The sequence below is a fragment of the Drosophila eugracilis genome, unplaced genomic scaffold, assembly GCF_018153835.1.
Source record: "Drosophila eugracilis isolate 14026-0451.02 unplaced genomic scaffold, ASM1815383v1 contig_2088, whole genome shotgun sequence".
Classification (NCBI taxonomy): Eukaryota; Metazoa; Arthropoda; class Insecta; order Diptera; family Drosophilidae; genus Drosophila; species Drosophila eugracilis.
In genome coordinates this window covers 5,765,242-6,022,232 of record NW_024572964.1, presented here as the reverse complement: position 1 = coordinate 6,022,232, position 256,991 = coordinate 5,765,242, and the positions used below count along the sequence as shown (strand labels likewise).

General features: G+C 42.7%; 24 protein-coding genes across 49 annotated transcripts; 12 read left to right on the top strand and 12 right to left on the bottom strand.

Moving 5' to 3' along the window:
- Positions 1-26,260: 26,260 nt before the first annotated feature.
- On the top strand, positions 26,261-59,384 carry LOC108107745 (protein vein). Of its 2 annotated transcripts, XM_017215407.2 has the most exons (6): positions 26,261-30,078; positions 54,094-54,271; positions 54,363-54,490; positions 54,682-54,796; positions 55,765-55,820; positions 59,046-59,384. In XM_017215407.2, the coding sequence occupies exons 1-6, from the start codon at positions 28,737-28,739 to the stop codon at positions 59,066-59,068; spliced, it is 1,842 nt and encodes a 613-aa protein (XP_017070896.2). In that variant the 5' UTR covers positions 26,261-28,736; the 3' UTR covers positions 59,069-59,384. The 2 variants fall into 2 exon arrangements, with proteins under 2 accessions (XP_017070896.2, XP_041673891.1); XM_041817957.1 differs by lacking the exon at positions 59,046-59,384 and having other exon boundaries at positions 26,269-30,078; positions 55,765-57,886.
- A 96-nt stretch (positions 59,385-59,480) lies between these two features.
- LOC108107750 (mitotic spindle assembly checkpoint protein MAD2A) lies at positions 59,481-60,430 on the top strand. The gene is made up of 3 exons (XM_017215414.1): positions 59,481-59,639; positions 59,718-59,864; positions 59,923-60,430. The coding sequence occupies exons 1-3, from the start codon at positions 59,567-59,569 to the stop codon at positions 60,324-60,326; spliced, it is 624 nt and encodes a 207-aa protein (XP_017070903.1). The 5' UTR covers positions 59,481-59,566; the 3' UTR covers positions 60,327-60,430.
- LOC108107749 (uracil phosphoribosyltransferase homolog) lies at positions 60,327-61,552 on the bottom strand. Of its 2 annotated transcripts, XR_001772449.2 has the most exons (3): positions 61,221-61,551; positions 60,569-61,162; positions 60,327-60,493 (listed from the first exon to the last, which is right to left on the bottom strand). XR_001772449.2 is itself a non-coding variant. In XM_017215413.2 (2 exons), exons 1-2 carry the CDS (start codon positions 61,451-61,453, stop codon positions 60,619-60,621), a joined length of 777 nt encoding a protein of 258 aa, XP_017070902.1. In that variant the 5' UTR covers positions 61,454-61,552; the 3' UTR covers positions 60,327-60,618. The 2 variants fall into 2 exon arrangements, 1 of the variants encoding a protein (XP_017070902.1); XM_017215413.2 differs by having other exon boundaries at positions 60,327-61,162; positions 61,221-61,552.
- Positions 61,553-61,637: 85 nt separating this feature from the next.
- Positions 61,638-73,766, top strand: LOC108107748 (ribosomal protein S6 kinase beta-2). Its single transcript, XM_017215411.2, has 10 exons — positions 61,638-62,201; positions 64,575-64,615; positions 65,264-65,387; positions 65,444-65,575; positions 65,639-65,772; positions 65,834-66,025; positions 66,106-66,196; positions 66,256-66,504; positions 66,575-66,682; positions 71,760-73,766. Exons 1-10 carry the CDS (start codon positions 62,091-62,093, stop codon positions 72,054-72,056), a joined length of 1,479 nt encoding a protein of 492 aa, XP_017070900.1. The 5' UTR covers positions 61,638-62,090; the 3' UTR covers positions 72,057-73,766.
- On the bottom strand, positions 66,718-70,944 carry LOC108107747. 3 transcript variants are annotated; one of them, XM_017215409.2, is made up of 4 exons: positions 70,155-70,944; positions 69,073-70,090; positions 67,114-68,307; positions 66,718-67,056 (listed from the first exon to the last, which is right to left on the bottom strand). In XM_017215409.2, the coding sequence occupies exons 2-4, from the start codon at positions 69,458-69,460 to the stop codon at positions 66,887-66,889; spliced, it is 1,752 nt and encodes a 583-aa protein (XP_017070898.1). In that variant the 5' UTR covers positions 69,461-70,090; positions 70,155-70,944; the 3' UTR covers positions 66,718-66,886. The 3 variants fall into 3 exon arrangements, with proteins under 3 accessions (XP_017070898.1, XP_017070899.1, XP_017070897.1); XM_017215410.2 differs by having other exon boundaries at positions 69,073-70,086; XM_017215408.2 differs by having other exon boundaries at positions 69,073-70,944.
- Positions 73,767-76,095: 2,329 nt separating the features above from the next.
- On the top strand, positions 76,096-78,268 carry LOC108107608 (tektin-1). 3 transcript variants are annotated; one of them, XM_017215174.1, is made up of 5 exons: positions 76,096-76,104; positions 76,251-76,427; positions 76,497-76,585; positions 76,663-77,086; positions 77,553-78,268. In XM_017215174.1, exons 2-5 carry the CDS (start codon positions 76,255-76,257, stop codon positions 78,130-78,132), a joined length of 1,266 nt encoding a protein of 421 aa, XP_017070663.1. In that variant the 5' UTR covers positions 76,096-76,104; positions 76,251-76,254; the 3' UTR covers positions 78,133-78,268. The 3 variants fall into 3 exon arrangements, with proteins under 3 accessions (XP_017070663.1, XP_017070662.1, XP_017070664.1); XM_017215173.1 differs by having other exon boundaries at positions 76,104-76,144; XM_017215175.2 differs by lacking the exon at positions 76,096-76,104 and adding an exon at positions 76,110-76,144 and having other exon boundaries at positions 76,255-76,427.
- Positions 78,269-78,532: 264 nt separating this feature from the next.
- On the top strand, positions 78,533-82,486 carry LOC108108109 (E3 ubiquitin-protein ligase Bre1). The gene is made up of 4 exons (XM_017216019.2): positions 78,533-78,647; positions 78,848-79,982; positions 80,072-80,961; positions 81,016-82,486. Exons 2-4 carry the CDS (start codon positions 78,855-78,857, stop codon positions 82,112-82,114), a joined length of 3,117 nt encoding a protein of 1,038 aa, XP_017071508.1. The 5' UTR covers positions 78,533-78,647; positions 78,848-78,854; the 3' UTR covers positions 82,115-82,486.
- A 3,261-nt stretch (positions 82,487-85,747) lies between these two features.
- LOC108108117 (alpha-tocopherol transfer protein-like) lies at positions 85,748-88,990 on the top strand. The gene is made up of 2 exons (XM_017216034.2): positions 85,748-85,996; positions 87,720-88,990. The coding sequence occupies exon 2, from the start codon at positions 87,789-87,791 to the stop codon at positions 88,776-88,778; it is 990 nt and encodes a 329-aa protein (XP_017071523.1). The 5' UTR covers positions 85,748-85,996; positions 87,720-87,788; the 3' UTR covers positions 88,779-88,990.
- On the bottom strand, positions 88,984-90,704 carry LOC108108116 (peptidoglycan-recognition protein LD). Of its 2 annotated transcripts, XM_017216033.2 has the most exons (4): positions 90,463-90,704; positions 89,897-90,196; positions 89,386-89,564; positions 88,984-89,331 (listed from the first exon to the last, which is right to left on the bottom strand). In XM_017216033.2, exons 1-4 carry the CDS (start codon positions 90,491-90,493, stop codon positions 89,005-89,007), a joined length of 837 nt encoding a protein of 278 aa, XP_017071522.1. In that variant the 5' UTR covers positions 90,494-90,704; the 3' UTR covers positions 88,984-89,004. The 2 variants fall into 2 exon arrangements, with proteins under 2 accessions (XP_017071522.1, XP_017071521.1); XM_017216032.2 differs by lacking the exon at positions 90,463-90,704 and having other exon boundaries at positions 89,897-90,456.
- Positions 90,705-90,770: 66 nt separating this feature from the next.
- LOC108108118 (transmembrane protein 11 homolog, mitochondrial) lies at positions 90,771-92,227 on the bottom strand. The gene is made up of 4 exons (XM_017216035.1): positions 92,121-92,227; positions 91,728-91,876; positions 91,418-91,602; positions 90,771-91,356 (listed from the first exon to the last, which is right to left on the bottom strand). The coding sequence occupies exons 1-4, from the start codon at positions 92,141-92,143 to the stop codon at positions 91,192-91,194; spliced, it is 522 nt and encodes a 173-aa protein (XP_017071524.1). The 5' UTR covers positions 92,144-92,227; the 3' UTR covers positions 90,771-91,191.
- A 402-nt stretch (positions 92,228-92,629) lies between these two features.
- On the top strand, positions 92,630-94,724 carry LOC108108239 (membrane-associated tyrosine- and threonine-specific cdc2-inhibitory kinase). The gene is made up of 4 exons (XM_017216206.2): positions 92,630-93,627; positions 93,685-93,830; positions 93,887-94,251; positions 94,306-94,724. The coding sequence occupies exons 1-4, from the start codon at positions 92,667-92,669 to the stop codon at positions 94,439-94,441; spliced, it is 1,608 nt and encodes a 535-aa protein (XP_017071695.1). The 5' UTR covers positions 92,630-92,666; the 3' UTR covers positions 94,442-94,724.
- Positions 94,725-94,923: 199 nt separating this feature from the next.
- On the top strand, positions 94,924-95,909 carry LOC108107520 (nucleolar protein 12). The gene is made up of 2 exons (XM_017215061.2): positions 94,924-95,036; positions 95,096-95,909. The coding sequence occupies exons 1-2, from the start codon at positions 94,975-94,977 to the stop codon at positions 95,817-95,819; spliced, it is 786 nt and encodes a 261-aa protein (XP_017070550.2). The 5' UTR covers positions 94,924-94,974; the 3' UTR covers positions 95,820-95,909.
- A 248-nt stretch (positions 95,910-96,157) lies between these two features.
- Positions 96,158-103,009, bottom strand: LOC108107780 (ubiquitin carboxyl-terminal hydrolase 36). Of its 2 annotated transcripts, XR_001772450.1 has the most exons (5): positions 102,240-103,009; positions 99,856-100,610; positions 98,177-99,802; positions 97,392-97,813; positions 97,001-97,063 (listed from the first exon to the last, which is right to left on the bottom strand). XR_001772450.1 is itself a non-coding variant. In XM_017215475.2 (4 exons), exons 1-4 carry the CDS (start codon positions 102,568-102,570, stop codon positions 96,677-96,679), a joined length of 3,099 nt encoding a protein of 1,032 aa, XP_017070964.1. In that variant the 5' UTR covers positions 102,571-103,009; the 3' UTR covers positions 96,158-96,676. The 2 variants fall into 2 exon arrangements, 1 of the variants encoding a protein (XP_017070964.1); XM_017215475.2 differs by lacking the exon at positions 97,392-97,813 and having other exon boundaries at positions 96,158-97,063.
- A 241-nt stretch (positions 103,010-103,250) lies between these two features.
- On the top strand, positions 103,251-105,076 carry LOC108107781 (bifunctional coenzyme A synthase). The gene is made up of 2 exons (XM_017215477.1): positions 103,251-103,878; positions 103,946-105,076. Exons 1-2 carry the CDS (start codon positions 103,320-103,322, stop codon positions 104,941-104,943), a joined length of 1,557 nt encoding a protein of 518 aa, XP_017070966.1. The 5' UTR covers positions 103,251-103,319; the 3' UTR covers positions 104,944-105,076.
- On the bottom strand, positions 104,986-106,355 carry LOC108107783 (thioredoxin-like protein 1). Its single transcript, XM_017215479.1, has 3 exons — positions 105,723-106,355; positions 105,384-105,667; positions 104,986-105,324 (listed from the first exon to the last, which is right to left on the bottom strand). Exons 1-3 carry the CDS (start codon positions 106,086-106,088, stop codon positions 105,111-105,113), a joined length of 864 nt encoding a protein of 287 aa, XP_017070968.1. The 5' UTR covers positions 106,089-106,355; the 3' UTR covers positions 104,986-105,110.
- A 115-nt stretch (positions 106,356-106,470) lies between these two features.
- On the top strand, positions 106,471-109,795 carry LOC108107782 (proliferation-associated protein 2G4). The gene is made up of 8 exons (XM_017215478.2): positions 106,471-106,646; positions 106,803-106,900; positions 107,190-107,326; positions 107,387-107,549; positions 108,044-108,265; positions 108,548-108,773; positions 109,033-109,160; positions 109,222-109,795. Exons 1-8 carry the CDS (start codon positions 106,559-106,561, stop codon positions 109,333-109,335), a joined length of 1,176 nt encoding a protein of 391 aa, XP_017070967.1. The 5' UTR covers positions 106,471-106,558; the 3' UTR covers positions 109,336-109,795.
- A 95-nt stretch (positions 109,796-109,890) lies between these two features.
- Positions 109,891-118,772, bottom strand: LOC108107779 (ubiquitin carboxyl-terminal hydrolase 47). 2 transcript variants are annotated; one of them, XM_017215473.2, is made up of 10 exons: positions 118,525-118,772; positions 115,276-115,504; positions 113,613-115,216; positions 113,169-113,556; positions 112,195-113,112; positions 111,155-112,135; positions 110,962-111,088; positions 110,825-110,895; positions 110,629-110,762; positions 109,891-110,565 (listed from the first exon to the last, which is right to left on the bottom strand). In XM_017215473.2, exons 2-10 carry the CDS (start codon positions 115,462-115,464, stop codon positions 110,355-110,357), a joined length of 4,623 nt encoding a protein of 1,540 aa, XP_017070962.1. In that variant the 5' UTR covers positions 115,465-115,504; positions 118,525-118,772; the 3' UTR covers positions 109,891-110,354. The 2 variants fall into 2 exon arrangements, with proteins under 2 accessions (XP_017070962.1, XP_017070963.1); XM_017215474.2 differs by lacking the exon at positions 118,525-118,772 and adding an exon at positions 117,474-117,572.
- Positions 118,773-119,160: 388 nt separating this feature from the next.
- On the top strand, positions 119,161-121,262 carry LOC108107639 (dnaJ protein homolog 1). The gene is made up of 2 exons (XM_017215224.1): positions 119,161-119,416; positions 119,673-121,262. The coding sequence occupies exon 2, from the start codon at positions 119,680-119,682 to the stop codon at positions 120,736-120,738; it is 1,059 nt and encodes a 352-aa protein (XP_017070713.1). The 5' UTR covers positions 119,161-119,416; positions 119,673-119,679; the 3' UTR covers positions 120,739-121,262.
- A 3,324-nt stretch (positions 121,263-124,586) lies between these two features.
- On the bottom strand, positions 124,587-205,376 carry LOC108107634. Of its 13 annotated transcripts, none has more exons than XM_017215212.2 (33): positions 205,269-205,376; positions 204,471-204,664; positions 204,269-204,387; positions 199,983-200,196; positions 199,545-199,700; positions 199,178-199,482; positions 198,744-199,081; positions 198,247-198,668; positions 197,354-197,410; positions 196,970-197,138; positions 196,664-196,912; positions 196,476-196,605; positions 169,150-169,295; positions 168,076-168,355; positions 166,695-166,826; positions 156,142-156,324; positions 154,334-154,534; positions 150,873-151,100; positions 149,399-149,585; positions 145,305-145,419; positions 143,275-143,426; positions 140,055-140,248; positions 136,856-137,026; positions 135,755-135,949; positions 135,581-135,689; positions 133,459-133,638; positions 133,261-133,398; positions 133,010-133,167; positions 132,567-132,944; positions 132,115-132,343; positions 131,727-131,991; positions 131,274-131,377; positions 124,587-124,842 (listed from the first exon to the last, which is right to left on the bottom strand). In XM_017215212.2, the coding sequence occupies exons 1-33, from the start codon at positions 205,373-205,375 to the stop codon at positions 124,757-124,759; spliced, it is 6,291 nt and encodes a 2,096-aa protein (XP_017070701.1). In that variant the 5' UTR covers position 205,376; the 3' UTR covers positions 124,587-124,756. The 13 variants fall into 13 exon arrangements, with proteins under 13 accessions (XP_017070701.1, XP_017070703.1, XP_017070704.1 ...); XM_017215214.2 differs by having other exon boundaries at positions 131,727-132,012; positions 199,983-200,154; XM_017215215.2 differs by having other exon boundaries at positions 131,727-132,012; positions 199,983-200,154; positions 204,471-204,655; positions 205,269-205,375.
- Positions 157,703-160,279, bottom strand: LOC108107638. The gene is given in 2 exon segments (XM_017215223.2): positions 157,703-159,174; positions 159,177-160,279. Coding segments are annotated over 2 exon segments (258 nt in total). The 5' UTR covers positions 159,289-160,279; the 3' UTR covers positions 157,703-159,028.
- A 108-nt stretch (positions 205,377-205,484) lies between the features above and the next one.
- LOC121529912 lies at positions 205,485-210,322 on the bottom strand. Of its 2 annotated transcripts, XM_041817986.1 has the most exons (3): positions 209,262-210,322; positions 207,676-208,804; positions 205,485-205,583 (listed from the first exon to the last, which is right to left on the bottom strand). In XM_041817986.1, the coding sequence occupies exons 2-3, from the start codon at positions 207,739-207,741 to the stop codon at positions 205,485-205,487; spliced, it is 165 nt and encodes a 54-aa protein (XP_041673920.1). In that variant the 5' UTR covers positions 207,742-208,804; positions 209,262-210,322. The 2 variants fall into 2 exon arrangements, with proteins under 2 accessions (XP_041673920.1, XP_041673921.1); XM_041817987.1 differs by lacking the exon at positions 209,262-210,322 and having other exon boundaries at positions 207,676-209,205.
- Positions 210,323-211,244: 922 nt separating this feature from the next.
- LOC108107635 (separin) lies at positions 211,245-214,078 on the top strand. 2 transcript variants are annotated; one of them, XM_017215221.2, is made up of 7 exons: positions 211,247-211,652; positions 211,711-211,906; positions 211,967-212,438; positions 212,495-212,854; positions 212,913-213,211; positions 213,270-213,595; positions 213,702-214,078. In XM_017215221.2, exons 1-7 carry the CDS (start codon positions 211,580-211,582, stop codon positions 213,878-213,880), a joined length of 1,905 nt encoding a protein of 634 aa, XP_017070710.1. In that variant the 5' UTR covers positions 211,247-211,579; the 3' UTR covers positions 213,881-214,078. The 2 variants fall into 2 exon arrangements, with proteins under 2 accessions (XP_017070709.1, XP_017070710.1); XM_017215220.2 differs by having other exon boundaries at positions 211,245-211,652; positions 211,711-212,438.
- A 2,295-nt stretch (positions 214,079-216,373) lies between these two features.
- LOC108107637 (protein lin-28 homolog) lies at positions 216,374-219,061 on the bottom strand. The gene is made up of 5 exons (XM_017215222.2): positions 218,695-219,061; positions 217,226-217,362; positions 217,016-217,164; positions 216,786-216,936; positions 216,374-216,720 (listed from the first exon to the last, which is right to left on the bottom strand). Exons 1-5 carry the CDS (start codon positions 218,756-218,758, stop codon positions 216,655-216,657), a joined length of 567 nt encoding a protein of 188 aa, XP_017070711.1. The 5' UTR covers positions 218,759-219,061; the 3' UTR covers positions 216,374-216,654.
- Positions 219,062-224,031: 4,970 nt separating this feature from the next.
- On the bottom strand, positions 224,032-243,383 carry LOC108107880. 3 transcript variants are annotated; one of them, XM_017215665.2, is made up of 6 exons: positions 242,738-243,383; positions 229,384-229,932; positions 229,162-229,278; positions 228,747-228,785; positions 225,849-228,393; positions 224,032-225,782 (listed from the first exon to the last, which is right to left on the bottom strand). In XM_017215665.2, the coding sequence occupies exons 2-6, from the start codon at positions 229,789-229,791 to the stop codon at positions 225,277-225,279; spliced, it is 3,615 nt and encodes a 1,204-aa protein (XP_017071154.1). In that variant the 5' UTR covers positions 229,792-229,932; positions 242,738-243,383; the 3' UTR covers positions 224,032-225,276. The 3 variants fall into 3 exon arrangements, with proteins under 3 accessions (XP_017071154.1, XP_017071153.1, XP_017071155.1); XM_017215664.2 differs by lacking the exon at positions 242,738-243,383 and adding an exon at positions 230,324-232,441; XM_017215666.2 differs by lacking the exons at positions 228,747-228,785; positions 242,738-243,383 and adding an exon at positions 230,324-232,440.
- Between the last annotated feature and the right edge of the window lie 13,608 nt (positions 243,384-256,991).

The window sequence follows — 256,991 nt, the reverse complement described above, 5'->3', positions numbered from 1 at the left end:
CCACCAATAAGATTATGATAATAAGCAGCAGTCAAAGAGAGGATTATGGGTTAGGGAAACAAGTGGATTAAGGGGTTGACGATTGGGGGAATGTCCTGTCACGAGTTTAGCTTCTGCGTTTTGAATTTGTTTTTATGATTATGACCGACATGGATGGATCGGCCGGCATGGGCATTGGAATCGTTCAGTTCTGCTCTGTACCATTATGATGTCTTCTGTCTGTCCTCCTCAAACAAAAGGGAACTAATAAGTAAAATGTGTTTTTCAAACATTGATTTTGGTTAGTGCGTGGTGGGTGCTTTTGGGAACAGCCCCTTTACGAGTCGACAACATTTGTCATACGGCCAAAGACAGCCTCAACAGTTGTTGGCGATTATCATTTTGACAGTTGCTTCTCGCTTCGCTTTTGTTTCAGTTCCCTTGGCTGCGTTTTGCGCCTTTGCCGCCTTTTGATTTATGCATTTTTAAGCGGTTCACTTATTGTTTCGGCGCACAAATATGGCCGAGTATCTTGCTATGTAAAAGATACAAAGGATAGGGCAACAGTAGCCCTTTACGCGTAACTTGTTGATTTATTGCAAGGCTGCCCCATTGCAGGCATCTTCATTAAGCACTGGTTTCCTCCATCTTTTATTTTTGTTTCCTGGCCACACCCACCGTCTTGAAGCGCCCATAATTCGGTTTCATTATCATTATCCTGCCGGCATTGTCCTTAACCTCGTTTGTCATGCTCGGTGCGTCTGCTTAAGTTTTCGCACGCTTCAACGCCTCAGCTTCCTTGGCGCTGCCTTCTAGATGTGGAAATTGAATTGAAAACGTGCTGAAGCGTTAAATGCTCTTGTGTCAACTCCTCGCCCGAAATGTCCTTGTGTCCATCACTTTTCGTCCTGTGTGTGGCGACATATGAGAATTTGTAACCTCAGCACAAGCTGGTTCCGAAGTCGTGGCTGTGTCGGCAATTCTCTGCTCTGCCCCAAAAAGTTTTCAGCCAAGTGGCAAGCAAGCCTCGCATAATTAATTCTAAATTGCATCCGCAAGGGATTGTGAAGTTTCGGTGCTCAAACTTACCTGATATTCTACTAAAATGTATGAGGCTTAAAGGATTTGCGGAAAATCTGTTTTCCAATACTAGATATTCGCTTTGTACAAAACTAGTTCTGCAGTTCGACTAGAAATGAGAAAACGAGCTGAACGAGATATGGCATTCCGTATTCGGACCAATATTGGCCAAGTTATGGGTATAGCCCACTGACTTTGAGGGGAAAATCTGACTAACCAATCTTCGCATATTCGATAAGGGGTAACATCATCATTTTTTGAAAAAAATCCCGAAAATTTGACATTTTAAGCTGTGAATACAGTTTTACTGCAAATTAAAAAACAAACTCAACGAGATATGGCATTCCGTATTCGGACCAATATTGGCCAAGTTATGGGTATAGCCCACTGACTTTGAGGGGAAAATCTGACTAACCAATCTTCGCATATTCGATAAGGGGTAACATCATCATTTTTTGAAAAAATGCCAAAAATTTGACATTTTAAGCTGTGAATACAGTTTTACTGCAAATTAAAAAACAAACTCAACGAGATATGGCATTCCGTATTCGGACCAATATTGGCCAAGTTATGGGTATAGCCCACTGACTTTGAGGGGAAAATCTGACTAACCAATCTTCGCATATTCGATAAGGGGTAACATCATCATTATTTTTTTGAAAAAAATCCCGAAAATTTGACATTTTAAGCTGTGAATACAGTTTTACTGCAAATTAAAAAACAAACTCAACGAGATATGGCATTCCGTATTCGGACCAATATTGGCCAAGTTATGGGTATAGCCCACTGACTTTGAGGGGAAAATCTGACTAACCAATCTTCGCATATTCGATAAGGGGTAACATCATCATTTTTTGAAAAAATGCCAAAAATTTGACATTTTAAGCTGTGAATACAGTTTTACTGCAAATTAAAAAACAAACTCAACGAGATATGGCATTCCGTATTCGGACCAATACTGGCTTTGTAATGGTGAGGGAACTCAGCCAAAAAGTATGTTAATAAAATTTTGCATTTTAAATGATGAATATAAGGATGGTTCCGGCAACAATGGAACTAGAAGTTGTTAAGCGCCTACATGCGGACATTGGCGTAACTTTCTCTTATATATTGGCGCCATCTGCTTTACATGTTATGTTTTGTATCTTTTAGTATCTGTCAGCTATGAAAGATATGTTAAGGACAGAAAGCGTGGTACAGTTATAATATATGTGTTTGTGCTGGGCGCCGCGAGTCATTCGTTGGTGCACTCATCTAGTGCGTCTGTTTACAAATTTAGTGGTCATGAGTTCAAATGCACCTTGGTGAATATTTAATTTTTTTATAATTTTTAGAAAAAATTACAAAATACATTTAATAGAAAACATTTTTAAATAATTTTGTTTGTTAAGTAATTTTAAATAAATGTTTGATATAAACATCATTTTATTTAAATATCGAGGAATAACCTTATGATTTTTATACATACAAACTTTCTTAGAATAAAACTAAATTTTCAAAATTTTCTTTTATTTTTCTTTTCTTTTAATATCTTTAAAATTATTTCACCTCGCTGAGGATAAAAATGTAGTTTTTCGGATTTACGCCAACTGCTGGGATCTAAAACAACCTGTCTTTATGGCAACTTGTATGTTTATGTTGCCGGCGGAAAGCGAGAAATGTCGCCAAAGTATGGGGACACGGGACTGGGACAAGGCGACAGGAAACAAATAGACAAAATGAAAACTTTTATTTTTAGTAGTTTTTGGCGCCGCGGTTCCTGTAAGTCGGCTACAAGTGCACAGACAATCCCACAAACGCAGTATTGTTATCCGTTATCCTTGCTGCTGCTGCTGCTGCTCCTCCTGCTGCTGATGATGATGATAATGATGATGTTGTATCCTTGCTGGTAGGGAGACAGTTTCAGTGATTTTTCTCTGCACTTTGGCTATGCTGGCATTTTTATGTGGTTAGGAGAAATGGATGGCACGGTTAAATGGAAGTGTCTTGGCAAAATATTTGCATCCGCCTCAATGGACAAATTTGCGTATTTATGAAAAGAACAGATTGAAAATGTTCCCTTGCCATCTTCTTTTCCTTCGATCCATGTCAGCAATTTCCTTCTTTTAAATTCAATTTTCAGTGCAGTTTGTGGCGCAATTAAAGCGGTCACATTACTTCACTTGTTCCTCTTTTTTATGAGCTGCCCTGTAAATATGCAGTAAATACGCTTGGCTCGCAGCCAGAAAGGCGACGTTGTCCTGCGAACTGTCCTTTGGCTGCCCGCCACTGGTCACTGCGCCATGACCGCTGCTCTTCATTCCTGGAATGTGCATTACAAATGCCTGTCAACGGCTCGCAGAATAGATTGCGCAGTCTGCCGAGGATGGATCCTGCACAATGTCCTTTGGCGAGGTGCGTGGGTGGAAGGCCTTAGCTCCTTTTCTACTAAAAAAGATGTCTTTGGAGTTCACTGACTTGGAAAATATGCAGCGGCACCTCGGCCTGAAATAGTTAAATACGGTTTCATGTGCAAGTTACTTCCTTATTAGAATGCATGAGAAATTGATGCAGTAATATTGGAGGGGAAGTCAAGTGGAAAAGTATCTACGGGATAGCAATATTAGATGTTATGAAATCAATTACACTTAGGCAGGAACTACGTGAAACTTTAACTAAAGTTAAAACACTGTAGATGCCTCTTTAATTATCCTTTTGATTAAAGCTTACTTCCAGCTTAAATAGCATCTTTATAATATTAAGAAACTAAACTTAAATCTCCTTTTTAAGAATTAATCACTTACTGCTAATAATTAGACAAATAATCTTCCTGTCCATATTTGTAATAAACCCATGACCGCCCAACTGCCCAGCTCGTATCCCTTTAACCCGAGCTAAAAGTAATACCGAATACACCTTTAATCTGTGAAGGCATCGGGCTTCTGCCTCCTTCCTCCTCCCCATCAAGTGGGCGTGCCTTGGGCGGGCCATAAACAACCTCTCACGGCCTCTGCTCCTCGTCGGTTCCCAGTAAACAACAATCCGCGGCTAATCGCCAGGCTACTACTTGAAGAAGCTGCCGCCGGAGCTGGCTGGCTGGTTGGCTGGCTGTCTGATGATGATGATGGTCGGAAACAAAGTCAGAGGTTAAGCACGTGCGCATCACTGTGGGCATAGGGCATCGGGCATTGGGCATCCTGGCCATCATCTCAGCTTGACTTAGGCCTGGTTTCTGGGTTTCTTTGCTGCTTGGTTGCTTGGCTGCTTGGATGCTTGTACGTTACCGCCTCCTCTCGCTGCTTTATGAGCTGCTCCTCTCGTTCGTTTTGGGCCCGCTTTGGGCCAATTATAACCTTGGCCTGCTGCCGCCATATCTCACATTTTTTAGTACGTGGCCGGGTCGGCAATGATGAAGATGATCATTTCTTTTGCTCTTGCTCTTTTGCCCAGAGTCTGTCTGTTCGGTCTGGGCCGAAAAAGAGTTGGCCTGGCGCTTGGCAAAATTTATAAACGCGCACAGCGAACACCTCGCCACACGTTGGGGCGTCTCTACTCCGATGTTGGCCCTCCTTCAACCCGCTTGCCACTCTATCCCTAACTTGACTTCTTGGCCAACTCAACGACCTGGTAATTTATGATTAATGTTGGGCAGCCGCTGTCGTCGAAGATGTTGCTGCCGCTGTTGTTGTTGTTATTGCTTTTTGGGGCCAAAATCGGAGCGTACCATTTTTGGCAACCCTCCTGTTGTGTCTTATTACGATTGGGCGATTGGCATGTCAGAAAGGTACTTGCTTGCAGGTCAACACTGGGAAAAAAGGAGTAGGAATGGTCCTAGTAAAAAGAAAAGATCTTGCTGTCAGATTTTTGGGAAACACTGGTTAAAGGTACTACCCTTTCTGAAACTGCAAGAAAGTCTTTAAGGGGCAGTGAAGTTTATTCAAATTTTATGCAAATGCTAACCAGGAAACATAGTTTCCAGTGTAGTTGTGGGCGGCAGGAGCAGCTACCCAGAGGTGAACTCATGTCAACGCTTCGCTGAGTTCGCCGGCCATTTCAGTTGTATTTCTTTTTTTTTTTAACATTTTTTTTTTTCTTTTTTGAAATGGGTTGGGGTGGGATGGATAAAATGCACTTCCTGCTGGCGGCCAAGTCGGTGCCGAGGAGCTTAATTAAAGAGCGGCGGCGCTCATTTGACTGGGCCCGAGAGGCTTCCTGGAAATCAAAGAAACAAACTCGCTAAATATTTCAGTTAACGCTTTGGTGGTCTTGGCCTATAATTTGCTGCTGCTTCTGCTGTTGCTGCTGTTGGTGTTGTTGTTGTTGTATTGCTGCTGGGATAGACATCATCGCATCTGATGCCGACGCTGACGGGTTTTGTATAAACAAGTCGAAGTCAGCTCTCAATCATAAATGAATCATGCGCAAATTATATGGCAAAGACTGGATGGATGGACCGATCTGATCTGGAGTCTGAACGATGGACAGATGGCAGGACACGCAGCTTTTGCTGGCGCTGCTTAATAAACAATCATCAGCAACAACAATAACGACAACAACATTGGACATTGGAGATCAAGTTGAAGATGAAGATGAGAGGTAAGTTAACAACGCCAACGCCAAACCGTCGGCCATGTGATAATGATGATTTCACAACCAATTAAGCGTTGAAAGCCAAACACCGCCAGCAGAAATTTGAGGTTAATCCTTTAGCTGCTGCAATTTTCGGGGCCAGCGAAACGTGAGCAACACCAAAAGGCACAGTCGCAGGCACACGGACTGCCACACCAGCAACAAACATCTACACACCGATGAAGATCTGAGATGGCGATGGAGATGGCGTTGATGTTGTTGATGCAGGCGGCTTCAATCAGCAGAAACTGCGGCGTCTGTCGGCTTGTTAAGTGGAGTGTTGGAGTTTGTCGGGTCGGCAAACGCCACGGGAAATTATGGTGGCCAAACTTCCCAGACCGCAACTAATTTAACCAAAGTGCGAATTGGAGGAGTCGTCGTCGGAGTCGTCGTCGTCGTAGTCGTCGCAATCGGAATCGCAGCGAGTGCTGTGTGCTGTTGCACAGTCGCATTCGCAGTTGGAGCTGATGTTGAGCCGAAAGCGAAGCGAAATGGCCAGACAAACCGAAAACAGACCGCAACAAAGCAGCCGCGAATCTGAGGATGTGGATGTGGATGTGGATGTGGGACCTGAGATCTGAGACCTAAAACCTGGCAAGGTTTTACCCCCCAAAGTCCCCGATCTTGTTAGGAGGCCCTGAGAATTATGAGCGTCTGCCCAAGCTGCGAATTTGTGAAGCGTGATGAGCGCATGGCTCTGGGATCCCAGCTGGATGGGCCAACGCAACATGCGGCAGTATCACAGCCAGGCTCTACTGTATGTGCAACACGCGATCTTCACGTTGCCAGCAAACAGGCAGCACTTGAAATTAACTCATAAAATATACATTATCATAGCTGAAACCGCGACTCTTGCTGTGACTGCCACAGTGCGGACTGTTTCATGTTGTGTCTGCCTGCAGTCTGGTTATAAGTCTGCAGATCTGGATGGTATGGGATCTACTTGGATGGGATCGACTGGTAGCTGGGAGCATGTCGTGTTCTAGTCTGCCTTTTTGGCGCTTTCGTGTGGCACCTGTCGCTGCCGTCGCTGATTGGCCCCGGCCAGTACCGATCATCATCAGCTGGTGGTACTGGAAGCGGCACACCTACCTATATATATATACCTGGCTTGCCAATTGCCTTAACAGATTTGTGTGCAATTAGCCAGGCAGTCGCCATGGGAGCACTGCATCTGTTGCCCAGGGGTATCAAAGGGTGGGAAATGGAGGAGATGGGGAGGGCACTTGGAACTCGGCAAATGACACGCCGTCCAAGTGCAGTCGAGCATAATGGCAAATAAAGATCGGGTGGACTGATAGTTCAGCCAGGCGGTGTCCATAAACTTGCAACTGATTTTGACGCCCCAAAAGAGACAACACAAGGGGAAGGGTAACAAAATCTAAAATGGAGAGTTATTCTTAGTAGGGGGAGTTGAAAGTAAAACTGCGAGGAATTTAATCAAGTTGTTTTTACTGAATAATTAATGATCGGTCTAAAGTTCTACAGTAAACTATCCCTACTACATTCTATTCATGTTAAGAAGACATTAAAAATATTTCATAGATATGTTTATTCAAGAATTTGGTTTATGTTTAACAAGTATTTAAGTTTTCCTTTTTCATTATCATTGAAAAATTTGTAAACAATTTTATAGCATACTTTTAAGAAGTATGTTTCTTTGGCCTTGCCTGCTTGCTAATATTTAAGGATTAGTATTTACTAGTTGGACTCAGTGCTTTAAAAATGAAAATCTTATTGCCAGTTAAGAGATTTTTGCATTTACAAATTTTTAAATTTGATTTTCCTTATTTATTTGGCGACTGTGGGAACCTTAACAAATTTGGCTGGCACCGCCATCCCTTTTGTTGTCCTCCCCCGAAGACAGTCGTCCTTTTCGCTCACGTCTACGTGTAGCGCACTTATGCACAATTATGGCTTTATTGTCTAAACTTGGGCACATCTATTTAAAGCCATGCTCGGCGGCAGCGGCCAACTGCGATCGAATCCATAGAGCGTTGCATTTTCGGTTTGGCTGAGGCCTTTAATGCGCCGCCATCGCCGCCTGCGCAGCTCCTGGCCATTCCACTCCTCCTTCTCTTCATCCACCTGGCTCCTTCCAATTCGTCCGTCTGTGTTGGCTTCATTGTTTTCTTGGCGGCCCTTCGTCATCGTCAGCAAGCCATGGTCCTTACACTGGAAAAAAGCTGAAGCTCTCCATTTTAAGCTTTAATCAGTTCATCTCTACAATATCTCTTCATTTTAAACACAAAGCATTTTCTCTATTCAAAAGCATATTTAAGTTATAAAAAAGATCACTTGCCTAAATGCAAATGCAAATCGTTATAGTTTTGAAGTTTTTTCCAAGTGCCCACTGCTTCCCAAGGCATCGTCTGTGTCTGTGACTGTTTCGGTTTCTGTTTCTGCAAATGCTTCCAAGTTCCAACTTGCAGCTCCCAGTGCCAACTTCCAAGCAAGCGGCTCCGACTCCCGGACGAATTAACTTGTTTTGGTATAAACGGCGGCTATTTTGTAAGTTCATAAAGGATAAATTGCCAATTTTGGGATTTGAACTGGCCAACGTTTTGCGTGTCTGTCCCTGGCGCGTCTCTCCCCCATTACCATTACCATTCCCATAGCCACAGCCATAGCCATAGCCGTAGCCATAGCCATACCCAAGCCCATATCCAAGACCATCCCAATACCCATACCCATATCCATCCCATCATTGGGCCTGCCCCATTCGTCGGTGCTATATTGAGTTTTCAATCTTTTGTTGACTTGATGTGGCCACCGATCGACTGGCAGTCGGAGTTCGAGTACGACCATCAGTCCGTGTTTGCGTGGAGTCTTCAGGGAAAACTGGCAGCCAACCTTGAGTTGCTTATTTAAGGCAGTTCGTCAATTTCTGCCGTCTGAGCCCCAAGTCTGAATCTGAGTTTTAGCCCGCGTGGAGAGAGACAATGGCCGGGCCGAAAACCCAGCAAAACGCTAGCCACTGTGGCGGGTCAGTCTGTCCGGGACTGTGGCGGCGCAAAATGAAACAAAACCAATTAAAAATGTTTCGTTGCACCCAAAAACGAAGATTCGCTGGCCACAAGCAGGGAGTTTGGTGGTGGGAGGAGGTGCAGTAGGCAGAACTCAATGCACTGAGAAAAAGATATTAAGATTTCTTATAGTGGAAACTGATATTTCTGCCATTTTCAGATCAGTAGTCATAAAAGTTTAAAATCCCTAAAAGCTTGGAGGTTTCCTTAGGATCAAAGGTAGTTTAACATATTTGTCAGTCAATTTTTTCTCTCAGTGCTTGGTAGTTGTTGTGACTGTGACTGGGACTGCGCTGGTGGCACTGCCAGAGGAGTATCTGTTTCTGTGGCCACTGAGCGCCACTGGGTGAGCTCCACTTGGAGTTGCTTCTGCTGTTGATTGTCTTGCAGATATGCAAGTTCAGGCTTCGGGAGGAATGGCATGGCACGAGAGAGGGGGTGGTGGCTCAACGCCGGCGCACTACCTACACGGTGGCAGGCTAACAAAAAGCGACAACAACTACATTTTTTGGTCTCAGCCTGCTGGGGCAAACACACTCTCACACACACACACACATATCATACACACTCGCACACCAAGTAAGAGGCATTCTTCTGGGTCTCAGGTCTTCATTTTTAATGAAATTCTTAACAAGGCGCACAAAATGCAGCGACGTCGACGTCGACCGCACCGCGTTGTCCAACTAACTAACCAAATCGCAGTCGCAGCAAGTTAAGTGAAGTGACCGCCCGCCCGCCTGCCCCTTTTTTGGGGCACAAAGGATGGGAGGCTGGAAGCTAAGAAACTGAAAACTGGGAGCTTGGGGAGCTGCAATTGGGTCCGCAACGCGCATCCATGAGAAGGCGACCGCACACCGCGATTTTGGCCAACGCCGCCGCCACCGCCGCCGCTGCCGCTGCTCTCATTGGAATTCATTAAAAATTCACCAGTGTGTGTGAGTCGTCTGCCCAAAAAGCCGGTTGAAAGCCATGGCCCAGCATCCAAGAACAGCACAAAAAAATACAAAAAATAAAAGCAACAAAAAGAAACATTGTCCATGGAATGAGAGCAGCTCGAAAAATTTACGAAATTAGTTCACAAGCTGGCAAGGATCGGGGGCCAACGGGGAGCTGGCTAACTTGGAGGCCCAGAGCATACCAGCGCCACTTTAATTTAGTCATCAGGTGATTTTTCGCGAGCTTCAAGTGAAATCTTTAACGTGACGTTGGAGATTGTTATGTGATCTTGGTCTGGCGAGCTCTCCAGCGAAGGAGCATTGGGTATCCAGACCGGTGGACATCGGGACAGGGCCTGAATAGTCAGCGCGTGTGTGGGCAATTGGGCTCCCAGCTTGACTGGCCTGTTACCAATATTGCTTTGCTGTTGATTTGCCTGGGGGATCGAAGGAAAGGAAAATGAAACGAAGTTTCTTTCTCTCTTTACTACCTACATATAAAAAAGAAACTGATTTTAAGAATTTTGGAATAATTATAAGAGATTTGTTAAGAGTTTTACCAACTTCTAACGTCTCTACGGCCAACCATTATTATTCCAGTTCTTGCTTGGCCAAATGATCTTGCTTTTAGCCACCAACTTTTCTGCAATGCAGAGCTGCAGAATGGCTTAGTAATTGCTCTGGCATTCGACTAATTCAAATAATTTCCACGGCAAACGTCAGATTCGGTGTATAAGCCGTACCATGGTGCAGCCTATAACCGATTTAGCGACATTTCTTGAGCCAAGTGAGATAAGCCAGCATCCAGATGCCAAAGAGGGCTGACTCGTAATGGGGGACGCCGTGCAGTCTAGAGCGTAATAACAAAGCCAGGCGACGAACTGCATCACGATGTACTCATACTCATACTGATACTTATACCCATACCAGTTTCATATTCCGCTGCCGGCTGTCTGGCATTTCAGTTTCAGGCCCAGTCCCAGTGTTACCAAGTTCCTCATACTCCACCAGACATCCTTGGTCAGCGAATGCTTATCAACAAATACCGCAGACAGATATTTAGTGAGTCCGAGTCAAAGCCAAGTCAAGTCGAGGCTTCCAGGCCTGTCAACTTGACTAAGCACTGGTACTGAAATATTCCACCATAACAAGTTATTTACTATGACGAGCTTTGATTGGATCGAATTGAACTAGGATACCTGCAGAGGGCTACCTGGCTGGCTACCTTGCTACCTTACTGACTGCCTCAAGGACGGAAAAATTGTGAACTATTTGATTTAGGAAATGCTAGGCAAAAACCAGTAGCCGACAGCTGCAATTTCAATAAAGCAACTTGCTGCGAACAGGTGGCAATCGGTCATGCAACTTGTGGCTCGAAGACCCGGCCAATCAGCCAAAGGCACCATCATTGCTAGCCACGTTTAATGACAAGATCAAGCTCAGTTCACTCCACTTCACTTTGGTTTACTTCAAAGCCTCACACCCAAGGCTAAACTAGAGAGTAGGATTCAAAGTCGCGAAAGTGTGCAGTAAATGTTGCTGTTGCTGGTGTTGCAGTTGCTGTTGCTAGTGTTGCTGTTGCTGTTGCTGCTGCTGATGATGACGATCGTAAACTAAAGTAAAGTAAAGTAGAAACAAAAACCAGCTTCGGTGGGGCAGCAAACAGCCAAGATCTCTCACCTGTTGTTAGCTGGCTTGTTGATGTTGATGTTGCTGTTGGTGGTGGTAATGTTGGTGCTGCTGTTGCTTTTGCTATTGCTATTGCTACTTCCAGTGATGTTGGTGCCTCCGTGGGTCTGGCTCTAGTAGACCACCGTCTTTGTTGTGCCCGAAGTCGACGCAGTGTCTGGGAAGTCGCTGTGTTCGTCTCGCCGAAGTGGCAGTCATGGGAATTATTGTTTATTGGCATTGGCCACGGTTCCCCACAGACGCAGACGTCGTCTTAACCCCACTCACTTGGACCCGGGCTAGGCAAATAGAAAGATGACTGGCCCGACGACGTTTCTGGGACAGATTTCGTTCTGACATTTCTATTAGACAATTTGTCGTCGGGTGAGGGGCATCTCCAGCTAAGGAATTCGAGGTGAGAGGTTGGTAAAAAGGAAAGGGAATGTTGGGGAAAGCTGAGGAATGTTGGGTAGGTTTTCTGTTTGGTAAATCTCTAGTGGATAAGGAAAGTATTAGATATTTTAGCTTTAAGATATGTATTCCATTAGAAAATATAATAAAATATAGAATTTATTTCACCAGCTAGATAATTTCCATATATTAAGTACTTTAATGAAGTTTAATGAATCTTTACAGAGTCTTTTAACTTTATGGATGTGTAATTGGTAAGAATACGTTGTCTTGGCCAAAACTTAATACAATTAGGGTTAACCCAACCCCTTGGCAATTGGATCCACCCTTAACAGCCGAACGGAATACCTTCAAATTAGTCAGCACTGCCTTTAACCCGATGCCGATTGCATGTCACTCCTTAAAGTTAAACCTGCCAGCTGTGCAACTGTTAAATGCAGTTAGTCCTGGAGAAGGAGGTGAAGCTCTTTCAAATTATAAAGCGGCTTTTTGAATGCGAATAAACAACAAGTTGGGGAGGACCGAGGACTAATGGGCAGGTGCATCTCTCTTATGCAGCTGCCATTTTCCAAAAGAGCTTAGCGACCCAAAAACCAAGCATTTAACCGGGGGTTTAACCACACATGACTCACTCTCACTCGATTGCATTTATTTATTAACTGGCCAAGGAAAATCAACCTGTCTCTCTGTGGGTTTCAGTTGTTTTTTTTTTTTATTTTTGGTTCTCTGTGTGTGGTCCTCGCTCGATAAGGCGGCTACCTTCATTAATTAGGGAACTTGGCCTGTTGCTCATTTGTTGCCAACTGCGGTGACATTCTGATTGAGCAGCTCCGCTTAGGCGACTACCATTCCAGCACCTCACTTAGCACGCCCCAAAAAACTAAAAAAAAAAAACGGAATACAGAAATACAGATACAGAAGCAGGTGCTACCAAACAAATACAGAAAGAGAAAAAAAAATGAGATCCCGAGCCGAGGCAGGTCCTGCCAAAAAGAGAGGGAGCGATCGAGTCGGGCCAGACGGTTCCTTTGTGTCCTCTTGTGCTCGATGGCAGCTGTTTTTCTGGGCAGGATCAACGACTTAGCACGTGGCGCATGTGGCGTTCGCTTCCCCAAATCCTCGGTGCAAAAGGGAAGCGAACGTCACTGGCTCCTGCCAAAAACCAACAAGCAACAGCCAAAAAAAAACCAAAAATTTATAAAAAAAAAGGTCACTCGGGAAGTGTGTCCCGGCTATTGAATCCCTATAGCAGCTGCTCCTTGGTTCCTCATATATATACTATACATACAGATCTATATATACATATATATATTCCCTATTTTGCCTGGCTTTGTATGCTCCTTCTGCAACTCCTGTTTTCCTTCTTCTGATTTCATTTACTTTGGCGAGGAGTTGTCATTATTTATTATTGTTCGGTCCTTTGTTTGACTGCGCTCTCCTTAGCGCTTTGTGCGTTTTAATTTAATTACGATTTATGTATGGAAATTTTCGAAAAAAAAAAACAAAAATCCCTTGGGGTTGCTTCGATCGTATTGAATCGTGTTTGGACAGCGCCGATAATGAATTGGCAAAATATTTTCCCAATAGTTTAGCAACGGGGTGGGAAATTGGAAAACGCAACCGAAAAAAAAAACACTCGAACCGAATCGAGTCTTTCACACGCAATTGCATCCAGATCCGGATTGAGGTTGATGATGAGCTAATTGAGACATTTCATCAAATCATCTCCACCTCGCTTTTCACTTATCGGTTTTCGGGGTGGGCAAGCTGAGATATATATATATATGTGTATACATACGAAATCGGTGGGATATGGCAACATAAGATAATTCGCGTCGTGGCTTAGCGCCTTTCGGAATCGCCCGGGAACATTGTCTGGGGCAATGTTTTCAGATACTTTATCGCCGGGATGCGTTAAAATGTTTCGCGCTTTTTATTGCGCTTAACGTGATTTCTGCCAGCTGTTTCTGTTTGCTGTTTTCTCGTCCTCTTGGCCCTTTTGCAGCCGTATAAATTGACAAACTTATGGCAACGTGTTGCCTCCCTCTCTCTCTGTCTTTCTTTTTAGCCAGCGTGTGCGGCATTCCCTTATTGATTTTATAATTAAGCGTTGTCATTAAATTTTATGGCCCTGCCACGGCGGCACCTACCTAATTGAGTTGTTGTTGCTGCTGCTGATGCTGCTGCAGCTGCGGCTAATTCACTTCTATTTTAACGATTAGTTGCGCCAAATCAGAGTTCAAGCTGCATTATACCGCACTCCCAGCTAATCGATATAATCCTTTGTTTCTAATTCGGCTTAATGCATAAATCATCTGCATAAATTCGCTTGGAATTTCTTTTGTTTTGGCCGGGTCAAGAAATGTGTTTTTGTTTCCCTGGCGGCAGTTCATCATGTCCCAGTCAGCGTTGATTGAATGTCTTTCGGTTTGTGCGGAAATTTCTGAAATTTCTGCGATCCTCTGGCCATATATTCTCAATATCCACTTATAAATCTCTGGGCTGCCCCATTGTCTCGGGCTTTTTGGGTCTTCGGTGGGAGCTTTGTCTCCCTTTTCGACTTTCCTCTGATTGCCGCTGACTGACTCAGGAATTCCTCGGTATCTCGGACCTAGACTGGGCTCAATTAATATCGAATGTGCCATAAGTGCCGCATCATTCAGTAGTCGCTAGCCACGCCCCCTTCTCTTTGTACTGCATTTCATCTGCCGCTGTTGCTGTCGGAGTTGCAATGATGTTGCTGCTGCAATCCCAGATCAGCTGACAACTTTATCTAGCTGATGGACATCATCAAACACTGTGTGTGTGGTGCCCGGTGTCTGCTTCCGTTGCCGGAAGGCGCATTGGGACACAGACCTCCGTCTCTTCCGTCTCCTCCGGCATCTCAATCTCATTGTGTCGCTAATTGTCCCTGGCCTGTGTGCGCGTCATAAGCCGCCGCTGCTGCTGCAACTTCTTGCCCCGTCCCCTGGCCCGGTCTCGGTCTTTCGTTCTTTTGTGTCTGTCTAAGCAGCAGGTCATTCTTCCTGTTTATCTCAGCTGCACAGGGAGAAAAGAAGGGGCCGTAAGAGATAATAACATGAAATAACTTTACCATGAAAAGTCTAACAAATCCTTAAACATATCTTAAAAGTTTTAATAGGTAAGGATTAAGATATGAAGAGGATATATCATCAGAAAACCATATTGCGAACCTTTTTTAGACCCTAATTTCTAACTCATATCTAGAATATTCTCAAAAACCTTTTCCTATATTTTCCCTCTGTGTAGCTGGCTGGCTTCCTCTGCCTGTGATATGCGTATTTTTTATGCCGCAACACGCACAATTTGCCTCGGCCAGCGAACACAAACAAAAACAAAGTCAGCTGACTCATGTAGAAATTGACGTCGACCTGGAACTTCTCGGATGTGAGAGACCTTCGGAAATGGGAACCTCTCGGATCGGACCTCTCTGGAGTCGACGGAGTCTGGGCGGTTCGTTTAATGAGCGGAACGGATTTCTGAACGCCCCAGCCGGCAGCCGTTATCCTGCCGTCCTTTTCTATCTACCATAAGATTTTCAATACCAAAGAGGAAGAGCACACAGAAGGCACAGTGGGAGCCAGAGCCACACAATGAGTCCATAGATCTGGTCGTCTGGCTGGAGAGTCTATGTGTGCGTGTGCACTTAAAATCCTATTAGGCTCAATTATCCGCTGATATTGCGTACACGATCTCATCTCAGTTGGCTTCCTCTTTTCATAGCATTTCGCTTCGTTTTTCATTCATTTTCATTCACTCAACTGCTAAGGCTTTCCCTTGCCATAGTTTATGTGTGTGTGTTTGTTCCAGGAATTAGTTGACTTGTTGTTTGCATTCAATTTGTCTTTCCTTCGTTTCGGTGTTTGGTGGTTCGGTAGCCTAAGACCCAAGGCGATAGATATCCTGACTGGCTGGCTGGCTGGCTGGCTGGCTGGCAGGACGTGCCGGTACCTTTGGCAAGCTGCTTCTTTGTCCAGCACACGCTTCGAACTGACATTGATTCATATTTAGTGGATGTGAATGGACGGACGGCTCGGTTCGGCTCTATTAGGACATCTTAGGATGTCGATGTGTGTTGGTGGTGGTCTCCCACTTGTAGGACACACAGGACCTCTTTCTTTTTGGTCAGCTGCTGCCAGCAGATGTATGTGAGTGTGTATGAGTGTGTTTGTGCGTGTCGTTTGTGTAAACGATCTGATTAACGCCGTTTTTCGGCTGGCCATCAAGGGGTTAAGCCAACAGACAGCTGCCCGAGGCAGCAGCTCCTTATATTAGGCATTCCAAAGGAGACTCCACCTAAAATCAAGACCAACATTCGATGCCACTTCAAAAGGCGCCTCGCCTAACCGTTAAATGAAATCACTTTTAATTTCAGTTCTCCCCTGGAGCAGATTCCCCCCCTGAAAAAGGCAACGAACACAATAAAAGCGCTATAAAAAAGTGTCGTATTTCAAATGTTTCATAAAGACATCAACTAAATCAAAAGCGACAACAGCACCTAAGGCCTCCTTGGCTTCCATGGCCATAATTTCTTGGCCCAAACAGCGCAACGAAAAGCAACAAAAAGTGTTGTCTGGCGATCGTTGAAAAATTAATAAAATTAGTAATCAGCGCTTTAAATCAACAGAAATCAAGAGGCAACCAAGGCAGGCACTCAGCCGCAACCCACGACGAGTTTCGTGGCTCTTTTGGGGGCAACTGTCGCCCCGAAACCGCAGATTAGATAGCGCCGCCGTTTGCTGCTAATGATTTCTATTGCCTCCGAGGCTGCCACTGTAGGAGCCAGGGTCCCACAACGTATCTCACATCCCCGAGATTCTGCTGGCCGGTTGCCGATTCACCGCTGTGTCTGCCGCCTGGCAAACCTATAATGAAGCAACAAACAGAGATGAGAGTGGAATTATGTTTAAAGATATTCACGAAGAAGTAATACCCTTTATGAACTTTAAGATGAATTCCTGGTTTGTTAAAATCGAAATATCGAATGTTAAGACTTTAAAATTAAAGTAAAACTTATATACTTTACCTTGACAAGAATCTTTGTTACAAATCTTAACTAGCATACTCTTCCCTATGTACCCTTAAAAAGAAATGCCCTGACCACCAAACAGAGAGGGGTAGAGAGTGAGACTGAGATTCTAAGACGTTCAAGGTCTGCCACCGAGGAAAACTGGAGGAAGCGGTCTGCCTCAGAGTCCCAACCAATTGGCTCACACTTTGGCGCTGGGCTTTTGGGACGGTGGCTCAAGATCCAAGCATGGAGATCGCGAGCGTTAGATAAACTTGCCACCAGCATCGAGGCATCGATGTGGTTGGCATGGTATGGTCTCCCTGGACACCCCTATACCCTCCCCAAGCTCCAGATCCTTTCTTTAGGGGCTCGTCATCATTATAAAACGAATTGATGTGCGATTATCGCTTGAGGTCTTAGCGCCAGCTTTAAGGATGCGACTGACTGGATGGGCAGCAGTTAAAGACGTCCAGATTCTGGGCCTGATTATGGCAGGCGCAACCTTACACAGCCTTCCGATCAAGCCCACTGCTTCTGTGTTGCCGATTTGCAGTGGTGTTGTTTCTTTTCTTTTTTGATTTTTCTTTTAAGTTTTGTGGCCAAAAGGAAGGCAGGACCAGTAGCTGTGGGAATGCGGCTGTGCTCCGGCTACTTTGCAATTTCTGGCTGGGCTTTTTGCGGTGCGCGACTGCCAAAAACAATTGAATTCGATTGAATGCACCGACCGGCAAAAGGGAGGCCGCGCATTCGGCCACATTCCACTGGTGGCAACCACAATGCTGAAGCGGCAGCAGCACCAGCAGCAGCAGCACAAACAACAAAACAATCACAACAACTGTCAACGCCCAGGCGACGGCGCCGCGGACCAGAAACTCTCTTAAAAGACAATCAGCGACACCTTTTTGGTCCAAAATACTCTCGCTGAAGTAGCAGTAGCTTTCTGGCCGAAAGAAGGAATTGGATGAGGATGGTGATGGCGATGGCGATGGCCAGAATGAAGAGCGGGCATAAAAAGATTGCCAAGTTCGTTGCTTAAGTCTTTTGTTTCGAATGCAGACACAAAAATTGAACTCTATCCCTTTGTGAAGTGCGAAAGCGACAGTGCAAAGAACAATGCTCCAGCTTCCATCTACCAGCTCCCGATTCGCCTGATTCCCCTGATTCCCGATTCCAACTCCATCTGCAGCTCCCGCTGCTGCTCCTGGACTAAACTCAGACTCTCAAACTGAACTGAACTGAGCTGCTCCCAAGGCTCCCCAGTTATGTCGCGCCATGTTTGGCGTATGATTTCAAAAATTGCCCTTTTTGGGGTTTCGACTTACAGCCCGAGACGTCGGAGGCCGCCAAATCCATGACATCATATTTGGGTGCTAAAAGCGAGCCGCCCTTCGGATTGTCCCCCATATCCCTGTAAATAGAGACGGTAAACGAGATTTTTCCACCATCGTCTCCCAGTAAAAAAAAGAAGTAAAGGAAGCAGAGATGGTGTCGAAGTTCGCACATCAATTGCACAATCCGCAAACAGCAATAATCACTGTCAGAAGAGATTAAAGCGATAAGCCGAGACAGAGGATGCCCAGGCAGATCAGAGGACCAGACTGGGAACGAGGCTGGGAAACGGACAAAAAAAAAAAGAACTGAGAAAACCAGGCAAAAGGGTCCAGAGACCAGAGCAGAGACCCAGACAGCCTCAATTGGGTGGCCAAAAATGAAATCATTAACACCTAAGATAATAAAAACGCAGTCCCAGCACCAGATAAACGCATTTCGAGTGCCACTGAACGCCAGGAATGCGTGTGTGTGTGTGTGAGTGTATGGGGGGCACTGAGGGGTTAAGGCAGGAAGAGGAGCAGACTGTAAGAGGATCTCTGTAAAGCCAAGTTGATTTCTATCTTTTCATGGGAGGTTGGCATTAACGAAAGCAACAGCAGCGGCTGCAATACTTGCAGGCAACTTGCGGATCGGTTCCCAAGCCTCCTTTTCCCCGCGCCCCTCCACGCCAACCGATCAAATGCTTCAGCCGACACAAAGCCAATTAATTTATTAAATTGAAGTATGATGCTGGGCCTCGGGGTTTTTTTTTGGGGTCTGCAGGGGATTGCATGAAAGGAATTTTGGCGACAGACGCCTAAAAGCAAAATGGGTTTCGTGTGCCTGTTTTTGGTCAAGAGCAAAGCAGCGTGTTAATTTTTACCAATTTGCGGTGCCAGCAATGGCCAAAAAAAGTCAAAAACAAAAAAATTACCAAAAATAAGAAAATACAACAACAAAAACCACAAGAAGAGACGAATCTTTGGCGATGACAACAACGTCGCTGCAACATGTTGCGAAGGTGCAAAACTAATGGATTTCGTCGTCGCCATTCGGTCGCATTTGCCTGCCCCCCAATAGCCCCCTTCGCCCCAACCCCTTCCAAAGTAACGAAGTCAACGTCCAGTCTCCTGGCTCAAAACCAAACCAGACCATGCCATGAATGTGCTTTGCTTCCCAGGCGCTCATGGACGCCTTTTTGGCCTCCCTCTCCCCACACCACCTCCCCTACCATTTTGGCCCCTGCTCTTCAGGCAGCTCCTCCGCCGCGTTTATATTGATATATTATGGCCACGGTTTCTTTGGGACAAAGATCTGCTTATTATATAAAAAAAGAGCAAAATACAGAGAAAAAAAGTTAACGAAAAACAACAACAAATCAGCCAGAAACCGAGTCAGAGTTTTCAGCGAGTCCAAGTCCGATGCCCGGCACCAGAAAGCAGGGACCAAAGCAGCAGACCCATCCACACATCCCCGAAACAACCACATCCACATCCACATCCACTCTACCCCATCCTTATAACCCCATACCATCCACATGGTATTCGCATAAAAGGCGCACAGCAGAAGGCATCGCTGCGGCAGATCTTGAGATCTGATAAGAAAATGATAAAAAGGTAGACGCCAGTTTTTAATTTGATTGGAATGGAATTTTCAGATGATTGCAATGTTGCTAAAACGGCAGCGCCGTAGAGTCCACCGCCGGACAGACGGACACGGGCTTGGCGGACGGAGATGGAGATGGAGATGGAGTCGGAACGGATCGGATCGGTTGGGTACGGAATGGAGAGTGAAGATGGAAATGGTGGCGGTGTGTGTGGAGATCCAACTGAGAACTGTGATGTTGCTGTTGTTGTTGTGGGAGGGGCGAACGAGGATCAGGTGGTCAAGAGGGGCGGGGCTCGAAAAGAGAGTGCTGGCCAGAACTGAACTCATTGGCAATGGGTCTGCTGCAGGGGCTAAAAGGTGTAGGTTGCATGGACTTGCTAAGTGCGCTACTTTAAGGCTAAGTTCGACCACTTAAGAAAGTTAATGTTTCTCCAATATACGAATAAAAATCACTAAAAATTTGATTAGAAAACAATAAGATATCGTTTTAAATTTTCTTGAATTTTCTAATTTTTAAGTATTTTTATAATTTTTTTTTATAATACTTATATCCCTTGTAGGGTATCGTCAAGATCGCCTTGGCCTGGCCAACATTCCATAGGTAAATTTGCATCTTGCGCCGCGTCTGTCATTTCATTTCACCGAAAGTACACACACACGAATGTACCGCCAGCAGCAACAACAAAGGCCAGCAGGCGATGGCCACATGGATGTAGATGAAGGGGGTGTGAGTGGAGTGAGGGGTTAAGGGGGCAAGGAGCAAGGAGAGTCGTCGTCGCCACTGGCGGCCTGAACGAACCGTCGCCATCGTCGCCGCCGCAAGGATGCGAGGAATAGGAAGCAGCGCGGATAGTTCGGTGGTGACGCTGATGGTAGTGGTAGTGGTGTTGATGGTGGTGGTGGTGGTGGCGGTGGTGCAGCCGGAGCGATGCCGATGCCGCCACCTTAATTTATTTCATCTCATGCAATAATTTTTGTGGTTAACAAGTTTTGGCGGCATCGTTAGCGTCTTCACACGCTTGGCGGGATATCAACACCATTTATTGCCGTTTTGGTATTTTCGCAGTCCCAACTCCTCTGTCCCTCTTAGCTCCCTTGAATAACGCCTCTGATCCTCTGTGTCTCTGCTCTTCATTTTGCACTGTTGTTGCTTTTCTTTCGCTTTTGTTGTTGCGGCTTCGGCCAGAGCGATTTTATTGCTTGATTTTTGCGGTTTATCTGCTCGCTCTCATATAAAAATCGATTGGATTCCCGTGAAATTGATAAGTCAAGTCAACGCCGTTTTCCTCCTCCTCCTACTCCTCCTCCTCCTGCTCCAGCTCCGGCTCATCCCACTGACTTTCCAATCCTGGCCATCGTAAATTATGCGCCTCGACTAGTTTTCTACATTAAAAGGCAGACGCCAGCGCCACAGATTTGCCACCGATCCCGATCGCTATCCCGATCCCGGTCCCGATCCCGAAGCTTTCCCACTGGTCAGACAGCTCCTACTTCTGCCACAACGGCCTGTGCCCGGTAGTGTTAAAATATTCGACCACCTAGGGTCCCATGGAATTTATTTAGCCCGAAGCCCGAAGGCACATTTCTGCCGCTTTTTATTAACTTTGGGCATGTCATCAACTCGGAGACTCACTCTCGTTGCTGCCGCTTCCATTTCTTCCATTTATTTTTTTATATTTGTCGCCTAATTGAAATATTAGTCGAGGATTTCACCATTCTGAGTCACGCGGGGCATGTGCGCTCGAGTTAGAGTTTTAGGCAGGAAGATGGATATGATCTGCGATCTATGGGCGATGGCGATGGCGATGGGATGCGATGCGATGCCGCTCTGTGACTTCCACTTACGGCCGGGAGTTCAGGAGTCTGCCACTCTTTATTTATAGCCCATCCATCGCCTCATTGTGACTCGTGTGGCTCGAGACGTTTTTGGTTATTTTTGCCACATTGCTGATGTCTGGAGTAGCAACTGGAAATTGGAAAGGGAAAGCGAAGAGTGATCTAACGAATATTAAATACCCTTAAGAGCGTATTAAGGTGTTGAAATGATTCTAAGAGTTGTTTTAAGCCAAGCTAATAGGTTTATGTATTTATTATATAGAAATCGAAAGTATATATCTTCATACTTCATTTTCTTTTCTTAACATGTTCTTAGTCAGGGTATTCATAGGACCATTTCGAATCTACCATCCCCACTTGGCGGGGCTAATTACATGGAGCATATTTTTAGGCCCAGACACGACGCTGATTATCTGCAATTCACGTGTCGCTGTCTCCGCTGTACCGCTCTGTTCTGTTCTGTTTCTGTCTGGTCGTTGTCTTCTGCTTGAGTTTGCCAAACAAAAAGTTGGCCAAAAAATGTCAAACGTCAGACGGTTTATTATCAGATCGCCCCGATGAGCTGTCACCTCCCCCTAGGCAGAATGGACACGCGAGTAAATTTTTGCATCACCACCGTTCATTGTCCTCTGGCGATCAAAGCGTTTCCCTATATTAACCCGCATGACTCATTCTGGGATACTCCCTATTAGAATTACCCATTGTAGATCGTTGTTTGAGCTTCGAGGGGAGCACTCCATAGCCCAGATAAGCCAAACATTCAATATTTGCTTAGCGTTATTTTTATTTCCTAAGGTACTTGTATCCAATCACTCTCGATGTTTGAACATGACTTTGATCCACTTGCGCACGGAAGTGACAGCTCATCGATTTGGGAAATCGTTTGAGGATATAGTATAGGGGAAAGTTAGCGGAGCCAATGGTCAAGATAAACCAAGCCGGAACAGCTCAGTGACACTGGTTGGTTCGAGGCTAATTAGACGGCAAGTCAACACTCGGCCCGAAGTGAAATTAAATAAATATAATCATTAATTTATCTTGCCCCTGCCCACAACCCTCAACTTAGAGTTTAAGTCGGCTGGGCTGGCTCAATGGCTCACTGGCTGGCTCACCGGTTCACCACAAATCATCAAAAGTCATTTAGCAAACATTTGAAGTTGAAAAATAGCCTTCAACTTGCTTCAATGCACTTGAAGAGAATCAACCGCAGAGCAGATGGACGGGGGTAAGGTTAGGGAATATGGTATATAGTATACCCATACCCATACCCATGCTCTAACCCATACCCATGGCCCTTCCATGGGAATTGGAAAGGGAAAGGGGAGCAGAAATGGGAACGGCAACGGGCAACGGCGGCAACTTTTTACGGAAGCGGCTCAGGTATAGAAGAGCCAAACCAAAGAGTCACGTCACGCGTGGGTGCCCCCCACACAGAAAGAAAAAGAAAAAAAAAAACTAAAAAGAGACTAAATAAAATAAAAGACACACGGATGGACAGTCAGTCAGAGAGAGAGAGAGAGAGACAGAGAGACAAACGGACAGACAGTCCAAGTCTCTGGGCGTACTTAGCGCTGTTGAATAATTTCCACAACCACGAAACCCAATTGAAATTAGAGCCCAGTCACAGAGAGCCCAGTTTCAGATACCCCTCTCTGGCCACATGTCGCTCTGCCACTGCGCTAACAACCTGCCCCGATCTGGTGTAAGCCAAGTGCATTTTCATTTCCATTTCCATTTCCACTTCCATTTCCTCGCCTTTTCTCTGCCAGCTACTCATAATGCGGAAGATTGCACCAAGTTCAGTTCGCTCCTTTACTTTCCGTTCCGTTCCGTTCTGTCTCATGTTGTTTATCTGGCCGCTCGGATCTTGAGGTTTCTACGTTCTGTACTTTGGCTAGAAGGTTTGGCTGGTGGGTTTTTAACACAATTTAGCGGCGTCTCAGTTGGTGGAGGGATATATGTATATATATATATAGGCTCGTCTAGATGGGGGAGGGGTGAAGATCGGATCGGAGTGCTATAACGGCTTTGTCTTCGGTTACCCAGACCTTGTTGCTTGAACATTCAACACCATCAGAGAACGCGGTGCAACAAGTGCATCGGCCAACAAATTTGAATCTCATTTACTTTCATTGCAATTACTCAACCTGCCAGAAACATATAGTTAAGTAATGAAAGATATATATAGCTTAAAAGACAATCAAACCTTATCGCACTGATCGAGTCATTATCAAATCGATTGCTCAATATAAAAGGTTTGTTGCCATAGTCTTGGAATTTACGACGACTTCTGTCATAACCTTATCAAAGAGCCGGTAAACCTCTTAACGATTCGGAAATCGAGGCGCTTTAGAATGGAATTTTGCACTTCAGTTTTATAGTCAATGATTGCGGAAATATAACTTAAATTGTTCCGGTGATAAGAAAATTAATAATAATCTTAACCCTATGCAATACCTTTAACCCTATGCAATATCATCAAAGAAAGAAGTGTTTGTTATAAATACCTTATCAGGATTTCAAATTTAAATCAATGTTAATTAAGCTAAAGAGATTCTTAGGTTTTAGATACCTCAAGTAACTGATTTTGCAATTCTAAGTAAAGTTCTTATTTTAAAATATTTCCAGAACTACCAGACTTAGTGGGAAATTCGATTTAATTTGTTTTCCTTGAGTTTGTTTTCCCAACTCTGTTCAACATTCAACATAGAACCGGCCTCCCCCATGACGACAAATAGGAATTGAATGTGTTTGCGCCTGCGCGCATTTTGAAATTGCTTTTGGAAAATTTTGATGTTTTCATGTTTGTTATTGTTGTGGGCTTGGCTCGCTGCTCTTGTTGTTCTTGTTGTACATTGTTTGTGTAGAATGTATGTGGATATTTGTTGATGATACAATGACGCTGCGCTTGGCAGCTGTTGTCTGTCGTCAGCCAGGTTCTAAAATCGAGTTTCAGGGGGATCCATGGATTCTGCAGCTTGCCCAACGTTTACTTCCCGCACTTCCTTCCGTACTAGACAATGGAGTCCCTCTCTTTCTCACTCATTTTTCAGCTTTACAAATATGTGCTTACCAGAAATTTAAGACAAACTACCTGCTCGAACTATGAACTCTAAAAAACTGACGACAGGTGCCGAGCTTTATATCCGCTTCCGGGCTAATTCATGTAGGAACTAGGTGAGGTAATCGATAAGGAACTAAACACTATCATTCGGTCGAGATATTTTTGCAGCCTTATCAGCTGCTTGCGGTTAGTAGGGTAAGTACCTGTTTCTTTCTTGCTTTTTCCATCAAAAACTGGTAACAACGTAGACCAAGTTGGCCCAGCTCCGTCACAAGTGGCCGACTTTGAACCCTTCTTTGCTTCTGGTTTTTCTTACAATTGTCGCACTTGTCACCAAGCCGCTGCTGCCCCACCTTAGTCCCCTCCTCTTATGTTTTTCCTCTGTTTTTTTTTTTTTTTGTCAGCTTCTTTTATTGTTATGCGCAGTGCGTAGAACAAGTGGAAGCTTTGTTTGACAACAACAACAGCAAGTGAAACATCAGCAGCTGGGGCAAGTAGAAAAAAAAAAAAAAAAAAAAAACAACAACGTTAAGTTTACACGACTCCCAAGCGCTGGAAGGAATCACCTGCTGTTGTTTCTGTAGTCGCTGTTGTGGGCTTGACATTTGACAATAAAGCAAATAATCATGGGAAAAAAGCTGAGCCACCGGCAGAACTGCGACTCACCGCCTAAGTCATCAAAAGAAAATATCAAAAAACGTTAGGAGATCCGGAACCAAAGTCAAAACAAACGAAAGCGACGAGTCAAAGATCTATTAGATGAAAGCAAAACGAAGTTAAGATTGAAGAGTTTTGTGAGGGATTTATATTTTGATTAATCGATTAGGAATTAAGTTTATTATATTATTAATATTGTTTAAATTAATAGTAATAACAATTACATATAAAGCATATGACTTTACATAGGCCATCCTTTCAGCAGCAACCAACCAACTTTTGGTAACGTCATCCTAAAAGTTAATGTAAATAAGAAAGAAGATAAACTTTCTTAGAAATAATTTTACAAATTCAACAACAGTAACTTTAATTTAGTCAACAGAAGCATAAACGAAAATGTTTCATGTTTTACTTTGCTTTTCTATTTAAAACTAATTCCGAATGACTCACTGATCTATGATTTCCACTCTATGCATATAAGCTAACACTATCAAACCCCTTTGACTGGAAAGCTTATCGGTAGCCTATCAGAAGTTTGTCGATTATGAGTAACTTATTGGAAATCAAAGCGAAACCCAATGGCAACTGTCTTCTTATCTATTATTATCTATTGAATGGGTAATATTGATATTAGAAACCTATAAATAAGCCAACACTATCGATTGAGTTCTTAGTTCTCTTTGAACCTTAAAGTGTAACGAAAGTATTGCAGTTTTCAGAAAAGTGCGAGGAATTTTAATAAGTATTAACTTAACATTTCTTACTACAAAGTGTCAAGTTAGCAAAGGTAAGATATTATCCCTACAGCAAGGCAAGAGAGAAAGGCAGAGAGTTTAATAATGAGAGAGAGGAGAAGTAATAAATAAATTAAAATCATGCAAATACGCTTAGGAGATATTTTAGACCAAGAAAGTGAGATTAGAAATCTCGTATTAAGGTCTCGAAATATATGCTGTGATCATTTGACCAACAAAAATAAAAGCTAGCATACTTTTAGAGACCTTTATAAGTGATTCCAAATCGCTAACAGCCTTGATAATAAATTATAAAGATCTCTATTGTTAACCGCAAATCGCCGTCAAGTAATTAATTTAAAGTAATGAAATGGATCAGTCATATTCGTTGAGAGAAAACTGCAGGGTTGAGAAAATGCCGGCGATGCTATGAGAAAATGTTGGAGAGAAAACTCGAAGTTCGAGCGAAATGAGTGTGCCGAAGACATTCGAACCCAGCCGAACGCAGTCGAACAATTTCCGACCAGTGAGATACGTTTGAGTCGTGAGATACGTTCGAGTCGTATCCGTGAGATACGCTGGCAATTTATTCAGCTCTGCTCTGCATCGGCGAGATACGTTTGAGTCGTTTTCGCGGCGTCAAATCGAGCAGACCTGTGTCGCTCCGTAGAGCGTGTTCCCCCAAATAAAAAAAGAATAATACGAAAATCCGCCTGTGTGTTAGGAGCTGAGAAAAAAAAAAAAACAGAATAATTTTAAACCAACATACACAATCAGTTAGTTTCAACCGACCAGTCCGCAGAAACCATTCGACGGCAACGGATCGGGCGCGCTATTGTCGGCAATCCGAGAAAGATAGCCAAATATTATTATTATTGTTCAGACACTCAGAGGGCGTTGATAAAAGATCACCCAGACAACTGCATATCGGAGTGGAGTGTTTTGAAATCAGTGAAATTCTGTGTGAAAAGTCGATTCAAATTCAAAACGAAAAATTAAAGTTACCAGCCAATTTCACCAGCTGGAGTAATCAAAAGTGACCCACCGAACAAATCGACTACAACCAACCAGCCAATCGATCGATCGGTCAATCGTGTTAAAGGACTTTCGGTTTCGTTACGAGTGCGCCGATAAAGTGCCGGATCAGTGATTTTCCCGGCAAAGAAGATTTTTTGCGGAAAAGATACAAAAAAAAAAAAAAAAAAAGAAGAAAAAAAATACAAAAGTGGAAAAACAACAACAGCCGGAGAATCGTCATAGATTTTACTCTCCTAAAGCAACAACTTCTGCAATCTGCAATTGGTATATGTACTAAAAGTATATATTAATACATATATACGCACAGATATATAAAACAAAAACGATCGATTCTCGTGCCCGCGCGTGTGACTGTGTGCGTTCCCATGTTGCATATACATATATGCACGAAAAATATATAGATATCTAGAGCCGACTGTTGCGACGACTTTTCTATATAATCGGCTAGTGAGCACGCAGACAACGAAAAGGTGCACAAATACACCAGCAGATGCGGGTATATATGTATATAAGCATATATACATAATATATATATCTAGCCAAAGCCAAAGTAGAAGATATATATGCGTATAAGCTGAACGCGGCGCACTCTGCTCTGTTTTTTCTTTTATAATTACTTTTGTCTAAAATTAGAAGACGTGTGTGTTGTGTGTGCCCCGTCCGTGTATCCGTATCCGTGAGATACGCGTGAGTGTCCGCGTCTGCTATATCGCACATCATCATCACCGTACACCATCCACATCATCATCATCATCATCATCATCGTCATCAGAGATCAGAGATCTGCGGCGGTGTGTGTGCCAGAAAAGACGACTCGTGAATCAGACTACGGCTGCGACTACGACTACGACTACGGCTACGGCTATATAGACGAGAGATCGCGTATACGGCCAGACCAGACAAACATTATCGTATATCTGGCGGCGAGGATTACAATTACAAGAGCAGCAGCACAGCAGCAGAAGCAGCAGCAACAGAACAGCGGCCGAAGATAAAGCCGAATACGAATACGAGTACGAATATCCGAGCCCCAAAACCGAATCCGAATCCGAATACGAACCCGAATCGCGACGATACGATACGAAACGATCGCGCGCGTGAAAAACCTCGTGAAGAAAAGCGCTACGAGAAAAAGTGGGAGAAAAATCAAACGCCACGCGACCTTAGGCCCGTCCGATTGGGGGGGCGTTCAGCGGGGCGTGGCCGTGCGTCGACTCCTAGCGATCGCTCAAGTGAAACGCGGCGAAATTCTGGGCAGATAACAAAAATGAGTCACCAAAATAAGCAACAGCAACAACAGCAGCAGCAGCAGCAGCAACATCAAAAGCAAAACCAACAGCAACTATCGAGTGCGGCCAAGTGTTCATAAATTAATGCTAGAAATACAGTGTGTTAGACCAGTCCGAAAGACACTATCCCCCTCTCTCTCCCTCTCGAACAGTCCGTCTCTCTCTTGCCCCTGCTGTCGCTCAAAATGCTACGAAACTATCGAAAGTATTTGCAGGATAAACGGAAATACGACAAGCCACAACGTCGAGGCAGTGAAGGTTACATTTGTCACGTTTAGGCAAATTTCAAGGACACAGGACACACCAAACACCCCAGCAGCAGCAGCCGCAGCAGCAGCAAACGCAGCAGCAATACGCAGCAGTAGCAACACGCAGCAGCAGCAGCAGCAGCAGCAACACTCGCTATCGAGATTTTGTACATAAAGTCGGGGCAATAGCAGCAACAACTTTGGAGGACGCCATGTATGCGCAACATTTGCGCAAATGGAGTCTAAAAAAAACAAAAAAGCAACTAATGCCATTGATATTGCTAATTATCAGCTACATGTTGCTACAAGACTCATGTGTGTTGTCGTCGGCGACGACGCAGCAGCAGCAGCAGCAACAGCCAACATTATGGGAAGGCAGCGCCGAAGAAAGCAGCTACTATATACCACTGAGTTCGGATAATGGCAGCGGGAGCAGTGAAAGCGCCGAGAGCAGTGGTAGTAGCAGCAGCAGCAGCAGCAGCAGCAGTAGCAGCAGCAACATCGACAACAATATCTTAAGTAGGCTGCTCAGCCTTACCAGCAATAGTCTTAGTAGCCGTAGCAATGTTAAGTTAAAGCCAGCAACAGTATTCGACGCCGGCAGCAGTTCACCCGCTCAGCAGGAGCAACATGTTGCTGCCGTGCCAGAGCAGCAGCAGCAGCAACAGCAGCAGCAGTCAATGCAAAAAGTTCCAAATACGTTAATCAATAGTCAAATATATAATTTATTATACAATGGCATGCCCAGCGAGGCGGCGAGCAGTAAAATGCGTCGTCATATTCAACCATCACAGCTGCAACATCAGCAAGAGAGTTTAGCGCGATTACCGAGCAACTATAGTAGTCGACCGGTACAGAGCTTTCTCATAGAGTCCTACGAAATGCAAGATGGCCAGTTGGAGGATCGCAGTCCGGAACAGGCGGCGCGAAGTCGTCGGGACGGCAGTAACACCAACAGCAACCGACAGCAACATCGCCCCGGCCATCGGAAACAGTCGCAGCAGGATAGGCGCGATCATCGCCGCCAGCGGCAGGAACAGCAGAAGGAGCAACGCCAGCGCAAAAGCAACAACAACCACCAGCAGCAGCAGCATCAGCAGAATAAGCAGCGCCGGAAGCACCAGCGGAAGCATTGGGGTCACCAGCGATCGGACCGCTACTGCTCTGCCCGGGATCCCGCCCAGTTGGCCTATGCGGCGCCCACCGTTTTCCAGGGCGTCTTCAAGTCAATGTCCGCCGATCGTCGGGTCAACTTTTCGGCTACGATGAAGGTGCAAAAGGTGTACAAGCAGCAACATGACCTGCAATTGCCCACCTTGGTGCGATTGCAGTTCGCGTTGAGCAACACCAGCGGCGAGTGCGACATCTACAGGGAGCGACTTTTGCCGAGGGGCCTGTTACGATCTGGAAACGATCTGCAGCAGGCCTCGGATATATCCTACATGATGTTCGTCCAGCAGACGAATCCCGGCAACTTCACCATTCTCGGCCAGCCCATCAGGGTCACCCACTCGGTGGTGAAATCGGTCCAAATGGCTGTGAGCGAAAATTATGGTGAGTGGATTTCGATTTTATTATTATAAATGGGTGGGTTTTCTAGGGTTTAGATATTATAAGGATATCTTGAAAGGGCTTAAAGGGCTTTGATTTTATCAGAGTTTTCTCCATAAGTTTTCATATTTTCTATTCGGGTAAAACCTTTAAGTAATAATGTTCGATCATTAAACTTATCTTTCTGTTTTGAAATCTGGGAGGTATAGCTTTCAGCTGTGAATGATATGAAAATCTCCTTGAAGTTGCAACCTTTCTCTCTCTCCCACAACCTTTCTTTCGGCTTCCTCCCATTACCTGGCTTTCCTTCTTTCTCTTTCTCTGTTGCAGCTGCCTCTTTCTCCTCTACTTGTTGTTGTTGCTTGATGAAATTTAGCTGCTTTTTGCAGCTGAATTTCTTATTTGCCAACTTCACGCTCTGCTAATATTCACCAGACCGAAATAATTTTATGCAATACACTTACACACACTCACTGGCACACACACACATACAGCCAAACGTTGCGCATGCGCCTGTGCGATTGCAGTTTTTATTTGTTGCAGGTCTAGGCCCTGGTCTTCTTTGGATTCTTCTGCTGGATTCTTTTCTTTGTGCCCGGCTCAATTTGGTTGCTGGGCAACAAAAATGCTCACATCTAGAATTTATTATTGCTGCTGCCGCTGCCGCTGCTTTTGCCGCTGCTGTTGCTAGTTGCACATTTTAATTAAATTCGCATTAACTTTGCTCGCTGTTCCCGGCTTCTCCCTCTCTCCCTTCCTTCCTTCCTCCCCCAAGAAGTGGGAAAAACTTTGAAAACTCATTTCTGTCCGACCGTCTTTTTAGCTCCAATGTGCAACTCACAACGTCATCGTCATCGTGGTTGTTTGTTATTGTTGTTGTTGTTGGTGTAGCTGCTGTTCTTCTTTTCATTGTTGTTGTTGTCTGCATTCGACCTTTGCGGTTGGCGGACTCAACCCAACCCTACGTTCTTCTCCCACTGCTGTTGTTGTAATTATTCTTGCGTCGCGGTTCATGGAGTTTTGCGTCTGTAATGCGACTAAGTGCGATCACCCGGCCCCGCCCCTCGCCGCCTCCCCCGCCTTTCTTTGCTCTTTGCTTTTTGGTTTGCTTTTGCCTTGCTTTTCTCTTCATACCCTTTAAGAAGGTATTCTAGTTTTTGATCAGATAAGATTTATAAGACCATGCCAGACATGGAAGTTATGAATATTTATAGCATATCATTATTTTGAGCTTTATTGACCTTTTATCTTAATAATATTTGATAATTTAAATTAACGAACAAACCAACATAAAAGAAGTAAAAGGAACTATATACATTAGAAAGGGTATTTAAACTTCGTCTACCTTTCAGTTAACTTCCTTTTCTCTTTATTTATTTGTTTTTGTTGCTGTTGTCTTTATTGTCTTCTCCCTCTTGGATTTTGTGCTTTGTTTCATCGCGGGCGCAATTAGATTTTTAATTCATTTTCTCTCTCCATCCACTTCGCTCCTTAGCTGCTGTTTCAGCTTCTGGCTCTTCCGTCATGGATCTCGAGCACGGGGAGAGTGGGAGAACAAGCGAGTATATCCCTCCCCCTTCGCTCTTGGAAGACCCAACCCTTTTCGTATATCCCACAGAAAGATTCGAAATCAGCTGCAATCAGCTGTTCTCTTTCGCTTTGTCTTTTTGGGTTTATTATCTGCTGTTTATTTACTTTTCGCCTTCGCTTCCTTCTCTTTCTCTCCTTCGACTTCACAGACCTCATCAATGAACACATATATATAGCATTAACAGGATATTTACTTTCTGCCCCGACTGATTTATTTTGACTGCGAACGCAGCAAATGCTTGGGAATCGATTCGCAATCCTACGGCTCTACATCTACTCGTACATATATGAAAAAGAAACGATTACTCATCGAAATGCATACTAATCAATCCACCCACACAGTCGCACTTATCGAAGTCTGTCAACTCCTTTCACTTTGCCAATTTCTTCGCTAGCCAAAAGCTGGACAATTTGCATATCAGGCCATAAAGCCTGAAGATCGTCAGCCGGATCGTTAAAATCTTCAGTCCAATCAAAGCCCCGAAATGGAATCAAATCGTGGAGATCAATCAAAATCTGACTCGGATCGGTTATTTTGCAACCTGAACTATTTCGGTGGCTGCAAAATGAAAGAGGGAATCAGAGAGAGGGGTAGAGACAGGGATTTATTATTCATACGCCCCATATGACGACGCAGCAGCTCTGCTTAAAACCAATTAAAATGCCTTCGAACCTGACTGAATCGGTAGTATCATGAATTAACTGGTCGCATTTTATGCCCAATTTACACCCACGCCGTGAACGTCAGTCTCGGCCAAGAGTGTGACTTGAATATGCGAAAAAAAAAGACAGGGGAAAAAACAAAGAAAAGGCCATGTGAAAAATAAATAAAAGTCACATCTTTTGTATTTAGCTGCTGCTGCGGGGCGGGCAGCTACTACGGTTTGTTCTTCAGCTGTGGTTGCTATTGTTGTTGCCGAGGTGTTAAGTAAATTAGCTGCTCATAAAACATGATTTGATCTGGCTGAAGTTCGGATCGGAACAGAATCATCTGCTTGGCAGCTACCGATGTTTGTTTGTTGGCTTTGGTTTGTTTGTCATCCCAAAAGCGGAGACAAACTGGCAGTGGCTAAGACAACATAATATTCATTATATGACATACTAAAAATATATATATACCATATATATTATATAATTATTTGTCACTTGTACTGCACGCAGCATTGAATATTAATTTTTCTGCGGTCCCTCGTTTTTAGTTTTATTTTTTGTCACCTTGCCAAAGCACTAATAATCTCGAAAAGATTTTTCATTGAGAAAAGCAATACACCTACCACCTACCTGGGGTGTGTGTGTTCTACAGTTGGAGGGGAAAAATAAGACCGCAGAGAACCTTGACTGCTGGGATTCCATTACTTGGCTCGACATGGATAACCCGCGACTCTGGTTTCGGTTTCTCTTCTGGGTTCTCCACTCCGGTTGCACTTGTTAGAAAATGGGAAATGTGTTGTGTTTGGCAAGCGATTACAAAACGACAAACAGAAAGAAAACGCCAGAGCGGAAAATGCTTTTCAGCAGCATAACAGTATAACAGCGACAGCACAGCGCAGTTCGCGTATTTAGGTCAACGCCTACGACTTGTAGAAGCGACAAACTTACCCAACGGCACCCACAATTCATCATTTCTCAGCTCATCTCATCTTCTTCTTCTATTATTTCGTTTTTGGGGGTGTCTGGTCTACCTGGTCATAAGATTTTCCACGTCGGTGGGTGGGGGGCGGTCTGCTCATTTAGCGTCACGCCAGAGAAGAGACAACTTTTCGTTAGTTTCTGTCTGTGATGGCTCTTGTTGATTTTTCCTCTATTTTTTTTTTTTATATTTTTTGGTAATTAAGTATGAGTGGCGGCGCTAGACGACGAACCTTGGTTCGTTTAGGTAGTAAGTGTAAAGGGGTTGACTCAGCTCTCTGACCAGCCCAGCCCCGCCCCCTTTTCAGCTCCTCGGTCTTGGTAGGCACTCAAAAAAATATTTTCTAGAAACATTTTAAGATCATACCATAGGGACCCTCATATCTAATAAATCAATGGCCTTCCAAAATAGGTTTCCCCACCTATAGATTTTCCCAAGACTCTTAACTATTTAGAACATTTTCCCACTATGAGGGCGATAATTGCCAGAGGCTCCTTATATACATATTTTTTAGGGCCACTTATGGGTATTTTCGCCGAGTGTAGGGGCCCCTTTGGGACTTGGCTGGCGGGCCGTTTGGCATGCGGGAAATAGAAAATTATAACGAAATGAAATTTTCAAATGGCATGCCATGTTTCCTTGCCTTGCCTCGCGACTCGACTCGCTTGCCTCGTTTATGAGTTTTATGCTATTTCTGGCCGCGCCGACAGCAGAGCAGCAACATCAACAGCAGCAGCAGCACCAGCAGCAGCAGCAACATCACGCAGCTGAAAGCCATTCGATGAGAGTAGGAAGACATCTTGGCCGCCATAGGCTTGCCAAAAAAACAAAACGCACAGAGCCAGCTAGCTGGCTATAGTAGCCCCTCTGAAAAAGTAAATTCGGAAAATAAACCAACGAGAAAATCTCCCTGCTTGTTAGCCCTGCCTGCAATTTGCATTTCAGTTGCAGCAGCAATTGGGTTTTTTTTTTCTATTTTTTGGGTCCATCCCCGAGTGGCGCTAATGGAGCAATCTTGGCCAGATAGAAATAATATTCAAAAGCAAAATAAAAAACGGAACCAGGCGATCAATGGAGGGGCTCTGTTCCGATCCATCTACATCCACTCGAGCACTCGCAGCGGATGTGACATAATCTGATTGCCGGCTGCATTTTATATGCAACGTACCGCCGAAATGGATAAACCGAATGGCATTCATAAGGTCTCGCTCATTTGGACCCATCAATGGGTTCAGATCTGTGTCGGCGCGATATCAAAGGCCCCCTCAGGTGGCGCTTCCTCAAGCATTTGATCTTTAGCCTAATTGGATCTAGTCGAATTTGGAATGCCCTGCCAAGAAGAAGCCATGATAAATTGTTTAAGAAGATAACTCACTGTCTCTGACTCATATAGCTTTGGTTTCTATTTTTAAGTTTCTATATTTAGTTAGTATAACCCCCCCCTTTATTTTGCCAAAAACTCAATTTAAGCTCAATTAGGCATTCAGGATTTGCGTTAATTTTCGCGGCACTTGCGGCACATTCCAAAATACCAAAAACAAAACGCCATTCGTTCGTAAAAAGATAAATGATAAGAGATGTTTTTCGGACGGACTAATTGTTTTGGCTGGCTGTTAATTTCTGCCCGCATAATCGCACTGCCCTCGGCCACCTTCTGATCTACAAAAACAAAAAAGCGCTTCAACAGTTGCGCACGCGGCCAAGATTAATGGCCAAAATGGTCGGCAATCTACTGACTGACCGACCAACCAGCCAGACGAACGACGCAAAGATAGATATTGAAATTGATTGATATTTGAAAAATCATTTCGGTGCGGCCGAGCTTGGACTCATTATTAGTTTCCCATGGATCATTTTCACAGCTAATGGTTGGCTTGGGAGCACGAGCTTCCCAGCAAGTCGCATACCAATTCCAAAATTTTTCTGATTTTTTTTCTTTTCGGCTGCGAAGTCAATTCAATTTGCGTTGGCGGCTCCGGTGCTTTGAACTCTGAACGAAAAACGAAAAACGGTGGGAGGAGTTTGGCCAAAATCGTTTAAGATTTCTACCCCAGAGAAACTAGGCTAGTCACTATTAACTGCTAACTAACCACTAGCCACTGAAACACGAGTTCAAGATCGCTGCCCTGACTGTCCTTTACTCGTCTGGCTATCTTAATTACGCATTAATTACATCAAACATTAATAATTCCGCATGCCAGCCGAGCTGGCTGCTCATCTATCTACTTCAGTGGCAGCAACACCTCCTCGATCCAGGGATAGGGATCGGGATCGGGTTCGGGTATCAAGGCGGTCTCCTTCTCTGTATCTGTATATTAAACTGTCTGTCACCCCCTGCCCATCTGGCCATCTCCAGCGCCCTGCATCAAATTGCAAGCCATCCTGGTCGTCGTCGAGTCGGATCTTTGGATCGTTGGATCGCTCTGTCTGCCTTCTGAATTCGCTTTTGCCAGCTCTGGCGATGGCAAGTTGAGAAATTTGCCTTTGATATCGACCACATGTGTGCACAGTGAGAAAAAACTAAGTAGAAAGTTGAAGTGATTTGTCCGAAGTAGTAAAAATCTTTAGGATTTAATCAGCTTTATCATTCATTCATTTTTGAAATCTAAATGAAGATGAAATGTAATTTTTCTGTGTGTAAGTACACAGCCAGTTGTGGATTGACTTCAGCCCCCCTGTTGCTGTGGGGCCATATTTTCTTTTTAGCTGACGATTTAGTCCATTTCCCGCTCATAATCGCATGAAGTTGTTTGCCTCCGCTGAATGGCTTAATCCGCCATCGATGCGACTGTGTGTTGACTCAATAATGCCCTAACAACTCTTTCAGGGAGTTTATTGGAAGAGCAGAAGTTATCATTTCACATACCTGTGTGGGAAAATCAACTAATCTGAGAGCAACCGCCCCGAGGAGTCAGGTTTTCATTTCGTTTTGGTGGGACAGGTAACGGGCCACATGTTTGGCCCGGAAATTCCCCTGTTGACCCCTGACCCCGTGTGTCCTTATGACGAATTCGTCACTTGGCGTGAGCAGTTCGGGATTTCCCACCGCTTAGCAACGGAAATTCCCGAACACATTTTGCCGCTGGCCCTTTAGAAATGATATATGCCTTCCCTAAAGAGAGAGAGAGAGAGGGGTAGAGAGAGATGTGTTATATTGACGGAAGCAGCCACCAAATTGCATCCAATCTGCAGTCGTTTGCTTCAGCCCCACCTCCCCTGTGAATTTCCGCCGGCCGGCAAGGTGACCGTGTGTGCTAAAACAAAATTTTTATATCGAAATTGCCGCCGGTGAACGCGCGCGCCTGCCCAATGGCCACTTTAACCACGTTTCAGCGCGTGTTGGCCTTTTTGGTTCCCAAGCTTTGTTTTGGCCCACACAGACACTCTACATATACGCTATACACTCACTTACTCACACACAAAAGCCATTTCGGACAAGTTGGAGTTGCATTTTTAGCAGCATTTTTGTGCGGCATTTTATTCGTCGCCGCTGGCTACAAATTTGTGGCTGCTGTGGCAGGCTTCTCGGATCTTAGATCTCGAACTCTCAAGCTCTCGAGTCGCAACTGCCACCGGTTGGCCACCAAACACCACCAGCAAACACCATACAACTCCAGCCTCTCGGCTCAGCTTCACCTTGTGCCCCAAAAGCTATTTAAATGGTATTTAAATGTGTCTAAAAGTAATTTTTTTGCGCATTTAATTCGCATTTTTTTGCCCGGCAAGTATTTGGCAAAGCACTTAACGACATTTATGAGTATATTTCATTAAAAATGAAAACAGCAGCGAGTGCCTGACATAATGCGTCATAATTGAGGCTTTTTTGTTCGCCTTTTTATGCATTGTTGATGGTCAAACGCGTTGCAAGAATTCGGTTGACAGGCAGTGTTGTTGCAAATGTTGCGAGCCTAAGCGAGTTTTTATTATTAAACAATTATAAGATTAGGAAGATTATATACCCTCTCTTTATAATATATATATCTTTATAATATCGTAAGATATTAAAGATAATAAACCCATTTCCTTAAGCAGCAGATCAAAAATATATACGAAAGACATCTTTCGACCTTATAACTAATATTGAATGTGCAACTACAGCATTCAAAATGTTCCTAGGCTGACGCAAAATATTTTCACACACACGAAAATGATTTCAACTTGCCACCAGCAACCATAATAACAACTAACAGCGGCAACAAGTGGCCAGGTAGTCGCTGCATGCCACACACAGCAAACAAACAGCAACTGTTTTTGCTGCTGCTGCCTCCTGCAACAAAGAAGGCAACTAGAAACTATCCAATGGCCACCAGCAGCAGCAGCAGCAGCAATAGCAACAGCAACATCAGCATCGCCACATGCTTGACCAGCCGACGAGACCAAAGCGAGCGCATAAAGCATAAAAAAGCGCAAAGCCACAAGAAGTTGCAAGTCGAAAAAGTCATTATATGCGACAACCAAGTCGTCGATATTGGCAGCGACGCTAGCAGTACACAGAGAGAAACTTATAGATTTTAATATTGTACATAAAACTAAATAACTTCATAAATTACTTACTTTTTCTCTCTGTGGAACAACAGCAAACGGCGACTTTGGCTTTGGCTGCGACACATTTGCTTAAATAGCAACAGCAACAGTTGCTGCCGCTGTTTGTTGCTTGTTTGGGTGCTGCTGCGGCAACAGCAGCAACAACAGCAACAGCAGTCCCCATTTTTTTATTGCCGCAGTTGGAAAATGCAAGGCGGACGCGAACGGGGGTATCTTGGATTTCCAGTTTTCGGTTCCCACAATGCAAAATTAGGTACGAAGCGTCGTCCCCATGACGTAATTAGCATAGAGCAGTCGTTGTTGTTGCCGTTGTCGGGAGCCCATAAAGCGTATTTACCGCACAACGCGCCAGACGCACTGCATCTGGAATGGGGAAACAGGGAGTGGGGGTTGGGGTGATGGTGGTTGGGGGTCAGGTGGTCAGGTTGGAGGCGGGGGAGCTACATACAGTCAGGTGAGAGCCATTGCCATTGCGCATGTGTGGCAGCGGGAGAAGGTGGAGCAGGCGAAGCAGCTGGACGAGGACGTTGCCATAACTCATATATGTGGCCTGCTCGCCGGCAATTGTCGTGGCAGTCGGGGCCAGAAATAAAAACATTTCGTTTAACGATCTTTATCGATGCGATTATTGATTGTGTGTTCATTGCCTGGCTGTTGTGGCGGCAACATTGCAGCTGCGGCAACATGTTGCTGGTGAAGCAGCAACATTGCGCTGTTAACAGGGAATTTGGTTAAAATTCTCAGCAGACTTTTCTCTCCTCTTCCATGAGATTTCCATGAAATATTATATTTCAAACTAAAAAGTAACCCAAGAGCAATGATTAGCTTTTAAGTGTTATTAGAGAAACGTTCTAACTTTCGATCAACTTTAGTTATTAGATAATTTCACCAACAATTTCTATCAGCAAGTTCATCTGAGGTAGCTGCAACAACATGGTTTATCTTCTCAGATACCCGATCTCCAAGTTCCTTTACTCCAGATCATTATTCTGGCAACCAGCTTTCAATTATTAGATTAACTGGAAGGCAGCTCAGTAAGCAGGTTGCAAGCTCATCTCAGTTCATTTTCACCTGGCCACATAGCACCGCTCCGCCGCTGTACCCCTCCTCTTTCCTCATTTGAAATTCTTGGCATACTTTGCCTGACAGCCGGGCAATTGTTGGCCATCCGTGTGCTCCTTCCTTGGCCGCTGTCCATGGACGGGCTGCCTCCTGCCAACCACTTATTACGTAATTATTTAGCCACATCGACCAGCAGCAGCAGCAGCAGCAGCAGCATCAGCAAAAGCAGAAGAGGCAGCAGCATTGCCCTGGGGCACGTGTTGCCAACTGACTTGGGCACCTGTTTCATCCGAGTCTCTCAGCTATTTATGCTATAATTTCTGGCATGCAGCCGACGAGCCTGATGCAGCAGCAACATCAATTCAATTTGCATGCAATGCCCTCCGGCTGGCTGGTCTTCCAAGTTAGGACCTGATAAGCCGTCGCCTTTGGTTGGGAATTCTGAAGGCTAAGACTAAGACTAAGTAAGGCAGCGATCTTAAGTACCAGCCAATTTAGTTGCAGTCGAGCGGACACGTGCCCATCGCCTAGTCTTTGCCTCCATATCCAGTCAGTTGGAGGAAATATGACGGCCGTAAACTGTTAACGGCATTTGATATCTGTTTCACGCTTTTGGGTTTGCAATTAAGCCGGATGGCATAGAAACTTTTGATCGTTTCATAGACCATAAAGTTAGCTCGACACGCTCTCACCCGTCAAAACAGACAAAACAGTCAAACGACGGCAATGACACCTTAGCAAGGGCAACAGTGCGTATGAGTAATGTAGATTATTTTAAGAAAATTTGAAATTAAAGTAAAACAAAATAAACTACGACTTAAAAGGATAGATCTACCATTGAAAAAAGTAGTTTTTTGTCATTAAAAGTTATTATCCGAGCTGACAACTTCTGAGCTTCTGAACCTGAACTTTAATTTTTGCTCACTCATTGATCGTTGGTCAAAGCCCAAGTCAAGATTTTCCAAACAATTTTCATTTGTTTATTTATTTCGACATTAGTTAATGCGTTTATAATGCCCAAAGGAAGCGAAGGCAACCAAAAAGGCAACAATGACCAAGGCATTTGAGTTGACTGTTGGCGCCTGCTGAACAACAATTGAGGGGCAATTCCCACGCTGCGTATGAAATAAATTCCCCAACTGAAATTGTGCGCACAACTCTTTACATTTTAATGATGCCACCGCGCACTGGGCGCAAAACTTTGAAGCAGCCGCGATTCGCTGCCGAGTCATTTACTTGTTGTCGAGCGCCCCATTATAAATCTGCTAGCCAGCCTATGACAGTTTTCGTTTCAGTTTTGTTTTTGTTTTTGTTTTTGTTTCTCTTTTTTTTTTTTGCCTTACTTTGGGTTGACATAAGAAATAAAATCAGAAAATCCGAAAATCACACCAAAATGTGGTTTCTGGGGGCCATTGCTCGACCGGCTGACGCCTGACATGACTGCAAATGAGCGGATCTGAAAAGTGGGAGACGAAATCGGAATCAGATAGCCAAGATATAGCCAGAGACCCAAATTGCGAGCCGTACGATACGATATGTGGGAAGATATCTTATCTAGACTATCGCTCCCAGATAAATTTCCAAGAAATGTGCGAACTTTACGCCCGTGACGTAGTTATGTTTCGGATGCTCCATCGATAAAGGCCACTGAGTAATGCCGACTAGTCATATGAGTTTTTTGGGAAGGAAAGTAGTTCCCCTATTGACAGAAAATATAAATAGATATTCACCAAGCACATCTAGTTATCAAAGTACGGAAGCGTTAACAAAATTTGGGGCAATTTAAAATCGTAAATTACTTAACTGGAAGTAGAAGTGTAGACAGCTTATGCTACTGTCTGAGATTAGAAATGCAAATAGTATAATAAAAAGATAAGTAGCTTAAAAAACTGCATATCGCAACTCAAAAAATCCCAGATTTTTCATTTTTATTGACATTAAGAAGATTTCACCAGCCTTTCCCCATAAGGAAACCTTTTTCAGTCATAAAATCAAAAAATTCAACTCTAATTATAATTTAGTTAAAACTATAGCAGTTGATTAGCCAGCCTCGTTATTTATTGACAACGAGTGTCGCGTAATGATCGTAATTTTTGATGATAACGAAAAGTGCCTTCTGTTCCCTCTTCCCTGGTTTGGCTTGCCCCTCCGAAAATAACTTACTTTTCCCTCCGTCAACGAACGGCAGTCGATGGCGGAACGATTACCCGATGTGAAGTGGCCACTTTCGAGCGGCGATTACCCAGGCAACAAACAGCAAGCAGCAACTACCGGGTTGAAGTTGCTCTTGTTGCAGTTGCAACTGCAGCTGCAGTTGATGTTGCCAGACGCATCGCATCTTTATTTAGACACAAAAATGTTGCATGTTTCGCGCTTTTCACCAAATGCGCTCGCCGATCCACATTATTATGCAAAGAGGGTTGCACTATTTACCCAAAAATGGCCGTGGCTAATGATGATGATTGGCCGGCAAAAGAAGAAGAGCTAAGCGGAGTTGCACTTGGCAGTGGCAGCAGCAACAACAACAACAACAACCGACAACGACAACTTGTTGCTGCCGTGCAGCAATCTTGGGGCTGCAAATGTTGCCAACTTTTGTTTATGTGTCATTGGCAATTAGTTATTGAAATTATTGTTTACGGCACCCAATGGGGCTCTGTTTAGCTTCCAGCTAATTCAAAAATAAGTCTAAATATTTTGGTAACTTTCAGGCCCCTCTGATAGTTCCAGAGAAATCTGTTTAGATCGATGATATATGCGCAGTGGAAAACTAAGAATTAATTAAATACTAACAGAGAGAGAGAGAGAGAGAGAAAGGGAGAGAACTTTTCACATGACGAAATATTTATTTGAAATCTTTCATGTTTCATAAATTTATGTGCAATTTATTTTTAAACAACAACCGTCGACGGCGCGACGACAACGTCTGACAAGTCGCAAAGGGGAGAAAGACCCTGATGGCGGCATTCCCTCGATTTGTGCCCCAAAAAAAAAAAAAACAACAAAAACAAAAACTGCTCCCTCTCTAGACACAAAAGTGTGCCTAATTAGAGCTGCAACAACCAGAGGAAGATCTTTCCGTGGCGCCATGTTTGTTGGTTAAGCACTAGAAAAGGAAAGCGAGACATATGGATGAGTATGAGAAGCGGGGAGCGAAGAGATCAAAGGGCCGCGATTTTACTTTGGCGCCCTGTCGGCCTCGATTGCGAAAAAACAAAACAAAGTCAGAAGACGTGGGGAAAAGAACCAAAAAAATAAATGTGTAAAATCAAAGGGCAGAGCCACCCACCCACTCACCTGGATTTTACCCCTTACTTCCAAATCAATCAGTGATTCAAACTTTTGGCCAGTGATACATAATTACAGGTGTTAAAAGCAAACAACCTTCTCTCGGGGGTGTCGTTATCAAAAGAAGAGATCTCTTTTCCTCTCTCACTTGGGGGGTTGTAAAGTCTGTGGAGTCTGGGGAACTGATATGAAAGCAATTAGCAGTAGCGACTTGGCAACCAGCTGGCTTTTTTCCACAGAATTTGTCAAGCTGTGACTTTGATCTGCGGAAATGTTCGGCAGCAACAACTTTGAATTTGATTTGAAAATGCAGCCGCACCTCCACCCAAAAAAAAAAAACCAAAGAAAAAAAATGAAGAAAAAAACGAAAAACAAGCAGCAACAGCATCAGCAGGGTCTTTTCTTATTTATAGCCACAATTTTTATGCTCCATTTCAATGGGCCTGCGGAGGAGGATGAGGTAGAGGGGATCGGTTGAGCAGGCCGTCGTCGCCCCTTTGAAGATTGTGTGCTGGCGTGCTACCCCCTCTAACCACTTGATTGCACTTTTCGCAGCATAAAATATACATTTATGTGCGTCTGCAATCGAAGAAACAAAACAAAAACAACAACAACAACCCAACGAGACTAGAAAACTATATAAAATTGATTTCCCCGCCCGCACAATGGCCCAGCCGACAATGAAGCGCCATTGAAGCGCAACCAAATTAATCTTTCAACGACAATTACAATTAATTATAAACGCCCCCGCCGGCTGATTCGGCTGCTTCCAGCAACAACAACAACAACGACAACAACAGCAACATATATGTACACTCGTCCAGCTCACAAAAGCCTTAGAATTTCCAAAATACAAAAAAAATCGAACAAAAAAAAAAGAAAGAATCCAATTGGCTTGCTGAAAGTGCGTCTGTGTGCCACCGAGTGTGTGTATCGACAGCTGGTGGCCAGCACGTCTGGCGTTTGAATTTGGTTCAAAGAGGCTAACTAGACGAAGCTTGAATGTTCTTACCAAGGTTTATCATGGGTGGGCTAACTTGAAACTGTACCAAACTGCACCTTTCATAGGAAATTAGCTAACTAACTAAAACCCTTCCAACATCTCAGTTCTCTCAAAAACTCTCCAAAATAAAGACATCTAACTAGATTGAATGCAAGCCCATAGATTGAATATTTTCCAAGCGTATATGTAAACATTTTCCTGCTGGTGTTTTAATTTTCATCTGTCTAGCGCTCTGCCCCATACACAAAGCACCATCCAAGTCGGATACGTATCTGTATCTGTATCTGTATCCATTCCATCCATCGGTCCATCTATCTTTCTATCTATCAGTCTCAGCGCTCGCCTAATTACGAAAAGATGAAAGCGCTGTTTGTGGGCCAGCGTCCGTCCATGTGGGCCCACCCACCCAACCATCCGAAGCATCCATCGAATAACCAAGGCATCCAAAATACAACACCTTTTGGTGGTTTCGAATGGAGCTGTGTAGATCGGCGGGATCCCTTGTCAGGGTGGGGGCTGACCCACCGACTGCGATGCTTGTTAACGGCAGCTACTTAATTTCGTATTAATAAACATCACAAATGTTGTAATAGTTTGGCACTTTATTTATTTATTTTCCATTTTATGGCCAGGGGGCGGCCATCGTATGGCGGCAAACATTCTGATTTCTGATTTCTGAAATCTCTTTTTATCGAACGCGGACGATTTCTTTTCGCAACAACAAAATTTACACACTCAAATGATTGACGGACGCCGTTCGACCAAAAGTTGTTTAAACAAATCTCGTTGATTCTCTTGGCTAGTTGTGCAATTTGGATGCTCGTTGAAATCGGGCAACAATGTTGATTCCGTTTCAGATTTGGATATTGACTTTGCTATGCTTCGGTTTTTTTTTTTTTTTTATTATTTTTTTGGGTGGGTGTGGAAACCTTTTGGGACTGAGATCTATTGAGGCGTAACTATTTCGAGTGGGGCAATGGGATCTACTTCAGTGTAAATTTGATTCAATTGAAAATCTCGTTTTTGGGTATCAAATTTTCAACACATCGTTAGCATGGGTTATGAAAATATATAAACGGCGGATGTTTCTCAATTCGGAGGAAGTTTTATTAAGGGAAAACGATTAGAAAATGTCGAGAAAAGAGTTTTTATAAATAAACACTTCGGAAACCTTCAAAAAAAAGTACAAAAAGGGGGTTAACCAGACTGAAAAGTGATCACTTGAAAATACAGAAAAGAAAGTAGGGGACTTCCAAATATAATTTCTTGGGATTTTAATTAAGAAAAATATACAAGGAGTTCCCCAGAAAACCTATATTCCCCGTTTAATCGCCTGCTAAAATCAAATCAGATAAGGCGGATCTAATCTAATAAGTTCTGATAACGAATGGCCTTGCCACCCACTTAACGCCTGCAGTTAAATGAACTGCAAATGGAAATTCGCAGAAAATATATAATCGAAAGTCAAGACAGAATATGCAGGGGAATACAAGGCTGTCAGGGCCATAAATACTTCGACAGCCAAAACAGAGCCAATGCGAGTGTAAACAAAAAGTATTTCGAGAGATGGATTTATTAAGAGCTCGATAAGTAAATAAAGTAAAAATGGAAAATGCAGCAGGGAGAATTGCGAATCGCATTTTCCGGGCACTGCAATAATAGGACACACCAAAGTACCTACATATACAAATTTGCGCTGATTTTTCACGCGTATATATATATACACCGATATATAGATACATATGTGGGATAAGTATAGATATTTGCACAGATTGTTGCCATCGGCCGAATGGTTTCCAAGAATTGTGGGCGTGGCATTTGCCGCTGCCCGTATGATGAGTGTTGATGTTTTAGCTGGAAGAGCTAGCGAATCATGGCCAACAGAGTGCCGCTGCCACAGTCGCCGACGGCTTGTTACGTCATCGCTGTTCAATGGTGCGTATGATTAATTTCGTTTTGTGGTCGGTTTTTCCATTTCTTATTTTTTTTTCGTTTTGCCAACTACTACTACTGGAAAAGTGCAAATGCTGCAGTCGAGAAGTTCCCACAAATAGCTGAAGTTCACTTTTGGTTGCTTTTGCCTTGCTTTTCTCCAGGCATTTTCACATTTTCCACTCCACCGAGTGCTGTTGTTGTTGTATACCACTTTTGGACATTTAAGCCGCTTTTGGCGTGCGTACAACTTCAAAAGCTGCCAACTCTGGTCTGCAGCAGTTGCTGTTGCAGTTGCAGTTGCTATTGCTGTTGCTGTTGCTGTTTTTTTTTTCCTGCTCAGCTGATTTATGCGCCCGCTTCACGAGTGTAGGCGCTTTTCATGTAATCTGGCGGGTAATCCAAGTGGCCAAAGCGTGAGAACTTTACACATACCAGTTGGCCCGGCCGACTTCCGTATCATTTGTGTTCAATCAGCGAACATGGACCAAATTTAACTGCCAGGTGCTGGATTGCCAGGCTTTTGGCCAGCTGACTGGTGAATAGTGGGTGTGAACCGTTAGGCCAGCTTGTTGAAGGTCGTCTTGGCGATTTCTTAACCAGCTGCAGTCCCACTCTTTCACTCTTTTTTTTTCTGTTTCTCCCCCCGAAAAACAATGCGAAATAAAAAATGATTCTGCAGAGATTTTCTCACGCTGATAAAGAAAAAAAGTCAGTGGAAAACTTTGAAGTTGTCGGCTCAGCAGATCAGCAAATCAGCAGCTCTTTGGCTGAAGGATTCACAGCGCTGACAAATGTCAGTCAGGCTCAAATCCCAGTACGTGTCCAAGATAAGCTCGTCATGAGGATGGGGATGAGGATGAGGATGAGGCTGTGTTGAGGAATCTCTAGCATCTGCAGTGGCAACTTTTCCTCCACTCTCGACACTCTACCTTTCTCTGTCATGTGGTAATGTGCTCATTTTCCTTTTGCGGCAATTCACCTGAAATTGGGTTAACTTCGGTTCGGTCAAGATTTTGCTCTAGATTCGGTTAGCTATCATAACCAGGATGATGATGCTAGCTTATTATTATTATTATTAAGTTAGCCATTGCCATTGCTTCAATAATTCTCCTGGCTATTTTTAGAGCCTGCAGGGCGCGTCCCCATCGCGATAAGCTGACAAAGACGAAGACATCCAGACAGAGAGGCCCACAGAACGCTTAGTCATTCCACTTGTTGGCCAAGCTCACCCACGTAACTCAAAATCCAGACGAGGCCACGACTACAACCTCGCGTTGCACAGGGAAAAATAGAGAGTTCTGTCCATATATTTGTAGATTTTGTGGACCATTGATTTGGAAATCTCTTGGTTGGGTTAGATTAGGATTAGTTTATATATTGGATACCTCATTGGGATCACACAAGAACATTCTCTTGCTCCCTTAATAGACTAGAACTCAACACTATTTCGCTCTGTGTAAGGATGGGCTGGCAGCATAACAAAAAAAATGTCGTTGGGGGAAATTGATCGATTTAAAAAGAATTAAGATCATCGGCCACGTTTTGCGTCCTCATCCTGACTCACTGACTTAGTGAACGACTAAGCCGCCAGCTCCATCTGCATCTGCATCTGCGGCGAGTGCAACTTAATTATGGTTTGTTTATTCTGCAGCTGGCTGAAACCCCCTTCTCCCCCACCTCTTTTTCGTCCCGCCGTCGTCTGGCAATCTTGGCCCGGCTGGGAGGTGCGCTTTGTCATTGCCAAACAATTGCAATCGTCGTCAGCGTCGTCGCGGTCTTGGCCCGATGACTTCGACTTGGCTTCGTTGTCGTCCGTGTCTCCGGTCTTTTGGGCCTTTCTGGTCTGCGGTCTGCCCTGATGGCTATCAGCAATCAGGCGCTTTGTGCGCCAACCAACCCAATCCAAAGGCCTGATGAGCAGAAGCCCAAGAAAAGTAATTTTGAAGTGAACTTCTGCAAGTTGCAATTCTCTCTTCGATTTGCATTAATCAAACAAAGTCGTAAAAATAATACGAACAAAAATGCTCGCTGCAGACGATAACAGATAAGGTTGGGATTTTGATGACAGTGAGCGTGACAAAGAGTCAGTGTGGGGGGGAACAAAGCAAACTATCTTAACCTTGGTCGCCGCTTGTAGACACCCACTGGATTGCATTCGGAAAATATCACACGCTGTCACCAAGGGCAGAAAAATCTACCCAAGCTGTTTGTGGAGAAGCACTGAAAGAAATAATATACAAATTTTCGATTTTAAAGACTTAAACTTCAGATTCTTAGAGCTCAACCAAGCCCATTTATCTCCTATTACTAGAAGTAAAAATTCCACAGCACCTAATCACTGATCATAAAAATATGTCTAGTTGACGATTTTGTTTGATTTGCAATCAAAGCATTTCCAAGATGTTAGTCATCTCAGATTGTCAAAGATATCACATGACAATACACTCTCTCAGCTGATATCACGTTTGGCTAATGGTAGTATTATGCCATTGATGAATCAAGTGACTCATTTGCCAAGAATGCACTATTAGCTCAAGTTGAAGAAACAAGCATAACAGCTATGTATGAGTATGTCCAACCCTGAAATCCGAAGGCAAACACCGACAGTTTTCCCTTTAGACCGCCCCTTTAGGCTTATCGGCTTTATCACTGCCGCATTGTTTGGATTCACACGCCCCCAACAAAAAAAAAAAGGGGGGAAAGCAACACAAACAACAACAACAACAACAATAGCAGCAGGCAAACAAACAAACAAACAAAACAACAAGCTGAATTATGCACAGCGAGAAATATTTGGTGAGAGCGCTAAATGACGATGGTATAGGCTACGTATAAATTTACATAGAATCGCCGGACAAATATTTGCATAACATTTTGACAGTTTCGTGAAAAACATGCCAAGAGGTGGTCTCAAACAATAACACCAACAAAAGCAGTAACAATAACAATAATAACAACAACAAGAAAGGCAGTAACAGGAGCGGGAAATGGCAGTGGGTAATAGAATAGAACCCAGTAGTGTCAACAACTCCCCCGGCTACGTCATTTGTCAGCCTCTGTTGACGCATCTTCATCACGTGCATCGTGGAAAGTTTGTTACGTTGTTGTTATCGAGATGAAGAATTTATCAGGAATGCCACCGGATTGTAAATCGGTTGTTAAGCGGCGAGTTTTTGGAATGGGAACAGATAAGGCGGAGGGAGAGTGAATGAGGTCGATCAGGTTACCCTTGAAAGATCATATATTGTTGGGTTGTTAGTGATAATAGAGAAGTAGAATCCAATAAATATATCATATTTTGTATGGAGGGAAATAAAATAAAATCACTATAAAACAAATATATAGTATATCTAAAATCAAGAAGATATATAAACGCTTAGACTATGTCTAGACTATTTATTTCGGGAAATCTTTTGTGTGAACGCCAAATATATATTTTTGTAAATTCGCGTAAGACGGCAAGCATGCGGCAATTATTGGGTGGTTTATTGTTCGCATAACGAATAAATATATTTAAGCTAATTTTGTAGCATTCATCTTGACAATTATTTACTTGAGTAGCCATAAAGATTCCAAACACATCTATAGATACCAAACTTCTCTCTTAAATCCGCTGCAGTAAACGATTCCTAATAAATCAGAGCTTTGTCTTATCTGCTAAAAAACAGCTGCAACATTAGCAGTGTCATTACCACCCGCATTAGCCAAAAAAATGAAGAAAAAACAGTGGCAACAGCTGACTTAGTGATAAGCTTTAATGATTTGGCATTAGTCAGAGGAACGTGAGAAAGTGCTAGCTGGTGATAAGAAAGATATGGCTAGATATGCCAATGTTAGGTTGGAGATCGCAGATGTGGTTTTGGCTCACAACAGCTGGGCGCCCAGAAACCAAAACGAGACTGGCAAAAAAAAAAAAGAAAATAAGGGAAAAGAAAAGAAAATAGAGCAGCGGCAAACAAAGACGACCAGCCGAATAAACAAAACAAATGCGCTAAAAAAAAGAGGCAGAGGCAGAGGCAAAGGCAGAATAGAACCGAGCAGATTGGATCAGAGCAGATCAGCGGAGCAGCAGCAGCCAAGTGAAGCGAATTTGTTGGCATTTAGCTGATGAAACTGAGGCAAAAGACAATTGATGCCGATGGCGATGCACTTCGCTCACTTGACTTAATTAAACGCTGCAGACAGCGGGTAAAAATACATGTGAAAGGGGAAGTTCAAATCGCCCCGAAAAGGGGCGTGTGAGATATAGATGCTATATAGAATGCTTATAGCTTTATCTCCAAAAACGAAAATTGCGCTTTAGTCTGGATTTTAGCAGTTTCCATCTGTTTGTTTGCTGTTGAAAATTTACCCCCTTTTTTCCTACACAATAGAGGCAGAAACTGCTTCTTGTTATTGCTGCTGTCTCTCTATTTGCTTGAGTTGTCAGCGCCAGCGACAAAAACGTGGAAAGTCAGCTCTTCAAAGGAAATCACATTGCGTATACGCAATGTGCAAATAAACAAGACGGCATACGAAAAAAAAAAAACACACATGAAAATCGCAAACAAACATGGAAAAATCGACATCGACCAAATGGCGACAACGTTGCTGCTATTTTCTTAGTTTTATTAGTTCTGCCAGCATTTTGGCCACACGTGCCAGCCATCCATTCAGCCATCTCCCATTTAGACCCATTCCCATCCATCTGCCTTTTTGCCCAACTCACAACTCGCGAAAATCTTTTCACACTGCCAACATATATATATATTCTTTGACTTTCCTGTCTTGTGTTTTGGTGAAAAGCAACGACATCATTCCACCGTTTGTTGCTGTTTTATTCGAAATGAATCGGTAAATGTTGCCGATGTTTGCTTGGCCATTCGAACTGTGGCTTACTTCCACATATCTGCTGGCATATCGAATTTCCTATTGGAATGTCTTCAAAAATGCTTTTAAGTTTGCTTAGATTTGCTGCTAAAGCCTATAGAAGTTTACATATGATAATTTAGTTTTCGGTATTGGATTCTTTTATAGGAATGATTTCACCTTTACTATCTCTGTGAAAGATAATTTAATAATTTTAAAATCCTTTAATAAACTTGACAATTTCGAAAAGCTTATTTAATTACCAAAAACTTATTAGCTCAGCGTGATATCAACTGACAGAATGAAAGTGAACAAACTGTTGTCGAACGATTATCCCACTGATAAGGGTCAATTGCATTGCACTTTAATGACAACGAGTCATTGTTGGCCATAGCCTAGGCCAACATGGCGTATGAGCGTATCCGCTGGCACTATTGACACTCAAAACCAACTTTTATTGGGCACAAGCACTTATCTGCCTAGAAGCGTAATCTTGCAAATATTATCAGAGCGTTGACTGAAGTGAATTGAAGTGTCACTCCGCGCCCCGAAAGAGACGCGTGCGCCGATTGTTCAGATTTATCCAGACAAATAAGATAAGTTGTAAGAGTATCATCTACATATCTACCCGGGCACTGGGCACTCGTTGTATTTGCTTATGGCCCGATAAATCACTAAGTTCGTGGAGGACTCTACACGCAATTGGATCCAGCAGTGACACAATGTCGCGAGCCAATAAAAATGAATCAAAAATAATCAAATAAATAACACTCGAACGCATCGAATGAAATCATAAATAACCAAGTCGGGAAATTTATATGAATTTTATTTTATTATTTTTTTTGGAAAAACTTCCGCTGACAGCGGCAGCATCTCGGCATCTTGGCAAATGTGGGTCACTCGCCGGGCTGCCAAAATAAATTGTCTCTTTCGTTCCCACTCGCATCCGAGTATTGGAAGATTATACAAATATCACATATATATACATATATATGCATATATATCCGCGACTTGACTTTTGAGGGAAAAATAATAAGCGAAAAGTGCAGTTCACATTGCACAATTGGGATAAACCCGAAGGGAACAATGAACGGCGGTGCAGTGGTAATGACTATGTAAATTGCCATCGGTTGAATGAATGAATATATATATATATATATATATATACAATTTAACCCGGCAGATGGCGCCAGTCGGCGTGTCGCATGCAATTCTGCTGATTAATTCAATGCAAAGCGACTTCATTTTCCAGCCGACAACCTGAGCGATAACCACATGTTCCCATCTGCCTTTTCCCCCTGATGTTTAACCGCTTTTCTTGATGGATTTGCATGAATCATTGACGGCAGCGTCACGCTCGAGAAGAAAAGCGCGCGTCGGCCCCGAAATGAAATGCAAAAATATTATTTGAAATATGAAAAGTTATTTTAATGCTCCCTGTCGCTGTGCTGTCTGTGTGCTAAATTGGGGAGCAGGCAACGAGGCGACAACGACGACGACAGTTTTCCTCCTCTCCATTCAGCCATCTTCCTCCTCCATCGTTTCCTTCTGCGTTTTCTTTGGCATCGCTTCCTATCCATAGTGGGCACTTGTACTTTTGCCAGACTTTTCCGGAAGCGCGTCGCGACATCAGCCTTTTTTGACGTAGGCACTGGCCCAAAAGTTGTTGACGCACTCGACCAAACGCACAACAACAGGGCCAACACAGAGAGGCCAATGAGCCCAGAATGGCTGGAGGATATCGGATTTCAGTTCGATTCCATTATCCTTTTGGCTCCAAAGCAATTGACATTGACAAATCAAATGGTTAAATGGTTACACTGGAAGAAGATTTAATGTGATTTTATATTTAAAAATCAAAAATTTCCTTACTAATACATTCAACTTAAGACTGAAAGAAGATTGAATAGTTTTTTCTCCATTTGATTGATTTTCCACATTAAGTTGTTATTTTTTTCTGTGCAACCAAAAAGACCAATGGCCCGAACAAAAATCACATATTTTGAAGCGCATAATTAAGTCATAATAAGTGCGGTGGAGGCGGCGGGGTTCTGGGCAATATGATATGCCAATTTTTTGGCTGAACCGAACACAAGCAGAAGGCAAATAAAAATGTTCATCTTATTATTCTGGCTGGGATTTCTGGTTAAATCAAAGCGGGAACCGCTGAGGGGCATTTACGAAGGTATGGAGGTAAGGCAGAGGGGTGCAGAAGGTGGTGAAGCGGGGGTTAAAGGGGGGCGAATATGAAGTAGGAGCTGTTCATGACAATTGTCAACTTGTTTTGCGTGTGCCCGTGTGTTGGGTGCCTTCAATTCTTAATCGCCTTGTGTGCCGTGGACACTTGTGAGTTGACGTTTCGTTTCGGATCTCTTCCACACACGCACACAGTTACATTCGCACACACACACCCAGGTACACCTCGAATACACAGATACACTCTCATACACAGAGAGCTCACAATTTGGGAGCGTGAGAAAGTGGCGCGCACAATTAAAATGCTGCTTTATGGCCCGACGCTGGGCCAAACATAAATTATAAACAATAATTTATCTTTAAATATACTCAAAATTTTATAGAATAAATACACCTATATAAATATTTACACTGCGAGCAAGCAGTATCTCTAAAAAGAAGCGACATTCAAAGCAATCTCTTAAATAAACAATTTAACTTACCTATTTAAGGTGGCTTAAAGTGTATAATCAAGTGGATTACTTAAGCTTACTTCTATAAATTGTGTTTCCTAACATTTCTATGTTTTCAATTACAAAGTTATTAGCTCATCCATCCAATTACCTTCAAACCTTCAAACCTTTTACTTTTATTTACATTTTGAATCCATAAAAATCCCCCGTTTGCATGTCACTTTCGCACAGTGTACTTTTTCGAATTTAAAATCGCAATATATATGTACATTATAAATTTATGTAGATATATCCATATGGACAGCTTCGTCTGGCCACGCGATCCTCATCGCATAAATTAACATTTGCCGGGCATTAAATCAGCGCAGACTTTGTAGACTGCTTGGAACTGCCTCACCCTCATCGGATAGATATAGTACATCTATATAAAGATATATATATATATATATATATATAATCGTATTCCCTGCCAATTGCATAACGATCTAGAGGGTGTTTTCGTGGACGTGCACTTTTTCCTGCCACCCACCTTCGCGACGGTCGAAGAACCGAAATAGACCCACCGATCGATGAATGATCATGATCACCGACGCTGGTGAATCACTTGGACAGCGCACGCAGGTCTCAATTAGCATGTGACGAGCACTTAGACAGCACCAGCCCCGCCCCCAAACCCCACGCAACCCGCCCCCGCCCATCAGACACGTGATATGCCGGCTAATTTTAAGCATTCACCGGCGGGGGAGTGGCAAATCGCCATTCGCCATTCGCAAGAAGAGACACAAGTTTCATTGCCAATTTGTCGGCATTGATGAGTCAGTCTGTTTTGTGACTCTTTTAATATGTAATTGGGTAACTTGTATATAGTGCAGGTGGGGTTAAATCTATTGATAACAAATGTAAGAAAAATGTCTCGTGATTAGAGTTGAGGAATGTTTATTGACAGGTGGTCTTCCTTAGGTAAGACTACCAATAAATCCATCGATCTTGTATAACTTCCTTAAAACATAAATGATGTTATTATTGGATTAATAATGATTGCTATAGTAAAGATAATGATAAGTACTAAAGAATTGATCAAACAAATACACATTGTTAAGACATTTTGCCATGTCATCGCAACTGCACCGATTTTCCGCCCATAAATCTTTTCATCTAAGAATATATTTTAACGATCTCCAGGCAACTTAAGACCTAAGCAAGACCAAACAAACGCGACGCGATCATAAAAAAACGCAAGTGAGGAAAATTCTCTAAAGAATGCGAATAATTTCTAATTTGCTATTTTGTTTATGGCTGTCTGGGAGAATCTTATAAAGTCCATTAAGGCAGGTGGAAAATTCCGCAATTATCTCTTCAGACAGTTTTTGTTTTGTTGATTTTTTCGATCGATTGAAGATGGGGGAAAATCGAAAGGTAACCGGAAAATGAAATGCATGGCCTAATGGTTTGCCTGGTCTTTCTTACAGCACAGAACGCATCGATCACGTCGATCACCTCGGTGCCGAATAACACCACCATCGAACATGGCCGGGAGTTGAGGATCGTCTGCAAGGTGTCGGGTCAGCCGCCACCGAAGGTCACCTGGTTTAAGGACGACAAGTCCATCAATCGCAAGCGCAACGTTTACCAATTCAAGCATCACAAGTGAGTATAAACGAAGGTGTTCAGATCAAAGTGTAAATATCTAAAATCTTGTTTGTATCTTTTTTTTTTTGTTGGATAAACCCCTTTGCAGAAGACGTTCCGAGCTGATCGTTCGCTCCTTCAATAGTTCCTCCGATGCGGGCAAGTACGAGTGCCGGGCCAAGAATAAAGCCAGCAAGGCGATCGTCAAGCGCCGCATCATGATCAAGGCCTCAGCAGGTGAGTCTTATGGCTTTTTGTATTCTTCAGCATCCGTGGGTGTTGCAACAAGCATCTGTTATGTTGCGAACCAATTTGGAATGCTCCAATTCATTTCAAATTTATGGTTGCTTGTTTAGATTTTATTTATCTTAAATATATTTGTATATTGGACATCCTTGTAAATCAAATTATTTCGTATGTATTTTCAGTTCTCTTTCCGTTGGACCAGTCGCGCAGCTCGGGCACCCCCTGTCACTTTGACACTTTCTGCTTCCATGGCGGCACCTGTATGATGATCGCGGATCTCAACGCGGTCTTCTGCAAGTGAGTATTACTGTACTATCTTTAGATATTATAAGGTTGCTTTACATAAGATTATTTCTAGAACTTAGAAGGTTTGGGTATCTTCAGTTTTCCCTGATTTTATCTCGATTTCCAACCAGAATGTTTAGAAACTATTTTAAAGTTTCAAAATCTGTAAATATCTATTAACTATATAATGACGAACGGCTAGTTTTTCGCTGTGCACTCTGTGCATCCTGCTAGACTCCTCGAAACCGATCCCAAAACTCAAGTGGTTCGCTTGATAAACCTCTCTCATGTGACAGCTGATAAGACTTCACTGGCGAGACCCCCATCTAAATATATATATAACATATATATCTTGTAATATTTTGGCATCGCATTACAGTGCCCGGGAACTGGGAAAATCCGGAGGGGGAGCGCAATTAAAAGGCCACAAATTTCGTGGCCGGAGAAGAGAACTCCACAAAGGCCCACTTGCAGGCGTGTGTGTATGCAATGTGAATAATGTCTTTCAGCGCCTCGTTTTATCTGGCGGTACGAGTGTGCACACGCAAACCGATTCGATTCGATCCAATCGGATCCCAAAAAAAGCGCATTTCACTCGCTACCCTTGCGATGATCCCGAACATTTTCTTTGGAGGAGGAGGCATTGAAGGAGTGGTGGAGGAGAGGGTTATATTCAATTTCCATTTCGTTACCATAAACTGGTCAATCGATCGACCCCTGCCGCACTTTCCCTAGCCACTTTCCCTTTTCGCTAAAAATCTCTTGATGCCAAACACTTAATTTGTTTGTTCTTTTGTTTATTTTTGACCGGATCTGCGAGTGGTCAAGCAAATGTTGCACCGCAGTTCATGGCCATTTCGATTTCCCCTACTTGTGTATATATACCTTATAATATATATATTGAATATTTGTATGAAACGAAAAAACGATTTATGCATACTAATTGAACGGCGTTCAACCATTCTTGTCTATCTTTTCAGTTGCCCATCCGAATACTACGGCGAACGTTGCGAGAACAATAGGCTCAGTAGTAGTAGTAGGTACAGCAATAGTAATCCTGCCGAACCATGCAAGACATATCATGGAGGTTATTACTGCTAAAATAGGCACTTCTATAGCATCGATTGTTTTACGTCGAGTCAAACGCGAGTTATGCACACAAAACCGAAACAGAAACCTAAACCGAAATCGATAACGAAATCAAATCAAGCAAACCGAACTCAGTGCCCATACCAAAATAATGAATAATACAACATACAAAATAAAATAAAGTAACTAAACAGAACTATCTACAAAGTAATACAAACTGAAATAGATAAAATCAAGAACCAACGAAATTCCCATTGCACATTTCACAGCTATCCCTCCACATAGAAGCTTTCTGCAAAATATGGAAAGTGAAATAAACCAAATATAGTTGATAAAGCGACCCATAACACACAGCCCATACAACCCAATCAATTACACAGACAGAAAGTACAAATACAGTATGCAGAATCGGACCCAAAACTTAAATCCAGACACCTCTCAACCTACCCAATCACACTCCACACTATCCTCCCTGCTATCAGTCACTTTGCAAACGACGAACTAAAAGTTTTATTAGAGAACACATTCCAAAAAGAAACAACGTAAAGTCTTAATAACGAAAACAAAGAGTAAACAAAATAAATAACTAACCAAGTTGTTCATAATATTTATTATTTTGTAAACTAAAAACCATATTAAGAGCAATCATTGAAAAACGAGAAAAAAAATCAAATAAATACGAATAAAAACAAAGGGTGCTATAGAAGGTTTATTTTAAATAGTGTTTATATAGGAACTTAATTTAATTTCAATTCACTCATCACACAAACCACACCAACCAACACCACAAGTAAATGTAAAAAGAAAAAAACAGCAAAACAAAACAAAATTATCAAGCAACTCGGACGGACGGATAAACGGACAGGAGAGATCAGGCGGACGCATAACCGGACATTTGAACATTAGGACAAAAGGGACATTTTCCCCACAAAGTACTGAGAAACTTGTCGAATCCTTTGGCTCAGCCCACATTTACGCACCCCAAATACACACAATATGAATATCCAGATTAACGATAACAATCAACAGAGGCTCTCTTAAGTTAGATACACGAATATCCACACGCATAAACGATGGCAAGTTGGCCAAACAAAAACAAAAAAAATGAAACACTCACCCACAAAAGGCAACGTACTGACTTAACATTTGAAACGGGAACTGAATTTTGTTTTGTTTTCAATGTAATTTTTTGTAGTTTGCAAATATTAAATACGAACCGCATTCAATAACCCATACTTCTTAATGATCTGCAATTAATTTTAGTTACTACTCGTTATTAGATATTAACACTTGGCTGTAGATTTTGACAAACCAAACAAACAAACAAAAAAAAAACACCGGAAAGAACCCAATTCGAATCAAACAAACCAACAATTTCATTTTGCTCCTTGTTTACTTTTATTTGGTGATTGTTTTTTTTTTTTTGTGTTTTTTCTATTGACTAATCTCCTGCGTTTCCGATTTGGGTAACTATGTTCACTATTACTTCCTTAGTTTTGTGCTCGTCTCCTCTATAAAAATAAAATTCCACGGCAAAGAGAGATCTTAGGCTCGAATGAACCAGAAGAAAAACATATTTCCAAGTTGTTCTTGCTAAAGACCTTCTCATCAATATCCTCTGCATGGAATTCTTTACTTCGAGAGCGCAATTTGATGCTTGTAGTTGCTGCCCCTATTTGTGGAAATGGTGTTAGCCAGCTTTTAGTTAACAGTAAATGAAGAACTGAAAGATTAATTTTTAATTTTATTTATAATTTAATCTCTTCACAGATTGTTGCAATCTACGGCCAAATACATACCTTAAATAACGACTATTAATGCATAGAATTTTGTTTCATTAATTTATGATTTTATAAACAAAACGAAAAACAAAAAATCGAACTCCCTGCACTCCAAATAAAACGTCGACAATTGTAATTTTTACGTTTTTTAAAAATTAGTAAATTTGTTGCACCAGCAGATCAAGCTCAAAAAATATAAGTAAAAAAAAAATTCAACTACAAAAAAAAAAAACATATCCGAAACAGAAACATCTGAAAACATTTCAAAATTCGTACGATTCCCCCAGCCCAGAGTTCCTTCTTCCCGAGCGAAAAGTTCCAGATCCAGACTGACTTTAGCTACGTTTGTTTTTGTGCACGGTGACAGAATATTTTTTAAATGTATAAATTTGATGTATGAAATCTGAACAGAATTTTTATTTATTTATTGTACGAATGATTTAATCGATAATCGAAATTTGAAGTTCAAAGTTCGAGAGGAAAGCATTACCGATTCGACCCTGACTCTGACACTGTTGCGCTTTTGTTGTTGTATCATAGACAATACTTTTAAAATGAGAACAAAGGTTGACGTTGCCGAGAACTTTGTAATAAATCCTGTAAATAGCTCTCGTTTTAACTAACGATAAGTTTTGTGTACATTTCAAACTAAGTTAATGCAAGCCCTTCTTTAACCATAATTTATTGTATTTAATTACACCTAAATTAAAAGTAACGCTAGCTTTAAGCTCACACACACACACACACACACCCCAAACACAAACACTATAAAGCTACTTAATTTCGAAATACTATTTTATTTGTCCTCGTTTTTGATTTGCGTAATTTTAACACCGAAATATGTAAAATGGCAAATTAGTTATTTTTTTCGCAATGTGTATGTTGACATCAGTTTGTATGACTAGGCGTAATGGCAAGAAAGTGCGTAGAGATTATTTTTAGTTATTTTAAGTGGCAAATTTTTTATATATTTAATTATTGAAAGATTTATACCAAAAATACCATGTAAAGTTTAATTTTAATTTAAAACAAAACATTAAACAAACAAAAACGAAAAAAAAAAACAAACAAAACGATGCGTAAGAAAAAAATTTAATTAAAAACTTGCAAATAATTCACATTTTACAAAAACCGATTGCTTTTTGATTTGGTCTGATTTCCTGTTCTTGTTCTTCTGTGGCTTCTCCTTCTTTGTTTACAATTGGTTTTAATTTGACTCAAGGTTTCCCTACTTTCCATCTGCTTTTGCTGCTATTTTCCCTACACAAACAAAACATCTGACGGCAGCTACCAAAGCTCTGACAAACCGAGCCAGGTTTTGGATCACCTTAATTTACAACGTCCTCGATTGTTTTTGGCTAAATCATAGTCTCGTTTTGGTCTTTTAACAGGCGACCTCTACAAAATACGATGAACCGGAAGGATCTTATTTAGCCGAACCAGGCGGAAGTACTTTTGCACGAAGAAATGGATCTCATGCTTAGTTTTAGTTTTCACGACGCTGGCCAATAAAATTTTAAATTTGTTGCTACCACGAGCATGGGTCTTTTATTTCGGAATTAATGTGTTCCTGCAAGTGAACGCCCTGGCTTAAAGTTCCCGCCTTCCTAGGGATTACTTGGCTACACACATATCTGCCATCCCTTATTACTGTTAAAATTTAACATGGTAGCTCTTTACATTTCTCCTCATATAGCAGGGACTCCACAGTTAGCGAATACTGCCACCATATAAAGAGTTTCAAATTCTAAAATCGATAACAATCGATGTAAGAATTATGGTATTAAAAGTATATTTTTCAGAGAATTAGGTATAGTTTTAACTCTGGTAACATAGCCACAAAGACTTTAAAAATAGCGGCAATTCAGGACGCATTTTAATATTATTTATAATAAAGACTACTATAATCAACATGTCAACAGCTCAAGCTACCAAGAATTGTATCACGCTTAAGGGTTCCGCTCAGATTATTGTGGAATATCTTAGTAAGTAGCGCTCGATAGTTTGAAAGCGTCAAGAAGCCCGCCTTCAATGGCGTCTCCTTTATTTTTTTTGCAAAATAGAATATGGAATCAATTCTATACTATTTCAACGCGGAATTTACCCGGCGGAAAATTTCGATAGTACACAAAAATATGGACTTACCATTCTTATGTCCAAGGATCCGAAGATCCAGGCTTTCCTAGAGAATGTGCTTAGTCAAACGGAAGGTGAGTGACAATTAAGCAACTTAGATCCCGTAATCTTTACCATATATTAACTCATCAGAATGGCTCTCGAAGAACATGATCAATAAAATATCTATGGTCATCACCAATGCCCACACCAAGGAGGTTCTCGAATGCTGGGACTTTAAAATGCAGGCCGAAATGGGCGACGGCGATACCAGTGATCCCACCAAGCTTACGGCTAGCAAGGAATTATCTCGCATCCAGAACGAAATACGCGACGTCATGCGCCAGATATCGGCCACGGTGAGCTATCTTCCACTGCTTGACTGCATCTGTACTTTCGACGTGATGATCCACACGCTGCAGAACACCGAACTACCGGCCGAATGGGACGAAACGGGTGCGATTGTCATCCAAAATGCCCAGGCCGTCCAGCTGCGTTCCTTCTCTACGGGCCTCCACAAGGTGGACACCGTGGTCAACTACAAAATGACCACCTAGTTGCCAAAATTTTTAAATATTTATTCCTTTTCTATATTTACAATAGTGCGTAACGAACGTAACGTATTTGAGAGTTGCATTAAAAGCCAGTTGTGAAAAGCTAACAGTTCCTAAGTAGTAGGTTGATAGACCGCAGGGCGTCGCCGGTTTGTCATTTCAAATGCCATCTGGAGGACGAAACAGAGAGAGGATCACTCGTTAGATGGGAGAAACCGAAAGGCATTTGTCTGGGAGACATCTACCTATCCTAAGCAGCGCTTAGTCGTCAAGTCTGCATGACAGTCCCAAATCTTTAATCTGTACCGAAGTATTTCTGCCCAAAGTGGTTGGGGGCCACGGGATGCAGTTCTGAGGTGAGAATCTTCAACTTGGGAAAGGCATTCACCACGGTCCGAGCAGCCATCGGGGTGCAAAACAGGTTGGACAGGATGATACAGCTCTCGGGAACTCCATGCTCCCGCAGCACATTCACAGCCTGCAGTACAGTATTTCCAGTTGACATGATGGGATACATCAGCAAGACCTGCCTGCTGCCTATGTCATCCGGAAAACGAGCATAGACTACTCGAGCCTCATGGGTGTTGGCATCAGACTCGACCAATATTTTGCCTATGCGAATGGAGCGACAGCAGTCACGTAGTCCCTGCTCCATGGCCTCCCCGGATCGGATGATGGACACACCGCAGTTACCGGAGCGGTACTTTAGGCCCTCGTAAATAGCTCCTGTAGGCGTCTCCACATTGCAGTCCGTGTAGGGCAGCTGGTTGAGAGACTCCTCGATGACCAGGCGGATCAGTCGGTCGGCATAAAACTTGAAGTCGCTGCGGGTGGTGTTTCTGGGGGTAGAATTTTGTAGTAGCCACGACGGTTGACCCACTTTTGAGTGCCACCTACTTGTCGCGAAGTATTGTCAACAGTTCGGCTACCTGAGAATTGCACTCGAGGAGCTTGAGGTTGCTCCCGTATTCGGCCAGGATTTCATCCGATGTGGCAGCAGGCACAACTGCATGTGTGGGAGTGCGCAGCTGTTGCTCCGGCTCGTGGACATCCTGTTGGGGCTGCTGATCAGAGGAGCTGCTGCCCTCCTCCGATTGCGATCCATTGCTACTAGGGGAACCGGTGCACATGATTTAGATATCTAGTTTCTATGACTTGCTATATAAATTAATAAATTAAAAAGTTCTACGTTTTTGTTGTTGTAACGCGTGCCTGATTCAGTGTGACCATTTTTATGGCTCAAAGGCATTGCCATTCATTAGCTCCTTCTCGATTTGCCACGGTATTTTGTAGTGCTTCAAGACACGTGAGCAACTGGCCACACTAAGCCCATCACCTCGTGTTTCACTCGCAAACAAAGAAAAAAGTGCATTTTAATTACTGATTACTGCATTGCGATTAAACATTCGCGAACAATTGCGTATTTTTGTGGATCAGCGGAATCAAAGGGCGCGCGTGGGCAGGGCATAAATCGCAGTGTCTGTGTGCGTGAGTGTGGGTGCGTGGTGCGTGCGTCGCAGTGTTGGTGCGTGTGCCCATGTGTGTGTATTTGTATTGCCATTAACTAATAAACAATAACCTTCGGGCCACGAAAGCTACGAAATCAGCACGGCACTGCTGTTCTGTTCCATTTGAACCAGCTGAAAAAAGAAGACTAACAGCAAGAGACTAAAATAAAACACTTCCGCCCCGCGAGAGGAGCGCCCAGTTCAGGAGCGAACCAGCGGCGATCCATATCCCTTATATCCGCATACACACACACATACAATGGCTGACGTGAGCGATCCCAGCGAGCTCTTCGATTTGGAACTTCACGACCTGGAGCTGCAGGATGACAAGGCCAGGGATTCCGATGACGACAGGATCGAACTGGACGACGTAAGATAACTCCCCATGCCTCTTCACAAACTGCGCAGCAACAATTTCCCTTTTTGTTTACCTTTTCTGCTTTGTCTGCGAGTTTTCCTTTTGGTTGTCTGGGCATCCCTTATCCCCATCCCAAATCCACACCCCCTTCTCATATACAATATATAGCATATCCCATTTATCCACACACCCTGCAAACTCAGCTTATCTGCTGCGCAAATGTCTGGCGTCATCCATCCAGTCGCAGATTATTCAGCACGTACACTCATTATACGGAAAGTTCCCCACGATCCGAAAACCTCCTTATGAAACCACCATCGATTGATATTGCCCAATCGAAGCCAGTTGGTCGTCCTTCAAAATAATCAGCACCAATTACCCGCCACACTTCGTTGATACCCCTCCACCTTTTCACTCCCCCGATCAGCCGCCACTGTCTAAACTGAAAATGCAACAACGGCAAAGGTAGCGGGGAAAAGAGAAGGGTATCTTAAAATGATCGCTCGACTCACTCACACCCTCGGAAGAATCTAAACTTCCACTTAGAAAACGAAATTCCTTATCAGCGGACAATATAAAATTAGAAAATGAGAAAAACCTCACCGTACTGATAAGGGAGCAAAACAAAATGAAGGAAAGCAACCAGGCGATCGAGCGATCGTGCCGAACTGTAATATTTAGGGTGCCCCGCGGAACCAGATGTAACTGCACTTTAGATCAACGTACACCGAAATGATATACGATATCGTTAGGTTTATTCATTAAGAAAATTTCGTTTTTGATGTTAAAATGTCTAGTATGTGATCATTAGTTATGGGCTTTATTTATGGCTACATGTACATGCCTTATTAAGTAATTTTAATGCTAAATGATTCAACTACTTTATAAGTTGTTGTATTGATGAACATTTCTAAAATTACGTAGTGTTTTAGTCATTTTTGTTAAGTATAGGTTATACAGGAACACTGGTTAGTTAGATTCCCTCAATTCTACATCATTTTACAACATTCTAATTCAAAATTGCAGAATAATAGATCGATTTTTATTTCATTCCTTAATTTATTTATAAACTAATATTTAATTTAAATGTCAAATATATAAGTTATTCAATCATTTAATAATGATCTTTGTATCTTTGATCTTTCCGTCACCTGCTAAACATTTTTAAGGAAATGAACTTCAGTATATTGATTTTTGTTTGAAGTATAATTGTTATTTTTTAGTGTGTTCATAAAGCCCCTTGTAACTTTGAAATATCTGGGAGAATCAAACAACTGAAAACCCCGTTTTGAGAATTGATAAGAACTTATCAATATTATATCTCCCCCTTTCGACAGCCTGTCGAATGTAATTTACGCAAGCGCGCACACCCCTTCCTTTGCCTATCTATCGAATTTGTGTGAGCGCTATAAATTATGATGGATTCGTTAATTGGAATTCACCGCCAACGCTGACGAGGTGAACCAGTTTTTAATGTGCTGTGCGACGAGATGTCGAGATGCCCATTCCGATTCCGATGCCGCCATTCAATTGAACTTTAGTCAAAAATGTTCTATACAAATTTTAAGCATGACGAGAGCGGCGGCTGCTACCGATTCTTCTGATTCTGCCGCCCCTAACTGTGGCCTTCCCCCAGTTGGAGCAGCCGCATCCGGGGGGTTCAGAAGATGGATCCGGAGGGGCCGAGGAACAACGCGAGCATCGCCGGCAGATTATTTGGCATTGTTCCGAGTTCTAAATTTAGTTTGTCATTAAAGAAAAGGTGTGTGTGCGTGCGGAAAGTGTATCTCTGTATGTATCCTCGTCCCTCTCTTTCTCTCTGTGTAAATCTAAATACCTCCGTGTGAGTGGGCAGATCGAATGGGGGAGAAATTCACTGGCGTTACAGACTCCAACAGCCGATAGCATTCGAGTTCCAAGACCCAAGATCGAGCCCCTGACTGTCCCGATGCGATCTCTCCATTCAACAGAATCTCAATATGCTTAAAATATATGCTAAAAGTTGGATAACATCGAATGGGGATTAGGATTGTAAAAACATTTTATCTTAAAACTTTTTAGGTTACTCTTTGTTCTGATTTGTTGCGATGTTGATTAACTAAAATTTTTCGCTAATACGCATAAGCATAATATTAACCACAAACTTCTCTCTCAAGTCAAACTTTTGAATACCATTTCCAAGTTCCCTAAACATTAATTACCCAAGAGCATTAAGTATTCGTTGATGCCTGCTGCTGTGTAACTTTCCCTTCTGGTGTTTGGTCTCAAGTTCGCAATAACTATGATTAATTGTTGCTTTTTTCGCATGTATTCCGCTGGCATTTATGCTCGCAAGTAATCGCCATCTCACTCACACCCCCTCTGTCTCTTTTTCTCGTTTTGCAGGTTGACCTAGAACCGGAATTGTGTATTAATCTGCACCAAGAGTGAGTAATGCCATTGCTATTTCGCCACTTTGGAGGACGTGACTGTGATTTTCCGAGAATGTCGAGAAGATAAGGGGTCAGATCTGATCAAACTTCCTCTCCAGCCAGCTGAGCAGATAAAAAAGAATAAAGCCGGGCAAATGAGCAGCCTAATTGCCAATTATTAGTACGGACTTGTTTACACACTGGGAACGCCGACAATGTTAACAGCTGATTGATTGGCTTAAAGCTTGATCCCGGCCAGACGCACTCCATCTGTTTGACTCTGGACGATGATAAGGGACCAATAGACGGACTAACGGGCGGACATAGAAGTGTTTACAACCGCTATTGACTACCAACAAGCTGTCACTCGGCCCCTGGCCGCCTCTTCAATGAGCCAGCTAGTTCGGTGTGTAAACAAGACTCACGGCAAACACTCGACAGTAATAATGCGAGAGCTGGTTGGGAGTGCAAGTGATAAAGAGGGAGGGGGCCGGACCGGGATGGAGGTGACGATTGGCGCGTGCACGCCATGGGATTTATTTATAGCACGTGGGCTGCTCTTTCCCACGCTAGACGGCACAGACGCAAACACCATTGAACAGAAGACAACAATTAAATCTGTCCCCTAAACCCAATATACAATTCTCTATTCCCAATTAATAGCACTGAGGGCCAGGAGACCATACAGCTCTGCGAGGAGAATGTCAATCCCGGCCAAAAGCTTGGACCCAAGGACTTTGAGCTCAAGAAAGTCCTCGGCAAAGGTGGTTATGGCAAAGTATTTCAGGTTCGTAAAATATTATCTCATCTCATGTCCGATCTTTAATAATTTGACCATTATAGGTGCGCAAGACCGCTGGACGTGATGCCAACAAATACTTTGCCATGAAGGTGCTCAAAAAAGCATCCATAGTGACCAATCAAAAGGACACAGCGCACACTCGCGCTGAGCGCAATATACTCGAGGCAGTCAAGGTGAGATCGGTGTAAAGTTTATTCTCTTAAATTCCTCTAATTCGTATTTATTTTTTTCTTTAGCATCCCTTCATAGTGGAGCTGGTCTATGCCTTCCAGACAGACGGAAAATTATACCTTATACTTGAATATCTGAGCGGCGGAGAGCTGTTCATGCATTTGGAACGCGAGGGCATCTTCTTAGAGGATACCACATGGTAGCTATTAATTGCATAAACAATATCAAGCCAATTACTTATACTTCCTCTTGCCTTGCAGCTTCTATCTAAGCGAAATCATTTTGGCCTTGGGTCATCTACACAAACTGGGCATCATCTATCGCGACCTGAAGCCCGAGAACATATTGCTCGATGCTCAGGGTCACGTGAAGCTCACCGACTTCGGTCTGTGCAAGGAGCACATACAAGGGGGTATTGTCACCCACACCTTCTGCGGCACAATTGAGTACATGTGCGTGCCCCGCAAGCTTTCCATTCAGTTAAACTGTGATTAGTGAATTTGAAATTAATTTATGATCTTTTTGCTTACAGGGCACCGGAAATCTTGACCAGAAGTGGCCATGGCAAAGCAGTCGACTGGTGGTCACTGGGCGCTTTGATGTTCGACATGCTCACAGGAGTCGTAAGTCAACAGCCTAAGAGTTTTGGAAATCCGTGTATATAATTGGTAAATTTGAATAGCCACCATTCACCGCCGAAAATCGTAAGAAGACCATCGAGACCATTCTTAAAGCCAAGCTCAATCTGCCAGCCTACCTCACACCCGAAGCCAGGGATCTGGTGCGACGCCTGATGAAACGCCAGGAACCTCAGCGCCTTGGCAGCGGTCCCGAGGATGCGGCAGCAGTTCAAATACACCCATTCTTCAAGCACGTTAACTGGGACGATGTTCTCGCCAGACGCCTTGAACCTCCTATAAAGCCGCTTTTGGTAAGTAGCTCTATATTGATTAAAGGCTAAACCTGGTTAACTGATTATCCTTGATCTTTAATAAAAACAGAGAAGCGAGGACGATGTCTCACAGTTTGATACGAGATTCACAAGACAAATTCCAGTGGATTCACCCGATGATACGACGCTGAGCGAAAGTGCCAATTTAATTTTCCAAGTGAGTAGAGCAAATATCGCGGGGAAAAAGGAATATAAGGGTGTCCCATAGAATTATCATTAGTTTCAAGAAGAAATCCAGGTTGTTTGTTCACTTCTAATCATATTTAATTTGTATGGGATCTTTTTGGGTGGTTTTCATAATAAATACTTTACTACACATTAGTCTACGCCTTGGCAAGGAACTCTTTATCCGATCAAGTCCTCAGCGATAATCTGCACCACATTGAAAGTGGGGTTCCTTGAGCGGTATTCCAGTGGGTCCGTCCGTAAACTCACAGAAATTCAGACCAATCCGCCGGAAAGGATGGCAATTGCTCTTCGGATTTCCCCACTTGCCACGATACGTAAGCCAATCGGGAACTAGTGACCGACCTTTGAGTGATACAAAAAGATAAGTTCCCAGATCAGAAAATATGAGTCTTTACTTACCATAAGATCTGAGGTTCTCGTAGCTTATATCAACATCCTTCCAAGTGTTCCACGGCGTACCGAATCCATTGATATCATACAGACGTGCCACTTTAACAAAGCGATGTTTTCCTGGCGCTGTCCATAGACCATGTGAACCCTTGGCGGCAAACAAAACCGGATGGTTCTTAAATGTTGTCACCGTTTTGGGAAAGTTTGGCCGCTGTAAAATGCCTTTGCGGGTCTCCTGGCGGCGGAACTCAAAGGATCCTGTCAGCCGATTATAGCTGTAATAGGCACCCGCATCGTGGGCTGACACATACATAGCTTGGGGCTCGGCATCCCCGTTAAAGTAAAGGCTCATGTGCTCCCAGTCTCCCACATGGCTGCCAATATCCTTGCGGTTCCCCAGACAATATCCGTACACAGCGGGAAACGGTATTCTACCAAGGGGACCCAAGCTAACGGTACACATGGTCTTACCCTGGCTGTAGGGATAAAACATCCAGTAGGTGACATGAAAGCCTGGTAGCTTGCCTTTCCCGAGATTCGCATCCTGTTCGGGAGCCTTGCCAATACTGTTATCCTCCAGATTGTCATCGGAATCGGTGCCACCGCTGAACTTCACATTATCCGCCAAGTTGGCAATAAAATTATTTACTGGAACACCGTTATCCGGCTCTGGTTCAAGATCCGGTTGCTTTTGTGGCTTCTGAGTAGGTTCCATAACAAGTTCTTCGTATTCATTGAGTGGATTGTACTGGGGAACAGACGTCGCCTCTCGTTTAACTCTCTGAAAAAGTGGAAAAAGTCGAGAAGATCTCCGAACAGTGTCATTACGTTCCTCGAGGGGATCGATGGAGACGGGAATGTAAGCACCTCGTGTGCTTACAGGTGGTGAAGTAGGAACTATAGGCATAACTGGTTCCCTCCTAGAAGGACACATGGTGACAACCCCATAGATGGGCACCGGCTTCTCATTAGGATTTCGTCCATACAAAAATGATTTCTCATCCTCTAGTAGCTCCTGGATTTCATTGTTTGTGACCAAGTGGGATTTGGTTGAATACTCTCTGAATGGAACTCCTGGCCGGAAACTGCTATCCTTGTCCATGGGATGCACATACTGCAGAAATTCCTCCACACCCAAAGGCATGAATTTCTCCTCCGGCGCCAGCCATACTATCGGTGCCCACTGTTTGATCAGGCGCTCGACTGCAATGAGTTGGAAAATCCCCAGATAGGCTCGGTTAGCACGGTTAGCTTCGTTTTTAATTAGCACTCCCCGAACCCCATGGAATTACCCAACATGTTCGGTTATCGCCCCTCTAGACTAGCGCTCTGATTTTCGTTTTTCAAATTCAAGTGTAATAAATTTCACTTTCACACTTGAAGCTCGACCATTAAGTTGACTTGGCTAGGTGCTCCACCTCCCCATACCGTCACACTGCCCTTACTGCCAGTCCGAAAAAATCAACTCGGTAGCGGTAATTTTTGTTATGGCTAATTCGCAAAATTTAACGCTACCCGAAGTGAGCTGACTGTTCGTCCGACTACCGCTGTTCCATATAAATACGCACTTGGAGACCTGCCTGATGAGGTGCCGCCCGGCTATAAGCGAGGGCCAAACGATGAAGTCGTTCAACTAAGTCGTGACGGAAATTTCTCTTAGCCACACTTATAAAGAAATGATTAGTGGGATGGGCAAAATAGGGAAAGAAAGTGACATTAGGGTGCCCTAAATTATATCATAATTGTTCTAAATGACTAAAACAGATGGGGAATATAAAAGTATTTTTAAGTATATAGGAAATTATCATCTTTGAATGATCATATCAAAACTAAAGTATTATTTTAAGTAAACCAATCACAAAGGGTTTCAATGATTCGTTATGACTCCGGGCGCAGTAGTGTATCGATTTGCTATATCCATTGTTGTTTTTGATGCTGCTGCTCTTTGTTGTTTTGGTTGATGCATACCTACTTCTTTATCTAATGGCGATATATGTGCATATTGCACTGTTGGTTGTTGTGGCTGCTGCTCAAAAGAGGCTGCAGATGCAGCTTCATTGTTTTGGACGACGTGGATATTACTGTTGGCATTGCTGCTGCTGGTGTTGTCGATGAAAGTGGTGGCGACACCATCTGAAGTTGCGTTCAAGAGTCTGATGTTGCTGCTGGGAGGCGATGTTGCTGCTGTTGTCGGAGCAACGCTTGCTGGCAGCTGCTGTTGCTGCATTAGCAACTGCTGTTGCTGTTGCTGCTGCAATATTTGCTGTGGCTGTTGTGCCTGCAGCGCTGTCGCACAAAGCAACGCTGCCAGGCAATGCAGCAATGAAAGTGAATTTATTTTCAACTGCTTGGACATTTTTTGATTTTTGCACACTATGATTTTCTTTTATATGTTTTTGCTTTTTGGTTGTTGCTGTTGTGGTCTGTCTTGGTTAATGTTTATTTATTGGCTCGCTTGGTTGTTTGGTTTTCGGTTTTTACACACGATTCACGAACAAAGCGTGGCTTTTGTGTTATCGGCTCGACCGTGTTGTTATTATTTTCACAAAGCTCGAACGTTTGCCAATTTGGCTCATAGATTTCTTACACATTTTTTATTTGTTTATTGTGGTAAGTTAGCTCATTTATATTTCATTTATTTAGGTGTTTATGTTATGCAATGTCATGTATTTAACCAATTTATCACTTCCGCACAACGACAGTTTGAGCAGCATGTGGCGAAGTCTCGTTCTTGTCCCACTTTTATAGACACACAAAAATAACTCAAAACGCTTTTGAGTGACTTATGCACGTGCACGCATGCGCGATGAGTTTCTCTCGTTTTTCAGCTGGTCTCGTTGCCCTTCAACTGGTTTTTGGGTCCACCAACTGGTAATCCCGATAGCCCTGAACCACCGATGACAATGCACGTTGGCCCAGAATCAATGTCAACGCATTATGGTCGGTGAAATGTGGCAATTTTGGGTATCAGTTGGACTTCGGCTGGCTTGCAAAAAAAAATGCTTATGAGCTGCGGTAGTCTAGGCCTTTCTCCAGTTTGAATTTTCTACCATGAGGCACGAAAGTTACTCCATGTTGCCTTGTCTTGGGTTTGTTTTCTTTCTTATTTCGCTTTTTGGCTTATACTCCGCTTTGCTGGGGTGTCCGAACGCTTTGAGCGTTTCTGTGAGACTGGCGATGAGTGCAGCCAAGTGGCCAAGTCGGTGGATTTGGTTGTAGTAGCTTCATGTTTTGGTTTACTCGCTCTCTTTGCTGTGCTGCATTTAAGCCAATTGCGCACAGAGCAAGTGGTCTTTATTCCCACCTTCTCTCTTGCCCGCCTTTTGTTTTATTTGTTTACAAACATCTGAGTTGGTTTAGACCAGGTGAGTCGAACGACCCTTGAGCTGCTTTCGTTTGGTGTTTTGGGGCTCACTAAGCTGTGTAAAGTTTGTTTTGCCTAAGGCCTTATGGGATTAGTGGGCTAAATGAGATGTTAAATATTGCCTAATTAAGGTTTTGGAGTCTTTGGATATCAGGAAAATGCAAGTATCTCAGCTCAGGGCTTATAAACAAGTTGTGTAATGAGTGTAAGCAAATGTAGAAGCTTTCTAGGAACCGATAAACAGGAAAATCACGAATAATTAATGCTAAATAGTTAAACAAATAAATTGGTTGTCAACTATTAACAAAGGGTTTATCGTAGATGAGTTGTAAATCAACAAAGTACGCTAAAGCATCTATTTATTATTCAAAAACCAGTTTTTTTTTTAATCCGTGAGCTTTGTACAGATTAAAGAAAGTGGTTCTTACTAATATGAATATCTATATCAGACTTTGCATAAAAAGAAACTGGTTACAAGTTGGCAAACTTTGGTACAAATAGTTTGAGAACAGCTTCTTTTCTGTTATCTCATCATAATTTTGCTAATTACCTAATGATGCTTAGCCAATCCTCGCATGAGAGATCAAGCTCAGAGTTTCTAAAACCGTACCGAGAAGCGGATTTATTTCGCACCTGATCACGGCCCGAACTGGGATTCAATTAGAACTTTATTATGGCTAATTGAAAACTTTCTCATTGCTCGCTCGGCGCACCTCAAATTATTATTATGCCTTAGTGGGTCAGCGCTCGATCACAGTTCCAATTAACGCGGCGGCACTCTCACGTACATTTCACCTGGTAGCGACAGGTGCCGCAGTCCCCTCCTGCAGCTCCATGCTCCGCGCAACTCCTCCTCCTCCCAATCTGGCGTCACGCATTTGTGTCCAGCCTCCGTGCCGCGGGAATTTACACAAGCGCACACGGCAGCCGGCGGCTTTTAATTATTTTATTGCATTTGCCGGTGAATTTCGTCAAGGTATATATGTATATATATTTAATTAATGTCTCTCTTCGGCGGGTCTGGAAAATTATGTAAAATGTATGTTACATGGAGCACAGCTTAGCCGGCCGACTTGCATAATCCCTGCTCCGGCCGCCAGTGGGGGCATTATTAGTATTCAAGACGGGAATCGGATCGAATCGAGCTGGACTACCGAGTTTTGCAGTAGTTGCCCGATCCGATTCCAATTGCGTACACACACGACCGATCAAGTGGGTCAGGGATTTGGGGGGATAGAGTCACACTCTAAATGGCAAGTAACTCAAGGTTTTCGTTATTTTTTCGCCACAGGGTTTCACCTACGTAGCGCCCTCGATACTGGAGGAAATGCCACATGGACATGCTAATCGGATGCCAGCGCGGTCCCCACGACGTACACCTCGCCAGCTGGCGGAAAGCAGCTTCCGACAACAGTTCCCATCGGCCAATGTGGGTGCAAATGCTCCATTGGCCATGCACGGTCATCCGCAGCGATCCGGGATGTTTGCACGAGCCACGCCGCCGCACCATATGCAGACATTTGCGCCACGACCCTCACCGGCGCAGGACGAAATGATGGACGTGCAGCAGGGTCTGCCGATGGTCTAAAGGCTGGAGCGGTCGCTCCCCAACCATCCCATCCCGTCCCATCCCACCACCAGCACCACGAAAACCATCTTCCTTCCCTAAAAAAGATGAAATCGAAATTGACAGTTACTATTATGACGTATGTGGAGAGTGGACTTGGTTAAGGATACGGAAAGAGCATGACGATCACCGGAATGAGAAGGCAAGGCACCCGGAGGAGCACATGACCTCAGTGTGCAAAGTTGTTTTTGTTAAAGAGAAAAGCACGGATCGTGCTGTTGGATGATTATGATTATAATAATGAGAATGCCGAGGCAGAATAAGGAGATGATTGTGCTACGCCAAGGAGGGCGTTCGTTTTTGGATACACCTAGATACTACAGTTGGAGACATCCACATAAACATATGCTATAGCAATTACTATATACAACTAGAGAGATGGTAGGCAAGATCGCAACCCGACCCATATCCATCCCCCCAACCCCCAAAAATGATCCGTGTTTATGTATAAATATTATACTTACACTTATGTTTTATATAGGCAAAAAGGTTTACACAATTTAGTTCAAATGTACACGCAACACATTAATTTCTTTTTACACTTATTTAACTCTCCAACATCGAAACAGACAGCAGACCGTTTATATTGTGAAGAAAGTTCTGTATTTGCGAGATAGTTCTATATATATAAATATACATATGGATCGTGTGAGTTGATGGTTCAGACATATAGTTTCAACCACAACAACCATAATCAAGTATAATTACTCTGGCTAGAAACGTTCTTTGAAGCTTACTTTTTAATGTTGTCGAACAGTTTTCCAATTGTTTTTGTCATTTCGAACACCTTCGGTAGACATAGAGTGACGTTAGTTTTTAGGGACAACTGCAGCGTAGCCAACAACACAAACTTAAATGAAATGTAAATTATAAACTAAACTAGAACATTACAGAATAAAACTACAAAATAAAATATATATATAACGTAAAGTAAAGGTTTCCCAGCTCGATTATAAAAAGTGACCCACACACTTGGGCCTAACTTGCTCGCATAGCCAATTTGTATTCAACAACAATCCCCAGAAGAATTCTCCCTCTTTTGTAGTCAGCCCCAAAGAATTGGTCTAATTCGATTATTTCGGTTGCATTTCTTGATTCAAGCTAGTAAAAAGGAACAAATTAATACCGCGTACTGAGAAGCTAAACGCTGCCACAACAATAAATCCAAAAAGATATATAAAAAAAAAACAGAATGTATACAATCGATTAATGTATTTTGATTATATTCCGTTTCAGTTTTCAATCTGAATCATATTTTTTGTATTTGCCTAAGGAATGAGAAATGAGAAAATCTCTACAGAAATAAAAAAAAAATGCAAAGAAATTAGGATGTCAAATATAATCAAAAGGTGCTTTGAATTGTTTAAAAAGACAAGACAACTACAGAATAAAAAAAGAAAATAAAACGGAATAGAAAACATGAAAAACTATGGAAAACGAAAGCGACTAAAACCTAAAACTTATAACGGTTATGTGTATAAAGAATATTTATATAAACAAAAAATAAATACCTCAGAAGCAATTATTTTTGTTACAAGCAGCTAAAAAAAAGAGTGTGCGATGCAAATAAAGAACTTAACGAAATGATAAACTACCAACTAAAGTACAGAAACAAAAAAAAAAACAAAAAACAACTATTAACAAAATAAATCGAGAAATTAGGAAACAGAATATATAAATACATATATTTTTTTCATTGTACACTTATTTCTTTGTGTTTTGGTTTTGTTTACTGCTAAATGTATTTTGTATTTAATTAAACAATCATTTTTTTATATGTAAGAAAAAGAAAAAGAAAAAGAAAAACCCAAACAAAAACCAAAAATGAAACTGTTTTCATTTGTGGAAGGAAATGTATTATTTTTATTGTTAGTAGACATAACAGAGCAATGTGCTAAAGCCAAGAAATATGTAAAATACAAATAGAATGAAAGCGATGCGGAAACGGAAGAGAATAACTAACGAACAAATACCCCATAATGATGAAACACTGCCTACACAGAAGAGGAAACAAGAAACAAGAAGTAACAAAACATAAAAACATAAAAACTAGCAACAAATTATTACCAACTACAATAAACAAAACAAATCGCAAGTAAATGAATTTAAACCAGACCCAAGATCAAGGGCGAAACCAAACAGAAGAAACACTAAATGCAGAGAGAGTTACAGAATTTCGTAGATAGCCAAGTTAACCAATTGAAACAGATCCTCCAGCACTGATCATCGATCGACCGATCAGGGGTTTTCTTACCAAGGTTCAGCACCAATAACTACGTTCAGGCCAAGTGCCCCAAAACTGTACAGTCCAGCTAATTGAACCAAGTAATTAACCGAATCCGCAATGTACTTAACCCCTTGGGTGGGGTGACTAGGAAGTAGCGATAAAAGCCAGAATAGAATTTCAAAGTTCACTGTTAATAAACCATACAAACAAAAAAGAAAAATACAAAGACAGCGAGACAACACAAGGCTTAATTATAGTTATTTTGTAGGAAGCACTGTCCTAAGTGGGCGCCGCCACATTTGTTGACAGCCCATTAAGCCGGGCCTAATTGCATACCAAAATAACCAAGTCGATAAAGAGTTCTGGATGAGTTGCCATAATCCATAAGATCGTTGAAGCCAAACGAAACCCGAAACACGGAAATCCAAAAACAAAGAGCGAAACATAACGTCGACACATCCAGAGATCCTAGTTAATTAAATTGTACATTTCTATCATTTAGCTGTAAGCGCAGTGCGTATATATGTGGATATAAAAGATGTATATGGCAAAACTGTATCGTAAATATATTAAAACTTAATTTTACAAAAAAAAAAAAAACAAATTTGAATTCGTATTGAAAGCTTTGAGAGCTTTTAAGCGGTCTTGCAATGTGGGAATTTCTTGACTAAAGGCATCAACAAATGGGGGCTTGTCAATGGTTCTAAAACTGTATTTATGAGACTGTTCGTTGACAGTTTGGAAGGTGTGTGAACCTTATTTCTTTATACTTTCTTGTAATTTTTATTTGTAAAATTGGCATATAATAATTGTTTATTAATATTTTTAACTTGAATAATGAAAATATATATTATCATGTATCATATGTATCGTATTACCATTAAAGCTATTTGTTTTTTTATTCTCTCTCGTTTAAAATTTAATTATTAAATTCTAGTTTTTTTCTAGTTGCCATTAAAACCTTTCAGATCCCCTCAAACTGCTAGTCCAAATGGCAAAACCAATCATCGACAGTTCTTTATTTTTAGTCTTTCCCACTTGGACACGCAAATGTCATTGATTAGCATAATTAATGCCAAAAACTTTGCAATAAAGTAAAAAGTATGAAGGAGCAGCTCAAGTCAAAAAAAAGGAAGGCGCAAAAGCGAAAGTATGTTAGCATAAATCGATCAAGGAGCAGGCGCTGAATCAGAGGGGATTCCCCCCGCGGCATAAAGCTATTTATAGACATGCCGTAAGACGGGACCGCAAGGTGCAGGAGCAGCTGACGGAACCGCCGGCGGCTCCTTCGGCGGATTTGAGCTCCGTGTGCCCAATTGGACTGACTGCCAGGTGACACACGGCACAAGCGCATTGGACAAGTACATGCACACAGTCGGATGGAACTAATACACAGAAAAAAAAAGTGTAAGTAAAGAATCAATTTAATTCGGTTTCTTTTGATCTTTGTCTTTCTTCTTTAAAGATATTAAATTTCTTTTTGGAAATTATGATGATGATGAGAAGCGAATCCTATTAGATCGATGTAATTTGTTTTTTGTTACAGTTAGATAAAAACTATTATGGATAATAGGTTAAATACTATAATTTTGTACAGTGTATGTTTAACGGTATTTAAGGGGGGGATAAGCAACATAACAATAAATACCGCTAGGCAACCGTAAATTCCCTAGCATGAATCGATTTAACATACCTGTGGGAGAGGAGGGTAGGCCACTCAGGTCGCCAGCGACTCTCCTCCGACTCCGGTTGAGATTCCGAGCCAGGCAGCCAGCCAGCCAGGTACATATAATTTCCTGCCCGGTCTCGAGAAGTGTGCCAGGTGGGGACAATCGAGTGTAGAGATTTTCCTGTGACAGTTACACTTTTTACCAAGAGCTTCTTGTATATTTTGTTGCTTACGCAATCTTAAACCCAATCTCATCCAGAAAGATGTTGCCCAATCTGAAGTCACGCCGTGTAAGCGGCCTACAGCTGGCCGGAAAGCATTTGGGTCCAGTGGCCAAGTGCCCGCCGAGATATTCCGAGGAAGACTGGGATTACAACAACAAGATTAAGTTTCGGATCACCTGCGACCAGGAGAAACTGGCGGAACGGATCGTGGAGTGAGTATATCGGGCGGGTGGATTTTTCATTGGGAGCGGATTCAAGTTGGTGACCCTATTTTTTAACAGGGAGTCCCGTCGCGTCGTTGATGAAACGAAGGACACTACCAAGAACTGGCAAAGAGAGGTTGAGCATCATATGCGCGAGAGGACCAGTGGTCAGTATATATTTCAAAATCAAAAATGGGTAAAACATTTCATTAACCCTTTTTTATTCCTTTTCACTTTTTCCAAGAAATCCGTTTCCTGGTTGACGAGTTGAATCGTCAAAAAAAGACCGCCGCCCTGGAGGACGAAGCCTTGAACACCTATCGCAATCGGGTGCTGAACTGCATTGAGTTTCTGAAGGATAAGTCCTTGGCCATTTGCAAGCAGTGTCTGATCCTTCGTGAGGGCAGGATCGGGGTTGACCTCTGCGATGATGAGGTGGACCGCTCCCTGCGCCGTGAACTGAAGGTAATCAAAGGTTGTCAGGGATTGGCCGATGCTGCCCTTAAGGAGGCTGAAGAGCAAATCCGTAAGCTCCGCGCCGCCATATATCTTTTGGATCAGGATCTGGCTGCAAAGGATAAATCGTTGGCCATTGACGAGAAGAATTTGAAACTTAAGGAGTTCCAGCATGACTTAGCTAAAGGGCAGGACTTGTCCAAACAGCATTGGTAGGTTTTTACTAAATGGATTTAATTTCATCAGAAAGGTAAAAAAATATTATTGGGATGATAAATAATTTTTATCGTTTCCAAAGTCTAAAGAAAATCTTATCAGTCAGTTTAATATTATTTTAAAGTACTCAGAATTATGATAGATAGTCATTTTGTTTTAAATCCTTTATCAAACTATTTACCATCCGAAGTCCGAAAACTTTTTATGATTTCCTTTTAAGAATAGGAAAGGACCTAATGTAAAGAAACTCTGTCCTTTTGGTCCTTTTTTAGATTATGGATAGTATTGAGGAAGGTCAAACCTAACAATTAACCGCAGTTTCCTTGGTGATATTGGATATAAGTGTCCAAAGACTACATTATTGAAGTGAAATTTAGTGATTTATTTGCACATATATAAATCGACCTGATAGTTGCCATGACTCCTTAACTTTCGCTCTTCTTCCCCTCCTCCCCGTTATAGCCAATTTTCTCTGACCGAGTGGCAGGCGCAGACGTACGAGAATCTGGAGGCCAACGCCAAGGCTTTGGTGTCCGCCGGTCAACTTCGGGCTTACATTGATCTGCTGTTGAAGCAGGTTTGCGAGGATATGCAGAACCAGACGGACAGGACCAACGAGGCCTTCGAGCGAAGGATCGCGGAGACGAAGCACGTAAAGCAGTGCTTGGAGAACAAGCACAAAGACACCATGGATCACATCCATCAGGTGCAACGCAATATGACCGAGCTGGAAAAGGAGATGATGGACAAGCAGAGGGCGATTACCCTGTGCCAGACGAGGCTCAGCAATCGTGCCCACCGTCCTGGTTTGGAGCTGACCTGCGATATGGTTCAGGATGCACTCTACAACGAACTACAGGCCCTAAAAGCTTCCGTCTGTAAGCTAAACCAGAAGCTTAACGAGAACAAGGCATCCATGCGGTACCTGATGCATGTCCAGGTGATGCAGGAGGAGGAGATCAATATTAAGGCGAACACCTGCAAAATCGATGAGGTCGACTGCATGACTCTGCGACAAGCCCTGAAATATCAAACCTTTTAGTCGGGCAGCAATACTTCCAGTACCGCACACCCAGTAGTCGCCACCAGCCACCATTAATCAAATTAGATGCATGTGCATTTCGTGTTCGATCCCAAATTACTTAATAAATTGAAATTCACTTTCGATTTCCAGTTACCAAGAATGAGGTTTTTGATATTGGGTTTTTTTTGGCGGGAAAGTTTGTTTAGCTAAAAATCATGATAAGATCTTAGAAAATATGTAGATAGTTTTAAAAAACCTTTATTGCATGACCCGACTATTTCAATTTCCCGCGAGAAATTTAGTATTTTTAGTATTTCATTCACTCCACCGATAATTGATCGATAACCGATAAATGTATACATCGATAACAATAGCGCAAATGCGAGGGAAAAGAGTTACCGTATATCCGTATGTGAAAATCCCAAGTATGACCGCAACCCACAAGCGATATTTATGAAGCCTGACAAAACGTAGAAAAGCAAAAGAAAACCTTAATTAATGTTAAGTTAAAAGTGTACAAACCGGAGATTAAGGTGAGTGCCATGCCATCTTCTAGATTTTGAGTACCCAAAAGGCCAGGTACACTAGCCAATGACGGGACCATTACTGCTGCCGCCACCGCACACGATAAAAAATGGAGTACAGCCACGAATGGCAAATCAATAATTTTGGCACACCGATGGTTTTCGCAACTGCAATAAATCCTTTTCGTCCCCTCTATCCCCTTTTGCAGTGCAAGGATGTCGAAACGGAGCGCCGACGACGCCAGCGGGAGCAGCTGCTTGGTGGCTGCTGCAGCCGCCGGCCAACCGCCTATCAAGAAGGTGCACTTCGAGCCTCATCTAATTGGGCCGGTGTCCACACTGGAGGAGATGGACATCAAGGTGCTGGAGTTCCAAAATAAAAAGCTCGCCCAGCGCATTGAGCAACGGATGCGATCAGAGGCAGAGCTGCGACATCGCATAGAACAGCTGGAGAAGAGGCAAACGCAGGACGACGCCGTTCTAAACGTGGTCAATCGGTATTGGAATCAGTTGAACGAGGACATCCGTGTTCTGCTGCAGCGATTCGATGCCGAAACGGCCGACGAACTGGAGAACCGGAATGAAAACGAGGTCACTACCTCGTTCCTCGCCCAACTGTCCACCTGGGACAAGGAGGAGCTGGACGAAAAGCTGGCTAATCGCGTCCAAGTGTCCAAGAGGGCGGTGGCCAAGATCGTACAGGTTATTGATAGGTTAATGCAACGCAATGAAAAAATTACTCATGTATTGAAAGGTGATAGTCTGGCTTCAGCTGGATCGGGCGCCGGCGACGAGGAGCAGCAATCCGGTGCCGATGCGGAAGCCACTCCATCCGCGGCCGGAGTCCATGCTTTGGAAGAAACTCTGAAGCAAACGCATATCGAGATAATGAGCGAGAACCACAAACTGCAGAATCTGAACACCTCTCTGCACGAGAAGTTCCACACTATGTCGCTGAAAATGAAGGAGTACCAGGACGCCCACACCGCCAAGGAAACCGAGAACGCCGAGCTGAAGAACCAGATCGACGAGCTGCAATACGACCTGGAGAAAATCCATTGCCGGAATGATAAGCTGGAGAACCACCTGGCGGAGGCCATTGAGAAACTAAAGGCCTACCACCAGATCTACGGCGATCCCAATAAGAGCACTAATAGTGCCAAGACACCCACTACTACGGGCACTGGCAGCGCCACCACCAGCGTTAATAGCCAGCTCTTAGAAGAGTTGCAAAAGGAGCTGGAGGAGTACCGCGAGTTAGCCAACAACCGACTGCAAGAGCTAGATAAGCTCCATGCCACACATCGCGAAACCCTCAAGGAGGTCGAGAAGCTCAAAATGGATGTACGTTAAAGATTGATACTTAATATTTCTACATGAACCTTTGTTCGCTAGCTCCCACTTGATTAATCTAAACACCTTTATCTTTTCAGATACGACAGCTACCCGAATCTGTAATTGTGGAGACAACGGAGTACAAGTGCCTGCAGAGCCAGTTTTCCGTGCTCTACAACGAGTCCATGCAGATTAAGACTATGTTGGATGAAACCCGTAACCAGCTGCAGACGAGCAAGAACCAGCACCTGCGACAGATCGAGGTAATGGAGAGCGAGGAGCTTATTGCCCAAAAGAAGGTTCGCAGTGAGATGATTCAGATGGAGGACGTGCTGGCTCTTATCCGAAAAGAGTACGAGGCTCTGCGAATCGAGTTCGAACAAAATATGGCGGCTAACGAGCAGACGGCACCCATCAATCGCGAGATGCGTCATCTGATCACCTCTCTGCAAAACCATAATGGCCAGCTGAAGGGTGAAGTGCAGCGTTACAAGCGAAAGTACAAGGACACATCCACAGACAACTTAAAGCTACGCAAGGAACTGGACGAGGCTTTAGCCACGCTTGAAGGCAATAAGATGCAGGCGGCGACAGGTGCCGCAGGCGAAGATATTAAGCAGGAGAACTCTACTAATGTCAAGGAGGAGAACTCTAATAACGCTTCAGCCTGTAGCCAATCAAACCAAACTAACTCTGGAAACGATACCAACTCAATCATTAAGGAGGAGAATCACACTTCGACCGAAGATGATGCTGATGACGATGCCAGTGGAAAGGATGTCAAAGACGGCATCAAACAGGAAAAACAGAGTTGTGGGGATGCGTCGGCATCCGAAAAGAAAGATTCCCCTGGACCTGGAAACTCCACGACTTCTGCTACAAATTCCATTCCGGTTAAAGCCGAAAAGGATTCCAAGGATGGTGTAAAAGGCAAGGATGTCAAAGCAGTAGAAAGCGAAACGGTGCGGGATCTGAAGGCGCAATTAAAGTAGGTTTTTAAATCAAATGCAAAAATATTAATAACATTATTGTTTTTCCACAGAAAAGCGCTGAACGACCAAAAGGAAATGAAGTTGCTACTAGACATGTACAAAGGCGTCTCGAAGGATCAGCGTGACAAGGTCCAGCTGATGGCCACCGAGAAAAAGTTGCGTTCTGAAATCGAAGAGCTGCGTCAACAGTTAAAGAAGCTGCAGGAGAGCAAGCGCGAGGAACGGAAGAAACTGGCTGATGAGGAGGCGTTACGGAAGATAAAGCAATTAGAGGAGCAGAAGTATGAGCTGCAAAAGCAGATGGCCAACCACAAGCCCTCGGATAATTCGTGGGGTAGTGGTGCACCTGGCACAGCCAACTATACGCGACCCTTTGTTGGCTCCCATGAAGAAGAGGCGTTGCTCAACGAGATGGAGGTGACTGGGCAGGCCTTCGAAGACATGCAGGAGCAGAACTCACGGCTTATACAGCAGCTGCGCGAAAAGGATGATGCCAACTTCAAGCTTATGTCGGAGCGCATTAAGGCCAACCAGCTGCACAAGCTTTTGCGAGAGGAGAAGACTGTGCTGGAAGATCAGATGGCGACGGCAACCACCCAGATCGAGGCTATGCACATCGTTCTTCGAAAGCTTGAGGAAAAGGAGCGCAGTCTACAGGCCACCGTTGCGTCCATTGAGAAGGAGTTGATGCTCCGCCAGCAGGCCATGGAAATGCACAAACGCAAGGCGATCGAATCGGCGCAGTCGGCTGCTGACCTAAAGCTGCATCTCGAAAAGTATCACGCGCAAATGAAGGAGGCCCAACAGGTAGTTGCCGAGAAGACCAGCTCGCTGGAGGCAGAGGCCTATAAGACCAAACGGCTGCAGGAGGAGCTGGCGCAGTTTAAACGCAAGGCGGAACGCATGAAGAAGATGGAAATGTCAGGCACCACAATCGACGAGGTGATGATCGAGGAGATTCGTGAGTATAAGGAAACGCTCACATGTCCCTCGTGCAAGGTGAAACGGAAGGATGCGGTGCTGTCAAAGTGTTTCCACGTCTTCTGCTACGACTGCCTGCGAACACGGTATGAAACGCGGCAGCGGAAGTGTCCCAAATGCAACTGCGCTTTTGGCGCCAACGATTATCATAGGCTATATCTGCAGTAGATAAGCGATAAACCCCGTAACGATAATTTAGATACGTTCCGGTTATGTCCTATTCACACAAAAAACACACACCACTCCCATACACCCAAGCAGAGACAGTCGCACACATTCATGCCGGATTATTCATTATGCATATATTACCTACGTACTAATATTTGGTTAAGTAGTCTCCGAATAACTCCCCCCAGATTCCCCATGGCAATTATTTGAATTTGTTCATTCTTGCGTCAAGCAAAAGCATCTCATTATGAGTGCCGCGAGACCATGTCGCGGTTTTTTATGTAGCTTCTAGTTTTTGTAAATCAAACTCTATTTCTAAATGATTTAATTTGAAAACTAATTGTACGATCACTAATAAATGGCTAAAATCTATATGTTTAGCGTACCGAATGTTATTCTGATCCAGTGTCTGTCCTTTGTATTGCATTAATTTACATTTATGTTATTTATACTAGCCCCTATAATACTTAAGTAATCTACTCCTATTGTAATGATCAAACGTAGCTTAGAAGTCAATTGTATAAACTTGTCAATGAATCCGTTTAAATGACGCGCTTTTCTTAAAAGCGCTGCTAACTTGGTTATAATTTATGTATAATTGTAATAGTGTATGATCGGTAATTGTTGTTCAGCGGAACAGAATATTTTCATGTTTTTTTTTTGTGTATAAGTGTATGTTTTATTCTGTATAACTGCTTAACTGTTTCATAAATAAAGAAACTTTTGATCAGAAATCGTTCCTTTGATCCTATGGTGTTTATCTACATGAAATCCACCTGTTGATGCTTTCAGCGCCTACGTAGTAATGTTAATAACATTGCTGTTTATCTTAACTCTGTTATTTTTGGCGCCCACAAGCCTATCGGATTTTAAAAACCTGTTGATTTTTCCTTTTCCTTGAGTTTCATAACATGTTTTCAAAATACTTTAAAATAAAAACTTTTCGTATGTATGAACACTTGTTCTTGTTGTCTAAAATAAAATAAAGTTATTATTTACATTTTATTATTAAAAACTATTTTCATTTTATATTAACTCTGAAAATATGTCCTAATAAGTCCTGCAAAAGTGTAATTCAAGCTTTTTTAACTTAATTAAACTTAATTTTAGGAACGTTTTTTGAACTATTTCTTTAAGCTTAAACGTTTTCCAATTATTTTGCATCACAGGCTCACTCGTATTGGAACGCAAGTCAACGGATGTATGATATTTGGAGGTATCTAATTTAAGCTACCCAAGTTAGGTTCAAATTGGCCAGAACAGCCCATTTGGCCATTCGCCTATAATTTCCTACCTAGCATTTATTACAATGGCTCAAGAGCAGCGACATTGTCTTGTGCAATTATAATTAACCATTGACGCAATTTCGCGACCGAAAAGTAAGCCAAGAAGTTATTTACCTTGGGCAGGTGCTCGTGGTAGCTGCGCAAGTATCAACCAAAAGTTTTATTGCGTATTGGGCCAAAAGCCCCCTCAACGATGCCCTAAAATGGCAAAGATGATAAATTATTGTTCTGTAAATCACCTAAAATGATATGCAAATTTACGAACACGACCCCAAACCATTTTCGGTGGATCAAGAGGGATTTAAAAACAGCCAACAGCCAGCAGCCAGAAAGAGAATGTATGGATAGATAATGTGGACGCTAGGGTCATTTTCGAAAACCATAATTAAGCCGTGCTGCTGATTTTCTTCCATGTTAATTATGGTTAAGACCAAATTCAAAAAGCTCCGTAAAATCTTGTGGGCAGTCATGTGTTTTTGATTGTATTTCGAAAAAGGTTTACCCCTGCCATCTCAAAAAATTTACCCAATCCAACGAAATGTACAGGTTACCCCCTCCGTTTCACAGAAATTGCAAATTGTTTCGTCTGCCTTTGCGCCATGTAATGTGTTTATTAAAAATTATTATTATTGTTCGCATCAAGAGGTGGCGGCATCTTTATAAACAGGCTACCTACCAGCTGATGTGGAGCAATTGGACGGGTTGTCGGGCTGTTGGGGCATCTTTGCCATAAACTCGTTATGCGGCAAGCCAAGTACATACATATACAAAAAAAAAACGAAAACGAAAAATATAAATGTGAAAAGACTAAGAAATTAAAATCGTGCCAGCGATGAGTGAGCACATTACACCAAGCACTTGGCAAAGCGAGTACGGTTATTACCAACATAACGAATCTGTTTAAAATGTGCCTGAGCCGGTGGAGTAGGTCAATCCGGGCTGGTCAGGGACAATGGCGAAGGTTATCGGTGTAATAGGGGAATAACCCGATCGTGTGACAGACAGGAACCCACAACTCGGAAGTCTCCGTTGAGGTAGAGGGTAATTTAAGTTTAAATTAATTGATTTAATCTAAAAGATATCTGTACCCTGTTACCCTAAATTTAATGAAGTAAGAAGCGGGAAGAAAAACAGTAAGATTCGTTAAGCTCGAAAATCCAATAAGTTTCCAACTTATACATTACAAGATTCTTTCTACAGAGCTTAATGTTTACCGGATGCATGTCATCATCAATTTCAAAGGGACTCACTCTCACAAGTGACCTTCTTTCAGCCATCAATTAAGCAAATTGTCATTGAGACAGGGCTCATAACAAGATCAACATTAATTATCATCGAACAAAGGCATTTTCACACTGCAGTTTAATGATTGTTTAGCACTCTGGGCGTGCCTACCTATCCAATCAACTCGCCCACGGGCAAACGGAAACTAATCATTATATTAGCATGCTGATGATCGTAACTCAATGAATGCTACGATCACTGGACCTACGCCCTTCGCAGTTGGGAAATGTCCAAAATGCCAGAGATACTCAAATTTCCAAGCCCACGTCACGGCCCTGGGTTCAAAAAACAATAATATCAAAGGGCCAACGCATTTCCCAGCAGTAAACTGCAGTCGCAATTCGAATTGGAAATGGAGAGCTGGGTAAATATCACCATCGTTCGAGATGACGTATCCGCCGGGTGATCATTAGGTGTTTGGCTATTAGCAACAGCGACAGCATCATTACCAACGGGGGGATTGCATTTTCAAGGTTGGTCACCATTCTTGCTTCACTGCCAAACCAAAGTCGGTCCATGAAAATGCAAATTTTTTTTACCAGTCCCCCAGTGAGCAATATTTTTCAATAAACCTAATGAATCAAATGGGCATGAAAAGGGGGGCGGACTTTATGCACGGTGAAGAGTAAGTGTAGGAGCTGAGGAGAAAAGTCGAAAATAAACCGCTATAGCGAACCTGATCTACAGCCACTGACCAAGTGACCAACTGACTGAATGACTGAATGCCATTACTTAACAACAGCAACTCTTTAATACTTTATGGCTACCTTTGATGGCTGGGATCAGGCTATGGCTATGGCTCTCCTCTCCTCAATCCCAACATATGGCTAAAAGGTTCGTGTACTTCGTACTTTCAGTTTCGGCTGCCCAAAAACTTGTTCCCTCCAACTCTATCCCATGCAGCAGCCGCAGCAGCAGCAGAAGCATTTACCAACCAACGAACAAACCGATCAGATTGCATTCGAATCCCGCTCAGACGCTCGGCTATAGACCATAGCTATGCTTATGTTTGTGTGGGCATTATATAATCCAGTTAATTTCTTTAACAATTTTTGTTTCTCCTCGGGCTTTTTCGTTGTTTTGCTAGACGAGGCCTCTCCAGTCAGCGTCATTCGTTGTTTGGACCTCGCGTTGTTTGGACGTATTTTTCAATCGGCGCGTCGTCTCTCGAAGATCGTCTGACATTGCCATATCTCGTAGAGATATAACTCAAAGCCCAAGACCCCGTATCAAGGATTGCAAAACGGGAGTTTGGCATTGCTCATACGCAGCGTGCTATATTTAGCGATAAAAAGGAATCGAAACAGAGGGTGTAAGTGAAAAAGTGTTTGTGTTTGTGATAGCATCAAGTAGCCCAAAAAGGATTTATTTTGATTTTAAACAAAAGAGGATTTTACTTACTTTAGGTTTTTATCTAACAGGATAACTCAAGTGATAAAATTCAGTAGAGAAGAAAGAAATAAAAACCGAAGAAGCTTAAAAAAAATCACATTCTATAATTTCAGATTACAAAATTATAAAAAATTCCTAATGTCAAACCCACCTGTTAGTTAATTTTTTTGTAAATCACCTCGAAAAAAATTGTTTTTCATATAGAATTCAATCAAGAAGCAATCAAAGCCCAACAGATAATTCAAAACCTAATTAACCTCTTGGCCATAATCGATCCAAAGCAAACAAAATCAACTTGCAACCTTCCTTAAAGTCAATCAGCCAAGAGAATATGAGGCTGTGGAATAACAATTACCAAATAAGCCACGATTGCACCGCCTGTTGCATTATTGGCCAGTTAGCCACACAAAAGCCACGCAAGCCGCAACGAGCTCCTAATAAACATGTTGAAACTGCAGGTGAAAGAGAGGGCTAGATGCTGTGCGAAGGAGATGGCGAGAGGGATCCAACGGGCGCATTGCCCAATGACATTTTGAAATCGCATTTCCAGTTGGGGGAAAACCGACAAAACGAAAATTGAAAAACCGACAAAAAATTAAAACAACAAGAAAAAAACAACCAAAAAAAATCGAATGCAAATTTTTAACCAAAAATGAAATCAATTAAATGGCACAGAGTTCGCAACGAATCAAAGGCATATACAGATGTATGCAAATGGGTCGATGTCATGGGAAAACGGATTTTGATTATCGATGTCTTAAATTCCCCAAAGACAAAGGGCAAGCCATAAAACAATCAAATCGAGCCGAAGTTCGGATCACAAATTGTGTGCAAATATTGGGATTAAGATGAGCGTGTTGGTGCATCCCATGATCGCACTTTGTTTATCTGTAAAGTCAAACACAGTGACTCCAAAAATGGGGGCCATTGATTTGCGTAGCCGCTTTCCTCTTATTTTTCTTTGCTTTCCTGCCTCTTTATTGTGTTATGCAACAAACTCAAAACCGGGCAAACAGTAAAACTCTTTCTTGTACTGACTAATTGATAACACTTTTTGTTGTATTTTGTATGTTTCATATCCATTTTTTTTTTGACCCGCTTTCTGTAAACAGTTTTGAACTTGAACCAAATCTCTGTGGTTTTTTGCCATATTTTATATGTGGCCATAATGCCATTTTGTCGGTTTATGGGTCTCCTAACAACAAAGAAGTGAATAAATTATACATTTTTTCATTTCGTCGGATTTGAGTTCGGTGAAAAAACGTATTGTCCATTTGCATTTGGTGGATGTTTTAACAAATACGAGTCTCTTGTGAGTTTTAATTAACAAATATTTGCAAATTACAGCGACCCGTGGTCCGGTGGCGTTTGCCTTGAGATCACAGAGACCTTGAACCAATTTCGATGGGAAGACCATTAATAAATCTTATAGATTAACCATATTAAACAATAAGTTTATTTGTTATAAGTCATGGTTGAAAGAATGTAAGGAACTTTTCTTGTTAATAATGATTAATGAATTTTTAAAAATTACCTACAGTTAAGAACAAATACAGGCTGCTATTAAATCAGCCATTATTAATCATAAGAATTCATCATGGAACATCCCAACTAATGCTTGAACTTCTTATCTTCCTTTGTAGTGGAAGCAATTCATGCTCATCGGTTAACCGCAGAGTAGCAACGACATACATACCCTAGCTCTACCAGTGATGAAGGAGACCAAGATGGTGCAGGATCAGGGTGAAACCACAATCTTGACAGAGGCACTCCTAAAAATTGCCAAGAGGGAACTTCGGGAGGATCGATGCACTCGGGAGCAGAGTCTGGAGCAACTGCGGAATTGGGTGGCCAAGAATGAGGATCTGCAGAATGTCCGATGCGACGATACCTTCCTCCTGCGATTCCTGCGCGCCAAGAAGTTCAGTGTCCCGATGGCTGAGCAAACGCTTCTCAAGTATCTGAACATTCGTCGCACATTTCCACACATGAGCACTCAGTTGGACTACCTGGAACCGCGACTTGGCGACCTCATCGATCAGGGATATATTTTTGCAGTGCCAAAGAGGGATAAGCACGGTCGCCGGGTAGTGGTCATCAATGCCAAGGGCTTGAATCCAAAAATTCACACCAGTTGCGATCAGGCCAAGGCGCATTTCCTTACTTATGAGTGCCTTATGGAGGATCAGGAGACCCAAATCACTGGGCTAACACATGTGGGTGACTTTGCTGGCGTTTCCACAGCGCACGTGACCAACTGGAATCCTACTGAGTTCGCCCGCATCTTCAAATGGGGTGAGCAATCGTTGCCAATGCGACACAAGGAGATCCACCTTATCAATGTACCCTCCACGCTGAAGTGGCTCATTGATTTCGTCAAGAACCGCGTCAGTTCCAAGATGAAGAACCGTCTAATCATCTATGGCAGCGAAAAGGAGCTAATGAAATGTGTGGATCAAGGTTGTCTCCCTCTGGAAATGGGTGGCACCATACCCATGCGCGAGATGATCGAACTGTGGAAACATGAGCTAGCAACCAAGAGGGATTTGATACTCGGTTTGGATAAGAGTGTTCTACTCTCCGATCGTGGCATCCAGCGGAGGAGTAGCTTTAATGCAGAAAAGGCCTCTACCGGCGGACCCAACTTCGTTTCACAAATCGAGTCCATTGAGGGCAGCTTTCGGAAATTGGAGTTCGACTAGCCGACCCACATCTAGTTGTAGTTTTTAGTCCATAGTTTTAGGCATCATCCGTTAATCCAATGCGCAACGCTTCGCTGGTCCCCCGATCCTCGCCAGAGCCGATCCTGGGGATCCTTGATTTGCTTATCGGTGGCACCCGCTTTACTCATCCTGCGCTTCTTTGTATACTGTTTGTGTTTGGCGTACAATAAACGAGAGGAATAATTTGGAAAGTTATACATTGGATTCACTTTGTCCTTCGGTGGCTAACATAATGTGGCCAGTATTTTAGCTCCCCCTCCACTGCCTCCAAATTGCTGCCCACCACATATAGTTGGTAGTCCGATTGCAATTTTCTGCGTTTCAGCGATTCTAAGATAAGAGCTTGGGCTGATTTCAATTGACACTTTATAGGTGTCCTCCGGCTAAAGTTTCCCACGAAGGCCATAACTAGGGAACTATTTCCTGGCAGATCTCTTGTGAAGTTGTTTTCATACTGCCACCCTCGGGCCACAAAAACTTGACAGTCCCCGGCGACTAGGAAGTTGTAGGGTAGCTCCTCCGAATGAGACTTCTAAGGATTTAAATAGGTTACATATTTTAAATTTCTTAATTCCAATGAACTTACCTGCATCTTGTGTAATACTTCCGTGCAGTCGTCTACACACTCGTTACCCTCCGTGTGAGTAAAAATCACATTAAAGACATTAACCGGATCCAATACAGCTCCCTGACCATGAAGATTGACATCCGACCATACATCATGCTCTATGAGACTGAGTCGGTAGCCAAAGTCCGGCATTTGGGCTGCAAGCAATGCAAAGTGATTCAGACATTAAAATACATTTTTTTTTTTTTAATTTACCCATTAATCACAAAGAGCTTTAATATTCTTTATCAAAAATGTTTTGAAATATTTTGAAGTATTCTTTGGGTTTATTAACATTTATAGAATATTTTTTGATAAGAAAGCTGTAATTTAAATACTTCTCATTGAATACTTCCGCCTTCCCACAAAAACTCACATGTTATGTTCAGCTTATCATAACTCACAGCTAATTCAGATTTATTTATACAAACAGAAACGAATTGAGCACGTACTCATGCACCCAACAGTTTCCATCAGCTGGAAAACTCACTTTGTCTCCATAGTAAATACATGGCCAGTCCCAATGCGGAGGCACACATGACCAATAGTCCCACCGAGCGCCAATTAAAGCAGTCTTTATAGAGGCTCGGATTTCCGGAGGATGGCGACGACGAGGAGGTGGTGGCTATGGAGCCTGAGGGTGATTTGTTGGATCTCTGGGTAGCTACGAGCAAGGGGGTGGATTCGCTGACACCGCAATCCTCGTCGACTCGAATGCGGATATCGTCTGTTGATCGAAAACTACCATAAGAAGACTGGGAGACCCCAGCTGGTGATGGACTTCGGCGTGCTATCGTAGCGAAATATAGGACAAAAAACATACAATAGAGCTTAGCCAAGATAAAAGTTCGTAGATGATTGGTCAAGTGGCACACTTTGTCCAGTCCACTTTGATCTTGGTGAGCATAATACTTGCTGATCGCTCGTAGATTATAAGCGCTTACAAAGATTGGCATCTTGCCACAAACTGAGATGTGATAGCCGACCATGATGCTGATATATCTTACCCTTTTGACTATCTTATCAAGCCCCATTCTTATCTGTCGTCGGTCTTACCCATTCTCACGGCTATGTGACTGGAGTCCATGGTAAAACTGCTTTGGCTGCAGCCTCGGCATCAAGGTGGTGCTGTGGAGTGGGTCAGCCCCTTACCGGATCGCACTGGAACGCACCACTTGATCGATCAATTGGCGCTAGCGACTACTGCCAGCAAAATGCACAAAACGACTGAGACGAGAACAACGGAGAGAGCCCGCATGAAGCGCAACATTTCCATAAATCATCAGCTGGCGAGTTTTAAGGGATCTCTTATTAAACATTCTCTTACACTCTCTTTGTTAAAGAATAACTTAAAAGCCTGGAAATAACATTCGCATTGCGTTTATTTGCCTTTCGCTTTCTGATATCTTTAACTAGACTCTAATAACAATTATAAATGGGTTTTGCTTTATACACAGAAGTTGGCTTTGCTTAATTTACAGTGCAGAGGCTGCTCTTTCCTTATGACTAACTTAGGCCTGGGAACCGTAATAAGTTATGAGCATACTAGCGATAGTTCACATGGCAGCCACAAAAACAATAAAACTGGGCACTGGACAGATACGGTTTGGGACTTGAAAACATTTCAAAATTTCACGAAGGACAGGACATTAAGTTAAAATCGTTCGAATATCTAAAAGAAATGCATTCGCTTAGGTGCCTAAACTAAACTTATTAGGTATTACTCCTCCGCAGGGGAGTGGCCCAATCCAGAAGCTGCCCATTTTATGGGTTCATTTTCATCCTCTACTTGTAGGACCTCCAAATTTGCCAGGCGCACAATGCAGCAGAGAGGAAGGATACGCCACGGTGCAAGTATTTGGTTTTTGAATTGGGCGAGTAGCCCAGAATCACAGGCGAGGATACATCTGTCAGTGGTAGTTTCTCCAGCACGGTGTCGTTGTTTTCCACCTATGAAAGTTCCAAAAATTAGTCGGTTAATCTAGGATATAAAAGGTATTCAATTTCTAACCTGATATTGACAACAAGGATCATAGTTCCAAGAGACTGTGTAGAGTCCCGTGCAAAAAAGGGAAAGGGCACAGGCGGGAGCTGCAATGATGGGGCGATCGCGCCATAACAGACTGGCCACTAGAGAGACCACTCCAGTGGCAACTGCTGTTTTGTGTAGACAGTTGCCCACCCAAATCCAACGACCTATGATGACAAGTAATGTATTAGATTTGATTAATCATTTTAACAATACTTAAAAATACTATTTAAATAAAAAAGGCGTCAAGAATATAATAATTTATAAAAGGAAAGATTTCGGCTGGACTCACCAGTTTCGTCTCCCAAACGAGGTGGCTCTATGATGATGAAGTCAACCTTGGCCTCCAGCGCCTTGTCCAGTTCCGCCTCAAATCTTTCGTGGGCATTGGAACTGTCGTAGACTTCTCGGATGACATGGAAAGTCGGAACTTTACTCGTGCTGCGAAAGTAGACGAAAAACATATAAATCAATCATGGCTATCTTGATCAGAAACATAAGGTTAAGGTCGAGATTAAGCCCCAAACCGCAGAAGCCATTGTCCGGGGGGGAGATAAATAAAGAAGCCGCCTGGTAAATTGCATAATCAGAACAGGTGCACTTTAAGATCTGGGATACGCCCGAAACTAGGCAGAATTCGTTGCGTAATACCCACTACACCAACGTCACTCCGAGTCTTATTTACCTTTCTAAGTTTCTGCTAACCATTTTGCTAATAAATTTGTTGTTTTTTATGTTAATAAACTCAGTGCGGCCGCAGCTGGACCGTTAAAATATACCAATTACCTACGAAAATAATACTACATCTTAGATTTCAGTGTGTGCAATATACTAAATAAACACCGCTTTTAGGCGGCATACTCTACAATATTTGAATTATATCGTATGTTATGTAATCTAGGCTTAGAACACTTTTATAGCATGTCCCATCACATTAATACTAAATAAATTAGCAACATATTCTCAAAAAATAATATTAAGATTATGACACCATTGTTCTCCTGCCTGCCCATATCTATTTTACGATTTCTACGATTTGATAAGAAACCAAGTTAATTGTTTTTTATTACTATATATAAACTTAAATTATAATAAAACATATAAACATAAAATAGTTAAGATATTTAAAAGTAATGTAAATAAAGCCGGCTCTTATTGTCCCTAGCGAGCCAAGATTTTCCCCGTTGTCGGATATGGTCACACTCATTCACTCATTAAAAAAATTAAAAAAATGAAAATGGAAAAGCATCATCGACTACCGCTCCCAGAATTGCACGACGATAAGCACAGACACAAACAGTGCAATGGCGAGAACAGCAATCGCTTCCGGCCGCCGAAGTACAAGACTCGCGGATACATCACCGTGGACAACAACAATCTAAACAGGAGCCAATCGCTGGGCTCCTGCAGCGCCAATAGTTCCCAGATCGCCCACGCTATCTCCTTCCGGGACGCCGGATGTTCGGATTCGAGTATTTTGCCATCGTCGCCATTCCAAGCGGAGCTAAGCTCCCTTTCACTATCACACTTTGAGCAGTGCTTCGAGCGGCTTGCCAAATTGGGCGAAGGATCCTTCGGCGAGGTCTTTCAGGTACGCGATCGGTCCGACGGCCAACTGTACGCCGTGAAGATCTCAAAGCAATTATTCCGTGGCGAGCAGTATCGCGCCGAGCGTCTGGAAGAGGTTCGACGGTACGAAGAATTCTCCGGTCACGAGAACTGCATTCGGTTTATTCGCGCTTGGGAGCAATACGACCGTCTGTATATGCAAATGGAACTGTGCCGCGAAAGCTTGGAACAGTATTTGCTACGCTGCCAAAGAATTCCCGAAGAACGTATCTGGCACATCCTATTGGATCTGCTAAGGGGCCTTAAGTCGCTGCACGACAGGAATCTCATTCATCTGGATATTAAGTTGGACAATGTCCTGATCGGCGAGGACGACGAAACGTGCAAGTTGGCAGACTTTGGTCTAGTCATCGATGTAGACAAAGCTAATAGCCACCATGCCACAGAGGGAGATTCCAGGTACATGGCTCCGGAGATACTACAGGGACACTTCTCCAAAGCGGCTGATATCTTCAGTCTAGGTATAGCCATGTTGGAACTAGCTTGCTACATGGATCTTCCCTCAAACGGTCCACTTTGGCACGAGCTTAGGCATGGAATTCTGCCCGAGGAGTTTATCAACAGTGAGTTCCAATGGAATAACTTTTTAGATAGCTAATTAATCATTTGTGCTATAACAGAAATATCTCTGGAGCTACAATTGGTGATCAAGTCCATGATGATGCCTGATCCAGCGCAAAGACCAACAGCAGATCAACTACTCTCACACCCCAAATTGCAGCACCTGCAAAATAAGCGCAAGTCGCTTATGAATCTCAGTATGCTGGTAAGAGTTCGCTAGTGTATCCATGAAATATTTTCTTATCTTTAAAACATTTGCAGTCGCGTAGTTTTAGGCGATCTCGACGCGCCGTCTGGGGAAGAATGTGCAATTGGAAAACGGCCGCTTTCCGTTATTTCCTTTACTTCCTGGAAGTTCTTCATCTATGCAAGCCCATAGCTCCCTCACAGCCAAAAATCAACGTAGTTCCCTCTTCTCCCACGTCCAAAGGAGTGCCTCTTTTGCCCCGGGTGGAGTTCCAGCTGATAGGATCTACACCCATTGCCAATCGCGACTGTTATGCCTCTGACTTTCTTTCCGGCGAAGACGCACTGGACTTGTCTAATCAGGATACCCCCAACGTAATAAATTCCACACCACTTAACAGCAACCAGGGTAAATCTCGCATGGATTTGCTAAAGAATAAGTGAGTACCCTTGTGTCCTTAGCAACGACTAGCCTATAACCTATACCCTTTCAGTGTTGATTCGCTCGGAAGGTTTGTCCATGTTCAAGATTTCGAAAGTCCGTGCTCTGCCCTGTCTTCCGCTAAGGTCCTCGACACATCTTCATTCCGACGCAAAAAGCTCTTCGTCTTAGAATATGACGACGAGTGAGTACGGAGGTACAGATAAATGGAAACCCAATGAATTTATGATGCAAACTATATATATCAGTTTCGAAACATATACCAGATACATATGGCAACAGAATATATCGTTAATTGTATTTAGCTTAGTTATAGACTGTAGAGTTGTACGAAGTTCCCTAGATTTAGTCTTACAATTGTGTAATGTTAATGCTTCTTTAGAAGAACTTGTTGAACTTGAACATATAATCATGTGATATATATACGAAAAGCGATTTGAAAAGTTTAAAAATAAAAACTGCTAACTGAAATTGCATCTGGCGTCTTGCGATTATTAACACTTATTTTGCTTCAGTTATGATCCGAGATAATAAATCAAGAAATTAGGAAAAATTCGCAAGAATTTAAATAAAACAAATGGATTATAAATCATTGCATTTAACAAATTTGAAATTTTTAAAATACATGTTTTGATATTTTGGGGAAAAAATCTTTAAGCAACCTGGTAACACTAAAGCAGGCTTGCACATGTTGAAAACGTAAACAAAAGAAGTTTTTAAAATGACCAGAAAAAAAACCCCCAAGAAGAAAACAGAAGTTGTATTTGACAACAAGAAGCGCATGTAAGTGAGAACAATAATTGATATCCAGATTGTACTAACGTCCACTTCTCATCCTACAGTGAGTTCCTCAGTGGCTTCCGGAAGAGAAAAAACGAAAGGCGATCGCGTGCAAAAGCGGAGCTGGAGAAAAACCTCAAGAATGAGCGCAAGCGCATTCGGCAAGAAGTAAAAGATGGCTTTAACCATCTGAAGAAGACATTTGAGCCATTGCGCGAACTCACCGAAGAGGACAAGGCAGAGGAGGAGCAGAAGCAGGAAACTTACGAAGATGATGAAGTGCAGGTTAAGATCGTAGAGCTAACTACCAATGATCTAGCAGCTAAAAGAAATATGTTGGGGGCCAATACGGCGGAGGAAAGCGAACCGGAGGAGCAAGACTCTCATAGCGAAGAAGACGATCCCACCGAACCAAACAGGATTCCAGGTATGGATTTCGATCCAAACGCTCGTAAACGAAAAACCAAGCCTGAAGATGAAGAGCATTCAAAGCCCAAGAAAGCAAACACATCTCAGCCAGATATCAAGAGCAAAAAGGATCTCGATCGTCTGATGAAAACCAAAACGTTAAAGAAGATGCATCAGAGTAAACTTTTTAAGCAAAAGGAGCGCCTCGATAAGAAAAACAACCAAAAGAAGGCCAAGCGGGATCGAAATAACACCATTAAGAGCGTTCCAAAGCACCAGCGGAAACAGCTCAAGTATGGAAAGGGCCAACAGACAAAATACCGAAAGGGCCGGATGGTCAACAAGAAGGAACTGCGGCGCAAGCGCAACGCCGACTAAGTTTAGCTTTAAGCATAGTTTGTTTTACGGTTTATTTACTATTACTCTAGTTGATCAAATAAACTGTTTAATTCCTGGCTTGTACAATAATTTTGCTAATACGCCGATCGATTATCTCTCGCTTGCGCACATATTCTCGTTCATATTCATAGTACATATACATCCAACATGCTTTATTTTTTTTTTTTTTGGGGGTTATTAACATTGGCAATATCGCTGCTCGCCGCTGTTCGGTTATGCTCTCTATAAATAAAAGGGGGTCGCCGCTAAAATTACACTCGATTTTTCATGGGTCTAGGTCTATTCTCAAAATCTATATACAAAGTTTTCTTGCATGGTTTTTAGGTTTAATCTCTTAAAATATTGGGTTGCTCTTTATTTCCATTATGCGCAGCTATTTAGCATATTAAGTGTTTTCTTCTGTGGGGGTAACATTTTTTAAAAATGAAACATCAGAGCGGTAACCTTGCTGTGTTGTGAGTGGCGGCATCAGAGCAGTAACCTTAGTTCCTCACGGACGGCCGGCTACCACTCTAATGTATAGACACGAATTCCAGCCAAACACAATAAATATAAAATGCCAAACACAATCTCGCAATCATCTATACCTCTTAATGATAGTCTTAGTCTTAGGTTCTAATGGGCCGTTCTCGGGTTAGGGCTTGGGATTATTTTGGGGCAACAGTTACGTTCTAGCTTATAGCTTACAGTCCTACGGCTACTCCTACTTCTAATATGTTCATCAGCAGTTAAAAAACGTTTACAAAACTCATGCGTAATTGAAATCCAATAACAAATGCACACGCCGCAGTCGCATCGACGTCTCCTTCTCGTGATCCTCGTGTATCCGCATCCAGTTAGGATTGCTGCTGTTGCTGTGCCGATGGCTGCCGCCGATTAAAGCCACCGCCGGCGGCCAAATGACGCTGAAGAGCTCGCTGCTTCTGGAACTTGGCGCTGCCAGGTCCCCCAAAACGGTTGAACTTGAACTTGTTGCGCTGTTGGAAGTTCTGGCGAAAGTTCTGGTTGTAGAAGCGTGGAAATCCTCCTCCTCCGCCGTTCTTGTTCCAGCGTTTTTGGCCCTCGTACTCCTGGAATGGATTGTAACCGGGCGTGCTGTTGCTAGCATTGCTGCTATTGTTTCCCTTGGCAGACTTCACCTTGCGCTGACGCCCGCGATCCATCTCATTCTCCTCGTCGTCATCAAGGTCTCGCTGTCGCTGCTCTCGCGCATCGACCAGTAGCTGCAGAAAACAGAATATTCAACAATTAAGCTGGAGTTTAAAACTTGTCAATAATAAGGCTGACATGCGCTTGGAAATGAAGCTTATGCAGATGAGGTACGGAACGCTCACGAAAAACAACACTGGGATGCATATTGTAATGTTATCGAAATGGGTGAGTGGCTTACGGTTTACGGTTCACGGTGACAGGTTATCAGGCAAAACGGTAACGGCACGGTTGAACTTATGGCGTATCAGGCGGGGACAAAAGATATAACGTGCCGGCCAGCAATCAACTCATAAGCTTCATTGCACTGGGATACGAATGCGGAGTCGTCGGGTTAATTACCTAGGCTCCGCTGCAGTCACTCCCTCCCGCAATGACTTTTGCAACTCTCTATAACACTTTTAACGCTTGGCGAACGGGGGCCGCGTTGAGGAGTCCGTCCGGTTGGGCACGGAATCCGTCAACGCAATCACAGACTATTCGGGGTAATCGTATTGTATTGTATAGTATTATGTGTGCTTTGTGAGGAATAACACAAGGGCCCTCGCTTCCGCATCCACTTCTGCCTCCTACCGGCCGTCCGTGAGACGATCCGGATCGGATGCGTCAGCGCCTGCATCTGATACCGCTACTGCATTTACGACCACGTCGTTACTGTCACTGCCACTGGCCGCCGCGTTGACTGCTACCGAGCTCTCGACGATATCGCTGCCATCCACACTGCCGTGACCAGCTATCCGTTTAGCACAAACCAACTCAAAAGGCTAAATGAATGGGGATAATGTGGAAACAAATGCAAATTACAAACAAGTTCGTTTAGTAAATCAACACAATCCAATTGCATTTCATGCAGCAAATATGTGGACGATATAGATCGAAAGGGAAATAAAGAAAACCAAACAACCAGTCAAATAATAAATTTTTAGTTAAAGGTGTCAAAGCATTTACGAATAGAATAAGGTTATTTTAAACTTGAATTTGGATAATATAAAATTAATAGATATTTTGTGTTATTGAAACCGAAACTTTATTTTAAAACAATTTATATAGGTAAGCCATTAACGCAAGTGTCAGTGTAGAAAAAAAGCCGGTGAAGAGTTACTTTTGAAATTTATTCCTAAACTTACCTCTTTTTCAAGCTCCGCGGGCTTGTTATTCCAACCGAGAACCGAGGAGCCATATCCCCGATGGGATTGCTTGAGTAACTCGTTAATGGTGTTTCCATTTGAGGTGGCTTCGCTCTGGTAACCGTTGCCCACTCTTTGCTGCGGATGCGACTTGACCGCGCTTCCGTTGAGCAGCTTTTGGCGCTTGGCACCAGGCGTTGTGGGCGAGTCTGTGGAGGGTTTGCTACTGGCGAACGGATTTCGATGAGTCTTGCTGGGCGACTGAATTTTGGCTGTCGGCGCTTCCTCTTCTTCATCGTCGTCATCGTCGATTTCTTCAACGTCATCGTTTCGAGTAACTTTCCAGATACCCGTCTTCGATTTGATAACTGCAGGCGATGGTGGCGTTTTGGGCGAGGATGGTGCTTTGCTTTGAGACGATTGCTTCTGTGGGTGCCAGCCATTAGACAACTGGATGCTCGGTTCCTCCTCATCATCGTCGTCCTCACTGTCGGCAGACTTTTTTAGGCTCTTGAATATCTCGTCTATGGCATCAGTCTTTTGTTTGCTGTTGTTAACGTGAACCGATGACGTGGAGGCGCCGTTGGTGAGACCGCCATTAGTCTTGCTGTGACCATTGGTCTGTCCAGACTCCTGCTCCGACTCACTAGAGTCGTCTCCACTTCGACGCTTTCGGGGATTGGGCAGTGGCGCCTCCTCCTCCTCCGAGGCGGATTCGTAGGGCACTAAACTTTTTAGTGGTGTTTTGACCGGGGTCTTAACTTGTATCTTCACGGGCGATTTTGGCTTCTCCGTATGATCTTCCGTCATCTTGGGCATGCTCGGCAGCTGTGCTGTCGTTAGTCTGGGCTCATCATCACTATCTTCATCGTCCGATGATATTGGCAGATATTGTTGCTGGTTTATTGATTTGTGGTTGCTGCTGTTGCTGTTGGTGGAGGAACTTTTGTTACCATTTGCAGTGGGACTTGTAGTAGCTTCGCCTTTAGCGTGTGCGCCAACCAGTTGAGGTTTCGCAGAGTCCTGAAACTTTCCGGTCCCCAACTGGAGACCGTTCTGCTGACTTGGCTGGTGATGCTGCTTGAATTGGATGGCCGTTTTTTGGGCATTGCCATTGCTGTAGCCGTTTATCCCACCAGGCGGCAGCTGGGGACCGATGAAACGGGTTGGTGAAGGCGAAGACACAGTTGTAGTCGCTACTGGTAGTGTGCTATGTCCATTGGTTAGACGCACTCCATTGGGCCTGGTGGCCGCTGGACTAGCAGCCTGTGAGAGGTCCAGTTCGTAGAACATAATGTAGGCATTGGTGTTGCAGACGCTCTGCATTGCAATTGGTCGCACGTAGCTGTCGTCGAAGTTGTAATAGCTACCCGTATCTGTGGATCCAATGGCCGTATAGTGACCGCAGTGCTGGGACACTCCCAGATGTGTGACCATCGAGACCAGGCGATAGGTTAGTGGCTGAGCCTGAGCCGCTGGAGAGCGAGCAGCATATTTGCTCAAATCAATGCGTGGCTTAAAGGAGATCTGCTTTGTCAGTTTGTTGCCGATCATGGAGAATCGCTTTAGCTGGATGCACAGAGTAATTGGGGCCCGTTCCAAAGAGAACTGCTTAGTGGCTGATACCTGAAAGGGATATGTTTTAGATACATAAACGATATAGAGGACGAAAACCTTACCTTCTTCTTGCAGCCCTCGCACTTGTAACCCATATCCTCCAAACGTTCGCGCGAAAAATGTCCCTCAAATGCGTCCTCCAGAGAGTCAGCTTTGCGAATGTCAAGCAACAAATCCTGAAAGTGCTGGAACGTGATGGACACGTGGTTGCAGCTCAGACAGCGCACCTCACTACGCAAGTAACCGCCGAAAATCTGTCCCAAAGGCGTTGTCTCCTTAACCAGCTGGTCCAACTCCTTAAAGTTTCGGAATCGCATCAGATACGCTCGCTCCATGGCTTCAACCAAGAAGCGAAGAAACTCGTGAGCATCCTCTTGCCTACCGACGACCATGTGCTTGCAGATTTGCTTTAGCTTTGAGTAGATAAGGAATGGCCTGACGGCCGACTGATTGCTTTGTGTGGCCAACAAGGTTTTGGCCATGGCGCAGACGATGCAACAGCCACCGGATTCGGCCACATTGCAGTTCTCCAGATGCGCCTGCTCAGAGACGAGCCAATTTGCCAGTGCAGGGATATGCAAGAGGGCTTGCAGCGTAGAGTTGAGGTAGCAGGTGTTGCCCACATTTATCATACCCGTTCCCACCTGCCATTTGCGCTCTGACTGCTTCCAGCCGATGCGTATGTTCTCTCGAGGATATAGAACCCTCTTCGGCTTGGGCAGCTCATTGGGATTGTTAGAGGGATGTGAATTATTGTGGTTGTTGTGATGCGACTGATTGTTGGGATGCTCTGATTGTTTGCGAGCGCCGTTATTGTCTGCAAAGGGAAAAAGGACGGTAGCCAATTTAAGCACGTGCCACAAGAGAAGGCAGAAGGGCAACAGGAACAGTTTGTAGATCAGCCATAGTGCCAACCCGTCCACTATTATCACAGTCATAATGCATTTATTGGAAAAATCCTTTCTTTTGGGTTTTGTCGCTCGTTCCCTGCCTGTGTTCCGTTCTACTAAAATAAAAATAAAACGAGCTGAGCTCGCTGTAGAAACTGCTGACACACTCGCACACACTCCCACAATCACCTGTGCGCAGTGTTGAGAAGGGTACACGGTTTATGTACCAACGAGGGTACATAAGTTTGCTGACCTTTGTTTACACATCTTCTTACAAAAAGCTAAGCTAACATTAAATTTAAATAACAATTTTTAAAACGGCTTATGTATTTTGTATACAAATTGAATATAAATTTTAGTATTATTATTTATTATATTTTTATAAAGATTGTGAGATAATCAAAGTATCTAAAAAATTATTTTGATAACCCAAGAAGTACCAATCATTTTTATCTAGGTACGCAACGAGATACAAATATCTTCGCCTTTTCCCAACACTGCCGTGTCTTTGATAACAGCAAGCAAGAGTGAGTAAGATAGCAATTAACAAAAGAAAATTTATGCTGATAACAGAAAGCGAGTGAAAGGGATAGAGCGAACAGAACCAGACACAGTGTCTGCTTGAACACCTATGGTTTTCCCGCTCTAACACAGGGTTTTGGGCAGAACAGTGTTGCCAACTGAATTTTTGGCGCGACCTAACAGTGGTTGTTGTAGGCCCTCTGCTCCCCCCATTTTTGCCTTTGTAACTGTGTTCAAGGCATTGACCAGGCCAAAAAAAGAAGAAACATCTTGTAACAGATCCTGCTTCTTGGCGTTGTGTCCACTTCCTGCTTCGTGTGAATCACTTTTGCAATCTTGCCTTTGTTTTCGTTTTTTATCACTCTCTAGAGCAGATTGCGACGCATTTACCGCATCAAAAACAATAAAGAAAAAAAACAAAGCCAATAATGGTACCGCTGGCGCTGGCCATGTGTGCGGGGAAAAGAGACAGAACTAGCGAGGGGGGCCCTCGTGCTTTTGACTTGTTTTTTTTTGCCGCTGGAAAGGCAGCACGTTTTTTTCCGCCACAACCTCTGTGAATCAGAAGTTAAGAAGAGGCGTTGTGTGTTGTTGGTGCCTTTCCAGCTCACTCTTTGCGGCGTTGTACTTGTTTTGCTTTTTCCGCGTATTCCTTTGAATTCTGTTTACACGTACACGTACACCACCCAAGCGCCGTCACACACGCATACATAGAAGCGCCTAAAAAGTACAGGTATGCTGCTCTGCCGACGCCGACTGCGCAGCCGGTAGAATGCAAGCAGAGCAATAAAAAAAAAATGTTAGCGGAAAAACAACACACGTGATTTGTGGAGGGATATTCCCAAAAGATCTTGCAATAACAAACGGAAAACTACATATATGTTTATATATAATATAATACATCTCATATATATAGATATAGCACATGGAAAATTGCGCAAATTGCCACACAAAGAAAAACACAGACGAAGGTGGAGACGAAGAAAAGCCACTTTTACAGGCAACTTTTCGTTTCTTTTTTATGCTTTACTCACCATGCCCATTTGCGCCCACAACTTTGCCTGTGTTGTTTTTTCCACCAAAGCCATTGATGGCGCCTGGATTTCCTCCTGGCTTAATGACAATATACTTGGACTTGAGGTTCTCCAAAACCGATTCGTGGTAGTTTGGCACCTCCTCGTACTCTATTTTGGCCATCAGGATGCGTTTGGCATTGGCCACGATGTGATTTTGCAGGTTGCCAGAGGAATCCTCGCCGGTTTTGGCTTGGTCGGCTGAGGAACCGGAGGTGTTCCCGCTGAGGGATTCTCGAAGAGCAGCGTTGACGACATTCGCCGTTTCGCACACGGCCATCGAAACGGGCATGTCGATGCTCCGGCTGGGGGTTTGAGGTGGAATTTTGAATTTGGGGTGGAGGTGTTTGCCACCCAGTTAGCTAATGTACATCGGCGATCCGCGGTGATCCTATAGATCCTTCTCTGCTCGCACGTCCTTCAAAACTCTCCTCCTCTCTCTTTGCACGCTCTTTACTCCTCTCACTCTCAAACTGCTTCTTGCTTCACACACCGACTGCAACACCGACACACGCACACTAACGCACTCGGGAACACTTTTTTTCTGGCTTTTTCGCGCTGCGATTTGTTGGCCAACTTAACATTACGAATTAGGAATATCCGCTTACAAATCGCAATTTAAAATAAAATTGATTTTAAAACGAAAAGTCTGCGTTCGAATGTAATGACAATTCCTTCCCTCGTGTTTCTTCCGACTGCGGATTCTCTTTTTGCTTCATATTCGTCGTTTGGGGCTGTCAACTCGGTACAAATGGCCGAGTGACGCGATAGGCAGTGTGGGTGGGTGAAATTTCCTAACGCCTTTTATGAAAAATACTAAAATATATTTTTACACGATAGTTTAATCATTTTAAATTACATTTAATTTTAATAATCATCATATTTATATATTTTATATATATGCAAATGCTAGAATGTACTTATATAGACATATTTGTAAAAGTATTTTTACAATGACTATAAGTGGCAACCCTACCCTACGTGATAATGTCGATGCAACCGTTGAACTAGAATTTAATTAATCCCAATCAGCCGAGCAGAATGGCCTCCTCCACAGGTCTCTTGGTGGTGTCTAACATCAAACACCTAGGAAAATCCCTCCGCGCCATTGAGAAGTACGTTAATTCCCTGTACATTCATTTAAATGTAGCGGGGTCAACGTCCACGACGTCAGCAGTTCCACCTCCTCCGGTTTGGGGACGTCTAATCTCGCAGCTTTACGCGAACAGTAGTAGTTATGTGGGAAACCAGTTAGATTTGCGAGTCCTTGTCTCGCCCCTCAAACCAGGGGCCTGTGGATCCTTGAAATTGCGCCAACCTGTGGACTTGATCTTCTCGGATGCACATCATCCGGAGCTTTGTGACCGTCTTCGGGCGGATCTTAACATCAGCAAACCCACCATATTCTTAGAGGACTCGGCCATCTCTGATTTGAGTGCCCAGCAGGATGATTCCCAGGCTTCGAAGATATATCCCTCAGTTGTCCTCGGTGGAACCTTCGATCGCATACATCTGGGTCACAAAATATTCCTCACTCAAGCTGTACTGCGAAGCAGCAAACGCCTTGTAGTAGGCGTAACAACCTCCGCCATGACGAAGGGTAAGCACTGATGGTGATATGGCAAAAAGATTCTTATCTTAATGGCCTTTGATATCGCTGTATGTAGGAAAGACGCTGCCGGACTTGATTTTGCCCGTGGAAGAGCGTATATCCCGGTTACGGGAGTTCCTAACAGATATAGATAATACACTGCAGTACGAGATTGTGCCTATCGACGATCCCTTTGGACCAACACAGGTGGATCCCGATCTGGACATGATTGTGGTCAGTGCGGAAACACTTCGAGGAGGTCAGAAAGTCAACGAGATACGTTCCGCCAGACAGCTTCGGGAGCTTGAGATCTTTGTCATCGACATTGTGGAGAGCAACGTCCATGACGGCATCCATGAGACGAAGATCAGTTCTAGTAATACCCGGATAGACTTGCTGGGATCCCGATGGAGAAGGCCGGAGCTACGACCACAGCTCCCAGCACGTCCGCACATTATAGGACTGACCGGTGGTATTGCCTCCGGCAAGAGCAAGATGGCACAGAGATTGGGCCAAATGGGCGCCCATGTAATCGACTGTGATAAGGTGGCCCACGATGTGTATGAGCCCGGTCAGGTGTGCTACGACCGGATTGTAAAGCATTTTGGCCAAGGCATTATTTCCGCCGACGGCCGTATTGATCGCTCCAAGTTAGGTCCTTTAGTCTTTGCTGATCCCAAGGAACTGCAGGCACTTAACGGAATCGTCTGGCCGGAACTCATCGCTGAAGTAAATAGGCGGTTGGATGTACTACGCTCCCAGGCTGAGGTTCCCCGTGTGGTGGTCCTGGAGGCAGCAATACTTCTTCGAGCTGGTTGGGAGACGTACTGCCATGAGGTGTGGTCCATGATTGTACCGCCTGAGGAGGCTGTCAGGCGAATTATTGAGCGCAACAACCTGAGTGAGGAGGAGGCCAAGAAGCGCTTGGCTAGCCAAGTGCCAAACAAGGAGATCATAGCTAAGTCGCAGGTGATTTTCAGTTCGCAGTGGGACCACGATTTCACTCAAAAACAGGCGGAAAAAGCCTGGCAAATGCTCACCAAGGAACTGGATTCGCACCAGAGCAGCCTTTAACACTAATGGATATTCAAATTACCTGCTATCGATTGTTAAACCTTGTTTTGTATGATTTTTTATGCATTTGTTGTACATTGCTTAGTTGTAAGTCGAAAGTTGAATAGAAGTACCGGGACGTCAATTGGGAAAACGTAGAAATTTTCATTGGAATCCAAGTGGGTAACCTAGTGACTTTCACCCTTCTTGCCGGCCACTCGCTTAAAGTCATTCATCTTGGTAGTCATGATGGGAGAGCCAATGAAGCCAATATAATCGATCTGCGTCACATCGCCACCCGACTGATTGTTCTTGACGAAGATTTGAATGTTCTGAACGTTCTGGAACTTGACATAACGCAGATTAACGGGAACTCCGTTTTCCAGCTCCTTTTCAGCCAGGCTGCAAAATGATTTGACCATTTAGTAAATAAATTAGGTTATGAATTAGACAATAAGCACCTTAGATCCTGCACACTGGTCATAGACTCGGCCATGTCGAAGTCTATGGTACGTGGCTGGTTGATGAACAACTTGACATCCTTGGGACCTAGCTGCGCGGGTGCCTTGAACTTCAGAGAGTGTATCTTTACGGCCTGATTGAAGGTGATAGACAGGATTAACTGCTCGTCGCAATCCGACTGCAGGTAACCACCGGCGGAGGCCAGAGCGTGCTTTAAATTATGGTCATCGGCTTCGTTGAGGCATTCGCACTCCTGCTTCGAGATGAAGGTGTTCAGCTCCATCTGTAAGATAAAATAGGGATTAGCTTTGGAAGTTTTGGCCCTAAAAGTACCATACCAATCCCTGGCCGTAGTCCTCGCCAGACTCTTCACCGGCGCCGGTGCCGATGTGCTCTTGAATCTTGGCCTCCAGTCCATTGACGTCCGCTCCCTGGATGCGGTCAATTTTGGTCCTGTTTCTGTAGAAGATAAACGTGGGCATGGCCGAAACGCCCTGTCCGGCGGCTGTATCCTGGCACTTATCCACGTCGACCTTCAAAAAGATCGCCTTGGGGTACTTGTTGGGAAACATCTCAAAGATGGGCGCTATTCGCTGGCAGGGTCCGCACCATGTGGCTGTAAAGTCCACAACGACTAAGCGCACACCCGCCTGAGCCAACTCCGCTTGAAAATGGGACTCGTCGTTAATCACGCGCACAGACATGGCGACTTAATATTATTGGCTCTATTTTATAGAACTTTTGTTGCCGCAGAGAATAGCGCTTTGGTGGCCACAGAATAGTAAGCAGCAGGGGAAAGACACTGACTTCTGATATTTTTGCCGTTAAATGCGATTTATTGTTTTTACAATAAGTTACTTTCTGCCCATAAATTTATAAGAAAGATTTTTGAAAGATGATGATGAGGCGTTATTTGGTACTTCGATATTAGGAGGCTATAGTATTTAGCGATGGCAACAGATCGATAACGGCGATAGGAAATATATCTGTTTCCGAAAACATACTTAGCGCTTCCTTTCTTAGGGTTGCCAAGGCTATGACTTATTGGAATACGTTCACACTGGGGACGTTACTTACAACGCTTGGCCACACTTTCCTTACCTCGTGGTGTTTCAGTCGGGTCGCATTTTCATTAAAGTCGCCATTTTAAAATTATTTGAGTCGAGTGTGCACAATGGCAGAAGTGGAAAAGGAACCCGAGAAGACCATCGCCGAGGATTTGGTGGTGACCAAGTACAAGTTGGCCGGCGAGATCGTCAATAGTAAGTATTCGGATCCCGGGATCCACAAAGGGAAAGCGATTCCAGGAGGCACTGCTACGTGGCGCTTACACAATATACAAACTGCCGCTTTCCCTTTTTCGCCACGCGTTGATAAATACGCCTATTTCTGGACTCCGTCTGCTCGTTTAATTTTAGAAACTCTCAAGGCGGTAATTGGACTCTGCGTAGTTGATGCATCCGTTCGGGAGATCTGCAACCAGGGCGACAATCAGCTCACCGAGGAGACCGGCAAAGTAAGTGGTGGCCGCCTGGACGCCTAAACGACTAATCGGAATGTCCAATGATTAAGAATTACGCCGTTGAGGGTTCCCGATGACGATCCATGTGCTGTGTGGGCTGGTAATCGCCTCGTGGTCACCAGGCGCACGCGGGGCTTTACATACCCCACGTGCCCGGCTTATGTGTTCGCCATTTGGTCCCAGGGATTTACAGATTATGAGATCTGAGGACACACCAGACAAAATCTCATAATTCTGGTCTGAAGAACTGTCATATAAATATCCCATATCTTTTATATATCAGGTATACAAAAAGGAGAAGGACCTGAAGAAAGGCATCGCCTTTCCCACATGTCTGTCCGTCAATAACTGTGTCTGCCACTTCTCGCCAGCCAAAAATGATACTGACTACACGTTAAAGGCCGGCGATGTAGTCAAAATGTAAGTTAAACATTATATTTTGTTTATTTAGAGTTTAATCTTTGTATTTTCCATACACAGTGATCTGGGAGCCCACATCGATGGTTTCATTGCTGTGGCAGCTCACACAATTGTCGTGGGCGCTGGAGCGGATCAGAAGATCAGTGGTCGCCAGGCTGATGTCATCCTCGCCGCATACTGGGCTGTCCAGGCTGCCTTGCGTCTGCTCAAGTCCGGCGCCAACGTAAGTCCTCCTCGTAATGTTGTGAAATCTGGTAATTGCTCTGGTCTATTTTTCTGGATTGGAGGCAACTTGCCAGTTGTTTATATGGTTACTTCTTCTGCAGGCAACGGATTGACTGCTGCTGTAACTCTAGCACAGTTCAGCTCAACGCCTGCAGATAGAAAACGTGTCAATTTCGTGAACTGAGCAAGTTTATTCTTTAGAAATGTTTGGTCTTTAAAGTTGTCCACATTCATAAAGCTTATAGTCTGGAATTGTAATATGCAGTCAACGGATTGGCTGCGGCTTAATATGGCTCAGTACAGCTCAATGTCTGCACAGAAAATCAGTGTCGGTTTCGTGAACTGAACAAGTTTACATTTCAGAAATGTTCGGTCTTTAAAGTTGTCCACAATCTCATTAACAATTCCGATTAGGTTTTTTGTTTAATCTCTCAGGGCTCTTAAAAGTTTACATATTAGTTGCTGTTTAACTTGAGCTTATGTTTTTTACAGAACTACACCCTCACCGATGCCGTGCAACAAATCAGCGAGTCGTACAAATGCAAGCCCATCGAGGGCATGCTTAGTCACGAACTGAAGCAATTCAAAATTGACGGCGAAAAGACGATCATACAGAATCCCAGCGAGGCGCAGCGCAAGGAGCACGAGAAGTGCACTTTTGAAACATACGAGGTCTATGCAATCGATGTCATTGTTAGCAGCGGAGAAGGAATGGTTAGTAATTACCCATAAAAAGTTATTTTTATCCTTTTTTATTGTTCAATGATTAAAAACACGCGCTTGAGGCTGACTTGGCCGGAGTGCAGAGTTTGTAGCGAGAGCGCCTTGTACGCTCTGCGGGTTTTGTTATTTAAACCTGGCACGTACAGACACCAAAGTCTAGCCAGCTGTTGTCCGAAGATTGCAAGATTATGAGATCTGAGAACGCTATAAAAAAGATGGATCCCTGTTTAATGCGAATAGAACACAATTGCTAATTCTTTGTATTCGTTGCAGGGACGCGAGAAGGATACCAAGGTCTCCATCTACAAGAAGTCGGAGGAGAATTATATGCTTAAGCTGAAGGCTTCCCGTGCCCTGCTGGCAGAGGTGAAAACCAAGTACGGAAACATGCCATTCAACATCCGCAGCTTTGAGGAGGAGACCAAAGCCCGCATGGGAGTCGTCGAGTGTGTCTCGCACAAGATGATTGAGCCCTTCCAAGTGCTTTACGAGAAGCCCTGTAAGTGTGATATATGCTATTATTTCTTTGGCAAAACTTAATTCCGAATTTGGTACACCTTCGGGTGCTAAGTACGGCCAGACATTTTGCTAGAACAAACCCCAGGCTTTGACGTCTTCAGTAGTTGCCCCAGTGTGGCCTCTGTCTGAACATGCCATTGCCACAAATTTAAAAAACCCTAATTCAGGTGTTATTTGCTAATTATATTCTATACCGGAACTCACCAAAATTTAAACATTTTTTTGCTTTTTAATTACAGCCGAAGTTGTGGCGCAGTTTAAGCACACTGTTCTGCTCATGCCCAACGGCGTTAACCTGGTCACCGGCATCCCATTCGAGGCAGAAAACTACGTGAGCGAGTACAGCATTGCGCAGGAGGAGCTGAAGGTATTTATTACTATCACATATGATGTCATGATAGATATTAATTATAATCGGAATCTTTCAGACTTTGCTAACGCAGCCTTTGGGTCCAGTGAAGGGCAAGGGCAAGGGCAAGAAGGCATCAGGAGGAGCGGCGACAAAGGTGGAAACGGCGCCGGCCGTCGAGACCAAGGCATAGACCACCACTCGCTGATAAAGATCCGCACCACCTCCCCAACAACGGAAACCACAATGTGAACAATTGCGCTGCCTACCGCTGCCGCTCCACAGATTTTTACTATCGAATTCGTTGCGTATTAAATCCTTTTTGACAACAGATCACGGCAACAATTTGAGAATTCCTTGTACCTCCAGCAGGGAATTACGCAAAACCATTTCCCCAAAAATCCTCCATCCATCAGCAGGGCGGTCGGCCCAGCGTGAAATTTACCTCTTTATTTCCTTTACTATAAGCTGCCTTCGTTTATCGGTTTGTTCAATATCATCGCAACGAAAAAGCAAAGCAAAGCAAGAAGTGTCGTCAAATTGTAACAATTTTAACGCTAAATGATCTTAAAGTATAATTCAAGAAAAACGTTATTAACGCTGCGTAGTAGGTATTAAATAAAATTAACATTTTCTATAAAACAGCCGATAAATGCCAATCGTCTTTTTATTTAATAAAAACGTTCATGGTCCCCCGAGGTCCAATCGAATTTGACACGCTTTTGATTACAATAAATGCACTTGAGAGTTGTGTTTATTTTATTCTTTTAATTTAGTTTTGATGTTCACATTCACATTATACAATTTGTAATTTAGATTTCTTGCATATTTAGTTTAAATTTTACAGTCTCATCTTTGAACTCTTGTATTACGAAAGTTGCAAGAATAACTTCGTTATGGTTAACGTCGCATAGTGCTGTGCCACGCAGCTCAGCCGTATATCCCAGATCCATTCCAATTTAGTACAGACCAATGACTATGCTCTTGCCCATCACGCCGACATCTTCCCCTTGCGCCAAACAAAATAAACAACAACAAAATACGCAATTGCTGCGGGTAAAGTATAGAAAACACGACCGGCACTTGGAGCCGCCAAAGATATATGACCGTTGATTAAAACAGGATCTGGGATTTAATGGTCTGCCGTCGCTACATACATGTTTAGGTGTACTTTTTGTTTTGGGTCGCGACCGTTTTATACTCGTCACCAAACTAATTATTGACATGCACATCCATTGGTGCTGAGGCGGTCACGTTACTTGACTTCTCAGGCGAGTCCAGGTAGATCTTCAGGGCGCGTTCCCGACGCTGGGAGAATCGGGTGGTAGACACACAACCCACCCGATCAAGGCGAGCCTTCTCCCTGGCGTTCATCTGACGTCGCTCCTCTAGCGTCAGCTCACGCGCAGGTACGGTCTTATCTCTGTTGGGAACACATATTAGTCTATGCTCTAGTTATTTCACTCCCCCATAGCTGAAATCTTACTTGTACAAGTAGATGTTGGCCGTCTGTGTGGTATTCAGCGGATATTTGTCCAGACTTGCTGGTACGGCGTACCAACTACTGGATTCGTTGACGCTTAACGCTGATATGCTTGTGCAGGGGAAGTTGCTGTTAACCTGCGAGGAACACGATTTTTATTAATATGGGAGTTATATTAAAACAATGATTTACTATGTACCTTCATATAGCTCAGTTTGTCTGTTGGGAGGTTGCTGATCTGTGATAATGACTGTCTGATTTCGCTGTCCTCTGCGGAATAATAAATCATTTTTGTATTAACATCTATTTTTAATTGCCTTTTGATTCTTCACTTACGGTCCAAAGTAATTTCTTGGAACTTTCCAAACTCCATTTTATAAGGACACCAACTCCTAACAAATATAGTTAGTGAATCGTCCTTGGGTTGTGGGTTCACACCTTCTTCACACTCCTGCACAATGAACTGTAAAGCAACGAAAGGCAAACCAGGTTAAGTTGTTATCATAGTCTAAGGGTCGTATAAACACACCTCTGCCGCTATGGTGGAGCGCATGTCGCAGTAGAGTGTTTCATCGTTGGCCAGGATCTTAATGGGAATACGCCCACCCTTCAGCCAGATGCGACAGTTCTCTACAGTGAGTGTGGCATACTTAGCGTCCATACGGTGCAGTTTCGCCACTAAGTCTTGTTTGGCCTGCTCCGCCGTTGTGTTGGCATTGTAGACCCACTCGCAGACGCAGGGCAACTTCGACGTTTCGTTATCAATGTCCGCAAGTCGCATAAAGTGAATTTTGGCCTTAAACTCATCCGGCTCCAGATTCTTGCCCAATTCCACAGTTAGTGTTTCGCCTTCGGTGAGAAGAACCAACGAGTTGTTCTGGTTACTGGACAGGTTGTTATCGTGCTTGCGCTGTAATTTAAAATAGGCGCTCGGCACTTGGATCAACTGTTCAATATGGCGCTTGAAGGCGCCCATGCGCATATGCGTGCCCACCAGTAGTTTGTAGGCACGCGTAGGTCTTCGCAACTGAGCTTCCTCGTCGGACTGGTGACCCGAACTGGAACTGGTGCCCACCACATCCACGCAGTCAATTTTTGTTGCGTAGAAAAAGTGATTGGTGCTGGTGGGCAGGAGTAAGGGTTCTACGACATCAGCTGCCGCATAACTGCCGTTTCCATTGCAGTATGCATGAACCCGCAACATGGCATCGTGTGAAGCTGCTTCGTCCTCGGGGCTAGATAGCTGTGGCGAATGACTGGTGGAACTGACTTGGCTGTCGCCACCACCGCGATGTGCTAGGTTTTCCGTCTCCACCAGAGTGCGGTCTCCGTCGCTTAAACTGCTGTCCTCCGAGTTGGACTCGTGGCCGAGACTGGGACTAGGTTGTGACAGCGTGTCCAGCGGTTCCCGCTTGTAGCGCCTCCAATCACAGTCACTGTTGGACGGCTCGTGGCCGGGTGCCACGCCATTCATCATGGCGGCATCAACCACATCACCACCACTGGCCGTCTGAATAAAGTAGCGAATTAAATTCAATTACTTCATAACGACGATGTCGTAAAACTTACCTCGATGGACTCGATGCTGGGCACACCCAACATCTCAAGGCTGGCGGAATCCGTATTGGGGACATTTAAGTAGAAGTAGGTTATGGATTTGAACTGGGTGTTGGCCAGGTTTTGTAGGTGCTGCAGCGCATCGGGCGACGGGTGTGGATCGTAAGCCACGAAAGCCTTCGGAATTGTGCCGCGCACCGTGGCGAGTAGGAACTGCTGCTCGCTAATGTGTAAACGGAGGGCGATGGAGCGGCGAAGGGCGTCGCTGGCTTCCCGCTCCCGCGCTGCTGAGTAAACCAGGAAGGGACCGTCCATCGCCATGCTCGATAGATCTACCTTAAACACATACCATGTGATGCCGTCCGGAGGATAGTTTTCGAACTGTTGGTCCTCGGCCCGGTACTCCAGCAGAAAGTCTAGACTATAGTTCTGTGCTGCGCGCAGTTCGGTCAGAGCTGGATCTGTGAAACCCTCTAGGGACTGGATGATAGTGTCCATCGCAGAATTGTAAGCCACCAAACGACATCGTGAAAGCGGTGCGAATAGTTCCACATTTAAAGTATCATAGGCCGAACTGAGCACCCTGTTAATGTCGAAACTTTGTGATACGTAAACCCTGGTGAATTTCATCTTTTTCAGTGAGGGATTATAAAAGTATACGCGCGGTTTGTATAGGTCCGGAAGAGCCAAATCCGTTACTGTATTGTGCCTGCCCAATCGAGTTACGCGGTTCTCCTCCTCCGAGTGAAGTTTCGGAAGTAGTGATTTGATGTGCTCAGGAAAGTCGGCCACCTTGGCGACGAGTTCGTTGCGTTTTGCGTCCACCTGCCGGTACATCAACATGTACGCGTTGGTGCTGGAGGTGTAAGCACTGGAGTAGTAGCTGCCATTAGGTCCTCCAAACGAACGTTGGATGTCTTCCTGAGTGATCTGTGGGTAGAGGGTTTGTGAATTTTCGAACATAGTGAATTGAGATAAACACCTACCGCGGACACATTTTGATCGTTAAAGCAGAACCAGCTGTTGTTATCGAAGTCCTTTATATAAGCATAGTAGTGGCCACCAGAAGCGCTGCCCGAATGGATCATGATGGCAAATAGTTCGTACAGGTAAGGCCCGGATCCCTGTTTTGCGCTCTTGCTAGTGCTGCTGCTCATGTCGATGCCTTCATCCTCGTCATTAAGATCGTTCTCGTGCTGACTGGAGCTAGCTGTGGTCACCACGCCGCTGCTCAGGTTGTCGTCCTCCATAGCCGAGCCACTATCAGCAGTGCTGCAATCGTCCACAGTGCCATTCAGCTGAGAGTTTTGCTCGCCGCTGTTGCCGCTTCGGTTAATAATCGTGCTGAGGTTTAGCGTGTGGGGGAAGGTTACTCTAAAAAGCAGAGCAGATTTAATATAAAATAGTTTCATTTTAGGTTAAAGACTTACCTGTCATTTAACTTAATGCGGTGCATGGTCTGGTAGTCAAAGTCAAAACGCTTTAGGTGAAGTGTCAAAATGTAGGGGAAGGACTTAAAATGCAGACCCTTGTGGGCGTCGCATTTCTTTTTACACTTCTCGCACAGATATTGGTTATTTCCATCGAGTGTCTCCGGCTGGACGAAGGCGCGCAGTGCCTCTTCAATGCTGCCGTAGGCTGAGCTGCTTCCAAATGGACGCACAGGTAACGGAATATCTAAAAAGGTGTCCTCGCGCGTCTTCTCAGTATTGCACTCCAAACACTTAACATAATCATTCATTTTGCCCTCATACAGATTGGAGATAAGATTTGCCTGCTTTGTGTTCTTGAATTTCTGCTCTAGAGCGTCGAACATAACCCGACAAAGCTCCTGGATGTCATGCTGCTGCCAGGCCTCTGTCGAGTCCCACCCAAAGCTGCGGGTAAGGTCTGTGGTCTCCACTGCCGCCTTTGGCGACGTCTGCAAGTTGAGGAATAACTTTTGCAGTTGGTAGGGTATGTTTTTAGCTTCGTTATCGTTGTCGAACTCCCAGCGATACAGAGCATTCCTAAACTCGGGCGTCATAAAGAGTGCCTGAAGCAAGCTGTTTAGGTAGCAAGTCATGGCTTGATTCACCAAGCCAACATATCCCCTGGGTCCACCGTTCGTCTGTCGTGCCTCCGTCTCCGTTTCCGTGGTGGCTGACGACACAAAGTCCTCTGCCGTAGTATTTACTCTCTTCCATGCTGGCAATTCGTCACCGCCATACTTTCGACGATAGAAGTTCGACAGCGCTGGGTCCGTACCATCGTCTGGTCCAATCGTAGATGGATCCGCCACTCCGGTCACACCCTCCACGTCTGAGTCCCCAGTCGGAGCTCCGAAATCATAGCCCGGTCCCAACATAGTTGGACTTGCAGATGCGCCCAGTGCCAGGTCGTCATCCGACAACTGTTCAGCATCCGAAATGAATAGGTCTGAAGGAGCAAACTCAACCGGTGAGATTAGGTTTCTACCTTGAGGATAAAGTTGCAGTTGTTCAGAGATCCGTTGCTTGTTCAGTACGTCTATCGACTCGCAATCTAGAGTTGGTTTTGAAAAGACCTTTGCTGGTTTCTTGGCAACTGGACTCTCCAGAGACGTGATTTTGGAGCTTGCCTCTGCAGATAGGTCGGGACTTTCTTCAGGGCTAGCCTTAGGAGCTTCTAAAACTGGCTTGGGGCCGTTTTCTTCAGTTGTCGTGATTTTGGAACTTTTTTCTGGGCTTGATTCTGAACTGACGCTGGTTTTCGCCAACGAGTCTTCACTTGTTGTTTTTGACTTGCTAGGAGAAGAGGAACCGGATGCAGTCTTCTTCTTGGTTTTCTCACCAACCACGCGTTTCTTTTTCTCGCCAGTGGCAGGGCTCTTGGACTTCTCGCCATCTGCTTTTATGACCTTTTTTACTACCACTTTTTTGATGGGAAACTCGAAGCGTTTGCTAACGTCTCCGTCCCAACTGCCGGAAGGAAGCAGCGCCAAGTGGTTTTTCAACTGGCGCTCAAAACCAGGAACATCGTAGAAAAGCTGGGATTCTAGGGCATTCAGGTTAACCTAAGCAGGAAATATTCATCATAGTGTTACATTACAGCAGTTAAAATAGTAATCCTTACCAAATCCTTGTTTTCGTGTGGTTGCAAAAGAAGCTCAAACTTCCCGTAGTGGAACTGAGTATCGATCAGGTCCATTACTCGCTTTACTGTGAAGTGGGAGCGGACCACCACATTGATCTTCTTCTGCTCTGAGCCGGGTGTCTGGTCAAAGACCGAGACGGTGCACTGCTCGCTATCCTTGTCCGTCATTTCTTGGCTGCGGATTGTTCAAATGATGGTGAAGGAAATCCTACGGATAAATTGAAATGATTTACTCATAAATTTTGTTTAGGTTTTTTCCTATTCTTTAATTGTAAAACAATGGTGGTGTCATGACACCTTTGACGTCTCCGTCGTGGCCAAGTTCCTGGCCATGACGAAGCTTCTTTTGGGCGGCTAAGGCCAGTAGTAAATAAGGAAGAGCTGGCCAGTCCCAAATTACTGGGAAATCTTCTTGTTTTCGACCTCATTCGCGAATAAAGCGGCAGAAACCAAAAAGAGTCCGTCGCGCCTCCCTAGCCATAGATATTGACGTGCTCCGGGTACGCTTTTCGCGCCTTATTTGTACGGGCCAGCGCCAGTTGCCGTCTATATATATCTACATATAGCACGTACACCCAATCGAGCATCGACTGCCCCCGAAATCGACGTCGTGACTAACAGGCAGCGGAATTTCGTAAACAACCGACCATCAGTTGGCTCAGGAGGATGCTACGGGAATTATTATTCTCCTCCATTTGGAGACCAACGTCATCATCATGGGGCATACTGAATGCATAAATTTCAGTGCAAATGTCGCTCCATGTTGGTTGGGTTTCTTTGTAAGACCCTGCTCGACACTGTAACGGAAGTTGTGGCGATTATACGGCCGAATATCTGGCGCCTCCAATCCGGCAGTGCGCAAATTGCAAGTGGGCGTCCCACATATCCATATGAACAAATTAATACTTATTGGGCATAAGCGAATTATTCTAGAAGTATTTGTAAAACTTGACAGATTTAAGCAAAACAGATGGTCTATATATAAAATTCGAAATTTATAGATTTATTCAAATATCATTAAGGTCATTGTTCATGATCTCTTCCAGAAAATATTCTAGATTACAGGTTGAATTACAGTTTTAGTTCAGAAATATTATAAACGATGTTCTGCTTATATAGGTCTCATTAATACATTTTACGCAAATCGACCACATTTTGAATTTTAATAAATTCCTGTCAACTGATTCTAAAATTATTTTTTTTGAATGTCTATTTTTGCTCTAATTTAAAGAGACTTGAGTTGCACAGCATTTAATTGAATGTCGCAAGCAATTGGGGATTGGGTACTTGCAATGTTTTTCCAATTTGATGACCCAAAATAACCACAAAACATACAAATGGCTGGCTGGCTACCCAAGATATTTTGGTTCTCCTCCGAATGGAGGATGCACATCCACAACATGATGTGAATTCGCTGCAGTTGCCGTTCAAACACATGTTGGAGAGTCCAAACACAACCCCATATTGCCCGGCAAGGGAGCGAGCGAGATGGGGATTCAAAAATGCTAATACACGTCGGCCAGCAGAAATCAAAATAAGAAACCCGTGCTGCTAAAAATAAAAACAGGCGGCGACAGCGACCGCGACACATCTGAGCGGTCTGAAAAAAAGCACACAAAAATCGAGAGGAGCAAGATATAAGACAGCTTTGGGAGCGTTTTGAATACGCGTATATCTGGCTATTTGTAAATGCGAAGGTTTTCAGAGATTTAGAGAAGCACACAGACTCATAGAATATGTCGATCCATCAGAATGGTATGGCACTTTCAACACATAGGGATCCCACTCAATATTTACATGATCACGATGATGATCTTTCGGTCAATGTTTGTGTTGGTCGGGTATTACAGAAACCGATATCGCGAGTTATCTATGCCATATAGACATATCTAAGGGGGACGTAGGAGGTGGAGGGGAACTCATTCTCGCATATATCTGTGCTATTTTTGAACTATTTCGGTACTGCGAAATTTATGTGATCTACAAAAACCATGAGATGACTGAGATATGACTGCTGACTGCCGGAAATTGCAGGATTCCCGGTCATATAATGCACATTCTTGTACGAAAATCTCCATTACGAAATGGTTTCTATTCTTAGATCTCGTACAACTTCAATTGGAGCTTCCAATGCGGTGTGAATAAGTGTGTATATATCCGTGCTCTATATGCTTTACCGTCCGATCTGAGTATTCCGAAATCTTTCCGAACTAGAAGACCGCGCCGTCAACGCACGACATAGTTCACGCGTGTACTGGCCGATCGAGATACCGATTCTTAAGATATCCCACACGATCTGGCGCCCGATCGTTCGCGAATAGTCACACAGCTACGATTTAAGTTCATTGGTGGATGCACTATAATATTTGGAAATGTGTTTTTCTTAATTTATGATTTAATTAATTTGTTTATTATTTAATAAAGAGTTTAGTCAACATTAGACTTAATTAAATAAGAGATATGGCTTTAAGGTTTAAGGATTGTTAAAGTCCTCAAACTATAAGGACTAATTATGTACGTTTTCAGTTAAAGAGTTCACTGTATATGTAAATAATTTTTTTAAAGGAATAATGTGGATATGAATGTAATAGCCTCAATTGACTCTCATAAAATCAGGTGTCTAAGAGATTCAGTACCCCTTTTGCTATTTGTAATGACCACTCACGAACTGTAACTGATAACAATTATCGCCGGACAAAGCAGTGGGTGGGTAGTTCGTTTTGTAGGGGAACTTAAAGGCCCCGAGAACCCAGGCGGATTACTCAATGAATATAGGCGATGTGTTTGGGTTTATAGCGAAAGTGCTATTAATGTCTGTCGTTTGCTCTCTTTTAAATTTTCTAGCTCTCTATTTGCGGGAATGAATGACTATTTTTATGAGGCTGCCGTCGCAACTGCAATTGCAGTTGCTGCAATGAGACATCCTTTTAAACAGGCGCCATGCCAAAGAATTTTTTCGGATGGGGTTAAGGGTCACAGGCTGAATTCGTTTGCGCAACACCTCGGGGGGCGGTGGTAAGGTGGGGCGGGGCGATCGGTCAAGGCTTTAACTGTGCGACGTGACACGCATATGTTGGCATGGGTTGGCTCAAAAAAAAGTGGCCCCATTGGGTGTCCTTCGGGCTGGCAAATTAGTCCTTAGTGAGGCGCGTCCATATGTCGCAAAAATTTGAGGGGCGCCTTGTTTTCTTCTCTGTATGCGAGTGTGTGTACCTTCATCTCACTCACCTCAAGTGTGTGTGAAAATACTGCGGTATACGGCTGTGTGGGTGTGTGCGAGTGTGGATTGCGGGGGGAAATGCGGCTGTTTGGCCGATGATCCAACTGATCCTCTGATGATGATCCTGTTCTGCTGCTCTGCTCCTTCGTCCTGGCTTTGAATCCGCTTAAAACGAGGTTCTACGGGTCATTTTTTCGAATGTTTTTTGTTCCGCTGCGGCTGTTTTCTTGCTCGAGTGTGACTGCCGCTCGCTGATTCCAAAATACCAAACGGGTTAAAATAAATGATTTGGCCTTTTGGATTGTGTTTTAAGGTCACACTGGCAGCTGTAAAGAACTTATAGTAAATAAGAATAAGAAATTTTAATTTTAAGAAATTACAGAGTTAAAAATATTTTTCATAATATTTTACAACGTAATGTTTCATCAAATGTTAAACTTTACAGTCAATTGTCTACCATAAAATATTATTTTGTTGTTCCCGCTAAATATAGCTATAATTCGCCAGATTTTACTAGTCATCTCCAACAATCTAGACTTATCGTCGCCAATCGCCATTCGCACAATTTCGAGATACAACCCTAAAAGACTAGAAACATCGAGAAATTTCGACGCAGACGAAAAAAGTCTATATAAGCAGCGCACTCAGTGACAGCCGCACATTATCAAAAAAAAATTCAAAGCGAAAAGAGGGTGTTTTTAGTGCGCAAGCCACATTTTGTGGATAAAGAAAACGAAAAGAACAATTGAATAAATTGCGAAAGCAACGTAACAAATATTTCAAGAACATCGGACCCGTGACATTATAGTGTGAATAGTGAAAGCCAGCAATTATTGCACTTTGCCACTGCATTTTGCATATTCGAATTGATATACATACGGATTTCAAGTGATTTTTAAGGTGAGTTAGGATTAGCATATTGTGTGTGTTGGGTCTTTTACATGAGGCGTTTTGTGTGTGGGCAGAAGCATCGATCTGATCAACCCTAACGCATTTGGGGGAAGCGGAATAGTCGGAATTCGCAGACTACTGCGACTACGTCACTCGCATGACAACACGACAGTTGCACAACTTGTGCTTCTAGCAATTTCCATCGCCCCAGCAAGCAATCAGTTTTCATTCTAATCTACAGCGTTTCCCCTTTACAATATTTCAGCTTTAAAATGGCCAAGGACTTCTACAAAATTCTGGGCATTGATCGTAAGGCCTCTGACGATGAGATCAAGAAGGCTTACCGTAAACTGGCTCTTAAATACCATCCCGATAAAAACAAGAGCCCGCAGGCTGAGGAGCGTTTCAAGGAGATTGCCGAGGCCTATGAAGTTCTGTCTGACAAGAAGAAACGTGACATCTTCGACACATACGGAGAGGATGGCTTGAAGGGCGGCACGCCCGGACCAGATGGCAACAGTCAGCCGGGAGCCTACAACTACCAGTTCCACGGTGATCCAAGAGCCACCTTTGCTCAGTTCTTTGGCTCGTCGGATCCATTTGGCGTTTTCTTTGGCGGCGGTGACATGTTTGGTGGCGGCCAAGGCGGTAATACCAATGAGATCTTCATGAACATTGGCGGGGAGGACATGTTTGGAGGCGGGGGCTTTGCTGCTAATCCCATGGCTGGTGCTTTCCGCTCGCAGTCTTTCAATGCCCAAGCTCCCAGCCGAAAGCGCCAACAGCAGCAGGATCCTCCTATCGAACATGATCTGTATGTGACTCTGGAGGAAGTGGACAAGGGCTGCACCAAGAAAATGAAGATCTCACGCATGGCCACTGGAAATACTGGGCCGTATAAGGAGGAGAAAGTGCTGAGCATCACAGTAAAACCGGGGTGGAAGGCTGGGACCAAGATCACATTCCCCAAGGAGGGCGATGCGGCACCCAACAAGATACCGGCTGACATCATCTTCATCATTCGCGATAAACCACATTCACAGTTCAAGCGCGAGGGCATCGATCTGAAGTACACAGCCCAGGTTAGTCTGAAGCAGGCCTTATGTGGAGCACCAGTCAGTGTGCCCACGCTGCAGGGTGATAGGATACCAGTGAATACAAATAACGAGATCATCAAGCCCACCACAACGCGGAGAATCAGTGGACGAGGTCTGCCCGTGCCCAAGGAGCCATCAAGGCGCGGCGATTTGATCGTATCCTTCGACATCAAGTTCCCCGACTCACTGCCGCCAAGCCTGCGAAATCAGCTGGCCGAACTGCTGCCCAACTAAGCGGGTGGGAATGTGCCAGCTACACACTATTGTTATCACTTTAGTTAAGGCCTATATTTAGTTTTATCGTATGTATTCGTAAGACGCCTAAACCCAACCAATTGTAGCCCGAAGCTAGTGAGTGTGCCAAGCGAACAGCTGTAGATATTGGCCGAGGATGAAGACGTTAGATAAGATAGGGAGGAGAACACACAGAGAGCCTGTATTGTGTTGGAGACTGATTGACTATTGATTATTATACCCTAGTAAACACCATTTCCATAATTTGTTTTGCCGGTATTCTGTCGGCGCTAAAATATCTTAAATTTAGTTATCTCAATCAAGTTAAGAATAAATGAAAGGTATTACAAATTGAAAGTAACTCACGATTTTTAAAGCATGGCACACCTTCGGCATTCCAATTCCAACACGGGAAGGTTACTTATATTAGTAAAAACAAAACAATTATAGTTTTATAAACAGTAGGTCCTAGTACGTTTTAGTACCAATTTTATTATGTTTAACAATAAAGTAATTTATACAAATTCAAGTGTTTTGCGGTTCGGTGGGTTAAATAACGGGTGAATAAATGTGAACTATGGATATTAATGTGGTTTGAAGTGATTAAGAAGGAAAATACGAAACTAATATTTGTTTGGATTTTTATGTATCTAAAACCAAATACCTTGAAAGTCTACATCTATATGTAAAATTAATGAAGAATGCGCCACCTGGTGTGTAGAAAGCAATGCTAGGTATGGTAAATTATAATAACCATCTGGCAGCACCGGAAACGAATTATTTTTCAACTTCAGAAAAGCGTTACAACTTTTAAATGTAAGATGATAAGTGAAGCCATCAATTGTTAATTTTAAAACAAAAATATCTCGCCTTATAGAGAAGAACATCTGCTGAATCTGAAACCCCAAAAAGTTCTGTAATAAAAGTCACAAAGTATTATTTTCTTTTTTAAATTTCACATTTTATTTTCTTTTGTTTTCACTTCAAAAGGATTTCGTAATTTAATCATTTGTCACACATTTTCACTATCCTTATGTTGAGTGTTAAGTTGCATTTGCAATTGTATAATCATTGTGTATTTCTTTTTTTCTTTACTGTTGCATATTTTGTTTTTTTTTCTTGTTCTCAAAAAGTATTAACATCCATTGCATGTTCATTTTGTTTCGTTTTTTATATATTTTGTTGTTGTTGTTCTTGTTGCAGCTGCTAATTAGGTTTTACAATAAAAATTGAATTTTAATGTTTGTTTCTTTGCTGTTTGTCCATTGTAATTGGCTGCTGCAGTTTGCTATTGATTTATTCTTTTTTTAGTGTGTTTCGAATTTAGATTTCGTGTGGCAGAGTTATAAATTGTATTTAATATGCAATTGTTACCCTCGTGTATCCTGCTGCTCTGCTGGTCTGGCCAAAAAGGAAAGTGTGATAAGAGATATAACTAACAATACGCTCAAACAAATCAAATATCCGATAACAATTTGTTAAAAGAGATTCCAGTGCATTTGTGTGCACGTGAACTTAATTAAATGAGTACATTGTTTGGCTCACAAACATTCGTATAATAGTGACTATGTATATATATTTAATAAAAATGCTTTAAAAATAGTCAAATGCGTACAAAAAGTTTCACGTTTTCGCCACGTTCATCATTTCGCCATCAAATGAGTTTCATAATTTAACTATTTCATTTCGCTAAAGTCTTCCAACTTGACTGCCTCTGCCTCTCTCTGCTTGAGGAGTTTTTATTATTAATTATTAATTATTATTATTATTATTAAATATTTACTTTGCCTCTGTCAAACTTATACAAACTGTAAAAATTATGTTAAAATGTTGTGATTTGGTATTTTGGTAAATTTCTCCTTGTTTTGTCCCGTGTTTGATTAGCTTTCATCTTCGAGGATGAAGATCTATCATTAGACTGTTGTATACATTTAGAATTTCTATTTACTTCACTTCTTATAGCCTTCTATGGTCTGTAGTTTCAATTATTTCTCTTTCTCTTTGTTTTTGTTTAATATTTCCCTTCATCGTTTAATTAAAGTTTACTTTTGTATATTTAATTCAATTTGATTGGAAACCTAAAAAATGTTTTGATTATGTTTCGATTTGTTGCTACAATGGGTTCAATGGATTCTTTTTTATCGGGGTTTTTTAAAAAAAATGAATGAGTTATCCTGTGAATGTGAGTGTGGACAATGCCTGCAAGTACACTGAAAAGAAAAACCATTGACAATCGCCACTAGCACGGACAGTGTACGGCCGGAAGAATAAAGAAATGTTCAGCAATTGGGGATTTCATTGTTCCTGAATCGAATTAACATCCAAGCTGCATTCACAACCAATTAATTATTATTTCCCATTTTGTTTTTGGTAGAATTTTCATTGTATTCGACTATATACGGTATTTTGGTTTTTGTCTTTGCTAAAAATTCGTTCTACAAAAATTGAAAACCATAGGGTATTGAGACGTAGGAAAATCAAAACTATCTTTTCAATTGAGTTCTCTCAAAACTTGTGCCTTTGTCTATGGGATTTTCTGGGGCTTGGTTTTTCGGGGATCGCTTTTCCTTTGTTTAACTATAATTCTGTTGTCATCGTTTCTCGATTCTTAAAGTGTTCAAAGTGAAGTTCTTAATTATTATTGTAATTCTGCTAGAAGGTGTCGTCTTTTTTTGGTTTGTGTTCGTTTTTTTCTTTTTATGCTTATATATTTTTTTTCATTTACTTTTATTTTTCTTTTGCATAGTTTTATAATTTAATTTTTAATGTTTGCCCGCTTTAACGTGTTGAGTTTGCTTTGCTTTGAGTTAATTTTTGGTTTCTTGTGTTTTTTTTTGTTTTTGCTGATTGGATTCTTTGTGAAGGCTCGGAGCCCAATTTAATTGCATGGAATCATTTTTATTATTTGGTTTTCCTTTTTTAGTTTACCATTTAACATTTTGACTAAATTTTTGCTATTTTTCGTTTATGTGTATGTGGATTTTGTATGGTATCTTTATGTATTTTTTTCAGTGTACTTCCTACGAACTAAACATTTTCATTGCTGCTTTTTCATTTTAATTTTCTCATTACGATTACGAGTGTGTGTGTGTTGATTTGCTTCAGTGTTTGTGTGGCTTAATTGGCTAAAATGTTTTTCATTTAACCCTTTTTGGTTTTCTTACTTTGCATTTGACTTTGTTTTTCTTGTTTGTTTTGTTTTTTGTTTTTTTTTTTTTTTGCAATTCTCTGGGTTTTTTTTTCTTTTATAATTTAAATTCTCTAAGCCTAAATACAATTGTTTGCAATTTGTTTACGGGTTTCCCTTCTCATCGCCTTGACAGCTTCGTCATCGGTTTTACTCCTCAATAAATGTATTTAAATCGAAATTTACTTTCAAGTCTTTTCAGCGACAAATGCATTTGAATTTGTTCTCGTATTTCTTAATCATGTTAAATCTTTTGCCTTAGTTCATATTAAATCTGCTCAAAATCCTTCGCTTTAATTATGCTTTTATTATATGTTTTGCACTTTAAATACAATCAATATAAATCAAAGTCTTCTTTTTTGGGTTTTTAATTTATGTTTTTAGGTTTTGTTTTTTTTTTTGTTTCTTTCTAAAAAGGATCTTCTCGAGTGTGTCCTTTTTGTGGTGCTTCTCTCGTTTAAAAACGTAAACGTAAATGTAAAAATGACAAAAACTCTTCGATGTTTTATCCATTTAAAAAAGAGAGGAAACAAACCGAAGCCAAGCATTTTTCAATAGCCAACCACATCCACATTCATCGATGCATCTTCATTTCGCAGCATTGAGCTTGAAAAATGCTTTTGGGTTCGCTTCGCCTGCTTTGAACTTTGAACTGTTGCTGTTGCTTACTGCTTACTGCTTTTGGTTACTGCTTTTAGCTGTTTCTGTTGCCGTTGCCTTACACTTGATTAGTTAAAATTGAGAATTCGAACAGAGGAATTGAAGTTGTGGGTTAAGAGTTCTTATGCTTGCTTAGCTTGATACTAAATGTTTTGCTTTGCTTTTTCTGATTTAATTTTTCACATCGTCTTTGCGGGTTGTTGACTGTGGATCTGTGCCTAAATTTATCATGTCTCGTGGTTTCCACACCGGGGACCCTACAATTAAATGAAAGAAAAGAAAAGATACAATGGAAACCATATATGAAAAAATATGAAATATTTTCGTTTCGGTTTTTGCAGAACTTAATTTGTAGTTTTTCGTTTTCAGTTTTCTTTTTTTAAATATAGATTTTAGAGAGCGAAAGAGTTAGAAAGAGCAAGTGGGGACCGAACGGAGGGTAGCATCTCCATTTGGTTATATACAATTGTGTTGGAACAGATTTTCATAAGTAATTTGTGGCCAATTCGGATTCGTTAAGTTAAAAAATAGCATGCAAGCAAAGTGCCCAAAGCGCCCATGCACTTTGGACACTTTTTGTTGGTTAAAAAATATAAGCAAAACTAATTATTGTTTAATGTAATGAGCACTACTTCAAGCTGGGTCGGCTACTTGATATAGTTTGGGGGGGAAAACTGGGACGGGATAGTGGGAGTGATTAACAGCTAATTCAACAACTAATATTGGTGATTAGGGTAGATTTGGTTAGAGAGTTGTGTTGGCTAAAATGTTGACATCGCTTGGTTCATTTATTCATTTTCTATTTAACAAATAGTTTAGTTAGCTTTAGCCTTGGCAAATTTTCGAATTTCTGATCAAAGGTTTTGCATTTTATGCCAACATTTTCCGTTCTGCCTCTTCTGTTTTTTTTTCGTGTATGTGTGTGTTTTTTTTTTTCTTGATAAAAAGGGCTCCAATTCCAATTATAGAAAAAATGAAAGAGAGAAATTTATGTACATACATATATATATATATGGGATGGAAATTGGGGTGTTTATAATTTCGAAAATTGTGGTCGAGTGAGTGGTGAAATTGAAATTGAAATTGTTTCGCATTTCAGTTAACCCACTTGCTAATTTCGAAATTAGTTTTCCAGATGCAAAAGTCAAAGAGCGTGATTCAAAAAACGATGGATAAAGTTGTGCATAGATGAGAGTTTCATAAAAGTCAATTCAGTTTTAATTTTATTTCAGTTTTTCAGTTTTTCAGTTTTTAGTTTTTGGCACACGAAAAAGTTGTACGGAAAACAGAAAATTAAATTTCTGGTAAATAATTGAAGTGAAAAAATGCCGAATAAATTCTGGTTTCTGGATACTGGAGTTGGTGGTGGTGGTGAGGAGGAGAAGTGGAATTGTGGGGCACGTGTGTGTAACCATAAGACATATATAGTTAGATAAATATATATATATATATTATCGATTATAATGGACTTGGCATTAGCATTGCTGTCTAGTACAAGATTTATGGCTTAGATCTTCGGCACACTCCGTCATATTTTTTTTTTTCGTGATATTTTGATTGAGAAAATGCAAAACGTTCAAAATTGAAAGGGAAAACTTGCAAAGTTCATCGATATTGATTTGAATTTCGGTTGTTCTTTAGTTAGTTAGTTGTTAGTTTGTTAATCAAGCGATGCCAACTAATAATATCAAGTGTTTGTAACAGACACAACAGATACACAGATATACGCTATATAAGAAGATACACACAAATGCATCGAATGGGCGGGAAAAAATACCTAGAAACTTAACATGCCTAATATAGCTCCGAGTCCGTCTCCGACTCCGACTTCGATTTAAGACTTACGACTATATATATAGCTAACTGAATTCAACATTATTCGAGTTTTGGGATTTTAGTTATCTTTGAGATAATCGTGTGTGTGTGTGTTAGTGTGTTTAGACAAAATGAAATATCACCCGTTAAATTGTTTAATTACTAATTCAATTCAAGTACTCATCACCGACAACAAGCTCCGTTTGCCTAATTACAAATGAATATTGCACTTACCTGCTAAGCAACTACCAAACAAATTTAAATGCATAACTAATCGAGGGGGGTTTTCAGGGGAGTTGTGTTTGATGTTTCGAGAGATTTGGGGATGGGCCAGGAAATCGGTGCATAAACTTTATAAATATATTTATTCGGTTTATTAGTTTCCCATTCTTGTCGCTGTCCTTTGATATTTAACTGTTTGTATACTTTATGTGTTTACTTTTATCTCGTTTGCCATTTGGTTAATTGCATTTCAATTGCTTTAGATTAGTTTTCAGTTTTAGTTTTTCGCATTTAGTTCGGAGTTTCCATTATTAGTTATTGTGTGTGCTCGCTTTAGTTTTCGATTTTTACGCTTTTGATTTTGAAGTTTGCAGTTAGTTTGTTGATTTTTCGGTTATTTGTTTAGTGGATTTCAGTGTTTGTATGTGTGTGTTTGGTTGTGGGTGTGTGCACACACACAAGAATTACCGTTTAAATTTGATATTTGTTTTCGTTCGCCGTCTGCGGCCTCCGCTTATCTCTATTTAGTTTGCCTTTATGTTCGTATATTTTTTTGAGATTTTGTTTTCAGTGTAACATTTATGTTGTATATATGCTGCTGTTGCTGCTGTATATATATATATATATATATATGCCGTATTTACGATGTATATTTTGATTTTTGAGAATGTTTGTTTTCTTATCTTGTTTTGATTTTGCTGCTGTGAAGCCCAGTGTAAACTGTAAACTGTAAACGTTCTTGAAGCTTAAACTTATTTATTTTGACTATGTTTTCCTTTGTCTTATTTTCTTTTTATACTGCTTTGAATTCTCGTTACAACAACCTGAAATTTGTTTGACCTTAATCATTTTCTATATATATTTTGATTTAGTCGAGCGTTTTTGCGGCTTGGGGCCAGAGAATCGAATGGAAATTCCCGACCTTCGACCCGAAAAGATGAGGAGGAGTAGGATGGTTATATACGCGTAGCTACACTTAACACATATTTATATAATATAATGATTACCCATTACTGAACATTGAGGTACGACTTACGATTATCATTCTCTGAATACATCGCCATTTCTCTTTTTGATTTGTATTCGTTTTATTGTATTTCGTGTTACGCTGATTTAATTGGAATGTGAAACGGAAAAGTTTGGAAAACCCATGCGGAAAATGTTTCATTTGATTTGCCCATCGACTTGTTGTATATTTTATGCATGTATATTTGTTTATATCTATAAAAAACCTATAAAAATCATACAAAAAACCATATGCAATATATGCAAATTATTTGTCACAACATTATTGGTACACACACTGATGCCCGTTAGCACAAACGTGCAAATTGGCAAAATTTTCTAACTAACTAATGTTTGTTTTTCCTTCTTTTCTTTGTTTTTTTTTTTCGCTAGTTTTCTTTTTGTCCTTTATGTAAATAATCCCCATATCGATAGGTATACTCTTGTTAGGTATATGTTATGTTAACCCCTGGAATATTGGCGCTCGACCCAAAAGCCCAGCTCAGTTGCAGATTCATTTCGACAGATGGGTAATTAAAAATTTTTGATTTCATTTGCGGAAATGGCATAGTTTCCACTTTGCCGCTTTTCCTGGCTTTACCGCCCTCTGCTAATAGTTAGTTAGCGACTTTTCCCGAACTTTTTACCTATCTGCATGTGTGTGTTTGTGTTTGAAGTGCATATAGTTTTCTTTCTTCTGTGTGTGTGTTTTTTTTATTATCTGCTTCTGGCTGTCTTATTTTTCCCATCTATGTTTCAAGTTGAGTTTGCCATTTGTTTGTCTGCCTGTCTCTTAGTACGTAGTTTACTTGAGTGCGAGTATGAATTTCAACTTTAGTTTTAGTTGCTGTTGCTGCTGATGCTGCAGCTACTTTTGCTGCTCTTTTCTGTTGTTTGCCCTCGTAATTACGGCACTTGAGTATTGTGTGTGCAACGCGGCGTATACGTAATATTTCTACTTGCCACCCGAGGCGAACGGAACTTCCGCCATTTTGTTTGTTAATGTGTGTGGGTGTGGGTGTGGGTGTGAGCGAGTATGTGTTTGTGTCTGAGTGTGTAAATCACGGCGAAATGTTCGCGCTCAACTCGGTTGCAACTTAAATAATTAACTGGAAAACGATGGGGTGGCACACAGCCACACACCCATTATGCAACCTTTCCCACCCGGGATTAGTAACCCCCATTCTTTGATTAGTTTTCGGTATGAACTACATATGCTGCGCTAAAAGAGCTAACTACGCTCAGGTTCGGTGACTTACGGCTAACACTTATATGGTTTTTTGGTACGAGTATGTATGTATGTATTGGGGTATGGTAACATTTCTGCTAGTTCTTCTATTTTTATAAAGAGTGCCTTGCTTTCTTACTTATCCTTGTGAGTTTCTTTGTTGAAGTAGTAGTAGTAGTAGTAGTAGATTGTATATAGGCTAGGTCTTTTTGATTTCAATCCCTTGTGTTGGAAGTTCGTGTTCGGTTTTGATTACTTTCATTATAGTTTGCATATTGTGAGTTCTTTACGTATATCTGAGCTGAGTTCGGTTAAAATTAGTTTTGTTGAGGCATTTTGGGTTGTTCGGCTGTTATCTTTGGTTTCAAAATAGTGGAGGTCTTTAGTGGAGGTCCTTTAGTTGGAAGTTCCTTTTTGATGGAGTATTCCATTAAACATGGATCTCGAAGTAGTCGTGACAGTCAACACAACCGCCGGGTGCCTCGGAGGAGCCCATCTCGGGCACAAATCCTATTCCCCCAGTGGCCGTGGGCTGGGCACTGACCACCACCATTCCACGTTGCGTCTTCTTCCGCGTGCGACTTTGCCGCACGCGGGACTTATGCTAGGAGGGTCTCTTCTGATACAGACAGTCGATGCATGTGGTGTACTCCGGTGCCGAGGAGCTCAGTTGATAGCCACCCTGCGGATCATGCTGGCAGCCAGTATATCCTCCCATATCAGGGGCATAGTTCATATATTGATGTTGATGCTGCTGCTGTTGCTGTTGGTGGTGCATCGGTGGCTGATGCAGTGGTTGTGGTGGATGTCGTGGCAGAGGATCGTATATGGGTTGCGATGAGAAGGTATTCTCAGCGGACTGGGATCGCAGGGGTCCCGAGCTGTAGACCACATAATTGCGTTCTGGGGAAACCCCATAAGTCCTATGTCCGTAGGAGCTACTAGTGGTAGTACTATCCCTGGAAGTTGAGCGCTCCAGGGATTTGCTTAGCCTGTTCCTACTGCTTGAACCTCCACCATAACGTCCTGTTGGAGCAGCAGCCACATAGTGATCACTGCAAGTCTGGTTGTCATACACCGGATAATACTGATAGGTTTCCTGGGGCCTTGGTCGAGTGCCGGTTTCAAAGCTTCCATGGGCGGACATGCTCCGCTTACGACTGCCATGTGGCACATCCAAGTTATGATCAGATTCACCGTGACTATCAAAGCTGCTGCGTGGTGAGTGGCGAAGACAGGAGCTACCTGTCATTCCCCTGTCTGGAGACAAATGATCCATACTGCCTCTGGGAGAAACCCTGGGCGAAAGAGTCTCCACACTACACACATGTGATGGTCCGCCTTTCTTTAGACAGCTTCTATCAGGACTCTTTGACTTGGATGGACTGGAAGGCGGCTTTAGGATGCCAGGAGCCGGTCCACTGGTATGCTTCAATATGCCACCACCTTCAGAGGAGCGACGTGGACTGGGTGTCCTGCGACCACCAGAAAGGCGGTCTTGTGAATTATCCCTTGAGGAGCACACACTTAATCGCTTGCCTTGATCACTCAAACTAGTCCTAGGGGACTTAATCTTAATAATTCTCACTGGAGAGCTACCCTGTGACTTGCAGCGATCTGGGGAGATATATATCTGCCGCCTGCCACCCTTTGCCTTGGTGGAAGCAGGTCGTTCCGGTGACTTGGCCTTAAAGATCTTGTCCACCTTTTTGTCAATGACCACGATGTGCGAGGCCAGCGAACTGGTGGTGGCTTCTTCCTCTGTTTCATCACCTGACCTCTCAGAAGGACCCGTAGTGGTGCCAGTGCTATCTGATTCTGTGGCTGGCCTAGAGGGTGATTCAATGTCCACCACCACTGTTTGTTGGGTATTCTCAACTATAGTTTGTGGTTCCGGCGAGAGACTGGAGTCATTCTGCTGCTGATCTCCAGGATCTTCGGTCATATCCTGCGGATCAAAGGCCTTCTCGCGCAGACTCTCCATGTAGGCCACTATGTCACAGGTGCCATCGGCTAGGTTCTCCTGCTCGAGATCACTCAAATGCTTGTCCATAAAACGAGCTGTGGCGTCCGTTTCGGTTGGGATACGGTCACGGTCACGTCGCTGCTTATGCCCGGATTCCCTGGCCTGGCCCGACGGATGCTGGTGGACGACGGCCACCTGCTGTGAGGCGGCCAGTCGTTCCGCCTCGCTCTCGAAGATCTCGATCACTTCGATATCCTGCTTGGGGGATTGACGCGGCGATTGACGCGGCGACTGACGGGGAGAGGGATGTAGGGTATGGGATTGGGTCTCTCGGGGATCGGAGGCAAACAAGCTACCACTACTGCCTAAACTTAAGTTAAAAGAGGTCGCCATCTGGATGGCATGCGCCTCTGACTCCGACTCGAGCTCCGATTCATCCGGGCTGGGCTTACCTAGGTCCTTCATCAGCACCGGCTGGTAACTGGCCGGCGGATGCGACGATTGTATGAGGCGCGCCTGGCTGCCGGTGCTGCCCACCGATAGCGTCGATGTGGTGCTGTCAGGTTACGGATTTCACAATTCAGATGTCAAGATGCGGGTCGAGCAGTAAGAGAAAGGGATAAAAACACAGGGTCAAGCAATAGTCGAGCTTACTTCGCGAGCTATAAACCGGGTTGGAAATCTCCTGACTGACTGGATTAAAGGTTATAAATATTCTAACTCCTTAATCTTTTTTCTCACTGCAATGTTTGTATGTTAACTTAAGCTGCATGTTATTTAGATAGTTAGCTGATTAACTATTTTAATACCTACATAGCAGTAAGGATTAGTTTTATTGGATCAATCCAGTTAGTCAGCAGAGAACCAGTTAGCAATGGGTTAAAATCAGGAGTAACCAAACTTACCTCAGCGTCAGGTGATTGGGCGTCCGACCCAGTGTGGCCTTGGGCCTGATTGTGCCCTGCTGCGAGTCCTCCTCGCCCTCCGATTTCGTTCCAGGATCGATCCTTTCGATGTCCGAGCTATGGTGATGCAGATGTGGCTGCCGAATGGGTGGTGGCGGTGGCTCCCTGGGATGCGGATGAGGATGTGGGTGGGCATGGGCATGTCCTTGCTGCATCTGCTGTTGCTGTTGTTGCTGTAACTGCTGATGCTGCTGCTGATTGGGATCTGGGGAAGAGCACGTGATTTCTTTATGGTACGGCGTGTGATGATGCGGGATGCATTTGTTACGGGAATTGTTAGCGATCTTCTCGACAGAATTGGAATCATCTGAACTGGGCTTCAACTTACCTGTAACATCGCCCACTGTCTTGCTGCGTCCACGGAAGCCAGTTGGTTGCATCTGCTGGCCGTGAGTGTGGCCAGAGGCATAGTGGACAACGCCCACACTTGGGGGCAGGTCGTCCGCTTCCTGGCTGCCTGACAAATTGTCGTAGTCAATGTTACCAGCCGAGTGGCGCTGGGATCCAGACTTCTTCTTTGGTTTGCCCAGGGTGTGAGAGCCATGAACAATAGTGATCTGGAAAGATAAGTAAATATAAAGTATGTAAGTATAGGTACAAGATAATATTTAAATATATGTGGCGGTCCAGCCTAAGACGCCACACAGCGGAGTTGAGCGAAAGCTAAACCAGGCTAATTAAGAAACGGTCGGCTGGTAACACTGTTCTTGTCGCCGTCAGTTTAAGCTAAGATTTTTGGCGTGTGTGCTTCGAAATATATTTTTAGTATATTGTGTTTACCTGCTGCTTGGGACGTTCCAGCGTCTGAGAATTACCCGCATAACCCATGCTGCCCATGCCCTGCGAAGAGTGTCCAGAGACGGAGCCGGAGCTGCCGCCAAAGTTCTTCATCGGAATTGACATGTTCCGGACGCTCTCCCGAATGATCTGACGAATGGTCTTCAGGAAGGCATTGCGGAAGTCTGCGGTGCTGTTGGACAGCACATAGACCTTCTCGGAGCGACGTTGCAATTGGGAACGCAAATGGATGAGCTCCCACAGGAAGTGCGAGTCCATATCCTTGGCCGAACTGGCGCGCACTTGCACCTCGGTTACGGGTATAAGCACCTGGTAGCGAATGATCTCCACCTCATTGGTGGCATTCTTGCTGGATACGCCCTGGGAATAGGATAAATATGAAAGAGGTTAATACTTTCTTAAGGTATTGTATAAATTCAACTAACCATTAACTTCTTCTTTTGACGCAGCCGCTCCTTGCAGAGGAACACTACTGCCGACTTGAACACAAAGCACATGGCATGTAGCTCTAGTCCCTTCTTGATCTTGCCCAGAAAGTCCGAAATGTTAAGCCATTCCACTCCGCCATAGTACAGGAGATCTCCTAAGTTTAAAGAATTTTCAACTATTTAGAGGAGTTCCAAATAGGCTTTAAGAATATTTTTTCTAACTCTAATCTATGTTTATGTTGTCTCACCTGGACTTAGATCAATGGGCTGTTTGCACGACTTTTGATGCTGCCGGAACAGGTGATCAAAGATGGCCCCGTACTCTTCATGGATGCGCTGCATCTCATTGATGTGCTCGGCTACCTTTTCCATGCCCTTAAGTGCCTCTGTTTGGTGTTTAATTAATTAATATAAATCAGGAATTGTTATATCTTCCATATACATACCGCAAAGATGCACATGCTCATCGGCCCGGGTGTCTGTAAGGTTGCGCATTTGCTGCAGGAGCAAAGGATATTTAAGGATACGCTGAATGGGCTTGATCAGATACGATTCCAGGGTGCTGCTGTGCTGCTGCTTGGGATTCCGGGCGGCCAGGAACTCTTGCAGGGCGTGATTGCCCTCGTCTGGATGAATGAGGAGGGGACACGGATAAGAATTGAAATGCAAATTGAGACATTTGCCAAATGATTCGATTTCAATGGACGCTCGTTCGAGTCGGTGTAATTAATTGCAACGTTGCCCCATTAGAGCCAATGGGAATGGTTATGCGGGGGGAATGGTGGGGTAACAGGGGAAGGTACACAAGGATATGCAGTTACAGCGGCTATGACAGCGTCACAACGTCGACAAGAAAATGTCATTAACTTGTTCTTATTGTCAGCCGAGCAGCTTTTGATAAAGGCAAAGTCAAAGCCTGTCTGCAGCAGGAAAGGCAGCTGGAGATGGAGCTTCAGCTGGTGCAGATTTACGTCTAATAGCGTCTGCCGTTGGCTGCTTGTCCTTCTGCCAGTCAGCCAGCCAGCCAGCCACGCTCCCTTCTTCCCCATCTCCATCTCCATCTCCAGCCTCATCCTCATCGTCAACCCCTCAATATCCCTCCGATCCGCAACAGGATTCTCCTGCTCTTGCACGTAACGAAGGCACTTAAGTGCACTTCTTGCTATAATTAATTATCCTTTCAACTTTTTGCATAAAATTTCATGCAACAGCCGGGTGCAGTGCCACCACCCATCCTCGAGTGGATACTGCTTCCAAACTCCCCCTTTCAGTTACCTTGACTACGCTTTTGCATCATTGATTGTAAATATTGCGCATACATTTTTTACCTTCAACGCTTTTGATTAGCTGCAAATCCCATTCTATCAACCCATCAACCCATCATTTCATCCATGGACGCATCAATCACTGTGGCATGATAAAGGCGGGTAGTGGTTGGGCTTTATAGCAGCCAGCTGTTTGCTGGAGTGTTTTTAAGCTTAGACTAAGTCTAATTTAATTATGACATGTTGTCACGCGGCAGTTTGCCTTTTATCCGGCTCACTACTGCAAGGCAAGCTTAGTGGAGAAGAGCACCCAAGTTCCAACCCCGCATCCCCTGCCTTTCCACACCCCTTTAAGCCCCACCCAAAGAACAGAAGTTCTGAAGCCCTGGCATAGTTTTGGGTCGCCATTTGTAAGCGTGTCATAATTCTACAAGTTTAATTAACAAAAGATACTTGACAGTTGCCGCTGCTGCTGCCACTGCTACTGCTGCTGCTGCCTTGGCATGAATATGAATATGCTGCTCTGGGAAGGAACCCCATGCCACCAAATCCCATCCCATGCCACATCACACCCCCCTTTTTTGGTTGGGAGTTTGCCTTCAGTTTGCGGTTTCCACTTTGGGGGTGTCGTCGACGTCGGCATTTGCGGTTGTAATTATTCATTTAACTTGCAAATCATTTTAAAGTGGGCGCAACGCGGCCAAAAACGGGGCGTGGCACAATTGAAGCGAATAGTTTGCCAATTGTTCGCTCTGTGGATTCGGATGGGTTCGGTTCGGTTATTTGACTTTTACAAGTTTCTTGCTCAACTGAAACTCAAATAGACTTTGACGCTTGACGCTGATTGCAATAGTTGCTATATTGTATGCTCTCAAAGAGGCTATATATATACACACACACACACAAACACATGTACAGTGCGTTTCATAAGGGTAAATGCTAATTGGGTTGGGAAAAAACTTAAAGTTTTAACCTTTTCCTGATAGGTAATTCTCTCTTCTTGCATTAATTAGTGCTATGTTTGCATTAGGAAGTTCACTAATCAAGTTGAAATGTAAAATTACTTCATTTTCCTTTAAGTTGTTTCAATTTTGAACTGCAAATAAGTTCCCTTGTGTCTAATATTGTTATCCCCGATGTACATGCAAATACATTCCTTGTAATGTGCCTAATCAAAGTTCTAATTTAATTTTTTCCAAGATTTCTAGTTTTCCATTTACATATATTGTTACCAACTGTCTTACTGCTGATGTATGTAAATTTGTCTGGGGGATTGCTTGTAATTCTGTAAAGGAATACTCACTTGGATGCAGGACTTTCTGGGCCTTGCTGTGACTGGCACAGAACGAGGAATACAGCTTGAAGTGGTTGACGTAATACAAGAAGGCCGAGCCAATTGCAAAGAGAACATTCTGCGAATCGCAATGATATGGAATTACTAATGTGCAACACATAAATTACCATTGACAAAACGCACCCTAAACTGGCCACAGTGCTCGAACTTGTTAAACTCTGGCTCCAGATCCAAGGACTCTTCCAGATTCTGCAGGAACTGTCGCTGGAATGTGACGATCTCGTGGATGTTGCCAAATAGAGCGTTGATCTCGGCATTGGAGAGGAATGTCTCGCGTTTCATGGGCTCCAGATAGTGCTCCAGCAGATTGTTCAGGTGCTGAAAAAGTTAATAGAGAGGCGGCGGATGGTTCAATAAAGCTCAAACGATAATACAAATTAAGGGGAAGTACTTTTTTTTTAGTTTAAGGGACAGTAGCGAAAATGCATAAATTAAATTAAAAAATCAACGACCGACGATGCCGCGGTACCGTCCCTTTTCTGGCCACAACAATTCCCGGCGGAGTTGCCCAGCAGTTATGCTTGGTTGGAGGAAACTTTTTAGTTTTGCCAACTGGCACAAAACATGAAACAAAAAAGAGTGGAGAAATACTGTAGCATAGCCACAGGCGCGCGCTTTCATTTGGAACAATACTTCCGGGCAGCGGGGGCGTTGGGTGACGGGCAGAGCGGGCAATAGGCGGGCCATGGCAGGTTGGCCACACAGCGCTCCACAGATAAGACCCGGAGCCATCGCCCGTCGCCGCAGCGGCGCTTTACATAATTTCTAAATTATAATAATTATTTGTATGCTTCCTGGGCCAGACCAACCCAAAAACCAGACTTGAAGTTGGCTTAAAGCAAACAACTGGCAAGGAGATGCCGAATCGGTAGAAACAGAAATATGGCAGTAGGAGAAGACCAAACAAAAGCATAGCGACACAGTTAAAGGATTAAAATTTGCATTTTTAATTGCAGGCGGACTTTTTGCCGCCCAACTCTAATGAACACAAGTCAGTGGTCGATGCTGGGATTCGTATTAAAGTTGGAACACTGACCATAAAATTATGGGTTAGTAATATTTTACTAAGATTTATGAAAAGAAATTTTAATCAGGTAGAAATAAATATACAAAGTTATTCACTGGGTCTTTAGGCAGCTATACATTTTACAAAGCATACTTTTAGGCACTCGTTTTTATAAAAGAGAGTTTAAATCTCCAATGATTTTCTCTCTGTAGACTTACCTTCACATAGGTGCGTTCCGTATCCACCAGCTCCATGACGACTTTGCGCAGCTTCTCCGCATCGGTCAGTTGGCGCGATGGGGTTAATGCCGTGGTCGACACCGACGAGGTGACCGAGCCAGTTGGGCTCGATTTGCGTGTTTCCTGGGGTGAACGACAAAATCCGGTAACCTTAACACGGTTCACAGGTCAGGTTCAAGTTGTTGTAGTTGTTGTTTACAGTGGTGTTGTGTGGTTGTTGTTGTAGTTGTTATTGTTGTTGTTTTGTTGGTGTTGTGTTGATTATTGTTGCATGATGAGGAGGAACAAACCCAAAGGAAGAACAGAACGAAAAGAGATGCGAGCGCGTGAAAAGGAGAGACACCAAATAAATGACAATAAACAAAAATGAAGTTAGCCATGACAGAGATAGATAAGAACAGCGATAGTTTATAACACCTAGGTGGGGAGGGTAGGTAGCTCTCTTTGGGATCTAGATGCCGTTGGGTGGTGCTAAATGTGGGTTGGGGGAGGGGTTATTCAAAAAGGATTGGAATGAGTTTTGGGCGTGGCCAAAAGCCCGCGGCCACTTTAAGGAGACACGGAGACAGCTGCGGTTCTAAATGACTGTCACGTCCTTGTCCGAGTTGTTGGTGTTGTGCTTTGTCCTCCGTGGGTGTTGGTGTTGCGGCCAAAGTGTTTGTGGGTCTCAATCTCAAGCTCCCACCATTGCCATCCTTCCCGGGAAACTAACTATCTTGTATTCGTACCACCCACAACCTTTCTGTTCTGCTTTCTCTTTGTGTGTGTGTGTGTGAGTGTGTGTGGTTACAAGCACATTTGGCACTGACAGTTGACGCTTGACGGTTGACATACACAAAATACATACGAACATGTCGTTGCCCCATCCTAGATATGCTTTATCCACCACCCCTCCTCACCGTTTCCTTTAAACCCCCTATTTTTGCATTAAGACTTAGTGGCGTCAGAGGTTTTCTCCTTCAGCCATCTTGGTGGCTCGTTCTCTTGACTTTTCTCCTATTTGCCTAGCTCTTCGGCTTCACCTACATGTCTCTATGTCACAAAAAAGAAATATAGCAAAAAACACTGGCAAAAAGTGTTAAATGGAGCATTCCTGATAAATTGACTTAACAAAAGGAACGGCAAATGAATTTGCATTGTAAATGCCTAAACAAACAGAACTCAAACCACAAATAAGGTCTTGAACTTGCCGAAGAAAGGGGTATGAAGTGCTTGAGAATTCCACAAATTACATAGATTAGAATAGAGGAAGTAGGATAAGTCTAAGGGTACACTGAGATAAACTAATTGTGTCTTAAACTTAATTTAAACTACCTTTAACCTTGAGATTACCAGAGTCTGATATATTTTTAAAATTGTAAACATTATCGAATCATATCAAACGCTTTATATGAAGATTATGGCAAACTATCGATGGATTTTGGAGGTCTTTTATCTAGCTACATGATCCCTTATCACGTTGCCATCACTAGACAGCAGCTCCATCTCTTTCTTTACCCCCTTAGCCCCTCTCTTTCTGCACTGCTGCAATTGCAGTTGTCATTGTTTGGCACTGTTGTTGCCCGGCATTGTGGAGACATTTCACTTTTATGCAGTTGCACTTTGTGTATTGTTACTGCCCTCTCTTTCTTCAGCACTATACCCCTCTCTCTCTCTCCCTCTCGTCCACTCAGCAGTTCCCTTGGTTGTTGCAGCTTGTTCTTGTCTACTTTTAACTGTTTTATTGTTCTGCATTCTAGGGTCTGAGCTGAGCTGCGCTTCTGATTTGCATAAGCGACGCCGACCCAAAAGCCAAAACCAGCAGACAGGGGGGCCAAAGAAAAAAGAAGGTGGCAAGATGGGGGCTTCCACCAGGTGAGACAGGTGCAACATCTGTGGCAACGGTAGCGGCAGCTTCTGGCTTTTGGCGCTGAGTGCCCACATTGTTGCCGCTGGCCTGGCCCAAAGATGAAAAATTTGAAAATGTCTTGAATTTTGCGCCCAGCCTCTTCGTTTCGTCCTGTGTGAAATGTCAACTTGAATTAAAAGGATTCCTTATATAACACAACACCCCTTTTCCCTCTTCTGGCTCCCCTCAGTGTGTTTGTGTGTCACAGTGTTCAAGTATCATTAAATGAAGTGGGTTTCTGCCAGTTTCGAGCACACTTGGGGAAAGCATATCCAGAAAACAAAGTGCATTCTGTGGCATCTTTGCTTGTTGTTCTATCTGTCCCGTCACCCCCTATTCTCAACCCGTCTGGTCATTCACTGAGAAAAAGTGTTCCTAATATCTAAAGTTATTAACTTAATCAGCTTGACTTGTTATCAAATATTTATGTTACATCTTTGTAAAGATATGAAACTTTCTGATAGGCCTTCTAATAAGAGAAGTATTAAGTATTTTCCAACTTTTCTTTCATGTTTTTTTTGAATACTTTTTCTCTCTCTGTAGGCATATCTGTTGTCCTGTGTATATATATATAGATATCCTTGATATTTTTATGCCAGGCACATTGCTATCCGTGACGTTTATTGTTTGCTGCCTAGAGGAGAAGGAAGCGGCGGCGCCGCGACGAAGCATCTTCTCTGTCTTCCTCTTGGCGGCCGTGGCGACCCAATAGGCCAAATTTGCCATGACATCTTGAGATGTGTCGAGACACGCCTTGGGGCCTAGAGCTCTCGGAGATCTCGCTTCCTGCTATGCCACTGCGAGCATTTCTTGCCACATCTTTTTGTGCAAATTTCAATTTGTGCACATTTCAATCACAAGTGCTCATTGGGGAATGGAGGAAGTCGGCCTTCCGAAAACCACACCACATCTACGACAACGACTAGTGTACAACAACCCATTCATTCCTTATAAACATCCACCCACCAGCTGCCACCCACTGAATGTCGTGTTTGGCGCTCGTTTTAATAGTTTCCGTTTCCGCTTTGCGAGTTCAAAGCAATTTGATTTGCCTTCCAAGTGGCAGGTTCCTGTGGGACGATGGGGTTAAAATACATACCAAAAGAAGGGGGTGGGATTGTGGGTCGGTGCTGGGGGTCATGGGGGGAGAGGGGTCGATAGAGTTGTGTTTGCGTTTGGTTTTTGCCCCCATTCCCAGTTTCAGGAGGTCACCCGCCGCCCTACTCCTCTTTCTACTCCTTCCATCTCCTCCTGATCATCATCACAACGATTTTCGGGCACTGCACTTACTTGCTCCGCGGTCTTTAGCAGATTCTCAATCTCAAAGCTGCTCGTACGCGATGTTGGCTTGGTCACGCCCAGTCCGCCCACGACCACGCCTCCACCGCCCACAGCCAGCTGGGCGGCCATGGCAGCGGGATCCACAAAGGAGGTGGCCGGTGAGCTTTCCGCCTCCGGCGAGTACAAATCCTTGCTAGTGCCATCTGGAAATTGGAGGGGAGATAAGCGAATGTTGTGATTAAGTATTATTATTATTACTACTTTTATTATTATTAGTTTTGGCCTGCCTCGTAATTAGTTGTATGTGTGTTTGTGGGCGGGTGTGTGTATGTGTGGGTGTGTAAGAGGCGCCTGGAGAATATCGATTAAATGCTCGTTTTTTCGGTTATTTGTTGCTTGTTAATTTTAAATTCCATGTTTGTGCAGTAAAAAAGCCAACGAAGGAATTTTAATACTGGTGAAAATGGCACGCCTTCACCCTCCATCCTTCCCAGTTCACCATGCCCCTTTTTTTTTGTGTTTTTTTTTGCTCTGGCTGCCTCAAAGCTGAAAGTAATAACGACAAAAAACAGCCAGCAGCAACAACAAGCTGTAATGATTATTGCTGCAATGTGTTTGCCACAACGTCCACACACTCTAAGGGCAAAAGGAGAAGGATACATCCAGCGGGAAAGGGACAGAGACACACACGCTCTTAACCAAAAAAAATTTATGGCCCATACATATGAGGCCAACTCACAGACAAACTCACTTGCACTTACCAAAAAAAAAAAGAAGAAACAGAAGAAGAAATGATACCGAAACTATTTTAGGAATTTTTAATCTTGAAACATAGTCACAGCAATATCTTCAAGGAAGCTTTTATCGGGCTAAAAAACTAGCAAAGAGTTATCCAAAACCGCAGATACTATATAGTTTTGGGAGCAAAAAGTTCTACAAACTTTTTAAATATTAACTTGGCTTGCAATAAGTGGCTAAAAACAAAGTTTACAATCTAAAAGAGTTCAAAAAGTTTACATCCTAATATCCACATTCTTAGCAGTTTGTGGTGCTAGGAAAGTGAAGGCAAGATGTTAAAAGTTTGCAAGTTAAGATATTAAAATGAAGAGTTAAGAATAAGTTAGTTTGAATTTATAGTTAATAGATGTATTAAAGAGCTATTTCTATTTTTTAATAATTATTAAATATTTCGAACTTTTCTGGCTAAAGATTAAATTCCCTAATTTGAAGTAAAAATTATAAAATAATTTCACAGTGTACTTGGTATATATTTTTTCAAGTCCTTGTGTGTGTTTTTGTGGCTTGTTGTAGAAGTAGTTTTCCAAGCGCCTAGGAACCATTTAAAAATCATGTCCTTGAAGACCGCCTTGGTGTCCTGGCGTCGTGCCTTCTTTCCCCCCAGACCCAAGATCTTTTGTCTTCTGTTGTCTTGGCCCTTCTGCATGCAAATTTGCTGGCAACAAATTTTATGAACATTTTCCCTAAAATTTGACACCACACGCAGACACACACACACACAGAGAAGCATAGTGAGTGTGTGTAGTTATTGGAAATTGCCGTCTTATAAATTTCAGTTTGCGGTCTCCCTGTGCAAATTGCACGTAGTCCTGGTCCTGTTAGGGCTTTCCTAGGGTCCTGGCAGAAGCCTGAGCTAATAACTCGTGGACGTGCCAAGCCGAATTTGTCGATGGCAAATAACTTGGCCAGTTTTAGTGGCTTTAAATAAAGTAAGACTTGCAGTTGTTTATGGCAGGAAGATACGCTCGAGGAGCTCTCAACTTTTGGGCCACTTTTTTGTTTTTGCTTGTGTTTTATTTGGCTTTTTTATGCCAGGATACTAAACAACTTGGCACAAGTCCTGCATAGTTTCTTGGGGGTTAATGATCCCTTGAATGTTTGCAAAGTTTTCCAAGGAAATCCGACTCTCTTTTTTCGGTAGGTTAACTTGGTTGGCTTAACTTTGGCGAATGCATTTCCGTAATTTAATACAACTAATTGGCAAGATTTCAGGTGAGCTATGGTATCAATAAGCTCGTTTTTTTGCTGGCCAAATTTAATTGAAAATTGGTTTTGGCTCCCTGTAATCAGTTACTCTGCTTTTGTCTGCTTTTTTCATTGTCGTTTTAACTACCCTTCTCTTTGCTGGCCAACTTTTTGAGCCACCAGGATGTGTGTCAAAAAAGAATACATATACAAATTTATATGTATTAAAATGGAGAAATAAATATTAATACACACACACACACACACACTCTCAGAGGCGACTTTCACACATATGCGTGCATATATAGAGAGTCGTTTAATTTCTGCTACAATTTTTGTTTTGTTGTTATATTTTTTATTTTAATTCTTTTTTTAGTGTTCGTTCTGTGCCTTTTAATTGTTTGCCGCAACAAAAAAGTTTCATTTTGTGGAATGCTGTTGTTGTTGCTGTTTGCCGCTGTTGCGTTTGTTGGCTTTAATTGTTTTGTGTTCTTAGCCACTTCGGCTTTTTGAGTGCAGTGCAGCGTGTGTGGGTGTGTGCGCTCATATGTATGCTGCAGTTTGTAATCCTGTAATTATGTAGTTGGTTGTTGCGAAACGACACACATACACACATATACACACACGCCTCTCTTTCCCTCTTTACTTATTGATGTAATTGTTGTTGTACACGTTGTACACCCACATTCAATGCCTCGCTCTCTTTCGCACACTCTGTTGCCATCTCTCTCGCTGGCCGTTGTCTAGAGCCAGCATTTAATGCAAAAAAAAAAAAATATAAATTACTTTAATGAACTTTACAAATTCGCATGCATGCCCGGAAATGCGCTTTTTCGTTTCCTGCCACACACACACACACATTCATACATATATACATATTCGCATTCAGGGATAAAGGATACTGCGAGGCAAGAGAGGTATAGGGACGCACCTCAACGTCAAGGCTCGTATAACCGGACCCCAAGCCATATATACGGATACGGACACGGAACCGTAACCATAGCCGTGATTAGTATGCTTTTGTTGTACGAGTGGCTGATGAATGCTGCCTGTGGTTTTATCCTCCTCTTGTTTTCCCCTTTTTACACCCACTTTTCCAGCTTAAATGTTTAAAAACGGCCGAATTCGCATACAACAATTTCGAGGTTACCCCGGTAGAGAATTCTTTCGGTTTTGCCTGGCTGCATTTTGCATTTTGGGCAATCTGTATTCGGCATTTTATATTCTGGCATTGGGTGGTACTTACTCCAACCGGGGGCCGGAACAATCAGTCCAGTTATCATCTCCTCGCTCATCACTGGCGGATCTGTGGGTGGCGGCGGGCAAACGAGCGAGTCAATCATATCGTCCGTTACCCTCATGATCCCCACTAGATCTGGTGGCTCTGTGCGCGAAGACCTGCGGATTGAGTAAAGGAAACAGGGTTGAAAAAGAGATTATAACCAGGTATTAGCATAATTTTTATGGCTGACCCACTTAGTAAAGGAAAAGTATTAATGCCGAACAACATCTGTATGTATTCCCATGAAATCGATATTAATTAAGATTTAAATTTTGTGATTTTTTTATACAGCTTGAAAAGAGGAAAAAGTTTATTAAACTAGCTAAAGCAACTATTAAAACTATTAAAAGCCTGGAAAATAATAAAGAAATCATAAGTGCTCATGGTAAAGAAAGTTTAATTAATGATTTTATCTAAAGTTCTAAAGTTCTCCTACAATTTCCCAGCATCTTTGTTTATTTAACAAAATATTTAAACAGATTTCGCACGGTGTAATATTTGCATAATTTACGTTTGTGACCCTCCTCCTGACAAATCCAAACAAATGAACGTATAGCGACACCTGGAATGGATTCCGGACTACCGACTGCGGACTGCCGTGACCTTTTTCTGTGTCAGTGCGCGAAATTAGCAAAAGATGCGGAAAATGCTCCCAACGTGCATAATTTGAATGGACGACTGGCGGCTGGCAAGGATGTTTTTTGGGGGTTGGGGGTTGGGGGTCACGGAATGAGCAGAGTTGAAGCTGGGCAGGAACGGGCGCATTTGGCTCTACAAACGCTTAGCACAAAAGCTTTTCTGTTTTCGTTTGCCATAAAGAGAAGCTAATTAGGCTATCAAAATGCCGTTCGGCTCGCCCCGAAAGGTGATGTAGGAGGGAAAGAGGAGGTTGGGAAAATGGGGTTGAGGATGGGGGATTGGCTGGTCAACGAAACGGAACCAAGTGAACCCACCGACCACGTTCTAACTGCATGGCAAGCGAGAGAACGTGAAGTGGCAACGTGTTTGGGTTACGGCTTGTCTCCCCATTGCCCCTTCCACGTTTTCCAAACGTTTTCCTTTCCCCCCACTCTAACATTTTCCAGCTGCGGCTTGAACTTGTTGTTGACTTTGCTGAAAAACTATAAACCAAAAATGGTTCGAGAATGTACATGGAACATTTTTCGGTTCAAACATCTTTTTTTTTTTGTTGCCACTCGCCTTCCTTTTTTTTTTTGGGGGTTTTTTCCGATTTGTTGCGAAACAATTTCTGCCATTGGTTTAGTTTTCAGATATTTTTTTTTTGGCTCTGCTGGTTGCTGGGAAACTTCTTATGGTGTAACATCATCAAAAATTGGCAAAGCTTGTCGATTGTTGACATTCTGGGGTGTGTGCGAACTTGATGTGGCTTGTGGGCCAGTCGGTTGAGTGATGTCAGAGTTAGAAAGCTCTGCACAGAATGTTTTTAATTAACAACATCAGCAGCTGCAGGTTGCGGTTTTATTTTCCAGCTTTATGTTTTTTTTCTTCCTTCTTTTATTTTAAAGCTGGAAATTGCTATTAATGAAGATCTCTTTGCTGATGTGGCTGCCAGCAGTGTTATTGGAATGAAATCAGCTGAAAAACTGTCAGTCAGCCGTTTTGCCTTCAACTTTATGAGCCATATAAAACGTGGGGAAATGGACACAAATTTCCACACAATGGTAGAACAATGGCCGAGATATTGCATTACGCTGTCACGGAGAGCCCTAAAGCTAATTGACAGCCTGGCCTGGGCGAGGCCAGGGTGACTAAAATAGTTAATTAATCCGTGTAACTGAAATTTAAACAATGGCCATCGTATGCGCGCCCACATGGTGAGTGAACGGACGTAGAGCTAGCCCAGCGGACACATGGCGTATACTTTATCGCCATTCAAGCCAGTCGAACGAAACAAAACAAGGAAACATCGAAACAGATGTTAAGCAGGGCATAAACAAGAACAATGATGATGGTCTGTGGCTGTCATAACTTACCGCATCATCATGCTGAGCGATTGTTCCTCCTGCAGGACGCTCTCCAAGTACATCATATCTAGATCGGACACAATTGCACCATTGATGACCATTATTTCGTCTCCTTTGATAATGCCTGCAATTGGTGGAATATGGGAAGAGCGTTAGTTGTGGATACTATACAAAACACATGCTCGTATATAAATGTTGCATATACATATGTAGGTTGAGTTTCTGCCACGGTCATTGTTACTTTTCAGTCCACCGTTCCTAGCTAGCTCTTTACCATCATTCCCCGATAGCCTTAGACAATGGTTTATGGTTCTGTTCGGGGCGGGATCTAATGCTGCCTAGCAATCAAGGTGGTTCTATGCGGCTGGAATCAATGTCTGACAATTGTGCGGCTGCTGTGGACCACTGACATCTTTTATGTAACAAACGATAAGCGGAATGTCTTCAGCTGCTGCTGCTGCTGCTGTTGCAACTGCTATTGCTATTGCTAGTGCAGCTTCTATGGTCGTAAAACAATAACAACAAGAGCATTGTGGTTTTTTGCATTGTTCATACGCCACGTTATCCCAGCGCCATCGGTGCACTGAGAGAAGAAGCAAGATTAAAAACAGAAACTGCTTTAAGACTGACTTCATTTCATGATCTCAAGCCCACAAAAACATAGCTTAAACTAGAGATCTTAAATCTCTTTGTTGGCAAGCCTTGATTAAAGAAATAATTGGTTGCATTTTCTTGATATTATATAGCCTTTTCCCTCTGTGTCTCTCTTTCTATATCTGCACTGCGTTCGTTAGCATTTTCTACTTTGTCTGCATGACTCGTCTATCATGTGTGTGTTTGTCCAAGTCGCTGCCAGTGTTTTCTACAGCATTTATTCTAGCCATGATGTTGGTTATTCCTTGTTGCCTGCTTCGACCTGTCTTAGCCCTCTCCTTTCCCCTCCCTACCATTCTTCCTGTTGACGACATGCATTTCAGTTGCCTGCAGTTCGGTTGCTGCAAGTTGCCAGTGCCGCTTATCATTGTTGGTGCAGCAGGAGCAACATTTTCTTAGGGCAAAAGTTCGATAGGTAGATAGACAGATATATATATATATATGTATATAGCCCGCCTTGTGGCAATATTTTACCCATGTTACACCTTCGTTTCTGCTCCTGTTTTTCGAAGGGAGCTTGCCCCCTGCATTTGTTACAATTTAAACGGATTTTTACATCTTAATGCTGGCAAGGCATGACACATGCGATTTACCATATAAAATGCACATACCCCGGATATACATATATATATATATATCTATCCAGATATATGGTATATGCAAGTGTCGTTCTGTACTTTATCCGGGGGATTATTTCTGGCTCTGGGAGAAAGACAAATTTTATTTATATTGCGGTGGCTCCGATGCCTTATCCCCTTATATCCACTTTTTGCTCCGATTTTGGCCCCGACATATGCGTTGTCAACACGTTCGCTTTGCTGCTTTCCTGCTTCACTGTTTTCCAGTTGGCCTGGCCCAAAAAAAAAAAGATGAAGCTCGAGCAAATTGTTATTCCATGTTTGCCAAATGCTTTGCCACGCTTGTTTCAGCGCTAAAGTTCTGGCACTCCAATGAGAAGTGCCGAACTTTCTGCACTTGCAGCCAACGAATAAGATGCAGTTTTAAATCAGCTAGAGGTTGAAGGGGTTTTTTGGCCAAACAAAACCCCGAAGACTTTAAGACTTATGCTTAAGGAAGCCAAGGGTTTTTGCCTTGAGTTTGAGCATCTTCATCAGAACCACAGAGCATTTCCTCGCAGTTCGTTACCATTCCACAATTAGCCAAGCAAAAGTGGCCAGAATTTTCCGCTCCCCAGCCACATTTGCATTTGAAAGCTGCGGTCAGGATTTGTTTTTGTTTGCCACGCTCCCCGGTCTTCATTGGGCGAACTTTCTGTGCAATTCGGTCGTAAATGTTGTCTTCCAGCCTGTCCGAGCTTTGTTTTGCGGTTGCTGCTTAAGAGTTGCGTCTTTCGACATGCTAATAGCCATTAAATTCAATTGTGCCCGGACTTCCATTCATTTTCCCCTGCTGCCCCTGCTTTCCCTGCACCCCTTCTCTTCCCTTCAATCATCTCCGGTTAGTGGCGAAAAAGGGAGCGAACTTGGATGAGATCCTGGGTGGGGACAGAAAGTTTCCTATTGCGTTCTGCGTTTTGCAAATGTAAATGCGAGTCCTGAGTCCTTAATTTATGCATACACACGCCACTACAATGAGTGGGGGATATTCTCGCCGAGAGCTGCCCAGATAACGCTAACGGTAGAGGGCTTAAAGCCGCACTTAAAGCCCAATACAATGTATTCGCAATATTTGTGGCCAAATGCTGCCAAAGCCAGGCAATCAGCATAGATATGGTTAAGTATCGATACTAAGGAATCAGAGTACAATGAAAGCTTTTTCATGCTACTGGTATCTCTAAAACTTCTTAGTTAATAGAATGTTTTCTTTTCAATATATGTTTTACTTGTTAATATTGATATGAATATGTTGTCAAACTATCTAAAAATGGTCAATATCACCCATAGTCTGCATTCCATTAGTCCATCCCCTCGTATACGTAATATTTCTAGGTAATTATGTTAAAAAAAGTTACCTAATTGACCTGTTAACTCAGGCTGATGCAATAAGATCAATTTTATAACCACTTCAGTGCCAATTTGCCGTAATTTAATTAAGCTAAGGCTTCCTGCATTTCCCTGCCGACGAATGCAACATTTGCTCAATCGTAAAACTCATTAGCACAACTTCTCATCACTCTCCTGTTCATTTTTTTTTCACTCTTCCCGGTTTTCTTTCATTTTTGTTGGCAGTCCAACTTTTTGCCTCCCCCCTGTGTGGTTGGTTTTTCTTCTTGTTTTTTCTTTTTTTTATTTACGGAGTAAGGAGAAGGCACTCCTTCCGGAGAATTTCGTGCGCATTGTTTCATGGATTTTTGATTCGTTGTCGCCTTCAAAAACCAACCAAATGAGCGCCACTCGCACTCGACGTGCTTAATGAGTTTTCTGCTGTTACTGCAGCATGAAATGTTCTTTCGGTTCATCACTTTGCCAAGTGCAGCACTGCAGTTTTCCCTCACCTGAAGGGAAATTTGTGGGAAAATGGCATGTCAGGTGGAGGGGAGGGGAGATGTCAGTTCCATAATTTAAGGCGCTGTTCTAGTGGCATTTCGACTACATCCACTTGACTCCATGGCGTTGTCGTTGCCGTCGTACCCGGCAAATGCAAATGCCAACTTAAGTTGATTTTAAGTGATAGAAAAACAACAGCGGAGGGCGGTTGAGGTGGGATCTCGGATGCTGAGACGGCTCACTCTCGAGGAAAACCCCTTTAAGGACCTGGAAGCCGCCGTTGCCGCAGCCGAAGTAAACCGTCGCCCACACCTGGCAAACATTTCGAGTGCGCTGCTCATCACCATCATCGTCATCGTTGTCGTCGTCGTCGTCGTCGTCGCAAAACCACCTGGCCACCACCCATTTACCAGGTGGAACAAGCGCTGACAGTTGACTTTTCGCATTGCACGCCCTGAGGTGCTTCTCCTCCTGCTCCTCCTGTTCCTTCTCCTCTTTTCGGGCTCAAACTCCACTTGACTCGACTCGGTCTCCCTTGTAGACCAAAGTGAGTTTGCTCAAGTTTCGTCTTGTGCTCTCCTCATTTTTTTTTCGTTTTTTTTTTTTGTGACATAAAAGTGAAAAGCATTTAAATATAAAAGCAGCAGCTCACACAACTACAGAAAAGAGCAGGCGGCAGTGGGCGGGGGCTACTACCTGGGCACTTTATAATTTTGCTCGGCAACATTGGGCCACATTGTTTCGCCCGGGGCGCCAGGTGAATGGAGTTGAGTAAAGTGGACTGGAGACTGAAGACTGGAAGAGAGTGGAGCCTTCAATCCTTAGAGGCGAAGACAAAGACTCTATTTCATTTCCTTGCGTTCCGCTGCGTCACCTCAATGGCATAAATTAAATGCACGATTTCATCGCCTGAATACGATTTGTGTCAAAACCCATTTTCGTCCTGTCATGTCTGTCTTGGATGGACTCAAAGGCAAAAGGGAAATCGTCCTTTGTACTCACCATTGTGCATGGCCACACTCTTGTCTTCCACGCGGCTCACATAGCAGCATAGCTCGTCCTGGCGTTCAGCGTTCTCGATCAGCTCCGCTTCCACAGAGAAGCCCCACATCTGCTCGAGAGTGGTGCGATGCAGCTCCACCTGGTACAGGATCTTCATGCAGACCTCCACAAACTCATGATTATGTAGCTGCAATGAAGAGAAACATTAAAAATTGGAAAATCTTTAAAATTTAAACATAATTTTGGTAACATTTCCCACCCATGTGGAAGGACAGATCGATGGAAAGTGAGTTTGAGTGGGAGTTAAGTGCCAAATTAGCCGAGTTACGCAACCAATCATTGGTTGGGGTAAGGGCCGAAATTGATTGAGTGGAGTTACTGGGAGTTGGCTCAAGTTGTTGTCGAAATTTATTGAACTGCCACCGGCGAAAGAAACTTTTTATCAAGCCCACTGAAACGCCCATGGCCCATCGGCACTCTCATTCCCAACTCCATTTGCAGTTGCAGTTGCACATTTTTGCCATTTGCCAATTGGCCTGGCCGGGCTAATATTTACTAGCTTGTTGTTGAGGTCGGAGTTCGGTTAGTTAGGTAGAGGGGTTAAGGAAGAGGGGGGCTCCCCATCCAGAGGTTCGAAAGTTTTCAGCTAGCGGCTGACTTGGCAGCTGGCTAAAGTCTCACCTAGACTAATCGTGTGCCAACTGAAGGGGAAAAGGGAAATGGCCAACGGGAAAGTTCATAATTTATGGCATTATGTTTTTGGAAATCGAAGAGTAATGTGCCGAGTGGGTGTGGAGATGAGCTAATTGTGGAATTGGGTACTTTGTTGCAAGTAGTTTCTGCAGGAGGTAAAGGGACTTATCTGAAAATCTCAAACAGCATAGTAGTTTTTGGTGTGTGAAAAATATTAAGAGTACTTTTGGAAAAAGTTCTTTGTTTTAAAGTGAAATCTGAGCGGTGCTTTGGAGATTAGGTAATAGAAAGTGTTAGCTTTTGTAATCCAATTTGTAAAGTTATTAAATTTAAGCTAAAATGGGTTTTAGTGGCTCACTTTACAGGTCATTCAGGGCCAACAGAGCTCTCTTTAAGCTAAACAGTGTGTAAATAATATGCTTGTTTTTCCTGTTCATTTTCCCTGAATGTGAGTAGCAAACCATGAAAAGTCCAAGAACTCACTTCATGCTTGATTATAAATTCTTTACATAAATTTAATAATTTAATTGGAAGTAAGCTCGTGCAAGGAACTCTCATTAAATTTGCAGTAACTCAAAGGCATCTTGCACCCAACTCCTTGAACTTCTTCACCCTTGCCACGTTTTCAAATTCCATTTCCACAGCTACACACGCAATTTCCAAGTTAAATTCGATAAGTTGAATTGAACTTGAAGTTGGCAACCCCCTCGTAAGCACCCAACCTCCAAGGAATTTAGTTAGTTTAAGGTGGTAGGGGTTCTGTCTTTGATTATGTACTTACATAATTTTCAATCAGATCGTTGCGATGCGGCACAAAGTAATTGTGATCCTCCATGTCACGTCGCTTCTTGACGCGCACAAAGTGCTCCATGGGATTGAGGTTGCGACGGGCGCAGGCGCTGGCGAGGAATTCCTCCACAGACATCGCATCACGTAGATAAACTGTCGAGTAAGCATTGTCGGGCATTGCAACTTTGAAAGTTTTTTCCGGTTCGTCACGTGAATTCATCTGGAAAAAGGCAGAAAATTCGATTGGATAAACAGGCATATACACACACGCTCAGATATATATGTACACGTACAATGTCATTAAGCAGTCAGGCACAGACATTTGCGAGGCTTTCACACACACACATAGATACATTTAAAGATATACATATATATACACCCCAAACCCATACCCTGGCAGATTCTCGAATATGGCCACACGGAAGTGAAAATTGAAAAATAGCAAACACACACATTTGTACCCGCAGTCGTTGCCCCTCGACCCCCTGAAATGTAATGAAAAATGTCGCCAGCAGTAGCTCAGGCATCGGTAAAAGCCACACAGAGAAAAAAATCCGGTTAAAATCTAAATAATTGGCTGGAAATCAAGGTTCTATTAGCTGAGTTAACTTTTATTTAAAGGCGGCCAAAAAGTTCAACAGAAAATTCAAAATTTAAGGTCAATCAAAGTTACGGTAACGATTCTTATACTCAGAATTTCCTTCTTGTTCTTATTTTATTAGCACTTATTTTCTCTCAGTGCACATGCTGCACCAAAAGCAGTCGCGGATCCGGACATGCAGCAGGATCTGCTGCCGCACCGAGTTGAGTTTGAAGAAAACTCAGTTAAAATGCTTAACCGTTTCCACAACGTCATCGTCATCCAATGTTAACTCCGTGATGAGGCTTCCTGCTGCTCCTAGGCTACAGCATCACCATCTCTCCTCTTCATCCTGCTGGCCATGCTCCTTGCCAACTGCAACTGTAAACGAATCAGGTGGCCCAGCTGCCAGTTGTCGGCTGCTGGAAATTGCATTTGTATTGGCAGCCATTGGCAATGGGTTCGTTCGTTCGTTTAAGTTGGCAGCAGCAGTTCCACACTGCAAGAGGTCCTGGCCAGGTAATACAGTCACACACACACACACACCCATACACCCATGCACAGGCAGGACAATTGAATTAGTTTGGCAGTTGGCAAAGGCAAAGGCTGCTTCTCACTCGTATCCCAGCTACAAGAACTGACGGTGAAGCTCCGTTTGCATTTGCATTGCATAACAATTTTGCATATCGATTACGAGATCATTATGCCAGGGCAAATATATCAACTTTATATTCATGGAAATATATGTGAAGTTTTCCCTTTCATATCGGAAAAGTGGATTTTACGAAAAAGCTGAAGAAAAAGAGGGTAGAATCAGAAATAAAAAACCAGTTTTCACTTTTAAATTTTGTGGCTTGAGAAGGAAATATTTATATTTGGAAAAGAAATATTTGATGTGCATTTTTCTGATCAAAAACTTAAACAAAACTTTAAAGTTTTTGGTAAATTAACAGCTTAAAAATGAATTTTTCGACTTCCATTGTCAAGATGGGTAAATGTTAATCTATCTGTTCCTGATTTCGAGTACCACAATTGTCCTCACATTTGTACTGTTTGGTAGATTGAAGGCCCTGAAAAGACGATTAATTCTGCACGAACGCCTCTCGCCCACTTAACTCCACTGACTAATTAACTTTTGATTGTTCCTGACTGAGTCCCCTTAAGGCCAGGAAAATTTCAGCTTACTGCCGTTCTCGATGGACAGCTTAATTAAATTTTAGCCAGGGATATTTCAACTTTTGCGTGATGGTTATTCCAGCTTGCCATATACTGGTAACTGGCCAACTGGCAATTGATAATTTGCTTTGGAAAGCTTTAATTTTATTTGCCATTTCTGAATTGCAGTTGCAATTTCTGCTGCATTGCAGTTGACATGTACGAAAAATGGCCAAGTGAAATGCAGTTACACGGCAGCGTTAGTAAGGTTTTATTTTTTTTTGGGGGGAGTAGGAGGAGAGAGTAGGGGATGGCAGGGGTGAAAATATATGAACCAAATCAAATGCACATTTTTCAAATTCATTGAATTTGCAGCGCATTTACAATAGCAACAGCAATGCAGTGCAGTGAAGCTTTGGGTCTCTCATTTATGTTATTTCATTTCATTTGTTTTTCCATGGCAATACGAATGCGAATGCATTTTGATTTTTATTTTTTATTTTTTTTTTTTGTCAAACCCAATGGCAGCGTGACTGCTGATAGAAGGTGAAAACTGAAAACTCTATGTGTGGGTGGGGTGGAGGCAATTGTGCTGCGTTGGCGAATTTAATTGAAAATGAAGTGTGCGCTGGGCATGGCCAAGCGGACGAGCGGACGAGATTGAGCCCCATGAAATCCGAGCTGTGCACAAGATTATTTTGTCAATAATCGAAATAAATTGAATTTATGAAATGAATTTCATTACAAACACGAGATATGCACAAATTGGTTATACTAATTGAAGCTTAACGAACAGTCCAAGTGAGTCTTGCTAATCGACATTGTCCACAGTGAGGTGGATATATCTGTATATAATAATGCCTTCGAGCTATTTGCTGGAATTTAAAACATCTCTTTATTCCTTGCGGACGGAGCGGACTTCTCGACTTGATTTAGATTTGATTGTGTGTTGAGGTCATTAGCAAGGGGCAGGGGCGGCATCTGATCACCATTTGAAATGGACTCCTGCATTATTCACTTAAAATATGCAAATATTTTCTTTTGCCAAGTCAACTTTGGGTATTTTTCCTCTCTTTCCATTCCGCGGCTTTTCTTTTGCCTTTCTTTCTTGTGAAAGGCAACTAGAGAGAGAGAGGAGGAGACCGAGGACCCTTCATAAATTTCATTATTCTTTTTGTAATTTTTGATGGCCATTAAATGCAAATTATAAAAGCCAAAATATACAAAAAGAAAAAAATCAGAAAATCTAATGGACAGGGGCGTGGTTGGTCGACATATTTTTTGGTGGCCATCCATTTAAGCATTAGCGCTCAATTTAGCTTTTAATGCCGTTTCCGTTGCCTTAAATAAAAATTCAATTACTCAGACACACACACACACACAGAGAAACACATATACACGTACATTAAGAGAGCAAGCGAGCCATAAACACACAAACAGTCACGAGCTGCGCCGTAAATGCGTTTAAAATTGATATAATTTTATTACCCATACGCCCCGTGGCCGCACATAAATGCACACATTGATGCGGGGACAACCATGAACGCACATAAATGTTTATATATACATACACTCAGCGAAAAGTAACCCTCAGTTTGATAAATTTGATATAAATTCATGTATATATTCATTGGTTCGTCTTCTTAGATAATTTGTTCAGCTTTCAGGTTACCTTTCCCCAGTGTACACACCTTTAGTATTTGTGGAATTGGACTCACCTGCATGGAGCGACGACTGGAGCCGCTGTTGGACCGCGACAGCATTGGCGGTCGCCGTTTGGTAGCCCCGCGACCAGCTAGCAGGTTGTTGAGCAGCGACGGCGACCGGGCGCAGATGAAGGCGTGGAACGAGGAGACCGTGAACACGCCCAGTTTGTTAAGCGTGTTCTTCGTGGGACGCGACACGTGAGTGAGCAGCGACTGTTGAATAAATGACGAATGTAAAAAGTTTCAAATTAAATGTGAATACAAGTTATTTTTGGGGACATGGTCCCAAGACTCCGACCCCCACCCTGTGCCCCGCAACTAATTTCGTTATATTTACGATCCTTTCAAAGAGACAGACAGAGAGAGAGAGAGAGAGAGCAGTCAGAGTACACTCCTACACCTATGCAAATAAGCCTTTGGCATCCTGCAGTCGACTGAAGTTGTTCTCTTCACAGGTGCTGAAGTTGTTTGCATTTTGTGGTTATTAATAATAAATAATGTTGCTTTTCAGGCACACAACTGCACTTACCCTCCCCCCGAACTACCTACTCCTACCCAACCCTTATTTATACCAGCCTGCCATTAAAAGCGCAATCAACTTTCAACCCTTTCAGTCAGTCAGCCAGTCAGTCAGTTGGAGCTCGCAAATCCTTCTAAGGTTGCCAACAGTTGGCGCCAGCGATGGTTGCCTTTAAGCCCATTTAAGATGCTTAAACTTTTGTTATGGAGATTAATTGTGCATGTTTGGGTTTTGATTTTCTAAGAGCGTACCACTGAATTGCCCTTGCCACGGCCATTGTGCAAATAGGTAGAGGTAATTATAGACTACTCGAACCCGTAAAGGGTTCTAAACGGAATTGTAAACGGGTTTTGGGGCTATATTGTTGTTAGGCGGGATTTTGGTCCAATGCCATTGTGCCAGTCTTAAGCTCTCGACCAGGTTGTGAATCTGCTTTTGATGTTTCTCTGAAGCGTAGTAAATTTAAGCCTTGTGGTGGCTTTACGTTGGCATTGTTCTGGCATTGAGCAGTGATTAGAGGAAGTGGTTCATCAAGTTTTGTTCTGTAGTGAATTTTATGATTAATCTTCAATTTTTAGAGCCTCCATGAAAACAACAATGGAAGGCTTTAAGCTAAATCAAAATTTGCAAAGGAAATCTATTTACCTTTAGTAATTGATTTTTTATAGTTAAGCATAATGCCTAAGCATTCTGGCATAATTGTAATTTAAGTTTTAGCTTTTAATACTATTTAATTTTCACTAATTAAAGTTTTGCCTTTTAATAGGATTAGCTCACATCATGTAGAAAAAGTATTTTAGGGCAAAAGTTTTTTCATTGTGGTTGCTCACATATTAGAATAAGAGCGGACTACTTTTTATGACTTTTTAACAGCCTGGAAAATAAATTAAATCATTGTAATCGGACACGTTGTACCAGCTTTTTAAATTTTAAACATTTTTGGTGTTGTCAAAAAATTTTTCTAATTTCAGACTGACAGATTTTGTTTATTTTGATGACGCACGTAGCTAGTCACATAATTGGGACATAAAGAATAAAGCATTAAGCGTATCTATTATTTAAATTAATTTGTGAATAGTCTGCAAAGAGCACTATTCAATAATATACCAAAGTTTCCGATTTCCCTCAGATGCCCCAAAATGTAGGCAATACTTTTTGCCCTAACTACTGTCCTCGTTCAGGATGAATTATAAAGCCGCCAGAACGTAGTGCATCCGCCATTAATTGCATTTGACTTATCTCCCTGACAGTTCGAATTTGGGGGCACTGGTCGAGAGTCGTTTTTGGGGCCATAACTCACCTTCGGATTGGGCAGCTCGCCACTTTGCAGCGAGGCCATGTAGCAACGCAGACGGAACTGCTCACAATGGAGCCGCTCCAGGTTCTCCTCCCACTGCAGTATCTGAGTCTGGATCTGATGACGCGTCTCCTGATCGGTGACAACTGATTGCTGCAGTTCGGCCATGTGCTTCAGCTTGTGATCCTGCGGTGCGAAAGGACATAAAACAGGGTTAGTACTGCCATATGCATATATGTATGTATGTATGTATGTCTGGTATATGTGTAAAGATGTGTGTGTGTATGTTCGTTTGCTGTTCGTGTGCAGTGCGTCACTCGTTGGTGGGTTATGAAAGCATCCGAGGCATGGCATCATTAGCATTTCATGGCAGCTTTGTCCCACTACTGCTGCTGCTGCTGCGGTGGCTGCCATTTGACGAAAATACATAAATCACGCGTCATGTGCAGCTAAAATTTTCCAGCTTTCCCCTCTCTCTCTCTGTTTTTCCCTGCACAATTCAAATATCTCTTGCCTGCTCTGGCCCCATGTCCCTGATACTGAAGTGCGTTGGCAATGCACCAAAAAAAACAAAAACTGGAAAAAAAAAAGAGAAAAATCCCTTTTCCAACGTGGAGCAAAAGGGAGCTGCAGCATATACATGCCCCTGTTTTCATTACAAATACCGTTTGACTTCCGCCGCAGCAGCCTCCCCTTGATTTTATTTTTTTTTTTGGGGGGCCAGACCAGAATTCAGCATTTGAAATCCCACTTTGGATCCCACTTTCACGTGCATTTATAGCACGCTTGCATAGATCTCACGGAGCACGTGATTGTTTCATTTTGGTTGCTGCTACAATGCAGCTGCATTTTGACTGCTGCATTGAATGCGAGTCAGTAAGCTGACAATTATTTGCAGATACAGATGCAGTTGCAGGTTGCATGTTGCAGTTGCAGGTTGCCATTGCAACAGTGTGCGAGTGAGTATGCATGTGTGTGTGTGTGTGCGCTAGTGTATGCCGTGGGCGTGGCAACAACCTGAATAGGCACTTTCGATGTTCGACATTTTAATGAATGTGTACACATAAACAGGCAGCGGCAAAAGGACGAAATCGTCGGATTGTGGATGGGAGTTGGTTTTGGGTTGGGTACTCGTATGTAGGTAGGTCCTACCTGGGATTACGTACGGCATCCCCATCTGTGTATTTGAACTGTGCGACGTTGAGCCTTTTCAATGTTTGTTTTACGTGGAAATAAATCAAAGTTTTGTGCATTTTATTTGCACATTTCGCATACGTATGCTCGATATGACAATGTGTGCGTTGTGGTGGCAATCGATATATCTGTGATTGGGTGCGTTTATATATATATATGTGTGTGTGTGTGTGGCAACCTCACTTAATTCAATTCCACTAAAGATGGCAATGATACCTAGTTGTGGTCCAAGCTGTCTTGGTCGTGTGCTCTCTATTTGGCAGGCATAAAGTTGGTTAATTAATAAACCAAAATCCCATTATGCACTGCGACCGCACACACAGACACACACTGGCAGCAGTTTCGGGAGGTGAGATCCATGTTCCTCCTTCTCGAAGGAGTTCTCCGGGTTGCTGTCAATGGTACTTGGCACTTGAGGAAAGCTGCTTATTTGACAAACACAAACCGGAAGGATACGAGGGGGTGGGTGCCACCCGAAGAGACACTATCTTGGGGAGCGACTGAGTTTTGTGATTATTTACAACACAAAACTGTGTGTGTGTGTGTGGGAGGGAGTTGGTAAAGGTTGAAGTATGGGTGAAGATTTCCAAAGAGGCAGGCAACAGTTTGTCCTTGTCAAAGTAATATGGGTTCTTCCTGGGCCATAAATAGCTCTCGCCTGCTTGACCATTAATCGCCACTGGCCATTGTATCCATTGTGCTGCACTCCATCTCTTACTCTGTGTTCTTCTCTCTGTTGGAGGAGGGCACTCGAAGGGTTAATGGCAATGTTAATGGACTTGTAATTGCCATGCAATTGGGAGTGTAAATCACGCAAACGATAACTCCCCGCTAGCGATCCTTGAACTGCGAATCCCTTCAGGATATTTGAACTCCATGTGGTTGGGTGTCCAATTCGAGAGAGAGCCAGAGAAATGTTTGCTGCACATGCAATGGAAATATTTAACAAACAAGGAACGCTATCTCCTCCACTCAGGAGCGGCAGCTTTTAAAGCTATTGCATAAATGAATAACTAGTTTTGTTCTCTCAACTTTGTTCTATACTAACGTTGAAAAAATAACGAACCTATAGTGCCTTTTAGAACGAAACAATGGTGAGCAAAGAGGATTTGATTTGGTGACTGTTTTAAAAGAGTTGGAAAATTGAATGACATCCTGGAAAGCTAAATTGAAAAACCAATATGAAAATATTCCTTTCAAAATGCATTCAGGAATATTATTTCTCCTTTTTCCATGACAAGTTTTTAAGGATTAGTTTTTGAAGCTCCTTCATTCTTCAAGGCTCTTGTTTTCCTACGAGTATTGGCCTGTTTTCTAATTTTAAAGTCAATCTCCTTTTGGTTTAGGCTTCTTCCGCTCGGGCAACTCCCACACTGAGTGCGCCACCGCCTCGATTTTCAGGCTTTCTCCCGCCCCCAAAATCCATTTCACTACTCCTGTGGGAGGATATTAACAGCACTCCCAGAACACAGCCAGAGATGCACTTGTGCAGCAGGCTCAGAGCTTCTGGTCACGGTCTCGCTGTGGTTGCCGCTTGTTTTGACACATGTCACGCGCTAAGTGACAGCCCCAGCCACAGTTCGAGCGGCTCCTTTTCCGGAGGACACAGAACGGCGGACGAAGGTCTGTGTACGGATCCGAATCCGGCATCGGCTTGAGGTCCTTCTACGGACTGTGCTAGCTCGGTGCTTTCATCTCAATTCCCGTGAATTTTATTATTGCTGCATAGTTGGATTCCCCATCTATTTTTCCCCCATTTTGTCCCGCTGGCCGTATCTTTCGCTCCTTGACGATGAGTTTTTGCGGTTCGCCTATTTAGTTGTCCTGCCTCTTCTCGTCTCTGTTCCTCCTGCTTGTCCCCCTAGATTCCTAGCTCCGCCCCCCCCAGATCCTGTCCCGCTCAGTTGTCGTGTGGTCGTGTTCCTGTGGTCCTGCCGTTGTCTGTTGCGCTTTCATTAAGCGCCACTTGAGGCTGCCTCTGCCCCTGACGATGCCTCCGTTCCCAGAGCTCACATTTGTGAGGCAGCTACATGGGGAGAAAAACTAGGGGTGTCTTCGGGTTTTTAACCAAAAATATGCACATGACACTGATCGGATTGGCATGATTGATGGCTGTGAAGTTATCTTTATTGTCTTCATTATTTTGGTTGGCATATCTCCCAGGGAATAATTATTTTCTATTTTTAGAAAACAAATTTTAATAAAGAAAAGGTTTCTTTTCCGTGATTTTGGGACATACCTCAAGGGATCTATCAATAAAATATTGGCAGTAAGCTGAAGTCTGTCATTAAAGGCAAATATATTTTTAAAGATTTAAAAGACGTTTTATTCCCACTTAAGTCCACCCACTTTTCTCTTAGTGTATCTGAAGCTGGTCGGGAGCTGCCATTGCCATTGCTAGATGTACTTGTTATTATTATTGCTATTCTTGTTGTTGTCTTTGGTCTGCCATTTCCGCTTGAGAGTCGAGAGTTTGGAGAGTTCATGGTTCTTGTTTTGTTTTTGTTTTTTTTTTGTTTTTTGTTGTTTTCATCCTGTAGCTGCTGTGTTTTGGTTTGATATATGTTTTTACTCGGGAGTACAATTAAAAAATACATTTTACCATTGTTATGTCCCCGTTGTCAGCATTCAGCATTCAGCATTCAGCATTCAACTTTCTACGTATCTCGCATGACAAGCCAAAGATGCTTGAAATGGCAAAACCACTAGTACAATAACAATAATAACCAAAACGTTGGTGGAGTGAGTACGGGGACAAAAAACAATGGACTGAAATAATAATCATCATGCGCCGGCAGTCAGGCAAAAGGACTCGTGACCCGGTATCAGTTTATTTTGTTTGCCACTGCTAATGGCCCCTGTCCTTGCTACCACTCCACCTGTACATCACTTCATTCCATTCCACTCGACTCCACCACGATAACAATCAATTAAAGTGGGCAAAGTGCAAAGTGGGAAGGGGGAGTGGGGGGGGAGAACCTGCGCCCAAAAGGATATTGAGTTGTTCAATGGCAGGAGCTCTCCTCCTCCTTTGAGCCACCTGCTCAGATGACTTTTGACATGGCTTGTGCATTAAATGGCTGCTCCATTGCAGTCAAAAGTCAGAGGCGGGTTCACTCTACATAAACCGCAAAAACGAGGCGGGATGTTCAGGGGTTGGGTGAGGGCGGTTCTGGTGGCGAAAAGCAGCCATGTCAACAAAAGGCCTGAAAAATTGTATATGGTCTGCATAAATGCTGACCACAAAATGATGCCACATTATATAACGTGTGAGTGCTGCAGTTGAGCGGTGCTGGAACATGCCTCATGGCCCATCATGCCCTTTGCCTACCTAACCAGGAAAGATGCTAAACCCGTAACCCCCAAACTCAAACCTCTAAACTGGCGCCTAGGTCTGTGGCCACAGGATGAGCTGGGTGTTGGGTGATTTGGTGCTTTGGGTGTTTTGGGTGTTCGGTGTTCGTTGCTGGTTGCTGTTGACAATTGAATTGAATTTTCCGCCCCTGACCACAGCCACGCCCACTGTGTCAGCGCCTACATAAAGCATATTTTCGCATCTGCATGCAGCAGCAGGCTCGTTCGAATAGAGGCAACCCTTTCTCTCTTTCTCGTACTCTTTCCAGCCTAGGCCAACAAAAACAAATCAAAAACCAAAGCAAACGCATTCTGCGCAGAGGGTTAGAGGGTAGGGTTGGTGGGATTAAGGGCCGGGGTTCCTATTCTGCTATCCTAATGTCCTCCTGTCCTCCTAGCCCGGTGGCAACCATATGCCAGACCCATTTCCTGTGCAACTTTGGACCAAAAGTTGCAAAAATATTCGCACGTTTGGCCAAAAACAAAGCCGAACTAGAGAGGGGTCACCACATATGGCCATGTGTGTGCCTTTTGTGCCGGACTTTCGAGTTCAACTCGTTTCTCATATTTCTTGCCATAAATTTTTACCATTTTGGCATTAGTTTATGAAATGCCACGCCCACCCACACACATACACACTCTCAGCTATATACATTAAATATTGCGAGTGTGTGCCAGGTCAAACTAAAGTTTTTTTTTTCTTTTTTGCCATCATGAAGAAACCTCAGGACAAAAACGAACCGAACAAGTAAATTTTATGGTAATTATAAACTTTATGGTTTCATTAAAAAATATTGAAGAGAGAGAAAAGAGCGGCAAAAAGTGAAAAAAAGAACCAAAAATATGCACAATACCAGTGGAAAAAAGGGGGGCTTTTCGGTGGAAAGGGGAGGAACATTGTTTTTCTCCCTTTTCATCCTCTTCGCTGCCCATCGAAGTTTCTTCACATTTTGTGCGGCTTTAAGTTGGTCTAATTAAGTAAAGTTTTCGGTGTAAGTTAAAATTAACTAAATATGCATTTCATTATAGTTTTGGTTTACAAATTTTCGGTTTATGGTCATGCCAAGCCCAGCTAGCCAGCGAAAAGCCAAAACGGATATATGTATATATACTCTATATAAATGTGTGTGCGGTTGAGTTTCACTTTAATTATTATAAAATTAATTGCACACTTTAGGGCTTCCCCCGAAGTGTATGTGTGTATCTGTTTGGTTGCTTGTGTAAGTAGAGGAGTAAATTTCCCAAAAGGAATTTAAATCTTCAATGCTAGGGGGAAGATCTGAAATGATTGCCTACTTTCCGGCTGAGCAGTCAAGAAAAACAATTTTCATTTACTAAATGTTTTTCATAAAGCGCAATTAAAATATTTTATTGCCACTACCCTAGAATGGCACGGAAAATGCATTAAGCTTGCCGCTCACGACTGTTGCATCATTTAATTAGTGCAATTATTTAAAATCGATGGCAGCCGCAACAAAATCATTTTGGCCGCAATAAAAACTGCGGTTAAGGTTTTTTCATCCAAAAAATACAACAACAACAATTAAATGTGTAAAATAACTGAACAACTCTGTGAAAAGTGAAAAGTTTAAAAGAATGAAAAACTTCACTCGACAAGGTGGGCAGTCAGTGTATGAAAATGTTAAAGATTTAAAGGCGATTCAAGTGGTTTTCATGAAAGGAGGCCCTTAAAAATTGAAAAGTTTTAATTGTGAAACTCAAGCTTTATGGGATTGGATTTTTAATTCAAAGATGAAGATAATTTTCCTATAAATAAATTCTTTGATTTACCAAAAAAAGCGTGTTAAGCTGAAAGCTCCTAAAGAATTATGAATAATTTTCATATTTTTAAGACCCTTGATGTCTATTTTTCATCACTACGTGCGGAAAGCAAATACCTTTGAATTACGCAATATTCTTTATAAGTAAATATAACTATTTTTGATCATAACATATGTGCTAAAATATGTGAAATAGTTGAGCCTTTGAACCTACGTTGGCTACCAAATGTTTTTGTTGAGGGATAAAAATGTGAAAAAAAATGTTAAAGCAAACAACAATTTAAAACCGAATGGTTGGATAGCTGCTGGAATGGCGGCGGAATTGGTAGGCGTGACGGGCAGAGGGTGGCGGGGTGAAGGCGTTAGCGAAATGTGGGCAGGGCAGGTGAGCTGCTATTGAGCTGAAATGACAGCAGCCATTGCAAATTGAAAGCATCCAGAGGGGGAAAGCTAGAGGTTGGAGGTAGAAAAAAAGCAGTAGGAGTAGCAAGTGAGCCTTGTTTAGACAGCGCCGCCGCCATGGCAATTGCACATCAGGTGCTAGGGGGTGTATGGGTTGCTAAGGGGGGATGGGGGATTACAGGTTTTGCGAGGTGTGGGGCATTACAGGGGCTGTAGGAGGTGTAGGTATGCTGGTGAAGCTGGTGTCGTAGGAGTCGTAATTAGAGCGTAAAAACCAGAGCGTACGAAAAACCAAACGCGCTCGGGCAGCTACTACTATTTTTTTACGGCCCTGCATTGTGTGTCCGTATGTGCGGGTGTGTGTGTGTGTGTGTGTTTGGGAGCTTATGTATGTATGAGTGTGCGTGTGAGTGCTTTATGCGAAAAGAAAAATAGATAGCTAGAAAAAGAAGCAGCTGGAGGAGAAGTATACCCGTACATATATACATATATATAAGGCAAAAAACTAGAAAAGCTAAAGCAAACGAAGCGAAGTGCTGCCGAAACCGCCCACTCGACCTGCCACGCCTCTGTCCACCTCCTCCGCCCGCTGACACATATATGATTATTTCCGAAAGGTGACAGCTATAAAAAACAACAACAACAACAACAACGGCAACAGCAAGCTGCCAGCGTAGGCGTCACACAAAAGTAGAAGGCAAGACAACAACAAAAAGTGTTAGAAAGAAGAAAAAAAAGGACAACACTGTTGCTCTTTTCACAGAAAAGAGGGGGAGGAGGGTGGTTGGTGACCCGCCTACTAGCAAACACTCACACACAGTCACAAAAGGAGCAACTAGAATGATGCGTTGGTGTGACACCTTTTTCTGCTGCTGTTGTTGTTGTTGTTGTTGTTACTGTTGCCCTACTGTCGTGCCTACTGTATCATCTTTCTTTTAATTTCATTCAAGTCATGGCAACCCTTCTGGTATTTTTCTAGGAAATTAATTAACAACAAATGCATCAAGGCAGTAATGCTAACTACTAAATGCAAAATGCAAACTGCATTTATGGCCACTCCTTAAGCTCATTTAATTAATATTCATCCAACAAGTTTGTTTTCTTTTGGCCAAGTGCGCTGCTCAAGCATTGGGTGGGGGTGGAAATGAGGAAAAGCGGAAGCAATAGGACCCAGAGCACTCTTATGGCAATCTCGGACTTCCGCTCAATGGTTTTTGTTTTCTTTCTCTACTATTTTCTTCACTTCTTTTCTCTCTCTACTTTTTTTTTTTTTGGCTAGCGAAGTAAACACAAACAGGCCGAGGAATACAGAGAGAGAGAGAGAGAGAGAGAGAGCAAACGGAGCAAAAACGCAGCAGTTCAAGGAAGTAATTATGGTTTATCCAAAGGGACAGATAGTGGAAGATGGATGAAGGAGCACGGCAGGCGCAGGCCAGCTCGCTCTGGTCATAACATCAAACTACAACTTTGTGGAGCAAATGAGAAAAAAAATGAAAAACTAAATTAAAAAAGGGCGCCAAGAAAAAATCGAGGTGGGCGGGAATAACTCACAGAAAGTGGGGCACACAGAAAGAATTAAGTTCCGATTATGGTTAAGTTTTAATTTAAGTTTTGTTTTTTAACATATTTTGATGTCAAATTGATAAATTACTTTTCCTTCTCAAAATTGTACAAAAAAAGGTTGATAAAACTATTTTTTTAATAAATTTAAATTATTTTTAACTTCTTTTTTAATTTCTAAAAAATGTCTGAATAGATCTTTAGAAGTTAGATAGTTTTTAAACACAAATTAGAATTCATCTTCCACATTTCCCTGACAACAGTTTACAAATCCTTCAAACTTCCCTGCCATCTATTAATTATTGTTCTAAGCAAACTTCCACAAGTCACTTCTTATAATAATTTCAAAACTTTCTTTTTGCAGAATTTCCCATAACCGGAAGTTGTAATTTTCCGGCAAACACTGTAGCAGCTGAGGCAGCAGAAGCTGAAGTAATAGCGGGAGCTGGAAAAACATCAGCGATGCCGACGACAGAGACGAATGAATCAAGTTGTTGAGGATAGGACAGGACAGACAGCATAATTGTCTTTTGGAGTCCTTTAACTAACTAACAAACAACAACAACAACAGCAAAAACGCCAGAGTGGCGGGTAAAAATTGGTTGAAAGAAAGAGAATTGCACAGGCCAGAGAGAAAGGCAACTGAAAATGACATGATGGAAAATAAATAAACAAATAAAGTTTACTTTCTTCTTCCGCGGGGGGAAGTGGCGGTGGGAGTGCTCTTTGAAAGGGGTCTCCATATCTCTCTGCCTCGATTTCCAGTTGCCTGGTTTATCCAGAGCATTTATCGTTTGGGCCAAGTGCAATTTCTTGTAGCTTCAGCTTGAGTTCAATTCTGTTTGCTTTTGCCTCGCTCGTTCTTCCATCTTTCCTCCTTTTGCTTTGTCTTGCGATTTGAGCCGCGCGCAAAAATGTTCCTCACTTTGATTTGGTTTCGCCAACCATCTTGCAACCCCACCATCTTCTACCCTCTTTTCTTTTTGCAAAAAACTTTTGCGCTGGAGAGGAAAATAAATTGCAGTGCAAGGAATTTTACGCTGTTTGCCGCGAAATTGATGGGGAATTGATTTGAAAGCAAATACATAAATAGTTGCAAGTAGAAGCAGTTTCCCTATCACCCCCAACCCGCACTTTTCGTTTCGACAATGGCATAAATCTTTGGGGAATCGTCCCGAGACTGAGAAATTGGTTGGGAATGCGGAAAATGCGGGCGGAAAATGCGATTGTTGTGTTCCGTTGCCTGTTGTTCCGTTGACTTCTGAGTTGACAGCGTGATATTGAGAAATTGTTGTCCTGCCGTGAATATATATTTGTGGGAATTTGTTTTTCTAGTCGATTACATTAGTCACGGGGAAGCAGGTAGTGGAGATTTATGGAGCTCTCGATTTGGTAAGGAGGTTGCTTTATAACCTTTATGCCTAATAAAAACTTTAAAACTTAATCCATTCATGTCCTAACTTCCTCAATGCGATTATAATTATCTTCACTAGTGATTGGATAAGTTGCTCTTAAATTTATGGGTCAAGTCACAGGCATTTCTCAGCTTGGCTCATCAAAATTCAAAACATTTACGATGGCTAACGACATGTTTTCCCTGCTCTAGGAAAATGCAAGCACAAAACACATAACGGCAGTGATGTGGAGTTAATCCCCCATTCGATGGGTTTCCTAATTTAATTCGCTTTTCATCTGCCATTCAATTCCGTGCCGCATTCAGTACAGTGCGATTCATAATAGTTCAAATCCTATTTGCTATTTCCACAAATGTTATGATCGATGATGCATTCGTAAGCGATACCAATTGATATGTGCAGGCAGGGGTGGTGGTATTTGTTGCCTTTGCTATTCAGTGGGGCTTAGTCGGCCTTACGGCGACGAAACGCAGTTTTATCCCTTTGACATGACTGACTGTGTGCGCCATTCATTTTGCATTGCACAGCAGCAGCAGCCACTTGGTAAAATTGACTCTCGAGCAGCAGCAACAATTTCCTGAGCCAACAAAGCTGCTCGAGACTCTTACTGTGCTACGAAATGTGAAATGCAACCGCAATCCAAACCGTGCCGTGCTCCTTGGATTTCATCCTGGAATTCTCCAGGTGCTCGGTGCACCCAAAAACCGCAACGAATACTTTTGCACGCTCCCAAGCCCACATTGAATGTATAGTGAAATGTATTTTGGTTTTGCGTTTTTGCGGCATGCATACTCTCAGATATATATACGAGTATATATATTCCGCAGTTAATGCCAACATATTTACTCACCGATTCAATGGCCTTCTCCAGCCGGAAGATCTCCTCCTGAAGGAGGTGTAGGGTTCCAGTTTTTCCGCGATGCCTGGCGAAGGCGGCGGCACAGGCGCTATGAATGCTATTCACCCAGTTCTCCAGCTCCACCTGCGGGTAGTAAAATGGGATGTTAAAGAGGAAACATTGTAACAAATTGCAGACCAAATGCACCGCAAGCAATTTGACGTGGCTCCCCAGCGCCAAACGTCGAACTTGTCCCCCAAACCGAATGGCATCCACTCGGTACACTCGTACACCAAGCAACCAACTATCCAGCCATCCAGCATCCAACCAGTTGGCCACCCCAAAACCCATTTCATCCCCGCTCATCGCTGGCTATCAGTTATGCAAATTTAATGACAAATCACGTTGGGCCATGGCGAGAGTTGGCAACCCCCCAACAGGATGAGCAAGATGAGGAGGATGAAGGATGAGGGCCATGCTGAACGTATGCCTTTGAGACATGTAACAGTTTAGGGCTGCCACAAGGATGCTGCTGCCACTGCAGCTGTTCAAGGCAATCTGCCAGTTGGCAGTCAGTCAACGCCACCTCAATCATGGCTCACACTTTAAGCCGCCCCCGGCCTTCCTCTGTCCTCTCTTTCTATCTCCATCTCTTTTTCTCAGTATATATCTCACTCTTTTTCACTTTGGGAGACTTTTTGCGGGTTGCGTCAGTCAGCGCCTTGCCAGCGTCCTCGTCTATGTCCATGTCCTCGTCCTCGTCCTGTATCTGCATCTGCATCTATGCGCACTCGCAAAAATATGATTTGAATTCTTTTTTTTTTTTTTCTCGAAAATTTCTGCTATTTATGGCTTTAAGGGGAATATAAATTCTTAAATATTTAGGAAACTATAGGCTTTGAACATTAGAAAATCCAAATGAAAAGCTTAAAGGAAAGCATATATTTTATAATAAATATTTAAAAGTCTTATTTAGATTCCCTTTTAAGGCCAAGGCTGTATATTTTTCAGAGTGCAACGCCATCTGTGGTTTCTTTATGGCATACATTTCAACCAGCCTGGCGATTATAAGATAGATAGAGAGAGAGAGGAAGGAAGAGAGAGAGAGAAGGAGGTAACTCGGACCCGCGAGCGGTGAACTCGCCCTCGCCTGCCGTGCATATCCTTGTGCAAACAAATTTGCGCTGCCATCTTTCTATGCTCCGACTTCGGACGCGGCAAGGCCAGTCTTTCAAAGCTTCCTTGAAGGACTTCCCTTGGATATTGACTGCTCGAAATGAGAGCGAGCATAACCTAAGGCACTTTTATCCACCAGGCCTCAACCCAATCCAATCCAATCCTAACCCAACCCAACACCCAACACATCTAACCGCAGTGTAATAAAGATACTCACCTGACAGGGCGCCTGGAAGAGATAGGCATCGCCGAACGCCGTGCTCAGACAGAAGATATAGTCGCGTTTGGGATGCTCGGGTATCGGTTGCATAATTGCACCATCCACGATAATCAAGTGCTTGGGCGCCGCCTCCACGCTCCTGCCCTCCCGGGAATCGCACGGATAGAAGAGCAGCGTTGTGCCCTTCAGGCACACCCAGTAGCCCTTCCAGCCCCGCTTTCTTGCCAGCTCGATCTGGTGCTTCTTGCGTAGTAACCATTTTTTTACCGAAAGGAAGCTGCAAGCAAACATTTCGATGTGGTTTCGTTTATATAGGGGGTTAAATCATATGATGAAGGGGCAGGGGCAGGGGCAGGGGCAGGGCACTCGTAATCCCTGGGAGAACTTCAACAGCTTCGCCATCAACCCATTAACCTTCGGAGCTAATCAAGATAAGGCAAATGGGATGGGGCATGTCCTGCGTACATAAGTCTTCAAGCGGTTTATCATAACAGCGTAGGGGAAATTAAGAAAAGTAGTCGAAGTTTGAGGTACCCTAGGAAACTGGTTTAATATCAGATGTAAGTTACTTCTAACTATGAAGTTCTACTTTCTAGTCATAGAAATGGGAGTTACACAAATAAAACCAAAGGATAATCCAACTGTCTAGTCACGTTCAGAACGACATTACTATATTAACCTGACTGTTAATACGAATCAAGATTATATAAAAGTTATGGAGCTTACCATATAATCTGCTATGCTACACTACTTAGCACACTCTGATACCCTCCTATACGGACATAATAAGGTTAATCCCCAGCCACTGCTTTCTCCACCTCTGACCAACCCTTAATCACTGTGAAATTATGTTCCCCAAAGAGGCTCCCCATAGACTCACTCCGGTACTGGTGTTATTTATGATGACTTGTTGGACGTGAGCAGGTTTTTGGCCACAAGAACAAGGAATACCCAAACCATGGCTAGCTGCCAGATTACATCTACCGAAGGCATAAATTCCCAGATTCCCAAAAGGAGATTTGGGGGCAACTAGACTCCTATTCCGGAAGACCTACTCAAATTTGAACTTACCCGGCTTTGCGAACAGCTCCCGTGCAATTGAAGGAAGATGCAGCGGTGCCAGTGGCCTTTGCTTTGTATGGTGACGCCATGACACTTTCCCCATCATCTTCATCCGAAACGGCGGTAGTTAGGCTCATTCGATCATCGTCCGAAATCTGCAACAAGAAATAAAAGTACGTGGCATGAGAATCAAGTAGTGAGAAGAGGGAGAGGTAGAGAGACAATTTAATTAAGGCGCCTGGGCAACACGTACGAGGTTTCGGTTGCCGGCGATAAAATTCAATAAATCGAAGAGAAAATAATTGAAATAATTAAGTCATAATTAGCTGGCAGGCAGGGCTGGATGGTATCCACTGGTAAGCCCCGTTCGACGAAGCCATTTGAAACCAATAATGGCCAGGTTGCTGCTGTTGCTGTTGCTGTTGCTGTTGTCAGTGCCGACAGCAACATTTGTTACGTATGTCGTCGATAAAGCAATTTGTCTTCTCTTCTCGCCTGCATTTTTAGCGTAGTCAGAGGGTTGGGGTAGAAAAGGGCCGACAGATAGAGATAGGGCAGGCCCAGACAACAATTGACAAAATGGCTGGGAGAGGCACCCCCCACACACAGTGAGGGGGGAGGGAAATAAATGGCGAAAGGCAAACTGTTACTTGGCAATGTTATTTCATCAAAAGCCGGGTCGTCCGACTGACTCACTAACTGACTGACTGCCTGACTGCCTGACTGACTGGCTGACTGAATGCTGTTTGCCTTTGGCCCGCCTGGCCATCTCCCATCTCTTAGCTTCCTTCCGTTCGAACCTCACAGCCATTTTTGCCATCTTCTCTGCAGGAAGAGAACTGCGAGGCCAAAAAGGATGAGAAGGAGGAGTTGGAGACTTTTGGTCCATGTGGGAATTCAAGCCAAGACCAAAGTCGATGGCTCTGTTCGGGCTACGTGTCCCGCGTGGCAATAAAAATTGGTTTGCCCATTCATTCGTTTCAATCGAGGTGGGCGTAGCGACTGGTTCGACCACGCCCAACTCACCCATTTGCCCACTAGCCCGCCCAACTGTCGCTCACTTGCTTTTCATGCCATTTTTATTTGAGTTCCCAAGGAAATCAATTTACAATGTGTTTATTCGTTTCGTCTCTCCTTCCTGTGATGGGGTCCTTGGTCCAGGACTTGTCCTGACCCTCCCCCCACCCTTGGTTACTACGATACTCCAGCCTGTCAGTCAGTCACCCCTGCTTACGTTTTGGCAATTTTCAAACATTTTTGCTCATATGCATGTTTTACAAGTTATTTATTTGACTGCCTCCTCGTTTTGTATTTTTTTTTTTTTTTTTTGGGTGGAATGGGAATGGGTTGGTTGGTCGTGATGTTTGCTTGCTGGCGGGGAAGTCCCACCCGTGGTGCAGAGTCACCGTCTTTTGCCAGCCTGGGTCATGTGTACTTAACCCACAACAGCATCGAAAGGAGCGACCAAGTTTAATCAAATTTTATATTAATCGAAGAGCAGTGCAAAGGCATGCAAATAACCAAAGGAACCCAACCTGAGACGTGGCTTGCTTAGCGACTGAAGAGGGGTTGTACATCGCAGATGATGATGATGATAATGATGATGATGATGGCCAGGAAACGGAGGACTCAGCCTCAGACTCAGATCAAAGCGGTTACAAGCTGTGAGGAGAAGGGGATGAGAGATGGGCACACCACCCCAATCGATATCTGTGCGTGTCACTTTAAGTGGCTCCAAGAGTTGGGCGAAAATTTAAAAGGAAACTTCAAAAACACACCCGCACCTGCACTCCACCAAAACGAAATAGTTTCCGCTTGCTCAATGAAGTTTTCCATGAAATCATCAAGCCGAGCGGAAGCTGTCGAGTGGAACTGTTTCAGGATGATGGGTCGGGCAATTGAAATGTGTGGGCTGTGTGGGTCGCCTTCAGTTTATATACCATTCGAAATATTAAAGACTGACCCAAAAAGCAAGGCTCTCTCTTCTTTTAATCAAATTTAAAGATTTTAAGAGGCTCCTCTATCTAATTTAAAGACTGGACTCGACTACAATCAAGGCAACCCTTTTTGGCTAATCAAATTTGGTGATTTAAAGACGGTACGTATTTTGGGTACCCCTTTTACAGCAGATTACAACGCATTTGGCATTCCTGCTGGTCATCCCAGGAGAGATTGGCCCAAAGAGTCCAAAGAGTTTGTCAAATGATTCATGAATTTTTAATTGGCCCAAAAGTGGCAGAAGGTAGTACATCGTACCTGTCGAGAGGCGACTTGTTTCTTGAATTTCATCAGGCGAACGAAGTCCCTGATACTGACAATGGGATTTCACCTCTGGGCGGGCAGTCAGTCAGACCATCCTTCATCGTCTCCCTTCCGGCAAACTCATACGAATGGCTGAAAACGTTCACATGGGTGTAAGCCTAAATGGGCAACCCAAAACACGAACACGAATGCGAACACGGCCAAACAACAATCACACAAAAGATTAAATGCCAGCCAGTCGGGGCTTTCCCCAGTTTGCTCCTACTCCTCCTCCTTCCTCACACTTTACCCACCTGATTACTTTGGGGGCCTAATATGCCATATCTCAGCATCGGTGCAAAATCAAAATTCAATTTACGCACAGACGAACCCGCCCACTTAGGCACAGTGATGGGTCTCCCTGCCCTATATCCCTATATATACGAGTATATCCCCTCATATAGAGACCAATCTGGCCCATTCCAAGGCAAAACTTATCCGCACAGGTGAGCCAGGTGCTTTCGTTACGATTTCTAATCAAGAATTGATTGTGATCCCTCGATGCGGCTGTCGTTCACGTTTCAGCCATAATTATCAATGACTTTTGAATGTCAAATGTGGACGAGATGAGCTGGGGATGCCATTGCCATGTCATTGGCACAGCCATTGTCACCTCTCCCTAACTTCATCTCCTTCGATTTGATGGCGAAAATCTTTTCATATGTCGCTGTCAAAAATTACAATATTTGATAGAGTGTTTATGCAGGGGTTCGACCTCGACGGTACCTATATAGACATCGCTATATATATATATATTGAGTTGGGTGGCAAGGTTAACCTGGTTGGGGAAAAGTTATTTGGTGGCTGTGGCACGTTTCTGGCATTGCTGCGATTAAGTGAGGCATTAAAGAAGTTTTCGTTGCCTGCGCAAATGTTGTTAGCCAAACGAAATTGATTCAAAGACGAAATCTGCAAGGGGGAGAGATAGATGAGGTTGGGGCTAAAATGGAAAGATACATCAGCTACGTTTCGTTGCTGACTTGTAAAGTTTCCTTCCTTCCTTCCTTTTTTTCTGCCTTTTTTCCCACAGTCAAATTGCTGCATTGCAATGCGAAAATCAATTTGGAATTATCCCTCAGCTCATTTCATTTTGGCGTGGGAGAGGCGGTTAGTAGGTTGGGTGGTAAACCTGCAATGTCATTCCGATTTGATTAAATATTCCAGCCAACGCTGAGCGGCCCACCTAATTGGCTGAAGGTGAAACTGTTTAGCATTGAATCAATCAAAATTAACAAGCGACTCGGACAACCTTGGGAATGGTTGGGCTGTGGATGGTGGTGTGTGCAGTAATCACAGGACATGGAGGAGCATTTAGGTATTCAGATCATGTGGACGGGTAACAAGCGTTAATTAGAGCAATGGCGGGGAATGACAAAACTCACAGATATCCAGATGCTGCCACCTTTAATCCAGGTAAATCCAATTCATGCTTTCGCTCTCTCTCTCTCTCTCTGTGTGTGCTTTTCATTCAGGACAATCTCTTTTAGCGCTGATCTGGCCATTAATTAATATGCAAACCCATTCAGTTGATAAGCCAACTGAAGACCCTCCATTCAGGCTACTGGCTAACTCATTTGAATATATCTACTATATACGTAGATTCTCTAGTATCTTTGTGGCGATTCAAGGACTGCATGTAAAACCCTTGACCAATGTATCTATTTGCTTGTTAAGTTAACCAAACGAAGCTGGGAGAGGATGCAAAGTAAACACAGGCAACATGCGATGTGCGTGTTGTGTTTCCAATGAATTCTGAAGTTGTTACTCACATTTAGAAGCTATATATCAGTGCATGGCATTCTTTATCTACCTATTTTCAAATGCTCCTCTGCAATGCTTTTCATTTTCACTAGCCACGCCCACAGCTTTCCATCCTCTCTCTCTCACTCTCTCTCTTTCTCTCTCTCGCTCTATGTTTTTTCCATCAGCTTTCTCGGACAAATGGCCTTTTATCACTTTGAAGCCGTTTGATTCATGCGTATTGCAATCAATGCCATTCATTACCGAAAAACTAAATACAAGTACCAGTTTTTCCCATCCCCAATTTCCCATTTACACTGCCTCTACCCTCCTATAAACGCTATTTGTCCGTGTGTTAAGAGCTTTTCTCTCGAATGGCATTTGAGGGCTAGGGTTGGCGTTCAGGGTAAGGAGGGGGAGTGGGTGGCTAATGCTCTAATTTATTGCTCCTTTGTGGAGCCAGAAAAGGAGCCCAGGAGCAGCTCGAGCGTGAAAAGGATGCTTTGGCTTTGATCAACGTTTTGTTAGGCAGCCCAAAATGAATTTCTACCAGACAGACAATACACTTAACTGGAGGAATTCGCGGTGCTAAGGGTAAGGGTAAGGTAAGGGTATGAGTACGAGTTCGAGGGGAAATTGGTCTGTGCTTTCTGCCAAGGCGACATTTTCTCACGCGATTTTCATTTATTTCCACGGGAGTAAAAGTTCAAAGCAGCGCTGACAAATGTAGCCAACGACAGCGATTAGGATAAGGTTCTTGCAAAGCTTGCAAAGATTATTCGAGTAAGTAAGCCGTTCTAAATCAGGAGCCTTGATTTATGGAACTTATTAACTAGTTAGTATCTTAAGTATGAACTAGTATCAAGGACTCTCAGATGAACTAAATCCAAGTTATAGACCCTCTACTGGACCCTCCCTTCCTACCTTGCGAAGGAACATTTCGTTGCACTGCTTGGCGGTGCTGCGCCAATGGCGATGGCGATAGCGGGAGTTGCCCAACTTGAGGGTGCCCTGGAGATCGGCTGCCTCCTCGACGACCCGACGGATGCACTGGTAACGCAATCGGTTGCATCTATGGATCGGTTGCATGGGTACCACTCCATGCTCTGGTTCCGATTCAGCACCAGAACGCACCTGATCCTCATCGTCATCCACCCAGGCACTCAACACACCCTCCACGAAGTTGTACAGCATCTGGATGTTGGCCTTCATGGGCGCCGAACCGGATGGCACTTGGGCCTCAGTTTTGATGAGTTTCCTATTCTGGCAAACCTCCCGCAGGAGATTCTCTCCAAAGTGCACTGTTTTATGGCGTCGTCTTCGGGAATTTAGAGAGGCAGCTGAGGCGGACTTCATTAGCTTGCCATTTGAATGGTGCACATAGGCGGGCAGTGGTTGCACTAGCGTGGTTGTGGGCTCCAGCCAAGCCAGTCCAGATCCTGGTCCTCCCAATCCACCTGATCCCGCTCCTGCTAAGCCTCCTCCTCCTGCGGAACTGGCGGAATCTCCACGTTGGAGCGTATTTGGCTGGGAATTGCTGCGATAGTGATGGTGCGGATGCTGATGCGGTGGCGAGGGCAGTGGCTGCATCTCCAGGTCATCCAGCGGCGCCGGCTCAATGTCATCCAATGTGGTGGGCGGCTGGGCCAGCTGGGTGCGCAGGCGATTAAAGTCGGCGGCACAGCGAGGCAGTGAGTTGCACTTGGCGGCATTGAGGCATTTGCGATTCCGGCAGCTGAGGAGCGGGGCACAGGATCGGCAATCGTGGCAGATGACCAGGCGGCGTTCGGTTACCGGGATTCCACCACCTCCTCCTCCTGTTCCGGCAGTTCCCACTCCAGCTGATCCTAAGATCCCTCCACCTGTTGGAGGTGGAGGCGTTGCGGTTGTGGAAGGTGTTGTTGGCACATCGGAACCAATGGCTCCAACCAGATGAGCTGGCACAGCATGGAGTTGCACCTGGGCCAACTGTTGATGCCTGGCCAGATTCACCGAACTGACCGACGAGGTGATGCACTGCCTCGCCTGGCATTCTTGGTATCTGCAATGTGGATCCGTACAGATAGGCAGTAGTGGACAATCGGGATCCGTACAGGGTCCTGGGGATGGTGACCTTGGTGCTCGCTCCGCACTCGAGGACTTGCGCTTGTGGCCACCGGAACGCTGGGCGGACATGTCGGAGACCGTGGCGGATCTTTGGGTCTGATGGCGGCGTGAACGCTCTTTCCTGCCTCCCGATTCCTTGGCTTTCGGTACATATTGATAGCGTTCTTTGTGTGGCTTGGCATACAATCGTTCCAGGTGGGCAGTGCTTGGAGTGGAGGTCGTAGCTCCTCCACCGCTCCCCACCACCTCGCTGGCCGAGTGACGCAGTCTTCGTTCCCGGGAACGCTCCTCCCTCCGTTGGCATAGGGGAGTGTGTGAAAGGGCACTGGGCACCGCATAGCCACTGGGAATGGTCACCCTTTCCGGCGCTTGACTTGGCGGTGGCTGTTTGCCCAGGGACTGCAGCTTGTGCAGAGGATAGGCTATCCAATCGGCAGTGATCTGTTGCTGCTCCTCTTCACTGACTGCTCCACTGTGACCCAGCGAGTGTCTCTTTCGATGGCTGGTCTTCGACTGATCCTGGGCATCTTCTTGGGAATTGGAACGGGGTTGAGCATCGCCCCCACTGCCGTTTCGGCGGTGATGCGATCGACGGGACTTGCCTCTCTCCGTTCCACTGCTGCCCTGCATCTTGGTGAGCCATTCCACAATGTCTGTTTTCAGCAAAGAGAACTCACAAGGTCCGGAACTCTGTCGGGAAAGTGGTTTCTTGAGCAGCTCCGAGAGAGCTTTGGCATAGGCAGAACCCACTGCCTTATCAGCATCCGAAGGCAATCGATCTCGTTCCCTCTCCTTCTTTCGTGGCAGATGATCCAGTAGCCAGTCCGGCAGTTCGTCTTTCAGGACTGTTATCTCACTGGGACCCGAAGAGGTGCGCACTGGCTGGATGGGACTGGCAGTTTTCTGAAGCTTCAACCATTCCATGGTCTCCTCGCGCACCTGACCACCTTCAGCGGATCGGGCGGAGTGACGCTGCTGGGCACGACGATCGAACCATTCCAATTGCTCGGATGGCTGACGCAGAGCACTCTTTGGCATGGTGGCCACTTCCTCGGCACTTTTCTGCCGTCTTGGTGGCAACTGAGGCCTCTGCTCGATCCGGACATGGGCATGGCCAGTGGGTTCTGTCAGTCTGACGGAACCCTTCCGCCTAATGCACTTCTGTTCCATGGTCTCCTCATCGCGAGCTCGCACCCTCCTTGTGATTTCGAAGATATCGCCGTTGATCTGGTGATAGAACTTCTCCACCTCAACGCCTCGATCGAATTCCTCTTTGGCCGTAGGCTTGGCATGTGACCGCGAAGGTGGGCGTGGCGGGGGCGGCAATTGGTTACTCTCATCTAATTTCTTTTTCTTATCATCACTTTCGTCGGAGGAGGCGTTGAGCAGGGCACCAGATCCTGCCGCCCCACCATCTACCACCCAACTTATCGAACGTTCACCACTAGTTGCAGTTCCATCTCCCTTCTGCAGCAATCTGTCCAGGCTGCCATGATGGGTCTTAATGGTGGTGGCTCCCAGGCTGCCTTGGGTCTCGCCCAGCGATTGCAGCCGGCACTGGGCATTGCAGATGCAAACGCCGGGACGCTTTTTGCTTCCGAAGCGAAACAGTTGGCTTGCCAACTGGGAGACATTCTCGCCGAGGCCAAGACCCAAGCCGCCGCCGCTGCCACCACCACTGGTACCTCCTCCAGCGGCGGCTCCACCCGCATCCCTTCCCGAGGCCGTTGTTGCCGATGTCAGGCGTCCTCCTGGATGCGCCACTGGTGTGATGTCGACGATCACGCAACAGCAGTGCAGCGAGAAGGTCTTCTTGGGATCGCCGTCGCTGCTGCAGTCCGCCCCGCCAGCACTTCCGTTACCGCTACCGGTTCCGGTTCCTCCCTGCAGCCCCGCCACCACCACCACCTCCTCCCTCCTCCTCCCTCCTCCGCCTCCAGTAGGATCACCCGGAGGACCAACCGCTCCCGCACCGGCACCACCACAACCACTAAGTGTTGGCGGTGCACCACCGATCGCACCACTATTGCCGCTGTGATCGCCGCGCTCGCTGTTGTTGCCTTGTTGGGCGGCCAGAATGAATCTGAATCACAGCGGCAGCAACGGGGCGAGGTCCTTGTCGTCGTTGACGATGATCTCCCTTCCTCAGTATCCCATTCATTCGGCGCCACTACGCCATCTGTTGTTGGTTTTTCCGTTTGGGGCGTTGCACTTTTATGTTGTATTTTAGCACTCTCTCTGCACTTTGTATTTCTGGCCTCAACTATTTAGTGCGCTGATTATTATTCATTTGATTAATTAAACTAAAAGCTCATTTTGCGGCACAGTCATTTATTACATCGACGGCAGGGGTTGTTTTTCGGTTCTGTTGCTTTGGCAATTTATCTCACACGCGTCGCACACATTTATCTATAATTAATTATTTTTACTTGTTGCCAGCAAAGCGAGCGGCAAAAAAGAAATCACTTGGCTTGTTTGAATGTTGTAATGTGTGTGTGTGTGTGGAATGGGATTCTGTGTGTGTGTGTGTGTGTGTGTGTGGAGTGTGTACATATTTATTCGAGGATTTATTTAATTATATTTGTTTTGCTCTATAAATCACAAAGCAGTTTGCAGTCTGCCGAATGACTTTCCCCTAACTTTTTGCTATTTATTCTGGTTTTTGCGAATTGCGAGTTTTATTATTATTATTTTGCAGTGGCAGTGGCCGAGTTTAATTTGTATTTGGCTTAAAGTGTTGCGGTTTCAATTTATTGACTACAATTGTTAGCAATCTTTAACTTTGCCACCACTTATAGGGCACATTTATTTTGTGTGTGTGTGTTCTGGCATTAGCATATATAATCTGCCTGAATTTCCATGCAACAAAATCTAGTAAATTTTATAATTAAATAGTTTTTGATCTGGTTATTAATTAAACTAAGCTGTGTTACGCCAGCTTTGGGTAGTGAAAAGTTTAAATGGCCATGGAAACAATTTACCCAAAAATTAATTGAGCCACGTAGAAGGCAGAAAGGATTTACTGAATTTAAAAATAAAGGCTAAGCCTTCTTTAGACTTTTGAACTTAATTTGCTTTATATTTGACACATGCCATATATTCGCAAAGATTACCAAAAACAGACGAGAGATGCTTTTTAGAAGCTCTCATACTGGATACGAAAATAATCCCTGACAAATACCCACATACGTATGTACAGAGTACGTGTATGTGTCTAGGCGTAGGCGCTTTAATTAGCATATCTAAAGCCAAAAAAAAAAAAAAAAAAAAAAGAAATAGGAAAAACAATGTTGCATGAAGGCCCTTTTTTACTTTAGGCCAAATTCTCGGAGCTTTTTTGGTGTTATTTTTAAAGTTGCTCTGAAAAGTTTTTGCAACTCGTGCGCAAATATTTTGTTTGTTATATTGCTAGCATAAATTTGTTGGCTATCTGCACAGACACTCGGAAAGTGTGTGAGGCAAGAGGGTTGGTAAGAGGGCATATATATATATATATTTATAAGCGCATACATAAATACTTTTGTCGGGCTGGCAGCAAATGCATAAATTTCATGTCTACATCTACACGGAGATATGACTCGGGAACTGCTGCTCCGTTGCTCTACGGTCATGTTTGTGTTTATGCAAAGGAGTTTGCCAAAGTTTTTTCGTTTCGTTTCGTTTCGTTTTGGCTGCTGCCAAAAAGTTTGCTTGTTAAGTGAAAGGATTATATGATCCAGTGGCAGGAGGTTTTTTGGTGGCGAAAAGGGGGAAGAAAAAAAAAAAACAAAACTTAAAAATACACAGCCGAATAGAACAACAAAACTTTTCCGATTTTTATGTTGTGAGCTGCTGCTGCTGCTGCTTCTCCTACTGCACCTAAGAAGAAATCCCATACACAACAACTTGCCACAAAACTTGAGTTGTGTTGATAGTTTTTATAGCCTACTTTTCTGGGCCGCACATGAACAATGGGGGTTTTTGGGTTTTGAGTTGCGAGTTGGGAGTTGCGAATTAGTGTCTTAGGCAGGGGCGGGGCAAAAGTTTTCGGCCAGCTTGTCCCGTTTAGATTAGAGCCGTCGATAAGTTTCCAAGTTTGCCACATTTGCCATGTGTTTAGTTGCCAACTGTGTGTGTGTGCTGAAGATTCTGTGTGTGTGTGTGTGTGTTGCAAGGCTCAACTAGTTGGCAACTTGGGAAATGAGAAAATAAGGAAGGCCCAGGATTTCTCAACCTACTGCCCTCATCCGAAAAGTCGTATCTTAAGCCACCACTTGAAAAGGTGCTTGGGCGCATTTGTTTAGCGATTTTCGCTTGATTCGGCCAATAAAGTTAATTTCTTTCTACCCCAAAAGAGGAAAACTTTTTCCCACCCGCCGCACCAGTAGCGTGCTAAATGACATTTTTATATCGTTTCGATTGTTGTTTCTTTGCCAAAACAAACTTTTCTCCGAAAATTTTCCCAAGGACCAAGAGGTCCCAACTCAAAAATTTCCCCACGCGCGGAAATCTCTGTGGGAATGAATAAGTAAAGATGGGATCAGTGAGATAGTAAATTTGGCTTATCCAAACAGGTAGTAAAGCCCTTTTCTCAACTTAAATGGCTGGGCTCTTTTAAACAAAAAACGAAACGAAAAGTTACTTTTTTGCTTTTAGGGCTTATGAAGAATGAGAAAATGTGGCAGTAAATCCACTGACTTTATGGCAGGATGTGGCTTAGATAAATTAGATTTCCCCACGTGCTGGCCAGCCACAGGCTTTTCTGACCCTATCAAGATATCTATCCTCTCCCTTGCTCACTATCTCTTCTGAGTGAGTTATTTACTTTTAGTTGAAATTATTTTAATAGATTTATCCACATCAACTGGGGCTTTAATGTGTTTAACACACACACACACACTGAGGCACAGACAGACGCCTAGCAGGACGAAGGACCCCTGTATCCATAAATATAAATACGTTTAATGGTTGGGGACAAACAACAACAAAATGTGCCACACCAAATGCACCAGCTATCTCGCACTCTCTTTCTCTCTTTAAGCTATCCATCTCTCTTTTATCTGAGTTTGTATATGTGTATGTGTGTGTTTGTGTGAACTTCGACAGGTGCACGTTGATAATATCCTTGCACATGTATGACGTTGCTGCTGCTGCTTCTTCGCTCGGTTATCCTTGCAACAGAAGGCGCAGCCTTTTCAATATGCCACCAACACCAATGCACCGACTATTATTATTGTTTTTTCTTTGTTTTTTGTTCGCATCTTGTTGATATTTTATTAGCTCTGACTTTTTGTGGGCTAAAACAGCACGCAAAAAACAAAACACACACACACACCTGTAGAGACAGTTTCTCGCTGGTTGTGGAAAACTTTTCTTCCTTTGCTTTAGGGCATTTATGTTTTTTTCTTTTTTCTGTTCAATGGCGATTTAAATTTTCGCCCGTGTGCTAAAAATATCTGGCCAATGTACATACATATATATGTATAAAGGGACAAAGGCGAGAGTGAAGCAAAACAAGTCCGCAAATATAACATGGAATCTCGACACGACTCGAATCTCAGGCGCGTTTCAAGTTTTTCCACTTTTTTCGCATTTTTTTTTTTACTTTTTCAGCGAGTTTTTCTTTCTTTTTTTTTGTGCCTTGTTTTTTGTTGTGCTCCAAATGTCTGTGTGTGTGTGTGTGTGTTTAAGTGCTGCCGCTGTGTTGGTAAATAGTGTTAAGTGCGTTGGTATTTGCCTGTACCCCTTTGTAACCGCCCACCTCCACCAGCACCCTGCCAGCGAATCCTTCACAGCTGCCCTGGCATTTTTCAACACTTTTTTTCTGTTATTGTTGTTGGGGGGATTTTCATTTTCTTGTGCGCCGCCAGGTTTTGCAACTTGTTAATTTGACTTTAATGCTTGGCCTGACAATCGAAATTGTTTGATTTTCCCCTCACACACACACACACATTTAGCGAGCCATACTTTGCTCTCTATTTGCTTTCCTATATATTTTTTTTTATATATATTTGCTTTTCCTTGGATTTTTTGTTGGTTTTTTTCTGCGTTTAACTTTGTGCTAAATTATATGGTCTATGGTCTCCGTCAATTTCAGAGCTGCGTGTGTTAGTCCTTCTGTCGACATGAGTGTTGGTGTATCTATGTGTTCTTGATTCGTTGTATGAGGAGGTGATTGTGTGTGTGTGTGTTGCTGTTTTGTAATTTGATTTCTTTTTTGCCGCCCGCCTCCCGCTGAGGCATCAGCATCCAAGCATCAGGACTATAGCTTCAGCTTGAGCTTCAGCTTCAGTTTCAGTTTCACTGCCTCTACTTTTCGACGACGAGGACGACGATGCGTGAGATGATGATGCGATGAGGCTCGACACTACGGCTGCTGACGCACTTTTCTCGATTTTTCCTGCTTTCCTGACCCGTTTCGATTTGATTTTATTTCGATTCTCTGCGATTCGATTGGCGGCGGCACACACACGCGCTGATATTTATGATTTATTTTTTATTTTTTTTGCGTTTCGTGACGAAGGACGAGAAGACTTGTGGCCTTTGTGTGTTTTTGGGGGAAACTTGTAGTTGTGGCCCAAAAACAGTCTGACTATTGCGTTCGCGTTACAAAAATGGCGTTACACACAGAGCTGGCAGGAGAGAGCGCTACCAAGCACAGCTCGCGACGACGTTCCCGTTCTGACTGACCCCTCACCACAAAGGATATGGATGTGGCTCCAGCCGGAGCAGCAGGACTCTCCCCAGTTCACTCTCTCTTTCCTCTCCTCTCTCTCTCTCTGCAGCTTCGTCTCTTGTCCGCTCTTTTGGGTGAGCTTCCAGCAGCGCAGCAACTGCTCTGCTCGCCCTATTTCGTGTGAGACACACATATGGCCAGCAAAGGATTTGGGTCGTGAAAAAGCTTCGCTCGGTGTACTTCGGCCAACGATTGCAGCTTAGGCTGTTCCAGTGAAATTGTTGATAACAGTTCTTGCACAAGACATTCCGTTGGTGGTTGTGTTTTTGCTCTGGTCGCAGGCTTCGCCTTTATTTACGTAATCAGCGAAAATCAGCAAAGCTCCATGACCAGCATCCATGCTCTCTTTGGCCCTCACGCCAGTCACATGGTAGTAGCAAGGTGAAAAGCTACGGCCATAAAGCTTGTGCCTTTGGAAGGTCTTAAGAGAGCATATTTCTCTGAAAATAAAGAAAGCTAAGAGATTTCTACGAGAAATCTCAGAACCCAGCATAATTTATTTACAAATCAGACGACGACGTTGGTGACGACGTCATCAAACCAAATGCAGTTATAATGCACTCAGTGAGTGAGAGAGAGAAAGAGAGGTCGCTAAAGAGCGAGCGAGCGAGAGAGTATGGTTGGAGCTGGGGGAAATATAACGTACACAACCTGTGACAGCTGCCAGAGGGCGAGGCACAAACTCAAAGGTGTTTAGTCAACATGAACAACGACAGGGGCAACAACGGCAACAACTGGAGTTATGTGCGGTAGGTCGGCCCGCAGCTAAAATTAAATTTATTCCATTGTTGTCTTTGGAGCCAAGCAAACGCAAGTCAAACCACAGCAGCTGCTCTACAGGAGCAAGAAAATATGTCTCCTCCATGTAATGAGGACGTTATAAACAGCCATTAGGAATTATATAGTTCAGCAGCATCAGCATTAATTTGCAAAGTATAGGAGTTAGAAGATAAAGTTTTCCTTTGAGCTTTAAATAAGGTTTTTATCTATAAATATCCTTCGCATATCTCATCTTCCTGCTAAGTCTGCAACTTAAGATCTTAGCTAGCAACTTTAAAGCCATTTTTTTCCAAGTGCAATAGCTTCTGATGCCGCTCCAGCTGGCTGCTCTTGCTGTGTGCACTCAGGATTTGGCTCTGGGGCGATTAAAGCTTTTACAAATCGTAAGCATAATTTATTTTTGCTACAACTTTGCCTCGTCGCGGCAAAAGAAGAGACATTTTGTTGGTCCATTGTTGGTTGCTGGGGGGATAATGGATAATGGAATGGCCGCAGAGACTGAGAGAAACGGCAAGTTTTTGGATTAATTTGTAACAGCTTTGTGTTGTCAACTCGTTGTGTCTCGTGTATGCTTGTGCATTTTGCAGTTGATTGAATGCGTCTAAATATTTGATTATCACCGGTGCAAACTTAATTATGTTATTATACTCTGGCAACCTTAATTATGTGGCTGTGTGGGTGCTATAAAGCGATCTAGTTGCCAGCATATTTTTGTTCCGAAGGGAGAAACTCTGTTGCTTGAGTCATAAATCCAGACAGGCGTTAAATCTGCGCCTCAAATGGCCCCATAAAGTCAACACCTCAAAAAACTCAAATGTCATGGGCAGCCAAACACACACACACACACACACACATACAACAGTAAAACAGTCTCCCCCTCCTGTACTACATAGGCAATCACAACAGCACAAATGCTTAAACACGCTCAAATAAGTCACATGGCGGGCCACGCCCACACACACACACACACACAAACAGTCATACGCACCGATACACTGACACACGACATAGACACGAAGGAATCGTAAAATATAACGCATACGCAGCATTGGCCCAGTCCCAGTCCCATGGCAGCCATAAGAAAATAGCTCGAAATATGTTAATAATGAGATGTGAGCGGGCGCTGACTGCTAAATATTATACAAATACTTGCATATATATTCAAATATAAATATATATATATGTATTTATAAATGTATGAAGGGGGGCAGCGGAGGGGGAGGATGCAGAGGCAGAAGAAGACACAAACACACGCAGTGTAAAAGCCTTGCAAATCTACATAAACTCGGTCAAGGACACTGCAGCTGATGCTGAAGCGCTGAAACGGAATCCGAGGCTTCGAGGCGATGAGGATGTGGATGTGGATGTGGATGCAGATGAGGCTGCGGCTGCGGTAACAGCAACCAACAATGCCACCCAAATTGCCTTTAAATATAATTATTTTCCTTTATGCCAGTGAAGGATTGCCGCTCTGCCAGCGATTTTTAAATTTAGACCACAGCATCCTGCTTGTTCCATTTCGCTTGCAGATACGCTGCCAGATAAGAAAAAGTCACTTTTATGACGTCAGTAAAGCATTTGAGGCCGTTTTTCTTTCGTTCATCCGTTTGTGGCGCCCCTCTGCTTTTCCGCTTTCCCTCCTCCACCCCCCACCACGGCCCCTTTCTTACTCTGGTTTTTCCTTGTGTTTCAGAGCGCGCGCAAATGGCAGGAACAACAACAACAACAACAACAACAATAGTAACAACTATAGCATCAAACTACAATAACAGAGCGAACGAAGGTCCTTCTCTTTTGGTTTTCAAAGAGAACACGATGAAAAGCTCTTCCACATCCTCACTCTCCAGCCATCCTGTCTGTCTCTGCATTTCATCCTATTACATAAAATCAAATCACAACAATAACCATAACCATATAGCAAAGATTTAATAACTGCGATTGGGATTTGAAAAATGAATTTTCTTTCTCTCGCTGGTCTCGCCCCTGCTGGTTTTTCCTTTGCGCTGTAGGTGAGATTTATTTAATGGCTTTTGCCGTTCCTTTTGCTTTTTTGTATCCAAAGCATTTGGCATTGAATTCCACAAAACAAAAACCCAGGCGCTCTTGTAAATGTAATTGAAGTAGTCATCAGGGGTGGAAAAAAAATATTGGAATTGTTTTCGGAGGCAACTCAAATGATTTGGAAAATGATAACCAGCCCCAGGAGCAACACAAATATTTCGATTAAATCCAAAAGCAACTTGACTTGGCCAATCGATTTGAATCCTCCGATGTTACCAGCCTCGGAAATCTGCATTTGAACATTTTTATAATTTCCGGTCTTGGGTCTCTGGCGTTTGTTGCTTAATTTCCGTCACCTGGTCCATAAAACAAAATCCCTGCCGATTTTCTTTTCTTGGCCATTTCCCACACCTCTTGTAATTATCAAACTGTTGACATTGCTGCTTCAATTTGGTTTTATGTCAGTTCATTTTGTTTACTTGATGCGCCGCCCTTGCTTGTTTTTTGTTTTCGTTTTTCTTTATCCAACTCGGACTCTCTGTTTCTAGGCCAAAGCTCGACCGAAAATTCCCGCCAACTCCCAGACTCCTGGCTAAAAAAGCTTCCCTTGCGGCTGTTGGCGGCATTAAATACAGCCATCACACTGAGATTCTGTGTCTGGACAGGGCGAAGTATTTCAAATCAATTACCAGCGCAAATTTAATTTGTTGCTGCACTCGAGGAAAAGTTGCCAACACCACATTGATAGCTTCTGAAAATCTTTTAGCTGCAATAAAGCTATGTCCCGTCGTTGGGCTAGAGTGGTAGAGGGGGGGAAAGAAGAGGAAAAGCGAGTACCGTTTGGCTCTATCAGTGTTTGCCGAGTTTGTATTTTCCGGCTGAACCGAGGGCGGCATCATCAAGTGGTCACGAGAGATGGTAAGAGAGAGGGAAAAAGAGAGAAAAGCGAGGGCTGGCAAAAGTTTAATTTGAAAAAGGTTTTCTCGTTTCGTTGTACTTTTGCTTTTTCTCCCCCCTTTTTTCTTTTTGTTTTTTTTATTTTTTTATTAATTTTGTTTGGTCTGGTCTGCTGCTGGAGGTGTTGAATTATGAGCAAAGTTCAAGAGCCTGGGAACCGGGACTGCTAACAATCTATAAGCCAAATAAAGCCATGTTATGGCCAAAGGCGGTTTTTACAGTCGTGAAAGGGCGGAGCAGGTTAGATTTTCTAGCCTTTGTGGGCAGGAAAAACCCCAGCTAATTGCCTAGAAATTGCCTGAATGATGGTGCAAAAGCAGAAATCACAAAATAAGACTGGCAACAATTGGTTAAAAGTTCCTTTTGTTGTACTTGCCATTCCCTCTTTCATATTTTTTTGATTAACCTTTTAATGCGGGGTCATGGAGCTCTTCATTCGCATCAATATTCATAAAAAGGTCGCAATTTCATTTCGATAAATTCTTCTGAGGGCCCAACAGGCCAATCAAACTTGGCATTCCGTTTCCATTTCCATTTCCTTAGCATTGCCAACAATATTGGCCTCCTATTTGCTTTTTTCTGTTTCTGTTTTTTATTGTTGTCGATTATTGTTGAGTTTGCCAGCGTTGTCATTGTTGATGTTATATTGGGGCATATTCCGTATTTGAACTATGCCTGGACTCTGTTAGTTTTCCACTTCTTTTACTGGCCTGGCCTGGTCTACAAAAGGATTTTACACTCTGCAAAATCTGGCTATTGATCATCAAGCTGTTGGCCTTAAATCATTGGGATAGTGCGGAATTTTTCCCTTCAGTGTTGGCCTCCAGCTGCTGCCACCTAATTGTTGGCATTGCGAAAACTGAGAACTTGTCCATGAAACTGAAGCTGGAAGCTGTTACCCCCCTCCCGTCCACACTTCACTTTGCAGGCAAACAATTGCTCCACTGACAGGCCTTCTGGGCAGGATTCGTCCTTCTGCCCCATTCTCACTTACCACTGATGGCTGGCCCACCCATGGCTGATTCCCCGCCGCTTTGACCAGCACGAAATGCCCTGTGCAACTTGAAACTAAACCAAGGGGGAGTGGGGAGAAGCTAGATCAGAGGCGTGTGTTAAGGGGGACAGGCAGGGGGAGGCGCAGACAGAGGGCGTGACTGCTGGCCAGTTCACAATGGGGCCATAATTTCAGAGCGAGACAGCTATGGCGAGTGGCAGAGCGAGAGAGAGAGAGAGGAGAGAGGCCAGCAAACCGAATGCGAAACCGAATGGGAATCTGAATCTGAGACTGGACGCTTAAGCACAATGTCCCACTAAATTACAGTTAATGTTTATTTCTTTGCTACCCCGCTGACTGGCCTCCTTCGAAGTTCTCAGCTAGGTATAGGACCCCTGCCCTTCCTCCTCTTTCTGAAGTGGAGAAGTGTGGTGGAGAATTGTCGATGGCTCTCTTGGCTTTGTTTACATTTCTAATCCCGCGCCCAGTGGCAGTTTAGCCTCCCATCCCACCCTTTGACTGACTGCTAGTTACGCATTTCGATTGTATCTTTGGAACCTCTCTCCCCTCCCCCTTCTACACTGTACAACCGTTTTAGCTAGCTTTGGTTTTAGTTTTGCCTTTGTTTTATATTCTTTTTGCGTCTTCCTTTTGGCTGTGGACAATGGTTTATTGAGTTATGGCTTGCATGCGGATATCCGCCTCTCTCAAAAACACACAGACAGTCGTCCAACAGGACATAGATATACCCTCCTCACACACACACATACAGGCAAGCTGGCACATTTATATAACTTTTGTTATTGGCTCCCATTGAGGTGCGGCCAGAGTTTTCTCTCTCATCCCTCTGCGCCTGCTGAGATTGCCAACTATAAATTAGCAACATTTTCATGTTCTCCTCATAAAATGTATGCAATTTTCTTTGTACTAGTTTTGTTCTATAAATTTATCGTTTACTTACCACCGCCACATAAGGCAAAGGATGTTGGGAAAATGTTGAATATTAGCTTACCTGCAAATGGCAAAATCAAAAGAAGAAATTGAGAATGGTTATGGTGTTTGTGTATATATAGAGAGATATTGATATCAATATTTTAGTTGAAATGTCACAGACAAATAAACATACACACAAACACACATACACACAAGCACACCGAAAAGGTGAAACCACACACACACACACACACATAAAGTTAACAATCTCCAGTGCAGATAAATTGGCATTTGATGTCGGCCAAAAGTTATGCAAATTGATTTTTCAAAAAGCTTGTTTACAGAGCGACCATCGAGGGCGAAATATTAATTGCCCCAGAAAAGTAGGCAAATCGAATTCTGCCATTTCATTGACACATCCTTATAGCGATATCAAATTGCATTTACTGACTTGTTCAGCGGCATTAAATAGATTTATCCACTGCAAATCAAAATCAAAATATAAAAAATATATTCAGTAGTAACTTTTTCCATGGCCCATAAAGTTGCTCGGATCAAAAGTTCGATTTTCCTTCTTTTTTTAAATATGTCAAATATATTTATCAAGAGAGAGAGGGGAGTTGGTAAAACCTTCGAGAAGTTCTGCATATAATCTCTCTTTTCACTAGCTATGGGACCGCATTGGGAGTTTTTTTACGACACAATAAAAAGTTGAAAAGTTATTAACTTGGAATCATTTCAAATTTACATTTAGTATATCATTAGACTTAATAAAACTTCCTATTCTCATTCTACTTCATCTTTTTCTCGTTTTCCTTCTACACAATCAGCCAGCAAATGAAGTTGCTCGTTTAACATTTTTTTTCCTATAGTTTTTATTTGAGTTTTCTTTAGTGTTGGCTCCTGCAATTTTCCGCTTTTCGCGCTCGCTCTCTCCTCATTAAGAACTTTTGGGGTAACTCAATCTCGGGCATTTCAATTTCAACTTAATTTCTCAACTTAAGGACCTAATCTGCCGCTGTCATTGTCCTTAATTGTTGACCAACAACAATAAGAGCCCTGGCTAAATGGAATTCAAGTTTTAGGCATTGCTCTTCCCCACTTTTCTTGAGCAGAAGACCCAACCAATTTAGTTGATGGCTTTATTCGTTCTCGCCTCCTTGGCCTAAACACCTCAAAGGACATTTTCTGGCCCCCAAAAATTCTCAGACGAGAGAACACATCGCTTTATAAGAGATGCAATATGTAGTTGTAACATTTAATTATATTCATTATCTTTAGCCCCATTGCCCTGGCCAAGTAATCTGAGCGGGACGCGGGGCGTGGGTTTGTGCGAACTGTGCGAAAAAGTGTACAAAATGCTGAACACATGCCAATTACGGGGGCAACAGTCAGCCAGGCGGCCAAAAAAGGAGCAAAACCGTCGAGGTGCCAAAATGAGGTCTGAGAAACTGCCATTGCCGCTGCCGCTGCCGCTGCCGAAGCTGGTCGAGGTGAAGAAGGTCGTGTTCCCAAAAACCTCCCTTTCCTTTTTGGCTTACCCCCGCTTCTGCTGTTTGCACCCGCTCAGGTGGGTGGTCGGCGAGGTGAGTTGTGAGAGGTGCTGAGCAGGTTGCGGGATGGCAGCTTAAAATGCGCGAATGCCGAAACGACATTTACATGTTACACACAAAGAAATGCGTATGAGGCATGGCAGGAGGGGTGTAGGTGTGGTGGAGACCCATGTGTGCGCTCATGTGAACCTTGGCAAGTTTACCACCTCCACCTCCCCCATCAACCAGCCCCCTGTAGTTGTGCGTTTTTGCACATTTTATTATTTTTTATGACTGCGCGAGTATAATCTTTTGACATGGGAAGCAAAGGCAATGGCAACGGCAACGGCAACGACAACGGCAAAGGCAGAGGCTGAGGCTGAGGCAACGCCAAACGAAACGAAAACGAAACGGAACGACATCGTTTGCCATTTCAGGACCTGTTCTCCAGCAGGAAGGAAGAAATCAAGAGGCGAAATGGAGGAAGGAATGGCCTCCCAGGCAGCCGAAACAAGCCAAATGGCAGCCAGGAAGCGGCTTTTTATTCAGTTAACTTGATTTGCACTTGAGAGCGTGTGTGTAAAAGTGCTATTTCCTTCAGCCCAATTTCAGGAGCTCTTCCTGGCAACCATCTACCATCTTCTCCCATCCTTGATTTCCACACCCTCACACTCAATTGTTCATTGATGTTTCTTTTTAACTTCCCTCTGTATGATATCATCTTACGTGGTTTTCATTTCTCTTTCAGTTTACTCGTGTGTATATATGCATTTCTCGATTAAAGTGCTGAAATGAAAATCTCCTCGGTTTCATTCCCCATCATTTGCTTTCATTTAAGTCAACTCTTCGATATGGCAGTTATGCATATAGTAAATATATATCTTTATATATATATTTTTCTGTGAAATTTGCAAATGGACAAACGGAGAGAAAGCGGAGAAAGTTGTACTCAACTTCAACTCCTTGTGAAGCATGTGCAAAGTTTACTTTTTTTCTGCACTCGGGGCAGTTTTTTCTTTCATTCGGCAGGGCTTGAAACTTCGCGGGCATACTTAAGGCGAGGACTGTGAGTGAAAAGTTGTGTAAGTGTTTTTAAATCCCTTTCAGAGGGCGCCCGAGCGTCGAGTGCATCTCATCGAGTTGTTGAAAGACCCTAAATTATGCCAAAGTAGCCAAGGACATTCAGGTATACCTCGCATTCGTATCCCTGGGCAATTAATGGGCTATCCCCGCCCTACCTCTACCCTTACAACTTTAACCGATCCATTTTATTATTTGGGTTGCCCGGCAAATGCGCTTAAATTTCATAAGCCAGCATTGGGATGCTCTCTGAGCTGCTTTTGGCCACCGCAAAGGGAAATAAAGGGGGCCACTCCCTCGGCACTTGGCCATGTGTTACCCACAAACACACACATACTAGTCTATCTACCACATGCGGCCAGCAGCCAAAAGAATTATCGAGAAATGAAAATGAATTCCAGGCAGCTCATCCTCCCACTCTCTTTGAACTCGGCCATCCTCATCCGCTAAACCGAACCCACACCAGCGGCTTTGGTACTTGGACAACTTTTGGCTCAAGGCTTTTAGCATTTCATAATGTCATTTGGCAAAGAAGATGGCAGCAGCAGCAGTGGCAGCACCCAGCAGCACCAGCGGTTGCAGAAAAAATGAAATGGAATTGAACACAAGCTGGCTGCAGTTTATGTCCATATATGTATATATATGTCCATATGGCATATAGCAGGCAGCTAAGGATCCACCAATGCAATTTCGGGAATGGTTCTTAAAAGGCAAAAGGTTCCGAAAGCACTTTTAAAAGATGTTTATTAAATGAAATAAAAGTTAAACCCCCCAAATGACTAATCCTAATATCCTTCCTTTGACATAATCTGTTGTCCAAAACCATTTGTCAAGTTAGAAATACTTCTATCCCAGCACTTTTCAAATTACAATAAATAATAAGATAATGTTTCCATTTTACACCCAACCAGATATCGGTGCATATATATAATAGCCCATATGTTCCCGTTGCGTGCGTGAGTGGTGCAAACTTCTGCTGACAGCTCTCTTTTGCCGTTGGCCTGGGTATCAAAGCTGCTGTCTAACTAACCGGTGGCAAAGAGGATGGTGGACGAAAAAAAACAGAAGAGGATGGAACTTAGTTCCAAACTTTGCACCAGAAATACGTGGCAAAAACTAAAATATAAAAAAGGAAAAACTAGAAAAGAAAATGGGAAAAAACTCAGTTCGTTGGTCAGCGGCAAAATAAGAAAACTGTTATTTTTGTGTCAAATAGTTTGGCCAACTGTCCACGTCCAACTTTCGCTGACAGCAGCAGAAGACTTTCAACCCCCTTTTCACCTTCCTTGCCTTGCCACCAAACCTCGCCCACTTCCCCCGCCCGCCTTAATGCACTCGCTGCAAATTAATATTGCAGTTTTTCTTAGCCTTCCTCCTTCCGCCTGCCTGCCTGCCTGCCTTGGCAATAGTTTGAAGATGAGAAACTTTTTCCTCCGAGAAGCTTGTAATACAAAAATTAGTTTCTTCACTTATTGAAATGTCAATGGAATGTCAAGCGTGCGGGGATGGGAAAACGGGGGGAAAAAGAGGGTACGTCTCTAGCCAAATTGTAATTTCCACGTCTGAACATCTCTCTCTTGACTGGGCCCTTTTTTACCCGAGCAGCTTTTCCTCGCTTTTTGCCATGGTTTTTTCTTCTTTTGCCTGCTCTACGTCAATTTGCTTGAAATGCTCTGTGCCAAATGATTTAGCGTTGCAAGGGATTCCCCCTATTTTACCCACACTCCTACACACACCTGCTCAATGTTTTCAGCTTTTGTTTTTTGCTTGGCCTCAGCTGTTTGGCAGCGCGCTCATCAATTTGCCCTAATGATATCAGCGGGTGGAAATGGAGGCAGCGAGTTCGGAAAAAAGGTGCGAAAATGAAAATTAAACAAAATTAAAAAGGGGAATTCCCTTCCCGATAAGGACATAAAGCTAATGAGCAAAGCCATCCCACAAACAAGAAGGAAAAGTGGTTTGAGCTGGATGAATCCTAAACTGGTCCAAAGTGGCTTATGTGTTTACACAGTTTTTTTCTTTCTTCTTCCGAAATCGCCCTCAGGTCCTTTTCTCGATAGCTGTTCTTAGCCTAATGAATGTCATCCTCCCTAACTTCTTTTCCAGTTTTTTTTTCTGTTTTGCTCCTTTTTGGGGCAGCTCCTTTTTGGTGTCAGTCAGAAAAACCACAAAGTCGCATAAATTAATGTCTTGCCACGCATTTAAAATGTGTTCAATTTGGTGTTGTTTGCGTTGTCGCTTCATGGGGGGTAATTAATCAATTTGATTGATCATTCCGTTGGCCGCGAACTGCCCGGGGAATCGTCCTTTTTTCTTCCTTTTTTTTTGGATTTTATTTCAGGGTGGGCAAATGCAAATAAAGCGAATGTCAATATTGTAAATATTTAAGTACTTTAAATTATGCAAGCTCATTAAGCCAATCGAGCTGAATGCCAAATGCAAAAGTTGTAATCAATACGCAGGGCTGTGGGTTGCAAAACTTTATCATTCAATTTTCTCCCAAAAAAAAAAATACATAGGGAAAAAAGGGGGCGAAAAAAGTTTGACCTGCCAAAGTGTCATAAAAACTTTCTGCTGCTGTTGGCGTGAAAAAAAAATGTTGAATGCACACAATGAGCTGACAGTTTAGTCAAATTATATTATCAGCAGAAATTTTCGAGGGCCACAAAAAACTATTTTCAGCCAAACGGAAAATATGTCAACAAAAGGCACCTATCCATTGGGCTTAATATTTCAGCTACTAATGATGTCCATGCAAGTGATGAAGTGGAGACACACATTGGGAACAGAGAGAAATTGTATCGAAAATTCACAATTAAAAGGGGAACGTCTCTTGAAAGTTCATCAACTGGCAGGAACACTTGCCCACACCATTGGACAGGAGTCTCCCATTACAGGGGCTCATAAGGAGCTTAACAGCAGCCCGGTTTCGGTGTTCCCCTTTTGGCTTGCTTGGTCCGCTTTCCACATTGCCACATCCTGTGGACAGCGCAAAGCTTTTTAAATCCCCCTCAAAGGACAGCCTCCCATTTTTTACTCCACCCCCGCCCCTAACCCGCATTTTCCCTTACTACACAACTCTACTCGCTTACTTAACAGAAAAGCTTTCACAAAGCTTTCAGCGGCATGTTAAGGTTGCCAGCAGGCGATTTACATTATTCAAACATTGCCCAGCACTTTTAGCTGTGTTTGTTCAGAGTACAAATACAGTGATCTCTGGCTAGTGATGAAATAACCAGTCTGAAACGTGCCTGGGAGCTAAGGCCACTAATGGTTGGGCTTAGCCTGCGAATCAATTGGGAATTGTAAGCCTTTTTCGCCATCGCTTCCTCTTCATTTCCATTCAATTTATCTAATGGCTAGAACATTATCATTATCAACATACTTATTTATCAATGGTTTGCTCGTTTTTCGGGCAGCCATAGAAAGACACACACATCGCCGGCGGTCACAAACACATTTGCAATAGAAAACTTGGCTGTCTTATCAAAACACAACATCTACGCACACAAACACAAACATGGAGAAGACACACACACACGCATACACGTGACGGAGGAAAACGTGGTTTCTTCTTAATCGCATTTGGCCAAGTTTTTGGTCTATTTTGCAAAGAGTATTTTCTTGGGGCTTAGTTTTGCAGTTTGTCGATTTGCGGCCGGAGAACTAATTGAAAGCTGGGCCTGAGCTGCATTAGGCTGAGATTTGTGCTCGCATCACGCATACGCCACGATGGTTCCCTCTCCTCCTCCTCCGCCCAACCAAAGTTCCTATCAACATTACGCATACGCACTGTGTGCGTTAGTATGACTGGTGTGTTTGTGGCAGTTTTACTTTTATTATCATGTGAATGGAGGGATCCCATAGCCTTTTTCGGTTAACTGAACAACTTGAGCGGGGTCTTTGGGAGGGATTAACCAAGCGTTTAATCGCAGCTTGACACACAAAAACACATAAAACACTCACTCACACTCGTCAGACATTATTGGGCCGCTTTTATTTTTTATTGACATTTACTTGCTTAACGTGCTTGTAGCTCTCCTTTTATTGTTATTATTATTGTCGCGTTCAGTTCTGTTAGCTGATGCTGCTTGATTGTTGTTGCTAGTTGCTGGTTTCTGCTATTTGATATTTGATGTTTGCTGTCTGTCTTTCACGTTCAACAAAATTGCAATAAAGCGAATTTTTCCACGTTGCATACTTTCGAGCGCCGCACACACACACACATACACACACACAGTTACAAAGGTATAGTTGTATATGAGAGAAAATTGCAGTTACTGCCGCTCGATGGCTGAATTTTAAAACAATTTTTTATACACAATTTTCCATTGTGTGTGGCGGCTCTTTCACATATGTGTGTGACAACGACAAAACTGTTAAACCGTTAAACTGTGAAAACTCGCACAGGAAAGTTTTGTGGCTCTGGGTAGCCCAAAAACGGAAACTTTATTTATTGCAATATTTTCGTAAGTTGCAAATCTGGCACGCGCACGCACACAAACGTACGCATACGCAGACACAAACACACACACACGCTACGGAATTTCGGTTGATTATAAAACGACAGAGCAAAAGTTAGCGCATCGCCAGCAAAACAGCAAAACAGCAGAGCAGCAATGACAGCGGCAAGCGGAGCGGAGCGCGAACGGCACTGGGAAAATCGCAGCAGCGGGAAAAGCGGCAGAGCAGCAGCAGTAAAAGCAGCGGCCAAAGAGAAGCTTTCGCAGCTGGAAATGGAAATGCCTGGAAAAGCAAACCGACTAAATTTGCCGACCAAAAAATCAGAGAGAGAGAGAGAGAAAGCGGTTAAAGCGCATGCGCCGCTGCAGAAAAGCTGGAAAAGCCTTTTGGGGGAAGAGAGATTTTAGATTGGGGAAACTCGTAGGAAAGCCTTAGGAAAATCCAGTTCTCCCTTTTATGTGTCAGTGTAACAATGGAATCTCCCTCTCCCTCCCCCGTGCTTCGTCCACAAAATGCAAGTAGAGTTGCAGGGCTGGCTCATTAGTGTCAAGGCGACATATAAATTTGGCACTAACTAGACAAATTCCTTGAGTGGCCAATTAATATGCATATGCTCGAGCCACGCCCACTTGGCGAAGGCGTAGCCGGCTATGGGATATAGTATATCATCATCATCATCATCATCAGACCCATCTATCTTCCCAGGAGTTTGCAATATGACTACAAAAAAAATGTATGAAGAGAAAGTATTTCGGGGCTTTACATCCTGTTGTTGGCTTGGGAGTCCTGCGCCTGTCGTCCTGCTCTCTAGGTGTTCAAGTGTATGTGTGTGTGTGTGTGTGCATGTGTCGGTGTGTGCCTGTATGGCAGTTTGTTTTTAATCAACGTAAACTGGGTCAGCTTTGGGGCTGCAACTAAAAATATCATTTATGCTGCATTTGACTTTCCCTTCTCATTTGCCTCGCCGTTTTTTCGGCTTTGAATAAGCAAATACATATAAAATATATACCTATATGTATATATATATATATCTTCAGCATATATATCATATCATCAAAAGAAATAACAGCGGCTTGAGCTCTGCCGGGCTTAACATTTGAAGGTAGAGGAGTCGGTGCTGTTAGTGTTACAGCTTCTGTTGCTACTGTTGACCCAGTTGGCTCTCTATAAATAGCACAGCCCACAAATGGGCGGGTCGAAGGGGTCAAAGGGTGGATCTGGGAGCATGGAGCATGGAGCAGAAGTCCTCCACCCGCCAACGAGAATTTGAATTTGAGCAATTGATGTCGGATGCTGGCTTATGACGAATGCTCAACGTTCGGTTAAAGAAATTGCATTCTCTGGGAATGGGAAATTACATTTCGTGGCAGTCCATTTGGACCTGGGTAATGCAATATTGAGGAGGGGATTTTCTTGTTCTGTCTTCTTCTTGCTGAGGACGTTTACTTAAGGTGAATAATGTAATATTTATGTGGGTGAGGTCAAGGCAGTGGCATCGTGGAGATACTTTTTCTTAGGTTAAATTGTCATGGTCGGTAATTTCTAACTTTTATTGCTTATTTTATGTATGTTCTTTACAGTCTTGAAGGTGAGATTTTAGTTTCTTAACATTTCAATTCCATTCATTCATTAAAAAACGTACTCTCTTATATAATCACAAAAGGAATCAAAGCATTCATTCACCCATTAAGACATTTCCATGGAAAAGTATCTTCCAAAGAGCTGTACTCACCTCTGACGAAGTTAGATAGCACATCCTCGAATCGGTGCTCTCTATGGAAGCCTGTTGTACAATTCCGTAGCGTGACTCGCGATCGCTCAAATACTCTGATCGCAAACTATCCTGTCTTATGAACTCGGCACTAAAAAGTATTATTAAATTTAATATTGAAAATATTAAAAATAAAAATAAAAACTCACCGTTGCTCTAGTGAATCGGCACGAGCACTTTTGTATCCCGAATCATTGAGACTGCTGTCCTGCCTCAAAGAAGGCAGTGAGTCCCAGGGCGAACGTTTGTGCCCAGAGCCAGGAACCTGTTGGGTCATCATGCCATGTCCCGATCCAGAACCAATTGTAGAGCTGCCAGAACGCCAACCATCTGAGTGACGGAACCACTGGGCGCGAGCTGATTCGCCAATGCAAGAGGCGCAGCGTGAGTTGGAAAAACTAAAGGGGAAATTCCGAAATTAGCTTGGTTTTTCTCTAATATTATGTTTAGTTCACCTGGAATTATGATCTGATAGATAGCCGCGATCACGTTCACGTTCTCTTTCCCTAATCAACTCATTGCGATCACTGTAGTAGCCATCACGATCGCGATCCCTTTCCTTATCGCGAATAGTAGACAATGGTCGATGTGGTGGCAATGGCAACGTTGAAGATTTAGCATTGGCTGTGGATAAGATATGGCATAAAATTAGATTAGTTAGCTTCAATATGAAATATAAAAAGAAATTCAATCCTAAATTGAAGGCATTCCAAAATCTATGTCAGGCAAATGCAATCGACTTATGGCTTCAATTCGCATCGAATGGAGATTGGGTGGGAATAAGCTAGAGAGGATTGAATCTGGAAGAGATCGTGCGAATACGGAATGGAACTACTTACGCCTACGTAGTGGATATGGGCTGCGCTGGTTCGATCCGGGTAGGCTTTCAGCGAATTCTGATGATGGTTGTTGTTGTTGTGGTTGTTATTGTAGTTGTTCGTGGTGTAATTGGTTGTTGTTGTTGTTGTTCATGTGTCGGTGGGCAATGCGAGGAGAGTAATGGATGAGCATTTTATGAAGTGATATGGATAGCAATTATGGAATATTGTTAAGTAACAGAGTAATAAATTTTTGCCAAATTTACAATACATATTAGGACAAACGAAAGATCAAGTTAAAAAGTTAAAGTAAATTTGAAAGTTTTAGTTAGGCATTTTCTAAACGAATTGCTTCATGGAAAACCTATAATCCTGTCTATTACTTCTTTAACTTTCTTCTACAGTTTAAAGGGCACTAGCATACCGCTTTGTAAAGGATAAGTTATGTGATTTTAGAGGCTTTTTTCGTTTCTTGGAAAACAATACTAGTTATAAATTCTTTTTTTTCCAAACCTATCCCAATCCCTCTCAATTACAACATTGAACATTCCTCTTCCGCTGAGCATTCTCATTCCCATTTAATCAGATTACCAAGCCATTCCGTGGCAAATCCACCTGCACCCCAACACAAAGACCAGACTTTATTAGGCCGTCGACATGGGTTCGATTGGCTTCCGTGGACTGACTAGCTGACTGAGTGAATGAATGCCTGACAGGTTGATACGTTGCCCAGTGAATTTCGCTACCCAAAAGCTAATTAAGAAAGAAATTCAATTAAGCGAAGTGAAAAAAAAATGGAATAACAAAACGTTTAGCTACCACAACAACGAGAACAAAAGTGAATAGAAAAGAGAGCTAACCGAAAAAAGTTAACAGAAACATGGTCTAATCTCGAGCATATCGAGGTGGCTCACCCAGATTCTCCATGCTCTGCGAGAGCAGGGCCTCAAAAGTGTGCAAACTATAGGATTCGGCATCCATGCCCTTGGCCAGAGTGTTCCTCAGATGCATTTCGTACTCGAGTAGTAGCCGTGAAGTTGGTGAACCCGGAGTGGGGGTCACATTCGGAGCCTGCTGATGATGATGCTGATGGCGCGAGGATCGCTGCGGTGGTCCTTGCTGCTGCTGGGGATGTTGACCACCCGATGATTGTTGCTGTCCATAGGATTGATCCTGATCGGAGTTGCCATTGCTGGAGCTCGGAGTAGTAGCATAGCACTGGTTGTCGAACATAACATTATCCGAGGGCGGTGAACCCTCGATGCAGCTGCGTTCCCGCTCCAGCTCCAAGTACAGGTTACGTGGCGGATAGCCACGTCCGATTTCATGCGAGGATCTAGTGGGATAAGCAAATCCGTAAGTTAGGCAATGAACGAGGTTAAATCCAAACAAACAAAGAAGAAACACCCACCTCGAACCGGAGAAGCGCGACGACTGACTGCTGGCACGGCCCATTGTGTTGTTGTTCATGATGTGGTGACCACCGCCACCCATTCCCATTGCCATTCCATGCTGGTGCATGTGCGGCGGGTGGCCCAATGTCTGGGCCGCATTCGCATTGTAGTAGTTATAGCGCCGACGCCCCATCTCCGGCGAAGTCACTGGTGACTCGGTGCTAGGCATCGGCTTCAGCATGCGCTTCAGGGTGCTGGTGTCCACGTTCATGTCCTCGGTGCTCTTGGTCTTCCGTCGGGTGTTGTTGTTGATAACATTATGCTGGTGCATGTCGTGCGAGTGCCCGTCGCGTGTCTATGGATGAGAAGAGTGGGAGTGTTAGGTGGTATGTTGGTGGAAAAGCTCGTTTGGTCATCACTGCTTGTGTTTTTCAATTGACAGTTAACTAACCATATCATCGCCAAAGTCTTTGTTGCGAGTGCCGGTTCCCTTGGAGGAGGAGGTGCATGTGCCTACGCTCTGGTGCAGTCCACCACCGGCCTGAGTGCCCTCGCTCTTCGAAAGATCCATGTCCATTTGGCACGCGGCCGGGTCATCGTTGCCCACCTGTGAGCCAACATGATTCTGGCCACACATATCGGAGCCAACGTTGCCCACTCCGGTGACAATTACGCCGGGAGTATTAGTATTGACTCCGGCATTGGCCACATCCTGCCTATCCTGCTGACCGCCCTTCATTTGTCGTGGCAAAGTATCTGAAAGGAGGTTTAGATAGAAGTTAGATGATTTTTGTAGTAGATTTTGTGCCAGGACTCACCTGCTCCCTGGGCTGTGCCAGGACCACCGCTGGCCACGTTGTCGTACAGCGAGGTGCTGCTAACCGCACTGACCACCTTTCCGGAACCAACCTGCTGCTGGCCGTCTACGTCGGTGATTCGGTGCGAACCAACGTTTCGCGGCAAAGTGGATGAACCTGCAATGAGGATGGCGGTGAGTTTTGATGGGTGGGGATGCGGTGGATCTTGTCGCCTAGTCGCTAAGCACTGAGTTCGCAAATGTTCGAGTTACAAACTGAAGGGAGCTTGGGTGTCGGAAAAACCAAATCAAATTAAGAAATTAAAAAAGAAAAAACGTTGGTATGGCCAACCGGGCTCTAACTTATATTCCGGCTTTTGGTAGTTTGTTTAGGGGAAATTCTCATTTTTTTTTTCTGTTTATTTGTCTTGACTCGGGGCTTATGGAGTAGTAATCTCACCTCTAACACGGGGATCGGTTCGCAGGCGCGCATACTGCTCGGCGGACATGCAGGTGCACTGGGGCTCCTGGCGGACGCGCGACGGCGACGCCGGAGTGCTGAGCGGCTTTCGTTTGGCCTTCACCTTGCCCTTGCCGGGGGGGTCCAATTTCAGCGAGTACGACGACGAGGCCTTTCGTGAAAATTTGAAAGAAGGCGACTGTAAAACGTCGCACTATCATTAGGTTAGTTGATTGGGATTACAAGGTTCTGTGTGTGCGGTTTCTCCTCTTTTTTTTTCTACTCTGTCTCACTAACTAACTTTTGGTGAGAACACCCATGTATCTGTACACTTTGGGGTGCAAGTCTCCTCTCTTTTCTGGAGGAGATCTGTGGCACGAGTTGCCTTTGGCAGCTCGGCGAAAGCTTTGAGTGTCTGTGTGTTTATTTTTTTGAAAAAAGGTGTTCTGAAATATCTTAAAGAACGTCTACGAGTAGTAGTAGTAGAGGGTGCAGGAAGAAAAGTTTGAAGCTTGACTTTGGGTGCTGAAAGCCTTGATCTACTTTAGTACAATAACTAGATAGTGAAAGCAGTTTTCATTAGGTAGTAGAGTGTGTGTTGGGGACACAAACGGGCTTTTGATTTTGGCTTAAACTTTTGGGATCTTGTATCTCTCTTTCGGCGCTAAGCGCAATTATATAACTCACAACTTTGATTGTTCTATATAGCGATAAAGCTTAGTTTCAGCTGAACATTGACTTAGCCTAACGTTAACATTTCTTTTGATTATACAACTTTGATCTTTGGGTTAACTTTAACAATTTATTGTAAGCATGTGCGTTTGCTTGAATATATATATATAGAGATATATAGATATATCTAAGTTCCATTCATTTGGATTCGTTTTGTGGTTTCAGAAACCTCCATGGAAGCCGCCTTCGAGGCGATAAATGATGCTCCAAGAATATATATGCGCTATATCTTCAACTATTCAGTAGCTGAACATCCTAACTATCAAATCTAGCTCTCACTGGAGTGATACTGATTTTGATTTTTGAAAATATCTTCGATTCGTAAACCGCCCACTTGCATGGGATTTTGGAGTGGGAGAGGATAGATCGGGATATCAGGGATGGGGGGATCGGATTAGGGCTCGTCGGAAACGGATTGTAGGGGATAGGTAACGGTATTGTAGTAGAGGATACGTGCGATTGTTTTAAAGCGTTTTGCGTTTTTCTTTTGCATTTTCATTTGTAGGTTTCCACAGTTATTTACATCGTTAACATCGATCATCATTGCGGTCGAATTTTCAATATTTTAATTTAATTAACATACATTTTTCATTCAGTTATCAACGGAAATTTAATATTTGGTTTTTCAGTTTTAATTTTAGTTTTTTTTTTATTTTTTGTGGCACACGTGAAATGCAAACGAATCGAGATTTATACATAAATATATATTTAGAGTAGTTAAATAAAATTATTGTTAGATAATAAAAGCATTTCGAAGGGGGGGAAACGAGAGGGGTTTCATATATAAAATAGATTTCAGATAGAATCGTGGTGTACATTTAGAATGTTGTTTTTTTAAATCGAGGGTTTTTTTTGAGGTATTGTAGTATTGTTGTTGAGTTGTTGTTGAGTTTTGTTTGTTGTTTGTTTGGAGTTGCGTGTTATTCATTCATAAATTTCGAAAGAAATATCCGTCGGTTTTTATTTTCGTATTGGTTGTTTTTGAAAATGTTTTCGAATTGAAGTACGAAATGAAATGCATTTAAAAATGAAATATTTCGAAGGATTTATAGTTTTTTTTGGAGTTTGGCGTGTTTCGACAATGATTTCGAAAAATGATTAGAAGAGAGAAAAAGAAATGAAAGAATATATAATATAAATACATTTAACAAATTTTAGTGTGTGTGTCTGTGTGTGTGTAGGTGTATGTGTGGGGCTTTTGTCTGTCTGCGTTCAGTGTTATCGGATAGTTTTCGCTGTTCATCTTTGCACTTGGATGAATCACATTTACAAATGAATCCCCAAAACGGGCAACTTCAGATGAACACTGAGGGTGAAGACGAGAGTGTGTGGGGTGGAGAAATCGGGTCTGGTGGTTGGTGGATTGGGTGGTTCTGTGGTTGGGTGGACACATAGAGCAGAAAACTTTACAACAATTACGACACTCAGTATGTGGTTGTTGTGATGTGAAACACTTATGGAAGGATCTTACTCATGCCCAACATTTCAGATTGAAACGAGGTATTCATTTAATTAAGAGGGGGTGAACTTTTACATGGATATTGTTATTATTATTATTATAATCTTTCTTTTGGCGATCATAACGACACTTAGGTGAAACAATAAATATTCAGTGGTTGTGTGTGACGGCTATGTGTGATGTACACTGTACACAGTGGGAAAGAAACAATATGAAGCGATACTAACGTATTTTTTTACAATGTAAGACACCTGCAACAAATGATGCGCAAAGTAAGAAAAGAAAATGAAACAATTATTAGACTTGGCTAGTCCAGATAGTTAATGTCTGACTACAATATATTAGAGTCTATATATTAAATAGGCGTATGATAAGTGTTCTATATAGATGGATTCTAGTTTCAGTTTCGAAATGTTTCTGTTGAGATGATAGCTCAATGGATGATTTGGTCAGAAATTAAGTAGTATAGAGGGTGAAGTTTGACTGAACTTATTATCAGTTTTTGATTATAATATTATTTGGGGTTTTGGCAATGTCTAATTGGGTTAATAAGTATATTTTATTTACATTATCAAAGTTTTTAGTTTTATGTTTTTTGATTAGTTTTATAAAACGGACCAAATGTCTTTTTGGTTCTTTAAAGTTTCTTACTTTTCTCTCTCAATTTCTGACTATGAAGTAAGTAATCATTTTTTCAGGTGCATGTCTCTGTATGTGTGCTTGTGTTTGCATGTGTGTGAGTGTTTTTCTATTAATTCTACGATTATACTTTACTTGGCCAAATTTGTCAATGGCTAAAACTAGAAAACAATAAACGCAAATTTCTACAACTTATTAGGAATTTTGGAAACCAAATAAAAATGAACGAAAAAATTGTCTTAAATTTCCAGCGAACCAATTTGTTTAAATCGTCAAGTTTTCTAACTAATTAGCGAGTTCGAGAAGGAGTTATGTTTCGGTGAGTGTTTTTGAGAGTTTCGTTTATGCGGGGATATTGATTGTGACGATGATTGAAACTGTGCTTATGCGAAGCCAAAATTTGCGGATTTAGTTAATGAAAATTTACATATCAGGTTTAAGCTATAAAATATACAATTGCATACTTTTAGACACCTTCTTACGATATTTGAAAGAGAGATATTAAATCTTTTTTGGATAATTTAAGCAAATTAAACAAAGTTATTGATCATATTTTTTATCACTTTTAGCTTATATTTTTCCTTGTTGTGGTATTGAAAAATATGATATAAATCTTTCTAACATGGTTTGAAAAAAGACAAGGTTAATTTCAACTTTTTGCAAAATAAAAATTTCGCACTTGGCATAAACTTTGAGTGTGACTGTGACTATGACAGTGACCGTGACTCTGCGGTGATAGTGAGCGAATGAAGAGCTTAATTATGATTTCATCTTGAGATTGTTCGAGTGTTTGGCGGCACTGAACCTTGAGATTGATTGTGGATATTTAAAGTACATAGCTAGGGAGATGTGTTTTATATGCAAAGCAAACATCAACTGGCTCATAGCCATTATTATTATTAGCATTATCATTATAATCATCGTCAGCGGCAGCATCAACATCATAATCATAATCGTTATCATTTTAATCGTCACCATCTTTATCGGCACCTTGGTTCTCTCAGTGTTTTAAGTCTGTTCTGTGTGTGTGTGTGTGTCATGAGTGTTTTGTGGGTGGGTAGTACGGTTTTTTTGGCTTTGACTTGGTACGGTGGTCTTGGTGGTTCTGGTTTTTGGTAGTGGTTCGGGGATGGTGGCTCAGCTGAGTGCTCCAGCTGGCGGGCATGATTACAGCTCGCCGGCAGACCTCTGTTGTTAGTGTTGCTGTATTAGTGGTGGGGTGGCTGAGGTTTTTCTTATTCTTTTTTTTCGGTATCGGTATCGGTTGAGGTTGGTTTTGAATTAATTTTCATATATTTTTTTTATGTTTTTTCTTTGGCTGTTTTTGTTTTTCAATTTTTTTTGTATATATATATTTTTGATTTATTTTTTTTTTTTGGTTTTTCTTTGGTTGGCATTGTTGTTGTCGTCGCTATGCGAAAATGTTTGCTTTGCCAGACCGTAAGAGAATACTTACACAGCACTCGCGGAACTGTTTGGCATCGATGGGCGATGTGAAGTTGAGGCCCCAGGTGTCGTTGGTCATGGGATCCTTCCAGTAAACGAAGCACTCCGATGCCTGGCCAATGCGTGTACCTGTAAGAAAGGGGGTTTATGATAGAGATTGTCATGAGGGAACTCCATTAAGTTGACCACCCCCCCAACGAATGTGCACTCACCTGGCTGCACAAGTCTCACATCGAGTATCTTGTCCACCTGACTGTTGTACGCGGTGATGTGAAAGATGCACTCGGGCGAGTCCTGAATGCAGGTGATGTTCACAGGAACCAAATCCTCGGACACTTGTTGCCATTTTACGGTGCCGGCTCCGCTGGCTGATACATGGAAGACCTCTGCCCACAACCTGAACGAACTATCGTTGGTTAATTAAGTTTGAACATTGAATGGTAGTAGTTTGATTTTGTTTAGGTTTTAGGTTTAGTTGGAGATTCGATTTCCGGATTCGAATTTTTGGATTTGGTGCACAATTGTTAGATTTTTAGTTTCATTGGATTGGAGAGGAAAATTGGATAAACAAAGAAACACATTTTGTTGTTGTTATAGTTGTAGTTGTAGTTGCAGTCGTAGTAGGTAGGAAGGAAAAGTTGAAGCAGGATACATTTGTAGTTGTTGTGGTGGTTTTGGTAGTTTTTTAGCCGCATCAAATTGTGTTTATTTGTGGTTTTTATGTGTATTTTTGTTTCGATTTGTTTTTGTCATTAGTTGTAGTTTGTAAATTGTATCATATACATATATATATATATATTTTTTTTTTGTGAAAGAAAGAAAAACCAGAAGAAGAACACAATTAGTTGGATTGAAAAAAGTTATCGAAAGAGCGAATTCAATTGTGGTTCAGTTGTTGGTAGTGGCGGTGGTTGGTTGGAGGCCCCCCGAAGTTTTTCGGCAGTCAGAGAACATAAACAGAGTCGGGCTAAAAGAGTAGTTCAGTACGGAATGTTAAGACCATGACCCACCTCAATAGATGGCCATCGCGACGACGGGAACTTTGCCAAGGTGAATCCTCATAGCGATAGGCCTTGCGCATCAGCGGGGCACAGGAGCAGCTCAGTTTGTTACCCATGGCGCAGTTGGCGCAGCTTGCCGCAGATCCTATGGGAAGTTTCGATTATTTTCTGGGTGTGATTATAGGGGAAGATTAAGAGCTTACCTTTACCAGAGGCACCCCGATGTCACCACATGCCGCTCACGTCCGCCTGCGAGAGCGCCTGTCCGCGATTCAGCGACTGTGAGCGCTGGTTGTGCCGATGGTTGTGGTAGCGACTCGATCGCTGTAAGTAAATCAATTTGGAGTAATTATTAATTTAAATATATTATATTTTATGGCACATACACTTTATATATGTTAAAATATATCTTATATTTATTTTAAACAAAAAATTATAGCAAACTTCCTAACAACCTTCCTTCCTAAGCATCAAAATTATTTTTCAGGCTGGAACATAATATTCTAAATCAAGCTTAAACACTTAAAACCTTTGAACATTTTTAATAAAATCTTAAAAAAAAGACTATCACTTCTTCGTCTTTGCATTTTGCTAGACAATACCTCTTTTTTAGATATTACCTTAAGGCTATTAGTAAAAATCAAGTGGGTAGTGGAAGAAGCATATTAAACACCGTCTTTAAGCTGCAATAAATTTTGACAAAAAAAAACATTCAAAAAATATGTGCAACGAAGGCAGCCCAGCCTAGATTCAGATCTCCAGCTGCTAGACTCTGTGAGATTAAAGCGTTGAAGCAACCCACGCCACAGTTTATTATCATCAAGCCAGAAAAGAGCAAGAGGTGCGAATGCTGGTGCAGCAATATTTTCCCCTTCACCCCCGCCACGCAAAACTTGTGTAGGTGTCAAAAACAAAAGCGATGCATAACTCAAGCCAAACACGATGAAAAGCGGAAAATGTGCTTTGAAGTTTTTCCCGTTTGATTTTCTTGGACACCTCATTCATTGCACTCCCAAATGGATGCAAAACAAACTCTGAGGTGAGGTGAGATATGGAACAGAGTTTATTTTTAATGTGGATTAAATTTTTAAAAATATTCACAGTCTAGCCCATCCATATGTTGGCCACATTTGTTGTTTGTTCATTCGAATAGAAGCACATTTCGATCGCTATAATAGCGCCAAATATATATATATACATATATTTATATATAGCTATTTTTGTTTACATCGGTTGACCCAGAGGGCGACACACACAGACACCTGTTTTATGAATCGGTTTTGGCCATTCAGTGGTTGTTGCCGGCTTCTAAACGGTTCGAATTGCGGTTTACGGATCGGGGCTGACGAGATCTTGAAAAAGCCAAAACAACATCACAAATGCACGCCGCAGACTCAACTGAACTGGCAAACTGACTCGCAAGAAAATCTCTGAAACGTATTTTCATCTCTCAGATTTGAGGTCTCTTTTTTTTTTTTGGATCTCTTGGCGTCTCGAGAGAGCGCCACACATACCGCCCACATAGCTCTCCATTCACTCAAGAGATCAGATCTCTGGCAAGATATGACCGAGCAGCATATGCACATGCGATCATCAAGTGGACCACACCATGACAATGGGCCATGGGAATATGGTTCCGGAGTGGTTATGGGAATGGAAATGATAAAAGGGAAAATGGGAAATTGGGGGAAATGGGACTGCTCTCTATTCGCGTGCTAGTTGCACGTGTTTTCGTTGAAACTTATTTTTAAAATCAATCTACTCTTGGCCCTCTCCATTCTCATTAGAATTGCAATTGGGATCGTCGGTCTGACACAGTTTAAGGCGATGAGCGACAGATCGAAATGGATCATCAAGTTGTTGACAAGATTAGGGGGATTTCTATAGATACTTTAGGGGAAGAGAACACAAGAAGCGGATTTTGTTAAAATAAACATTTGTGGTGGCGACCTTTGGCTGCTGAAGAATTATGTTTGGCGACTATAAGTTTTCATTAAGTAGTTGACATTCTTTAATTAGCTTTATCTATGATATCGAGTAAGAGAAAGTTGTGCTGTTTTTTATAGTATGATTATCTTTTTAATTTCTTAATTTACTGACAGGAAAATAAAATATGCTTGACCTACATTTTTCTTTGATTAGAATAATTAGTAACATTTAAAGCTTCTTTTCAGAAACTTTTGAAGAAAAATGATCTCAGATCTGTTTTTATTGACGCCTCATAAACATACAAAGCTAATATTATGACTTTCCAAATAGTTTTTCATTTTAAGGCCCTAATTTTCCATGACAACATATTTGGAAAAAACATTTGGTAGTTCGGGAATTCATGGAATAGATTTTATGAATAGGTTTTAGTTTGTTTTCTTTTCTTTGTATATGTGTTTATTGTTTTTTTTTTATAAATAATACACACCTCCACATGGCCCCAACCATCGGCGTTCATTTTGGCGGCTGCCTCGACACTTTCTTTGGCGCCCATTGTTTTGTTTGTGTTTTAAGATCGCGTTCAGTTTGGTTGATGTTTTCCTATGGAAATTGTATCTTTCCGCTTCTGTTTCCCCTTTGCCCGTTAAGTGCTTTTAAGGATTCAGGATTCAGGACTCAGGGCAGCTGTCAGATGTTATTTATTTTGGGCCCAAGCGGAGGACCAGGAGCGTCTGCGTTGTGAGGGCCGCGAGACTCGTGGACCAGGAGACTCGGTTCAATGTATAAATATTGAGCGGATTGACGTGGACGTCGCTCCTGCTGTCCAACACACACACAGTCACACAAAGGATATGCTCTCTCTTTTTTCCTTTTTTTTTTAGTGAGAGAGGGATGCTGGGATGCCGTTGAAGGCGGCTTTCAATCGACTTTCGTCGGGTTGAACGTGGTGCTGACGTTGAAAGCAGTTAAATAATAGAACAGGAGCACGTCCTGCCCGTTCGTCTATATATGTGTGAGTGTGTGTTTGTGTGGAATCCTGCTGGTATGTCCTGGCCTATATGGCGTATACGTATGCGTGTGTCGAGTGTATTATTTATGCAGCTGAATGTTCTTTGCTGATGCTGCTGCCTTTGCTCCTTCTCTGGAGAGTCTTATTCCTTTGTTTGTCCTTTATTTTTGCTTTGCGTTTTCCTTGTGGTTTTCCCTTTTAGTCAGTTTTTCATTTGGTGCTTTTTAAACGGTGCGTATGATTAATTTTTGTATATATTAAATGGATTTTATCTTTTAGTTGGTTATAGTTTTCTTCTCGCCTGCGATTTAGGATTTAGTTTTCGATTTTAGTTAAAGATTTGTTGTTTTATCCTGTGGCCTTTTGATTTGGCAACGCCTTTCGCGGCCCACCGAAAAAGAGTTCGTTTTGGCCTGCTTTTTTTGGGGTATTTCAGAAACCAATTTCGTTAATTATTAAAAGATCACTTTTCACTTTATTTTATATATTTTAGAGGAATTTTCGGTATGATTTTGGGCTGGAAATATTGAGATTTTCCTTTTTTCGCCACGAAAACGAGCAGGATGATGGAGCTGTGTATTTTCGTGTGGCCAAAATACCTACAAAACTTGACGAAGCCCAAACGAAATGTTTTCACTTGACGAAACAGGAGAGGAGCAGAGCAAAGATGAGATGAGAAGAGAAAGCGAGCAATGAAGAGCGGGAAAAGAGAGCAAAGTTGAGCAGGAGATGAGCGTCGAATTACAGCGACAGCCGAAAATTGCTATGCCCCCCTTCTTCTTTCCTCTACGCTTTTCCCACAGGCTTATATTTTAATTTCGATTTCTTTCTTGGTTTTCCGTCGTTATCCTTTATTTTGTATGCCTCTGCTTCTTCTCAGTCTTCTTCTTCTTCTGCTGCTCCTCTTGCTGTGAGAGTGAGTGTGTGTGTGTGTGTGGGCTTAGCTTAGAGGTATGTGCAGTGGCTTTGACCCCCCTTCTTCACCATCACCATTGCCATCCCCCTCACCACCCCTCACTTTTCGCTGCGTGTGTGCCTCAAAAAAGTTGCATAAATCACCACACCTTAATTTACTTAAATGTCGTTTCTTGGTTGGTTTATGTTTATAATTTGAATTTGACTTGATTAATTCATTTTCGTCTGCCTCGTGGGCGTTTTTTCCACCACGGCACAAAAGTATGCTACACCTTTTCCGCTTCTTTGCCAATGGCTTTTCTTAGGAATTCTCTTTATTTTTTCTATTTCGCTTTTATTATTTTGATTTTTTTATTTTAAATTTTAGTTAAACGCTTTATTTTGTTTAGTTGAGTATTTTATTTGAAGCAAGAAAAAAGCGACACAACCGTCGACGTCGACTTCGAAATTCGTTTTGAGTCGCTCAAATGCAGAGGGATGCTGCGACGCCAACTGCGCAGCTGGCAGCGACGTCGCTGCAACTGTTGGAATGTGTGCCACACACACACACCCGCACACACACACACACACATCCTCTCTTATTATGTTCGTTGTTGTTTTTCTTTTATTGGGGTGGCTCTGGTCCTGTTGTTTTTGGCCCTTCGTTACATGTGCTGCTGCTGTGTGTGCGAAAGTTTTAATGTCTCCCCAATGCATATGTGTGTGTGTGAGTGTGAGTGTACGTGTGTGTTAATGTAATATTAATGTTATAATTTGCTAGGCGGAAAGGACAACGAACGTGCCGAGTTAGCGACATCAATAATGCAGCCAAAAAAAAAAAAACAACAAGAAAACATAAAGGATAAAGGGAAGTGAATTAAAAGGGGGTGGGTGGTTGGTTAAGGGGGTTTCACTGTGGGATTAAAGGATGTGCCTTTTTCGAACATGCCAATCAAGCGAGAATTTCCCAATTAAAGCCTGGTCTGCCTCTATTTGCCAACACTGGCCCACCAGGCAAAAGTTTCAAACAGCACGTTCCCCACAAAGTAAAAGTGAAAAGCAACATCAAAATTAATAAGTAGAAAGGATGCTAACGTCGGCGTCGCAGTTGCAGTCGGCAGTGGCAGTGGCGGTGGCGGTGGCTGCGAGAGAGAGTGAGTGAAAGAGCCTTTCTGCCTCTGCGCTATTTCAATATTTAACGAAGCTTTCGTTGAGTTAAGACAGCGACCAGCTGCAACTTCCTTAACGGTAATTATTCGCTCTAGCCGCCTGCATTTCAAAGTTTTTAATTTAAAAAAATGTTTTTTTATAAAAATTTTAAAATATTTTTATATTAAAAATCGTTAACTAAAGTTTTATAATATCAAAAAGAGGCGTGGCAGCTTATAGTATAAGTGAAACCACCCACTCACTTCGGTTAAATGCCGTTATCTCTTGCTGCCTCCAAAAGACGTCATTAGAAAACTGCAGCTTGCAGCTGACGTTAGCAGAAGCAGCGGCAGCTTTCAGAAAGCGCGTCACAAAAATTACAAAAATATAAATTAACAAATAACAAAAAGTGACAGCTAAAAAGTTTTTTAGATTTAAGAAAAGGACTAAGTTTTTATTGATGACTGCAATTATTGATAAACTTTATACAAATGCATGTGTGTGCTTGGCTTTTGTTGTTGCGTAAGGCTTTTTAGGGCAACTGGAGGGTGTGGTTTAGGGTTGCCAAAAACCAGAAGGTATTAAGGATAAAGTCCTGCCTTTACTTTCTTAAAAGGTATTTTTAAATAAAAATAACCAGTATATTTTTTAAATTTACCAAAAATCTAGTGTTTAAAAAATGTAATAATTTTTGGCCACATATTTGGAGGGTGTGGTTGCTGCGCAGTTCCACCGCTCATCCTTATTTAGGAAGCGTGGCAACCCTATCATCTGTTTTTCGGCCAACCTGCAATCTCGTGCACCTTTTCATCTCGATTCATGTTTTTATGAATGAACGGCCATAAGCACCAACTGGGAAAGCTTTTTCTAACTACAACCACCAAAAATGGGTTGTACTAAAAGCTGTAATGCCCCAAATTACTAAGTAATTATTAAAACACACAAACATTTTTAAATAATATTTATTAAAAAAATAAATAAAATATTAGAGAAAATTTTTGAGTTTTATAAAAACCATATAACTTCAACGAAAGATTACAAGATTAATTTATTATTATGTATTAATTATCAGCTTATAATGAACTAATAAAATAAAAATTATATTTTATTTTTCGAATGGTTTTCAAAATTACCGCGAAATCCAAAGAAAGTACTAAAAAACACCACATAAATTGAACCAGTTCTCTATCGTGAATCTACTATCGATAGTTCAGTGTTGGTTAAGATTGCAGCGCAGCTATGGTTATCGGTATGAGAAGAAGGCAACTTGTGGATTAATAAGCGGCGACGCCGCCAGAGTTTAAAAATAAACAATTAAAAATATAAGATAAGCGTGGAAATGTTAGAAACCGGGGGTGAGGCCAAGATGCTGTCCCGTTTCACCAGTGCTGATGTAGGCCCCGAGGCGAAGGGTAAGTATAAAAAACCAAGCTAAATTGGTAAATTTTATTATTTACCATGTTATTGCAGAATATAATTTACTACGCGCCGATGAGGAATATCGCAATGACAATGTAGAGCACTCGATTTATTACCAGGTTAAGGCCCAATTTCAGTCAACAGATCTTCGTTATCTTACCGAAGCGGCGGAACTGGAAAATCAGAGGCCGACAACGGAGGAGCTGATCAAATCAGCCTCTAGCCAGGAGAAAAAAGACTACAAAAAGTGGGTTAACAAGATTGAAATCCGACTAAATATAATATTTATAATATTCAATATCTGCAGAAACAAATTCCTGCAGAACATCATTAAATATCTCAAGCAGAAAGAGCTGGATAAACCACCAGAGAAGCCAACGAAAGAAACTTTAGAGTACCTGGATTTTCTAGAGGATATACAGGATCCCGAAGCAGGTCTAACCCGCATCTCGGACGTATGCCATAGCCTTCCCCAAGAATGGTGTGTCCTGCAGCTCTGCAAAAGCTTTAATCCCGCCACCACATACTCTGTTTTCAACGAAATTATCGCCAGCAATGGAGCCATATATCTCACCTTGCTTCGGCACTGTAGAAGTCCCGAGCTTGGACCCATTTGCCTAAGATTTTCCGGCGATGAACTGGCCAATCTCTTTCGGGAGTACAGCACTTTGGTGGAGCGGTTCAGGCGAGTGGTCACCGTAGATCCCCTAAATATGAAGGGCAAGGAGGCCAAACAAAAGTATTGGGAGGAGCTGAATGCCTTTGACACCTTTCTGCAAGTGAGTTTGTCGTCCTACACTTATAAAATCTAAAATCACTTCCTCATCTTCCCCAGAAACTGCTCTCCGACTTTCGTAACATAATCTCTCCGTATTGCTATCTATTCTTTGGCAAACGATATGACTGCACTGCTGTCCAGCAGCAGATCAAAATCATAAATACCCAAGTTGATGATTTCTGCTTGGTCAATCAATGGAGCAGTCACCAGCGTGTTTTGCTATCCCAAGCGGCTTTGCATGCCAATCGACTGAATGCTGCAGATCTCAAGCTTATATGCTATGAACTGACCAGAAATGAAAACGAGATCCAGTCGGTGTACGATATGCTCAAGGGATTGGCCAACGACTGGACGCAGGTGGAGGAACGCCAGCCCCTGGCGGGCAGAAGATTTCCCACTATCTTGGTGGTTGATGAGGTAGTATAACATATAAAAACGAAAAAAAACAACAGATTTAAACTATATTTGTTTTTAGCGCCTGGACCACCTCCATTGGGAGCAACTAGTCACCGTCCAGGAGTTCTCTCGCGTCAAATCACTACATTGCCTGTGGCGTTTGTACCAGAATAACAAATCAAGCATAAAGCATGGCTATTACACTACGAATATAAAGCAAGGCATGTGTATAATCAATCCGGATGCCGATTTGGTCAACTCCGGCCGCAGGATGCGAAGTTTTTTTGAGTACTGGCTCTCCCAGTGGCAGCATCTCTTCCAAACTGTGCCCACAGAGGAGGTGATGGTGAAACAGGCCCTTCAAGCGGATTGCTTTGTGTAAGATGAAATTTTAATTGAAGTAATGCTTGGTGAATTCCTATAATATATTTTGTAGCTATGCAGGTCACGGCTCTGGGCTGCAGTACGTCAATGGACGAGTGATTTGTCGGGCACGGGTCCGCAGCGTAGTCTTCCTATTTGGTTGCGATTCCACACGTATGCTAGGCACGGGCCTCTACAGTGCATTGTATGGAGCACATGATTACTACCACGGAGCTCTCTGTCCCTCCATAGTAGGCACTCTGATGCCCGCCCTAGATGGGAATATGGACACAGTTTCGGTAACAATCTTGAGCCTTTGGCTGGCTCCGGGAGATAAAAAAGTAATGCCCTGGACGCATATTGATCGTGTGTCTTGGCTTAAAACTGGCATTATAAAAGGTGGGCGCTTACTTAGGCTCTTTTCTTAGACATTAGTATATTATATAATATGTTTCCTAAATTTCTAACCACCCTCCATGACCTACATTTTAAATATATATTCCAGGAAAGGAAGAAAAAACGCCCACCATGGACGATCAGCCCAACTATCACATTGGCAGCCTGTGCTCCATACTTTCGCTGGTGCAGCAAGGCAAGGTGGAGCCAAATATCTATAACTGCTGCATATACGTGTGCCGCGGTCTACCCGCATGGAACATGGCCGTGGAAAAGATGCCCTTGTAGCTAAAATGGTGTTTTGTGTCATGGAGTTAATCTCCCTAATACAATTGTTTAGCAAAAAGAAACCATGTACAAAAATCGGATTTAATTGAACTAATTCATTCAAGTGGAAAGTGGTGCTCGTAAGATTGCATTAAAAGTTAATAATAACACTGAGAATCGTAGGAAAAAACCAGTACAATAATATATATTAAAAAAGTATTCTACATAACTTACCTTTTAGAATTTATTTGGAAGATATAGTGATGTTTTTTTGTTTATAGATTTAGCACTTTAACAGCAATTTCCTTGGTTTCGGTTTAGTTTGTTGTTTAAGTAGGAGTTTTAAACATGTTTAGACTTTGTACATTGTGTTTTTGGAACTTTTAACCGTTTATGGATTTGTTAGATTAGTTTATTTAGGTTAGAGGTTTTGTTATCTTTAATTCGAGTCATGCCAGAGACAGAGAGTAGAAGAGATTCATTCTTACGTTGCCTGTGCAAGAATATAGGGAGTGAAAAACATTAATTTGAGTACATTTTGTAATGTGGGTGATGTAAAAGTAAAAAAAAAGTGAAAGTGAGGTGCAAACGACAGTCAGAGAGAAAGATTTTATAGTGTGGGAACGAACATTGAGAGTTTATAAAATTGCAAAATAATTGAAATACAAAGAGGACACGAGAGATTATCCCACACCCAGGGCCACGGGGCGAATGTGTAATATTGTCTGAATGGCCAGAAACGCCCATCTATTTATTTACTCGCACTCGTTTGTCGCCCAGTTTTGCTCTCCAAAAACGCGACTCATCTCATCTCACCTCGTTCCCGTTCCCATCCTTCGTCCTCGTCCTCGGGTTGCCCTTTTGGCCAAAGCTTTTCCCCCCGCTGAACCTGCGGCGACCTCCAACCGCCCAGAATCGCATCTACTTGACCTACTAACGCCTGTCGCATTATGACACACATTCGTTAATTAGGCCCAACCCAATAACTCCTTTTTTTGTTTGGTTGGATGGTCTTTTGTGAAAATTCAGTCAAATCATCATCGAGCACGCGGCGTATGCGTAATATGTTTGTTTGTTATGGCCCCGATTTGCATGCCATAAAAAACAAAGAACCTCGCAGCAGACACACCTTGGCGCGTCCCTATTTTTATGAGTTACCAATAGATGGGATGGGCGGCCAGTGTCCTTCGTCCTTCGGCCTGATGTCTCAATGCCGTGCCCATGCAGCGTATTAAATCAAATTAGCACCCGTAGGGGCAGCAAATCCGAGGTGCATGGCATATGCCACACCCCCAAGAACACGCACACACACAGATAGGATAATCGGGAAAACGAGAAATGGGGACAGGGAACAAGGAACAAGGAACAAGGACTTGGAACATGACAGGAGACAGCGTCAGAAGGAGGATATTACATAACAGGCGCTCCCCATGTAAATCTGGTTGTAAATTCTCTCTGTGTGTTTGTGTGCCCTTAAGTGTGTTAGTGTGTTTGTGCTTTCGTTTATATGTGTATGTGAGTGTGTGTGGTTTGGCCCAAATGAATATGCGATGACGTTGACGTTGCTATTGTTATTGGTATTGTCAGTTGATGCTGGCGTTATTATTGTTTTCCCAGTTAAAAAAGGTATTTTTTTTGCATTTTCTCTTAACCTTGAACTCTTAATTTTCGCCAGCATTTTTTGTTTGCATATCTTTCATTTTTTTAAGATTTTTATGCGTTGAAAAACTTTTACTTTTTATGCAAAAAAATTGTACAAATGTTTTGGGTTTTGTTTTGTAATTTTAATTTTTAAATTGTATTTTATTGGTTTGAAAATTTGTTGCTGAAACGCTTTGTTAACTTTGTTGAAATTCTTTTAGTTGTCTAAGTTATTGTTTTTGTTTAAGGTTGCTGATTTGATTTGACTGTCCTTAATATTTTGTTTTTTTTTTTTTTATAATTTGTGTTAAAATGTTGTAAATGTAAATTCCGCCGCGTTGCACACAACAATTCTCTGGCAGAGATCAACTGAGACTGAGCTCGATTCAGGCCTTAGTTGCATCCTTTTGGGTATCCTGCCACTGCTTCCTTGGCGAAGGACAAAAAACGCGAGAGCGAATCGGCAAGCGAGCGAGCCCGAACAAAATGTTGCAAACTGATGGCGAACCATACAAACCACAACAAAAACGGCCAAAGGGCCAAGAACCAAAAAGAGAGCGAACAAAAAAGGCAGGACTTTCTCCTCTCCTCCTGGCCATGTCCTCGCCCAATCCGTTTGTTGTTGCTGCTGCTGCTGTTTCACTTTCAGGGGGTGGTGGCTTCAGCACCAAGAGGGTGGGTTTCAGGTTTCCAGCTTACAATGATTCTGCGTTTTCATGGTGATTCTGTTTTGTGTTGTTGCCCCAAGGAAAGCTTCAATGTTGTGAGCAGCCACGTGACTGCCGAACAGGACTTTCTTATCATCACGAAGCTTTAAGTTCCACCCCAGGGGTGGAAAAGCTTTCAATTTAGATAGCAGACCAAAAGATACTCTTTCTAACTTAATTCATTTACTCGTACTGTAGTCAAAAACCTTAGTATCTATGGTTCTTAGAAAGTAATATTAAAATAGGGGATAAACTTAGTATATGTTGATTTTTGGGGTTAAGTTTAATATCCCCTCTAATATCTAAAAGTAGTAGCTAGTTTTGTTGTACGTGGGTTTCTTTGATTTGATGCGTGTTTTTTCTTAGATTTCCATTTTGTACTTGTCAAAGAAGTTTTTAACTTCCAACTACCAATCCTGTGTCCCAGGATCATTCCCCTAGCATTTCCTAGGTAGCCTCTTCGCTTTTCTCTTGGGTTCCACTGCTACTACTATTGTTGCTGTGGTTTTGGTTCTGCATAAGAAAGGAAGTTTGTTAAATCCTTAATTGGAATATAAGATTTGCTTATCAGTACTCACCGCACTGCGATGCGGGCAGTCGGCATGCAGATGGTCCTCTCCGCGGCAGCGATGACAACGTTTCGGCTGAGGACCCAAGGCGCATTCGGAGGCAATGTGGTTGGCGAATTCGCCGCAGTTGTAGCAGCGCATGCGGCGAGTTCGGCGATTTCTAGGGGGTGGAAGTAAGTGTTAGAATTAGGGAAATTTAGTGGGGGTGTGTGGGTTGAATTTTTGGACGAGGCTCTCACATGCGTGGCCTGTAGGTGCTGCCGTGGCAGCTCTCGCCCTGCCTTCCAGACACTCTGGTGGCCTCCAGACCGCGCTCGGTACGCTGGCACTCGAACTCCACTTCTTCCTGCTCGCCTAGTGACCGGAAACCGGACATCTTGATGACGCTCTAAAGGGGGTAAATATTTAATAAGCATAAATAACTCGATTGTGGAGTTTGAAGTAGCCACCTGATGGACGAACACTTCCTGGCCGCCGTCGTTGGGGGTAAGGAAGCCCCATCCTTTGGCCACGTTGAACCATTTGCATTTGCCCAGCCGTACACAGCCGCATTCCTGGCCAGGACTTGCAGGATTCGCCTGATTCGCTGTTTGGAATAAAAAAAGGAAATTTGAGTTAGGAACTCAATTCGATATCCTGTCTGGGAATCCCTTCAAGGTTTTGTTATTCAAATGAGAGGCAGCTGAACAAGAACTCAGGAACTGTGTTGTTGTTGTTTTGTTTTTGTTCAACATCATCGTGTCCTTGCCCCATTTGCCGCGAGGCAAGTTCAACTTGGGTTAGGTTCTCTTCGTCTACCCTTCCCGCCCATCAAATTCTTTAGACCTCCAGAAAACCCCCCTCCCATCGCAACTCCCATTGAGGGCAGAAAACAGGTTTCGTTGTTATTATAAGACATATTTGGAAATAACAGAGAAGAGCGGCGGAGTGGATTCATTCCATTATCTAAGCAGTAAGCAGGGGCTCATCTCACTCACACACGCCCATCGATGTAGATGGTTCATTCATTCATAAATTGTTTTCACTTCGCTCGTTTCCATTTCACTGCTGGGCTGGCTTATCTTTCTGAAATGAGGTACTTGTACTTGTACTCGCAGTCGTAGTATCGCCCAGATACAAAGATACTCTGACTGCATTCTCATGGTTGCTTATCTCAAATCAAGTATTTTCATTTTCGGGGGTTGTTGGCATTTCTAGGTCGCCCCCTCCCCCTCTTACTCACTCACTCACATTTCCCCGACAACGTGAATGGAATGCTAAGATCTTTGGAAATTCTTTTGCGTCTGATAAGAAAAAACTATAATTGAATGAAAATCTTGGTCAAACCACCACCGCTAGTGTGATTATCCTTTTGGATTGTCCCCTTCTGTTTTCCTTTCTTATAGGTATAAGTCGCAAACTGGTTTCCCTGTACAATTAGCCTTGTAAATCTTTAAGATCTATTGCCTGAAATGCATTGAGGCGAGGATAATCCCTAACTGGACAGTTGTGTGTCCTTGATCGTCGAAGGGGTGGGGTATAGCTTGTGGAAAGAATGTCGGTCAATGATTTCGGGGGTTGATGACACCTCTTTATATAGGAACACCACCACCTCCTCCCCTCAAACGATTTGCCAATAAAAATCAAATCAACGAATAGCAAAAACACAACAGAAACCGTAAAAAACACACGCCAGCGAATAAAGAACTGCGCAGTATATAAAAAAAAACAGACAAAAACAGAAACCAAATATTAGGGCGATCGCACAACCAATCAGCTTCGACTTTGATAAGATTTCATATTTCGATTTTGTTGTCGCTTTTTTTGGAACACAAAACAAGTTTGTCGAAGGGGAGAGGAACGGAGGGAGTGTTGTGTTGTCTGACGTTAATGCATTAGTTAAAAATTAGTTTCACTCTACTCTACACGCTAAACAAACCTGATGAAGTCGAGCTCTGGCTGGTCCTCCTTTCCAAACCATTTTCCAATTGCAAGTTTTCCATTTCACTTCCTTGCTTCCTAATAGATTTTTTTCCACTTTAATTGGTTTATTTTTCGCTTTAAAACTCGCTCTATTTTCTTTTTCAAAACTTCACTGCGAATGCATGGTTTTCCTGCCAACGAACACACATGTGTGGCCAAAGATGTAACTGTATCTGTATCTTTCACTGCCCGCACGCATTCACATGCAGATACAATAATTTCTCGAATTTCTTGGGGTTTCTAAGAGAAGGGGAAAAACGAGGAAAAACGCTGCCGCTGCGCACGACGCACTTCGTCACACTGACTCCGCATTGCGTTTGACTATTTCTAGGAAGGTCGCAGTAGGCCCGAAAAATGTTTAGCTCAGTATCTTGAAAACAATATTCGACCCTGCTCTGTATATATATGTGTGTGTGTGTGTGTGCGAGTGAGCGTGGAAAACATCGAGCTGAGTTGAGTGGTTTTGAGTTGAGCGCGTTTAGACCGCGTAAATGTATCTGACAGATACTCTACATGACGATCACGGGGGGAGAATAGCCGAAAAACATAGAGAGAGAGCGCGCTAGAAAGAGCATTATTGGATTGGAGAGCGGCAAATTTATCTATGTCGAGCCATAGACCATGCCATGCTATACCATAGAATAGACCCTGCATGCCTAGCACACTTTCCTATTCGGATGTATCTGTATCTTTATCTGGCACTCAATAGGTGCGTGAGCCGAGCGTACTTCAGGATACTTGACAGTCTAAACTGTTATACAGTCAAGCTTTAATAACTCCTAATTATGTTTTTTATTTATGTATCTATACAAGGAAATAATTGTGTTGCAAATGTAAGTTGAATGTAATGACTTTTTGTAAGAAAAGATCTATCGCGCTTTTTAGGTGATGTAACCTCAAAATTTAAATATCAAAGTTAAGTTTATGATTCTTATATGATAACCTAAAATAAAATAACTAACAGAGTGTCATGTTCATGCCCTCAAAGTATCTCAAAGTATCTCCCAACAATCATGATATAACATTCCTTCATTTTCTCACTCAATAAATAATTATCTCCGATTTATAAAATGAAATATTAGCACACCCCGAAATCTTGCGTATTTCTGATAGGCAGAGCCTTTGCTCAAAAAATGATTTCCATAAAAAACAAACTCTTCTGATTGGTGAGTGCCAAAAAATTGCACTAAAAAACTGCACAACAACTGGCGGCCTGCAACCCTCACTTCAGTCGCGTGCCGGGCAGCTGTATCTTCTGGATGCATTTCAACCCCTCGTTGGGGTGCAAACTGCATTGTGCAACATATTTGCGAACGCTCGTCCTGCCTCTTTCCACTCATCCTCCCTTTTCGTCCTCTGACTCCGGCTTGTGTGCAATTAATTTCGGCACGTGCCTTGCTGGCGTGCCCAATCGATGACCAATGCGATTGATGACAGCGGATCCGAGGGCGGAAACTGTAACTGAAAAATCGAGATCACAAGGGAGGTATCAAATGAACATTTTGTGGTTCGTAAATTTGGCAAGAACTGGCACGATTATGAGTGAAAGTGACTTGCAAATATAGAATTTCTAGAAATTATGTTGTAAAATCAACAGAAATTAGTAATTGAAAAGTTTTAAGTTGCAGTTTATTAATAAATATTTATTATAAAGAAGGAGAAGCATCAGAGAAAGCATTCAGAAATAGGCGTGAAAATAGTTTTAAATTTTAGAAACATGTGATCCCTATTCTAGCTTCACTTTAATACCTCTAGACTTCTTTAAAAATCATTTTAAAAATAATTAACAATGTTTTTCCCTCTCTAAAAACTGAGCTAAAAAATTGTAATTTGAAGACTCAATCGATGACAAAAGTAAATAGATGAAAGGCATGGGAAAGCCCAGAGGGCGAGTGCTGTTAATGTTTTGAGGGGTCACTAAGGGTCAGTCTTATTTTTTATCAACAATAAATAAATGCTAAAGAACCCAAAACAAAGCAGCTTGTGCCAGCCGTCGCACAGTTGTCTGTAATCAATATTTTGGCTGCACTGAGCCGGTCTGAATCCTGATGGCCAGTGGTCGATGGACAAAGCCGGCCAAAGGGACAAAAGAACGGGACGAGAGCGAAAGTACCCATTAGGGATGCGATGGGATGAAATGGCAGGCACTTACATGCGCGTAATTGGAACAGGATTAACAAGGCGTCCTAGCATTCACACACACACACACACACACAAGCAAAGAGAGAGTACAATTGCAGTTGGGGAAGTGCAGCCAGGCATTGTCCGAGGGTCCGAGGATCCGTTTAGTTCGGTTTGGTACGAGGCATTTCCGGACATTCGATGGACGGGGAGCGCCGACACAATGGCCATGAAAATAATCCGCTTTAACTATAAAACGTTACCAAACAGAAAATCAAGGCTGACATGAAAATGAGGAAAATTCCTGCTCGGAAAAATCTATGCAAAAATCGCAAATTAAAGAGCACGGAGGGAGGGAGGGTTTAATAGTGGGGGATGCATTCACTCCATTTAGCCATCCATGTGGCATATCCGCACAGCACGCGTTTGACCCGAACTGGCACCTTGTTTCCCTCTGGTTTTTCCATCAGGATAATAATCAGGATACGCGATTTTTTTTTGTTTGCCCTCTTTTTATGCGTAAAACGCACACAATTTGCATGTCCAGGGGGGGTTAGCATGTAAGAGTAAGCACTGAAGTGCCCTACTTTCATTGTTGATTGACATGTGATTGATGTTTCCATTTGCATCGACAGACCGTCACAGAGCTCTTGGTGACGATAAGCTGCCTTTTTCTCAGAGCAACTGAATTTAATCAGATGTAGTTGCAAATATCTCAGCGAAACAAATATACTTTTTTCTTATTTTGATTTTTAAAATTGATTAAGGTTGTGCTTAAGATTAATAATAAATAAAAGCCAGAAAAGAAAATAATAAAAACTTTCCTTAAGAAACATAGCCCCTAAAAGTATGCCATAGCTTTCGTCCAAGTAAAAATTCAAAAATCATTTTTAATATGAAATATTTTTGTATTTATTCATTCTTTTCGTACTGTTATTAATTGTGATTCTTTAGAGATATTTTATAGAGATATTTCATATATAATTAATAGGAATTTAAGTTGCATTCAAATAATTAGATAATTCTTGTTTTCTGCTCGATTTTGGTTTTTCAATGCCTTTGCTTTTTGCTTTTTTTGTTTTAGATGTTTCGCATGTAATTGGCGTATAAATATGCATATAGTCAATTATTTCGTTTATTGTGGTATAAGAGGTGAGTGATATATAAGCGTGTATATACCTTGAGGCTCGTACAAATCAACATGTTTAGTTTTTCGTTTTTTTTTTCAAGAGGGTTCAAACAGAAACTCAATCTCCATCTCGAATATTAAAATGATTTTGTTTTAATTGCAATTTGAATTGGGCTTAGCTTCGATTGCAAATGAAATTCGCTGCGTTTTTGTTGTTTCTTTTTTCTAATTTTTAATTATTTATGAGAACCAATTTTGTACATTTTGTGTTTATATGAAAGAGTTAGGTAGGTAGAGATAGAGATAGTGGGGTAAACAATTTGATAGGACATAAATACGTATAACAAAGGCTCTACATGATCTATATAGGGCTGAATTATAGATAATTGTAATTATATAGATTCATACATTTGAAATATTGATTGCAATAAAGGTATACGATAGACTTATTGAATATATAATGGAATATATATTTGGATTTGATTTCTAGAATTGATCCTTGAATCATTTGTGTGTGTGTGTGAGTGTACGGGTGTGTAAGTGTTTGGATGTGTGTGAGTGTGTTCGACCTAAATCAGAGTCACTTATAACACTAAGAAGCAGTCATTTATTCTCCATTTAAATTTACGTTGTGTCGTCACGTTCCTTGAATCCTGAAACAGATTTCAATTACTGTACAAAGTTGGGCGCTTTAACCATAGGCCATAGGTTGTTCGTATGTATAAATCGCTATAGCTATAGCTCTCTACGACTACGTATTTATGTATGTGTGCCTTGTATAAATATATATCTATATATTTATATATATACCTAGATGTATCCATATATTCGTATCGTAATATATTACAATGCTTGCTCAAACAAAAGGTTCGGTAAAATATATATCGAAATGTCTGGGGTTCATCGTCAAGCCAACACAGTAGACCCTCTATAAGAGGGATCTGCTAGAGCTGGAGCTTGGGTGTCTTTTCTATGAGTTACGAGTATTGTATATATAGTAATTCATTCAGTCTCACAAATAGGAAAGTATTATGTATGTCGCTTATTTTAGTAGATTTTTCTGTCTAACTTTTTCAAAAATGCAAAAGTTAATCAAATTGATGGCAAAAATAAATACAAAAATTTAATTTCGCTTAATATTGCACAAAATAAAAATATAAAAAATAAATAAATAGATGATTGCACAACCAACAAATGTGAGATTAAAACCAAACAAGAAATAAAAAATCAATTTTTTTTTTTTTTTTTTTTGTATAATTTTGATTATCTTCTTTTATATTTTCCATGTATGTAGGCTTGTCTCATCTTTTCTGCGTTTTGCTTTTCTTTAGAAATATTATGCGTATATATATATATATAAATATTGCATATGCTTAGAAATCTTAATGGTAGCTTAGTCTAGACCTTACTTAACTAAAAACATCTCGACGTCACTCATTTCCTAGCTCCTGCTTGCTTTGTATCAAATACAAAAATACAAAAACTTTTGCATAGTCTTAGTCTCAATTAGCGGGATTCTTAAGAATTTTCCCCGGAACTCCCCAACCCCCCGTATCTCGTACTTAACAAGACAAATACTTAAACATTACGAATTGGTGTTGTGTCTTACAGATCGAAGCCTAGCATTAAGCTTAGCTTTTAATATACAGACCTTAATGGCTAGTTTTATTAATATGCGTTAATATATAGATTTATATTAATGGTTACTTAAAGCTAGTCAGCCTCATTAAGATTATAAGCTTAAGTTTAGCTAAAGATTTTATATATAATATATATATATATATAATATTCAGACGAAAACGAAGACTAATTGAGAGCGTAATTTTGGTAAAGTACAATACGAGCAAATTTTTTGGATTCGGTTTGTTTTGTTTTTGTGGTTAAGGGGGTGTTTGGAGTTAAAGGTTAAAGGTTGAATGATTAAGGCGCAAAAGTAGTTTCTTTAGGGGGTAGGATAGGGTAGGGTTGGGTAGGGGAAATATCCTAGAGTGTTATACTAAAGTGTATATATTTTATGTGTATATATATTTAGTGTGGTTTACAATATAATTCATATGTTTCAAAATACAAATACAATCGTAAATGTAAATGTGGACAAATGGAAACAGTCAAAAGCACCGATTTTTCAGCTAAGTTTTTCTTTACTTGTTTTTTTTTTGTTTTTGTTGTTTTTCGTTTCTTGCTTAGTTTTTTATACGTTTTTCTTTTCATAATAATCATAGTAATCATAATAATGATAATGGTAATGGTAATCCCTAGTGGTCTAAGTAATTATATATAGCTAGGGCGATACTAGTTCAACAGATGCCGAAATAAGGTTTCCTTCTATTTACACTTTTGCTATCATTTGTTTGTTGCTGCTGTTCCGATTGTGTATATTTAATAAAATACATATAAATATATATATATATTCGTATGTATAATAATGATATATTCATATATAAAATACGTATATAAGCTTTTCAGATCTGTTCTAACTGTACAGAGATGATCGACTCTAAGCAAATGTTTTCGGTTACTAATTTCTGATTTTATATTCCGCGGGTTTCACTGCTAACGAAATTCAAATAAGGCAACTTGAATCTATGTATTGTATGTATTTATGTTAATGTATCCTTATGTAATCCTTTAACTTTTCTTTTTAACTGTGTTATCTACGTCTAAAGGTGCGCGCCTCAACAAACAAACAAACAAACAAACAAACAGAGAGAGAGAGAGAGAGGGAGGGTGAGAGAACAAATCAGAACTGGAAAATCACCGAAAGTCAAATCTAAATGCATTTTCTTTCTCGTTCTCAGTTTTCCGCAAAATTCTCTTCTGCTGCCGGCTTCATTTATTCTCCCATTAACAATCGCTTCCTGTTAACCAATTTTCACTTTTCATTTATATGTACGGTGTATATATATAAAATATTTATCAAAAATAATATGCCTTTAGTGCTCTCCTGCCATGCTGATAATGATGAGAAGAAGAATTCATGGGATTGCCAATTGGTGAGATCTAGTTTTCATAGCGCGAAAATGAGTTTTCAATTTCAGGGTAAGGGGGGGATCAAAAATTTACGAGGGGAGTTCATTAACTATATACAACTATATAATAATACCGTTACGTTTACTTGTGCTGCGTTTTTGTTAGTTTTTCTTCGTTTTGTTTTTCTTGGGGGGATAAGGTCTGTCTGTAAGCCTGTCTGTTCTTAACTCTATTTGATTTTATTGCACTTGGATTCCATCACTTCCTCTGGTCTGCAGCTCCTCTTGCCTCCTTTTCCCATACCATCTCACATATATCCTACGTACATTCAATGATCATGGGCTGGTTGGAGGACTCGATGACCGATGGCCTGCTCTCCTGCGCCTGCACATGCTGACCATGCAGATAGACACCCGATTCTGGCAGGGATTTCAAACCCTTGGGCGAGTGCTGCTGCTGCTGCTGTTGCATCTGCATCTGCAATGGGTGGCCATGTTGCAGCAGCCGGCTGGGTGAGTTCTGTTGGTGGTGCGGCGGTGGTGGTGGCAACTGACTGGCGGTGGTCAGCAGCATTGGTGCCGGACCCACTGAATGTTGGGCCATAAGCAAATGGGGCGGTGGCACGCCCTGTTGTGGATGTTGTTGCTGCTGCTGATGCTGCTGTTGTTGCTGCTGTGGCATAATGTGATTGCCCAGAGGTATCAAACGTGGTGGGGATTGACCTCCGTTCGAGAGATGCCTCAATCCCGGATGCACTGAAGGATGCATATGCTGAGTCAGTTGCTCATAGGCTTCCCGGGAGTCAGGTTCGGGATGATCTTTATCTGAGGGAATAAGAAAATAAAATCATAAGTTAAGAATTACTTTAAGATGGTTCCAGTAAAACTTACCCAAACACTCCGATGTAGCTGCTGCTGCCATGGCCAGCTCCTCCTCTAGATTATTGGGCTTGCAGCTGGTGGTCTTCCAGTGGGTCCTCAACCCTGATGCACTGATGTACTTCTTGTCGCATCCCTGGCACACATAAGGCCTATCATTCGTGTGCAGTCTCTTGTGCAGCTTCAAATGCACAAACTGTGTGAACTTCTGGGGGCAGAGATCACAGGCATATGGTTTCTGACCACTGTGAAGCCTCAAGTGAGTCTTCAGGTTGGAGGTGCTCGAGAATCGCTTCTTGCAAATGTCGCATTGATGCGGTTTCTCGCCCGTGTGCACCAGGTGATGTTTCTGGAGGTGCGCCAATTGGGTGAAGCTCTTCGTGCAAACATTGCACTTGAAGGGCCTTTCGCCGGAATGGGTTCTCAAGTGCACCTTCAAGTTGCTCAACTGGCCAAAGGTCTTGCAGCACACATTGCACTCGTAGTGCATTTTGCCATCTTTTTTCTTCAGTGGATACGGCAACGATCGGTAGCCTCTGGAGGCCAGGGAGTTAGGACTCAGAGGACTGCCACTGCGGGGACAGGAGTTTCCATCGGGACTCAGGCTGCTGGGTGGTGAAATCCTTAGGGGCGACAAACGCTGCAGGGGAGTGAGCGGCTGCATCAGCGGGTGGTTCAACATCTGAGTGCTGGTTTGCAGTAAATGCAAATTTGATGCGGAGCCCGCTCCACTGGAGGCATTCGACTGGCGGTCGAAGGGGGAATGGGAACTGTGCGGTGGTGAGTGGAAGGTCGAGGTGGCTGCTGCACCATAGTGCGGATATCCAGGATAACCGTTACTCGGCGAGTGTCCACCCGTCTCTCCAGCTCCCAGGTAAGCGGCATGCCTCGAGGGTGAGAAGATGACATTGTGATGATGGTGGCTGGGCGGTGGTGGTGAGCATTCTCCCTTGATCAAAGTGGCCCTGGTCATTTCCTGTTCACTGACCACCACTGCCGACGAGGAGAGCTGCTCGGGATTCTGCCCGAGATTGGAACTGCTATCGGGACTCACGGCATTACCATAACGCTGGGACTTCTTGTAGCTGTAGGCCATCTCCGTGGGCGATGTGGGTGGTGGTGTGGCAGCATTGGCCTGCCGACAGGCATTTGCTGCAGCTGCCGCTGCCTCCAAGCGATGTTTGCTGGTGAGGATGTTCTCCAGAATGCTCGAAGAGGGCTGGCCAAATCGCATGTACCGTTCACCTGGTGGATCTGGCTCATAGTACGGTTTACTTAGTGGGACAATGGTGCGGGCTTGACCGCCGGAATTGTGTTCCAGTACAATGACCGTGGAAGAGGCGGGTTGCTGGTTGGATTGTTCTCGTTCCTGAATCCTCTCGCGCTCCCTCTCTCGTTCCCGTTCCATGATCATCATATGCTCATCGCCCAGGTGGGTGGTGGTCGAGGGGCAAATGGAATCGGGTTCCGGGTGCATCACCTGTTCCTCCTCTTCCTCCTGCGGCATGGACATTTCCTGATCCATTTCCTTAAGGATCGGCTCCTGTTTCACGCAGCTCTTGTTCTTGAACTCGTACTTCAGCGGCATCTTCACCTTGAACTTCCTGTATTCATTCTTGTCCGTTTCACAAATGGGCGTGGCTGTGGGTGAACTATGGCTATTCATCGAGTTGGTAATCGTGTTGGCCATAACCACTGCCGGTGGTGAACTGCTGGGCTTTATCGCCTGGGCAATCACTGTCTCCTTGGGAGCAATGGCCTTCTTCGAGCAGTCCAGCACATAGTTATGCTCACTCTCGCTGTCGCTGGAGTCCTCCGGCGGTGTGAGTCCATCCTCGTGGCACTCGTTGCTGTGATAGCCCTCATCCGATCTCACAGATCGTACGCTGCCATCTTGCGGTGTCATCTGGTGATCCAAGCCGGACAGGGGAGATCCTGCCGTATCCTTGTCGCTGCTGGCCAAAGGTGATCGATCTTGGCCAATGATCACGGAAGCATGACGACCATGTTGGATATGCGGGAGGTGGGAGTTGCAGGTGGAGGTGGTACTAACGTGGGCGGGTGGACTGGAGCGGCGGCAGCATTGAGTGGCAGTCGGTGGCGGAGGCGTGGCTCCAGATACGGAACCCGAACCATTCGTCGGACCACTTCCGGCACCCACAGGCAGATGGAGACCCATGACGTAGGTGATGTGACTTACAGCCACATCAGCGGGTATTTCCGGAGCTGGCATCGAGTATCTTGGCTTCCTATCCTCTCCCTCATCCTCTTCGTCAGCCTCCTCTTCCGCTTCTACTGCCTGCTTGCAGGCCCCAAAGATCGTCGTCTCGGGATCCACATCGTAGCCCAGACGACTGGCAAAGTCCTTGCAGTACCACACCATCAGCTCCTCGTTGGGCAGAATGTCGCGGGTGGTATAGAAATAGATATTTTCCTGGTGCTGGCAGGCCACCAGATTCATTACGGACAAACTGTACGCGGACGCCACATAGCGCATCCAATTAGATTGCGAGCGATCCGAGCCATCCAGATAATAATAGTCATCGTCCTTGAAGATCTACAGAAGGAAAGAAAGAGCGGGAAAAGGGGGAAATTTAGACAAATTCTGGAGAATAAAAGTCAGAATAGATAACGAGCCACAAGACGAACAACAAGGAAGAACAAACATAGATCATACTACAAGGAAAAGAGAGTTTAGGGATGTGTTTGTTAAATATTTTAAAATGTAAATCTAAATTTAATCTTTAAAATACTTAAAAACACATCGTTTACAAATCAGTAAAGCAGTGCAAGGATAGTTAGAGAAAGAGTTGGTGCTGATTTGGAGGATTAGTTGGGAAAGCTGGTGTAGAGTCTAAGGGTTAAAGACAACAAATAGAAATCAAGGAAAGCATAAATCGTGAGTGGTACCTTAATATTCCCGTAGGTAATGTGGCGTGTTCCCTGCACCTGATTAACCACAATCGAATTTTGTTCCAAAATGCAAAATTTAATTTTGAATTTATGTTTGATTTTTTTTTTTTATACATATTTGTGTACATTTTGGTTGGGTTTTTGTGGGATGGTTTAAGATTAGATCACATGAAATAAAAATTGAAGAAAAACGAGTTGGTTAGTTGCATTGTTTTGATTTCTTTTTCAGCTGGATGATGATTGGATGGGGGAAGCATGTTCTTAGGTGATTTCTTATGACACTTAACCCTCGATTCGGTAGAGGTGTTGTGACCAAAAACAAAGGCAAACGAAAGATGCAAATGAATTGAAAGCCCACAACAGATGCTTAACCCTTCAGTATGTGAAGATAAAAACAGATGAAGATGCTTACCCGCCAGAAATAGCGCGCCTTATTCTTATCATTGGGATAGTTTGAGGTTGGAATGCCTTCGAATGGGCCAAAGCGTGTGCCACGTGGTATGACCCCGCTGCTCCAAACTCCTTCAGTCTAAAAGTAGTTAAAATAAAAAAGGATCAAAGGTTAATTTCCGATTTTTCTAAAATTTATTTAAAGGTTTTCAAGGAACTTCTATCTGAGAAACTGCTTCCTTACCTTAACATTTGGCGTTGAGTAGACCATGGATGACTTAAGCGTCAGGCTGCGCGGCAGCGTCTTGTCCGCCCTATTGGGAAGTCCCCGCTCCGCCTGGACATCCGGCACCAGATAGACCGCCAGCCGCTGGAAATCCTCTTCCCGCATAATGGTCACATCGTAGTCCTGATTGCCATCCGGCGTCGGACTGCGACTTCGACTGCGACTGCGCGCCCTTCTCGCCAGCAGCTTGTGGTGCGGATGTGGATGCGGATGTGTCTGGGCATGGGGATGCTGGTGCGGATGTGAATGGTTGTGGGCGGGATGGTGGGGCTGGTTTTCTGCCTTCATGATGGCTCCGGGCTGCTGCTCCTGCGGATTTTGTGGCTGCTGCTGCTGCAGATGATTGTGATTGTGATGTCCATGCATGGCGACTATAGCTAGATTGTTGCTCAGCTAACGCTATATATATGCTGATTGATATATATATATATATGGATATATATATAAAGGGGGTTCAGTGGTTGCTGCTTATTCTGCTAGTTGTTTGTGGTTGAAGTTTTACTTGATCTGGAATGGGACAAAGAAGGTGGGAAAATAAGTTTTAAATATAGACATAATTTGGCGCTATAAATAGAGGCGCCTATCACCCTCAGCACCTGTACCCTCCCTACTCCTGCCACCCCATGGAAAAGCTCTTCTACATTTTCACAGTGTTGCATCGTCGCGTTATCGTCACTGCAAAAAGCTAACTACAGAAACTGCAGCGAGTAGCGAGTGGAGGGGTCATCCAGTAAAAGGGGGTTGGTTGGGCTGGTGGTGCAGTTCAAGATTACGGCCTTAGTGGAGGTTACACGTTCACGTTCAGGGGCATAACCACCTAGCCGCCCCCCTAACACCATCTCCTCACCGCATCATAGGTAGGGGAAAATGAAATGAAAATTCCTCGAAGACAACTCACTTGAATTATTCTCCTTCATTTGGCTGCCGTTTGCTGCGCTTTGTACTCTCGTTTTGCATTTGCATTTGGATTTTCCCTACATTGCTTTCAAACTTATTTCAAATTTGGTTTCCTTTTTCTTTCTTTTGTTTTGGTTTCTTAATTATTATAGAGCTGCTAATTGATTGTGGGTTTTATACTTTGCTGTTGTTCCACCTTGCACTGATTTCGATATTTTTTTGCTTATTATTTGTATTGGTTGGGCCCGCAAATTACGCATCACTTTCTGTTTCGTTCTCTCGTTACGCATACGCCGTGTGTCGTGCCGCCCGCCCCGGAATTATTTTCCGGCTCTGGCTGTCCGGCTGCTTGGCTCGACAATCTACGGCTACAACGGACCTCCTGCTGCTCCTCAGCCAGCACATCTTATTCGCACTGCGACATTCGAATTTTTCGTCTAAATTTGATAGGCGGAAATGAAAATCAAACGCATCTGCGAAAATGCGGCAAACGACGACGAAAATACGAACAAAGACTGAAGAAAATATTTATTTGATTTATTTATATATGTTTTGGTTTTTTTTTTTGGTTGCAGTTTTGATTTATTTTATTTTTGTGAAGAAGAGCTAGGGAAACGTTGACGCCGCCAACCGAGAGTTCCTACTACTGACCCACATCCAACCGGCATAGACCCCAAAAAAGCTCAAAATTGCAATATATACAGACACCATGACAGCAGCACTAATACTTAGACAGCAACCGGCATTGCACCAATACGACATGCACTGCAATACGAACGCATCCCGTTAAAGATTCTCAAATTCTCACTCGGAAAGTTCTCAGCCAGAGAGGGTTGTGAAAACGCTTTCTGGCGAAAGCTTCTCGCTCGGTGGTGCGGCTAGTGGTTGCAGCGGTGGTTCATTCGTGGTTGCTTGTCGATTATTTAAAAATGTTAGTTTTCCTTTTTGCTCTCTTTTTCATTTTTTTTTTCCTTTTCGGACATTTTCAGCTGCGCAATCATGAATTTATTGTGCAAGGCTGGCCATTCCATTCCTTCCCAGAAATAGGGAAGTAACGATGGGTTGGGTTTGTGGTGTTGCGATGGGGGGTCTAGTGCAGCTTATTGAGTGGCAGAAAATTGTGTGATCACTTTATCTTGATTACATAAATTAATGGAGAGGACTTAAGGGTTAAGAACTGCTATGTTAAAGATAAAAATTTACAAAAATGAAAGAGATTTCAGCTAAAATCTAAGCAGTTAGAAACCTATTTATGAGAATTCTCTTTGATGGAAATGATCCCCAGAGAAATCAAAAACTTTCAAAGGATGTTTGCTTAATAAAATATCTTCAACAAATATTATAAAACTGCCAACTTCCGTATGCAGGAGATTATTTAGGAAAATAGGATAGGGATTTCCCCCATAAGATACCCAAGCTATTTTCAGCAGGAAATACCAGGAACTCTCGTTCTTATCAGCCCACTAAGCTCTGGCCATTAAATCCAAATGTTATCGCGCCCCCCAATCAAGAGTTGAGTGCAATCGCATAACCAGGAAGTTCACTTTGATGGCCATTCGCTGGGGGCGGAGGGATTGTTGTGGACTCACCCAATCTGTACAGATATATGAACAATAAATACGGCTATATATATATGATATAAACCATATATAAGGTGTTCAACTCCCCCGGTAAGCCTCTCAAGTGGCCAAAAGGAGCTATTAAGTGGCTCTGATTCTGATCCCGTCCGCTCGATGAACTGCACGCACGTAGAATGCGAAATGCGAAATACGAATACGAATTTTCCGAGCCCCGGCGATCAAATGCGACACGGATGCAAAATTGCAACACTACCGACTATGTGAATCTTTATGTCGGTATGTGATTCTCTCTATGTGTGTATGTTTTTGAATGATGCCTAATGCACTTGCACTTGCACTTGCGAATTGCATTTTGATTCTGTTCTGCGAGTGCGGAAATGTGCGAAAACGATCTGCAGAAAGTGATTTTCTGGCTGCTCGTGATTTTCCCATCCCTTGTCTAATTTTTTGTGTGTGGGTTTTCTTTGCCAGCTGGCGCCGTCAGCCAAAAATATGCAGACGAAATGAGGAAGAGGCAGGCAGTTTAGGTTTTTACGAAAGATACTTTCGATTTTAAACAAGTAGAGAGAGAGAGAGAGAGAGGGAGGCGAACCTTTGCGCAATTTACAGATGCGTTCGACACACTAGGAAGTCGAAAGTCTTGTCATGCATACCGTCCGTACAAAAATCAACAATATTCTAGTTAAATCAACAAACTGCATTCGTGAGCGTAGAACGGCAAGATAGCGCGCCAAAAAAGCTTTTCGCTATCGCTGTGAAAATGAAAATAAACAGCTGTACATTCGTTTGTACTTACATACATTAGAAACAAAAAGTAAAAATCGGTTGCGCCTTTGCGTTTCTAATCATCGCACAATTGCATTTGAAGGACACACACTCGACGCGAGCGAAATTAAAAATAAATAATTTACGAGTACACTCACTCAGACCAAGACATAATCATAAAAATGCAATAAAACTGAACACTGTGAGAGGGAATTGGTCAGTAGTATGCAGCTACATTCAACATTTAACATTCAACTTGAACGCTGACGACCCGTGATAAGAGCTCAGCCACATTGCGCATACGCCATGTATGCCATGGCAAAAGAAAAATAAAAACTTCCGCGAAGCTCCTATGCTCTCGCCACTGCATCGATCTTTATCAAATTGCAATGCGGAAAGCGATTCTAACCAGAATAGAACCCCAAATGGGGTCTCATACCGCTTGGAATCGTTCTCTCAAGGACAAAGTGAACTGTACTAACCGCACTACCTATATATATATAGAAATATATATAAGAATATAGTACTATATGTATGTGCACGTTCAGCTGATAACTGCACTCTGCCTTAGCGCCGCAGTCATAAAGTATTACCCATCTCTTTCTATCTAAGTAGGAAATCAGCGAAGCTAAGTAGTTTCAATGAATAAACAAATTTAACGATGTATTTTTTCAAGTGTAATGTAAATATTTATTATTAAGCCAAATGCAAGGCATGGAAGTGCCTGGAAAAGGGGGGTTTCCTTATTTTGGAAAATGTTAATATGTCAGTTTATATTTTAACCCTAATTTATGACTCTTTACATTAAGTGGCTTACTTCTGTTGACCATGAATTAGTTTTCCTTATTTGTAGTTAAACTCTTGTTTATTTATTATGGTTTTTCTGGTAATCTAAGCAATAATTCCTATCAAAGGCGGAACCAGGAATTGTAGAATTCCTATTTACACATTCTTAGATCTTTTTTCCCAAGGCCCGATCTATTATGACATCGAATTCGCTACACTTTCGAGACTTTAGTACCTTGCATATATAGCACTCAATATTACTAGCAGTTAATCCATATTTTCCATTGTTGGCCAATGATGATTTGCAGTCATTCAGAGCCAAATACAGAGTGCATTAGGTGTACGAGTATGTGTGCGGTGGAGAGGGCACAACCCGGAAATGTAAAATGTAAAGGGGTGGAAAACTAAGGGGGGGAGAGTTCGCATTTAGTTTTATGTGCATGCAAAACGAAACGAAAAGCGAAAAACGAAACGAAGGGGGCTGATGGTGAGGTGGGGCAGCTGATAAAATAAAATTGCGAGCTATTTGCTTGTGTCTGTCTATCTTGCTCTCTTTCTCTCTCATTCTGACTGTCTGTGTAATAATAATTTGTGTGAGCTTTTCAGCGAATAAAGGGTACAAAGGGGGGCGGCGGAGAGGTGGTAAGGGGTTGGGCGTTCAGCTAGAGCATCATCATCATCATAACCTTGAGTCACAAGTCGAGAATGTGCATGCGAATTGAATGCGAAAACAACAAAAATTGCCGCATTCGTCTCACTCATCCGCATTGCACAAAAAAAATGAAAATAAAAATAACAAAAACAAAAGCAAACACAAATGCAGGGTGCACAGTGGGTGTGTGCAGGTGATTATCTAATCAGAGTGTCGGGAAATTAATATCAACATTTCAAGGACATTGAACAAAAGGTATGCCAGTTATTTTTATGCTGATGATTCTCTGATTCAGACAGCCACCCAGCCAACTACCACCACCACCACCCACTCATAATCCACCCCCAGTTAGGTATTGTGTTGCGGTTTCGTTGCACTTTAACCTTGAAAATATATATACTGTGCATTCTTTTGTTTTTGTTGCTGCTATTACTTTGATTTGCGCATGTGCAAAAACGAATGCAATCTCCACCCCATAAGCGAGAGTGAGAAGAGGCGATTGAGCTGCTCCCACTCTCTAAAACAAAACCGAAGAACACTTAACCGATTCTCACTGTACAGTCAAGTCGTTTGCCATTTCGACAGTTAATAAACGTAAATTTTAAATTCATTACAAATTCACTCGACCGCAAAGAAAACAACAAAAATAAAAGCGAAAGTATATTAACAAAAACGAAAAAGAAAAACAAAAAAAAACAAAAAACAAATTATAAATGCAAAACAATTACATTTTTTGTGCCACATTCAATGCAAATTCTCCAAAGACACATTGCAAAAACGAAAGTATTTAATTAAACAAAAACAATTCTTAAGAATTACGTTCATTCATTTTATTGTTGTTTTTGCAAATAATTGAAACAAATAGCTTTTTGTTAACATATCAAGATCTTCGAATAACATACTTTCCAGATCTTGTTTCATTGACTTGGCTTAAATAAAATGGCAAATTGTAACAAATTGAAAGTTTTTCTCATTCATTTGTTATACAACTTGACTCCGTGCTGCTCTAGAGCATTATCTTTTTGTGTTTGACTAATTGTTTTTTCAACTTTTACTGCTGCCTTTGTTAATGATTATAAATCAATAGGATTTTTTATTGCTTTTCTATTACTTCTGTTGACTTAGGGTTTGCCCTTGAGCTGGTTGCTTTTTAGCCATATATATATTTATTTGCTTTGACGTAGGTCAAATAACCATAAATTAAGTGTTTTTTCCAAGGTGGTTCTTCCCCTTTTGGCCCTTTTTCTCTATGCAGTCTTCTTATCAATGCAGTTTTCGCTTCGAGTGTTTATTTTTTTAGCTTCGCTAAGCTTTTGGCTTGCACTTTGCTTCCTTATCAGCTTGTAAACTATTCGCCCTATTGCGCAGTGAAAGTTTTCCATTTGCATGCTGTTGCTATTGCTGTTGCTGTTCTTGATATAATAAATGTAAATACGTTTGTTTGCCGTTTAATTAGAAATGATTAAACTTTGAAATTTTAGATTGGCGATGGAACAACAATGGAACTCAGGTGAAGGGCATTTCCGGAGATACACTAAGTAAATTCTAAATATTTATTTTCAACTTCTATAGTAAGTCCCGTTCCGAGCAATGTTTCATGGCTTACATCATCTAGTGCACAAAAGGGTTAACGAACCCAAAGGTCAAATGCTTTTTACCCAGACTCAGACGTCTGCGTCGACGTCGTGGCCGGCAGAGGCGCAGGAACGATGAGGCAATGCAAATTCAACTGCAGCCAAATGATGATGATGATGTCATGGCTACCAGGCAAAGTCAAGAAAGAAAGAACAATAAAAAAAAATGTCCATTTATCCTGTGGCAAAAATCAATAAGCCACATTCCGAGCAACAATTAAAAGTAGACAACTTTTAAGTAGAAAACCCAAGGGAGTGCAGGAAGCTAGAAAAAGATGTCTTTGAGTACTTTGAGGACAACTCATTGTGGCAAAAGGATCAGGACACGTCGAAAGGAAGCGGCTTAAATCCATAATCCTGTGGCCGACACATTACCTTGACGACAGTTCTGAGCGAAACGACAACAAACACGACCTACGACAAAGCGATTGAAAATGCGCATAAATTCGACAAAGGAGCAGCCACTGTCTGCCTCCCGTTGGCAGAAAGGGGGCGGGGTCGAGAGATTGGTTGCCAGACCATGAGAACAACAAAAAAGTCAAAGTAAAAAAACACACACACTCACAGAGGGCAAAGAAAAAAAAAACAACTACAAATACAACAAAAATAAGGGCCAGACAACAGAAAAGGCGAACGACCCTTTTCAGGCATTTTCAGACGCCAGACGACGCCATCAATGTGGATGTGACTACACTGGGAGGAAAATCAGTGCAGTTTGTTATTTTGGAACTCTTCTAAGTTTTGACTATTTTGTTTTATATTTCTTTAAGGGTTCTAGTTTATGGGAATTTGAATATTTAAACCTACAAGTAAACCTAAGTGATATCTTTCAAGTTTGGTAATGAGGAAATCCCAAAATCCTAACACCTTTTTTTGCCCAGTGCAGTTCCGTTATGTTGGGGCAGGGCCCTGGCTTCGAGCTCAGTCGACTTCGGCTCATTATCCTTTTCGCTTTCCATACATAAATCGCTGGCGCTGCGGTTGGCGTTCAATGAACTCCGCCGGGCACGTACGGTCGTCGTACCCGGGCAAACGGATACACACCCAATACGGAAAGCGAAACACACACAGGACGACGACCACGTCGACAGTGGCAGAATCTGTGGCAGTGGCAGAGAAGTGGACTTCGACAGAGGCAGCAACGCAGCAGACAGACGCGAAGGTCCTGCGAAACTTGGGTTGGGTTCGCAGCTCCTTTTTGGTCTTCTCGTGAACGTGGACTTGACAGTGTGCAGCATGAAAAACTCTGTTCTGCCGATGGGAGTGCTTTTGCTTCTGCCTCTGCTGGCGAGGAAAACTCCAGTCGTGGCAGCGCTGCCGCTGAGGGCAAGGACCTGCAGACTGCAGACTGCAATTGAGCCGAGCTTCTGCGCCGACGTCATCGTCTGCCCAGGCAGGCGCAGCAAAGTTTCACTTTTAATTTTTTCCACCCATTCAGCAAAAGCCCCGAACGACCAAGGCCATGCGAGCGAAAGAGACAACGGCTGGTGTTTGTGTCTGGGATATAAGGATATAAGGTTTGGGGTTCGCATTGGGTTGGGTTCCTCGGGGCGGAGTGCATTACTGAACTGAACTGAACCGAACCAAAGCTGAACTGAACTGAACTGTGTGTAGAGAAAGGTTGTTGAACTGCGTCGGCAGAGGCGAACTTTCACAACGAAAGGCGAAACAAGGAGCCAGTGCGCTAGGACATGGTCAGCACAAAAGCAAAAGTAGATTTTATGCTAAAAAAGGTCCTAACCTGTGGTTACCTCTAACTGATTGATTGAACAATCATCCTTATCGAGAGGTGACTTTATCTAATTATAATTACTTCTTCTTAGTTATTGCACAATATGCTATCCCTTGGTTAACTGTTAAAGATTACTTAACCCAAAGCCAACCCTTAGTTACCTCTTTTTGTTTGGTTATTGCACAATTCGAACTCAGTCTCTCTGTGTTATGGCCTCAGTCTTAATGGCTCTGTTTCAGGTGTTGGCCAGCTTTTGATAGCATTTTAAGCGCGACTTGAAGAAACTGATGTTGGCGAAGGTGTCGCGAAAGTAGATGCGATCGAAGTATAATGGTCTGCGCTGATCGACGTATGAACACATTGCACCAATTGGTGGTATCTCGGGATACTTAATTAGATACATTGACTTAGGGCGAGCTTAACACTTAACTAACGCACTTAAGCACTCTATGTACTATTCTTAACGCTTTTCGTTTGCTGATTGAACACATTTGTGGTTGTGGCTTTAGCTTTTAGCTACTATATATATATTTGTGTATATTTATATATCAGAGCACGGGTGGTCCTGCTGATTTTCTCTGCCGTTTTTGGTCCACGCAACGCGGCTGTGCCATGAGACATGACCTGCCCAACGCGTTAACATCCCGAGTCAGGACTGAAATAACGAGCAGCTGCAAAAGCTGCCAGCTCCCTTCGATTTCAGCCAAAAAGCAGCAGCGAAGTTGACTGCAACGCCGGCTTCTCTGCCCGCCGACTGCAGACAGTAAACAAGGTGGTTCTAAAAACGGGGGGGCCCGGTTGAAGGGTGTGGAGGCCATTGCTATTGGCACTTGCACTTGGCATCAACTGAACTCGCCCAGTGCGAAACAATAACAACAACACGGGCAGTACAAAGGCGGCAGCAGCGCAGCAAGGGCGGCACTTTTCACCAGAGCTTCGTCTCGGTTTCGGCCAACATCGGGTTGTATTTTTAAGTTCGGAACTCTACAACTTATAGGGTGGATCTCTGGCACAGTGCAGCTCTCTGTCTGGGCAGAAAAAGCTACGACCAGAGTTTATTTCAAAACATAAAACATATTGTGTGAGGTCAGGCTAAGGATTTTCGTAAGCAGACTAGTTAGCTGGCTAATCAAATGTAAGAGAAATGTAAGATCTTATAGTTTGTAGATTAATATATGGATTTGTTACATTTAAGATGTTAATCTCTCTGTAATCTATCTTTTAAGGAAACAATAAACAATTTGTCAAACAGATCCATAACTTTTATCTTTTTATTGAAATATCAGCTATTATTTCCATTTAAAGCACCAATTTCTTCAAGTGCATTGCAGACATTGCAAAGCTCTCATTTGCTGCACTCTCTTCTAACCCAAATTCAATCTCTTTTTTGTGCAACGCATGCCCGGTTTATGGGGGTTGCATTGCATTCGATGGCAAATTGACCGTTGACAATGAACTAGAGTTAAAGCCGGAAGTCTCGCTGCCAGGGACATTATGCAAAACTATTCGACAGAGCTTTAGAATAAGACCTCTTCAGAGTTCATTCCATGCGGTGTCTTTTGTGAACTTAACCGCCAGGCGAAATAATCATAAAGTACGCCAAGCACGTTTTTTAATGGCCAGCTCCGGCTACATAAAACTGTAAAACCGAAAAGTAATAGGTGGAGTACAGCCGGTGAATGTACCGTTAGGTTAATAAAAAGCCATTTTGTCATAGTCAAATTACGAGGGGCCGGTAAATTGGGGGATTACGTATTCATGGCGCGTAAATGAGCATAATTTGATTTCTGGTTTTATAGAGGGTAAGAAGGGGGGACTCTAGTTGGGCAACTTCAACGCCCCCTTTCCTATTATTTATTCTAACCTCTCACTCACTCTTTGATCTGATGATCAATGATCGGTTGGTTCTGCTATCAAAGCACTGAGAGAAATAGTTAAGGATTTCAGATCTTTAAGCTTACTAGATCTTTGGTAAAATAATTGTTAATAAATCATTATTAGTTATTAATAATTCTTTAAGAACATATTGTATAAGGAGTCTTTTTACATTCCTTTATGATACTCTTTTCTCTTAGTGCTCAATGTCACAGTCGTTGCACAGAAACAAAAACAAAGCCGACAACGACACCAACAACAATGTAGGCATTTACAGCTAAACACGATAGTGTCAAAGCAGCAACAACAAAGGCGACAAAGGCAACAAAACAACAACATTGACACAGAACCTGTCGCAGCAAAGTTCAACGTCAAGTGAGGTTCGGCTTAACTCGGCTTCGGCTTTTTAACTTCGGCTATTGCCTCGGCTTCGGCTTCGGCTCTGCGCATGCGCATGTGCTCTCTCCTCTCTCCACAGTGCGTATGTATGTGTGCTTCGGTTATAACGCGCTTGAGTAGGTCGGTCATTGAACTTGTTTTCTTTTCATCTGCTGCTGCGCTGCCACTTCTTTCGCTCCATTCTTTTGCTTGGCCACACTTTCTTCCTGGTTCGCTCTTTCTTTCTACCTGTATGTCCCACCTGTGCGTCGGCGTTCTCTTTATCGGCTCTCTTAAGCCTGTGTGTTTTTTTTTTGTTTTGTTACCTGGGAAGCTGCCGCGGATGACTTGGCATCGCCTCCTCTTTCTCATCCCCTTCCTTAGCCTCTTGTGCGTGGCAAGTGGCCAAGGTAGCAACAATTTCAACCGAAGATGCAGCTCCCGCAGAAAGCAAAAGGCAAGAAGAACCGCCCAAGGTAAGACCACGAGCGAGTCAATAACCCTGGCCAAGCAACAACAACAAAAAAGCTGGCCAAGAGTAAGAGTGATTTGATTCCCTTTTCATCAGGCCTTAGAAGTGGCCAAAAGAAGAACAGGCATAACAACACCGTACGAAAAACTTCTTTAGGATATTTGTATATATTTTGTATGTCACTACAGGTCATACTTCCAAATTATTATTAGTTAACTAGCTAATATTTTCTACTAATTATTATGTTAGTTAATTGATCCGTTTTTAAGCAAGTTGTGTTTAAAAGACAGGAAGGATTTCAAGTTATAGAAACTTCTAAGTTGAATTCTAATCTATTTTTTAAGAATATTTTTTAATAGATCACTTTTATAATCTCTTATTTCCAGTGGAATGGCAGAAGAACTCGCTGAGTGCAAGAACCTTTGGCTTGCTTCAGTTGAGCACGCCATGTGCCCATGAGCATTTGCCAGTTGAACGCCCTTTTCACGGCAAATGATTCCCGATGTACGATGCCTGTACCATTGGGGGAGCAATCCGGGAATCCAGAGGAAGAGGTGGTTGAGATAGAGGAGCTGGCTGTTAGCAACCTGCCCCAAACTCAAACCGAGCCCCTGGCCCAAGGATGAACCGATCTGAACTGGTTTCCCCTCCTGGTCATTGGCTTCTTCTTCTGCTGTTGCTGCTGCTGCTTCTGGTGCTAGCTGAAGCGGCAGATTCACTTTTCGAGGGGAGCTTGGGGAGGGGAATCTCTAATTCTTAGCCTAGGTCCTTGGCCTCTGCCTATCGCTCTGTCTCGCTTTAGCACGCAGCTTCCTCTTGGACTTGAAATGAAAACGAAAACCGAACGAAGGCAAGTTTGTTGCCTAAGTCATTTGTTTTGTGGGGTGGGGCAAAAAAGTGTTTGCTAGCGCTTGTGTGTGTGAGTGTGGCTGACAGTCAATGAACTCTCGGCATGCGTGCCAAAAAAAGAAAGAACAACAACAATAAATGAAAAGAAGAAGCTAAAACCGTTGAAGAATCAAAAAGAATTGCTTTCATACACAAACTTAGATGGAATCTCATTTAAATTGCAAAATAAAGCAAGCTGTTTCCAAGCCATACCAGCTATATATGGGTGGATAGAGATATAACTCATTTCGTATGCCATTTGGAATCAAGTCAGGAGGAGATTGACGGACGTCTCTGTGGGAGCAGGTGGCCAACGACAGAGCATGGATAGCTACAGCTGCAGCTGCTAATGACCTTGATATTGAAATGATATTCGTGTGATTTCGAATCGCAATACAAATTCGTAATGAGTTTTGATTTGATACGTTCAGTTTCGTTCTGTTCATTCATCTCGTTTCGATTTCGATTTCAATTTATTTGTTTATACAATATTTTATAGCTGCTGTTGGTGCTGTCGTTGGTGTTGTTGGTTTTATCACCCGCCTGTTGGAGCGTGTTAGCGTGCGATCAGTTGTCGAGTCATTTAAAGTCAAAGTCAAGGTTTTTCTGCCTTACGTCGCCAATTATCTGTCCCCATCTCGCTTCATCGCTCGTCCAGCCTATAATACGCTCTCTGTCCCTCTGCCGGCGTGTTTACCCCCATTTTGTTGTTTGTGCGATTTGTTTAAGCCCAAACTGGTTTTGTCTAATTATTTGTGTTGTGAGTGCTACATTGTTGTTTTTGCTGATGTGATTATTAAAAATATATATATATATGTACAAATGTGTATATACAAGTATAGGGGTCAGGAGAGAGGGGTAGACTTTTTATATGATTTTTCTAATGAAATGCCAGTCCCCATCATTCTGCCATCTCCCATTTGTGGCCAAGAAATTTTAGCTGCTTATGCCATTTTTCTAGCCTGTCTGTAATTAATCATCATGCCTCTTTTTTTGTTCACTTTTTTTGGGCTTTTTAGCTGGAAACTTGTTCTCGCCCAGTGCGACGTACTATTATATAACCTTTCTATCGAAAATTTTCGATTAGCATAAATTGTATGTGAAAGTCTTCTTCGTGGTCGTAAGAATAATAAGATGTTGCTGGCTGCTGTGTAACATCATGGTTAAAATTAAACGCTGGCCATAAATTATGATGGCTGGAGTGCGAGATTTAGTGGAGAATAAGTTGAAAATCAAGAATAGAACTCAGGCAATTAAGATGTCAATAAAAAAGTTGAAATAAAGAAAAATTATCCAAGAATAAATTAAAGGAGAAGTTATATAAAAAAAAGTTCTAACTGGAAATTAGAAATTAACTAAGCATCAATGTCAATGAAAAGACTTAATGAGAGGTGACTAAAATGATTTGTTATGCAATTTTGTGGGAAAAGAACAATAAGTTTTTATTCTTAAATCTTAAGCTGTCTTTCAAAAATCCCGCCCAAAAAAATTTCCTGAAGCTTCTCCAGCAGACAAACTCCACCGAAGAAAGCTTTCTTTACAGAACTTTCGGGAACCGCTTCTATATATCTCAAACTGAATCGTTGGCTTGTCAACTATATAATTGACTAAGGGCCATAAAAACTAGAAGATAAATCATTTGCAAGTACTCACCATGTTCAGTGTTTAAATGCATATCCGTTCCGTGTTGTTGAGGTTGCTGCTAATGTTGCGGCTAAATTTAAATCCATTACGCAATAAATCCAATCCGAAGCCGAAAAGTGCTTGCTGGCTGTTTAAGTTTCAATTATAATAGACACTTTGTTATTCTCAAACTTTTCGAATGTATAGTTAACCGAACTATAATTCTGATACACAAATGCACACTGGTTGGGGGAATTGAACTAATTTGCTTAGGTCTAGTGGAATTTCATTTGCATAACACTAAGGGCAGTCTTATATGGATGTCACTTTTTGTCAATTTTTATCTTTCTTTTGTTTTAATTAGACACAAATCACAATTTTATGAGAATTGAGGGGGTATATAGCTTCTAGATATTCTTCAGATTTCCGAACTTTTTGTTATTGGGTGGGTGTAGTATTTTGTAAAGTCTGGTGGTGGATCAGTGGTCTTTTTTTTTTTTGCTGTCTTGAAGCAAGTAGAAGCGTAACGCGTGCGTCTTACGAAATCATGTCTCGATCGTTTTGTTGCTTACGGGAAACTGAAACTACGGATGAGTCGCGGTGCGACTTCAATGTCGATGTCGTTAGAGGCTTCTGAAGGCAGAGCAGCGGCAGAGCGGCGACCGCGCAGACAGATAGACTTTTCAGCATTTCATTACACGGCCTTACGCACACACTAGCACGCCCAGCACTCTCTTCTTTCTCTTCAAACACAGAAGCATACACAAACATTCAAACACCCAAACGCACACACACACATACAGGTAGAGAGCAGCTCAGGTGTCTCAGGTTCTTGATCGCAATGCCATTTACACTGATCACATCTCAGCGCTCTCTCAGCTCTCTCCCCTTCTCTTTCTCTTTCTCCCTAACTATCTCTTGCTCCCTCACTCACACGACGAGCGCAACAGGCCAGAACTTTCATTCAAGGTGAGCGCGCGGGCGCAGGTATCTCTTTGGCAGCACTAATACCTCGGCAAATACCGCCACTCTTTTTCGCACAAAATATTTTTTAATAAGTTGAAGACAAGTTTTATAAACCAATAAATCTTCTTTTGGAATATTGAAAAATATTTATATATTATAAATATTTATAAATAAAAATAAGAAATTAGAATGACAAGAATAGGATTTTAACCCCAGATTCAACTTTTAAGACCCCCATTCGTTTTCAGTGCACTCACAGGTTGGCCAGCGAGCGTAAATTGAGCATGCGAGCGTAAAATTACAACACCACTCTTCTAACAAGTTTAGAATCCGCGCAAGCCAAGCGCAACAAAAAGCCGTCCGCGGGCCACTTGTTCTCAATTCTCTTAACCCGTTTATAGGGGCCTCTCTCTCTCTCTCTCTCTTGGCCAGAAGTTTGGCATGGCATGTAATTGGTTTGCTCATGATTTGTTTCTGTTTCAGTTTTATTTCTGTTTTACTTTTTGTTCTTCCTTTTTGGATATCAAATTTCATGATGCTATAATTGCATCCGAACAATTGGCAAACAAGTGTCGCGTTCACGAAAAAGGGAAGTGACATGGCCAGAGAGAGCTTTTTCGCTAACACTTTACAAGGTTGTTTATCACTGTGATGGATTACTTAATTCCAGTATTTAAATTTATGTAATACTGTTAAGGAGTATGCCATTTAAGGGTAAGACAACTATGAGTTTGTTAGGTAGAATCGGATTATTTAGATGTCTTAAAAAGAAATTACATAGGATTTGTTTCAAATATATTGAATTTTTTATACATTAATTAAATGTGGCCAATAGAATTAAACCAAATTTGGTTAATCCTGATTTTTGTACCAAAAACGGTATTCTTCCTGTAGCTAAGCCAAAAATGGTCTAAATTTAGAATGTGATACTTCGTTGAGCTTGTTTCCGAATTCCTATTCAAACTGTCTTCACAGCTTAAAATGTAAAATTTTTGGAATTTTTTTCAAAAAAATATGAAAAATTGGGTATCTCAGATTTTCTCCTCAACAGTATTATGGCGATAACTTAGCCACTAATCGTCGGAATATGGAATGTCATACCTCGTTGAGCTTGTATTTTAATCCATATTCATAATATTCAAGTGCCACTAAAATCTAAGCCAAAAAATATTTTTCCAATTTTTCGAAAAATGATGATGGTACCCCCTTACAAAAAATTCAAAATTTGAGAAAAAATAAATTTTTGATTATCAGCATCATAATGATACAAAAAGTTTGTAAGGGTCGTTAGCTGCACAAAACAATCCTCCTTATAGCTCTACCTCTTGTTTCGACAGAGTTATGAGCTAATATCGGCTGAATACATCGCGAATTCTACTCAAAAGCCATCATTTTGATTTTGTGCTTAATATATCAGTAAATTTCCCACAGCAACGCCAAAAATGGCATCCAAATCTAAGAATAATTTTTTTTTTAATTTATTTACCCAAAAATTACCCTAAGTCTCATTCTGAGATTTGGTCATAGCTGATTTTGCCATCAAAAATACAGCTTTTTGTCCTTAATATAAAGCAAAAAATGTCCCAAATATGTAATGTAATACCTCATTGAGCTTGTAATGTAACTCTCATAAAACTGGCATTCAAATCTAAAATTCTGGTCGAGGTAGTTTAAGCTGAAGTTGTGGAATTTCAACTACATTTTGCTATAGACTTAAGCCAAGTTAAAAGTAAAAGTTAAACATCAAAAAGCTACTTTAGATCAAAAGGTCTCTTTGCATAAGCACTAGTCATTCCATGACTCAAACTCTGAACCATTAATGATCTAATCGAAGTCAATAAAATCGCACTATAAATAATGTGTAAAGCACTTACCCGGCGACCACATTTTGACTAGATTCAAGCTTCCTACCAGCGTTCATAGGCATGGTTAGCAACAGTCGTAAGAATTTGTGGGCATATCGTCAAGCCTACAAAGGAAATAAATAAATAATCAGTGGGGAGAACAGTGGATAATGCCAAGTCATTATAGTAGTCCAGCACAAAAGACTCTAACGAAAACTAATTGAAAAACGGGCATTTACATAATTTAAGTGTAATTAACCACGGGGAGTAATCAATATTTTTAGCCCAAGCCCAAGCCCAAGCCCAACCTTGAACTTAACGCTCGATGGTAAGACAAAAGCCCGAGGATTGTGCGAATCAAAAGGCAAATCCGCATCCGTTTGTGGCCGGGTGGAAAAGGCCTAACTCATTAGTTTTGGCCACACTCGGCTGGCTGCTGCCATCATTCTCTATAAATAACAATTGAAGCATTCAAAGTTGGCTTAGGGAAAAAAGCGAAAGACTCTGTGCGGCGGCAACAACTGGGATTAGAACCTTTTTTTTTCTCTCGTCTGGCCATTAGAACTCTTTTGGCTGAAAGCAAAAACCCAACGCGATGGGGTCAATAAATTCTTAAACACCACACGAGCATGAACATAATTTTAATAGTTAATACATCATCACTCATTTGGCCCTGACCGTCGAGGGAAAGATTTTTCAAGCGAACGAAAAGGAAAAAAAAATAAAAGTGTTTTATGTAGTTGGCTTAAATATTCCATAAATCATTCCCATTTTAGTTGGATGTGTAAATAAATTTGTTCTAAGCACTTGGAATAAGCTTCATTAGGAAAATATTGGCGAACATTAAAAAATATTATTAGCTTTGGGAGTAAAAATTATTAATGTGGTGATAAATTTATACCCAAGACGACTAATTGCTTGATGCATTTATTAAGAAAATAATAAAAGTGTCTTTAAATGCTTTATGATTAGTTCGGGGAAAGAAAGAGCTTTCAAGTTCAGCAAGTAATTTAAATAATTATTTATTTATGGCTATGGCTTCCCCTCCTTAATCGTGCATCATTAATTTTCGATCTGTTCAGAAAAGGAAAGAACTTTCAACTAAGCAGAATAAACAAAAGTGTTTTTGGCCTAAGATTTTAGCATAAAACTATTGCGTCTTACGGAATGGAATGGAATCCCGATCGACAACAAATACCGCCTGATCCATAATTGAAAGTAAAGAAATGAAAGAGGAGGCATTCTCCGCTTTAAAATAAATACATATATGAATTCGTTAAGGCTAAAAGCAAAAGCCTCTAGGCCAGAACAACAACAAGTGCGTTTTAGGCGGGACCAAGAAAAAAAATGAAAAATTTGTTTGTATTATTTAACACCCGAAAAACACACACACACACTGACACACATGGGGGTAACCCTCACATAGTTAATGTGAGCGGTATACGGGCATGCGTAGGCCCAAAAAGCCGGCACATCTACAGCTGGCTTGCTGGCCCGGCTTCTTGGCCAACTCATCATCGTTTTGCCCGCTTTTGATGGCTCTTTTTCTGGCCGCTCCCGCTCTTCCCGCTCTCTTATATTTTTTTTTTTTTGGGCGCAACAATCATTTCATTTCTTTTCTTTACATTTCATTTCGTTTTGGGTAAGCCAAGTTTATTTCAAGCTCACGCACACCACGCAGTTGGCCAGGTTCATTGACTTCTTACCAAAAAAAAAAAACGAAATAAAAGGGGGGAAAGGAAGAACGATTTTTGTATCTTTCGGTTTCTGTTTCGGACTCTGCCGCGTTTTTTGGTTCTTCTTCGTGGCCGCTTTGTGTTCTTGTTGTTTTCGTTTTTTATACATTTCGTTTTCATTGCTGGAGTTCATTGGCCACCAGCTTGAGCTCCATCCAAGCCAAAGAAGCTGCCGGCCGCACTTCAATAAATTAATGATGGCTGAAATGAAAAGGCCCAGGAAAGTTCCCGCTGGAACTTACGCATACATACATTCATTATTTATTACATTGGCTTTTGGGTTTTGCTTTATTTTTTTTTTTGGCAAGAAAAAGAAATTTTTCCACTTGCCTTTTTTTCTTCGATTTTTCGGTTTTGCATATCTCTCTTTGCCCCGTTTCGAGTTTGTCGCCTGAGTCTTTTGTTTTTTTCGGGTGCTGTGATTGATTACCGGGATTAGGACATAATAATTCGTAAATTATTTCGCATGACACAACATCAAAAACTAGTTAATTTATTGTATTCGATTTGCACGCAATGGCGGTGCAGAAATATTGGAAAAAAAAGCCTGAGGTAGTTAAGAATAATTGGACACTGAGCTGCGGTTGCGCAACTCAATTCGATTTGCATTTCAAGATTGTTTTTTATTTTGGTAATTAATTCCTTCTAATTGTTGGTAATTATGTTTTAGTCATGGTGGAGATAATGAAGGATATTGGCTGTCATTTATTTTTAAATGCTAGTTTGTTCATAGAAGCTTAGAATAGACCTGAGCTGTAAGAAAGGATTCGATTAACTTCTAATTAGAAGTTAAAGTTCAAAGAAAATAAGTCAGCAATCAATCAGAGTCCGACAAGGACTCAAGTTACCAATCAATCTTAACCCAAATCTCTTAAAGACCTCTGATTGTTTGTTTGTTCGCTGTTTGGTCGGTTTGTTTGCTTGGTCACTCAACAAATTAAGGAGTTCGCCACAGTTTGCCACTTGTTGTCAGCTGCCCCAACAGCAACAACAATCTCAGATCTTGCCATCAATTACGACTCTGCTGGCGAGAAAAAAAAACTTTTTTTGGCCTTCCCAGTGGGTAAGTAGTTCAACTGCTGCTGGTGTTGTTGCTGCTGGTAATGTTGCAGCTGCTGCTGTTGCTATTTCTATTGCTATTGCTAATGCCAATGCTGTTGCTATTGCTGCTGTGAGAACTTGACTTTGGGCCCACGCCAATAGAACACCAGAATACGCCAACTGAAGCTCGCCTATTTAACTGTTCCTCAGACTCTACAGCAGCCAAATGGTGGCCAACAAGGGCACTGAGAAAAATCAAGTGTAATATATATTTTAGACGACAAATCTTTACCTTTAGCTTAAGATATAAAATCAGTTATGTTACTAGTTAAGGGAATATGGAACTCACTTTACATAAAGTTAAGATCTTTACTCCTTTTTTTTTTGTAAGTGTAAGGGGGCGCGAAAGGTGTTAAACACACGCGCGAATTTTGCGGTAAAAGCTCTCACCACACACACACTCGCACAGATGGAAATGGAGATAGAATTAGAGATGTAGAGACGTAGACTCATTGATAGCCCGCCACTTGGCGGAGTCTCAGCTCAAGTCTTCGGTCTCCAGTCTTCAGTCTCCAGTCTTCGGTCTTGAGCTGGCTGTTGTTGTTATCTATGTGCCAAACCTGATTTACTTCATGATTATGTTTGAAAAATTAGGTTAGGAGCAATGAACTTGCCATTCGTCAGAGGCTGGAATGGCAACAGAATCGCGACTGAAGACTGAGGGAGGAGCACCTGGGAGAATCGGGCGGAGAAAGACGGGTAGACAAAGTGAATGCTTTTCTCTGTTTGCCTGTCAGTCTGCGTTCGCCTGTCCGTCTGTTTGTCTTAGTAATAGACACCTGTACAGGTCAAATTGGTCGGCTGTCTAAGAATCATTCCGCTGAACGGACTCAGCTGGACTTTGATTGGTCCGCCAGTGAATGCCTGGGCACAGGATGGAAAGGCTGTGCCAGCAGAAGTGGAGGTGAATTACTATTTGAACTTAGCCGAGGCTGCCATTTCATATGGTCCCATTTGAAGTTCAACCAGCAGAAGTGAGGTGGGGGGAAACAGGAATCTAAAAGGTTCGAAAGACTGCCATTAAATGAAATTTAGAATGACGAGTTTGAAAAATGCTTGTAAGTTGTTAGCTAAGGCAGCTTGAAGTAAAAATATTTAGGCTAAAATCTGTGTCGATTTAAAGCAGCGACATTATGTATTTATTGGAAAAATACACTTTGCAATTATAATTAAGCCCACTTTTTCCTTTATAAGATCATAAACTTAAATCTTCTAACACCCAAAAGACGCGGTAAAAATGCTTAAAGAACGCTTTTTAATCACTTAATTTTGCGCCTTTATGGCGAATAAAAGAAGATTGGAAAATTCCTGTCCATTAACACTATGGATGATTAAATCGAAACCGCAATTACGAGCGCCAATAAATGCCTTGAACTCCAGCCAAAAAACAAGAAAAAAAAGTATCTCAAGGTGCGCATTGCCATCCGAAGACTGTGAGAATCAATAAGCGATCTCCCGATCTGCCGATCCCAACTCGCTGCAGGAATTCACTCTTTTTTCCGCAACGAAATGAAAAATGTGTGCTAAGCCAATGACCGACAGAAGCGGTACACCAACAGCAACAACAACTGAGCCAACAAACAACAGCCACAACAACAGCAACAACAGTGCAAACAGAGCGCACACAAAGGCAGAGCTAACTGTTAACACGAATACGTGTATATGGCATATTCGCAAATCGCGAAGAGGTGAAAGAGACGGAGGTAAGGAGGAAGAAAGAGGTGGCGGAGTGTGTGTATGTGGTTGTGTTAAGAATCGTGAATCGGCCAAAAGCCCCCCTAAACCCCTACCCCCTCGAATCGACTTCAAGTGTTTGTGTCAATCTGCGCTGCCTACGTCGCTGCCAACGCCACTGCCGCAGCGGCACTTTATGCTTATGATTACTCCACCAACACTCAAAGCTGCAAAAAAAGACGAGGAAAAAACTAGAGAAAAAATTCTAGAAAATCCAAAGAGCAGTTGTGGAAATGTTCTACATTTTACTTAATACCAATTAAATGCGATTTGCCAGGCCAACGGTAAATGATAATGCCAGGTAAGAGTGTTTGGGAATTTTATATGGGAAATCAAGAATCTAGGGAATCAGCACTTGCTGGCTCTTATGAAGATTCCATTTTACTTTATTATTACCTTGTTGATCAATGGCTGTGATAAATACTGAACTCACTGCCCTTCACAAAACTAAGTTCATTTTAAGATCACCTCATATCCTACTTACAAGTTCACCTTCCAGGCTTGTCCTTTCAAAATCTCCTCCCTCATAGGTGACCCACAAAGCAGTTCTAGAATTATTCATGTCCCATTGACTTAGGATCCTCATCTGCTTACCGATCGCTTTGTTGGCCATTGTCATAGGGTATAATTTGCTCTGCTTTGTCTGGCCATTGTATCTTTGTATCTTTCTATCTTTTTCAGAGTTGTTTACTGACCAATTCTGCAGCCGCCAACGCCGCCGACGCTGCCGAAGGCATCGAAAAAGTTTTTATAAATTGTAACAATGAACTCTTAAGCTGTTGTCGCTCTTGTTTTCGGTTTTTTCTTTCGGCTAATGCTGATTGATGATCGAACACATGCGAAATCGGATATAAATCGGAGTTTCAACATAATATATGGGTGATATTAGCGTGACAAGGCACTTGCATAATTATGAACCGTTAGAGCGGTGCTTAAGCGCGGCTGTATCCTGTAAGAGGAGCGCTCCCACGATTCAGGATACCCGAACGTAATTGCCACGGTGCATCAGCGTGCAGTAACTGTAAACATGCAACAAAAGGATTTCCTTTTTTTTTTCACGTTCTTACCACCGGCAACAGCAGTGGCATCCTCGTCGGCGGGATCAGCGGGATCACACCTGACGAAATCAAAAGCGTTCACAGTTATAAGGACGAGATCCCATGATGATAATCAGTGAATCGGTATCCCAGCATCTGTCGAGGTTTTCCATTTCGATGTGTTTTTTCACCGCTTTTTTGGGGTTGGGAACAATAGTCGAATGGGAAAATTTCCCATTCCGCGCGAAAATTCTCGAGTTTTTTATGGGTTTCCCTGTCTTCGTTTTTTAAGGGTTCCTCCCTTTGATCTGCGTTTGTGTGTGTTTGTGTTCTGGTAACCAATAATTATGTAATTTTAGATTCGTGATAATAGAGGAAAATAGCAAAGGAAAATAAGGAAGTGTCAGTCGAGGATATGTGTGCTCATTTCATTGAGAGATCACTTCGATTGCCATTTGAACGGAAACGATGACCTGGAAAAGCGCAGGACGTGGAAAAGGATGTGCTGACCCAGTTAGTTGAAGAACGGAACGGAACCACTTCTCTGGGAAATGGGAACAGCACTTATCCCTATTCCCTTAGCTTTATTCCATTTCCTTTGCTCATTTCCTTAAGTGCAGAAAATCTGTTTATGATCCTGTCAGAAACGAAGAATTCCCGATAAAGAAAACATTTTTTATGTCGGCCTCATAAATTTGATGGACGGCTGGCTGGCTTAGCAGCAAAAGGGACAATTTCCACGGATCACAGTTTGCCACAAATGATGCAACATCTCGTCACGCCGTCTCAGGTAACACAACCCTGACCAGACCCAAATACTTAAAAAAAAAAAAACACTGTGACCCATTGTCCAAAAAGGAGCGAGACAGACACGCGCAAATTTGCCAGGGATAAACAACGCATAAAGAACACAGTTCAAGGACTTTGACTTGCCATAACTTTCTCCCTCTCCGCTCGATTTTTTGTCTTAAAGAAGGTTGCGGTCATCATTTTTGGCAAACTCAGGTAGAGAACACCTCAGAATATTAGCCATCATGTATGGGTCTCGTCTGTAAAGAAAATCTTCTCAAATTTACCGAAAATATACGTTTGTAATCTTCAAAAATAAACAAGATTATAATGGCTAATTGTGTGCGTAACTCGGGCTTCTTAAATATTTCATTGGGTATTTTAAAAATTATGAATAACCATACTTTGTGACGTTCATGGCTTACTCATCCTGCGAATGGAGGCTTAGTAAGATGTCAACAGGCCCAACACCCACTCCCTCATTTTTCGGACCCAAGTTCCGCATGCGCATTGATAATTAAAAAACGATTTTAATTCAAAATGAAGCACAAAAGAAAGCAATACCGGGAGTAATTCTGAGCTCAGAACTTTTGACAAACACACACACAAACAGCACCCGATTTGAACACACCTTCTCAGGCAACGCTGGTGGGTGGTGGAATGGCGGCAGGTGTGGCGGGGTTCGGGGCCAGTGTGGGTTTTGTTCAAAGCATTTTGTGAGCGCCAACTCTGTTTGCCCAACTCATTCGACATAATTTAACGAATGCGAAAATACACAATTTGTAGCCTCATTGCTGCCGGGTTTTGGCTGACAATCGTCGGCTGTTGATCGACGTCTGTCTCGGTTTCTCGTTTCGCTTTTCTTTCTTCCCGAAATTCTTTTCGCTATCGCTGATTTTTTTCTAAAAAAAAAAGGTTGTACTTTTTAATGGAACATTAATCAGTATTTGTGGGTTTGGTAAAGTATTATCTCAATCTTTAGCTAGAGAACATCTCTTAGATGTTCTTGACTTAGTTAAGAAACCATTTCTAGTCACTTTCAATGTTTGGCCATAGAAACCCTCCATTTCAAATCATAAAAGATAAAACATTTTTCCCTTTTATGAATCCACCTTTATACACTATATCCTTTATCCCATTTCTCTTAAATCCAATTCTTTGATCCCAGTTTCTCCATCCCAAATCCTATCCCCTTTGGCCAAAATCTCTTCCTTCTTTCATCCCAATATTTTTCGCTCTCATCGTTTCACATAATTTCAGCTACTGTGCGTGTAAACTGGGGGAATCGAAGTGATTCACTTCACTTTTTAACAAAAACAAAATACCCAAAGAACCAAGTCAAGAGCGACAGAGAAAGAGTTATATACATAGAGATATATACTTGCGCTCCCGCTGTCCAAAAATCTTGACAGAGGAGCATAAAAAAGCGCGTGTTCGGGGCGAGAGTGTTTCGTGTAAAATTCGGTGGGTTTTGGGCCACCTCGCTCTTTTCCATTTCATTTTCGTCTCTGGCCCGAAATGTATTTAACGTATAAAACCGAGAAGGTCAACAAACTGAGAGCCACGTTAAAATGTAAAGGGAGGGGTGGGGAGACGGGTGGTGGGGGGAAGACGACTGACTGACTGACTGTTGGTAACAGAGCATGCATTGTTGTTATTTTCATTATATATATTTTGTGCGTTCGTTGAACTTCGGCGTTTTTATATTTTTCGGCAGTTGAGCAATCATTTTTGAGTTTTTTTTTCTTTCAGTATTTTTATTTTTGTTTTTCTTGATTTTTCGTGCTCGTCTTCGTTACAAAAACGAAAGACTTAAGCGACGAACTTCGGGAAGTGGGCGCGCCACAGCGATGTTGCCCTAAATTTTTCGCAGGAAACGAAACTGATTTGCCTACCGTGCAAGGACGAGAATGGGTTGAAAGGATTCCCTTGAAAGGAGAAAGCCAGTTAATGGCCAAGAATCGAAACGAACCCTTTGACGGCTGATTTTATGGCTTTACAACCGTGTCCTTGCCATAATTAGTGAATTGTTTTCGGACAGTAGCCGAACTGCTGCTATTTCCGCTTAGGAAAAGACGGCGAAGAGTGAGTTATCCTTTCACATCCTGTACACGCAACATGTGCGTTACAGTCGATTGTCTGGAGTTTGTGTAAACACTCAATTTCTCTATCCTTTCTTTCATGTTTTTTGGTGGGTAAAATATCATTTTTCTCCATTTCACGCAATCAAATTGATTGAGGATCCTGCATCCTATCCCTTTTCATTAGCGAGAGAGGAAAAGGAGCACCTGACGCCGCTGAACCTTTTTCCCCTTGGCGGGCCCTTAGCGGTACCTGTAGAACGAAATTCCGCTGATGATATTCAAATAACAGCAGACTCATGTCCTGACCCAGGTAGCGCAACATTCCTTAATCCTTCCTCAATCTCGTTTTCGAACGAATGAAAATAGCTCTAGGATATGTGCGCGTGTGTGTGTGTGTTTGTGCGCTTCTCAAGCGGATCAAAACGAAAGGATTACGGTAAAAATGTTGTTTTCCAAACCATTCTGCGCCTGTTTATTGTTCTATTGTTCCCAAAGGAACACAGAACAGGGAGAGTTGTGGTGTGCGGAGAGGTGGGGTAGGAGAATTCCATACCCATGGCCCAATGCCGTATTTTGTAGGCGTCAGAGGCGGATCCGAACGTCGTTCCTTTGGATTGCTTCATTTCGTTGTAGTTTTATTTTCCAAGTGAGAATTGCGAGAAATGGAAAGGAGCAGCCTCGGCAACATAGCGGGTTTTTCTTTCTTTCTTTACATTTTTTCTTTCCTTTTTGGCTTTGCACTGCCGCTGTTCATTATTTAAATTTTAGCGGCACAGGAAACTCGTTTCTGGGTTCTCGAACGTGGGCATTATGTCAAAAAGGATGCATTGTCGCCGCTGCCATTGCATAACTGTAAATGCAAAGCGAGTGGGTTAACAGTTGTCTAAGAGGATGTCAAGTTGGGCAACTGATCCAGGCGGATATCAATTATGACAGCATGTTGAATGAGTTCTACCTTCGGGGAGGAAAGATCATGGAAAAAGGAGAGAAGTTGGGGTACTAAGCAGCTGACGCGAAAAGGATTCATTTTTGGGGGAACCGTTAGGTTACGTCTTAGATTTTGTTTTGGTAATTAGGGAATTTTCGTAGGGCAACAGGAAATATGGATTCCCCTCTTCCTTGGTAATCAAAATTGTTATGTTGGGGTTATGTAAATGCCAGGACATCTGTTTGATGAGAGGGTTAAGAAACTATATGATATCAAAGTAACTGTAAAATACTATTATGGAGGGATCTTTTTACCTTAAGTAAGTTTCTGTGGTAGGAAACTCTTTGGAGATGATCATATAAAATATTCTTCTTGTTGAAAGTCATTCACTCATTTTCATTTAAAAACCAAAACTGCATAGAACCCACTTACCAGTTATCCTTAACCCATATCTGAGAACTTTATTTTTATCTCAATCAAAACTTAATAACTTCCATTAATGAATAATGCAAATCTTAATATATAAAACAAAGGTGCGAATAATTTTATGCGAGAAATCAAAGTTATAGCCAACGACACTAAAACTGGAAATGATAACTCAATTTTATGTGAACCTAAAGATGTGGAGGAAATTGGCAGAATTGCCCACCAAGCAATCAAAGATCATTTCCCTTTAAACGATAAAAAAATGCAAATTAAATTCAGCGCAAGTTGCCCCAACGATCAGTGATTAATGATTTCGATCTTTGCTAATTTCGTAGGATTTTTATGATATGTTTTATGCTTTGAAATTTCCATAAATCAAAATGTCCATATCTAATGACCGATTCCCCTTCCATTATACCCAGCTATATATAGGAATATATATAGATATATATATATATGTTGAGAACGCGTGTTATCCAAATTTATGCACGAATTCTCACAATAGACTCGCACACGAAGTCAGAGAGTTCTTTGAACTTTGGCTGCGACTATAACGATTATGTCTTCATAGGTTCAAAAAGCTAAGCTAGGGCTTTGAGCTGAGCTGAAGAAACGAAAACGAAATAACATCATCATGACATAAAGGCAAGCTACCAAAAAAAAGAACTAGAGACCGACAAAAGTTCATTCGCCTCACGGTTAGACAAATTAGAAAAATTAATACGCCGCTGAGTTTTCAAAAAGACCCCCGAAGAACTCTCCCCTGCCACTCTTCTAACCACCCCACCCACCGCAAAAGTGCGTTTAAAAAATTTGTTTTTCTGCTTTTCTTTCGTACCTTTTTCTTTTATGTAAGCGAGAATGTAACAAAGTTTGCTGGGACTGAACTTTTTGATTTGCTTTCGAGGTGTATATGTATATAGTTCTGTTTTTTGGGCAGTTCATTGACCAGCAGACAAAAGAAAGACAAGACAAAGCCAGCCCCGAACCAAGAATGGCAATCTAACCAAATGAACTTTAACACAAAAGCCAGGTTTCAAGATGGAGTTGGGAGTTAGAATCCCAGCCAAAATTACTCAATGTCTTAGAAGGCGGAAACGAGATGGCAGCTGTGTTAAACAGAGACAGAGAACGCGACTCAGTCGGTCATACTTTCAAATTGCAATAAAGACGGCAGGAAAAAACTGCAATCGCTGAATGCAGTCAGAAGAAAGAAACAAAACGCAAAGAAGAAAGACTAAAAGAAAGCCTTTCTTTTTGCATTGGAAAAACTGGTTGGCTGCTGCGGAAGACAGAGAAAGAGAGTGAGAGAGATGGCTGAAGAGACACGGAGATTGGCAATGAAAGTATCTGGGCAGAAAGAATTCTTCTACTTAGATTTTTGCGGAAATGTTCCCTCTCTTTTCAATCCAACCAGCGCCATCTCACTCTTCTCTGCAGTTCAAACGAGTGCGTTGAACTTGGTTTCTGCACTCACACAGCTACCCACTCACTCACACAAACACACAGAAGTGGAGTAGCAAAAGAGATGACAAATAATTAAATGGCTGAATTCACCAGCAGGTTTCATTACAGATTTCGGCTAACTGATAAAATGTTAAGGAGATCATCAAAATGCTATTACGATTGCAACCGATGC

Coding starts and splice junctions, on each gene's coding strand:
- LOC108107750 (XM_017215414.1), top strand. CDS start 59,567: ATGTCAACAGCTCAAGCTACCAAGAATTGTATCACGCTTAAGGGTTCC. Junction 59,640..59,717: donor GATTATTGTGGAATATCTTA/GTAAGTAGCGCT, acceptor TTTGCAAAATAG/AATATGGAATCAATTCTATA. Junction 59,865..59,922: donor TGTGCTTAGTCAAACGGAAG/GTGAGTGACAAT, acceptor TTAACTCATCAG/AATGGCTCTCGAAGAACATG.
- LOC108107637 (XM_017215222.2), bottom strand. CDS start 218,758: ATGGAAAACTTGCAATTGGAAAATGGTTTGGAAAGGAGGACCAGCCAG. Junction 217,363..218,694: donor CCAGAGCTCGACTTCATCAG/GTTTGTTTAGCG, acceptor TATTCCAAACAG/CGAATCAGGCGAATCCTGCA. Junction 216,937..217,015: donor AGCACCTACAGGCCACGCAT/GTGAGAGCCTCG, acceptor TCCACCCCCTAG/AAATCGCCGAACTCGCCGCA.
- LOC108107781 (XM_017215477.1), top strand. CDS start 103,320: ATGGCCTCCTCCACAGGTCTCTTGGTGGTGTCTAACATCAAACACCTA. Junction 103,879..103,945: donor AACCTCCGCCATGACGAAGG/GTAAGCACTGAT, acceptor CGCTGTATGTAG/GAAAGACGCTGCCGGACTTG.
- LOC108108239 (XM_017216206.2), top strand. CDS start 92,667: ATGAAAATGGAAAAGCATCATCGACTACCGCTCCCAGAATTGCACGAC. Junction 93,628..93,684: donor GCCCGAGGAGTTTATCAACA/GTGAGTTCCAAT, acceptor GTGCTATAACAG/AAATATCTCTGGAGCTACAA. Junction 93,831..93,886: donor TTATGAATCTCAGTATGCTG/GTAAGAGTTCGC, acceptor AAACATTTGCAG/TCGCGTAGTTTTAGGCGATC.
- LOC108107749 (XM_017215413.2), bottom strand. CDS start 61,453: ATGTGCACCGGTTCCCCTAGTAGCAATGGATCGCAATCGGAGGAGGGC. Junction 61,163..61,220: donor TTGACAATACTTCGCGACAA/GTAGGTGGCACT, acceptor TTCTACCCCCAG/AAACACCACCCGCAGCGACT.
- LOC108107520 (XM_017215061.2), top strand. CDS start 94,975: ATGACCAGAAAAAAAACCCCCAAGAAGAAAACAGAAGTTGTATTTGAC. Junction 95,037..95,095: donor TTTGACAACAAGAAGCGCAT/GTAAGTGAGAAC, acceptor CTCATCCTACAG/TGAGTTCCTCAGTGGCTTCC.
- LOC108107745 (XM_041817957.1), top strand. CDS start 28,737: ATGTATGCGCAACATTTGCGCAAATGGAGTCTAAAAAAAACAAAAAAG. Junction 30,079..54,093: donor GGCTGTGAGCGAAAATTATG/GTGAGTGGATTT, acceptor TCTTTCTTACAG/CACAGAACGCATCGATCACG. Junction 54,491..54,681: donor CATGATCAAGGCCTCAGCAG/GTGAGTCTTATG, acceptor ATGTATTTTCAG/TTCTCTTTCCGTTGGACCAG.
- LOC108107880 (XM_017215665.2), bottom strand. CDS start 229,791: ATGCATGGACATCACAATCACAATCATCTGCAGCAGCAGCAGCCACAA. Junction 229,279..229,383: donor ACTCAACGCCAAATGTTAAG/GTAAGGAAGCAG, acceptor AACTACTTTTAG/ACTGAAGGAGTTTGGAGCAG. Junction 228,394..228,746: donor TTACCTACGGGAATATTAAG/GTACCACTCACG, acceptor TTCCTTCTGTAG/ATCTTCAAGGACGATGACTA.
- LOC121529912 (XM_041817986.1), bottom strand. CDS start 207,741: ATGGGCGCCAAAGAAAGTGTCGAGGCAGCCGCCAAAATGAACGCCGAT. Junction 205,584..207,675: donor ATGGTTGGGGCCATGTGGAG/GTGTGTATTATT, acceptor ATTTACTTACAG/CGATCGAGTCGCTACCACAA.
- LOC108108109 (XM_017216019.2), top strand. CDS start 78,855: ATGTCGAAACGGAGCGCCGACGACGCCAGCGGGAGCAGCTGCTTGGTG. Junction 79,983..80,071: donor TCGAGAAGCTCAAAATGGAT/GTACGTTAAAGA, acceptor TTATCTTTTCAG/ATACGACAGCTACCCGAATC. Junction 80,962..81,015: donor GATCTGAAGGCGCAATTAAA/GTAGGTTTTTAA, acceptor GTTTTTCCACAG/AAAAGCGCTGAACGACCAAA.
- LOC108107779 (XM_017215473.2), bottom strand. CDS start 115,464: ATGACGGACAAGGATAGCGAGCAGTGCACCGTCTCGGTCTTTGACCAG. Junction 112,136..112,194: donor CCAGCATCGAGTCCATCGAG/GTAAGTTTTACG, acceptor TACTTTATTCAG/ACGGCCAGTGGTGGTGATGT. Junction 110,896..110,961: donor CCAAGAAATTACTTTGGACC/GTAAGTGAAGAA, acceptor ATTATTCCGCAG/AGGACAGCGAAATCAGACAG.
- LOC108108118 (XM_017216035.1), bottom strand. CDS start 92,143: ATGGTTAGCAGAAACTTAGAAAG. Junction 91,603..91,727: donor TCGTTTGGGAGACGAAACTG/GTGAGTCCAGCC, acceptor TTGTCATCATAG/GTCGTTGGATTTGGGTGGGC. Junction 91,357..91,417: donor ATCCTTGTTGTCAATATCAG/GTTAGAAATTGA, acceptor GAACTTTCATAG/GTGGAAAACAACGACACCGT.
- LOC108107748 (XM_017215411.2), top strand. CDS start 62,091: ATGGCTGACGTGAGCGATCCCAGCGAGCTCTTCGATTTGGAACTTCAC. Junction 65,388..65,443: donor GTTATGGCAAAGTATTTCAG/GTTCGTAAAATA, acceptor TGACCATTATAG/GTGCGCAAGACCGCTGGACG. Junction 66,026..66,105: donor TGCGGCACAATTGAGTACAT/GTGCGTGCCCCG, acceptor TTTTGCTTACAG/GGCACCGGAAATCTTGACCA.
- LOC108107639 (XM_017215224.1), top strand. CDS start 119,680: ATGGCCAAGGACTTCTACAAAATTCTGGGCATTGATCGTAAGGCCTCT.
- LOC108107635 (XM_017215220.2), top strand. CDS start 211,580: ATGTTAGAAACCGGGGGTGAGGCCAAGATGCTGTCCCGTTTCACCAGT. Junction 211,653..211,710: donor TGTAGGCCCCGAGGCGAAGG/GTAAGTATAAAA, acceptor ATGTTATTGCAG/AATATAATTTACTACGCGCC. Junction 212,855..212,912: donor CTATCTTGGTGGTTGATGAG/GTAGTATAACAT, acceptor ATTTGTTTTTAG/CGCCTGGACCACCTCCATTG.
- LOC108107782 (XM_017215478.2), top strand. CDS start 106,559: ATGGCAGAAGTGGAAAAGGAACCCGAGAAGACCATCGCCGAGGATTTG. Junction 107,327..107,386: donor GCCGGCGATGTAGTCAAAAT/GTAAGTTAAACA, acceptor TTCCATACACAG/TGATCTGGGAGCCCACATCG. Junction 108,266..108,547: donor TTAGCAGCGGAGAAGGAATG/GTTAGTAATTAC, acceptor TATTCGTTGCAG/GGACGCGAGAAGGATACCAA.
- LOC108107634 (XM_017215204.2), bottom strand. CDS start 205,375: ATGGGTAACAAACTGAGCTGCTCCTGTGCCCCGCTGATGCGCAAGGCC. Junction 199,483..199,544: donor TGGCACAGCCCAGGGAGCAG/GTGAGTCCTGGC, acceptor ACCTCCTTTCAG/ATACTTTGCCACGACAAATG. Junction 143,427..145,304: donor TCGCTCAGCATGATGATGCG/GTAAGTTATGAC, acceptor CTCAATCCGCAG/GTCTTCGCGCACAGAGCCAC.
- LOC108107783 (XM_017215479.1), bottom strand. CDS start 106,088: ATGTCTGTGCGCGTGATTAACGACGAGTCCCATTTTCAAGCGGAGTTG. Junction 105,668..105,722: donor AGGACTACGGCCAGGGATTG/GTATGGTACTTT, acceptor TTTATCTTACAG/ATGGAGCTGAACACCTTCAT. Junction 105,325..105,383: donor ACCAGTGTGCAGGATCTAAG/GTGCTTATTGTC, acceptor ATCATTTTGCAG/CCTGGCTGAAAAGGAGCTGG.
- LOC108108117 (XM_017216034.2), top strand. CDS start 87,789: ATGAAGGAGACCAAGATGGTGCAGGATCAGGGTGAAACCACAATCTTG.
- LOC108108116 (XM_017216032.2), bottom strand. CDS start 90,440: ATGGGGCTTGATAAGATAGTCAAAAGGGTAAGATATATCAGCATCATG. Junction 89,565..89,896: donor GTATTTACTATGGAGACAAA/GTGAGTTTTCCA, acceptor CATTGCTTGCAG/CCCAAATGCCGGACTTTGGC. Junction 89,332..89,385: donor AAGTATTACACAAGATGCAG/GTAAGTTCATTG, acceptor TTAAATCCTTAG/AAGTCTCATTCGGAGGAGCT.
- LOC108107608 (XM_017215174.1), top strand. CDS start 76,255: ATGTTGCCCAATCTGAAGTCACGCCGTGTAAGCGGCCTACAGCTGGCC. Junction 76,428..76,496: donor CTGGCGGAACGGATCGTGGA/GTGAGTATATCG, acceptor ATTTTTTAACAG/GGAGTCCCGTCGCGTCGTTG. Junction 76,586..76,662: donor TATGCGCGAGAGGACCAGTG/GTCAGTATATAT, acceptor ACTTTTTCCAAG/AAATCCGTTTCCTGGTTGAC.
- LOC108107747 (XM_017215408.2), bottom strand. CDS start 69,460: ATGTCCAAGCAGTTGAAAATAAATTCACTTTCATTGCTGCATTGCCTG. Junction 68,308..69,072: donor GCCATTAGATAAAGAAGTAG/GTATGCATCAAC, acceptor AACTCATTGCAG/TCGAGCGCCTGATCAAACAG. Junction 67,057..67,113: donor CGAGAACCTCAGATCTTATG/GTAAGTAAAGAC, acceptor TATCACTCAAAG/GTCGGTCACTAGTTCCCGAT.
- LOC108107780 (XM_017215475.2), bottom strand. CDS start 102,570: ATGCCCGTTTCGATGGCCGTGTGCGAAACGGCGAATGTCGTCAACGCT. Junction 99,803..99,855: donor GCGAGGGCTGCAAGAAGAAG/GTAAGGTTTTCG, acceptor TATCCCTTTCAG/GTATCAGCCACTAAGCAGTT. Junction 97,064..98,176: donor CCGCGGAGCTTGAAAAAGAG/GTAAGTTTAGGA, acceptor TGTTTTCTGCAG/CTACTGGTCGATGCGCGAGA.